General features: G+C 40.8%; 3 protein-coding genes and 2 long non-coding RNA genes across 10 annotated transcripts; 3 read left to right on the plus strand and 2 right to left on the minus strand.

Annotated features, from left to right (window-relative positions):
* Nucleotides 1–869: 869 nt before the first annotated feature.
* On the minus strand, nt 870–34207 carry LOC140717018 (gametogenetin-binding protein 1-like). The gene is made up of 6 exons (XM_073030210.1): nt 33956–34207; nt 28329–28447; nt 25366–25460; nt 19968–20094; nt 7386–7525; nt 870–1079 (listed from the first exon to the last, which is right to left on the minus strand). Exons 1-6 carry the CDS (start codon nt 34189–34191, stop codon nt 1029–1031), a joined length of 768 nt encoding a protein of 255 aa, XP_072886311.1. The 5' UTR covers nt 34192–34207; the 3' UTR covers nt 870–1028.
* Nucleotides 34208–36199: 1992 nt separating this feature from the next.
* On the plus strand, nt 36200–112258 carry LOC140717158 (diphosphoinositol polyphosphate phosphohydrolase 1). Its single transcript, XM_073030442.1, has 5 exons — nt 36200–36568; nt 76743–76853; nt 101818–101862; nt 104287–104371; nt 110089–112258. Exons 1-5 carry the CDS (start codon nt 36470–36472, stop codon nt 110286–110288), a joined length of 540 nt encoding a protein of 179 aa, XP_072886543.1. The 5' UTR covers nt 36200–36469; the 3' UTR covers nt 110289–112258.
* On the minus strand, nt 102140–134546 carry LOC140717160 (uncharacterized). The gene is made up of 4 exons (XR_012096468.1): nt 134458–134546; nt 133561–133806; nt 123311–123439; nt 102140–102262 (listed from the first exon to the last, which is right to left on the minus strand). It is a non-coding gene; the product is annotated as an uncharacterized lncRNA (long non-coding RNA).
* LOC140717157 (suppressor of cytokine signaling 2-like) lies at nt 129858–155865 on the plus strand. 6 transcript variants are annotated; one of them, XM_073030437.1, is made up of 3 exons: nt 129858–130118; nt 134474–134680; nt 145420–155865. In XM_073030437.1, the coding sequence occupies exons 2-3, from the start codon at nt 134551–134553 to the stop codon at nt 145890–145892; spliced, it is 603 nt and encodes a 200-aa protein (XP_072886538.1). In that variant the 5' UTR covers nt 129858–130118; nt 134474–134550; the 3' UTR covers nt 145893–155865. The 6 variants fall into 6 exon arrangements, with proteins under 6 accessions (XP_072886538.1, XP_072886536.1, XP_072886540.1 ...); XM_073030435.1 differs by lacking the exon at nt 129858–130118 and adding an exon at nt 133381–133540; XM_073030439.1 differs by lacking the exon at nt 129858–130118 and adding an exon at nt 133631–133748.
* Nucleotides 155866–170334: 14469 nt separating this feature from the next.
* Nucleotides 170335–193858, plus strand: LOC140717159 (uncharacterized). Its single transcript, XR_012096467.1, has 3 exons — nt 170335–170428; nt 171558–171660; nt 192246–193858. It is a non-coding gene; the product is annotated as an uncharacterized lncRNA (long non-coding RNA).
* Nucleotides 193859–288358: the final 94500 nt, after the last annotated feature.

Consider the following 288358-nt stretch of genomic DNA (forward strand, 5'->3'; position numbering starts at 1 on the left):
TCTTGGATTTTCAAGGATAAAGCTAATTAAAGACTAGAAGTTTTGAGAGTCCCTTGTTTTCTTATGGTTCACTACTGTCTATACCCTTCAGAGTCAGACCAAACCATAGATACTTCAGTCATTTACAGCCTATAGACACTCTCAAATGAGCAACATATCTGCATGTTGTGCATTATTAAAGGGTTAATTGTTAAGAATTTCTAGAATGTACGCCAAGAAGTTCCAGGCTACAAATCATAGACAATTCTAACTGAAATCATTAGCTTCAGTTTTTCCTAATTCAATTGTGGAGTGCCACAGAACTCCAACCCAAAGTATTTCTAATATGGACTTGATGAAAAATAATAGTAAGCCTTATTTGCTTGGCACATCCTATCACTGGATTCCATAAGCATCAAGACCTGTTAAGTCCACAACTGCAATTACTTCTATAGTCCACAGAAGGGCATCAGTATCATATTCAAACCATGAATGTGAATGCAAGTCCAGTTGCTTTCCAATATGCAGTAAGATATCATCAACCTCTTGAACAATCGATTTTGTCAGAAGTGGCAATTGAAATCTAGATATACTTCACAATATCCCTTTTCCACAAACCAAAGCAAACTTTGAAGGAAGTTACTTTTTATGTTTGAATGTGAGGAACATTTTATGTTATTTGAAGATTTAAAAAAAGTTTATTTTGAAGCAGAATGATAACAAGACAACACTGAGCCCAATGGGCAAAGTTAAAATAAATTGACTGAATTAAAAACCATCAGAGATGTGAACACTGAATTCCATTATGATGTGGAGAAAATGGGCGGGTTTTTGAACTGGACATCCATTTTACATCCCATCCGATTTTATTATTCATTGGTTAAGGTGAAGAGGATGTAAAATAGACATTTTACACAAACTCATTCCATTCCCAATGGGCTAATTAAAGTGAAACATGAATCACAGACTTTTTAAAATTAAAATGATATTTCTTCAGTTCACTCTCTCTTCTTTTACTCTGGGAATAATTTCTCTGATATTTCTCATTTCTACTGCCAAGATTTGCTTCCGTGTACACCTTTTTCCTCAAGAAATAGAACCTAAAGAAGAGGAAAATAACATTATAGAGTATATAATATATCTTTATATTATCTTCAATTATTTTAACTGTTAACTGAAAATTTATACTTATTGAAGGTAATTTGATAGAAATCGCAACTCAATAACTCAGTTAGTAATAATATTTGATAGATATAATTCAGAGTACCTAGATTGTTTTTATCACTGGTCATTAAATTTGCAGTTTGATACGTGTTAATTGTGTTATAAAGTGAATCTAATTGCTTATCAGTTTTTTCATCTTCAGGGATAGTTAAGATAGCTATGGTCACAAAGATCCCAGACTCAAAGTGGGTATTGTTTCCATGCCATCTAACCTTCCATGCCTCATTTTCTTCTATTCAACATTGTTAAATTACAAAGCAATTCTAACACTGCTGTCTGACTCAGTTATCAATAACTTGCTTTTATCTTGTGTCTTTATTATAGTAAAACATCCCAAGACACTTCACAATTTAATTGATTTACAGAAGCCGACATTGGGAGAGGAGCCCTAACCTTGGTCAAAGGCATAGCTTATAAGGAATACCTTGAGAGAAATTGGGAAAGATGTAAGAAGGGGATTTTAGTGCGTAGGCCAGATGAATCTGGAAGTCCCGGCACGATAGAGGCCAAACATCAATAAATTTGGGTCACTCCATTTATTATTAAGAAATGGCTGACAGTCAAAGATAATTATAGTGCTGAAGTCTTCTGCTCTGAAATTGGGTGCACTTCCAGCCATTTTGTAGCAGAAGGGATATCGTATTGGCATCAGGCTACAGAAATTGCCCGATGTGCAAACTGCCCTGCTGTGTCCTATCTAAAAAGAGTATGACAAATTCAGTCCAAATAGTTACCATCCTGTTAGTGTTAGTGTCAAAGAAATGGTACAGGTAATGGTAATGATAAATGTGCTGTCAAGTGATACGTTAACCTGCTTCCAGGACTTGGCTTAGATTACACAAAAAAAATTCGAACCATGCATCATTAAAGCACTTGCCCACAATGAACAGAAAAAAAATCACTTTAGAGCTGAAACCGATTTTCCATAGAAGCAAGGTACTGGACCAAGTATCTCAGTAAAATATCTTTGTCAAATTGAAGTCGTTGAAAATGAAAGGGAAACATTAAACTGCCTGGATATCACACCTCACCTAAAGGAAAGCAGAAGCAGTCACCCATTTATAATAATCATATGTTCTTCCCACTTTTTACTTCTTTCTGCATTGTCATCAACTCCACCTCTCACAACCTAGTTTCTATCACTCACCTGAACACTAGGGGTAAGTTTGCAGTGACCAACTAACCAACCAACCCATATGTGTGCGGAATGAGGGGGAGAACTGGAATACCCAGAGGAAACACGCCAGGTCACAGGGAGGACGTGCAAACTCCAGACGACACCCAAGGTTAAAATTGAACACACGCCTCTCACACTGTGAGGCAGCAGATCGACTAACTGCACCATCGTATATTCTGAATAATGGAAGATGATCCTGGACTTCTCTGGATTATTCTGTAAAACAATGGAACTTGCACAGGGAATGGCTTCTGTATTATTGGTGAATGTGATGACATCACTCCTCATACACTACTTTTGGAGGATTGCAAGAAACTTGGGCTATATTGTTGTAGGATTAATGAATGCTCCTGGGGCTCATTGTCATTCTGTGCCTAACTACGACATTTGTCTGGTTCCCAACATCCTAACAGCTTTTACTAAGCTGCATAGACTGTATCCCTCTTTCCCTGCCCCTGGCAACATTGATCTGCTACCCCGGGCCACAATCTTCCTCCCGATTGAAAACACCTTTCTCTCAGCCTCCCTCAGAAATATATATCTGTTTTCCAAATTCCCTAAAAAAAACTGCCCTTGATCAATTCCATGTCCCCACCCCCAATTACACAACTTCTAAACTCCCCACATCTGCAGACAGGTTGTGCTTGCTAATTAATAAAAGATATATTTGAAATAAAGAGTGAATTTCCATGTTTATTAACCTGAGAGAGTTGGGGTCAAATAAAGGATGATCACTAAGAGGATGTTCTGTCAGGCTGTTTGCAAGGGCTTTATTTTGTATTGTTTTAGTATAGTTTAGAATATAGGTTAATCAATCATTGTCAAATAGATGCTGTGATGATCAGAAGAAGGAGACACTCTGCAAACACATCCCTAAATCTACAAACACAACCCTGAATCTACAAACACATCCCTGAATCCGCAATCATATCCCTGAATCTGCAAACACATCCCTAAATCTACAAACACAACCCTGAATCTACAAACACATCCCTGAATCTGCAATCACATCCCTAAATGTGCTAACACATCCCTGACTCTGCAAACACATCCCCGAATCTACAAACACATCCCTGAATCTGAAAAAACATCCCTGAATTTGCAAACAAACTGTTTGCAGCACTGACCAGTTCCACATACACATCTAATCTCAAATCTTTAACTGGAGCTTTTGGGTTTCTGCAAATACAAGCAATTTTCGGAAGAAAACCAACAACTGGAAGATTCTAGAACTCCTAGGCAGATATTATATCACAAAGACATTTATCATTCAGCTTCGATTCAAGAGTATGTATGTGCCCTGATTATTGTGGCACATTTATACCACAAACAATACACGTGTTTCTCTTGAATACCTAATGTTTGCAAATTCAGAGATGCTAATGTCAATTATTAGATGAAGGAACATAGAAAGAGGTACTGATTCTCAGAATAAAAAGTTTCTTTAGAAAAGAGATTGAGCATGCTGCAGGATACATTCACTTGGGCTTAAAAAAATTGAGAGATCATCTTCTTAGAAAATAAAATATTTTGAGAAAGGCTGAAGCGGTAGATGTTGAAAGGATGGTTCCACTAGATGACAATCACTGGAACTATAGAGGACTGGAATGCATATAAATGTCGTGTTGATTATGGCAACATGGAGAAAAGTGGAAGCAATTATTGAGCGCATTTAAGGATGACATTGCTAGATTTTTGACACTTAATAAAATCAGAGGATTGGGCAGCTATAGAACATAATGTACGTGATCAACCATAACATAACTGTACGATGGAACAAGCTCAAGTAAACCTATGGATAACTTACACTTCTACTTTCTATCGCAACACACACAAAACGCTGGAGGGACTCAGCAAGTCAGACAACATCTGTGGAAAAGAATTAACAGCCGATGAAGTATCTTGGCCCAAAATGTCAACTGATTATTCTTTTCCATGGATGCAGCCAGACCTGCTGAATTCCACCAGCATTTTGTGTGTGTTCCAGCATCTGCAGATTGTCTCGTGTTTATGATGTCTACTTTCTATTATTTATGAGATGATCTAATGACCTTCTTTATTGCTCAATATCAACTCCTCAGACCTCTCACCTCCATCAGCGTCCTGCAGCCAGCCAAGAACTGTAAGTTTTTAAATGGCCCAACCACATAATTACCAAAGCCAAAAAGATATGCATCAGAGGCTGAGTATTCTGCATAAAGTGAATCACCTCCTGTACCTCAACCTTCCCCCCTTCTGCTCAGCCCACCAGGCGTATGATTCACCATCCTGAATTACCCCTTCCTCCACCACAACATACAGCAGCTACAGCGTGTACAATCCACAAAACTTGCCAATACTTTTTCAGTAAATACTTCCAGTAACCACAGCTAGCTGTAAGCTCAAAGTTACTAAATTCATGGTATGCCCCCAGCTGTGCCCTTGCCTCCAAACCACACAGTATCTAGTAAAAAGTGGAGAAATATTAGGAAGTATCCAAGTGATTCTTCTTTTTTAGAAGCAAAATCCTAGATATTCCTGTCTAAGAAAATAGTGGAGAGATCCTCATCATTAAGAATGTTCTAGAAAGCTGCTCTAAGCATCTAAAGAAGGATTAATTAATAAGTGTTGTTCTTATCAATGAGGTCCTCATCCCATAGGTGGACATAAGTACAGAAAATGACTGATTCTACAACAAATTTCCTTCTGCTGATCATCACAAATGGTGAATACAAACAAATCAGAATCAGAGTCAGGTTTAATATCATCAGCTTATGTCATGAAATTCATTAAGTTAGTGGCAGCAGTACAGTGCAATACATGATAATATAGAAAAAATAAGTAAACCAATTACATTAAGCATTATTATGTATATTAAGTAGTTCAATTAAAAAGTGTCCATTTAGGAATCAGATGGCAGAGGGGAAGACGCTGTTCTTGAATCCCTGAGTGGGTGCCTTCAGGCTTCTGTACCTCCCTTCTGGTGGAACAATTAGAAAAGGGCATGTCCTGGCTGATGGGGGTCCTTAATAGTGGTCACCACCTTTCTAAGGCATCGTTCCTTGAAGGTGCCTTAGATACTATGGTGGCTAGTACCGAAGATGGAGCTGACTAATTTTGCAACTTCCTGTAGCTCTGTATGGTACCCTCCCCCCCACAGTAATGCGGCCTGTCAGAATGCTCTCCGTGGTACATCTGTAGAAGGTTTTGAGGGTTTTAGGGGACAAATCGAATCTCCTTAAGCTCCTAATGAAGTCCAGCCGCTGACTTGTCTTCTTTATACGTGCATCGATATGTTGGGACCAGGTTAGATCCTCAGAGATATTGACACCCAAGAACTTGAAATTGCTCACTCTCTAAACTTCTGATCCCTCTCTGAGGATTGGCTCGTGTTCCTTCGTCTTACTCTTCCTGAAGACCTCCAGCATCTCTTTGGTCTTACTGACGTTGAGTGGAAGGTTGTTGCTGCAACACCACTCAACTAGTTGGCGTATCTCGCTCCTGTATGCCCTCTTGTCTCCATCTGAAGTTCTGAGAACAATAGTTGTATCATCAGCAAATTTATAGATGGCATTTGAGCTATACTCAGGACACAATTATGTGTATGGGGAGAGTAGAGCAGTGGGCTAAGCACACACCCCTGAGGTGCGCCAGTGTTGATCCGTCAGTGAAAAGGGGATATTATTACCAATCCGCACAGATTGTAGTCTTCCGGTTAGCAAGTCAAGGCTCCAATTGCAGAGGGAGGTACAGAGGCCCAGGTTCTGTAGCCTATCAATCAGGATTGTGGGAATGATGGTGTTAAACGGTGAGCTATAGTCAATGAACAGCATCCTGACGTAGGTGTTTGTGTTGTCCAGGTGTTCAAGAGCCGTGTGAAAAGCCATTGAAATTGCATCTGCTATAGACCTATTGTGGCGATAGGCAAACTGCAGTGGGTCCAGGTCCTTTCTGAGACAGGAGTTGATTCTAGCCATGACCAGCCTCATCACTGTAGATGTGACTGCTACCGGACAATAGTCTTGAAGGTAGCTCACACTTCTCTTCTTGGGGACTGGTATAATTGTTGCCCTTTTGAAGCAGGTGGGAACTTTCGACCATAGCAGTGAGAGGTTGAAAATGTCCTTAAATGCTCCTGCCATTTGATTGGAACATGGTTTCAAAGCCTTACCAACTGCTCCATTGGGGCCTGCCACCTTGCAAGGGTTCACCCTCCTGAAAGACAGCCTGACATCAGCCTCTGAGACAAAGATCTAGGGTCACTGGGTGCAGCAGAGATCTTCACAGCTGTAGTTATATTCTCCCTTTCAAAGCGGGCATAGAAGGTGGTGAGCTCATCTGGTAGTGAAACATTGCTGCCACTCATGCTATTGGGTTTCACTTTGTAGGAAGTAATGTCCTGCAAACCCTGCCTGAGTTGATGCATATCTGATGTTGCCTCCAACCTCGGAATTGTTTCTTCGCTCCTGAAATAGCCTTCCGCAAGTCATACCTGGTGTTCTCGTACAGACCTGGGTCGCCAGACTTAAATGCCACAGGCCTAGCCCTCAGCAGACTACGAACCTCCTGGTTCAGCCACAGCTTTTGGCTTGGGAATGTACAGCAAGTTTTTGAAGGCACACACTCACGCACACAAGTTTTAATGAAGTTGGTAACTACTGCGGCATACTCATCCACGTTCGAAAATGAATCCCTGAATACAGTACAAAACCAAATTGTTGATCTAAATCACAGTGAAACAATACAAAAAGGTTTACAAACAGCACATTGCATCATCCTTGTACATCCCCTTATGATTGTCTTCCAATTAACTTTTGTCTGTCAACTCAGATTAGTACCAGTGGATAACAATACTTTATCTCCAATATATCTTTTATTGATTAGCTTCTTGGGAAGCATCAGGGATTTATAATGAGAGATTGCAATTGGAGCTGTGATGATGCTACTGCATCACGAAATGTATCTCTATACGTTTCTTTACAAGTTGTTTGCAAGAGCTAATAATTGGGCAATCCCATTCTCATACCTGTTCATGAACGATTCCAGCAGCTTTCAATGTTGAATCTGAGCTTTGCAGCAGACTAGCCTCGTCGTTCAAACCTTTCTTCCACAACCGAACATCATGGCGAACATCAAGCATTTTCTTTATTTCCATTTCAACAAAGCCTTTTCAAAAAGTAACTCTTTAATAACTGACATATTGAAATGAATTTTGCAAATCACTTTATATCTTGTGATTTTCTTTCTTAGTCTCGAAAGACTCTATAATGTTACGAGCAAGGTCAAAACAACCATAAAAACAAGAGGAGAAAATTCATCTTAGAAGATAGCCGAGAAGTATGTGGTAAATTCTTAAAATAAACTAATAATCATTTGTTACTATTTTCAGAAAAACTGTTTGCTTAATTTGTCCTGTGATGCTGAAAAAGATTTATCTTAAAGATTTTATATTTACTTTCATGTGCACAAAGGAAGAACCATTTTGAAAGGCCAACAAAAGCATAGTTAAAACTGCCAGCTGAATTACTGCCTCTAATCTGAATATTCTTCGAGAAAGGAAAATATGTGCAGAAAGCTTGGTCCAATTCTAATTAAATTAAAAGTTCCAACAAGCCAGCAGTTACATAAGCAGCTTCAGCTTGCCTATAGAGAAAAGAAGATTTAAGTGACTGTGCATGACATTACTAAGGAGAAATCTTAGTGATGTGGAAGTGGTTACCACAGAATAGGCCAAGTTATTGGGTATATTTAAGCCACAACTGATAGGTTCCTGATTAGAAAGGTGGATAAGGGTTACAGGGAGAAGACAGGAGAAGAGAGTTCAAAAAAGGAGAAATAATATCAGACATGTTTGAATGGTGAGCAGACTTGATGGGCCAAATGTTCTAATTCTGCTTCTAGTATATTTTATGGTCTGATGGAAATATGGGCGTAGCTATTTCTTTGGTTGCCCGCTGGTGGCGTAGTGGCATCAGCGCTGGAAGGTCCCGAGTTCAAATCCAGCCGGCTCCCGGGCACGCTTTCCATCCGTGCTGGGTTGAGCGCTGAGCTAGCAACTTGACCTTGTAAAAAAGAAATTGCCTGCTACAGAAACATCAACAGCAGAAAGTTGATGACCTATGCTCTCTCGTGAGTTGAAAGGCAATTTCACTTTTTCTATTTCTTTGGTTGAGGAATTAAAATATTTCCTGTAGAAGGAAATATTTTAGTGTTCTAATCTTTTAATATTTTAATTCACTTAAGTCTTACATAAAAGCACTTCCTGTTTTCATTTCAGATTTCCAGTTGTACATTTTTTAAAATTTTCTAATCGACTGCTGCCATCTTAATGTGGTCAACATTGCTAACTTTAAAAAAAATAGTTATTTGCTCAAAGCATCCATACAGTGTTTCACCTTCTGCAAACTGATATTAGCATTGGTTTATTGTTGTCACCAGTACACAGAAAAGCTTGTCTTGCAAACTGTTCATACAGATCAAGTCATTACACAGTGCATTGAGCTAGAATAAGGTAAAACAATAACAATGCATGATAAAATGTAAAAGTTACTGGAAGAATAATGATAAAGTGCAAGATCATAACAAGGTAGATTGTGAGGCCAAGCATCAGTGGTATGTGCTTTTAGGCTTTTGCTTCTTCTGCCTGATGGGAACGTGAACATTGTGAAAAGCTGAATAACAAAAAGCTGTCCCCATCCCAAAAGTTGTCCAATCTATGGAAGATGGTATGTTGAGAATTGGAAAATTGGTCTCTTCACGAATCATACTTTATTGAAGAAGACTCAATCCATAGCATATGAACCAACTTTCAGACACACATTAATCCATGTTTTTTTTTCAGGTTCCAGTCAATCTCCCCCACCCAGCTACACTGGATGTAATCTATAGTAACAATTAACATGCCAAACAATTAACTGACCAACTAACACATCGAGTGGAAACCAGAGCACCCAGAGGAAGCCCACACAGTAAGAAAAAATGTGTGAAGTCTACACTAATGGCACTCGCCAAGGTCAGAATGGAACCTAGATCTTTGGTGCTCTGAGTCAGCAGCATGATCTGCTGCACATCTGCTGTCTCCTCCAAAGATCTTGACTGAGGCAGCAACATGGCAACAAATTTTGTTGCTTCTGCAAACGCTACCTCTAATCCCCCTTAAGCACTTCCTCTTCCTCAAATTATGAAGAGCAGTTGGCCTTCCTCGTCACTTTTTTTGCAGTTTAAATGGCAGCAGCAATGTAGATTGCAATGTCAGAGGAAGTATAAACCTGAAAACTTCCAGCATGTAGTGCTCTCCCTTATCTGCCTATGTATTACACACCCAGTGCTGTACACCTCCCTTTAGCTCCAACAGCAGTCAATTCAATCAAGCAGGAAATCGCAAAACTTGGAAATTAGAAAGCAGTTGTGATTTTAAAATGGAAGGCAAAATACTGAAAATGTGAAAGAAAAACAACAAATTCTATAAATGATCAGCAAATCAGACAGCATTTATGAAGAGAGACAAAGTTAAAGTTTTAGAACAAAGCCCCTTCATCAGGAAATTGAGAAAACATATTAGGTGGGGTGGTGGTGTAAAGGATGAGGGACTATCTCTGATAAGATGAGGCCAGGTCTGGCATGATGATATATTGTTTCCCAAACCGTCTAGGTGATAGATTACTGAGGACAGGGAGAGCAGAAGAAGTGTTAACAGCAGACCAGAGCTGTTCCAGATTAATGAAACCAAAAGGAGCATGGTAGAAATGATCTGCAGACCAGAGTCAGTAGAGAAAGGAAAGCATGTGTTAAAACACCACTGTGGATTAAACTCCTCTTCTAAATTTAGATTTAAATACAACATTTTATTTTACAAAATTACTACAAAGGTTTTTTACAAAGTTGAAAGAAATGTAAAAAATAGACTTTCAAATATATCTCTGAATCCCAGGGATTCCTTTGAGACATCTAACTTATTATGTGTTATTAATTTCACGAATTCCTGACAGCTGGGAATGAGGAAGGCCATTGGTCCATGTTAATTTATCTATCCAAAGTGATTTTAATGTTCGTAAATAACAAATTCATTGGCCAAATCTCCCTGGATCAGGCTGACACTGTAGCATATAATCACAGGTCATTTACTCAAAGAGGAAAATGAGCCTGGGCTAAAGATCAGAGGATGATAGATCTTGTGAGTTTCATGCTTGCTTCTGCCACCCATTCCCAGCCGCAACCAACTGTGTGAGCTCAAGTACACCTTCCCCAGCAAGCTGCCAGCTCACATCCAGGCTGCTGAAAACAACGTTGATGAACTAAGAGCGAGACTGACCCATCACTTGATTGAGCCACGCAGCTTGAGGCTTCTCATATGGCATCCTCGGGCAAAGCTAGAGACTTCCAAATCAGCTCCTGATTGTGCTCAGAATGCTACAGTCCTGACACATTCCTGCTTACCCAAATGGAGCTCTAACAGTGAAATGCTGCCCATATGACCTGCCACAGGTGCTCATTTTAGATATCCTAATGGCAGACTACACCCCACCTCAGACAGGCATGAATCCTGCACTCAGAGAACTGTACTCCATGATCAACAACCTGGAAAGAAAAAACCCTCTTAATCATCATTGCCAATTACTTCAATTAGGTCAACTTCAAGAGTGTGTTACCGCAACACATCTCCTGTCCCACCAGGGACCCAAATACTCTTGACCGTTGCAACATGACTAAAAAAATGCCTAACAAGCCTCTCTCCCACTTTGGTAATCAAGTGCTCCCTCTCCCTGCGTACAAGCGGAAGCTGAAATAGGAGGATGCAGTACAAAATGCCTGTCTAAGGAAATAGAAGGGCTTCTGCACGATTGTTTTGAGCTGATAGACTAGTCCATGTTCAGAGATTCAGCAGCCTGTCTAGATGAGTATGTCACCACCATCATTTTCTTTATCAACAAGTGTGTTGAGGACTGTATAATAAAGACTCAACCCGGGTCGGAAACCTCAGATGAACTGGGAGATCCATTCCATTCTCTACTTAAGTCTAGGACTGCATCATTTAAATCAGGTGACCCCAAACTGTACAAGAAATTGAGATATGACCACAATCAGAGATGCCGAGACAATACCAGTCGAAATCGTGTCCCAGACCAGCCATCAGTTGTGACAGATCTACCATACGATTATGAGTTACAACTGGGTAGCATCTCCAACAACAATGTATCCCTTCCCAATGAGCTTTCTATACATGTTTTGAAAAGAAGGGGATTGGAATTTCACCACCCAACCCAACCGATTCCAATATACCTGAACCCACAATCCCCATTACCAACTAAAGATGAGTCCTCCAGAGCAAGAACCTGCAGAACACATCTGGCCTAGGTGGCATCTTTGGCAATGTCCCTAGATCCTGCACAGTTCAGCTGGCAGGAGTATTTGTAGGCAATTTTAACCTCTCATTGCTTCAATCGGAAGTTCTCATCTGCATTAAAAGGAGCACTATCCTCCCGGTACCTAAGATAAATCAAGGTAATGTGTCTTGATTATTGACTTCAGGACGAGGAAATTGGGTGTCCATGAGCCAATCGTCATCAGGGGATCAGAAATGGAGAGGGTCAGCAGCTTTACGTTCCTTGGTATTATCACTTCAGAGGATCTGTCCTGAGCCCAGCACATGAGTGTAATCACGAAGAAAGCATGGCATGATTCCTTCCTTCGGAGTTTACGAAGATTTGGCATGATAGCTCAAATTTTGACAAACATCTATAGATATGTGGTAGAGAACATATTGCCTGGCTGCATCACACCCTGGTATTTAAACACCTGTGCCTTTGACTAGAACACCCTACAAAAAGTAGTGGATAGGGCCCAGTCCATCAGTGGTAAAGCCCTGCCCTCCACTGAGCACATCTACGCGGAGCGTTGTTGCAGGAAAGTAGCATTCACCATCAGAGACCACACCCCCACACAACCCCCACCCAGGTCATCCTCTCTTCTTGTTGCTGCCATCAGAAGGAAGGTACAGAAGCCTCAGGACTCACACCACCAGGTTCTGGAACAGTTAGCATCAGACTCCTCAACCAAAGGGGGCAGCTTCACTCAACTTCACTTGCCTCATCACTGAACTGTTCCTACCAACTATGGACTCACTTTCAAGGACTTTCATTTCATGTTTTTGATATTTATTGCTTATTATTATTATCATTAATTCTTTTTTCTTTTTGGATTTGCACCGTTCATGGTCTTTTGCACACTGGTTTGGCGAGGTATTATGGTTATTGGATTTATTGAGTATACCCACAAGAAAATGAATCTCTGATTGGAAATGGTGACATACAGTCTACAGTCCAGCAGAAAGCCATCATCTGATGAAAGCTGGGCACCTCTGAATCCTCATTCTCCTCCAGAGTACCCTCTGGGACTCCATTACATCTTCTTCAAAGTGCCACTGAAAAGGAGTAGCTGCAAATGAAATCATGCTGTCCAGTACAAGAGTTGAACTTTAAGGATCAAAGTTCAAAGTTCAGAGTAAATTTATTGCCGAAGTATACATATATGTCACTATCTACAACCATAAAATTTATTTTCTTGTGGGCATACTCAGCAAATCCATAGAATTACATAACAGAATCAATGAAAGGCTGCACCAACTTGAGTGTTCAACCAGTGTGCAAAATACAAGAAAATGCAAATACCCAAAGAAAGGAACAATAATAAATAGATAGATAGATAAATAAATAAATAAATAAATAAGCAATAAATATCAAGAACATGAGATGAAGAGTCCTTGAAAGTGAGTCCATAGGTTGTGGAAACATTTCAATGAAGGGGCAAGTGAAGTTGAGTGAAGTTATCTTCTTTGGTTCAAGAGCTGATGGTTGAGGGGTAATAACTGTTCCTAAACCTGGTGGTGTGAATCAGTACAATCTTGACCAAACAGGGATAAAATGTCACCCTAGCTGAAAGTCCCAGCCCCTCTTTTGTTATCACCAAATCCAATTATTACATTAGCTTGGCCTCTACATTGCATCTTTCAGAACTGGAGCATATCTAATTACAGAAAATCTTTTTAGTCCATGAACTCCAGCCTTCATTTGTTCCTGGTCAATCAGCATTCTACTTCCTGAAGAGAGCTAGAGTTTGCACGCCTATACTCTCGTCATCTTACGCATGCACTAGTAAAGAGCATCCTAACAAGTTGCAGCGGACAAGAAGGCTAACCTGCCCAAAACATCACTGGCACAAGCCTCCCCGGCATCAAGGATAGACAGAAAGGTGCTGTAAAAAGGCCAGCAACATCATGAAAGATCCTGCACACCCAGCTCATGGAGTGTTTTACTTACTCCCGTCAGGGTGGAGGCTACGTAGCATCCATGCCAGGGCCACCAGGCTCAAAAACAGTTAATTTCCCTGAGCAATAAGGTTGATCAACACCTCCACCCACCAACTCTACTACTATTTTATTATTTCCCACCTTATGTACAGTATAAAGTCACTTTCAGGACATGCAATCAACCTATGTATATAAGCTACTGCAGGTGTTTATATTTATAGTGTGTTTTTATTATCATTATTGTTTATTTGTGTTATATCAGATCCAGAGGAACAATTATTTTGTTCACCTTACACTTGTGTACAGGAAATAGCATTAAACAATCCTGAATCTTGAATTTTAATCTTAAGTGTTCCATCTTTGCTTTTATGATCTCCATGGCCCACTCCTCTCTCTAACTGGAAATGCACCCCCACACTCCTCCCATCCTACAATGGACAGAATACCCCCAACTCCTGCTTTATGTGCCTCAGCCACATATTTTGCCCCTCCACTGCCTTCATGCCCTCAGTTCTTGCATTCTTTTCCTAAACCTCACCCCCACTGCCTTGCTTATAGTTATTTAAACCCTATCTCTTAAAGCACAGGTTTGGCTACACATCTGCTACTTTATCTCACTGTCAATTCTTGTCCATGTCCTGTAAAGTGGTTTGGGATACATTACTATGTTAAGGTATTAAGATTAAAAAAAACAAGTGCATCATGGGACATAGTATATAATAGACAATTCATTGTGTGGGAAGTGCAGTTATTGAAGAAATTTGTCTTCACTGCCATCTCATTTTACCTTTAATACTTCTAATGATATTGATTTGAAGCAGGCTGTAATGGCAGTAAATAGTAATTATTTGCTGATTCTGCCCCACTAATGACACCCTGGGACATTTTTCGGAACTACATTTCAAAAAGTGTCGAGAGAAATAAAGATAATAATTTTAATGTTCTGGGCCATTTGATGTCAGGAAATTTCAGCAAAACAACAATGCAAAATCCATGCCAGATTGTAAGATACCTATCCAGACACAGGTAAGCCGATAACACTAAATAGAAGGCTACAGTATACGATTTGATTGAAGAGATAGAACTTTTGAGATAGATTTTCTTTTCCACAGAATCAAGATATATTGCAATTCCAAGGGAAAGTAGACTTGGTTAGCAATAAGCCAAAAGCAGATTGTCACTCTTGCAAATTGTATGGAAGTCGGACAGTCTTTCTGCCTGGTTGTTGTATTGAGCATAGAACACAGAACAGTACAGCACAGGAACAAGTCATTCAGCTCACACGGTGTGCTGAACCAGCTGAAAAGCAAATCAAAAACACCCAAACACTAATCTCTCCTACCTACACCATATCCATATCCCTCCATCTTCCTTACATCCATGTGCCTATCCAAAAGCCTCTAATGTATTTATCACAGTACCAGGCAGCTCATTCCAGGCATTCAAGACTCTGAGTAAAAAAACTTATCCCTCATATCCCCCTTGAACCTACCCCCTCTCACCTTCAATGCATGCCTTCTAGTATTAGACATTTCAGCCCTGGGAATCAGATGCTCTCTATCCATTCTATCTATGCCTCTTGTAATTTTATAAACAGATCTCCCCTTAGCCTTTGGTGCTCCAGAAAGACAACCCATGTTTATCCAGCCTCTCATGATAGCACATGCTCTCTAAACCAGGCAGCATCCTGGTGAACCTCTTCTAAAGCCTCAGCATCCTTCCTATAGTGGGGCAAACAGAACTGTATGCAATACTGCAGATGTGGCCGAACCAGAGATTTATTAAGTTGCAACCTAACCTCTTAACGTTTGAGCTCAATGCCCCGACTAATAAAAGCAAGCATTCCGTAAGCCTTCTTAACCATCTTATCGACCTGTGTAGCAACTTTCAAGGAGCTATGAACTTGGATCCCAAGATCTCTCTGCTCAGCAACACTTCTAAGGATCTGGCCCTCAACAGTGTACTATCTCCTTGCATTTGCCTTGCCAAGGTGCAACACCTCACAATTTTCTGTTTAAACTCCATCTGCCATTTCTCTGCCCCTAACAGCAAATGACCTATATCACACAGTATTCTTTGCCAATCTCTACACTCTCCACAATCTAGATACCATCCACAAATTTACTAGCCCACCCACCTACATTTTCATCCAGGTCATTTAGATACAACACAAACAGCAGAGGTCCCAGCACAGATCCCTGTGGAACATCAAGATTTAAAGACCTCCAGCTCGAATAATTCCTTTCAATCACCACCCTCTTGTCTTCAATGCACAAGCCAGTTCTGAATCCAAACATCCAATTCGCTGTGGACCTCATGTTTCTTAATCTTGTAGATTAGTCTCCTAAGAGGGACTTCTTCAAATGCCTTACTGAAATCCATGCAGACAACACCCACTGCTCTACCTTCATCAATCTCTCATGTCACCTTGTCAAAAACCTCAATTTAGTTGGTAAGGCATGACCTGCCATGTACAAAGCCATGCTGGCTCTCCCTAATTAGGGCATGGGTTTCCAAATGCCCATATAAGGCTTAAGGTAAAAGAACCCTCAGGGGAAAGTGATCACAATATGATCAAATTCACCCTGAAACTCAAGAAGGAGAAGCTAAAGCCAGATGTATCAGTATTACAGTGGACTGAAGCATATTACAGAGGCATGAGAAAGGAGTTGGCCAGAATTGACTGGAAAAGAACACTGGCAGGGTTGATGGTGGAGAAGTATTGGCTGAAATTTCTGGAAGCAATTTGAAAGGTACAGGATATATACATCCCAAAAAGGAAGAAGTATTCTAAAGACAAGACGTTACAACCATGTCTAACAAGCAAAGTCAAAGCCAAAGAGGGGGCATATATTAGAGCAAAAATTAATGGAAAGTTAAGAGGATTGGGGAGTTTTTAAAAACCAACAGAAGTCAATTTAAAAAGTTGTTAAGAAAGAGAAGTTGAAATACAGAAGTAAGCTTGCCACAATATTAAAGAGGATACCAAAAGTTTCTTCAGAAAAGTGAAGTGTAAAAGAGAGGTGAGAATGGATATCAGACCATTGGAAAATGTTGCTGGAGAGATATTAATGGAAACAATGGACAAACTAAATAAGTATCTTGCATCAGCCTTCACTGCAGAAGACACTAGCAGTATGGTAGAAGTTCCAGGTTGTCATGGGTCAGAAGTTTGTTAAGTTGCCATTACTAGGGAGAAAGTTCTTGAGAAATTTAAAGGTCTGGAGGTAGATAAATCACCAGGACCAGATGGTGTACACCCCAGTGTTCCGAAAGAGGTGGCTGAAGAGATTATGGAGCTATTATCAACGTTCTTTCAAGAATCACTAGATTCTGAAATGGTTCTGAAGACTAGAAAAGTGCAAATGTCACTCCACTCTTCAAGAAGGGAGAGAGGCAGAAGAAAGGAAATTATAGACCAGTTAGTCTGACTTCAGTGGTTGGGAAGATGTTGGAATCAATTGTTAAGGATGTGGCTTCAGGGTATTTGGAGGCACATTGTAAAATAAGCCGTAGTCAGCATAGTTTCCACAAGGGAAAATCTTGCTTGAGAAATATGTTGGAATTCTTTGAAGAAAATGCAAGTGGTATAGACAAAGGAGAATTGGTTGATGTTGTGTATTTGGATTTTCAGAAGGCCTTTGACAAAGTCCTTCACAGGAGGTTGCTTAACAATTAAGAGACCATGGTATAGTTCTATGTACTTAACCATTTTCTAAGTTCATCACCCTTACCCATAATACTCCTAGCATTAAAATATACACAATTCAAACTCTCCAACCCATCATACCTGTTATTTTGATTTTGCCTTCCAGCACTTTCCCTGACATCTACCTTCTGGTCTGATCCTTCCCTTACTGACCTTTGGCCCAGGTCCCAGTCCCTTACAAAACTAGTTTAAACTCTCCCGAGGTAACATTAGCAAACCTCCCAGCCATGATATTGGTTCCCCTCCAGTTCAGGAGCAAGCCGTCCCTCTTGTGCAGGCCACTCTTTCCCCAGAAAAGGTTCCAATGATCTAAGGACTTGAAACCCTGTCTCCTGCACCTTCTACTCAGCCACTCATTCATCCGTGCTATTACCCCATTCCTACCTGCACTAGCCTGTGGAAATAGGAGTAATCTGGAGATTACTACCTTGGAGGTCCATCTCTTCAGCCTCTTTCCTAACTCTACATACTCATTGTATAGGACCCTTTCCCCTTTTCTACTTACGTCATTGGTGCCAATATGCACTATGACCTCTGGCTGTTTCGTCTCCCACTCGAGAATATCCTGCAGCCACTCCAATACGTCATGGATCCCATCCCAAAGGGAACACACCATTCTGTGGCCACAGAATCCCCTTTAGGTCCCCCTAACTATTGAGTCCCATGTAACTACCACACTGCCTGACTTTATCCTTCCCTTTGAGCCTCAGAGCTGCCCACAGTGTCACCAGCATGGCTGCTACTGCCGAGACCCAATGGGTAAACACTCCCCCCCCCCCCCAGCAATATCCATGTTGAAAATGACCATTAATTTAACTTGTAATGTTGCCAGATAGTGAAATATAGGGAAGAATATGCATTTTTAAAATTCCATGTACACACTATGCCATATCCAGGAGCCTTTCAGAATGATTCTTTCACTTCCATTACTCCTTTCCATATATTTGTCACTTTACAATGTTAAGTGCTACCTTTATTGGTCTCAATAGGTATCATTTCTGCTTTTCTGATCCAGTGTTATTTTCAACATTACTTTTCAATAGAATTGTATACCCTGTAGCTTTATTTGCACCTCACAAATATTTATTTTAAAGGTGGACAGATTCAAAAGTAAATTCATCTTTGATCACCAGGGAAAATTGCTGCCAGTGATATAAACCTGCCCACATTTAGGCCCATTGATTCATTGTGTAGAAGGGAACATAATCAAAGGTTAATATTCCTCCATGCATTCTATAATAGCCAAGACAAATATTTCCCACGATTCATACCTCTGACAAAAGTAATCATTCTTTTGACACTTTTCTGTACTGCCTCCAATATTGAAATACTTTCTTTGTAACCTAGAACTTGGCACAGCACACAAACCACATTCCTGTTTGCATTTCCTTATGAAATTAAGAGATTATGTTGATCCATCAAGTCTATACCAGCTCACAGAGAAATCCCATTTCCCAACTATTCTTTTCCAGTAAAATAATTCATCACATCCTTTTCAACTGTGGCTATGATATTGGACCGGTAAACCAGAAAGTGTGATGTCATATCTAGTAATCCTTGGTTAATGTCTGTATTGTCATAAAATCTGAAGTAATGCTCTTTAGTTGAGTGTGTGTGCTACCCATGTCTATTCTATCATCAGGAGACTCCTAGCTGAAAAACATGGCCTAGCTGGTTTTACTAATTTCCTATGATCAAATAAAGTATCTTTCGCTTTAAGGTACTATTTAATTAATTGTACCAGCTAAAGTAGTATCTAAAAATTGAATTACTCTTTACTGGGGCTGAAGTTGAACTGTCTGCTTTCTCCAGCCAGTGACCCTTGGGTCATTCAATTCTCTCATTTCTTCTTAAGAAAGCTCTTCAGATTTAGGATGATTGAAATATGTAATGATAAATAAGTTTCTACTGTACAATACTGTATTCTACTGAAATTTCTAAACCTGTTTCCATTTACATAAGATGCAGGAAATCTGTAGAGGTTTAAAGTCTGTTTTTGTTCTCAATATATTCCACTAGAACACCCTGGAACTGAGGTAAGTAAACACATGATGACTTATAGATTGCAGAGTGTTGCTTGAGTTTCAAAGCAGGGTCTTACTAGAAAACCTCTCATAGTAAAATTATCCCTTTCATGAAGATACAAGCATGACAGCAGCTTTGTATGTTTGCCAACTTGACTCTGATTTCTAAGTTTTCCATATCCTACAATCAACTCTAATCACAGTGCCTAGCAGAGACTTCTACTTGATGAGAGTCCAAAACAGAGCCACTCCAATCTCCACTCCTGTTTGATTGTTCAAGCATGGAAATGCCTCAATATGCTGACAAAAGATCGAAGAATAAAGCAGTGTTAATGCAGCTTTTACAGGACATGCTTACAGTAGATGCTGGTACTTAATGCATATCTTTCCTAGATTTTTCTTTTGAAAAGACTACTTTAAATCCTGACCACAAGAGCTGGTAGCTCTAATTCATGGTTTGAGTAACAAGAGTTGCAAGAAGTCAGGAAGCTAATGCTTCTTGTTTGTCTGTGAGCTCTCCAAAATATTTTAATAATAATTTCTTTTCCAAATTAATTATGCTGTTCTTACCGACAGAATCAGTTGTTCTAAAGTGACTGAAAATCATTGGATTTTTCTCATTACATCTATATACTACCAGTTGAATGCATTGGCCATCTTCCTTCTGAAGTTCTTGCGTATTCCTCTTGCTGTACAGCTGGAACAATAATTATATAAGAACAGTATTAACAAACCCAGTTACTCCTTTCTCTTTGCTAAGGATCCCAACCAATAGAATGTAGAACAGTCACAAAAATGTAAAACTGAGAACAGAAAACTTATGTGCTAAGTATATCACAGAGAGAAAATCACTTGCATTTACTGTATAAACATTGCTCTATGTTCCCAAGAAGTCTTAGCACTCCCCGTACAAAAATAAGCTGTGTTTTCATGGCACCCTTCTCATTCCCAAAGTGTTGCAGAATATTTTGCAGTCTATTTAGGTAATATAGTTGTCTTGTACTAAAATGGATGTAAAGGCCAACTTGCACAAAGATAGGACCTGCAAACAATAGAGAACAAAGTGACTATGAAACCAGTTTTGCCAATATTAAGTGTGAGTTCATTTTTTCAAGATACCAGAGGACTTCATTGCTCTGCCTTAAATAACAACATGAATTTTTCATGAAGGATTTGTTGCATTTTCTTCAAACCGAAGGAACGGGTTGTGAGTTGAAATTTTTTGGACAGGGCATGTTGTAGGTGGGACATGTTCTGGCTAGCTGGGAAGAGATCCAGAAGTTCCTGGAATTAGCGAAAGGATCAATCACTCCAAAGCAAGTTTCAATTAAAGCTGACAGCATAAACTTGGCATTGAGTCTTTCCTTTCCAGAACTCAATTTTTGCATGTTGACAATGTGGCATCTTGTAATAGTCTTTATCTGGATAATTGATACCCCACTGAAATAAGGGAACAGCAATCCATCCATCTGCAGACTTCCTACCTGGAAGACCATAACCTCTGCAGATCGGAAATAACATCATCACCTCAGGGTCAATCATCACTGGTGCACCTCAGGGTTGTGTGTGCTTAGCCCACTGCTTCACCCTCTCTACACCCAAGATGGTGTGGCTAGGCACTACTCAAACACCATCTATAAATTTACTGACGACACAACTATTGATGACTAAATTTCAGGTGGTGACAAGAGGGCATACAGGAGCAAGATATATCAGCTAGTTGATGGGTGTTGCAGCAACAACCTTGCACTCAATGTCAGAAAGGTCAAAGGACTGATTGTGGACTTCAGAAAGGGTAAGACGAAGGAACACACACCAATCCTCATAGAGGGATCAGGAGTGGAGAGAGTGAGCAATTTCAAGTTCCTGGGTGTCAACATTTCTGAGGATCTGTCCTGGGCCTAACATATCAATGCAGCTACAAAGAAGGCATGGCAGTGGCTATATTTCGTTTGGAGCTTGAGGACATTTGGTATATCACTAAAAGCATTCATAAATTTCTACTGATGTGCCATGCAGAGCATTCTAACTAACTGCATCACAGTCTGGTATGGGAGGGGTGGGGGGGGGGGGGTGCTACTGAACAGGATCCAGATTCGCTGCACAGAGTTGTAAACTTCTCCGTCATGGTCACCAGCCTCCATAGTATCCAGGACATCTTCAAGGAACGATGCCTCAAAAAGGTCAGGAAGGAGGTACAGGAGCCTAAAGGCACACACTCAATGATTCAAGAACAGTTTCTTCCCCTCTGCCATCCGATTTCCGATTGGCATTAAATCCATGAACACTTACTCACTATCTATTTTTTAATTTTGCACTACTTATTTAATTTAACTGTTATATATATATGCTTACCATAACTTACAGCTTTTTCTTTATTATTTTGAATTGCATTTTACTGCTGCCACAAAGACAACAAATCTCTCAACATAAGTCGGTGATAATAAACTTGATTCTGATTCTGATTCTGATCTAGTCACATTACTGAACTCAGACTTGACCTGATCCCAGAGCCATTTAAGATATTTTGGTTTTAATTCAGATTTTCCACCTATATGGCATTTTCTTTTGCAACCACAGATAATAATCACCCTACTCCCATTCATATCTCCTCCGGATTGATGCTTTGTTTCTTACCACCCATCTTTCGCTTTCATCCCACTGGCCATTTGTTTAATTTTTTTCTTCCTTCCAACCTATCACGGTCTTTCTTTCTTCGTCTCGCTTCCCTTTTCCGCATTGATTATTTTAAATGCTGATCATCTCTAACCTTTCAGAATTCTGGGGAAAGTTGGTAGGTGAGGTTACGGGTGGGCAGAGGAGACGTAGAAAATGATAGGGCAGTTAGCTTAGTATCTATTCTGGGGAATATATTAGAAGGCATTATTAAAGGTATTTTGAAAAAAAATTAAGGAGTGATTTCACAAAATCACTTGTGAAAAAGAAATCATGCTTGACCAATTTTTTTGATTTCCTTAAATAAATACTATGCACAGGGAACTGACAAGTGAACTATACTTAGATTTCCAGAAGTTTGATTAGATGCTGAAAATAAAAACTCATGGTATAGGACAGGGGTGTCAAACTCATTTTAGGTCACGGGCCGGATTGAGCAAAATGCAGCTTCATGCGGGCCGGATCAGTCGGACGCTTGTGAACGCAGCTTTCGTTGCCTCCGTTTTTTCAGCCTGCTCTCATGTGTCTCAGTCTCTGCTATAACTACAAAGTGTTTCACTTTACAAATTCCGTTTCTTATGAAGAAGACTGCCGAGCAAGACTGCCGAATAAACACTAAAAACCCTGAAAACCTGGTACCTGAATAAACTCAGCATTAGCCATATCATACGCCATAGGCGCTTCGATTACTGGGGCCAGCTTGAATAGTAATTAGATATTATCTCGCGGGCCAAAGATAATTCCACCGCGGGCCGGATTTGGCCCGCGGGCCTTGAGTTTGACATATATGGTATAGGAGATAAGATTTTGGCATGGATAGAAGATTGGCTGGGTAAACAGAGAGAAAGCAAAAGTAGGTATTTTCTGATTGATGAAATCTATTGGGCTACAGCAATCATTTCTGGGGCTTCAACGTTTTTACAATTCACATATGTGACTTGGATGAAGACACTCAGAGTATGATTGTTAAAATTGCTGTTGAAACAGAAGAAGGTGAATGGCAAGGAGGGCTTTATGAAATTAAATAGATAGATAGATTTGGTAAAGGGAATTGTCCCATTGTCTTAGAAAATATTAAAGAGAAGCATTTTATTTTAAAGGCAAGAGCATACAAAGCTCTAATGTGTGATACTTGTGCGTCCTAGTGCCCAATTTGCAGAAACTAGAATGAGGATACAACAAGTATATAGGAAAATCAACAGCATGATTATTAGGGTTAAGGAACCAAGAAACCTTGTCCTGCTTCTAATTCCTATTTTCATACAATTGTCTATCATCAAAGTCAAGTGTCATTATTTCTTCCCACCATGGATACCTCCTGGAATTCTGTGTATTTCCAACATCTTCTGATTTGATACAACTAACAATTATCAGTGACACTTGCGTTTCAGCCTTTCAGGTTGCAGAAAGTCGCCCTAACCAGAAATCTGAAATACAGAATAAAATTCACTCTTATGGAATTTATGTGAAAACAATCAACACAACTTTACTCAAGTTTGTGCTGCTGGATGTATGTGCAAATGACTCAGCTTCACCTTATGGAAAGTGACCATACAGTCCATTTTCTCGGAACACAATCACATGGAGGTCACGTGTATAGTGTGATTAATTTTATGCACCAGTGAGCTGCTCCCATTGAGATTACACAAACAAATCAGATGAATCAATACAAAGCCAAAGTACCGAAACCCCAACTGAGTTGGTTTAATTCTAATCCTGAAAAGTTTACTGGAATGCATTTCAAATTTTCTGCTCATACTTACCTCTAGATGGCTCACTTTTCTTTTTCATACTGGATTTCTTTATCTCATAGAACTCTCCCGAATTAATTGATTCTCATCACTATACTGATTTCTGGGGGGAATCACTCAATAGAGATAATCTTTATTCCTGTGCCATTTGGTTTCTACCTGCCTTTAACTGGTCACTTTCCTCTATAGTGTACAGGGGAACTGGTGTTTTAAGTACTGGGAAATTATGTTAAAACATAGATTTTTGGCTTCTTTCCTGATATAGGTTGACTCATGCCTTTTATTAATTTAACAATACCACATTCCTTTGTTTGTCTGGCTTGCCAAAAATACATAATCTGCCATGTTGCTGCTATTCTCAAACTTCAATTACTGCTCTACATGATAGTTGTTCCATCTTCTACATTGCACTTGCTACTATTTTGTGCTTTACTTTAGACTTTAATTCTGCTGCAGCACCTACCTACCAACGAGTCAGTAGCATTTCTGCTTTTCAATCCCGACACAACTGCCATATATTTCTAAAACTTTCCAATTTTATTTCATTATTTATCCCAATATTTCTTTTAGTTATGTGAAGATGTGGGTATTATAATTTAAAGAGAGAGTAGATTAACAGAAGATTTCCTAGTGGAATTGAAAATCATGAACAGTATTGTTGAAGTAAATAAGACATAACCAATTATGCTGGCAGGAAAGATTATAACACAGATGACTGAGATTAAAGCACCAGACATCATGTAATTTTTTTTTATATCCAGTGGGTTGCTGTGATTTGGAATGAGCTACCTGAAAGTCTGGCAGAAAAAGATGTGAAAATAACTTCCAAAAGAGAGCTTGATAACTAATTGAATGGATAGCAAATCACAGGGCAAAGGGAAAGAAGGATGTGAGGAACTAATCTAAGAATTCATTTAAAGACAGCATAAGCACGCAACATGAAATTATCTCCTTCAGGGCTGCATTATTGGAAGATGCTATGGTTCCACACAGGTGTTTTGAGAAAAACAACATTAACACATGAAAATAATTATATTGTGTATTCCTTGCAAATCCCAAAATGTCGGTTTTGGAAATAACATGCAATACTATGTACTAACTAATGTTCATTCTATTCCTATGAAGTAGAAAGATGGGTATTAAGAAACTGTTTCAGGTAAATTAATAAAAATTTGTAATAATCACTGCATTTTTTCATTACCCCCAGCCTTCCGATTGCAAGTTCATGCTTTTTATTTTATTATTTCCTTCTAAGAGTGTAGCATATCCCCTGTCTTTCAGTCATCCTGATTAAACTCTCTCACATTTTGCTTTGAATCTCTCTGCCATGTATTTTTTTTGCATGTGCACTGTGTATAGTCTATTACCAAGAACATACTCTTGGACTTTTGCCAGTGACTGTTCCAATTGAAACCATCAAAAGCTTCAAAGTTATCATTGAGAAAGGAGACGTTAGGAATATTTCTCCATAGAGATCAGATGACAAAGGCATAATAATAAAAGGTGCAATCAAAGGAGGTATGAAGAAAAAGCCAACCTACTTTGGGAATAGGAGACTCTTTCATTTTTCTGTACATGCTCAACAGCTTTCCCCATGGTGACAGAGACATTCTTACACTGCTCTCTTTTGACTGAGCTATAAAACCAAAAAGAAAAGTTTATTTACATTTTCAGATATTTCTAATGAAGCAATTGTTTATGCACACCCCTGCATGAAAATTATTCAGCCTGGATGAGAAGCAATTGAACTTAACTGATCAGGCAAGGTGCATTATCCATTCAGTTCTTATGCATGCAGTCTCTCTCTCTCTCACACACAGACACACACACACACGCACACACACACACACACACACACACGCACACACACACACACACACACACACACACACACACACAAGCAGTATGCACGTGCATAGTCACATAGACGCTGAAGCAATATTATACCATTGCCTATTGTTTCCATACTGTTCCTTCATTTCACTTTTTCTGTTTCAATTCTAGATTACTGATAATCTACATATCTTCTTTGCATAGATATATTTGTTGCTCAGGCAAAATACTGCTGGCTACCATAAATGTTAATGAACTATCCATCTTTTCTGTGTACTGGCTGTTCATCGTTGACCTTTGTAGATATAGTCATCTGAATTCATCATAGTAGTAAGTTTTCAAGAGATTATATTGTTTAACTCCCAACTGTATAATGAACAATTAGGTCCTTATCCATGTCAGGAGGTGGATGAAATCTGTGATCCCCTTTATGGTTGTGAATTTAACATTCAGAAAGCATTGGCAAATTTGTCTGTCATTTTAAGATGACTCTGTTGAATGTAACTAGGTGAGAGCCTTGCACAAAATGAATCAAGTAACTGATGAAAGGAGCCAAGTCTGCACCTCCAGATTGGGGGGGGGGGGGGGGGGGTCACTGCCTCCAGTCAGTAACAAATGTTTTTTCCATTTAGAAGTTGGGGAAACAATATTGGCAAAAACATTATTCAGCAATTTCAAATAACCAGTCTTATCACAGCAGGCTAATTCTGATGAAAGGTCATAAAGCTGTAACATTAGCTATCTTTGCAGATGCTGCCTAAGCTGTTGGCTTGTTTCCAGCATTCTTTTTTAGTTCAGATCTCCAACAACTGCTGTGTTCTGCACTTCAAATTTCCAGTATTTTTTCTCTCCTTTCTCTCTATATCTCCTCCATCTTGGTCTTCCCCATCTTCATTCAGCAAGATGCATCACAATTTGAATTACAGTCACTCCCATTCTTCAATCTATTGTAGACATTCCCTTTATTTCCTCCATTCTCCTTTCCCACTAGTTTACTGTAACTCAAGACATTTGATTACATATTTTCCTAATTCTAATGAATTTCCTACCTGAAATGTTATCTCTGTTTCTCTTCCTGAGTATTAACATTTCCTGATTTTATTTGACAAAAATTGCACTGCCAAATATGTATTGCAAATTAAATACACCTACAGCGCCTTGAAAAAATATTCAACCCCAACAACTATTTTCACACTTTACTATCTAATTTTTAAAATTTAAAATATATTGAAGAGGATTTTTTGAGGTAATCTACAAAACTTTGTGCATCATATCAAATCGAAAGAAAAATTCCAAACCCTGTCAACAATTCACCGAAACTTAAAACCAAAATTGTGAGGCTGAAAAAGTATTCAAGCCCTTTGTACTTATTGTGCTAAATTTCCTCAGGTGCAATATACTGTATTACCTTACCAATTCATGCAATTTGTTGATGTGGAAAATTGGAGGACCACCTGTTTCAATTCATTCATAAGAATGCTGTAAATACCCCTTCTCTCTGTAAGGTCCAACAGAATGGTAGATTTTCAACAGACCAAACAAAAATGAAGACAAAACAGCATTCAAGACTAGTCAGGGAAATGATAATAGAGAAACAAAAATCTGGGAAGGGTACAAGACCATCTCAAGGGCACTGAACATATCTTGGAGTTCAGTACAGTCCATCATGAAAAAGTGGAAAAATATGAAGCCGTAACCACACTGCCGAGGACAGGCCGCCACTCCAAAATTAGTCAGCAGAGGAGAATGGGACTTGTAAGAGAGACTACTGTGATGCCAACACTCAAGGAGATGAAGTGTCTTGTACAAAAAGGGTATTTATGGATGAGTGGCAAGGAAGAAGCCCTGGATTTAAAAAAAATGCATATCCTTGCCTGTAAAGACTTTGGAAAGCATCACTTAGAAGATACTGTAAAGATGTGGATGAAGATCTTGCGGTTGGATGAGTCTAAAGTGAAACTTTTAGACCTCAACTAAGTGGTACGAGTGGTGTAAATCTAACACTACACATCAGCCAGGTAACACCATCCCTACTGTAAAGTATGGTGGAGGTAGCATCATGCTTTTCAGCATGGAACATGGAGTGGCTTCAAATGAAGAAATCTGATGTCCTTGAGGGGCCCAGTCAGAGTCCTAACCTTAAACCAATCAAACATCCCTGACAGGACCTTTAAAGTGCTGTCTACCGCTCCCCAACTGACCTGGTGCAGCTTGAGCAGATCAGCAAGGACGAATGAGCAAATCTTGCTCCATCATGTTGTACAAAGCTAAAAGTGACTTATCCAAAAAAAAACTACTAGCTGTAACAGCTGTGAGAGGTGATTCAACTAAGTACTAAGCAAAAGGGGATGAATACTTTTGAACTGCTGACATTTCAGTTTTTGAAATTTTAGTCCTTCAGACTTTACAATTTTCCTTGGTTTTTTTTTGGGGGGGGGGGGAGGCTGTCCTGTGAAAAAAGGAGCATGTGCTTCACAAATAAAAATTGATCAGAATCCCTGGTTGTAATACTCATTTATGTGAACAAAGGGTTGGGGACTAAATATTTTTTCAAGGCACTGTATATATGGAAGCAATGTATTTCAAGACGTTTTAAGTTGCAATTTTATGAAATAATGACAATATCAACCATCACACAGAGCAGAGGAAAGCAATGTAGACTTTTGCATACCCTTTAGAAGAGATTCGCACTCATCCTTCGCACTGTTATAATCTAGAAACGATTCATTTGAGGTCATAGACGCATTCTGTTCTTCAGTTGGCATAACTGGGTGGCTGTAGACATTTAATCTGTTAAATGTGACAGTAACAAGAAGAGGTTGTTGTAACACCAGATTGCACAGATGAACGTAAGCAGCAAAACTGGGCCAGGCAGGCCATTTAATGCTTCCACGGGGAATTTTAGCTCCTCAGAACAAAGTGTCACAGAGACAATTTTGAGTTTATTCTGAAGGAGAGACATCTAATTTTATCATAACATGGCATTTTCAACAAGTGAAAATCTGTGTTGAAATATTTATCAATTTGTAATAGTTTTATTTATTGTTAACTGGCATACAAGAGAGAATAATAGATCTATCCATAAGGAGGAAGATTCTCATTAACCATGTGTGCTTTTGGTGTGAATTGTATTGGGTTTGGGGTAGCACAGTGGTGCAGAGGTTAGTACTGCTACAGCACAGTTCCAACACCTCAGATCTGATCCTCAGTATATACGATGTGCTTTCTATGTGAGGTTTGAATGCTCTCCCTGTGACTGAATGGGTTTCCCTGAGTGTTCCAATTTCCTCCCACATCCCAAGGATGTTGGTAGGTTGCTTGGTTACTGCAAACTATCCTTAGAGGTGGGAGAAGCAAGGATGAATTGATGTGCATGTGGGAGAGACAGAGAGAGAGAAAGAGTGAAGGTTAGAAGACACTGACGGAAATGTTCTAAGATCTGGCATGGATTCATTAGGCCAAACCATTTCCTTTTACTTTGTAAGGAAATCAATATAAGATCATATAATATGAAAATTTTGGCTGTTCCAGCTAGCAATTATAGACATGAAGAGCCTGCAAGTTTCAGGACTCTGACACAAAGAAAGAAGTGTCAGTCCTGCTGCCCACAGTCCGTTGGCAACTTCCCAGTTGCAAAGTGGCACGGTAATGCAACAGTTAGCACTGCTCCCCGACTGCTTCGGAGACATAGGTTCAATCGTGATCTCGGTGGTAAACTTTGTAGGGTTTTCAAATTCACTCTGTTTCCATCTGGTTTGTCACGGATGATCTGCTTTCCTTCCTTGTGCCAAAATGAATTAATTTGCCCTTGGTGAAGGTAGGTGACATTAGAATCAGCAAAGCAGATGGGAAGAAAGAGGGGAAGAAAACAGAATTAATGCAAATGGGTTCATGGATGAAAAGGGCCAAAGCACCCATTCCTGTGTTTGTGATTCAAAGGGTCACACGTGGTTACACAGCTTGGAAACAGGCCCCATAGCCAACTCATCCATTCTGACCAAGATGTCTAACCAAGCTCGTCCATTTGCCTGGATTTGGCCCATATCCCTCTAAACCTTTTCTTTCCATGTGCCAGTCCAAATGTCGTTTCAACATTGCAATTGAACCCGCCTCTGCAGCTTCCTCTGGCAACTCATTCCATATACCCCTTTGTGTGAAGAAGTTGCCCCTCAGGTTGCTATTAAATCTCCCTCTTCTCACCGTAAATGTAAGCCCTCTCATTTTAGTATCCCCTACTCTGGGAAAAAGGTCTGAGACCAAGGCCATCTATGTTAACAACTTGTGATTCTATAAACATCTATAAGGTCACCCCTTGGGCTTCTATGCTCCAGGGAAAAGAGATGTCCCAGCCAATCCAGCTGGTCCTTACAACTCAAGCCTTCGAGTCCCTTTAACTCCATCATTACGCTTCAGGTGGGTTCCAGATGGAGGTTGAGGAGCATGATGGAGTGTGAAGTGAGACCAAATAAGGGTCCACATGATTGCTGATTAGAATGCTGCTTTCAGTTCTGTGGTGAAGAAAGGTAGTAACAAGACAAGCTTCATTTTGTTAATTATTTGTGGGGATACAGGGTCAGGAAATATATGGTCATGCACTTTGGTAGCATGAATAAAGCATAGACTATATTCTAAATAGGGAGCAAATTCAGAACTTGGAGGTGCAAAGGGACTTAGTACCCGATTCCCTAAAGGTCAACTTGAAGGTTGAGTCAGTAATAAGGAAAACAACTGCAACTCCGGCATTCATTTTGAGAGGACTAGAGTATAAAATCAAGGGTGTACTGCTGAGGTTTATAAAGCATAAATCAAACCACATTGGAGCTTTGCAAGCAGTTTTGGGCCCCTCATCTAGGGATGGATGGGCTGGCTTTAGAGAGTCTATCCAATATATGCTGGGGAGTTTTGTAAATATCGCCTATTCTGCTCCTCCCATGTGGGTCAGTTATATTGTTTGAAGCTCTGTCACCACTTAAGAACAGTCGGTCTCTGCCACGAGCATCAGCCGTTCAGATCCAGAGCAGTAAAGTTTGGGGCAACGGAGAATATTGGCGGTGAGTGTCAGTGGTGGATTTCTCTCTTCTGCATTGCAAAAGCCCCAGGTAATAACGAAGCTGTGGACGTGGTAAATTATTGGACAAAGTTATCATCCCCACAATCATCTTTAGTTTGCTGATGTTTCTTTCATGCATTTCTCATAGAAATGAAATTGTGAAAAGGCTGTTCGTATTTCTCCCAGAATGAATATACCATATGAAACCAGAAAAGGCAAAAAAATTGCTTCAAAATGATAATATATAGGATAAAGTAAGTGCAGAGGCTCAAATATACAAAATTATTGCTTCTGTGACTTACACCATAATATTTGTAGCTTGTCTAATTGACAACAATGCAATAGCACTTCATGTCGCATGGTAAACCTTCTATAATACTCACTACCACTCAGCTGAAAATTATGTTTATCTGAAAATATTTTTCTCATTCTGACTATCTTTAAAATTACAGCTACAGTTTACTCCACAGGGGATATGTGCCAGCTACATAATGAATCACAAAAAAAGCAATCAGGATGCAAAAGCATTAAATGGCCTTTTGATGCACCATTAGATGAAAAACTGGGTAATTTCTCTACAAAAGTAGTAGATCAACCAGGGGCCCTGTGACATCCAAAACCCTGGTTTTTCATTCAACCATCAGACCATATCCATGTTCAAATGATCCTGATGCATTTATCATAAACCAAATTAGATATGCAGCATTTGCAAAACAGTGGATAGCAACACAAACTATCTGCAGTACCAGAATTTCCTGTTAACTTAATGAAGCCTCTTAACTGGAAGGCAATCATCCTTATCTGATAGTGAAAATGTAATGCTTCACTTCATAGATAGATAGATAGATAGATACTTTATTCATCCCCATGGGGAAATTCAACTTTTTTCCAATGTCCCATACACTTGTTGTAGCAAAACTAATAACATACAATACTTAACTCAGTAAAAAAATATGATATGCATCTAAATCACTATCTCAAAAAGCATTAATAATAGCTTTTAAAAAGTTCTTAAGTCCTGGCGGTTGAATTGTAAAGCCTAATGGCATTGGGGAGTATTGACCTCTTCATCCTGTCTGAGGAGCATTGCATCGATAGTAACCTGTCGCTGAAACTGCTTCTCTGTCTCTGGATGGTGCTATGTAGAGGATGTTCAGAGTTTTCCATAATTGACCGTAGCCTACTCAGCGCCCTTCGCTCAGCTACCGATGTTAAACTCTCCAGTACTTTGCCCACGACAGAGCCCGCCTTCCTTACCAGCTTATTAAGACGTGAGGCATCCCTCTTCTTAATGCTTCCTCCCCAACACGCCACCACAAAGAAGAGGGCGCTCTCCACAACTGACCTATAGAACATCTTCAGCATCTCACTACAGACATTGAATGACGCCAACCTTCTAAGGAAGTACAGTCGACTCTGTGCCTTCCTGCACAAGGCATCTGTGTTGGCAGTCCAGTCTAGCTTCTCGTCTAACTGTACTCCCAGATACTTGTAGATATATATTCAACTCACATATTGTTCACAACCCACTTCAAAGCAATTGCATCCACCTTCATCCCAGCTTCTTTACCCTCCTTCCCCTCTCCCTCCATCCTTTGCTCTTCTTAATTTTCCTTTCTCCTATTTTCACTTTTGAATGACATTCTATCCTGTTTCTTTCTCCTCTCTCTCCACCGTCCTTTCTTTCTATTCCTTTCTTCTACTTTATCTTGGTCAAATTATCCTGCCCACAACCAGCCTCTTCCTTCTCAGACACTTCTGATCATAAATTATGACCGGAGATCGTGGCTCTCTTTTTTCCAAGTATTTCCTGAAGCAAAGTGTCTGAGGTATAGTGTTCAGCAATAATGCAGCAAATATCTGTCCACGACATTAATTTCTATCAACAGCACCTTCATGCCTGAAGCAGAAAATTAATGATATAAGCTATATACCAGAAATATGAGCACATGTTTTAAATTAACAGTTCTGTGTGTTACCAACGTAACCATCCTGTTCTTGTCCTATCCAATAAGTCTTTGTATGCTGTTGTTAAATAACTAGCAGGTATTTCAAGGTATAGTGTTACAAGTGCTTTATACTTTTATTTATTTTACTAGTGAGCTGGAGATAGAAATAATGTGTCCACCCATCCTATCTTAGCATTATTCGTTTGTGAGTTAAGAATTGTCATATCTTCCAAGTGTTATCTCAGAAAACATATCAGTTCAAAAATTACTCACCTGTGCTTCACTTGAACAACTACAGGGAGCACCAGCCCACTTTCCCATCTGTACCCTTTGTGGAGAGTTTTTCACTGAAGGAAATGTCTGTCCATTTATGGATGGGTCATTCATTGTTATATTTACATATGGACTCTAAAGTTAGTATGACAATAGGAAATCTAGATGATAAAACGATGGATTATCACTGATAGCTAATTGCATACCAATAGGAGCTAAAGACAGAACTGACGACAAATTCAAAACTGATTTTGGCTAATCCATCTCCCATTTTATGGAGACTAATTGCACAATATGAAAGTGGTAGATCCAGGTTTACAAGCAACCATCTAGTTTCTATAACTTCAGTTGCATTTGGCAATTGGTTTGGTTTTTTTTTTAGGGTGAGAGAAGCAGACTGCTTTCCCATGAATAGTTTGGTGTGAGTTTATGATCTCCCATTTCAACTGTTGCAGGTCTGAGTCCTGTAGCATTTTCTGACATGTCTATCCGTGGCCTCCTCCACCGTCATGATGTCAAGAATTACAATTCTCTCTCTCTCTCTCTCCCCCCCCCCCACTCCGAAGTTGGACTGCTGAATAAGCATTGAACATGTGACTGTTATCGTGGTGCATTGCCTCTGTGATGTGAAGACAAAATACACACCTTTCTGTGGTAGGAGTGGGATCTGGTTCCACAACAATCCTTACTTCCCACTCCCATCACCACCAGTACTCTTGACATTGGCAGCTGCCAGTGACAGGGGAGACAAGGTGCACAATTCTAACCTTGCTTCTCACAGCAGTTATCCTCAGCGGTACAGATTCCAGTTATATTTTTTCCTGACAGCCATTTTGCAGAAGAGGATCACTGTTTTTAGTGCTTGAGGATGATAGTTATAATGTCCTTCACAGAAGCCTTAAATGGGGACATTTTAAGCCCGACTTTAACAGTAACAAAAGTCCCAGAGACAAAATGGTAGTGCACTGAAGGGTTAGGCCTACTAAAAATTGATACTTAATCTCACTTTGTTCCATCAATACTTACCTATGTTTCCTCTCCGGACTGTTAGCATACCGTTTGGAATTCCTGTCTGTTAATTCCTTGCTAAATCGTGTCTGGATGTGTATTTCTTTTGAGGGCTTTGCTGGGGTATTTAGCCCAGATTCTTCTGTTCCCTTACTCATTCCTTCTGGAGAAGGAGACCCGCTTTCGAGCTTAGCTGGCATGCTTGGCTGCTTTGGCCTTACACCAGATCCAACATATGGCCCCTCGGGGAACATCCAGAGATCCTTCAAGTCTTTCAACCGGGCACCCTTTTCTTGGTTTACAGACCTGACACACGATGGCGAGGAATCTGACACTGGTCTCGACATTGTCATTTCATGCTAGGTCTCCAGGGTCAGGGCTCGCCACTCTCTTCCTTTCACAGTAGATCTTTTCGTTTGTTGAGGCCGTGAAAGACAATGGGAAGATTTGAAACATTTTTTTTGTTATGAATTTCAGGTGCCGGTTCGAATCGAAGCAGCATTCGTTGACAGTTGGCCGGAGAAGTCCGATAATGCTGTCAAGGTCCTTTTCTGGAACCCAGCCTCAACAGAAAAGAACGTCGCCACCTGGAGACCAGCTTTAAGCGTAAATGAGGCGGGCGGGGGGAGGGAAGGGGAACAAAGCGTTTGTCATGCCACGGTGTTTCTGAGTTGTCACTTACGCATTATATTTCTTGTGAGGGCTTTACGATAAGGCAAGGTAAGGCATTGGTGTAAAAGGCAAGACCACGGAAGTTCAAGAAAGCACCGGTGAAGCGCGCTTTTGGGAAGACAGAAAATAAAAATCTTGCACAACTCTATACTTCTGTGTTGTCAAGTTTGCTCTGTGGTAATGTCAGTAACATTAGTACTCTTAAACGAAATATCTTTTACGAAAAAATCCAAGCATATACTATATTTGGGACCTTTCAAGTCTTTTAGCAGTCTTTTAGCACACCGTCCTTGCCGGCAGTGCCAACCGCAGACTATAGATTATGAGTTTCACGTTCCTGACAGAAGTTTAAGCACAAAAAGAAATCTGTCTGATTTCTGCGGTACTCCCCGAGTGTTGCACCCGGGTCAAAATTAAAGTCGAGTTTAATGTCATATGCACGAGTATGCGCAGTTGCTCTCGTCCAGATGAGCTGAGGTTCTCTTGTTCCTCGTATAGTCAGAGACACAGTGCGCAAGATGCAGCCCAAGAGGAGAAAATCCGATTATCCTCACATCGCTCTTTGAAGGGGCTTTGGGTGCTGAATTTCCTACAATGATACAGCTTCAAAATGTACTACATCATTAGAATGAATTTAAATGAACGTTTCGTTTTTTAATTTGCCAAAACATTTCAATATGCTTTAAGGACAAGCTATGAAATGGAACATTGATATATATATATATATATATATATATTTACATACATAATGCAAAATGGAAATTAGGCAGACTGATAAAAAAAAATGAACAAAGAAGACGCCTCTCTACGTAGAGAGTGGAGAGGTGAACTAGATTATCCAAATCTCAGAGCCCAGGCCGACGAAGCCACTGCTGGCAATGTTGGAGTAATTAAAGTTGTGAATATGAAGAGGCCCAGAATTAGACGACCACTGAAATCTCAGAAGGTTGTGGGCATTGAATAATATAGACAAACTGGGAGGGGAGAAGCCTTAATAATATTTAAAACCAAATAGGTGAAAATTTCATCCCAATTTTAGATAATTCTGCACTGAAGTGAGATGTGAATTCGATTTGGTGCATGTCAGCTGAGTTTAGGCCTCTAGACTATGCAAGGAATTAGGCTTTTGGACAGATTTCATTCAAACATGCTGGATTTTATCAGAAACATATGCTCCTTAACTCAGTAATATATTTTTGATCCATGAAAATGGGTCACAATCTCCTGTAGTTTTGATTTGTTGCCAGCTTACTTTCACTATACACGGATACCAATATAGAAAAAAATGCACGACGTTTAACACAGGTGCGCAGACATGAAATCGCTCTTCTCTTTGTCTTCACACACTAGTACAGTATAGGAAAGGGGTGGCTGAGGGAGGTGGAGGAGGGGGCGGGGGCGGGAGTGGTAGGGGGAGGGGCAGAGTCTGTACGCCCCCTGCCGGCTTTGAGGTCCATTGACGGCGGCGTCCACCAAGCCTGCTGTCCAGGGCGGAGCCGGGAGGGGGCGGAGCCGACATGTGATTGATAAAAACCGAAGCACTCGTCCGCCTGCTGGCCATTGAGCGGCTGCGCTGGTCTCGAAGTCCCGCCCCGGCTCCCCGCGCCCTTTTGCCGAGCGAGTTAGGTTGAGGGCGCGACGGAGCGGCTAAGATGGCGGTGGCGGCGGTGTCAGTGGAGACGGTGTCGGGGAGAATGGTTGTGGGAATATGAAGAGACGTAGTGGATAACCGGGTGGCGGCCTCGTGTCGTTGGCACTTACACATAAGAGAAAAGACTCCTCATTTCATCGTCTTAGTTTTTCTGCGATTTTTTTTTAAAGAAGAAGACAATTGAAATAAGACAGTTACAGAAAATATAAATGATGAAATTAAAGCAAAACCAGACTCGGACTTATGATGGAGACGGTTTCAAGAAGCGAGCGGCATGTTTGTGCTTCAAAAACGAGAGGGAGGAGGAGGTAAGGGACGGTGGGGCATAGTTGCTGCGGCGAAGCTGGGGGAAGCAATGATTGCCCGGGCCTGGGCCGGCACGCCTGCTCTCCACCTCGGAGCCAGTCTTTACCATGGGGGGTGGGGGAGAGGGGGACACATTTTCGCTGGATGGGCCTGCAATGTTCTTGGAATTCTTCGCTTTCTGCTTTGTTTCATTTTCTAAAATCACCATTCGGCCACTTGGCTGGTGTGGCATCGTTTGGAGAGATGCCACATGCACTTTGCTTTGTGCTAAAATTAACAGCACAAATGTCAGCACCGGTAGCATTAATCCACGTTTAATGAATTAGGTTCAGTTTTCTGATACAGAACTTAGAGCGAGTCAGGACTCTGGACTCAGCCAATCGTATTGATTTTTAAAATCTATTTCGAGACGTTCTAGTTTCCAGACGCTGCACAATTTATGAATATTATCATCACATGCGCGTTTATAAGAAAAAAATTCTATTGTTTTCTGATCCCGTTTAAATCACATTATGCTTTTAAGAAAGCATTCGGTATGTATAAACACTAGCTTCTTATGAAAAGTCGGCCATAATTTTTGGAAATAAATATACATTTCAATGCACAGTGGAGATAAAAGTAAGATTCATCGACGTCAAAGACACTGGTTTTGTAAGCTAATCTTTACTATGTCCAATTTAATGGTAACATGAGATATTCAATCATTGGTCGTGACGGCTGCTAGTGTCTGGACGTTTTTGTATGGGTAAAACTAAAGCTGTCTGGAAAAAATCTTGGTTGTTTCAGTAATTGATTTTTTTCCCCAGTCTTCTTGCACCTTAACCTAGCATATGAAGAAGGGTAATGGTTGTTCTGGTTTATCTAAGATTGTGAATGGTGATAAAGTTTTTAGTTGTACCTCCACTCAGCAAAACTGACACTGAAGAATGTAGCTGTCTGATTTGTGATAGGCTCATGAGTGTGAGGAATAAACCTGAAATTAAAACAGTAGTGCAGGTATTCACTAGATCAAGCACCATCTGTGGAAAAAGGAAAATGATCTTTAATATTTCAATTCAATGAATCTTTATTAGAATGTGTGTTGAAGGTGGTTGATATGAAATGTAAGTCGTTTCCCTCTCCACAGATGCTGCCTGACCTGTTGAGTATCCTTAGTGCTTTCTAAGGGATGAAAATCTGAAATAAAACCATTTATTCTTTTGTTTTTCATGGTGAGTCATCCTTGCCAGACATCCTGTGATAGATGTTTATAAACTTGATCACGTTGATAAACATAAAGCAGTCTGATTTTTGGACATCCATAATTCTACAATTACACACAAGGTGGTTCTGCAGTTGGGAGGCATGGTTGGGGTGGACATCAGGAACAGGGTCACCCTGGTTCAGAGAGAAATGGAGGTATGCCTGAAAATGAGGTGTCATCCCAATGAAGCTTCACCCATAGGATGACTTTTTTGTTACATAGAACACTAGAGGTTGCTAATGGATTAGATCAAAGCTCTACAGTCTTCCCTTAACCAGTCATGAATAGTGCTGGACAATTAACAGCTAATTGGAGGAAGAAATTCTAAGAATATCCCACCCTCAACAATGGTAGGTCTGGCATGAGACTGCCAGTGAAGACTTGCTGTATTACAGGAAAGGTTGTGAGACTACACATTGCCTTGTGTGTCTCTGTGGACTTGTTCTGAAGAGCTAACTCTGTTGCTTAGCCAAGTTCTTCCAGCAGATTACAACACTAACATTTACCATACCATGCGGAAAGTTGCTTGAACAAATCCTGTTCATGAGAAGCACACAAATCTTAATATGTAAGGACTGTTTGATGTCTCTGGTCTTTACATGGAATTTGGAAGGATGTTGTTGGGCTGGGGGGTGGCGGGGGGAAGAATCTCATTGAAACCTACTGGATCTGGAAGGGCCTAGATAGGGTGATTGTAAAAAGCAAATTTCCATCAGTAGGAGATCCTAGGATTTGAGGGCATCGCCTCAGAATAGAGGGGCACCCCATTAAAACTAAAATGAGCTATCATTTTTTCAGCTAGAGGTGGTGTATCTGCAATTTATTGTCACAATAGTCTGGAGGCCAAATCATTGAGTGTGCTTAGGGCAGAAATTGGTAGATTCTTACCAGGTCACGGATTATGGGGAAGAAGGTGGAAGAATTGTGTTTTAGAAAAAGCTATGATTGAAAGGTGGAGCATATTTGATGGGCTAAATGTCCTATTTCTGCTCCTTGTACAATATGGCAACAAATTGCCAAAAATTACTCTGTTGTCAGCCAAGTGATGGAAGCTGTGCTCAAAGTAGCTAGCACAGAGAGTTAACTCACTAGTAATTTGTTTCCTAATGTCCAGTTTGGTTTTTGCTAGGTCCACTTGCCATGCATGTGGGTAAATGTGCCAAGTTCCCTCATTGAAACAAGAGTGATTGCTCATGAAAACGTATCAATGCGTAGAAACTGAAGTTTTGATGGGTATAAGGCATAAGTATTCCAGTGATTGGCAAGATAAGTTAGAACAAAGGAAGATGGTTGTAATGATTGAAGGTTAATTATCTTAGCCTCAGGATATCAGTGTAGATGCTACTTGGAGTGATTTGCTTTTCATACAATCCAAAGATGTTCACTTTTAAATTTCCTTTGCTGCTATGCAGTGTACATTTCATTCAGTGTATACCACATAGTAAGGTAGATGTCAGTTTTCTCTTGCAATTGAAGCATTCCACGCCTGCAAAAAGGAATATGTGGCCTACAACATTCAGGCACTAGGAGAGGTGAGATTGTTCCTGAAGGTGGAAGAGGTGATGCCTGGCAAGAGAGTGTAGCCTGCCTTGATATTTAATGTCAATCCTTGGCATTCTCAACAAGAAACTCTACTTGATCAGCCACATAAATGCAGTGGCTCCAAATGGAAGCTCTAGGCTTGCTCTCCTATCCTCAATGACTCATTTAGAAGCACCCCTGAAGTTTTCCTCCATCAGGATTCAAGTTTGTATAATGTAATTTCCTGTACACAGATCTAAAGGAGAACAAAATAATTGTAGCTCTGGATCTGAAAAAACACAAAAGATAAAGAACATGATAATATTGTAGAAAAACAATAAATATAAATATATTTGATGTAATACCTTTCACTTGTCCAGATGAGTGTAGCTCCAACAACACTTGAGAAGCTATACCAGAGATTCTCAACCTGGGGTCCACTGACCCCCTCTGTTAATGGTAGAGATCCATGGCATAAAAAGTTAGGAGCCCCTGCTCTATATCATCTCAGACAACAAGCACTATGTCTGGCACTAAACAATCACTTTATCACATTGTTGTTCTTTTGCAATTTGAAAAATGCACTCGTTACTTCCCTAAGCTATTGGATAACACCTTCTAAACCTAGTTTTTGCCAACAGTATTTACATCATGAAAAATTAATACGGGCTGTCCCTGGGTTACATAAGGGTCCTGTTGCTAAGAACTGTTAGCAGATTTCTCAGTTTCCTAGAGCTATCGCTATTGAATCACTCTACATAATGTAATTCCATTTCATCAAATAATCACCCTCACAGTACCCATAATTAAACTAATAGAATATCTGCTGTATCCAGTTATTAATATACACTATAAATATTATTGCTACCTTGAACCGTGCTTTAAAAATACATAGGAGGACTTGCATAAAGTTGGAATTTTTGCAAGTCAGGACGTCAGCAACAGGAAACTACGTAAAAATGTGGATTTGAAAGATTTTCACCTATAATGCAAAAAATAAAAGCTAGCTTGGAATTTGGATAATTATAAATGTTTAGCAAGTCATGCAGCATCTATGGAATGAGAAACAATTCAGTGTTTCAGGCCAAAGAGCCATTGTCAGAACTGGGAATGACTGAAAGCAAGCTTTCTCTGAAACATTAATGCAAATGTTCATTGCACTTGCTGATAAAACAATCACTGCATAACAATTTTCAAAAAGAAAGCAAGTTTGACTTCTAGGAGAGTTCCAAAATGTTGGTTCCAGGAAAATCTTTCTGATTGTCAGATTCATTCTATTGTGTATACTTAGTAACAGATGTTTTTGTATTATTTGCTATTTTACATATTATAGGGAATGAAGGGAGGGATTTCCAAGAACAGGAGTCCGAATGTTTTGAAGGCAGGTAAAGTTAAATGATAATGGGGTGATGGTGAAGACAGTATCGAATGGTATTGGAACAAGTAGAGAAGCAAAGGATGAATAATATGTAAATACTAATAGTAAGATTTTTGCCAATCACTGTTCTGGGCTGAGGTACTTTCAAGTGGCCATAGCTGATCTGAATTTGTTGAATTGAGTGTCCAGTTCAGGATGGTATAAGAATAACTGAAAGATTGTAGTGCTTGCTTTTATGTTGGCAGTCATTAAAATGTAAGGTGTTCAAGCAACAAACGTTGAAATGGGGACAAGGCAGAGAAATAAAATGATGGGTCAGAAATGAAACCTTTTTTTAATTTAACTACTTTTTCTCCAGTGTCATATTTGACCTGTTAAACCCTTAACTTGCAGGTATCATTTGGCTGGTAACATTAACTCTCTTCAAGTCAGGCAGTAACTGAATATTCCCAACAGTTTCTGTTTTTATTTTGCAGAATTTTTCATTTACTCTGAAGCTGTGATTGACTTGTAATGGAATAGTTTTTGCTTGAATTTGAGTGATTAATGTACTATTTTCAAGGTGTGCGCTGAGTGGCGGACAATCAGTGTGGCTTTTTGTATAAAGGTGAATCCAGACATTCTATCCTAATGTGGTACACAATTTTCAGCTCAGCTGGGGTTTGAGTTTCTTATTGGAGTTATTGAAGTTGTAAGCTGAAGGGAATGAAGAGTTTAAACTATTGCAATTTTGACCAAAATTTGTTGTTATAGACATGAAAACATTTTGAGTGGTCCATTTTGTTGGAACAGTCTCAATCATTGTCAATAAATTTAAGATTGAACTTTTGTACTGTACCCTAACAGTGTGGCTATTGAATGGTTTACCGTGCAGTGCAGAAAATATTTTGTCAGTGTAATCTAGAACCAAGTTATGCAGTAATCTTCAGCCAGGTTTTGTATACAAAATTTGACTTCTACGTCTACTACTGAAAATCCGGTGTTAAATAATTGAAATAAATTATTCAAGCAAGCTTTTCTGTCACCCTGTTGCATCATTAAATTTCAATGGATGAAGCACTCTGCAGCTGAGCATTCCCATCTATCTCCAGTATGACCTTATTTCCAAGACAACTCCAAAACTAATGTTCTGCAGTGCTATTTGACAATGGCAGGTGTTTAATTAGTTAATACAGTGACAATGACCTAGACCAATTCTAAGATGCAAAAATTTCAGAATGTTGATGTGTATGCTTAGTTCACAGATTGTGGTTAAAATATAAAGAAAACAAAATTCAGAATACTAGCACTCATGAAGTTTGGAATGCTGGAGGCAATCTTGAAATTTTAGGCCTGTCACAAATTCTGTCATAAAGAGCAGATAAAAGTAGTTGAGTTTGTAATTCTCCGATTTGTAAAGGTAATATTGTAATACTAAATAGCAAGTTGGAATTAATTTGAATCGATATCATTAGATGTGTTTAATGATGTAGTTAAGGTGAGACGTAAATTTTGGGGGGGGGTGGATTTTGTTCTGCTGCAATCTAAGCAGCTGCAAGATTTTTTTTCTTTTCCCAAATTTACCCATAGCTTGTCTTGAAGAAATGTTGGGGATTGTTAGGAGAATGTGGTGATCAAGTGCTAGCAAATAGAATCAGAATAGTTAAGGTACTTGATGATTAATTACAATGGAGGTTGGTGGCTGAGGGTCTCTATTCTGTGCTCTATGACTTTGAATATCGGCAGTCAGAAGAGAATTGGTAGTGATGTTAGAGGGTCATTGCTGATTTTTCTTAAAGATGAAGGCTGAAAGGCCCAAGTGGTTCAATCCTGAACAAGGGTCTTGACCCAGAACATCCACTGTTTCTTCATTTCCGTAGATGCTGTTTGACCTGCTGCATTCCTCCAGCATTTTGTGTGCGTTCCAAGTGGCTTACTCCTATTTTGTTTCACTGACAAGTATCCATTGCCTATTTTTATTGCACCTGTGAGTTTTTTTTTAAAAAGTGAGATACTGTGGCGACCCACTTCCCAGCACACTCGAACCAGCTCACAAAGCGGCACGCGCCAGCATAGAGGCCGGTCCCAAAAAGGGCGCCAAGCCTGCTTCACCAGCACGGGGAAAAGCCCACGCGTGGGACGGGACTGTGAATACGCTGTCGACGTTTCGGGCTGAGACCCTTTGTCAAAATTTCCCCCTCCCCCCACTACTTTCAAATCTCTTACTATCTTTCCTTTTGGTTAGTCCTGACGAAGGGTCTCGGCCCAAAACATCGACAGTGCTTCTCCCTATAGATGCTGCTTGGCCTGCTGTGTTCCACCAGCATTTTGTGTGTGTTGTTGTTACCACCTTGAGCTGTTCGTTTGGGGGGAGAAAGTGCTTTGTGAAGTCAGACAGGGAATTTCAGAATTTTGTGTTGCATTGTCTGCTCTATGTGAATTGGTTGTAGCTGTCAGGTATGTGTTATATTGCCATTCAGCCCATTGAATCCATGATGGCTTCCAACAGGGCAACTATATCAGACCTAAACCCCAGTTCTTGTTCTTTCTCACACATGCTTGAGACTCTCAAGCCCTACACTTTTAAATAGTTAATATCTACTTGTAGTTTGATATCATATTTTGTATGTCCATTGATTGTGCAAATTGAAATTTTGTTGATTTAAAAACTTGTTTTATTAAACATGCAGATGTAGCATTCTCCCTTTCCAGTATCAGAATCCATTTTTTTGCAGTTGTAGAGATCTGTTCTGTCTTGGACTCAGAAACACATTCAGGTATTTGCCAAATTACATTATGACACACTGAATCCAGTATAATTGCAGATTTTTGGAATAGTTATTAACTATAACAATCAAAGTAAGTTACTAGTAGCTGTTCAAAGATTGACTTGGACTGAGGCACAGTTTGAGAATAAGTGGTAGGCCATTTAGAATTAAGATCAGGGGAAATTTTCTTCATTTTACAAAGTGATAAAATTTAGAATTATGTTCTCCATACAACTACTCAAGATCAGTAATCATGTTCATTAAAAATAAATGATTGATACATTTCTGAATGTTAAAGGATAGAAGGATAGTCTTTGAAAATGGCACTGAGAATTTGTGTTTAAATGGTCATGTGGCACAGTGCTGCTTCTATTTCTTCTGTAGAAATTCTTCTGTAGACATCAAGGCAATGTCTTGATGAGATTGCCTCTATTTCTGATTTTTCAGTGCCTAGATCAATTTCATTCAATAGCTCCTCCTTCAGTTCATTATTGTTGCCTCCAAGGCAGATACTTCTTCAAAAGATGTGCGCGCGCACACACCCCTTTTACTTCAACAGCTCCTTTAGCATTCTCTCATTTAATTGACATCCGGGTACTCCCAAAAGTTGCTGTTGTATTTGAGTATATACCGTCACCATCCATTTGATAGCTCATTATGAATGATTGCATTATCGAATACCACAAATTGAATCTTTTTTTTAAAATTTTGGGGAGTTTTCCGGAATGGCAAATACAAGTTTGGGTCATTTTCAAGACTTTGCTTTAAGTCTTCATGCCATCAAGTCTATCAGGTGACATACTTGAAGTATGAGCTTGAAAAGTTCTTTGTTTTAAAAAATACAGATTGAGTGATTGTTCTAGAACACCCCATTCAGTTCACAGATATCCACTTTAACTCCAGTGTGCAGCATTTCCAACAAAGTCAGGAGTGTAATGGAATATTCTTCAATTGCCTGAGTACAGCTTCAACAAAACTCAACATGGAGCATATAGCAGTCTGTATGATAGCCACCCCATCCAAAATTATTCATTCATTTCACCACCAGTGCAGTTTAATTGGTTTTTACCATCTTCAGGATGCAATGAAGAGCCTATCTTGCATTCTGTTCATACAGATCAAATGATTGCATAATGCATTGAGATAGATCAAGGTAAAACAACACAGAATAAACTGTAAAAGCTGCAGAGAAAGGGCTGCGCAGGTAAATAAGGTGTAAGATAGTAACGCAGTAGATTGTGAAGTCATGAGTCCATCTTATTGTACAAGAAGTCCATTTGAGAATCTGATAACAGCGGGAGAAAAGCTGGCCTTGAATCTAGTGCTCTCTGGCTTTTGTATCTTCTGCCCAACAGGAGATGCAAGAAGATAGAATGTCTGGAATGGATGGGATCTTTGATTTTGTTGGTTGCCTTCTGAGGCAGCGAAACATGGACTGAGTCCCCAGAAAGATAGCTGTTTCCTGTGATGTGCTGAGCTGTGTCCCCAAGTCGCTGTAGTTTTTTATGGTCTTCTTCAAAATATCCAGACTGGTGCATTGAGAAAACTTGGTAATCAATGGGGACATACTGAATTTCTTTAACCACCTGAGGAAGTAGAGACATTGGTGAGCTTTCTTGGCCATGACATCAATGTGGTTGGACAGACTAGGCTATTGGTGATGTTCACTCTAAGGAGCTTGAAGCCTACCACTGTCTCAGTCTCAACACCGTTGACAACAACTTGTAAACCCATGACCAGCTAGAGGGACTTGGGCAGGAAAAAAAACGCATGGGAGCACCACAGTCTAGAAATTGCCCTTAAGCTACACACCATCCTGCCTTCAAATCTTATAGTTGGTCATTCACCATTGCTGGTCAAAGGGCCTGAAATTCTCTCCATAACAGTATAACCATGCCTTGGCCTCCAGAAGTTGAAGACAGCTTCCCACCCCCTTCTCAAGGGTGATCAGGGAAAGGCAATTAAATGCTGACTCAGTCTTTGAAACCCATGTCCTTTAACTGAATATAAAGTAGTTCATCTTCCCATGGTCTTCCAATCAAATATAAATGCCATTTTGTGTTGTGATAGGATTTCATTTAATTGATGTTTTGACCTTTCATTGATCTTTTTATGCCCTCTATTTTAGGGGACTGAATAAATGGTGCATATGTTATTGAACAAATACCCTCGGTGAGAACGTTTAAATCAATCTTTCAGCTTTCCCTACCAAACTAGACTTGCACTTGATGCCCTACAGAATCAGCCATTATTGCAGTGTGATGAATGTAATTTCTTCTTTTAGCAAACCATTAGTTGTCAGTCAGAATGAGTTATTAAGTGGAGGCATTTAACCTCTGATATTTAAGGCACTGGTACTGGTGGACACATGCCCCTACAACTGTTGGAATATCTTGGTATCTGTCACAGAATAAATTCAATTTGAACTCTGTGGAATGTGAGATTGAAGTCTTGTTACTTTGTTGCAAGCATAAAATGGGATTTAAGGACCTGACTTTCCCATGTTCTATTTGAATTAATTTAACCTTGGGGGGGTGGGCGGGGCTGGGGAATTTGCACTGAAGTTTAATCACAATGAGTTTAACTGAGAAGCTATTTCAGTCTTTTGCTCAAGCAGTGAGTCTGAATGAGACAAGTGTACTGGTTTTGTTAATGATTGAACTGGGTTTTCTCAAACTGTAAGATCAATGAGAAGCTTTTAATTTATTCAGTGGATGTAGATGCCTTTGGACCATTGCGCATTGGGCCATTGCAAATGCAATCAAGTATAAATCACATTGTTTTGTTCTAGAGTATTGAATAGATAATAGAAAGACCAGGTTAGGATAGCAGCTTTCTTTTCCAAAAAGCATTAGTGAACCAGATGAATTTTTGCAGCAAGCTATTCACTTTTTGACTACCATTACTGGTTCTTGCTGTCAGTTCTTGAATTTTAAATGAATAACTAACTGAATTTATATTGTTCACTTCGTCAGATGGATCTTTGGCTTATTGTGCCTGGCAAGCTATGTATGCTATCACAGCTATGTTGAAAATTGTGTAAAGTGCAGATGTTTGTCTGTTGAAGTATTAGTACTGAGGAATAATTGTCCTGTCCAGGTACAGCACTGTGGAGAAGTCTTAGGAACACTTGCTATATATATGTATCTAGGACTTTTGCACAGTACTGTATTGTCAACATGGAGTGGAGAGCAAGTTTATTAATCTGGCGGGAGCAAAGAATGTTGGAAATGGTGTGGGTGAGTGCTGCAGAGGTGTGTGGGATAGGTGGGAGTGAAGGGGTGCCAGACACACCCAGGCCTGAGACACCAGGCAAGGTCATTGGATTCCAAACAATTGATTTAGTGATCATTATAGAATGTCTCCCTAGTGCCTTCTGCTCCCTCCCCTCTCCCTTTCCTCTTTTCCCAATCATAATTTCCCTCTGCCTGCCCCATTCCCACTCTCAGTCCACAGTGGAAACTCTTATCATTACCGGTTTAACATCACTCACAATGCAATACATAAATTTATTACAGTACGATGCAAAATCTTGGACAGTCTAGCTGTATATGTGCCTAAGACTTCTGCACAGTACTGTAAATTCACTTTATATACATGTAATCTGTTTTTTTAAAAAAAACCACTATGAATAATCGTCTAGTAGCTGGTTGTTAGTTGCACTCATACTTGTATTGAAGACACATGATGGCAACTAATAAAAATTATGCTTTAGCTTGCATTTAAGAGTTTGAATAAGATACCAGACTTGCATCTTGCACAGCGTGGTCAAGACACAAATTGATCAGTCACTCACTTGTAGTAATCAAGTTTTCTGAATCCTAGGTTCAAAGTCCCTGCTTCCTAAGTATTAATGCTAGGTTTTCAAGTTGTTCGAGGGTTCAGTGAAGAGTTTCATCTTGTTTCCAAAACTCAACTCACTTCTATTCTATCTGTTCTTATCACAAACAAGAGAAGATCTGCAGGTTCTGGAAATCCAAGCCACACACAAAATGCTGGAGGAACTCAGCAGGCCAGACAGCATCTATGGAAAACAGTAGTTGATGTTTTGGGCTGAGACCCTTTATTAGGACTGAAGTAAAAAAAAAATGAGTTGTAGTTGAAGGGTGGGGAGGGAGAAACTCAAGGTGATAGGTGCAACCAGGAGGGGAACGTGTGAAGTAAAGAGCTGGAAAGTTGATTTGTGAAAGAGATACAGGGCTGGAGAAGGGGGGAACTAGTAGGAGAGGTTAGAAGACCTGGAAGAAAGAAAAAGGGGGAGGAGCACAGAGGGAGGCAATGGGCAGGGAAGGATAAGGTGAGAGAAAAGGGGATGGGGTATGGTGGAGGGGGTGGGTTGCGGGGAATTACAGGAAATTCAAGAAATTGATGTTCATGCCATCAGGTTGGAAGCTTCCCAGACGGAATATAAGGTGTTACTCCTCCAACCTGAGTGTGGCCTCACTGCCCTATCCCCTTCACCTTATTCTTGCCTGTTCATCGCCTCCCTCTGGTGCTCCTCCCCCTTTTCCTTTCTTCCATGGCCTTCTGCCCTCTTCTATTATATTCCCCGTTTGCCAGCCCTTTTATCTCTTTCACCAATCAACTTCTCAGCTCTATACTTCAACCCTCCTCCTCCTGGTTTCATCCATTACCTTGTTTCTCTCTCCCCTGCCCTCACCTTTCAACTCCGACTCCTCATCTTTTTTTCTCCAGTCCTGTTAAAGGGTCTCGACCAAAAGCATCGACTATACTCTTCCATTGATGCTGCATGACCTGCTGAGTTTCTCCAGCATTTTGTGTGTGTTGCTCTATCTATTAAGTAAGATGATACCATGTTGATAGTTCAATTTACCTACAATCCATTTAATTCACCTGCATCTTTTTGTAGTTTGATTATTAGTTGCTAAGGCATCTCCTCCATTTTCCCACTTCAATTGTGCAGCGCCTTGATTATTAGTACTGAGCCAGTCAGATTGAGAGAAGGTTCATATGAGGGCATTACCTCTGGGTCTTGTGACCAATTGGTCATCATTGTTATTATGGATAGTAACTGCCTGTTGTTCAGGTCTTGATTACCGTTGGTGATGTCTTAGAGTGAACTCATTGTTTCTTACCTCACTTCAGATTGATTAGCAGTTTGGTTACTTTGTTCAACAAATCATTAGTCTAATTAAATCAACTTTGCATTTCATCGCTGCTCCTTAGTGAAGTGCGAGGGGTGATTAATAAGTTTGCGACCTAAGGTAGGAGTCAATTTTAGAAAACCTAGCACATTTATTTTTCCTATATTTACACGCTTAGTCCGGCAGTCGTGGAGCATACAGATCCCTTCTTTGTAGAAGTCGGCGTCTTGGACCTCCAGACGTGGTCCACAGCATGGGGTGATTGATAAGTTTATGGCCTAAGGTAGAAGGAGATGAGTTATTAACTTCAGACTTCCTGCATTTTCACTCAGAGCTGAACTGCATGTGCATATAACGAGAGCTGTATAACTCATCTCCTTCTACCTTAGGCCACGAACTTATCAATCTCCCCTGCTGTGGACCACTTCTACAAAGAAGGAATCTGTATGCTCCATGACCGCTGAACTGAACTGTACGTGTAAGAGGGGACTATGTTGAAAAATAAATGTGCTATGATTTCTAAGATTGACTCCTTCTACCTTGGGCTACAAACTTATCATTCACCCCTCATATAATTCCTTTTCAAATACTGGTTTGGTTCATCATGCAGTTACATTCATTTCCCAGTTAAGTTGTCGTCAAGGGGTTCTACCTGGAATCCCTTGATCAATCATTACTTTAATTTAAACCCGAGTCTCCTTGCTTATACTTCCATGTGGTATGGTTCAAATTGAAAATATTGTTCATCAGCACTTCTCCATCTTCCCCTGATATGTCTTTCTCTACTACCGTAGATTCCGGACTACAGAGCGCACCTGATTAAAAGCCGCAGGCTCTAATTTTAGAAATAAAATCAATTTTTTAATTGTAAAGGCCGCACCGCTACTTTTAAATATACATACGTATCGGTAACACAAATTACGTTGCATATACTTTTTTACTGAACAGCACGAACAACATTCCAATATCTCCTAGCGACTGGTAAAAATATATATACTGCAGCCTACCAGGAAAAGTTATTGATCGACTTTAACTTAAAAGCAGCGTTTTCGCTCGGGTCTAATCGGGTCTGACGCGCTTGCGCAATGCGATCGGGTCTAATCGGGTCTGACGCGCTTGCGCAATGCGATCGGGTCTAATCGGGTCTGACGCGCTTGCGCAATGCGATCGGGTCTAATCGGGTCTGACGCGCTTGCGCAATGCGATCGGGTCTAATCGGGTCTGACGCGCTCGGGTCTTGCTTTTCTTCGAGTATTTTCCATGTTGATGAGGGTGAGTACAAATGACTGATTTACAATAATTTAATTGTGAAAGTGCGCTTGATTTATCGTACAATTTCATTGGACCTCTGTGAACTACTCATCAATTTTATTGGTCTACTGTTACGAGGCAAAATGTTTATGAGGCGGCATGAAAAAAAACCATGTATTAGCCGCTCTGGATTATAGGCCGCAGAGTTCAAAGCTGTTCAAAATGTGGGAAAAAAGTAGCGGGTTATAATCCGGAATCTACGGTATATGTTAAACTCACTGGACATGGGGAATAGGGATACCTAATCAGAAATACAAGACTTTCTGGAGCTGCTAGAAATTTAAAGTAACACAAAATGCTTAGAGGAACTCTACAGGTCAAGCAGCATTTATGTTGAGGAATAAAGAGCCTTTCAGGCCCAGTCCCTTCACAGAAGGAAGCAATCATAGGAATGGCAAAGATTGACTACGTATGTTTGATAGAATGAGGTCAAACCTGAACATGGAAGCATAATTAACATAATGTATTATTCAATTTCTTCTTGGTTATTGACCAGTATGCTGCTGGTGATACTTTGCATCAGATGGCTCAAAACTTAGACTGACTTTTGCTGCAATCTATAGCCTGTAATTTCCCTTTAAGTAATTTGCTTTTGAACCATCTAAGCAAACTAGCAATTTCATGATCTGACAGGCATGGCAAACTTGACTCTCAGGAATGCAGGTACAGCACCTTTAAACAGATGAACATCCAATGCCTTGGCTAGAAGATTCCAAGCCAGACCACCAGACTGATGCTAAGTAAACACTCAATGTATTGAGTGGCACGATTTGCAAAGAAGAAACAGCCCATCATGATGTCTTTCAAATCATTGCTGGGGACTTCAATCAGGCTTGCTTGAAGAAATCGCTACCCAATTATCAACATATCACCTGCAACACAGTGGTCCCAACACACTTGGCTATTGCTGTACTATGATTAGGAACGCCTACTATTCCATGCCTAGACCACATTTTGGGAAATCTTATCCTCCTACCTGTATACAGGCAGAGGATAAATAACAAGGCCCCAGAGATAAAGACAACAAAGAGGTGACAAGCAGAGGAGCTCGACCTTTCGGATTGCGTATTAATGAGTGGACTGTGGGCCAGATAAATGCCATTAAAAAAACTTTGAGATATGGGAATTATCCATTTAAATACATCTAGTTATGTTTTGCCTCAAATTAATGAATAAAGCATGCTAGAAAATCATTTGTTCTTAACCAAGGATGCCAATTAGTAATTAAAGAACTCAGTTTAGTTGCAGTTTATTTCAATCAAGGCATCTTTTGAATGGCCAGCTGGTGGCACAGTGGCATCAGTGCCAGACTCCAGAGTGAAGGCTCCTGAGTTCGAATCCAAGTCGGGCCACCCCCGAGCACGCTTTCCATCCGTGCCAGGTTGAGTGTCAAGCTAGCCACTTGGCCTTGTTTTTTTTATTTTTTAAAATGGTTGAATCAGGAACGTTGGTACCGTGACCAGGTTAATCCGAAAGGAGACCAATCCTGACACCATGCGCCAGACAAGAATGGCTGACTGTCTGGTGCGACATGCTTTTAAAAAAAAAAAAATCTCTTAAATCTATTAAAAGGACACAAAGAATCTTTAAACATAAAACATATGAACATGATATATTGAATGGTGGTAAATTAAGTATAATAAAAAAATTAATGAAAACAGTCAATAAATCAACGTGAAACTTGATCCTTTTTTTTGCTTGAAAGCTTCTCAATATTGGGTGTCAGACTTGTTGATGCCAAGACCAAGACATTATCCAGATGGGCATCAGTCAATCTTGTTCTCAAATAGTTTTTGGTGTGCTTCATTTTTGAAAATAATTGCTCACATGGATAAATGCTGCCAAACTATGATGCCATCTTTTTTGCATGGTCAACTAAGTTAGGATACTTCCCACTTGGATGAATATATTTTCTATAGAAGTCAAGCACTGACACATCTTCAGAATGAAATTTTAATCTCAAGATGTCGTTACACTGTAGCTCAATTAATTCCATTTAAAAAATTTCTGATGCAGTGTCCACTTCCACATCAAATGAAGTAACACGGGTATTTCCTTCATTTTCACTGCTTTTCTTGGCAAAAAGTGATGTTTGTTTTCTGAAACTAACCTTCATTCGCTCAACTTCATCTTTCCTTGCTTGCCAGTAAACTTGTTAAAATTTCCACTATGGCAGGTCTCATAATGTTGCCTGAATTTTGCCACCTTCTTCACAGCAACATTTTCTTGGCTAATGAGACAAACTGGTTTCCCAGCTTGCTCGATGAAGAAGTAATCTAGTGTCCCAAGTGTCTTGGAAATTTCGGTACTCTGTCTACTTTCCTGCATTTTGCATTCATTGCCATTGGAATTTTATTTCGAAATGCAAGTTATTCAACAAATATCGTAGCACATGTGAATATCTAGATACTTAGCATGGATTTTTTGTTAAAATACAGTGACGTTGTTTCTGTTTACAAATTTGAACGATCCCATCTGAAAACCTGCGAGTGTACGGATAGTATCTAATATGTATTAATAAGGTAGTCTGCCTTCCCGTCATTCGTCTATACCAGTGTTTGGTTTGGAACAAAACAGAACCTGGGGCCAGTGTAACAAGACGCCATGCATGTCCATCACTGTGGTCGCGTGAAACACTCAGAATAAGGAAAAATTGCTTGCGGGCTGGATGAGCATAGTATCCCAATATTTGCTCGTGGGCCGGTCAAAATACCTTTGCGGGCCAGATGTGGCCCGCGAGCCGTAGGTTGCCTACCCCTGCAATAGACAATAAAAGACGATGTGTCTTTGTCTTTGTGAATTACTCTTGAATGTGTGTCTGATCTTGACACTGTTGATAAGATTGCCCACTGTATAAATTAGTCCTGTCTGCACTGAGAGTATCCTCGACTTATGTGGCCTCAAAACTAGATATTCATGAGTCTATGGCTATTTGCAGGAGTAATATTTTTTTCCTTCACAATTTAGCCTCTGTCTGATAGCCTAGTTCAATGAGAGCTACAGAATCAAGCTTACCAGAAATTAACCAACGTTGGGAACAACACCTTGAGGACGATACACTAGAAGCAGCATGGAAGGCAAGAGACTTGAAAACAATTTAATTAGGTTAAAAAAAACCACAATCTTGCATCTATTTGTAAATTAATACATTGCAAAGTGTTGGGAGCTGCTCCATGAATGGGAGTAACCCATTAATTATGTTGAATCTCCCTTTGCAAAATATGAGGCTGAAGTACTGGATGGAATGGACCACACTCTGACATCTGTGATGACTTTGAACAGTCTTCAGCCTGTAGCGATGTGCTACACACAGCGCTGAAATAAAGACACGCAGTCGGTAAGTTGTTTCGAGACTAGTTTATTCAAACTTTGCGGCGCTGGCATTTAAATCCCTAGTGCCCGCCCTCTCTGGGTGGAAATGACGTCAGAGGTGCATTACCAAAGTCTCCCCCCGCGCGCTGGCTATTTGTGAGCCGGTTCGCCTGCGCAGAAAGTGGGTCGCCACATAACCCCCCGCCCCCAAAGAACCAGTGATACACAGTCTGGATCAGCCTCTATTTGGGACGTCTGCCTCTGCGCCGCGGTGCCTGAAACTCAACCGGCTGCGCCAAGTCCACATGGGCTGCTTTGAGTCGGCCCACCATGAAAACCTCCTCTCTCCCCCCAATGTCCAGAACGTACGTGGACCCGTTGTTGATCACCTTGAATGGCCCCTCGTACGGCTGCTGTAGCGGTGCCCGGTGTCTGCCCCTTCATACAAACACAAACTTACAGTTCTGCAGGTCTTTGGTTAAATGGGTCGGGGTCCGTCCATGCTGTGAAGTTGGTACGGGGGCCAGGTTGCCGAGCCTTTCGCGTAGCCTGTCCAGGACTGCTGCAGGTTCTTCCTCTTGCCCCCTTGGGGCTGGTATGAACTCTCTCGGGACGGCCAGGGGCGTGCCGTACACCAACTCGGCCGACAAGGCGTGTAGATCCTCTTTGGGCGCTGTACGAATTCCAAGCAGGACCCAGGGAAGCTCGTCCACCCAGTTAGGTCCCCTCAGGCGGGCCATGAGAGCCGACTTCAAGTGACGGTGGAAGCGTTCCTCCAGTCCGTTCGACTGTGGGTGGTAGGCAGTTGTGTGGTGCAGCTGTGTTCCCAACAGGCTGGCCACAGCCGACCACAGGCTGGAGATGAACTGGGCGCCTCTGTCGGAGGTAATGTGGGCCGTTGCCCTGAAGCATGCTACCCAGGTTGCGATCAGTGCTCGGGCGCAGGAATCGGCAGATGTGTCGGTGAGCGGGACCGCCTCTGGCCACCTCGTGAACCGGTCTACCATAGTTAGGTGGTACCGCGCTCCTTGGGACACTGGTAGGGGGCCCACGATAACCACATGAATGTGGTCGAACCTCCGCTGGGTGGGTTTGAACTGCTGCGGCGGGGCTTTAGTGTGCCGCTGCACCTTGGCTGTTTGGCACTGCGCGCACGTTCTGGCCCATTCACTGATCTGCTTGCGAAGTCCGTGCCACGTGAACTTGCTGGAGACCAGCCGGACGGTTGTCCTGATAGAGGGTGCGCCAAACCGTGTATGGAGTTGAAAACTCGCTGCCTCCAGGCTGCCGGGACGATGAGGCAAGGTTGGCCGGTAGCCACGTTGCACAGGAGGGTCCTATCACCTGGGCCTACGAGATAGTCCTGCAGCTGCAAACCCGAGACTGTGGTCCTGCAGCTGGGCATCTCGTCGTCTGCCTGCTGCGCCTCCGCCAGTGCTGCATAGTCCACCCCCAGGGACAGGGCCTGGACAGCTGGTCTGGAGAGTGCGTCTGCCACGACGTTGTCCTTTCCCGAGACAGGCTGGATGTCCGCCGTGTACTCGGAGATGTAGGACAGATGTCGCTGCTGGTGAGCCGACCAGGGATCTGACACCTTTGTGAATGCGAAGGTCAACGGTTTGTGGTCCGTGAACGCGGCGAACGGCCTGCCTTCTAAGAAGTACCTGAAATGCCTGATTGCCAGATACAGTGCCAACAGCTCCCGGTCGAAAGCACTGTACTTGAGTTTGGGTGGTCGTAGGTGCTTGCTGAAGAACACCAGGGGTTGCCAGCGCCCCTCGATGAGCTGCTCCAGCACCCCACTGACTGATGTGTCAGATGCGTCCACCGTGAGGGCGGTCGGAACGTCCGTTCTGGGGTGCACCAGCATCGCGGCATCTGCCAAGGCTTCCTTGGCTTTAACGAAAGTGGTTGCGGCCTCCTCGTCCCAAGTAATGTCCTTGCCTTTACCCGGCATCAGGGTGTACAAAGGGCGCATGATACGGGCTGCTGAGGGGAGGAAACGGTGGTAGAAGTTCACCATACCAACGAACTCCTGCAGGCCTTTGACCGTGTTGGGCCGGGCAAAGTGGCGGATCGCGTCTACCTTGGCGGGCAGAGGTGTTGCCCCGTCTTTGGTAATCCTGTGGCCCAGGAAGTCGATGGTATCGAGACCGAACTGGCATTTGGCCGGGTTGATCGTGAGGCCGAAGTCACTCAGGTGGGAGTAGAGCTGGCGGAGGTGTGACAGATGCTCCTGACGACAACTGCTGGCTATAAGGATGTCGTCCAAATAGATGAACGCAGAGTCCAGGTCGTGTCCCACCGTGTCCATTAGCCACTGGAATGTCTGTGCGGCATTCTTCAGGCTGAACGGCATTCGGAGGAACTCGAACAGGCCGAACGGGGTGATGAGTGCTGTTTTGGGGATGTCTTCAGGGTGCACCGGGATTTGATGGTATCCCTGGACGAGGTCTACTTTGGAAAAGATTCTTGCCCCATGCAGGTTTGCTGCAAAGTCCTGTATGTGCGGCACCGGGTAGCGGTCTGGAGTTGTAGCCTCGTTCAGTCTGCGGTAGTCACTGCATGGTTTCCAAACCCCGGCTGCTTTGGGCACCATGTGCAGGGGGGAGGCCCATGGGCTGTCGGACTTCCGTACGATCCCCAATTCCTCCATCCTCTTGAACTCCTCCTTCGCCAGGCGGAGCTTTTCCGGGGGGAGCCTTCGTGCGCGGGCGTGGAGGGGTGGTCCCTGGGTCGGAATGTGGTGCTGTACCCCGTGTCTGGGCATGGCTGCCGTGAACTGCGGTGCCAGAATCTATGGAAAGTCCGCCAGGATTCTGGTGAATTTGTTGTCCGACAGCATGATGGAGTCCAGGTGTGGGGCCGGCAACTTGGCTTCACCCAGGGAGAATGTCTAGAAAGTCTCGGCATGTACCAGTCTTTTCCCTTGCAAGTCGACCAGCAGGCTGTGAGCTCGCAAGAAGTCCGCCCCCAGGAGTGGTTGGGCCACCACTGCCAGTGTGAAGTCCCACATGAACTGGCTGGCGCCGAACTGCAGCTGCACTGTGCGGGTGCCATAGGTCCGTATCGTGTTGCCGTTTGCGGCCCTCAGGGTGGGTCCTGACTTCCTGTTGCGGGTGTCGTACCCCATCGGGGGCAAGACCCTGATCTCCGCTCCGGTGTCGACCAAGAAGCGGCGTCCCGACTGTTTGTCCCAGACGTACAAGAGGCTGTCCTGGTGGCCAGCCGCCATAGTCATTAGCGGCAGCTGGCCCTGGCCCTTGCAGGGCGGGCAACAACGGCGCACTTTTGTGCCCCACCCCTGGTGGTAGAAACACCACTGTTCACTGGCCTCCTCACTCCTGCCTCTGTGTTGTGTGTGCCCCCCTGCCGGGCCTGGTCTGGTCTGCTGTTGGGCGCGTGGCCTGGTAATCTGACGGATGGACGCCACGCTCTCCCTCTTGGCTTTCCACAGCACGTCTGCCCGGGCCGCCACCTTCTGGGGGTCGCTGAAATCTGCGTCAGCCAGCTGCAGATGTATGTCCTCGGGCAGTCGCTCTAGGAACGCTTGCTCGAACGTGAGGCAGGGCTTGTGTCCGTCAGCCAGGGACAACATCTCGTTCATCAATGCTGACAGCAGTCTGTCTCCCAAATCATCCAGGTGAAGCAGGTGGGCACCCCGCTCACGCCGTGAGAGGCCAAAAGTCCCAATGAGCAGCGCCTTGAATGCTTCATATTTGCCTTCTTCCAGGGGCGACTGTATGAAATCCGCATCCTGGGTGGCCATCTCCTGGTCAAGGGCGCTCACCACGTGGTGCTAACGCGTGGAATCAGAGAATATCTGCCAAATCTGGAACTGGGCTTCTGCTTGGCTAAACCACATGCGTGGTCGCAGCATCCAGAAAGTCGGCAGTTGTAGCGAAACTGCATGAACAGATGAAGAGTCGGTCATCTTTGGTCCAAATCCCGGTCGGGGTCACCAATGTAGCGATGTGCTACACACAGCGCTGAAATAACGACACGCAGTCGGTAAGTCGTTTTGAGACTAGTTTATTCAAACTTCGTGGTGCTAGCATTTAAATCCCTAGCACCCGCCTTCTCCGGGCGGAAATGACGTCAGAGGTGCATTACCAAAGTCTCCCCCCGCGCGCTAGCTATTTGTGAGCCGGTTCACCTGCGCAGAAAGTGGGTCGCCACAAGCCTATTTAAAATATTCCATATGTTGTCAAGAAACAATTGACAGTACTGGTTATTGCAAAGGCTCTGGCCCCTGGCAACATTCCAGCAACAGTGCTGAAATTTTACATCCCAGAACTGCCTGTATCTCTCACTGACATTTACCTAATTGCTCTGGAAAATTGTCTGTGTTCTGTCTACAGAAGCAGTCAGGTTAGAATTTTCACACCCTCTTTTTCCCTTCCCCATCAGTCTGTAGTTGATCATCACAATGGATTTCTAGTCGTTATCCTAAATACCTTTCTCATTTGATTGTTCTCACAACTCCTTTGCTCTTCACTGTCTGGGCTAGACACACAGTGACAATTACTTTGATATCTTTACAATGTTAAAAAGGCATTTTGGATAGGTACTTGGATCAGAAAGTCGCAGAGGAATTGCAGGCCAAATGCAAGCAAATGGAATTAATGCAGATGGGCATCACGGTTGGCATAGACGGCTTGTGGCCAATAGAGCCTATTTCAGTGATATAAAATTCAATGATTCATTTGATTATGCATGGCATCAGTGAGCCTTGGTGAAATGGAAATCATTAGGAATTGGTGAATATTGGAGTCACTGCTCAGAAAAGAAGGTGGCTGTGCAACTTTGAGGCTTATCCAGGTTATTGCTATGAGAGTTCTAGACATTGGTGTTATGTTGTAGCTGCTTCATTCATGAGCTTTCATCTTGTAATGTCAGTAGTTGGTATGTCTATTGCGATCATATTCAGAAAGACCTGTTGGTCTGGATTCAAGGTAATGTTAATGATGTTTGCATAGTAGAAAAGACATATCCTCTGCTTGTTTAATCTTTCAAAGTCCCAGTCCCGTGCACTTGTTCAAGTGTCCTACTTTTCTTTCTTTCTGAATATTTGTTTGAGAGATATATCTGGCATTCACAGAGCGGATAGTTTTAATATTTTTAAACTTGTACTGCTTCTGTGTTACAGCAGCAGAGATGTATTGCTCTCTCCTCTAGTAATAATTCTATACCTTAACAATTGTTGCATTTTTTCCTCTTTGTACTGCTCAATGATCATTCCATCTGAGACTGCACCATGATAGTTTATATTTTCTTCAGAACAACGATCGGTGTAGACATAACTTTATCATGAAAAATAAGCAACTCAAGGCAACATGGGTGGATATCTGTTTACTTGGGTTTTAGTTGGAGTGTTTAAAGAACAAAGCAATTTATTGCACTAGGCATATGGTAAAGGACTCCAGATATCAGGACCTTGCAAAGACCCAAAGAGGTTTGTAGCTAATGTATATTTTGAAGTATAATTATTTAAGTAGGGCTATTAATTGTAGTTAATAGGTGTGATTGATGCAACTGAATTTTTAAACATAGTGATTGCACATTTGCAACAAAATCATATCTTAAATAATTGGATTGTTTTCTGCATTCCAGTTTGTATGCAGGCAGCCATGTGCCATGAGTCCTGAATCCACTCAACAAATCTCTAGGTGAAACATTTATTAATTAAGGTCCATTGACGTGGTCTGGAATTCCATCTTGTTAAAATCTAATTTCTTTAACCTGCCCAACTGAAAACTGGATAGATGAGTCAAGGGAGGAGAGGGTGAAGGTGGAGACATGCAGATAATGAAAGCCTGAACTCCTCAAATTAGAGATACCAATATTAGATTTCCTTAACTGAAACACACACTTAATTGATTCACCACTCAATATAATGTTCAGTTATGGTAATTTCCTCAAGGAGTAGAACAAATAATGTCTAGTTCTCCTGTGGTGTTGCAAGTCTGGATTTTGATCCAAGCAGCCTGGTTCAGGATTCTGCAAAAAAGATCTTAATATTGCTTCTGAAGCAGAAACTGACACTCAAGACCGGGGGCAGTCAAACTCAGACCTGTTTGCTCGTGCTTAAGAAATAAAAAGAAAGACATAGGGCAGTAAGATACAGGTCAGTTAATTCAACAACTTTTCTTGGCATGATGTTAGAATATTACCAAAGGCTGATGCACAAATTAGGAACTCAGGGTATCAGGAAATAAATTGACATGGGCTGAAAGTTGGGCTGGAGGGACGTCAGCACCCCAAGTTTCAGTTCTTAGCCCTCTATTTACTATATGTAAGTGTACAGTTGGACACTGACAAGCAGGGTAGAACAGAGTGATCTGGAAATACAGATCCATAATTCCTTTAAAGCAGTGCCACAGGTGCTAAGATCATAGAGTTTTTGCACACTGACCTTCATAAATCAGAGTATTCAGTACAGGAGTTGGGATGTTATTTTGAAGTTATGAGATGTTGGTGAGTTGTAATTTGGAGTATTGTGAACAGTTCTGGTCACCTACCTATGTTGAGAGGATATTTATAAGGATGTTACTGGTACTTGAGGACTTGAGTTATAGGGAAACATTAAGTAGGTTTAGACTTCAGGAGAATGAGGGGAGATCTGGTAAGAGGTATACAAAATTACAAGGGGTATAGATCAGGTTAAGGCAGAAGGTCCCAATGGAGTACCTGGTAAGGCTCTGAAAACCTATGCCATCCAACTAGCGGGAGTAATCAAGGACATTTTCAACCTGTCACTACTATGGGCAGAAGTTCCCACTTCCTTCAAAAAGGCAGCAATTATACCAGTGCCTAAGAGGAATAATGCGGGCTGCCTTAATTACTATCGCCCAGTAGCACTCACATCAACAGTGATGAAATGCTTTGAGAGGTTGGTCATGACCAGTTTGAACTCCTGCCTCATCGAGGACCTATCGCCACAATAGGTCAACGGCAGATACAATCTCAATGGCTCTCCACATGACTTTTGACCACCTGAACAACACAGACAGCTACATCAGGATGCTGTTCATCAACTATAGCTCAGCATTTAATGCCATCGTTCCCACAATCCTGATTGAGAAGTTGCAGAACCTGGGCCTCTGTACCTCCCTCTGCGATTGGATCCTTGACTTCCTAACCAGAAGACCTCAATCTGCAGATTGGTGATAACATATCCTACTTGTTGGCAGTCAACACTGGCACACCTTGGATGTGTGCTTAGCCCACTGCTCTACTCTCTATATACACATGACTGTGTGGCTAGGCATAGCTCAAATACCATCTACAAATCTGCTGACGATACAACCGTTGTTGGTAGAATCTCAGGTGATGACAAGAGGTTCGTGCAGGAGTGAAAAATGCCAACTAGCGGAGTGGTGTCGCAGCAACAATCTGGCACTCAACATCAGTAAGACAAAAGAGCAGATTGTGGACTTCAGGAAGGTTAAGATGAAGGAACACGTTCCAATCTTCACAGAGGCATCAGAAGTGGAGAGAGTGAGCAGTTTCAAGTTCCTGGGTGTCAAGAAGATCTCTGAGGATCTAACCTGGTCCCAACATATCAATGTAGTTATACTTCATTAGGAGTTTGAAGAGATTTAGCATGTCAACAAATACACTCATGAACTTCTATAGTTGTACTGTGGAGAGCATTCTGACAGGCTGCATCACTGTCTGGTATGGAGAGGCTACTTCACAGGACCGAAAGAAGCTGCAGAACGTTGTAAATCTAGTCAGCTCCATCTTGGGTACTAGCCTACAAAGTACCCAGGACATCTTCAGGGAGCGGTGTCTCAGAAAGGTAACATCCATTATTAAGGATCTCCAGCACTCAGGGCATGCCCTTTTCTCACTGTTACCATCAGGTAGGAGGTACAGAAGCCTGAAGGTACACACTCAGCAATTCAGGAACAGCTTCTTCCCCTCTGCCATCTGGTTCCTAAATGGACATTGAATCTTTGAACATTACCACACTTTTTTTAATAGACAGTATTTCTGTTTTTGCACGTTTTTTAATCTGTTCAATATGCGTATACTGTAATTGATTTACTTATTTTTTTATCTTATTATTTTTTTCTCTCTTCTCGATTACGTATTGCACTAAACTGCTACTGCTAAGTTAACAAATTTCACATCGCATGCCAGTGATAATAAACTTAATTCTGATGCATGCAGGGTTTTTCCACTGAGGTTGGGTGGGACTAGAACTAGAGGTCACAGGTTTGGGCTGAAAGGTGAAATATTTAATGGGAACCTTCTTCACTCAGATGGTGAGAGTGTGGGACGAGCTGCAGAGGAATTGGTGGATGTGGATTTGATTGCAACATTTGAGAAGTTTGGATAAATAGATGGATGGCAGAGCTATGGAGTACTATGATCTAGGTTAGTGGTATCCCAGTTCTAGTAAGAATTGGTGTTCTATTTAGTCCCTTGCTATCAGTCAGTGAAATTGATTCTGTGACTTAACTTGATGTACCTGCTTTTGCCCCACATCCAAATCTTTGGTTAACAATCTATCAATCTCAGTGTTCAAATTAACCATGCATGAAAAATCTTTTTGCTGAAATCTTGAAAACTTCCATGACCCTTGAGCTTGTATAAGTTCTCCAGATCACTGTGTAAAGATTGAGTCTAATTGTTTATTTCGTTCATTGTCAATACATTGAAACTTTAATCATCTCTGCTCCAGTCATTTACTTAAATATCTTGAGAGAGTATTCCATTCAAATTGAGGCCAATAGGATAGTATAATGATTGTTGTATTGCAGCATTGTTTTATTTGGTGCTTTGGAAGAAGTGGACCTGCAATCTGCTTTAGTGGCAAAATTTCTCCTTAAATAAACACTTATCATCCCCTCAAAACTAATCATTAATCTCCCGTACCTAAGCATTGATACTTCCTTGTGCCTTGATTTTCTCACATGCCAACCTCAGTCACTATGGATTGACAACAACATCTCCATAATCACCATCAGCAAGGGTGCACCAGAAAGCTATGTGCTTACCACACTGCTCTCCTCGCTTTATACATATGACTGTGTGGCTAATTACAGCTCCATTGCCATATTTAAGTTTGCTGACACCGCCACTGTTGGCCGAATCAAATATGACAAATCAGCATATAGGAGGAGTTTGAAAATCTAGTTGAAGGGTGCCACAATAACAACAGCTCACTCAACAACAGCAAAGCCAAAGGGCTGATTTTTGACTGAGATAGGAGCAAAGGGTCAGTAACTTTAAATTTCTTGGTGTTATCATATCAGAGGATCTGTCCTGGAACCAGCACCTAAATGCCATCACAAAGAAGGCACGACAATACTTCTACTGTCGTCTTAGTTTGTGAAGATTCAGCATGTCACCTAAAACATTGAGAACTTCTGTAGATACACAATGGAGAGATTCACAACCTCGTTGCATTATAGCCTGATATTAAAACACCAATGCTCAAGAATGGGGAAAATTCCAAGTGGTGGATACAGCTCAGTCCATCATAGGAGAAGTCCTCCCCATCACTGAGTACATCTACAAAGAGCCCTTGTAGATGTACTTAACAAAAAAGCAGTATCCGTCATCAAGGACCTCTACTTTCCAGGCCATGCTTTCTTCTCTCTGCTGCCATCAGGAAGGAGGTACAGGGGCTTTGGGTCCCGCACCTCCAGGTTTGGGAACAGTTACCCTGCAACAATCAGGCTCCTGAACCGGTGTTGATAGATAATGTCATTCACTTTAACTTTGAATTGATCGTACAGCCAATGGATTCGCTTTCAAGGACTCAGTAATTCATGTTCTCAGCATTATTTATTTTTTTATTTGCTCTGTTTGTCTTTTGTACATTAGTTATCAGTCTTTGTAGTTTTTCATTGGTTCTATTCTATTTCTGTTCTACTGTGAATACCTGCAGGAAAATGAATCACAATCTATTATATGGTGACACTTATGTACTCTAATAATAAATTTACTCTGAACTTTGATCTTTGTACTTATGGTGCTGCTCCACCACTTTAGGGCCAGTGTAACCTTCCTAACCTGTTGCCCAGCATAACTTCTGACGTGGACATCTTGTGTAAAGATGAGCATTCTAAAGCTGTTCTCTGGAATGTAGAAGAATGACACATGACCCTCGAAACATTTGAAATTCTTGGACTCTAGAAGTAGATATTGGGCTCCTACACTAAAGAGCATTTCATTTAGGACTAAAATGGAAAAAATGTATTCCTTCCAAAAGAATGATACCTTTTGAATATTCTATATTTGAAATATGTGGACGTTCAATCTAAACTTATGTTTAACACAGATAAATAGTTTCCTGAACACTGTTAAAGTGGGCAACATGGTAGCAGAGTGGTTAGCACAACACTTTACAACACAGGAGACATAGGTTCATGTAAGGCGTGGGTTTCCTTCAGATGCTTCGGTTTCCTCCCACAGTTCAAAGACGTCCCAGTTTGTAGGTTAATTGGTCATTGTAAATTGTCCTGTGATTGGGTTAGGGTTAAATCGGGGGATTGTTGGCCAGCATGGCTTGAAGGGCTAGAAGGACACCACTGTGTTTCAACAAATAATTAAATAGCAGGATGTCAAAATAGGATAGGAAAATTAGTCTTAAAAAGTAGACGTGCAGCAGTGTAGTATGGTCAGAAGGCCCACTTCTGCTCCGAAATCTTATACTGTTGGTCTTCATTTTCTTTACTTCAATTATCCTAAAGTATACGTTTTAGTTTTCTCTACCTGTGTTGCCTAAGGACAGTTTTTGACCTGTTCTTTCCCTTGATTTTAAGAACTGTAAGAAACTTTTCAGAACTTATAAGAGACTTTGCCAAAGTGTTATAAAAATCTTGAAAATTCATATGGTAAATGGTTGAAACAAATTGGATTATGTACTTAAAAGATTAGTTCAATTACTGTAATAATGAGTTGAGGTTAAACACTTGGTGCTAAATGAACAGGATGGGAGAAGAAACCAAGTGTTGAGTCTGAAATGAACATTACCAGGAATTGGCTATTCAGCCAAAGTAGCTAAGGGATGCTTTGGGTTAGAACTTGCAGGCATTTACACTCAAGTGCCAGGATTACTCCAGTTTGGAGCTCAGATTTTCTGTCTTCCATTTTTGTGCTGAGGAATCTGCAGACAGCATGGGACTCCAGAGTCCATTCATTTAAATGGAATATAATAGCCATGGAGAAAATAGTAAGAATAAATTAAGATGTATTTGATCATTTTTATAAAGTGATGACTTATTTTCTGTTTAAGGAATACTCAGCAGCCTCTAGTGTTGGAAAACTTTGGCAGTCATCAAAGTAGTGACAAGGCTTTCTCTTTTTTCTCAGTCATCTTGTGCTTGAGGCTGATTCTGGTCCACCTATATGCCTAGCAAGGGACTGCCATTTTGCACCATTTTCCATTACGTGCTAACATTGCTGAACCCACATGAAATAGTTTTGTACATTACTGAAGTTGGAGAATTGCGTTCCACAATGTGCAAAACAACCAAAGGCAAGGAACAGCTCTCCAACTTCTGTAATTAAAACATCAACAGCTGGAGAGCTCCATTTTAGCATTGTTTTTTTCTGTTTCTGTTGTATATTTAGTTCATCCAGTAACTACAGCAGACCAGGCAGCGTCTATAGGAAGAAGTAGTGTCGATGTTCAGACCAAGACCCTTCATCAGGACTAACTGAAAGAAAAGATAGCAAGAGATTTGAAAGGGGGAGGGGGAGATCTGAAATGAAAGTGAAGACAGGAGGGGAGGGGTTGAAGCTAAGAGCTGGAAAGGTGATTGGCAAAAGGGATACAGAGCTGGAGAAGGGAAAGGATCATGGGATGGGAAGCCTAGGGAGAAAGGAAGGGGGGGAGCACCAGAGGGGAATGGAGAACAGGCAAGGAGTGATTGTGAGAGGGGGGAAAAAGGAGAGAAAAAGGGGGGGAGGGAATAAATGAATAAGGGATGTGGTGAGGAGGGGCATTAACAGAAGTTAGAGAAATCAATATTCATGCCGTCAGGTTGGAGGCTACCCAGACAGAATACAAGATGCTGTTCCTCCAACATGAGTGTGGCTTCATCCTCACAGTAGAGGAGGCCATGTATAGACATATCAGAATGGGAATGGGATTTCCTCGTGTTTGCGTCTTTCACTCTTAAGAGTTTTGACAATATGGTTGATGTTTTGTATTTTCATTGAAGTAATTTTGCTTGGAAAATGACATTGAAAGGGTTTTCACTGTTTACTTTATTACATTTATAATGTAGATGATTGGATTAATTTGCAGATGATACAAAGACTGGTGTTGCAGGTAGCGTAAAATCGCCAAAAGGGTACAGCTGAATATAGATCGTTTGCAGATGTGGACAGAGAAATGGCAGATAAATCCAGCCAGATTACCAGCAAAGTATGAGGTGTTGCAATTTAAGAATTAAATGTTAAGGACAGAACAATGTTAATGTTAAGAACCTTAACAGTATTGATATGCAGACGCATCTTGAGCCTTAGCTTCATGAAGGGGTTGTTGCTTGAAGGCGAACAACGTGCTTCCATTTATTACTGGAGGCACTGTGCTCAAGAGTTGGGAAGTATTGAAGCAGTTTTATAAAAACAGTTGTAGATTTGGTTCGACTTTATACTTGTACAAATTTAGTAGAAGAGAACAGGATTAGACAATAGCTATAATAGATATTGATTTTCTATAAACAGCTTCAATTAAATGTTGAAATGATTGTGCTGTCCATGGATCAAATCAACACCTATATGTTAAAGACCTCCAAGAAGCTTTGTGACATTAGACTGTAAGACATAGCAGAATTAGGCCATTTCATCATGGCTGATTTATTATCTTCCCAAACCCATTCTCCTTGCCTTCTCCTTTTTAACCTTTGATACTCTTACTAGTCTAGAGCGTATCAACCTCCACTTCAAAAGAAAGTCGTCCTCTTTGTTCTAAATGAACAGCCTTGTATTCTGAGGCTTTTCCTTCTGATCCTACTACCATCCTAACATGACGTGCCATCACCTCAAATGATCACTGCTCTTCTGAGCCACAGTGAGCGGTAGCAGACCATTCAATTACAATCACCACTCTATTGTCTGCTCAATTCTATAATCATCCAAGATGCACAAACATGCTCTTAATTCTTTCAGAACTTCAGCTACCTAGCCAGATATTTCTTCTGGCTCAGCATATTTTACAATATAAAACATTACAGCACAGGGACAGGCCCTTTGGTTCACAGTGTCCATGCCAACTACAATGTCAACTTAAAACTAATCTCATCTGATGGCACAGTCTGTAACTCCCCATTCGCTGTCTGTCTCAATGCCTCTTAAACATTGCTATCATATGTTTCCAACACCTCTCTGGTTGCACATTTCAGGCACCTACCATTCTGTAAAAAAACCAAAAGAACTAATTTACTTCAATCAGTAGAAATTCCTTAAAATTTAAAACAAAAAAGAATCAAAATACTTGATTACTGTTTTGCTCAAATTCAGCCTGCGTATATTTTACTACTGAACTCTGATCACACCAAACTACTGAAACATAGGCTACAAAAATCAGTATGCTCCAGCTGAATGAATGTCAACAGTGACATCATCAACCCCTCTAGCGCAGCTGCATAAATCTTAAAAGATAATTGCAGGATTTTATCTATCTACATTCAGTGCCGAAGTCAACGTACATTACCTTTTGCTATCTGCTATTTTGATGTAATTGAGTGATCACCTAATCTGTTTTTAAAAAGCAGGCAAGAGTCACAACACTAATTGTGTGTCTGGAGTCACATCCTCAAATCAGACAAAACAAGGACAAATGATCTTGAAAGGACAGTGTAATAGGATTTTGATAACGATCTGGTGGCTTCATGCCCACCACTACTAAATTTTTATTCCAGATTTCTTAAAAAGATGAAGCTAAATTCGCCCCCACCCTATCCACTATGGTGACATGTAAAGTCAAAGCTTCATTTGGATTCCTACCCTTGCAACATATCTGTTACCATAGCTGCAAACATTTTTACAACACATTCTGACATTACTTTAGTGCAGTTTTGTTTCGTTATCCGTCTGTCTTTGTATTTCCATCGAAACGTTGGTTTATCTTTCATTTTTGTGCTGAAAGGCCAAGTCCACATTAATAGTTTTTCCTGGAGTTTTTACTTGTCTGTGAAGTTGTCAATAGCTTTCACTTGTGCTTAATATATGACACAGCAATCAAGTATAATGATTGGATATAAATAACTTCAAAAACTTATTTCAATAATAGTTAAAACATGCTTTCTATCTACATATCCATGCTACATTTAAAAGTAACTCTTTAGGAAAAACAAATTGGTCGCAGAAAATTAATTGAATTGGTTGGAAACAAAAATAGAAAAATGTAGGAGCCATGAGGATCAAGTTACACAGGATTCAGAAAGCATTATGTTTCAAAAAAAAAGTTTGCTTACCAATGAGAATGCCATATTCAAGAGGCAAATCAACACTTCAGCATTTCAAACAAAAAATTATAAGGTAAGTAATGAAAGGAGATTTTGTGTTCGCTGCTGAATACAGAAGATGGATTTTTCACATGTCCTGCACAATGATCCCAGTTGGGTGGAGTTTACTTCTGTAAAGAAATTCTGAAGTTGGTTCATGTAATGCCATTTTGCAAAGACCAAAATGTAACCTGATGATTAATATATTTGAAAATTCTCAGTTCATTCTAGGCCATTTAAATGTGGGATTCTTATGGTCTTATTCAGGGCGTCAAAGTTTACGGGGAGAAGGCAAGAGAATGGGCTTGAGTGGAATTTTAAAAATCAGCCAAGATGGAATGGCAGGGCAGACCCAATGGGCTGAGTGGCCTAATTCTGCTGCTGTGTCTTCTGGCCTTAAGGTATTTGGATGTAATTTTATTAATGAGATGTTTGAGCCAGTGAAGTGGAGGATCTTACTGTAATTTGTAATTCACCTGTGGTGCTATTTCATGTCACATCTATAATATCCTATAAGCTTTACATGAACGTTTTCAATCAGTTATTGTCCCCATATTACAGAAAGGATGTAAAAGCTTTGGACCGGGTGTGGAAGTTCACCCGAATGTTGTTTGGATTGAAGACTGTTCGCTCTAAGAAGTTGGTGGGCAAACTTGGGCTGTTTTCTCTAGTGTGTCTGAGGCTGAGGAGGCAACAGGAGGCTGATGGAGGTTTATAGAATTCCAGTAGTCATAGATGGGGTAGATAGTGTCTTTTTCTCAGGGTGGAATTATCAAATACTTGAGAGCATTCTTTAAGGTGAGAGGAGAAATTTTTTAACAGTGTAAGTTTTTTTTTAACACAGTAGCTGTTTTTGGGGATAGGACAAAGTGATTATTGACTTCAGTGAGCAACCCAATGCATGTTTGAATATGCATTGAAGATTACATTTAAAATATCAGACAGACCAGGAACAGGCACTTAACTGATTATCTACATATGAATGAATCCAATCATTGCATGGATATGACAATATTTAACACTTATTGTGGTGGGAAGATGCAGGCATTTGAAATTGTCACATGTCTAGCTCAAAGAAGACATTGTAAATATGTATTTCTTTGAACTGTCCTGAATTTTCTTTGATCTTTAGCACAAAATATTATGTAGCGTTGGGCCAGGCAGACCTTTTCCATTGAAAGGGTCTCGATATGCTTGCTGTATTTTGATTCGTTGAATGAAGAGGCTGCTTCGTATCTACCTGTGATCAGAATGTTATCAGAAATCTAAAATTAGAGATGCAGTTTGTGACCTTTTTGAATTGTGTGGGTTTGGCAGAAACAGAATCAGTAAAATCTGGAGAAGACTGCAGATGCTGGAAATCTGGAATGATATTCATAATGCTGGAAGAACTAAGCAGATCAGACAGTATCTGTGGAGGGACACTAACAGTTAACGCTTCTAGCTGAGACCCTTCATCAGTCCAAAACATCTTCTGTTCAATTGGCCCAAAACATAACTTCCTTTCTCTCCATATATGCTGCCTGACCTGCATTTTGTGTGTTATGGATAAGTAAAACCTGGATATTCTGAGAGAAAATAAGGATTTTTCATTAGAACTATGAAATTGAAGATCATTCTGAGAAGGTCTTCGGAAGAGTGTTATGCTAGAAAATGTGTGCTTTATGAAAAATAATTGTTCAGGAATCAAATGTACTGACAGAAACCAAGGCACCAAGAAGTAGGCATGAATTTGCAGTTAATCAAAATGCAAGACTCTGAATCGAGAGCAACACAAAGTGGTGGAAGAACTCAGCAGGTCAGGCCGCATCTATACAGATGAATAAGATGCGGCCTTGGCTTTGGGCCAAGATCCTTCATCAGAAAAGAAGAGGAAGACACCTGAATAGAAAGGAGAGGGGAAGAAAGTTGGACTATTGGTGAAGCTGAACAGGTGGGAAAGATAAAGAGCTGGAGAAGAAGGAATCTGATAGGAGAGGAGAATGCTTTGCTTTTTGAACTTTTTTTAAAACAGGAATCACTGTGTATTTTGGACCCAAAAGACAATGAATAATGTATTTGTGCATTATTTCATTGACAACAATGTTCAATCCCAAGTTAAAGAACATTTTTTTTCTCCCTCACCTTTTTTGAAAGTTTAGAGTATGGTGTCTTATTAATCAACTGTGAGTTAATACTGGTAGCAGTGCATTTGAAATTCTTCTTCCCAAAGTGCAGATCTCGCCGTCGTTGGTCAGCCTAAAATAAATCTGCTGGACTTGCAAAATGTAGTCATTTGAAAGATGCAGTTAACATAAATCTGATATTCCCAACAGCTGGCTTTAGCAAATCCAGTAGATCTACATTTTGGCTGCCTTGGGTTGCATGAGACTGCAATTGTTAGTCTGGATTGCAAGCAAATTTTTTTTGCTTTTGGTGTACCATTCCATCCAATGCAGTACTGAAAGTGAGCCCAGACTTCTGAGTGCATTGAATCTTTGTGTGGCATAGTAAATCTAGATGCTGTTTAAGAAGTTCTAATTTGGTTAGCTAGTATTGCAAGTGCCCCCTTATGCTACAAATTAAAAGTATTGAATCTGTTTACATAGCTTTATATCAAAGAAAAAGTCATTGTATTTTCATAACTGATGGATTACTCCAACTCAGGCAATCAATTAATCACAGCTTGCATGTGCATATTAATATAAAGGCAGATGGCATAAAATTTCTTTAACATGATAATCAAGTGCATTAATGATTTTTTTTTTAAAAGACCTGGATTCTAACAAACACACACAAAATGCTGGAGGAACTCAGCAAGCCAGGTGTGGCTTGCTGAATTCCAGCATTTTGTGTGTTGCTTGGATTTCCAGCATCTGCAGACTTTTCTTTTGTTTGTGACTGGATTCTAACTGTTTTCCAACCTCTACTATTCAAGTTTGTGCTTGTGTGGTTCCCTTGGTGAGCACTGATTTCACTAGTTCCTAGTGTAGAGAGCAGCGGGGTGGCAGCAAAAGAGTAAACTTGGCCTTAAATTTGCAGTGACAGAAATTTGGACCATAAATGGTCAAGCCACTTTTGCCTCAGACAATTTAAAAAATATTTGAGTGCCATGGACAGGTACAATAGAACATTTGAAAATGAATGAAAGTATTAAAACAAATTACTAAAAATGTTAACTAAAACTTTAACATCTAAGTAAAACGTGGTTTAAACAGTGCATTTACTTTTCAATGGATGCTGGCCTCTGTGGCTCCTTTGTTGTCACAGGGCTGGTCAGTTCACTCTGAGCAGGGCACTTCTAATTGATTTGTTAAGGTCGAATTGCCATCAAATCTCCCTTCTGGCCAAAATGGAAAAATCTCAGAATGGTTAACTTGTCATTGCCCCTTCTCACCAGATACTTGCCTGGGCAGACACAGGTTCTACATAACAGGTCTTCTATATGGCATAAAGAAGGTTGGTCCCAACTGCAAGTAGAATATTTACAATAATTAGCAGCTCACTTCGGTGTATTGATGTACGAAAGGGTTTTGGGGTGCTAATGCACCCTGAAAGTGGCAACAAGGATGAATGGAGTGGTAAAGTAGGCATACAACATTCTTGCCTTCATCAGTTGAGAATCAGAATTACATTTATTAACACTGACATGCTGTAAAATTAGTTGTTTTGCAGCAGCAATACATTTCATAAAATTGCTGAAATTACATTTATGCAATTACAATAATTACAAAATTACATTTCATAAAGTTACAATAATACATAAAACATTGAGTGTGTGTCTTGTTACGAACCCTGTAACTGGGTCACTTACCAGCAAAGATAGAGAGGTCCGTTGAAGTCTGATGGTACTATTTTTAACAGTATTTATTGGTAAAAATACACAAAAATAATATCAATGCAAACATACAGATAATATACGTCGTCAATACTAAATCTAAAAGTGCGGGTATAATAATAATTAATAAGAAATAAGCTCTATCGTTGTCTAGGGGATAATGTATTGTCCGATGGAAATATAAACGACACTCAGTTCATTCAGGCTGCAGCCTTTGGTTGCAGTCAAGAGAGAGATTTTTAGAAACTTGCCAGCTTTTCCTTTTTATGATTTCGATCCTTCGAGAGTTCCGTTGGTGTGGCCTCTCCTTTAGCTAAAGCCGTTCTTCCATGGCGAGCCCGCCAATTCCCAGGCAAGGGAAAAGGACGCACGCGAGCCCCACTGGCTGTCGCTATTAAACGCTGTCACGGGATTTCTAGAGTTTCTCCTGGTGCGTCTAAAGGGGTTGTTCCCCAGACCCTCTTTTATCCTTACTCACGGGGTCTCAGATGTCAATCGGGTTGGGATGATGCAATCCCTCAACCAGCCCACTCTGGTCATCCGGAGGGCTTCAATGAATAGTACAGTACTCAATACACAATTCCGTCTCCAAGAGACAATAGCCGTTATCAATGGTTCTGTCTTGCTGAGGCCAGGACACATTCCAAACCCTTGTGGATTCTGCATGTCTCTCTCTCATTTCCTGGGTCCCAGACCCGAATTAATAGCAATCTTGCGATTCTCAAAAAGGAGGGGGCTACTTTGTACCCTTCGGCCCCTCAGAGTTGTGGCACATTCGTAACAGTCTTGAGTTTGTGTCCTGTACCATCTGTCTGATGGTGATAATGAAAAGAGGGACGATATCGATAATGATGGATGCTGCCTTATTGAGGCGTCTTTTGAAAATGATGTGGAGGCTAGTGCCCATAATGGAACTGGCTGAATTTACAAACCTTTGCAGCTTTTTGTGATCTTGTGCAATGGCTCCTCCATACCCAAATGGTGATACAACCAGTTAGAATGCTCTTCACAGTACATCTGTAGAAATTTTTGAGAGTATTTGGTGACATACAAGTACCTAAATGTAGCCACTGGTGTGTCTTTGTATTGATATGCTGGGCCCAGGACAGATCTTCAGTATACCCAGGGACTTGAAGCTGCACGCTCTTTGCACTACCGATGCCTCGAAGAGGACTGGTGTGTTCTCTCAACTTTCCCTTCCTGAAGTCCACAATAAGTTTCTTGTTCTTACTGACATTGAATGCAAGTTTGTTGCAACAATACTCAACCAGCCAATCTATTTCTTTTCTGTATGGCTCATTGACTGTAAGAATTGGAATATCATATTTCAGCTGTATAAAATTTAGGTCATACTTGCAGTATTGTATGCAATTCTGGAAGTATCAAACTTTGTAAACATTCCTCAGGATGTTATCTGGATTAGAGAGTTAGGTAATTTCAGATTGTTTTCTTTTGAGTATGAGTGGCAACTTCTCAGAAGTATATGAAAATATGTGAGGCAAAGTTAGGGTAGATAGCCAACGAGTCTTTTTCCCTGAGAGGAGATGCCAAATACTTGAGAGCATAGGTCTAAGGTGAGAAAGGGAAAGTTTAAAGGATATTTACTAGACATAGTTTTTCTATAAACAGTAGGTACCTTGAACACGCTGCCATAGAGAATGCTAGAACCAGGTAGGTTAGCAACATTTAAGAGGTTTTTTTGACACATGAACAGAGAATAGAGGGATTTGGACCATGTGTAGATTTCTAACATCTGCATCTTTTAATTTTCAGACATATGTATTTATGTTGGCTTCAATATTTAATATTTAGTGCCCCCTTATCCAGTGTGAGTCTGGACAATTATCTTTAACTTCCAGTGGGTTTGCAGCTGACTCATCTCTTTTGCATGGTACTTTTCAATTTGGGATCTTTAATCATTGCCAAGAATCTGAACTGATGGTGCCTTTTGTGCCTGAAGCCCACTAGATTTAAAAACAATACACTGGATAAAAGTGGGCAGCTGAGTGTAAATGATGGAATCTGCTTTGTATTCCTCAGTGTCATGGAGTGCAATACAATGAATGCCAACCCATTGTAGTGCACTCGCTACTGATGGGTTTATACATTATTGCAAGCAAATTGGTGTCTTATCCAAAATGCTTGGAGCCAAAAGTGTTTATACATTATTGCAAACAAATTGGTGTCTTAACCAAAATGCTTGGAGCCAAAAGTGTTTATACATTATTGCAAACAAATTGGTGTCTTAACCAAAATGCTTGGAGCCAAAAGTGTTTCAGTTTTTGGATTTTTCAGATTTTGGAATGTATAAATCAATAACTTGGGATCATCATCATTTCCAATTCTGAATTTATGTGCTACTGGTCAGCAGTACTTCTTATCTTTGTTCATAACACATGTACTTAACAATAAAAACTATTACATGCCATTAATATAATGTGTGGACAAAACCAGCACGGCAGCATTGAGAGAATACCTGAATCAGCTATTGAACAACAACAAACACTAACATGCTTTCAGTTTCCACCTATGACGCTGTGTTTTGTTTAAAAAAAAATAGCAGTTCATTCTGTTTGTATTTTACACTTTTTAGGTTTTATGTAAGGTATTAAAAACAATCAGCATTGTAGAATTGTTCTGGTGTTAGATTTTCATCAATGACAATCTTGGAAACTCATTAATGAATTTCTCTGCTGCTTCGCGGTCAGCAGACATTTTTTCTTTTTAAGAAAAAAAATTAATGCCATGCTTTCTCTTAAATTTCTGCAACCAGCGTGCTGAATATTCAGTTATTTTCAATTTTCAGTTTGTTTCATGGTCAGCATACTGTAAAGCAGTGTCTGTTCACTCCACTGATTAATCAGTTCTTTCAGTACATAGTCGAGATCTTCATTTTTCACTTTATGTGGTGTTTTTCTGTTGGAACCTTCCCAATGCTTTGTGAGATTTTCTATTTGTGATGTCATATCAACTCTCAAAAAAAAACTTTGGATTTCAGAGGTTTTTCGGTTTTGGATAAGGGGTGCTCAATCTGTACTAGCAAATGAAAGGAATAGACCTGGAATTAATTAGATACATAATAGTGCAGATCAACAAGATTTCCTGTGTACCTTTTCTTTTCCGATTAAAGCATATATTTGCACACTATCTGAATGGATGGCACTGTTCAGTCCTGCTGAAATTGGATCATCTTTGATGATGTAATCTGAAGTACCATATTCTTGATATCGAGACAATTTGAAAGATCAATATGCAATGAATTGCAAGTTTCCAACTTTTTTCATACAGTCTTGTCTGAGAATTGTGAAGTATATTTTCATTTGCAAATGGATTAGGATTGGCTATTTAAATGCAAATAAAACTCTCGAATGTAGTTCACTCAAGATCTGTAACTACACCTGACAAAAATCCAAACGTGGAATAGACCCTTTTTAAAATAATGATTCCAAGTCAGAAGTGGATGCATTAGTCATAAACTATAAGAAAGTAACTTGATGATGGCAAGATAATACATCAAAGCACTCCCACGTATGGATCGCTCTCTGTCTCTCTGTCTCTCTGTCTCTCTGTCTCTCTGTCTCTCTGCCTCTCTGCCTCTCTGCCTCTCTGCCTCTCTGCCTCTCTGCCTCTCTGCCTCTCTGCCTCTCTGCCTCTCTGCCTCTCTGCCTCTCTGCCTCTCTGCCTCTCTGCCTCTCTGCCTCTCTGAATTGCAGGATGCATTGTCCCAAAATTGCTGTTAAAATTTTGTAAGGATGATAATTGGTTGTGTTAGTAAAGCAGAAATAGTAATGGCTTGAGGGTAGAGCAATCTGCAAAAGTTATTTTGAGTTGTATCCCAGCCCCAACTTGGCAAAGGTAGCATCTGAAAGTGTGATTTACTATTAAATCCATTGATAGTACAGATGTTGTAGTGTTTAATTGTGGGCATGATTAAGCTCAGCTATTAATTGACAGTGACTTTTTTTAAAAAAAATGGAGCTCTGAAGTCTCAGTTATTGCAGTTACCAAAGAATTTAAAAGATTTTTTTAATTAATGTTCCTGTGCTTTGTGAATGCTGTGAAAAGGTTTTGGGAGATGAATCACTCAGCACAGCACCTGCCTCCTTAGAGCCATGCATGTGTGGTGCTGGTTGTTGGCAATGTTAATAATGTAACCTACAGAAATAACAAGATAGTTTAATGCATATTTGATGTCTGGTTTTCTGTTGACCATGTTCCTAGCTTGATCCTAGTGACAGCAGGGAATTCCTGAAATTGTGACAATTGATTGCTAATGAGTTAATTGCCTGAATGTATAGTGAATTGTTTTTTAAAAAAAAACAAACCTGTTGGTAAAAAGAGAAGCAGAAATAAAGTTCCAAATATCTGTTTGGTGAAGCCAATTTCACAATGCTATTAGATGGTGGGCTAGGATTATGACCCAGTAACTGAAGGAATGGTTATATATTTTCAAGGCAGGGCAGTGTGTGATTTTGAAGAGAATGTGGAGGCTGATAGAATGTAGAATCTTTACTAAAAAGCACTGAGGTAGAAACCTGTAAGAAGTGAAGTGACTTTCCCATCATTTCTGTGGTTATTTTAATGATATGCAAACAGTTTTATTGTGAGTTAAAATAGCAACTCATTAAATCTTAGTTTACCTTAATTGCAATTTTTATGAAATTATAATGTGTGGATTAGATTATTTTTGCTTTCAAACTAGAAATGTATTTTCAATAGTCATATATAAATATTATGATTGCTACATTACAAAAATATTGAAAACTGAAATCGAGCATTGAAACTTGTGAATCTACCTCTATCAGGCATAAATGGTCAAGTGGGTTCTGTTGATACTGCAGTAGCCATTGTTCGCATTTAGAATAAAATTCACCCAAAAAAATTGACTTTGCTTACAGTTAATAGTTTGCCGTATTGCTATGGATAATAACTGAATTGCATGGCATCAGTGGAAAAGAACCCTGGTGTTCAAACTATATCCAGTTATAAGAATGCTCTACATTAAATTGATTAAATTCTATATTTAATTTATGCAGGGTTCTGTAGAGGATATAAAACTTGAGCATCATTATTTATGGTTAGTTAATTCATAAATTCCTTAGGAAAAATTAATTAATGGCCTTTGATACCTTTTTTTAAAGTTCTAATTTCAGGGTCTGCTAAATGTTTTGAAAATGTGGTCATATCTAATGCATTTTAAAAGCATTTGAAGATGATGCAAGAAAACAACAGTGCCCTTTTCCTAAGTTAAATACTCTTTTATCCTAGGTTCTGTTGGTCAGCAGCAGTCGTCATCCAGACAAGTGGATTGTGCCAGGCGGTGGCATGGAACCTGATGAGGAACCAAGTGTGGCTGCTGTCCGAGAAGTCTGTGAGGAAGTATGTACGGAACACTCATTTGATCTGTGTTCTTAACTACACTTTGAACTTATTTTCAATGAATTATTCATCTGATTTATGTTGGGTGATTAATAAACTGTGCTAGCCAGTTTCTTCAGACTAACGCTGAAATTCAAATCACATGAAATTATTTTGTGTAATTTTAGACAAAATGTAAAAAGATCCCTTTCTTTATGCTCTTTTTGGCTTTGTTGCACAATACTTGATCATGATACTTTAAATCTGATTTGCAGCTATGTTTCTCAGCTATCTCTAATGTAATCTGAGCTAGAATAAGTTGAAGCTTCCTCATCCCTTCAATTATAAATGCAGTATTTCACATTATTCTAGCTGTTTTAAGCTTCATATGTTTGTATATTTATTCAGAGAGAGTGTGGAACAGGCCCTTCTGGCCCAATGAGCTGCACCATCTAGCAGCCCACCTATTTATCACAAGCCTAATCACAGAACAATTTACAATGACCTATTAACCAACTAACTGGTTTGTCTTTGGACAATGGGAGGAAGCCAGAGCACCCAAAGGAAACCCACATGGTTCACAGGGGGAACATACAAACCCTCCGTAGACAGTGCAAGAATTGAACTCCAAAGCCCCGAACCGTAATGGTGTTGTGCTAACTGCCATGACACTGTGGGTTCAATCCCAAGAATGGCATAATCATTGAAATATCCAGCTTCTAATTACCCATAATTTCTAAGTTCTCTGAATTGTTTTAGTTTTATAAAGGTTTAACTTTTATTTTTCTCATGGTTACATTTTCGTGGTGTTGTCGGCATCCTAAACAGAAGTTTAAATTGTGACGTAACTGAATATGGTGAAGTCCAGTATTGTTTCCTTGGGCTAATTTGCCAGTTCAACATTTTTATTGCTGAAATGTATCGTTTGTACTCTGGATTGCCTCCACCTAATGAGGTACTGATAAATTAACAGCAGTCATCATAACACAAACCCAGTATTAATATCGGGCAAATACTCTTTTGCACTTTTCATTCTCTGGTATTGTAAACAATAAGTCATAAGAGTTTTGATTAACCAAAAAATAGGCCTGGTGGTTTGGTCTTCTAGAAGCAAGTTTAAAACTAGCTTCACCGTAGTTTATGTAGATAACTTGCACACCAGAGTTGTTTTAGTGCAGTCCTGTTTAGACTGTTTGATTACCTTAGCTTTAATGTTTCCTCTTTGGGAACTAGTTCTTGTTAGTTAAACATAATCACAAATGTGCAACAGACTCTTTTAGGTCATCAACATAATGTTTATGTGTCACTTGCTGGTTATTGCTGTTTGGAACAGTTAACCACCCTGACTTTGGTTTAGATGTACTGGATTATTCAGAAGTCTGCATCTGGGTGTCAGCCTTTTGAGTAAAGTTGGGACCTTTTCATTACAGGGTACCAAACCATATTATTACATCATTCAGCTAATGTTTAGTTACGTGCAATATGTACGTAAGCTCATGGAATTCTTTAAGTTTAAAGACTTGAAATGATTATTTTCCATTTTCAATAATTTACATAATTTATCTTGACTTTGTACATCGTTTCTTAATGTATTAAATATGTAGCATAGAAATATTATTTCAGTAGAAAATATACCAGCATAGATTAAGCCCTTTCTAATTTAAATAATGGAATATTTACCAAATGTTCAAAGTAAATTTATTATCAGCATACATGCATTACCATATTCAACCCTGAAGTTCATTATCTTATAAGCATACTCAGTAAATCCAATAACCATAATAGAATCAGTGAAAAACTGCACTGACTAGGCACACTGTGCAAAAGACAACCAACTGTGCAAATACATAAAGAAATAATACTAATAATAAATATCGAGAACATGAGATGAAGTCTTTGAAAGTGAGTCTATAGATTGTGGAAATATTTCTGTGATGGGGCAAGTGAAAGTGCATGAAGTTATCCATTTTGGTTCAAGAGCCTGATGGTTGAGGGGTGATGACTGTTACTGAGCATGCTGCTGAGTCCCAAAGCTCCTGTACCTGAGAAGAGATCTGGGTGATTTGATAGCTGCTTCTTTCCTACGACTATGCTCTGTGTACATGTGCTCAATGGTGGGGAGTGCTTTACCTGTGATAGACTGGGCCATATCCATTACTTTTTATAAGATTTTCTGTTCGTACCAGATGTGATGCAGCCGGTCAGTATACTTTCCACCACACTTCTATAGAAGCTTGTCTAAGTTTAAGATGTCATGCTGAATATTTGCAAGCTCCTAAGGAAGTAGTGACTGCCATACTTTCTTTGTAATTGCACTTGCGTGCTGGGTCCAGGACAGGTCTTCTGAAATAACAGAGGAATTTTAAATTGCTGACCCTCTCCACCTCTGATGGTTCATGGACCTCTAATTTTCTCCTGAAGTCAGTAATCAGCTCCTTGGTCTTGCTGACAGTGAGTCAGCAAGACCAAGGTTGTTGTTATGGCATCACTCAGCCTGATTTTCAGTCTCCCTCCTATCTGCTGATTCATCGCCACCTTTGATTCAGCCTACGACAGTGCTGTCTTCAGCAAACTTGAATATGGCGTTGGAGCAGTGCCTAGCCACAAAGTCATAAGTGCAAAGGGAGTAGAGCAAGGGGCTAAGGAGTGGGGGCAGGGAGATGAGGGGATGTTCTGGCCAATCCAAACTGTCTGGGGTTTGCAAGTAAGGAAATCGATGATCCAATTGCATAAAGAGGTATTGAGGTAAAGATCTTGAAGCTTGTAGATTAATTTTGAGGGCTTGATAGTATTGAATGCTGGGCTGTAATCAATAAAGAGCATCTTTGCTGTCCAGACTTTCCAGGGTTTCCTCATAATGTGCTACCCTCTTGATGAAGGGTCGTCAACCTAAAATTTTTAGCTCTTAGTCTCCTCATTCTGCCCTACCTCTGGAGTACTTCCAGCAATCTGTATTTCATATTTCTGGCCTTTACAGTATTTTGTTTGTGTGCGTGCTGTTTCTTTAAGGCCTTGCATCTGTAAATGCAGATTTAGCTGTCAAATATTAGACTTTCTGGTAAGTCTAAAACTACCTTGACAAGATATTTCCATTTCTTGCCTCTTACACTTTTAGCTGAGATTCTCCTGAACTCAATTGTCCATAAGTATGAAAGTTGAGTAGTGCTTGAGCATTCGGTAGCATCCCTGGTGTGCAATGCATGTTTGAACACCACTGACAATAATATCTTTGGATGAACAACCTACAGGCATTGCAGGCCACTCATGAAAAAGCTGATCTTTGCAGCATGTTTTGGTATAACTTAAGGTGGACATGGAGTTTAATGATTGGAATTGAATGCATCTTGGTGCATTACTTATTTCTGGCTCTCGTTCTTTTTCTTCCACTGTATGCCTCCCCCCCCCCCCCCCCCCATTCAAAATATTCACTACTTCCATGATTCACTAACTTTCTTGTTTTCCTCCGTTCATTTAGTGATGTATCAAGTAGGAGAGAGGCATTGGGAGTGCTTTGAATATACTCTTGAGTGTGGCATTTTCACTTTAATTATTAAACAAAATTATAGTGGAGTATATACTAGCATGTACTGAAGATTGGCTAGTGGATAGAAAATGGAGGTTAGGATAAAATGAGTTGTTCTTAGGTTGCGAGGCTGCAATTAGACTAGGTTAGTAAGAATTAACACTGGGCCAACAGATGTTTGATATTTGGATAAAGGATCCAATTGCTATTCTGTGCAGGATGCAAATAGACATCAGGAAATTGCGGACAAGTAGGTGAATGGGTAAAGCTGTGCAATAGGAGGTCATCTACTCATGGAAAACATTGAAGAGCTTAGCTTTATTATTTTATTAGCGTTTGGATATGATCCCCGTTGAAAGATTTTTTTTTAAGTGCTTGATGGTAAATATAATGTTGACACTTCACCAGGCTTGAGATTTCTAGGGCTGTGATCGTGGTCTCAAAAATGAGTGAGCCAGTCAGCACAAGGATGGGAAGAAAAAATTCCTTCCCATACAACTGGAGAAACCAAAGCGGCTGAGAGGCTCACAAACTGGGTATAATCAAGAACAAGGTCAGTAGATTTTTTGGTTAGTGAAATCTTTGGGTTATTGCAGGCAAATGGTGCTGAAATAGAAGATCAGGCTTGATGGAGCTGAAAGGTTTGCAGCTACTTTTATTTCTTATGTAATTAAGTTTTCAATGATAGAATTCTCAAATATATTTATTGGATCCTTACAATTTGACAATTAATAAACCTTTCCAAGAACTACATAGTTTCTAACCTATGTTATCTTTCAATGTTGAAGGCTTCCAAAGAGCTTATTTGAGGAAGAGGATAATTGGCAAGTTTTGAAATGTGAAGACAAGGGAATATAAATATTGATTTTGATTTTCATGGCATTTAAAACAAATTATATTTGGCCACCTCTATGTGAAATACTTCCTGATAATGTTGTGGTTATGGTTGCCAGCAGTAAGAAAATCACAACACAAGATTAATAGGTTAACTATGCAGCTAGGGAACTGGTAAGAATAGAAACTGGTTTTGGCCAGTGTGGATTACGTATAGCTTGGTTGTCACTGCATGGTTCATTGCAGTGAAAGAATGTTGCTTGCAGCCTTGGATATTCTGAGTCATTAAACTTTGCTATTATTCCTTCTCTTCTCCTTCCTCCACTCCCTCCATTGTGTATTTAATATTTCAGTAATGTTTAAACTTATTGTTTGGTAAAGCAGTCTTTGTTTACATGATGCATTGCAATTTATTTGTAGAAGTATATAATGATGTGCATCAATACACCACTGTCATATACACATGCCTTGCTTAAAGTTAAAACGAAGTTGGTCTCACATTCCCTCCCTTGTTTTCCTTTCAATTAGTTTTTGTTTTGGTGTTATAAATCATGCGTGACGATCCGTAAGTTTTAAATAAACTCGAGACAACTACCTACCTGTTGGAAGTGCAGCAAGACATGTTTTTTTTAAAAAAGCACTGCAGAAAAGGTTGAGTTTTTAAAAAAAAGCGTCTTTTTCTTTGCAAGAGGAGAAAGACTGTCAAGTTTTTTTTTAAAGGCTGAAAACAGACTTGCATGGGCTCAAATTAATGCACGATAAGAAATTTTAATGAGCATAAATGGCTGGCTACATTGGTATACTGAGCAAATTGAGCAATAAATGGAATAGACTATGAGAAGCGGCTGCCAGTTTTGCTAAGTGTATTGGGTTTAATGGAATAAAGTTTGCTTAGAAGTTTAACTGCTTTAACCAAATCAGCCAAAAATGATCTTTGCTGATATTGTGAAAGTAATGGCGGAACATTTAGAACCAAAACTATAATTGCAGAACGCTTCAGGTTTCATAAGTGGAATCAAAAAGAAGGGGAATCCATTTTAGTTTACATGGCTGAATTGAACAGATGGTGCATTATCAATTCCTGATTTCTTGCAAACCTTTCTGGAAGGTAACACTTTAGCAATGTGGACTTCACTGAGTCCTTCCTACAGATTGAGATGGAAGAGTCCAAATGTTTCTCACCATAAATGCTCATACAGGGCTTTTGCTATAATAGGCTGATCTTTGGAGTAGCACCTGCACTCCTGTAGAATGCTGTAGACCAGGTGCTCAGTGTTACCAGTACGGATAACAAGGAACATCTCCAAATTCTCAAGAAAGCATTAAAAAGATTAGAAGATTATAGGCCAGAAGTGTGAATTCTTTAAACCAAGCATCACTTACTGTGGTCACACCATTAATGCACAAGGATTACACAAGTGTGCTGAGAAAATTCAAGCAGTGGTGAATGCCCCATGGCCAAAGGATGTGTCTAGTCATTTTTTAGGATTTGTCAATTACTGTAACAAGTTCCTGCCAAACCTGGCTACTGTGCCTCACCCCTTGAAGTCATGACTACAGATTAGGAAGAAATGCCAATGGGCAAGGCAGTATGAAGAGGCTTTCAAAATTAAAGAAAATAGTGATGTTTGACAATATACTCATCATCCACTTCATTCAGTGAAGCTTGTTGTGCACTGTTCAGGATGCCAACTCATCCAGAAGAAAGGTGCCCAGAGCTATCAGAACCACTTCTTGCAGTCACAGAGTCAACTCCTACAACCACCACAGAGGAGGCCCCAGAACCTGACATTATTCCACAGCCATTAAGTTTCACCTGTCAAGCAGTGATCCCTCTCGTCAGGATAGGCATCATCCCGCAAGAGCAAGAAGGCCTTCACAGTGATTAAATCATGAGGCCTGAATGGGACCATCTAAAATTTACTGTACTGTGGGTGTCTATATGGTAGTTGTATAGTATATTGTGTGTGTATATGTGTGTGTGCATATATATGATGTGAGATACATTATGTATTGAGTTGGAGTTTGTAGCTAAGCAGGAGGAGTGTTGTCTATTTAATATTTCAGTAATATTGTTTGATTAAGCATTCTTTGTTTACATCATGCATTGTGGGTTATATGTAAAAGTACATAAATGGCATATGTCATTACACCACCATATTATACATCCACAGCTCACTGAAGTAAAAGCAGTGTGCACCCATTTATTTCCCAGCTCCTATTATGCTTTCAATTGATTTTAATGTTTTAAAGTTTAAAAATATAACAACCCCATGAACAGTTACTTAACACTTTCAACAGCACAACCAATTTTGAGCTAGATATTGTTACTACATGCCCCCATGCATCCTGATATCTGAACTTATTTGCCCTGTATGCGAGTTTTGATGGCTTGAAGCACTGAGTACAGAGGCTTGAGTAGTGGCAGTAGATAACTGAAGTTTTGTTCTAAAATTTCTCAAAAAAAAAAGATAGTTCACAGGCTATGGCTCTAACCTTGAAGGATGTTCTAGGTGTAAAGCTTTTAAAATATTTCTGGATGTTCAAAATTTTACTTTTGCTGGCGATCAGCTAGAGCTCAAGAACAGCAGATATGATCTGTGCAAAGCTATCAAGGCTGCGAAACAATACAGGGACAAGACTGAACCAAAGATTCATAAGGAATAGCACACGTGACTTGTGGTGAGAGCTGCGTACCATAGCAGACTTCAAAGCCAAATGTTGTGGTGCCGCTAACATCGCGGCCTCGCTCCCAGATGAGCTCAATCGCTTTTATGCTCGGTTTGATCTGGCTAACTCTGAGCCTCCAAGGAAAGCCACCACTACAGCCTGCAACCTGGTCATCTCTGAGACCGAGGTATGCACATGTTTCCAACAAGTGGACAGTCACAAGGCAACGGGACTTGACGGCATCCCAGGGCAGGTACTCAGGATGTGTACAGAACAACTGGCAGGTGTGTTTACTGACATTTTTAATCTCTCCCTCTCCCAGTGTAGAGTACCCTCCTGCTTCAAATTATCCACCATTGTCCCTGTACCAAAAAAGACCAAGGTAACACGCCTGAATGACTGGCATCCTGTCGCGTTCACCTCAATAATAAGCAAATGCTTTGAGAGGCTGGTCAAGGATTACATCTGCAGCTTGCTACCACCCAAACTGATAATTTGCAATTTGCAAAGTGGTAAATTTGCAATTTGGTAAGTGGCAATTTGCCTACCTACAAACAATGCAATAGTCACTGCTCTACATACCGTTCTTACACATCTGGAGAAGAAGGATGCTTATGTGAGAATGCTGTTCTTGGACTACAGTTCAGCATTCAACACCATAGTTCCATCCAAGTTCAACAAGAAGCTCAGAGATCTTGGCCTTGTCCCTGCCTTGTGCAGCTGGATCCTGGACTTCCTGTCAGATCACTGGCAAGTGGTAAGAGTGGGCTTCCTCACCTTCACCCCTCTGACTGTCAATACAGGAGCCCCTCAGAGCTATATACTAAGTCCCTCCTGTATACCCATGACTGTGTCGCCACCCACAGCTCTAATCTGCTAATTAAACCCTAATCTCAAGCAATAACGAGGTGGCCTACAGGAAGAAGTCATCTCTCTGACATAGCGGCGTCAAGAAAACAACCTCTCCCTTAATGTTGCAAAAACAAAGGAGCTGGTTGTGGATTACAGGGGGAATGGAGACAGGCTAATCCCTACTTACATTAATGGATCTGGGGTTGAAAGGGTAAACAGTTTTAAGTTCCTCAGCATCTGTAATTGTGAACTTTACAAAGATAGGTGTGTAAAAAGGGCCCGAAGGATCATTGGAGACCCAAGTCACCCCAACCATTATCTAATCCAGCTGCTACCATCTGGGAAACGGTACCGCAGCATAAAAGTCAAGACCAACAGGCTCTGGGACAGCTTCTTCCACCAGGCCATCAGACTGATTAACTCACACTGGTTTATGTGTATTCTATGTTACATTGACTGTTCTATTTATTATAAATTACTATGATTACACATTTAGATGGAGACGTAATGTAAAGATTTTTACTTGTGCGTGAAGGATGTAAGAAATAAAGTCAATTTAATTCAATTTGGAGATTTTGGAAAAGAGATTTTAGATTCTTTGAAGGTTTAACCTGGTTGTGGTCCTGACGGCTCCAGTTTACGATGGAGCTGGTGACACCCAGTGACTACTTGTTGCCAGCAAATTAAAAAACGAAACTACTAAACACCTTACTAATAACTATCATTCCAAACAATGGAGAATCGCACAAAGGTGAAGCTTGGCGAGAAGAGGCGAAGGTGAGATATGGAGGCCATTGGATGCGAGGGATAGCCAAGGCAAGTGGAGGCAAGAGTGAAGGAAGTCCAGATGTCTGATTGGTTTAAGCACTGGACTGAATTGGAAAGGTTGAATATGGGCTGAATCATGGGGCGGGGTCCAGACCCCAGAGATGTCAGAGTGAGGAACCCCTCAATATGTGTGTACAATCTAAGCACCAGGCCAGACTGGAAATGCTAGCGTGTCTGTACCAGGGTTGGGCTGGTTCTGATTGCTGCTCTACAATGCTTACTCAGTTCTGTGCTGACCTGAGGCTGTGGTGCCTGGCTCGTGTCTGTGGTCCTGTGGCGTCTACTTGCTGTGCGAGGATCTGAGGCTGTGGCTTGCTCCAGCTGCAGTGATGCCTGGCTTTGTGTCTTCTGTACAAGTTCTGTTCTCAATGCTGTGTTTGTTTACTTGCATTGTTTGCACATCTTTTTCCTTTCTCTGAGTATCGGGTGTTTGGTCTTTTTTAATGGAATCCTTTGGAGTTTCTTTGTTTTGTGGCTGCCTGGAAGGAGACAAATCTCAAGGTTGTGTAATGTATACAAACTTTGATCATGTACTTTGAACTTTGTTAGTGGGGCAGTAGCAGAATGTCGAGGAGCTGTAGGACAATATAGGCAGAGGAGCAGACCCTTTGGCCCACAGACTCTCTATTGACCATTTTCACCATTGCTGCATTAATCCCATGTTTACATTTCCCACTTTCTTTGATTCTACCACTCAACTACCCAGTTGGGACAATTTTGTAGTGGTCAATTAATCTAACAATTGTCTGTTATTTAGATGTGGCTGGAGTCCAGAGCACCTGGAAGGAAACCCATGCAGTCACAGGGAGAAGGTGCAAACTTCACACTGACAGCATTCAACGCCAGTGTAGAGTTAGTTGGAAGTATTAGTTATCTTTCAAAATTCAATGGATTTTGGAATGTTACTTTAGAAATTGTGATGTCACTATTTAAGAATGGAAAGAAGAAGGCACATGGAACAATACAGCACTGGACAGCCCATGATGCTGTGTCAGTGCCAGTATCTTCCTCCTGTGTGTATGCATATCCCTCTATTATCTTCATAGTCACATGTTTATCTAAAAGCCTCTGAAACTCCATGAAACTCCCTGCTTCCTCTACCACCCCTAGTCATCTGTTCCAGGGACCTGCAACTCTGCTTAGCACCAAAATAAAAAATTGCTCCTCATCACCTTTAAACAACCCCCTCTAACCTTAAAAAGCATGTTCTGTGTTTGTCTCTTCTACCTGAGAAAGAATCTGATTCTGTACACTACCTTTGCTTCTCATTCTTTTAAAAATCTCATTCAGGACCACCTATAGACTCCGAAGCTCTAGGGCAGGGGTTCCCAACCGTTTTATGCCATGGACCAATACCATTAAGCAAGGGGTCCATAGACCCCCAGGTTGGGAACCCCTGCTCTAGGGAGAACAAGCTAAGTTTGTCCAACCCTCTTTTATAGCTCATGCCCTTTAACCCAGGCAGCATCCTAGCAAACCATTTCTGTACCCTTTCTAAAGCCTCCAAATCCTTCCTGTAATGGGGTGACTGGAGCTGCACACGATACTCCAAGTGCGAATCTATAAGGAAGGATGTAAAATAGCTTGAAAATAATACTTTATGGAAGAGAAATCATGCTTGTAGATGTTCAAATAATAACAAAGGAGCCCATGGAAGTGATGAGGTAAGGTTTTCTAAGGTTCCATAGAGAAAGTTGTTCAGATTTAGAGCAAGAACTGAGGATGTTATACTGTTGTGGATTGACAATAAATTAATGGACAAAAAGCAAAAGTAAGAATTAATGGTCCTTAAGTTGACAGGCTACGACTAGTGGGGTGACATAGTTGATCACTGCTTGAACTCCAACTGTTCGGAATTAGATTTGGAATTGTTTATTATCACTGGCCTGTTCAAAGGTCAAATTTAATGTCAGAGTAATGTATACAATACACATCCTGAGATGCTTTTTCTTTGCTAACATCCACGAAAGCAGAGAAGTGCATCAAAGAATGAACGACAGTTAAACATGAGAACCACAAAGTCCCCCCACCAGCAAAAATAAGTGCACATCGGTACCATCACCAAGCCCAAGTCTGTGCTAAGACACAGACCAAAGTTACCTCAAAAGCTTCGCATTTCATCTGAAATTCGACAAACCCCAGGTTCTCTCTCATCCTGGCAAGGGAGAGGGAGGTGTCCTCCATTTTCACAACGAGCGAGAGCCAGAACAACAACCCGCTGGTTTACGATGTTAAAAGTCAATTTTGTCGCTTTTTTCGAGAAATTTATTGTGAAATTGGATGTTTTGTGACAGCAGTACAGTGAAAGTCATAGAAATTATAGGTTACAAAACAGTGAAAAAAGTAATAAAAATAATGCATATTGATGATTTGGTTGATGGATTTCATGAATGTTTACTGCATGAAGTTGTTAATAGGAAGTTAATTTCATAGACGATCAAGGGGATATAAAAAAAACTGAGTGAGTGGGTGAGATCCTGGTAGAAGATACATAACGTAGATCATTGTGAGGTTATTCACGTGAATCCACAGCACCAAACAGTATTTTTTTAAATAGTGAGCGATTGAATAGTGTTAATTTCCAAAGAGACCTGGGTGTAGCTGCAGCAACAGATTAGGGAAAATATGGTATTCCTTATAGTAATAGGATTGGATACTGAAACAGATATTTCAGGTCTTTCAGATAGACCCAGCAATATTTTGTACAGTTTTAGTTTCCAGGTGCAAGAGCCAGAGTACTCAATATCAGGTAGGGATAGACTGTTTAAGGCTAAGGTGAAGAAAAATTTCTCCCCTGAAGAGTAGTGTATCCCTAGCTTAATTATTGATTTCATTCAAATAAGATCAAAATTTCCTATGCAAAATGAAATTGATGTAGAAATCAGTCATGGTCTTGTTAAATACTAAAGCAGGCTCAAAGCCAGATAGTTGAGCACTGCTCTCACTTACATTCTCATGGTATGTTATGACACATTAGTGCACATGATCCTTCACTAAGTTCATGGCTTCCTGGATCAATGTTGTGGACATAGCAATTCAAAACTTTAGCATATACAGATGAGCGTTAGTAGATTCAAATCTCCCCAGAGTACTTGGATTGTTTCCAATATTAATTTAATTCAGTTCTTTTCCAATATTAATTTAATTATCCTGTATTACAAATATGATCAATGATATTTTCCACATGCGATTCAAAGAATATCCTTTAGCTATCAAGTTTACAGGTATAATCTGCAAAAAAACTATGCAACGTACACAAAATGCAGAGTTCTTCCAGCATTTTGTATATGTTGCTTGGATATTCAGCATCTACAGATTTTCTTGTCTTTACAAGTGAACTACCCTGGCTATCCTGTCTTTTAATTTAGATTTTCATAAAGTCAAGAAATCCTTTCAGTTATACAAAAATAAAACTCAAGAGCTTATGCTTAAATATGAAAAGTTGATACAATTAGATAACTGTACAGTTGCAGTCACTGCAGTTCACCTATCGCCACAATAGATCAACAGCAGACACAATCTCAATGGCTCTTCACATGGCCTTAGACCACCTGGACAAGACAAACATCTATGTCAGGATGCCGTTCATTGACTGTAGCTGAGCCTTTCAAACTATCATTCACACAATTCTTCTTGAGAAGTTACAGAACATGAGCCTCTGTACCTCCCTCTGCATTTGGATCCTCGACTTCCTAACTGGAAGACCACAATCTGTGAGGATTAGTGTTAATACCTCTTCCTCGCTGACGATCAACACTGTTGCACCACGGGTGTGTGTTTGGCCCACTACTCTACTCTCTCTATACCCATGACTGTGTGGCTAGACATAGCTCTACTACCATCTATAAATTTGCTGATGATTGTTGGTAGAATCTCAGATGGAGACGAGATGGCATATAGGAACGAGATATGCCAACTAGTGGAGTGGTGTCGCAGCAACTACCTTGCATTCAACGTCAGTAAGTCGGAAGAACTGATTGTGGGCTTCAGGAAGGGTAAGACGAAGGAACACATACCAATCCTCATAGAGGGATCAGAAGTGGAGAGAGTGAGCAGTTTCAAGTTCCTAGATGTAAAGATCTCTGAGGACCTAACCTGGTCCCAACATATTGGTGCAGTTATAAAGAAGGCAAGACAGCGATTATACTTAATTAGGAGTTTGAAGAGATATACTCAAAAACTTCTATAGTTGTACCGTGGAGAGCATTCTGACAGGCTGCATCATTGTCTGGTTTGGTGGGGTGGAGGGGGGAGTGCTACTGCACAAGACCAAAAGAAGCTGCAGAAGGTTGTACATTTAGTCATCTCCATCTTGGGTACTAGCTACAAAGTATCCAGGAGGACATCTTCATGGAGCGGTGTCAGCATCCATTAAGGACATCTAGCACCCAGGGCATGCCTTTTTCTTAATGTTGCAATCAGATAGGAGGCACAGAAGCCTGAAGGCACACACTGAGCAATTCAAGAACAGCTTCTCCCCCTCTGCCATCCAATTCCTAAATGGACATTGAACCCATGAACACTACTTCACTTTTTAAATATGTATTACTTGTGTTTTTGCATGATTTTTAATCTATTCAATATACGTATACTGTAATTGATTTACTTATTTTTTCTTCCATATTATGTATTGCATGGAACTGCTGCTGCTAAGTTAACAAGTTTCACGCCCATGCCAATGATAGTAAACCTGATTTAGCAATATGGTAATTGTGTAAAATGTGCAGATGCAATCATAGAAAGATGAGAAATGATTGGACCTGCACAGAAGTTATTAGACTTTGTAAATACATATTTATGGAAATTTGATGAACTGGTTGCTGCAAGGCCAATAGAATAGACTTGATAAGGTGGGTGTCTTACCAGTAGTGGAGGCGACCACCTCTTTGAGCCTATTGGTAATACAGCTGATTGGCAGGATTATATGTCCCACATCTTTCCCTGTTTGAAGATGTATGTACCATTGGTTCACTCACTACTTCCAAATAAGCATGGACTAGGGGAAAATGGACTTGAGTTTATACACTCAATGAACTTATACACTTTATGAACTCAATTTTTAAACCAATAAAGTACCTCAAGTGTAGGGACAGTTAAAACACATCAAGTCTGGCACATAAAAGCTTCCCATTAACAGTAGAAAATCTAAAGCCAAAAAAGAGCATGGAACTTAAAATGATCATTGTCACTAAGAGAAGGCCTCTTGTTAAAGTAAAGGGATTAAAAATTGCTACGTCTTCTAGACATGATGAGCTGCACCCTGGAGTATTAAAGGAAGTGGCTATAGAAAGAAATGATGCATTCATCATCTTCCAAAATTGTGTGAGTCCCAGTATATTGGGGGACAAAAACAAATGTAACATTCCCTGCATTAAAGAGCAAAGGGGAAGAGATAAATTATAAGCTATTTACCCTGATAACTACAGGGAAAATGCTGCAATCCATTACTTGGGTATTCACAGTAGAAAAAAATATGACTGACAAACAACCAATGTACAAAAGACAAACTGCAATTACAAAAAAGAACTAATAACAACTGAGAGCACGTTGTAGAGTCCTTTAAAGTGACTCCACAGATTCACGATGGGAACTCGTGATCAGTACTGGGCGCCCAACAATTTATGATCTATATTGAAGTGACTGAGTGTATGTATTGTGGTCAGATACACTAATTGCATAAGTAGGTTATGGAAAAGGTGTAAAGGTATTCTCACAGTGGAATCTAAAACTACAGGACACGGTACTTGAGTAAGATGTTGGCCATTTAAGGTCAAGATGAAGAATAACTTCTACTAAGTTATGAACTTTTGGAATTATTTTTCTGAGGAAGCTGAACTGTTGTATATCTGAAGGCCAAAATAGGCAGATTTTCAGGTTTGAATGTTGTCAGCAACAACCAAGTAAGAGGGGCTGTGATCACATTGACTCAGATGAATGGTGGAGTAGAAGGGCCATAAAAACTATTCCTGCAAGACCATGAGACCATAAAGTACAGGAGCAGAAGTAGGCCATTCAGCCCATCGAGTCTGCTCCGCCATTCAATCATGGGCTGATCCAATTCTTCCAGTTATCCCCACTCCCGTACTTTCACCCCATACCCTTTGATGCCCTGGCTAATCAAGAACCTATCTATCTCTGCCTTAAATATACCAATGACTTGGCCTCCACAGCTGCTCGTGGCAACAAATTCCACAGATTTACCACCCTCTGACTAAAGTAATTTCTCCGCATCTCAGTTTTAAAAGGATGACGTTCAATCCTGAAGTTGTGCCCTCTTGTCCTAGAATCCCCTACCATGGGAAATAACTTTGCCATATCTAATTTGTTCATGTCTTTTAACATTCAGAATGTTTCTATGAGATCCCCCCCCCCCCCCCACATTCTGAACTGTAGGGAATACAGCCCAAGAGCTGCCAGACATTCCTCATTTGGTAACCCTTTCATTCCTGGAATCATTCTTGTGAATCTTCTCTGAACTCTCTCCAATGTCACTATATCCTTTCTAAAATAACGAGCCCAAAACTGCACACAATACTCCAAGTGTGGTCTTGCGAGTGCCTTGTAGAGCCTCTACATCACATCCCTGCTCTTATATTCTTTACCTCTAGAAATGCCAACATTGCATTTGCCTTCTTCACAACTGACTCAACCTGGAGGTTAACCTTTAGGGTATCTTGCCCAAGGGCTCCCAAGTCCCTTTGCATCTCTGCATTTTGAATTCTCCCCCCATCTAAATAATTGTCTGTTTATTTCTTCAACCAAAGTGCATGACCATACACTTTCCAACATTGTATTTCATTTGCCACTTCTTTGCCCATTTCCCTAAACTATCTAAGTTTCTTTGCAGGCTGTGTGTTTCCTCAACACTACCCGCTCCTCCCCCGATCTTTGTATCATTGGCAAATTTAGCCACAAATCCACAAGTCCAAATCATTGACATACATCATAAAAAACAGCAGTCTGAACACCGACCCCTGTGGAACTCCACTGGTAACCAGCAGCCAGCCAGAATAGGATCCCTTTATTCCCATTCTCTGTTTTCTGCCGACCAGCCAATGCTCCATCCAGGCTAGTAACTTCCCTGTAATTCCATGGGCTCTTATCTTCCTAAGCAGCCTCATGTGTGGCACCTTGTCAAAGGCCTTTTGAAAATCCAAGTACACCATGTCTGCTGCATCTCCTTTGTCTACCCTGCTTGTAGTTTCCTCAAAGAATTGCAGTAGGTTTGTCAGGTAGGATTTTTCTTCCAGGAAACCATGCTGGCTTTGGCCTATCTTGTCATGTGCCTCCAAGTATTCCGTAATCTCATCCCTAACAATTGATTCCAACAACTTCCCAACCACTGATGTCAGGCTACAGGTCTATAGTTTCCTTTCTGCTGCCTCCCACCATTCTTAAATAGCGGAGTAACATTTACAATTTTCCAGTCATCTGGTACAAAACCAGAATCTTATTGATTCTTGAAAGATCATCAATAATGCCTCTGCAGTGTCTCCAGCTACTTCCTTCAGAACCCAGGGGTGCATTCCATCCGGTCCAGGAGATTTATCTACCCTCAGACCATTAATCTTCCTGAGCACCTTCTCAGTCGTAATTTTCACTGCACAGACTTCACTTCCCTGACGCTCTTGAATGTCCGGTATACTGCATTCTGCACTGTGAATGCTAATGCAAAATGCGTATTCAGTTCCTCTGCCATCTCTGCATCTCTCATTACAATATCTCCAGTGTCATTTTGTATTGGTCCTATATATACCCTCGACTCTCTTTTACCTTTTATGTACTGAAAAAAGCTTTTACTATCTTGTTTTGTATTCATGTTATTATATAGTAAGGAGAAGATATCCTAAGATTGATAACTTTTCTCCATTGAGTATGAATTGGGTAAGCTGGTATCAAATTCTAATTTGATATGCATTTAAAGCATGTTAAGTGTTATAAATTTCAGCTGATAACATTTAATTTCCCCACTTACTAATTAAAAATGAAAGGGAGATTTGGCAAAATTAGTTGTTACTCAGAATTTCAACCCTGCCTACTCAGATACCAACTTGCATTTCAAGGGTCAAAAAAATTGGGACAACTGCCTTTTAATAATGCTGGTTTGGATTCCTTAAGGCAGAAAGTAGTACTAGAAGGGCCCCTTTTTTTCCCCAGAGACTTTAAAATAGTATCATATGATTCCCCTTCTCAATATCATCTAGCTTCTATTTGTGGACTCTGTTACTTTCATTTCAATGTGTTGAACAATTGAGAATTTATTTTTACAGTGACAAAAATTATGTTGTATAACATGATTAACTAATGTAATTTATAAAATATTTTCAAATTCTTGCATTTAGTAAAATGTCTCAATCCTGAGTATTTAGCACAAATGATGTAATGCCAAAATTGTTTAATAGTTGGATTAGTGGAGGCAAATTTTCTCTCTTGTGCTGTTTTATTAAGTTACTGTGGCTCTTCCACACATGGGAGAATCACTTCTAAGGTTCTACGTAATCGCCCCAGGGCCATATATTATTGAAAACCTGAGGGGGAAAAATAATTGTGCATTTACTTAACAAAAGACATAAAATGCAGGACAAAGAAATTGAAAGTTTTCATTGGTAAAAATAGCTTGTATGTCTTATTTATATTTTGCCAATAAAAACTCCCTATTTTAATACAGATGTTTAGCAACGACTAATTATACCTTGTTGAACTTTACCATATTTAAAAAAGGGCACTGCTTAGTTCAACCAAGAAAGGATAACAATTAGCTATAATCATTAAACATCAAGTATATTTGCCTGTTACAGCTTCTCAAGTGCTTCATTAATTTTTATAAAAATGTGTGCTTATTTACTCGTTTTGCAGATTCCGCATTTTTGTCTTTGTTGTGAGCACAGACCCTTGAATTCTGATTCCTGGATCTAAAGTGTCAACAATAGGCAACTTGCCAAATAAGTTTCATGTTATTGTCTCTGCAGAACTTTGGTTTCTTGCTCAGTTCCAACTCTGGAGTCTGCAATTTAATTTGTTCTGTTTTGCAATATTACAGTATTAGACTGGTTGACACATATAAATGGGATTTGTGTAAATATTCTGATTGAGAGGCATTATCCTATTTTTTCCAAATTCTATCTGACTTGAGGAATACGGGGGAGCTGTGTGAATTGCCTTTTCCCTGCAGTGAAACTGCTGTTTCCATGCTGACAAATGTGGTTCCACAGCTTCCGTCCGCTTAATATTACAGTACAGCATAGATCAGTTTTTCTTACTCAACTATAGAGTAGTTTTTATCAACTATCCTTTCCTACACGTGTAGATCGTTTATTTAAAAAGAAATAAAAATGAATAGCTTTTGAGTTGAAAGGGGGAAAATGGGTGTTTTTGCTCAAGCAACTAAACATTTGTGTCTTAACATGGTAAAATCCAAATCACTGAGTAAAGCTGAACCAAAACAGCTTGACAGTTTTATGAAATGTTAGGGTTTTTACATAGAGGATATGGATATAAAGGTTTGAGGGGTTTCAAGAGCTTGGGGCCTGGTGGAGCACTTAAAGTAATGATGCAATTAGAAAAAAATTGGAAGAGTGTATAGATAAGAGATTAAAGTCTGGATGCTGGCCAAAATAATTTGGTGTGAATTAGGTTAGGACAATTTGAGTATAGGCTAAGTTCAGACTTGCAGAGTATATGGATGGTTAGAGGAAAATAACATTGGAAGAGACAAAAGATCATTTATAACAGTTCCAGTAAACGAGCTACAGTTTGAAGATGGGTGATTATGTTAGTAATGAACTAAATGTGGTTGGGAGATCATTTTGGCCAAATGTGACAATGGTGGTTTGGGGTAATTTTAAAAAGTAAGGAAAGTTCATTTTCAGGATGAGTCATGTTGAATTCAAAATGGAAATGTTGCCATTGCTTAAAGAGAATTGGTACAGATGAAGAAGAGTCCCTTTGCTTGCTACAACACTGTACTCATTCTGTCTTTAAAAAATTCTGAAGTACAGTATTGAAGATTTTTTCCACTTTCTGCAGCCTTGGGGCATTAGTTTAATCCGAATTCAAAATGGAACCTTTCAGACAACAGAAAATTCCTGCCACTAATTCTGAAGATTCAAAAGGCTGCAGCTCTCATTCCTTACACAGTATAATTCATCTATCTCAAAATACACTTATAACCATTATTACCATCCCAAAAATAGCCTTGGGGATTTAAATTCCCTTATATTAAAATTATAAACAACTTGCTCTTCGTGCCTGACTGTCTGGAGTACTTTGCCTTAATTTAACTAAAATCTCAAAGCTCACGTAGAAAAGAACCAAGATGTGTTTTAAAGTGTCAGCTGCCAAACAACAAGATGCAATAAAATTCCAATAATTTGTCACTGATGCTGTACTAACCAGTTTCTAGATTATTAAATGTCTATTAATATTTCTCATACTTTTGATTGACTTTATGTGACATTACAGATTTTAATAAATTTTCCAGTTTACCAGTTAAATTTTGAAAGGTGCATGGAAATGGGCCTTTGTGAGTTGAAAGGGGGCATGGGAGTGGGGAAAGTGCACAGCAAATATAACTTAGTGAGCCAAAGGTCAAACCGTTAGGATTTCCGAATCATCAAACGTGGATCATCCGAGGTTTACTGTAATTAATCTCTTATTGCTCTTTCTTTTGCATTTCTATTACACATAGGCCTTAAGATGATAGTTCCTAAAGGCAACTCCAGCTGATGGAGCTAGAAATATTGGCTAATTCAGGTTTAGTAGATGATGTTTTTGACTACTCCTTGGGGGAGGAAGTGAGTGTCCTGGATTAATTGTAAACTCTCCTTGGGGCATGAATCTTTTCTGGTAATTAGTAGCCAGAACTGTTTCAGAATTTATTTTCCCTGATCCATATGGGGATTCCTGCTCACAGATAATGAAGCTTCAGGGGGAAAAAAGCTACAAATTGTGCCTTTGAACCAGCTGGAGATGTGCATCTGTGACTTTTGCTTTAATTCAGTAAAATCTTCCTATATGCATTCATCAGCATTGACAATTTAATCTGATAAGTTAAAAATGCTAGTGGAAGGTGGTTGTGTTTTTGAACAGAACTGTGAACTGGAACGCACTGTCTAAAAGGGCATTGTGATCATGTTTAATTGTTCCTTTCAAAAGGGAATGGAGATGTAACTGAAATTTGTAAATCAATCAAAAGAAGTAGAAGTGGAACTAAATGTCCCTTTGAGCTGGCACAAATGGTATGATCTCATAATGGTTTTCCTTTGTGCTGTTGGTCTTTACAATTTAAACTAATAGCTTTCTGAGTCAAATTTGGATGTGGATTCAAGCCGCATGATAAGCAAGTTCATGGTTGACAGGGGTTGGAGTTACTGACAGTGTGGAGGGTAGTCTTAGGCTACGGGGTGATATTGATGCATTGCTAAAATGAGCTGAGATATGACAGATGAAGTTTAATCCTGATAAATGTGAGCTGATGTGTTTTAAAATACTTGCTTGGAGAAAAACCTTGAGTGGTATGGCCCTAGGGAAGACTGAGGAACCTTGGTATGAGTCGACAGATCCTTAAAGATAGTGCAGTTAGGTCATGTGATTAAGAAAGCATTTGGGATATTGAACTTCATTAGATAGGTATTGAATTGAGTTTTGATGCCTCGTGTTCAGCATTCTCAACTAGGGTCCTAATTGTCAGCATCAGCAAGGCCTGGGGTCGATACTGAAGATCGAAGCCCCGAGGTCAATCTGCAGAATCCCGAGTCTGCTGTGGAAGGTGAAGCTCAATGTCTGTGAATCTATCAGTCTGCTGCAGGCCGAAGGCAGCCTGTCTTGGGTTGCATGGGTGTGTATGTGCATGAGTGTAAGGGAGGAACTGGCTTGTTTTGCTTATTGTGTTCCTCCTTCTGCTGAGCATTGTGGATGTGCTGTGTTGGCACCGAAATCTGTGATGACACTTGTGGGCTGCCCCCATCGTATTGTTAAGTTGTTAGCACAAATCATGCATTTTACTGTCTGTTTCAATGTACGTGTGATAAATAAGTGGATGAATGGAGGAGGAAAAGGAGAGGCAATTGAATTGACAGATTTGGAATGATTTATAGGTCTGGATTAAATGGAAAATTTCATATTGTTAAATGCTTAGGAACTAAATGTTTTTACAGCGAGCTAATAATCTTGGGATATTTTTACTGAGACTAGCTTGTTTTTAGTTTCAATTTTAAAAAATTATTTGTATTTTAATTCTGCATTTGTGGTTTGGAATAGTGTCTCTAGATCAGTGGTATAGAACTCTGACAGCTTCTCCAGTGTCTTATAAACTGCACTATCTTATTCATACCAGCTGCTCCAAATTTTCAGGGTCTTCAAACTGAAGCACTTGCACTGTCTTGTCTTTCTACTACATTCAAACTCTAATACTCAAAACTTAATGTCACCCAGTGACAAATCTTAGTCTGTGCCTAAGAGCCTTGAGGACTGACAAAATTAGTTCAAGTCTTTCACTGGGGTTTTGGAATTATGTAAAATAACAGCTGTATGTTGTAGTTTAATATTCTGGTTTTGTATGCCTCCCAGAGTCTGTAATTGGGTATTACAAAAGAATTTTTGTCTACCTCAGACATGAACATAGCACACCTATGAATTAGCACTGTCGACGTTTCGGGCTGCCCAAAACGTCGACGGCGCTTCTCCCTATAGATGCTGCCTGGCCTGCTGCATTCCACCAGCATTTTGTGTGTGTGTTGCTTGAATTTCCAGCATCTGCAGATTTCCTTGTGTACACCTATGGATTGTGCAGTGTGTGATATGGAACTTTTGCATGTGTTATTTTATTGAATAAGTTTAATATTTTCTGAAATGTTTCTAAATGATTTAATTGTCTTCTCTCCTGGGCCCTCCACCCACATCAGTAAGTGTAAATATGCTTGCAGGGACATTGAGCAGACTGCACCACTATATTTAAACAGATGTATTGGTATATATTTTTTATTTTGATAGTTGAAAGATAACATACCCAAAAGGCACCAGCCTAGCCATGATCAAAGACGTATGTACAGAAAAGTACCAGTAACATCATGAAGGATCCCACCCATCTTGCTCCTAGATTGTTTGTCTCACTCCCATCAGGCAGGAGTCTACATAGCATCCACACCAGGATCACCGGTCTCAAAAACAGTTACTTTCACCAAGCAGTAAAGCTGATCAACACCTCCACCCACTAACTCCACCAGTACAGAATTATTTCCTGTCAGTCATCTTTATATGCAGCCTAGTGTCACTTTATGGACATGTGATCAATCTATGTTTATAATCTAACTTGTGTATAAACACACACAAAATGCTGGAGGAACTCAGGCCAGGCAGCATCGATGGAAAAGAGTACAGTTGACGTTTTGGGCTGAGATCCTTTAGCAGGACTAGAAAAAGAAAATCCAGCTGCAAATTTTCTCTTGTTTGTTATATATTAGTGTTGTGTATTATTGAGATGTTATTATGATTCTTACATTAGTATGAGTTAATTACCTTCTAGTTTTTTGTTTTTGCTGCATTGGATCCGAAGTAACAATTGTTCCATTCTCGTTTACACTTGTGTACTGGAAATGGCATTAAACAATCTTGAATTGTAATGAGAAAAAAAACTGCTTTGGAGAAAACTGGAGGCCATGAGCTTGTGTGAGGATCAGTAAGTAAATCTGCTATTTTGGATCAATAAACAGAGATACAGGTTTCCCCCACTATCCGAAGGTAGAGCATTCCTGTGAACCCGTTTGTAAGCCGAAATGTTGTAAAGCGAAGAAGCAATTACCATTAATTTATATGGGAAAAATTTTTGAGCGTTCCCAGACCCAAAAAAATAACCTACCAAATCATACCAAATAACACATAAATCCTAAAATAGCATGAACATATAGTAAAAGCAGGAGTGATATGATAAATATACAGCCTATATAAAGTAGAAATATTGTATGTATGGTGTAGTTTCACTTATCAGAATCGGGAAGACAACGAGCGAATATCGATTTGGAGAAAAAAATCGGCACGTACATGCATGCGCACACAACTACCTGCACAAGGCTTCACGGTCATGGTAGTCTTTCTCGGGGTAAACACGTATAAAGCGGGCGCCTTTTTTTCGTAAAGCGAAACTCCTCTTTGGTTAGCAAGAACAGGTACTAAAGTAGGTCTTTCCTAACAGCAAGCTGTCGTAAAGCGAAAGTTCGAAAAACAGGGGCCACCTGTACGTATGATATCCAAGAATATGTTAATCTGAATTCTGCACATTGGGGAAATTTTATTTCCCAGCCAAGAGAACCAACATGCAAATAATTTGTAATATTCATGTATGTAAACAATTCCAAGCTAAAATGTTATTACTTTATAACTGGATATAAGAAATGTATATATTTATTTTTTTAATCATTTCCTATTCGTAGTAAAAGCTCAATGGCAAGGTCTAACTTTTGCATGAGTGGATAGCTCATCCTTTGAATCTTCTAGAAGACACTCTTACACTTGAAAAAACCTAATGGGACAGGAACAACTCAGTCCTTAAAACACTTTCCTGGACAACAGAAGTAGATAAAGCTGTAGCTATTTGTGGATGTTGCATTGGAACATAAAATACAGCAGAGTAGGCTATCTAGCTATTCAATCTTGTTCTGCATTCAACACTATCATTACTGATCTACTTCACTGCCAAGTTCTGAACTCTCCAGGTGTATATAAACCTTGTCTACTTGGTCTCATCTCATAAGGAAAACTCTGTATAGCAAGCCATAAACACGCGGTTCTGCAACTGTTAGAAACCAGAGTTTCAGTTCAAGATTTTTTTATGCTTCTTACTGTCCTGCTGTTAGGAATTGGTTTAAATTAGTACTTGGCTACTACAAGTGATATATCTGTCATTAGAGTGTATTGTAATAGATGTCACAGATGTTGTTTGAATGAGTCAATGAACTGAGTGACAGTTCAGTACACTAATGCTACCTTTAATTGAATGGAAGCTATTTCTGTAAATGTAGGCCAGCTAATAGAGGAACCTGATTCTTCAACATTTGATTTGCTTCTGTTTGTAAATGGCACTTTCACTTGATATATAGTCTGAATGCTGAGAGCTGAAAAGATGAACATTACTTTGTATTCGCACTTGGAAGCCATCACTTCCACTTAAAGAGCTATACCTGTTTTTGCCCAAGTAATGTATGGCACAGAACAAAAGTATCTGTGAAGTAGATGTGGCAAAACTGGGTCTTCTGGCTTGAAGAGTTTGAAAGATGGAAATGAAACTTTTTTTTTGCTGTGAGCTTGTGCCTTCAATATTACTCCTAACAATACATTTCCGATAATCAATGTTGATGATTTTCTTTATATGGAAGTAGTAGTCAAGGATATTGAAGAGTTTTGGATTCAGTATAAAATTGGTGATTACCCATCCGGCATACACTGTATGAATCAAAAATGTAAAGCATATTGAAATATTTTTAGCAACTTAAATTGTTGTGAACTCAATTTTAAGAGCCACATTTTTGACAAGGTTAGATCACAGAATTTATAATGAATACATCATGTCAGTGAAGTTTGTAGTTTCATGGAATTGTACTAAAATATTGGTTAAAAAATTTAGCCATTCTGCACAACTAGTTTTCAGAGAGTGGTATTATTGAATTTATAGAAATGGCCATCTGAAATACATTACTTATTAGAAGGCACTCTGTTGCAAAAAAAAATCAGAAGTTAGAAAAGTGGTCATTTCTAAAGTCTGCTTTTCTCCCTGCTGTTCCTTTCTGCTTATCTCTTCTACTGCTGAAATCTTTGTTAGAAGTTTCAATAAATAGTCCACATTGGGATGCAATGGACTACAAAGAGGCTTCATGTAAGAATTTAATGTAATACTCAACTTTGTATCCTTTTTATATTTTATATTTTAATTTTTCCCCCCTTTGAATTATGTTCATGTATTCCAGAGCTGTATGGCAGTTACAAATAGAAGACATTTTTTTTATTTGTACAATATTCTCTTGAATATTTAAATAAGACTAAAGCACGGGAGATGCATTTTTTTTTGACACCTTGATCATGTGGAACATCTTCTTGGTTCTCACTAACCCTAGAGTTGCTATAAATATCATTGTCTTTTATGAATAACGGTGGCAAACTCATAATATCTAGGGATAAAAACAATGTGGCAGAGGCCCTTTTTAATGCTTTCCAAAGGTATTGTAGATCAAACTCCTATTGAAGAAGTGGACATGGGTTTTAAAATGCTAAATTTATTTTATTTTTCAGGCTGGAGTCAAAGGGACATTAGGAAGATTAGTAGGAATATTTGAGGTAGGTTTCTATTTTAAAGAGCCATATTAATGTTGGCACATCAACCAGCAGATATTTGCAGAAAAATGTTTTTTTAATGCTATTTGTAGTTGTGATCTTAATGACAGTAATCAACAGGAAATCAATCAGTCGCCTTTGAAAAATCAACCATCATGAAGCAGTTTGGGTCAGATTGACTAAGAATCTCTTTACTAGAACATTAAGAACAAATTGAATAATGCAGATAATGGGCAATGTAATAAAGTATCCAGTACTTGCCTAAGTGCACAAATTCTTGAAATTCCTGACGAAGGGTCTCGGCCCGAAACGTCGACAGCACTTCTCCCTATAGATGCTGCCTGGAGTTCCACCAGCATTTTGTGTGTGTTGCTTGAAATTCTTGAAATGATGGGCAGAAGGACTGGGCCCAAATGGGCAAAAAAAAAGTTCCAAAGGCTAAGTAAGAGTTTCATCGTCAGAAACAAATTAGATTTTACAGGTCCTTCCAGTATTGAACAATCAATAGAAACATTAAGAATAATCAGTCAAGAAAACTTGCCCCAAACATTTTAGTCTCTTCTGAAGAAGTTTGGTTTGATCCATCAATCCATCCCTTGCCCATAACTTGGTGTGTTTTTTTTCCCCTGCAAGTATTTATCCAATTTTGTTTTAAGAATTTGTTAAATAAGTATCCACCTGTTTATCTAAACCCTTTGGATTTTAAACATTGATCAGATCTGTGCTTGCACATCTCTAATTGAAGATGAAAGAAGCCCAATTCCCACTGTTCACTAGTAGCACTAATTATTCAGTGCAGAAACTGTTTAAGTAACTTTTTCCTCTCATGTCTTCAGGTTGCCTCTCATGTTGTAGCCCCTGGTATTGTTAAAAAATCTTGTAGCTATATAAATGAGAGAGTTGCTTATATTTACTGTTTTGCGAACCTATCCTTCAAAGATCTGGTCTGTACTCGTGGCAATACACATGTTGACATATTGGTGTACTGTCCTTGGGGAGCAACTGGTACATCTGCTCTTAATCCATCATATGTAGTCTGCAGATCCAATGTATCTTAATTGTCAGCAGTATTTTTAACTTGGTCTGAAAATATGAAGGTAGTTTATTTACATGCTTGTGCAATACAGAAGCACATGTTAACTTAATCATTGGGCATTTATTTCTGATCAAATTCGGGAATTTATTTTGCATTATATATAAATCTATTTAATAATTACAGGAAACATGAGCTAGTCATTGTAGTAGATTATAGGTTTCCCAAAGAGGATGTGAAAGAGATGGGAATTAATGTAGATGGCTGGAACAAATAGCATGTTTCCATGCTGAACGTGTCCATGCTCAACGGTATGTAACACAAAGACAAAAGAAGCTGGAAGTGCTGCAATTTGGAGCAAAAAAAACCAGAATGCTTGAAGAACTCAGCAGGGCTATACAGCATCGGTGATGACAAGAGGTAAGTCAACATTTTGGGTCGAGTCTCTGCATCAGGACTGAGGAGAAGAAAGAATGCCATCATATCACAATGCAAGGCAGGGGTTGGACAGAAGTTACAACGTGATAGGTGGAACCAGATGTGGAGGTGTGGAGAATGATGGGCAGGTGGAACCAGGTAGGGACAGAGATTTATCTGCATCTCTTCCAACTAGGTCAATTGCATTCAGTGCTGACAATTTGAGCCTCCTCTACAATGGGGGAAAACATGTAGACTAAGTAGAGTACCTGTGCTCTGTTCAGTACAGGCATCTCGATCTTCTATTTACGTGCCATTTTAACTATCCCATTTCAAAACTGACCACTGTGTCCACGGTCTTCTCTTTTGCTATGATGAAACCTGTTACAAATTGGAAGAACATTTTGTGTGCCAATTGGGCAGCTTACAACCCAAGGGTATGAACACTAAATCATTCAGTGTCAGATAATATGCCCATGTTCTCCACCCCCATATACTCAACTGTCTTCTTATTTTCCTTTTCCTTTAGTTCACCATTCCCCACCTGGTCCATTTGTCAATCTTAACTTCACAACCTCACCCCCCCCTCCACTGAGCCAATTCCAAATATCATCTACCGGCCTCTGTCCCAGCCTTCTCTCACTTCTTTACTCTTCCTTTTGTCTTGATGCAGATTCTGGATCCATAATGTTCTGCCTCTTCAGATGCTGCTTGAGTCACTGAGTTATTGCAGTGTTGTGTTTTTGTTCCAGTATTTTATAATATAAGCATGTTGGTCTAATTTACCATTTCTTTCCAGTGTCATGAAACACACAATCTCCAAACTTGACAGCCAAGCAATTGCTTGTCTGAAGTTTCTCCTAAGTTTAACACAGCAAGCGCAGTCGTATTACAATAACTGTGCTTTATAGAGTCATGGTTCTATAGCACAGAAAACTAATGTCTGATATTTGTGAAATAAGTGTTTTATTTTTCAGAATCAAGACAGAAAACATAGAACATATGTATATGTTCTAGTAATAACCGAAGTGTTAGAAGATTGGGAGGATTCAGTAAACATTGGTAAGACAAAACTCTCAACTCTTTATACCGTCTTTATTTTAAGTAGAGATTTCATAGGCTTTGATAATCTTATGGTTCATTTATATTTTATAAATTATATCATATATAAATATATAGAATCTATATACTTGTATACATAAGAATTGATCTCGCATTATGACCTGAGAGTTCTGTGATACCTAACTTGCCTGTGGTTTTAAAATGATTTCCACAGCATTCAATTAGGATGAAAGGCTAGGGAAAAAAAGGGTTGTAAATGAGTAGTTTTGTCCTGTTTTTTTTGCATGCAGTTTGACCCATTTAGCCTCGGGTTGGTTGAATATTTTCAGAAGAAAATATCAGAGTCATAGAGAAATGCAGCATGGATACAAGCTCTTTGGCCAAAGTCCATGCCAATCACTTTCTCCACCTAGCTAGTCCCAATTTCCTGCATTCGCCCCATTATCCCTCCAGGCCCCTCACCACCATGTACTTATCCAAGTGCTGATTAAATGATACTTCTGTTCCTGATGGAACCACATCCTCTGTAGCTCATTCCATATGGTAACCACCTTCTGCACAAAAAATTGCTCCTTAGGTCCACTTGAAAACTTTCCACCCTAAATCTACACACACTAGTTTAAGACCCTTTCCTGGTGGACCACAAGGTGTTAAACTGTCCACTTTGCCTATGCTTCTCATAATTTTCACACTGAGTCATAGAGCGCTATGGTGCAGAAACAGACCATTCAACCCATCTAGTCTGTGCTGAATTGTTGTTTTGCCTTGTCCCATTAACCTGCACTTGGAACATAGCCTACCATACCCCTCCTGTTCATGTATTTATCCAAACTTCTCAACTGTTGAAATCAAACCCACATCCACCACTTCTAGCAGATTGCTCCACACTCACAGCACCATCCTTGAGTGAAGAAATTGTCCTTACATATTTCACTTTCACCTTTAACATATTACTTCTGTTTCTGGTGTCACGCAACCTCAGAGGAAAAAGTCTGATTGCATTAATCCTGTCTATACCCCTCATAATTTTGGATACCTCTATCAAATCTCGCCTTATTCTCCTACGCTCCAGGGAATAAATTCTTAACCTGTTCAACCTTTCCCTTTAACATGGGTCCTCAAGTCCTGGCACCAACCTTGTAAATCTTCTGTGTACTCTAGGCCAATGTGCCAAAAGATAAAGACTCTTATCTACCTGTAATGCTATTTTCAAGGAATTGTGTATGGACCTGTATTCCCAGATCCCTTTGTTCTGCTGCACTCTTCAGTATCCTACTGTTCACTGTGTAAGTCCTACCCTGGTTTGTCCTCGCAAAGTACAGCATCTCACACTGATCTGCATTAAATTCCAACTGCCATTTTTCAGCCCATTTTTCTAGCTGGTGCAGATCATGTTGCAAGCTTAAGATTCTACAAGGGTCTCCCCTTATCTACATTCCAGGGAATAACAATCTAGCCTGGCCAACACTCCCTGTAACTGAGGCCCTCTAGTGCTGGCAACGTTCTTGTAAATCTGTACTGCATTCTTTCTCGATTAAACATGTTCCCTGACCAAAATTGTACACTGTACTGCAATATTGTCTGGCCAATAACTTGTACAATTGCAACATAATATCCCACCGTAATTTTCCAAACTATGTGGGATCTTGAAGGCCAAATAGAAAACAACCATTGTCCTACCTTCATTTACCCTTTTGATTACCTCTGTGAAAGATCTAAACTTTCCACTGTTCCTCAACTGTCCTGCCATACCACCTGTTTTCCCAGTCAACGCCTCCGTTTCTTTTACAGTCTCTCTTGTTTAAGTATATTATACTGGTTTTAGATCAACTATGGTATCCTCCATGAGAAATTCAGTCATGCTGTGATCATTCTTTCCAAGAGGAGCCCCGACAAGATTAAGTTTACCTCTCTCATTGCACAGGACTAGATACAAGGTAGCATGTTCTCTTGAAGATTCATTAATATGCTGTGTTTATTAAAAAAAAAGCTATCACGTTTTCTATGAAGTACTCGTCAAGACTGCTTTGACCACCTTGGTTCGCCCAGTTTATGTGCATGTTGAAATCCTTCATGACAACTGAGTTCCAGTTTTACATGCATCAGATACTACTTCGATTAATGCCACTAAAATTATTGATAAGCGGCCTATGGACAATTCCCACCAGTGATGTTTTTCCCCTCAGTCCAGGTGGATTCAGCAGTCTGCTTCTGAGATCGATCATCTTGATCTCATCCTTAATTAAGAGCTCTATCTTGCATTCCTGCCTGTCCTTCCATGTTACCTGATACTCCACTTCAATACTTATTCACAATTATCTGCACCCTGCAACCATGTTTCTGTAATATAACCATTGTATGGAATTGTGCCACAAATTCACTGTCCTTGTTTCGAATACCACAGGTGTTCAAACAAGGTGCCTTACGGCATTGTGCTTTTAGAATCTAGTAGTCTGTCTTTTGCAATTGACTTTTCGATACTCGACTTTTACTTTTCTCTTTTCTAACTATTGCTGTGATTCTGCAGTGCTTTTCTGTCTTTCTGCATGGATACACATTCCCCTGCTATATTAATTTAAACCTCCCCAACAGAACAAGCAATAGACATTGATCCCAGTCCTGTCCTGGTATAGAACGTCAAGTTTATACTGGCCCCATCTTGCCCAGAACTGGTTCCAATCCATCAGGCAGGAATGTGAAACCCTCACTCCTACACCACTGCTCAAGCCGCATATCCCTCCTACATGATACTGACTGATTGCCTCATTTTCACTATGGATGCCCAGACCCTATACACTTCTGTTCCCCATCATGAAAGTCTTAAAGCTTTCTGCTTCTTCCTAAACAACAGACCTAACCAGATCCTCTCCACCACCACCCTCCATCTGGCGGAACAGGTCCTTGCACTCAACAATTTCCCTTACAGTTCCTCACATTTTCTCCAAGCCCAAGGTGTTGCTATGGGCCCCAGCTAAACCTGCCTTTCAGTGGCTACGTTGAACAGTCTATGTTCCAAGCCTACTTTGCTAACGTTCCCCAACTCTCTCTACATTACATTAACAACCGTATTGCTAATGCTTTCTGCATCCATGTTGAGTTTGTCAATTTCATCAACTTGGCCTCCAACTTCCACCCGACCATCAAATTTACTTGGTCTATCTCTGGAGACCATGTGTCTTCTGATATCTTTAATTTACCTACTGGCTCTTTCAGTTATTTTGACTATACCTCTTCTCACACTCTCACTTGTAAAAATGATTTATCAATTCTTCTGTCTCCTCCATATCAGATCTCAGAATGAGGCCAGTTGTTCTCCTTTAAAGAACAATGTTTCCCTTCCTCTAGCATCGATGCTGCTCTCACCTGCACCTAGCATCCATCCCTACTACAGCTTCCTGTTATCATAACAGGGATAGAGTTCCCTTTGTCTCTACTTACCACCCTTGGCCTTTGTATCCAGCACATCATTCTCTACAACATCTGCCATTATCAACGGGATCCTACCATTAAGCACACCTTTATCTGCCCCTCCACTCTGCTGTCCGAAGGGTTATCTGTCTATATGATTCCCTGTCCATCTGTTTCTCCCCACTGATCTCCCTCCTGGAACTTATGCCTGCAAGTGGCACAAGTTCTACACCTACCCAGTCACCACCTCCCTCACCATCATTGAGGATCCCAAAGAACCCTTCACATAAAGCAACGTTTGACCTCAGAGTCCATTATGGTCACCTGCTGCACTTGGTGTTCCTAGTGTGGCCTCCTCTGCATCAGTGATACCAGATATAGATTTGGGAACTGCTTTGTCGAGCACTTTCGCTCTGTCTGCAGCCATTTTAATTGCACTCTCCATTCCCATCCCAACATGTTGGTCCATGGCCATCTCTACTACCATGATGAAGCCACTCTCTAGTTAGAGAAGCAACACCTTCATATTCTATCTGGATAGCCTCCACCTGATGGCATGGACATTGATTTCTACAGCTTCTAGTAGTTTCTTCCCCATCTTGCTTCTCCTTTTGCATTCCCTGTTCTGCCTCCCCTCTTACCCCTTAGTTTAGCTGCCTATTATGTCCCTCTGGTGCCTTTCCTCCTTCTCTTTCTCCCATGATTCATTGTCCTCCTTCAATTTTTAACCTTTTCCACTTATCACCTCACTGCTTCTCAACCCAATCCACCACCCTACCACCTCACCTGGCTTCACTAAACACCTGCCAGCTTGTACTCCTTCACCTCTCCCTAACTTATTCTGGTTTCTTACCACTTGCTCTCCAGTCCTGATGAAGGGTCTTGGCCTTAAACATTGACTGTTCCCTTCCATAGATGCTGTCTAATTTGGTTGGGTTCCTCCTCATCTAATGTGGATTTCCAGCATCTGCAGAATCTCTTGTCTTTCCATATTCTGCTATTCCTACTCTGACTAGCATGCAGCACGGGTAGCAATCCTGAGACCTCAGTCCTACCCTACAACCATCAGGCCCCTGAACCGTCATGGTTAACTTCAGACACCACTATTCTGAACTGATTCTCTAACCTACTTACTGAGGATTTCAAGAACTCTTCACCACTCATGTTCTCAGTATTATGTTTTATTTACACAGTTTGTCTTGTACACAAATTGTTTGTCAGTCTTTATTTATGTATAGTTTTTTGGGAATTCTATTTTTTTCCTGTGGAGGCCTGCAACAAAATGAATCTGAACATGGTATACGCTACCATATACCTTGATAATAAATTTACTTTGAACTTTGCATCTCCTAAAAGCTTTGAGGGGAAAAGTTCCACTAGCTTGGAACAACTAGAAAAATCTGACCCTGACCTGCCAGCTCCTCACAAAATGGCTGCTTCACAAGAGGAGGGAGGGCCAGTATTGTATCTTCCTGAGTCGTTCCCTGTATAGATAGAATCAGGATCTTTCCTGAGTATATTTCACAAATTTCACCCAGTCCAGTTCCTTAACACTCTGGATGACCCACTCAGTGCTGGATATTCTTACAGCTATGAGCATATTTTTCTACACACCTGTTCCTCAGGTACCTGCTTATTATTGAGATGGGACTATAATGAAGATCCACCAGATGCTCCCCCTTTTTTTGTTTCTAATTTCTACCTGTATGACCTCGCAGAATGACCCTGCAAGGATGTTGTCTGTAAGCACTGCACTAGCATCCTCCCTTATCAAAAAGGCAACACCCCCTCCTTATTTCTCTATACCTCTGTCACACTTGTAGCATCTTTATCGTAGGCCAGTACTGCCCTTCTCTCAGCCACATTTCTGTTAGGGTTCTTGTGGGAAAGTTTTAGTTACTATGCTGATGTCAATTTGTTAGTGTCTGTTCTTCTTTGACCGTGTCCTCCTCTGCCAGACAGTATTGCCATTCAGTCTGAATATTTTTTTTCCTCTATTATAGTCTACGAGCTGAGCCCAGTGTCCCCAAATTCTGAAGTGCAGTAATGTTAGATGAACATCTAACTTTGGCAAGCCTTTAAGTATTTGGCTTTTTTACTTTCTCATTTAGCAAGAATTAGTATACGTCCATGACCACAAATATGTCCATGTAGAACAACTGAACTATAAAACTGTTAAACTCTTATATCCAAGTTGAACACGGTGTAGAATCCTTTCATAAATTGTAACTTAAAAAAACTTGTCTTATTCCTCTACTATCCTTGCAATAAATTTCTCAATTATGCTTAATCTATTTCCTTTTATTTAGGGCGGAAAAGGGATTGGTTTAAAATAGATGATGCCATTAAAGTTCTTCAGTGTCATAAACCTGTACAGGCCTCATACTTTGAAACCTTCAAACAAGGCTATTTGGCAAATAATGGAACTCCTGTTGTTGCAACATTATCTGAAGAGAAGGCCTCAACATATGCTGTTGCCAATCAAAGTTCAGTATCCAGTATTAGATGACTGAGAGGAGCTCCACAGTAATTGACTCAAGTACATCAAGTCCCAAAGGCATGGACTTGAAATGTGTTCAGTGAAAGAATGTTTGATCTAGTTTGATTGCTACTATACATTGTATATGTATAAATAAATTTTGCATGGAGACCTGCGCAATGTTGATAACGATACTTTATATTGTGATGTATAATATAGTGCTGAAGATGAAAGCCATAACTAGTAAGGTTTTTTGTTAGATATTGTATATTTTTGATAGAATTGTGAAATTAAGGTACTGGTGTTGCATCCAATTGTCTCCCTGGTATTGCCCTTTGAAGTTCCTAATTGTAAGGTGGCTTGGATTTCAACTTAGGGATATTTGGATGCCAAATTTAGTTCTCTGCAACTTTTTATATACAGCTTTTGTAAATTTTTGCTGGCTTATCACGTACACCACTGCTGTTTACGAAAAACGAATGGAAGCAAAGAAACGGTTGATCACAGACTTGTATTATTTTGTGGAATAACATTCAAGACACATTTCATTATAACACTTCTGTTAACTTGTACACAGACTGTTGAATAAGGCCTTTAAAACATTTTTACTTGTGTAAGACTAATTCAAGCCATGCATATTGGGTCTTGTCATCTGTGGAGCTTTGGGTTGTATTCAATTTTGCAGAATACATTTGTATCTCAACTTCTTTCTCGTGTTCTGTGCTGTTCTCCCTATCGTTCTACACTGGAGTAAAAGGATGCTCTTTTTTTTGCAGGTATATCAATGTCTTAACAGACTTGAGAATTTGATGTTAAAAGTTTTGATTGTTTTTGTTCTTGCAATTTAAAAAGGAACGTTGTATACTGCTTAAGCACTTAAGCTGATTAACATTGTTTTTAAATTCTAACTCTAAACTTGACAAATGTAGAACAAAAAATACCTTGTACAGTATATTTCCCTTTTTTAAAAAAAAGATAAGCCATCTTGTTTTTTTTAAACTGAGAAATATAGCACTGTTTCTTTTGAAATGAATGCTATATATTGGTCACTTTGAAACATGTCGACACATCTAAATGATTTATTTTAAGTTTTATGTTTTAAGTCATGAATATAGAAACCCAGAATCTCCCAAAGATTATCATCAAATATTATCCTCAAACTTGCACGGTGTGGTGGCACGAGCAAGGTACATTGCTGGAGAAAAAAAAATTGTTAATTTTGGATAGGCTGCTGTCTTTAACAAAAAAAACTTTTTGGTCAAAAGTTAGGTGCATCCTTTCATTTGACCCAGTTAAAGAGCAGTGTAAATATGCTTTCACTTTGCATACTTTCCCAATTGAGTTCTTTAAGATGTTAAACAAAGATTTGAAGGTTAGAAACTGGTTTACACAGGGTGACAAGAAAAACCTAATCCTCATTCAATGGTGAGGATTTAAACAAACTGGAGTAGCAAAAATGAGTTTTCTCAGAAACATTGCCCTCTATTCTCTAGTGTTATTTAAAAGTGACAGCTGTTGTCAACTGTTTTACTGCGCTTAAGTATGACCTGAAAATGTGAGAAATTAAGTTACAAAGTAAAATTGAGTAGTGAATTGTACTTCTGAAGAGGAAAGATGAAAATCTTGTTAATATGTAAAATAAAAAGGTGAAGAAACCAATGAAATCAGTTGATTATGACCACTTAATGTTTTCAGCTTTTACCTGCAATTAATGCACTGTACATACGTGTCAATTTTGGTGCTTTCCTGTGTAAAGCCTTAGATGGAAAGGATAAGTGCTGGCTTTTACAATAGCCCGTATTGGTAAAAAGAAATACACAGCATGTTATCCAGTCCTTCACATTTTAATGCAACCTTTATACTTCACCTGGAGAGAGTTTCACTGGAAATGTCTTGTTGTTTTACCTGACTTGAGTGTGATGCACATGTGAGGCAAGAGATTGAAGATTGTAATAAACCTGTGCCAACGAATAAAAACACACCAGTATTTCAGAAGACAATCGTTGACTGGATTTTTTTTGTCAAATTACAAAGTGCATTATTGTTTTATATTATGTGATTTACATTGGTGATGTGATATCATTGAGATTTGATGTAAATGAAGCTTCAGATGCTTATTCATAAAGCATAAAATGTTAGTCCAAATCTTGTATATTCTCTGCAAGTTCCCATACTTGACAATGTTTAATGTGTCATACCTCAAACAATTACAGTATTGTTATGTTTACCATGCTCATTTAACATGATATTAGTAGATACAGGCAGTCCCTGGGTTACGAATGAGTTCTGTTCCTAAGTCCGCCTTTAAGTCAGATTTGTACGTAAGTTGGAACAGGTACATCCAGTATTATTTAGCGTCAGTCAAACGTTTGTCTTAGTATATAGTATATATTTTGCCTTTCCATGTATATAAAACATTTAAGAAACATATGTATTTCAATAATTAAACTACTGCATTGCTTAGTAATAATTGTAGCTTTCATCAGGGCAGGGCCTTTCATATGCTCCATTATTCTCACTTTATCCTTTAATTACAATTGTTCCCATCGTTGACTGACTATAGCCTAACGCTTTTCCAATGACTGGCATTTCACCTCTTACTGATCGCTTTATTATTTTCACTTTATTTTCAATCATGATCGTTTTCTGTCAACGGAACAGAAACACTATGAATTCAGCAGCAGCAGTGGGTCCTGAACTCCCTCGGCTCCTAAAGTCCAACTGCACTGAGACAGGTTAAATGGAACAAGTGGAGCCGGTGCTGACTGGAAAGGGGGGGGGGGGTTGGTCAGGGTGAATCTTGCTAAGAAAAATTTAAGCCAAATACAAAGTTACACACTCAACACAGTGTTAACGGCAATGACTTAAAATGGCGGATGGCATTCTCCTTCCTCAATCCAATAAATGTTTAATATAATAGGCTTTATGGCAGGGTGTTCGTAAGTTGGACGTTCGTAACTCGGGGACTGCTTGTAGTTTCATCCTTTGGTAATAAATTGGGAACCAGCACCAATTTTACAAAGTCAATGACCATGAAAAAATTATTTCCTGCAATTTGTTGACTTTCCTGACAGGAGGAGGCCATTTAGCCTGTCATGCTCAAATCTATTTGATACAGTTATTCTGTTAATTCCATTATTTCTTCCTATACTTGTCCCTTCAAGTGTATAAGTTTGTTTGAACATGATTAAATCTGCTTTTATCGGGTTTTCAGTTAATGCATTTGTGATCACAGCAATCTTTTGAATTGACTTTTTCTCATTAATTATCTTTTAGGTTTAACCATTTCTCATTTTGTTCTCTGTAAAATCATTGCCAATTTTGAATGTCTACTGGAATTCCTCTGCTCAAGAGTTCAAACCCAATCAAGTTGCTCCATGTAACTGAAATCCTTGTTGATGAGCACTTTGTGGTACCGAGGTTTTCCAACTGATTCCATCCAATGTTTCACTAAGGTTACATGCTTTATTAGATTCCATGCCCTGCTGCTGGTAATAAAGTAAATAATCACATGTGCTTTTCTTAATTGTCACCTTGTCTTAACTTGCCACCTTCAAAGATGTGCTTCCACTGACTTATGTTTCCCAGTTTATATTTAAATAGCATTTTGAACATGAACTTTTAAGTGAAGCTAAGTATAAATTTGTTTGCCAACCCATCTTATGCATTCCTAATTATGTTTGTTGTATATTTTTGTAAAGAACATAAGCAGAAGAATTAGACCTAAAAGTACCACAAGTTCATTCTGTCCTTCACTAAGATCGTGACTGATTAGGTCTTTCCTCTTACCCCTTTAATTCCTTTTGGCACAAATATCTGTCAGTCTCTACCTTTAATACATTCAATGACCCTCAGCTGTCTTACCTCTAAGAAATAATTCCTTCTCATCCTGATTTTAAATGGGTAATAGCTTATTCTGAAACCAACCATATCACATAGTCCCTACAAGGGGTGATATTATTTCAAAATTCATTCAATTCTGCTTAGAATCCGATTTCCAATAACATCACCTCTCATTTGGCAACTTGATGTGCGCAATGTGATTTATACTGGGGAGAAAACAACATAAAAGAGAGTGACTGCAGACTAAGTTCATTATTTTCTCTATTCCACTTGGATATGTCTTTGGCCTTCTATGTGGCTCTTAAAGATGTCCATTATAAATGGAAGGATAACACCTCATAATCTGTGTGGGAATACTGCATACTGCAGGTCTTTAGGACCTCATCTGGAATTCAGATACTCAGTCCCTTGCTCAGCTGATATGACTGAACCTTTTTAAAGCTTGTGTTTTCAAAAGCACACTTGTTTTCACACTTTTCCAGTTCTGATCAAGAACCCTTGAGCTGAGCACTGACTTATTTCTCCCCATTGATGCTGATTGCTTCCAGTACCATTTTTAATTTTGAATTTCTAGCCTCTGGTGTTTTTGGTCTATTTTAAATTTTGTCATTTAAATCCTCTATAAACAGTGAGCCAAAAATCAAACTATTGTAGATGCTGAAAATCTGAAATATTAAAAAAAGGGAGAAATATTTGTCAGTCTAGGCAGCATTTGTGGGGAAACTACATTACAAGTCCCTAAAATCCAGCTGTTTGGCATGGAACCACTACTGTTTTCTTGCATATATAAACAAGCCTGGCTGTAAGTACTGGTGAAGGGTCTCAACCTGAAATATCAACTGTTCATTTCCCCTCATTGATGCTGCTAGTCTGCTGAGTTCCTCCAATATTTTGCACAGGTTGCTCAAGATTTCCACCATTATCAGAATCTCTTATTTCCTGCCATATGTTAACAACTTTAGAATTTTTGTATTTGCAGAAATTAGAATTTCTTGGCAACTGGTTGTCTTTATATTTTGTTCAACTATACTCAGCTGCTGAATTTTTCAGAATTCAGTAAGCTGCCAATTGACTGCTGTTTTTGCTCTTCTGTTGGGAACCTGCCCGTTGCATTTATCAGGTGAGATGTAGAAATGCTTATTCCATTACTGTAAATGGAAAAGACTAGGATACTCAGGTAAGTATTTAGTTTTGAAAGAACCAAACAGGTTTAAAACTTCATGAAGCTGTTTTGTAATGCTATTTTTTGTTTTTTTAAAATAGTGATTTTTTGCAAGTTTCTGAATTATAATTCGATACAAGTTTTGGCAGGAACACTGCTTAAATGAGGGATGTGGCATAATTTTTAAAGTTCTTTCAGTGGTTTTCTGAACTGCTAGTTTTTTCAGCACTGTGCAATAAGACATAACCCTTAATGGCCACATAACTGAAAATCAGATGGCTTTAGTGAGGAATTACACACTGAGAAATCTGAACTAGTGCAACATCAGTGAATTAGAGAGCAGGTTGCATGTTTTTTTTTTTGCTTGTAGGTGATCCCTTATGATTGATGATTGCTTCCAATCTGGTTCTTAGGTGATTGAGGACTTCAATCTGGGACCTACATATTCCAGCACAAATGGTGCCTGAAAGGACAAGCAAGTCAGTAGCTTGTGAGGTGTTGTGCTCCTGCAATTTGATGCATATAATTGGTGGTGTCAGCACCATCCCAAGTCTGCCTTCTCCACATAAGTGTGCATGGGTTAAGGATTCCCAGGGTCAGATAGGCTGCTTTTTATTCCCTCCACAGGGCATTGAAGATGTCCTTAAATTTTGCTGTCTCCACCTGACTTCTATATGTGACAGCTTGGAATAGGATGTGTACTTTTGGGTACCTGGTCAGCTTGTAAATAATGTAGCTTCCCCATTGGAGCCAACCCAAGTGTAATTAGGGCCTCAGTACTGCTCTGATAGGGATCTTGAACTGGGATATTTTTTTCCCTTATCTTTCCAGTGGTTTTGGAGGACTTTGGGGGAAAGAAATTGTGCTAGAGGTGCCTTCTCAGTTGTTCAAGTCTCAGAAACAAAAGGAATAGAGTTCATTGCTTTCTGAGCTGTTTGGTATGCTGGTAACTACCTGGTAACCTCTAGAATTTAGATGACATACTACTGCCATAAATTCACAGAGATTTCGGCTCAATGATGATTGCATAAATTGGTTGTAGATAAGGCTTTAAACTAAATAGGATAGGCATTGGAGTGGACTTCAAGAATGGATATTTAATCATTCCTGGAAATAAGAGAGCCATGTTTGTGAATGAGAAGTTGTCAAGCAAAATGTGAAAGGCTGGGTTGGGAAATGTTAAACCCAAGTATGCAGCACAGAGCAAATCAAGAGTTACTTAAAATGGGTTTAAAACAAATTAAAGATTAACTGTCTTATTTGAATGCATATAGCATTTACAATACGTTGGGTGAATTGTGCACAAATAGCAATGTTTGAATATGATCTAATAGCTATTACAGAGATGTGACTCCACGGTGACTACAACTGGATCCTCTTTATTTCAGGTTATATGATGCAAAATAACAGAAAAGAGGGAAAAGGGGACAGGTCGTGTTAATCAGCAGGTGTATGAGCAGTATTGAGTCATGATACAGAGGCTGTGGGTAATGTTGAATCAGGTTGAGTTGAAAACACGAATCATGGGAATACAAAGACATAGATGTGAGTAGTCTATACACCCGGAAAACATTATCATAGAGCATAAACAGGAAATATCTAAGCATATTTGAAGGAAAATGTAATTATCGTGCAGTATTTTGACCTACCAACTTGTAAGAGTACCATTGAGTACTTGTGGGATATCAGGGATTGCTGCTCAGAACGCTATGTTACAAACCTATACAGGAACATGTTATTTTGGTTTTGGACATTGAGTAATGAGGAAGGATTAGTAAGATCGCTTAGTGATCATAATATGATAGGACTTCAGATGCAGTTTGAGAGTAAATACTAGAGAACAGAACCACCATCTTCAAATTAAGTGACAGCAATTAAAACAGTACTGTGTGAAGATGGAGTTGTCTGCAGTGGACCAAGAAAATAAGCTAATAGACATTGTTAGATATGACAAATATTCAGGCAGTTGGTGCATAACTCAGTGGAATTGTCCCAATTAGATTCAGAGGCACTGAGGGTAGTGAGTGTCAGGAATTTTCTTGTAGACCAAATGATTAGAAAGAGATAGATAAATAGTTGAAAGATAAAAAAAAATTGGGAGTTATGAGGAACTATCTGTATATCACCATACTTAAGCAGATGACAATAAACTCCATAAGATTGGCACGGAACTTTTGAGGTCCGCATAGATTATCCAAGATCATATTAAATAGTGGACTAGATTGAACAGCCTAGTAAATTACGCCCGCTCCTATTACTATGTGATAGTTTTTTCAAAGTCATACATCTGAAAAAAAATTATAATGTCCTCAAATATATAAGCCACAGTAATACAGCCCAACTAATGATCTTAAACATGGAGCTGGGAAGCCTGCATAGGACTCCCAATGAAATAAGTCTGTTCTTGCTTCACAGGGAAGGTCTGTAAATGTGCAATATGAATTCTGATTTTTTTTCAAAACTTGCATGTACTTTATTTCATAAATATATACACACTAATATGCAATAACAACTAGCAGCCCACGCTGTTCCAACAAATGTATTGCTAGTTGTAAACAGTGTAAATTCTTAAGTGGCAAAAATAACTTTATGATTAGGCAATATTCTTATGTCCTTTTCCTGAAATTATTTGCATAATATGCACGTTGCGATACAACCTCAAACTATAAAGATGACTACAGCAACGGAAGGAGAATTAATGTAATGGTCTGTAAGATAGACCATTTTTCTACTGTCCGAGATTAGTGTGAAAGATAAAACAACCATATAGAGCAAGAAAGCCGTTAGCTTTCTACTTGGTTTTGCAACAAAACGTTATCTTTTGTGGTAAGAAATAATGGTTGCTATATATCCAAATACCAGTTAACATTAATTGCTCTTCATATGTTATGTGTATGCTAACCAAATATATCTGGTGAATCAGTAGAAATTCCAAATCATTATGCTGTAATACTTTGCAGGACTGGATCATTAAAACCCTAATGCACTTGGGGTTTGTCTTCCCTGTTCTTCTTACTGACTTACCCATATTGTGATTTAAGGTTATAAACACAAATGCCTTAAAGTGGACAATGTTACGAACATCTGAACAAAGACCTTGGTCAGACCCCACTTGGAGTACTGTGTTCAGTTCCGGTCACATCATTACAGGAAGGAAGTGGCTATCATAGAGAGAGTGCAGAGGAGATTTACAAGGATATTCCTGGATTGGAGAGTGTGCATTATGAGAATAGGTTGAGTGAACTTGGCCTCTTCTCCTTGGAGTGATGGAGGATGAGAGGTGACCTGATAGAGGTGTATAAGATGATGAAAAGCATTGATCATGTGGATAGCCAGAGGCTTTGTTCCAAGGACTGAAATGGCTAACACAAGGGAGGCATAGTTTTAAAGTGCTTGGAAGTAGGTACTGAGGGGATGTCAGGGTAAGTTTTCACACAATGGTGGGTGCACTGCTGGTGACAGTGGTGGAGGTGGATAGAGTAGGGTCTTTTCAGAGACTCTTAGACAGGTACATGGAGCTTAGAAAAACAAGCTATGCAGTAGGGTAATTCTAGGTAATTTCTAGAGTAATTTAGATGGTCGGCACAACATTGTGCACCAAAGGGCTAAGAATGCACTGCAGATTTCTATGAAATTTATGTAAATAACCTGAATTAGATATTCATCATGATGGGATGGTTCAATAAGACTTCATTCATTCACAGTTCTAATATATATTTTAAAAGGTTGTTGGTATTAGACTAGTTATATGCATGTATTTTTGTTACATAGAATGCACAAAATGATGAGGCTTCCTGCTGTGACAAGTTACTGATCTCATGTGCTTCTGAAAAGAACAAACTGACAACTATAAATTGTATCTAAAGATGAAAACAAAACTAGAGGAGGCACACTGGCCTAAATTATAAAGATAGTCTATTGATGAATCTAATTCGAACCTGCTTATTTAATAGATGTCATCTTTTATGAGTTAGGAATTACTGCCAAATATGTTTGATTATCATGTATTAACAGTACAATTTGAGGCATTAATTTGTGTACATATAACACAAGAGATCCTGCAGATACTGGAAATCCAGAGCAACACACACAAAATGCTGGAGGAAGTCAGCAAGAGGGGAATAAAGACCCAACTTTTCAGGCTGAGATGCTTCAGCAGGACTGGAAAAGAAGGGGTGGGGCAGAAGCCAGAATATGAAGGTTGGGGAGGGGAAGGAGATAGGTGATAGGGGAGACCAAGTGAGGAAGGAAGGGTAGGTAGGTCATTGGGGGGGGGGGGGGGGGGGAAGGGATTAAATAAGAAGAGGAGGCCACAAGGGAGCACTGGATACAATAGATAATGCTGACAGACTCACAGGTCACCTCACCTCACCTGGAAGGACTGAATGGTCATACTGGGTTCATCTATTGAATCTGGTTCTCCTTTACATCAATCAGACTTGACATAGATTGGGGCAACACACACAAAATGCTGGTGGAACGCAGCAGGCCAGGCAGCATCTATGAGAAGAATTGTCGGCATTTCGGGCCGAGACCCTTCGTCAGGACTAACCGAAAGGAAAGATACTAAGAGATTTGAAAGTAGTGGGGGGAAGGGGAAATGCGAAATGATAGAAGACCAGAGGGGGTGGGATGAAGCTAAGAGCTGGAAAGGTGATTGGCGAAAGTGATACAGAGCTGGAGAAGGGAAAGGATCATGGGACAGGAGGCCTAGGGAGAAAGGAAGGGGGAGGTGGGGGAGCACCAGAGGGAGATGGAGAACAGGCAGAGTGATGGGCAGAGAGAGAAAATAAAACAAACAACTAAATATGTCAGGGATGGGGTAAGAAGGGGAGGAGGGGCATTAACAGAAGTTAGAGAAGTCAATGTTCATGCCATCAGGTTCCTCCAACCTGAGTGTGGCTTCATCTTGACAGTAGAGGAGGCCATGGATTGACATATCAGAATGGGAATGGGACGTGGAATTAAAATGTGTGGCCAGTGGGAGATCCTGCTTTTTCTGGCGGACTGAGCGTAGGTGTTCAGCGAAACGGTCTCCCAGTCTGCGTTTGGTCTCACCGATATATAAAAGGCCACACCTGGAGCACCAGTCGCAGTATACCACACCAGCCGACTCACAGGTGAAGTGTCGCCTCACCTGGAAGGACTGTCTGGGGCCCTAAATGGTGGTGAGGGAGGAAGTGTAAGGGCAGGTGTAGCACTTGTTCCGCTTACAAGGATAAGTGCCAGGAGCGAGATCGGTGGGAAGGGATGGGGGTGGACGAGTGGACAAGGGAGTTGCGTAGGGAGCGATCCCTGCAGAAAGCAGAAAGATGGTGGGAGGGAAAGATGTGCTTGGTAGTGGGATCCCATTGGAGCTGGCGGAAGTTATGGAGAATTATACGTTGGACCTGGAGGCTGGTGGGGTGGTAGGTGAGGACAAGGGGAACCCTATCCCGAGTGGGGTGGCGGGCGGATGGGGTGAGGGCAGATGTGCGGAAAATGGGAGAGGTGCATTTGAGAGCAGAGTTGATAGTGGAAGAAGGAAAGCCCCTTTGTTTAAAAAAGGAAGACATCTCCTTCGTCCTGGAATGAAAAGCCTCATCCTGAGAGCAGATGCGGTGGAGACGGAGGAATTGTGAGAAGGGGATAGCATTTTTGCAAGAGACAGGATGGGAAGAGGAATAGTCCAGGTAGCTGTGAGAGTCTGTAGGCTTATAGTAGATATCAGTAGATAGGCCGTCTCCAGAGATGGAGACAGAAAGATCAAGAAAGGGGAGGGAGGTGTCAGAAATGGACCAGGTAAATTTGAGGGCAGGGTGAAAGTTGAAGGCAAAGTTAATGAAGTCAACAATTCCCATTCTGATATGTCACACATTTTAATTCCACGTCCCATTCCCATTCTGTATCCATGGCCTCCTCTACTGTCAAGATGAAGCCACACTCAGGTTGGAGGAACAACACCTTATATACCGGCTGGGTAGCCTCCAACCTGATGGCATGAACATTTACTTCTCTAACTTCCGTTAATGCCCCTCCTCCCCTTCTCAACCCATCCCTGACATATTTAGTTGTTTGTTTTTTTTCTCTCTCTCTGCCCATCACTCTGCCTGTTCTCCATCCCCCTCTGGTGTTCCCCCCCTCCCCCTTTCTTTCTCCCGCAGCCTCCCGTCCCATGATCCTTTCCCTTCTCCAGCTCTGTATCACTTTTGCCAATCACCTTTCCAGCTCTTAGCTTCATCCCACCCCCTCCGGTCTTCTCCTATCATTTCGCATTTCCCCCTCCCCCCACTACTTTCAAATCTCTTAGTACCTTTTCTTTCAGTTAATCCTGACGAAGGGTCTCGGCCCGAAACGTCGACAGTGCTTCTCCTTATAGATGCTGCCTGGCCTGCTGTGTTCCACCAGCATTTTGTGTGTGTTGTTTGAATTTCCAGCATCTGCAGGTTTCCTCGTATTTACTCATAGATTGGGGGATTGCTTCAACAAGCACCTTCTGCCACAAAAGGTGGGATTTCCTGGAGACCATCCATTTCAATTCATCTTCCCATTCCCATTCTCGTTACTGTCATAGCGAGGCCACACACAGTCTGGAGGAGAAACACCTCATATTCTGTCTGGGTATCCTCCAACCTGATGACACAAACATCTATTTCTTGGCTTCCAATAACTTCTCTGCTGCCCACCCACCCCATCTCACTTTTTCCATTTCCCATTCTGGTTCCCCTCCTACTCCTCTTCTCTTTTGTCTATCACCTTTCTCTAGTGCACCACCTCCTTCCTTTTCTTCCATGGCCCACTGTTATTCCTCCTTCAGTCCATTCCTTCTTCTGGCTATCGCCTCTCAGCTTCTTATTTCATCGCCCACACCCTCATCCACCTGCCCTGGGTTTTGCCTATCACCTGCCAGTTTATTCTCCTTCCCCATTAAGTGACAATGAATTTACCTAAATTATTCAAATTCACCCACTGTTGTATACATCCACAATTTAATCTGCTACACAATTAATTCACTGTAGAAACAAATTCTGTCACATTGAAATAACTATCAATGAAAATGTTGGGGAGTAGGTACAGAGGAGATGTCAAGGGTAAGTTTTAAACTCAGACGGTGGTGAGTGCATGGAATGGGCTGCCGGCAACGGTGGTGGAGGCGGATACGATAGGGTCTTTTAAGAAGCTTTTAGATAGGTACATGGAGCTTAGTAAAATAGAGGGCTATGGGTAAGCCTAGTAATTTCTAAGGTAGGGACATGTTTGGCACAACTTTGTGGGCCGAAGGGCCTGTATTGTGCAGTAGGTTTTCTATGTTTCTATGAAAACTTTGTCATTTATAGAAATGTGTAACCATAGAAATGAACTTGGTGGCTTATGCTAATTACTTAACAATAATCACATTCCAAGTTCCAAGATCTTGTGTCATTGAAATTGCATTATTTGCTCCAAAGTTTCACTTCATTGCAAGAGGAAGAAGAGCCTTTATTTTCCTGATAGCATTCAGTATACCTAAAAGTGCATCTGAATTTGTGATGCCCTATGCCTCTTGTACCTGACTGACAGGTGGATTCAATCTGAACAATGCTTCTGGGGTTTTGAATTTGGTATTCTCAGATCATCTACACAGGGCAAGTCTTCTCCCAGAAGTATCCAGTGCATGAAGTGAAGCTATTTTCTGTAAGAGGTAGCTATCCCTAGTGTCAAAAATGATGGGGTTGCTCATAGATTGGGGGATTGCTTCAACAAGCACCTTCTGCCACAAAAGGTGGGATTTCCTGGAGACCATCCATTTCAAATCATCTTCCCATTCCCATTAACATTCTCGTTACTGTCATAGTGAGGCCACACACAGTCTGGAGGAGCCCGATCCACTCCCTCCTCCCCCATTAAATAGCACATTAATGCTTGATCAAGCACAGCTTAAAAGTAAACTTTCAGAAGGCAAAAGATATGATCATTAGTTTAATTTACAGTCCAAAAGGAACAGCGTGTGAAAGAAACAGATGTTCATCTGACATAAAGCAGGTTGTAGATGGAAAAGGTAGATATTACTTAATTATAGCCATCTTACCTATTAATGCACAATGTTAAAGCATGGATGTCTGACGATATCAGGAGACAAATCAAACATGCCTTCACTCAAGACTTGCGCTCTGCACAATGCTTCTCCTTCTCTTCCATCATGCAGGTGCAATCACAGCTGGAAAGTGAGAATGAAAGTTGGGTTCCATAATATTGATCCATGTCCAAAGAATGAAAAAGAAGATGGAATGCTTAAGGCACCACATTATTCTTACAGTCCCTGTCAGATTTTAGGAAAAGCGCCATCCAGCCGGCTTATAGAATGCACCCACAAACAGAAATTCGATAACCACATTTGCTTGTTTGCAGGATTGCTCAGGTACAAGTGCTCGACAAAACTTTGCAGGGCTTGAACCAAAAAATATGTTAACATAATGTTGTGGAGCAAGGAGTCACTCTCACGAATATATATTCTGGTAAGACGGAGAAATATTTGTAACCTGCTGCTGTGGAAGAGAGGGAAACCTGTTCATCTCCACGGTTATGTATCTTTCTCTGTCTCTTTGTTGCACTCTTTCTGTTATTTATACTATCACCTTCCCTACATTATTTTCACATGACTTGTAGATCCCTGCAATTAGCTGAGATTTAATAGTATTATGCCTAAGACATCCTTATATTCAATTAATACTTGAATTGCCATTGTGGTGGTATCACGAGCAAGTCCAGAAGACACGTTAGCAGACTTAGACCATTCAGCTCATCGAGTCTGCTCCAGCATGCAATCATGGCTGATCTCTTTTCCCTCTCAACTACATCCTCCTGCCTTCTCCCAGTAACCTTCAGTGCCCTTATCAACCTCTGTCGGAAATATAGCCAATGACTTGGCCATCACAGCCATCCGTGACAGTGAACTGCACAGATTCACCACTGTCTGGCTAAAAGATTCCTTGCTCTAAAGGGATGTCCTTGTATTCTGAGGCAGCTCCCCCTGGTCCTAGACTCTCCCCTATTGGAAATATCCACGTCCACCCCACGTAGGCCTTTCAACGTCCAGTAGATTTCAATGAGATCTACTCCCCCACTCCTCCCCCATTCTTCTAAATTCCAGCAAATACAGGCCCTGAGCCACACATTAACACTTTCATTCTTGGGATCATCCTTTGGACCCTCCCCAGTGGTAGCACATCATTTCCCAGGTAAAAGGACCCAAAACTGCTGACAGTGTGGTCTGACCAATGCCTTATAAAGACTTAGCATTACATCTTTGCTTTTTCATTCTAGTCCTATCAAAATGAATGCTAACGTTTGCCTTTCTCGCCGGACTCAGCCTGCAAGTAAACCTGCATCCTGCACTGGGAGGCGGAAACCTCCAGTTTCTGAATTTGCCTCTCATCTAGAAAATAGTCTGCACCATTCTCCTTCCACCAAAGTTCATGGCCGCTGTATTCCATCTACCACTTCTCCTGATCTCAACCTGTCCAAGTCCTTATGCAAACTCTCCATTAACTTAAGCTCCCTGATCAAATCTGGTTCAATACAGAACACCCAATCCAGTATTGCCGTTTTCCAAGTGGGCCCAACTACAACCTGCTCTAAAAATAGAGCATTTCAAAAAGTCCTTCTCTTGGGATACAGCACCAAAATGATTTTCCCAATCCTCCTGCATGATAAAATCCCCCACGACCATCATAATGTTGCTGTTTTTATGTGCTTTTTCTATTCCCTGTTGCAACTTTTACCCCACATCCTGGCCACAGTTTGGAGGCCCATATACAGTATGTTTTCCAGCACACCTTTTCTTAGATAATAGGCCCAAAAGACCCTTTTTACACTTGCAGTTTCTTAACTCCATCCATAACAATTCTCTATCTTCTGATCTTTTGTCACTTCTTTCTAAGGATACCAACAAAGCCACGTCACCCTGTTTTCCCACCAAGCGTGTCCTTGCGATTCTTTGTGTATCCTTGGATATTAGTTCCTAGCTGTAACCTGTTTTCAATCACATCTCAGTGATGTTATACAAGAGCAATTACCTTATTTCGCGTAGTCACACATTCAAGCATAACACCTTCAGTCCTGTATTTGCCACACATTTGCTTCTCATGTTGCCTTAAGTTAAATTCCTATCCTTTCAAAACTCTTTGTCTTTATTTCTCATTCCGGTGACTTCCATACCTCTCCTGCACTCTTCTTCCCTTTAATCCATATTTTTCTAAGCCCCAACTATTTATTTTAAAGGCCCATCCACAAGCTTTAGTTGTGCGATTCGCCAGGATCCATCATGGTTCAGGTGGAGCCCCTCCCATTAGAACAGCTCCCTCCTTAGTTTCCTTACGGGGAAATCCTGCCTGACAAATCTGTTTGAATTATTTCAGGAAATAACAGGCAGGATAGACATAGGAGAGTCAGTGGATGTTGTTTACTTGGATTTTAAGAAGGTCTTGGCCAAGGTGCCACACACGAGGCTGCTTAACAAGATAAGAGCCCATGTTTTTACAGGGAAGACACTGACACAGATAGAAGATCGGCTGAATGGCAGGAGGAAAAGAGTGCGAATAAAGGGAGCTTTTCCTGGTTGGCTGCTGGTGACTAGCGGTGTTCTGCAGGGTTAAGTGTTGGGACCACTCCTTCATGTTATATGTCAATGATTAGGGTGACGGTACTGATGGCTTTGTGGCCAAGTTTGTGGATGATATGAAGATATGTGGAGGGTCAGGCAGTGTTGAGGAAGTAGGGAGTCTGAAGAAGGATTTTGACAGATTGGGAGAATGGGCAAAGAAATGGCAGATGGATATAGTATAGGGAAGTGGTTTAGTCATGCACTTTGGTAGAAAGAGTAAAGGTGCAGGCTATTTTCTAAACAAGGAGAACATTCAGAAATCAGAGGTGTAAAAGGATTTGGGCATCCTTTTGTAGGATTCCTTGCAGGTTTACTTGCAGTTTAAGTTAGTGATAAGGAAGGAAAATGCGATGTTAATATTCTATCAAGACGACTAAAATATAAAATCAAGACTTTATAAGGCATTGGTCAGACTGCACTTGGAGTATTGTGAGCAATTTTGGGCCCCTTATCTAAGAAAATATGTGCTGACGTTAGAGAGGTTCCAGAGGAGATTTGCATTAATGATTCTGTGAATGAAAGAGGTAACGTATGAGGAGCGATTGATACTCTGGGCCTCTGTTTGTTGGAGATTAGAAGAATTAGGGGAGGATCTCAATGAAACCTCTCAAATATTGAAAGGCCTGAATAGAATGGATGTGGAAAGGATATTTTCTATAGTGGGGGAGTCTAGGACCTGAGATCACAGCCTCAGAATAGAGGGATATCCATTTAGAACAGAGATAAGGAATTTCTTCAGCCAGATGGTACAGAATCGGTGTAATTAATTGCCACAGATGGCTGTGAAGGCAAATCTTTGGGTATATTTAAAGCAGAGGTTGATAGGCTCTTGATTAGGCAGGATGTCAAAGATTACAGAGAGAAGGCTGGAGAATGAGATTGAGAGGGATAATGTATCTGTCATGATGGAGTGGTGGAGCAGACTTGATGGGCCAAGTTGCCTAATTCTGCTTCTATACCTTATAGTCTTATTGTCTTCCTCCACACCTATGTCTGTGCCATGCATTTAGCCCCTTGATCTTATTAACCCTTTGCCAATTTCTCAGGTCACAATCCAAAGTTTATTTCCTTTTTGGTTCTGCATTTTAATTCAGTCCCTGTGTTCTAATTTCGGATCTCTTTCCTTGTTCTTCTGATGTCGTGGGTACCCACACAGACCACAAAACCTGGACTCTTCCCCTTCCACTCCAAATTCCTCTGCAAATCAAATCAGGTGTCCTGAACCTAGGCACAAGCCAGACAACACAGCCTCTGGGACTCTTCTCCTTGTTACGGAGAATTGTGCCTATTCCCTTGAGTATAGTATCCCTACGTACAACTGTTTCTCTTCCTTCCTCCCTCTTGAATGGCTCCCTGAATGATCGTGCCACAGTTTGGCTGCTTGTCCTCCCTGCAGCCCCCACACTCACCCACACAGCTAGCAACAATCTCAGACCACCTGGGCAAGCTCAATGTCTCAGGTGCTTCCAGAACCACCTCTTGGATCCCTCGATCTGCCTCACAAACATTCACACCCTCTTGTCCCCACCCACAGATTGAATTTGAACCAGTCAATCTAATTGCTGTGGTTGCCTCCTGAAACACAGTTATCCGGGCAACTCTCTCCCCCCTCCCTAATAAACCACAATGCTTGAAACTCATATTCCAGATCATCAACTTTGAGCCCGAGTTCCTCCAGCTACCAAATACTTGCAGCAGATGAGGGGACGAAGAGGCTGTAGAGTGGATGAGATGAAAATCATAATGTAAATGATCATATCTGATCTCACTGAATAACCTCAGTGGCCTCTTCATTAGGAACGTCCGTACACTTGGTTGTTAGTGCAAATATCTAACCAACCAATCGTGTGGCAGCAACTCCATACTTAAGAGCACGCAAATATGGTCCAGAGGCTCAGTTGTCCTTCAGACCAAACAACGGGGAAGAAATGTGTTCTAAGCGACTTTAACCGTGGAATGATGGTTAGTGCCAGATGGATTGGTTTGAGTATCTCAGAAACTGCTGATCTACTGGGGTTTCATGGACAACAGTCTCTGGAGTTTACAAAGAATAGTGTGGAAAACTATATATCTACGCACACGCACACACACACATACATACACACACAGTGCGTGGTAGTTCTGTGGATGAGAATGCCTTGTTAATGAGAGAGGTCAGAGGAGTATGGCTAAAGTAGTTCAAGCTGACGGGAAGTCAACTGTAACTCAAATTACCACATGTTACAACAGGGGTTTGCGGAGGAGCATACCTGAATGCATAAGTGGATGGGCTGCAGCAGCGGAAGTCCATAGTGGATCCACTCCTGTACCTAATAAAGAGGTCACTGAGTGTATCTGGACCACTTACACTTCTACTTCTTGTGATCTTACTCTTCTGCACGTTTCTCAAATGGATATGCGACGCATGATCATCCAATCAATCTGGAACACAGCACTGACAGTGCAAATTTGCAACCTGAAGATTTACACGGACAGTAATATTTTAAAATTTGATATTCTTATAATATAGGAAATGACATTTCTATTTGAATTAACAGGGCTCAGTAAAATATATCAGATATTAACAATTTCTACCCTATTAAACCTAACACTGGCGCAGGTGGTAGCAAGCCGTACTTGATTTTATGATCTTTGCTATCTCAGTGCTGTGTTTATAGATTTGTCTTTTTGATGTCTGTTCAGCTGGCTGTAAACTTTCACAAAGCGGGTTCTAAAGGAAACTATTTAACATTTAAGCCAATTCAGATTGGTTGATCATTGATTCATTGTCTATAGGATTTTGAATATTTCAAGGTTCATTCTGTAGGTAAAGTATGCGTGTACAACTCTGATATTTGTCTTCTCCAGAAAGCCATGAAATGCACAAGAAGTCCGCAAAGCTCGCGGACCCCAGAATCTTCAACATAAACAATATCAGAATCAGAATCAGACTTTAATCGCCAAGTACCTATGCACATACAAGGAATTTACTTCCGGCAGATGTTGTCTCTCTGCTCATAACAATAATAATGATAAATATAAATGAAAATATAGATTATACATACAGGTAGTGCAATCTTTGTTTATATATTTGTTTATATAAATATCATATCTTCGTTAGAAAACAATATCTTTGGGTGCAAAGTATTTTAGCATATTCCGTACCATCAGGAAACTATAAACTATTTAATCCTGGGAATATTTTGTGTCATACCACAGGAGGGCGCTGTAGCCCAGTGGTGAAAACGGAAAGCACTCGCGTCTGCCGCCTTCTTTTATAGGGAAAAGTAATAATTCGAAGAGTTTTCAGTTTCTACCAGAGTTCCAGTTTGACCCTGCAATTATTGTGTAAAACTCAATCAACCATTGTTTATTAACAAGGGATTTGTGTCCCTGAGAATTTTCTCGTTGGTGCTTTAGAAGAACTTTGTGTTTTAGAAGTTTGACTCGGAGCCCAGTGGCTTCTCTGCGATAACGTTCAAAGAATGTTTGAAGCCGTTGTTAGTAATAGTCTGCTTCGAAAATACAATCTCAGGCGAAAGCGATACTTCTGCTTTTAGTGTAGACAATGACTTGATATTTAGTGATGGAATCAGCTACAAAAATTTAATACTTCTATTTCTATGTAGTATAATTGTGTGCATTTATTTTCAGCATTTAATTAAATCACATCCGTCTGGATCACGAAGCACTTTTTTTAAACCCGACCAGAGAAAATAAATCACAATTGCCACAATATGTATGATTCACTAGCTTGTTATCTCGAAGTTAGTAAACAGAGGCCTCAAACAATGCAAAACTTTCCAACACTGTTTGCATTCGGTCTCATTTGCTCCTCGTCTTCTTTTGTTATGATTGGCTTCGTTTTTTCCTCTATGGTGCACTGACCCACGTGTCTGTTATCAGTTTCCTCCTAATGATGCACCCTTTGTCACTGGCTAGGAATTTCCTTTTCTGCTGTTCCGTACGATTTACATCAAGATGCAACACTGTCTATCGCAGAGATCTATCTTTTCCCAGTTTTCGTCGCGGCCCTTTTAAATACAGTTATACATTTCCTTTCGTGGATATCATCATTTTGGTCAGTGTTACGCTATCAGAATTATTTTTTTCTCTTTTTCGCCCGTTTTTTTTTCTTTTCCACGAGAGACACACTCCTGTGTTCATCAACTGCCATGTAAATTATGAATTCACGTCAGAAAAAAAAAGTCGATTTTCTTCTGCGGAATCAAAAGGTTTATCTTGTATCGGAAATGTAAGTACTGTCTACAAAACCGGCAGATACACTTTGAGATCATCATCTAGTGAATCAGACACATCTTGGGTATTCTAATAGTTAATTTACCCAAATCGGGTTGTAACCACTTTTAAAATTGTTTCGTGATCTAGATGGAGGTGATAAAATTGAATGCTGAAAATAAATAAATGCACAAAATTACGCGACGTAGAACTACAAACATTATCTGATAGCTACTTCTACCACCAAAATTCAACGTTGGTTTTTAAGTCTATGTCAAAAGCAAATGTGTCGCTTTCGCCCAAAATTGCATCTTCCCCTGAACCCTGTTTTAACTAACACCGGCCTCTTCTAGTCTACACCAACTCTTCTGGAGCACGTTCTATTTTCCAAGTCTTGCCTCCTTCCAGGATTTACGATGTGATAATGTTCGAGTTACTTTCCCTATTGTTCTGGCAAGAACCTCGCCTGCCTTATTTTGCTTCAGGATCTTCAATGGCCTGTTATTCTTATAGAGTTTAGGTAGGAAATGCAGGCGTATTTGATAAAACCATAGAGCATGCGAGTAAAATTAGGAGTTCGGTCCAACGAGTTTGCCTCGCCCTTCTCTCCGTAACCTTTGACGCCCTTATTAATGAAGAACCCGACAGCCTCTGTTTTAAATATACTCAATAACTTGGCCATCACAGCCGTCTGTAGCGATGAATTCCACAGAATCACCGCCCTCTGGTCAAAGAAAAAATTCTTCCTCATCTCTAAGCTAAATGGACGTCCCTCTATTCTGTGCCCTCCGGTCCTAGACTTTTCCATTAAAGGAAACATCCTCTCCACATCCACTCTATGTAGGTCTTTCAATATTCGATCTGTTTCAGTGAGATCTCCCCCTCATTCTTCTAAACTCCAGCGGAGTTCAGGCCCGGAGTCATCACATGGGCGGCATGAATTAACCCTTTGATTCCCGGAACAATTCTCGTGACCCTCTCCAATGTCAGCGCATCTTCCCTTGTTTACAATACTCCAGGTGCTGTACGACGAATGTCTTATAAAACCTCAGCATCACATCCTTGCTCTTATATTCCAGCCCTCGCGAAATGAAGGCTATCATTGCGTGTGTTTTCTCTACCACCGACTCAACCTGCACCAGGACTCCCAAATCTCTTTCTACATCTGATTTCTGAATTTTCTCCTCGTTTAGAAAATAGTTTGTGCCTTTATTCCTTCGTCCAAAGTGTATGATCATGCACTTTCCTGCACTACCTTCCACCTGCCACTTCTTTGCTCATTCTGCCCATCTGTCCAAGCCCTTCTTCAGACACTACCTGCCCCTCCACCTATCTTTGTATCGTCTGCAAACTCGGCCACAAAGCCATCAATTCCTTCATCCAAATCATTGACATTCAACCTGAAAAGAAGCGGCCCCAGCACCGACCCCACTAATCCCCGGCAGCCAGCCAGAATAAGCCTCCTTCATCCCGACACTTGGCCTCCTGTCAGTCAGCCGATCTTCCACCCACGGATTCTTATCTTAAGCAGCTTCATATGCGGCACCTTGTTCAAAGGCCTTCCAACAGATGCTATCAGGCAACATTTCCCCCGTAAGGAAACCACGGTGCTCCTCCGTGTACCCAGAATCTCATTCTTCCTGACGGACTGCAACATCTTCCCAGCCACTGAGGTGAAGTGCGGCCTCTGTCAGGGTCCGCCGTGGACATTGCGACCTAGCTGTCTAGATACGCAAGCCTGTGCAATACCGTATGGAAAGCAAGCTGTTGCCCATGTAGCAAGCTCCCCGTCTCCGCGCATCTGATGAACCCAAAGGACCGATACAGTTTGCCCCAGCAGCAGCACCACACAAGTTGCCAGTCAGCATTGAAGTCAATGTAGGGCTGCCTTTAGGGACTCCAGCTCCGGATTTTTTAAACAAACAAGAGAAAATCCGCAGCTGCTGGAAATCCTACTGAGTCCCCCCCCCCCCCCCCCCCCCCCCCCCCCACGTTTTGTGTATGTTGTCCGGATTTTTATATCTGGGTTTATTCCCAAAGCCTTTCCTACGAGCCGCAAGGCAGCAGAGGTTTGAGGTCAGTTTTCTTTCTCCTAGATGAGCTGCCAGCCATGTCGGAAGAGATATATCTGCCCGAAGCGACTGGTTTTAAGGCGCCAGTTACCCTCCCCTCGCCCGGTCAGTACAAACTGTTCCGCCGGGCGTGATAGCTAAACCAGCCGCGAAGGCCAGGAGCTGGACTTGATTGTCAGAGACTATTTGAGGCGGACGCCATTGGAAACCTGTTAATTGGTAGTGGATGTCTGTCCGCATTACCACCCGCGTCTATAACAACCTCTCGGAACCACTTAAGTCAGGCTAATTGGCCTGCACTTTCCTTCCTTCTATCTCCCACACTTAAAGAGAGCGACGAGCTTCACCTACGTAACGTTTTAAAAACAAAACGAGAGTCCCATAAACAACATAATAGATGATAATCGCAGATGCTTCTGGATGCCTAATTCCATTACCATTTTAAGTACGCTTGTAGTTTGAATCTCAAGAACAAGCGAGCGAAACGTTTGGGGATACAGTTCCCTCAAAACACAGCTTGTTATTTTTAAAGCAATCACACATTCGAGCATTGTAATGAGTCACTCCCCATCAGCTCTGTTTGAATTATTTTCAGGCGTCACGGTCACCATTCTAACAACTATAACCCTCGACTCGCTGAGCCGGTAACTTTTGCCCCCATCAACAGCGTGCAGCCTCAACCCCCGCCGGGCTCAGTTTCTCCCGCGGGGCGGCAGTGCACCGTGACGCAACAATAGCAGGCGGGGGCAAGCCCGCTGCTGATTGGTCGACGGCTAAATAGCAACAAGAGCAGGTGACGCGAATTCTTGGAAAGTTCCTGGAAAGCGGCGCGTGCGCTTCTGCCTGAAATATCAACCCCAAATCTTGGCAACCGTGACCTTTCGAGTCGAGAAACAAGACTTCCTGCTGGGAAAAAAATTGCAGCTTACAAATGTTTGCATTCGTAACTAGCTGCGAGAAACAAAAAAAAAGCAAGATTAATACGCAGCATCCCTCCAGTCCATCTTTTATTTTACACACATTGATCAATGTCGCTCTATCTAACAATTAGTTGTTTGCAAGCGATCTCGTATCAGGGCGGGGGATGGGGGGGGGGGGGAGAGTTAAACGGGAAGCGGGAGGCGTTGGCGCCCATAGGCGTGTCTTTGATTTAATGCATTCAGCATTGATCGTTTGTGGAGAAAAAGGAAGGGGGAGGGAGGAGGGTAATCTGAGGCTAAATTTGCCCAGTTCGAGTTCAGTTTCTTAGCGTCTTGTCGCCGTGCACAACCTTCTATATTCACATGACCACTCGCTTTAAAATTCTTCTTTTGTTTTCATTGCTGGGGATTTTAAAAAACAACGACATTTTCTCCATGACTGGAAAGTATGCTTTATAATCCTTACCTTCCTCTCGCTAATCACTGGGGGGGGAAATGTAGATTGAAATCATTCAGAAAGAGCCCGTGGGTACTGTGGATTGTGGGTGAAGTTCAGTGTGTGGCCGCGCATCACTGGCGATGGAGCTGGCCGGGGGAAACGAACGCTCTAGCTTAAAGGGTTAACTCATTCCAAGAACCAGAAACGAACAAAAGGTGGTCCATTTTCGGTTTTTTCTCTCTCTCTTTGCCGTCTGTGGTGCTTGGACTCTGCCTGGCAGGAGGGAAAAAGCTGAATTAGGCCGAATGTATCCAATTAGTGACTGGCTGTTATTAGTGGAGTTAAACGAGGGAAACAGGCTTGTTCCCAGGCTCGGCGTCGTATTTGCAAACCGCTGAACCGGGTTACAAACGACCAAACGCTCGGTTTCAACCGAAGGTGTATATATCTATATTCATGTATATATAGATGTATGTACGCGCGCATACAGTGTTTCAGAGTCGTGATACACGGAAACGAGTTCGTTTAATCCTTTCTCGCCCGCATTCGGAGAAAACATGCAAATGACTTTTTATTAATTAGACGAAACGAATATACTCGGAGTATCATTTTGACCGGGCAACTAGAGCAGCAAGTCAATATTTAATGAAATCGTTCGTGCCTTTGTGTAATTGCAAATCTTTATGCCGGGGCCATTGATTTTTACTTGAAAGCATTTAGCGATCTTGGTGGTATAAATTAACGCTGGCTGTTTTTCAACGTGATGGGAAAATGGACCCGAGTTCCACCGAAGATAAATGGACAACATCCGTATTAGTTTTGAGCAATTTCCGCGGGCAATTGAGATATTGGGGGCTTTTCCATGTTTGTGCTTTAGAACTTGAAATAATATAAAGAGTTCGCTCCAGTTTTACTATTGTGCACCTTGCTTCTTGTCCAGATCCACGGCGACAAACACACGCTCTTTCTGGCCCGTGATCGAAGTGGGATTAACGGTCATTTGAATTCATCACATCTATGATTTGTCAGGAGAAGGCAGTAACTCCGCTGCACCCCAGCGACTGGCCGCAAGACCCGCTTGACCTCCGGGAAGGACATTCTGACCTGTTCCGTATCTCCTACGCCATGAGGCACTTGGAGCTCACAGGTACCTTTATCATGAATATAGTAACGGCTGCGGTGGATATATGAACGGGGCTTTTTAAAAATGTCCGGCACTGTTGTGGCCCCTTTTGTTCTACCATTGCTTCGTTCCTTTGTTGTATTTTAATTTACATGAAATTAACAACTTCCACCAATGTAAATACTCAATTTCCTTGGACATCCAGCATTTGTTTTATAAAGTAATATATTTTATTACAGATGTATTTTTAGCATAATGTGAATGTCGCAGATCATTGAGTTCTAATGTATAATAACGTCGAATTCTTTAAAAAAAACACTAAATCCCTGTTTCGATTGGGTCCTTAAAACTTCGGAAATTTTGAAACAGTTGCAGATAGGAGGTTTAAAATATTTCCTGCTCGGGGCTCTGGAGTAAGATTCTTAAAATACACGCTTACATTATTAGGTTGCGTTACAAATCTCCCATGTGAGAACGAAACTGCTAATTAGGAAATAATTTTCTTTCATTTTCTTTTTTTCTGAAATTAATTTTAATTTTGAATTAAACAATTTTGCATTTGATTTTCAGCTGCAAACATTCAGACCCCACTTTGACCAGTCAGTGGAGTTGTGTACACCCACGTTTTGAGGGTGTGTAAAAACGGTAGACTTTTCAAAAAAAAAAATCATTGAGTTTTGGTGCATGTTTTAACTGTCCTAGCGTCATCGTCAAATTGAAGTAAATAAACAGTAAGGCTTAAACACACAATGATGTCAAACAATTTATGCTATTTACTTCAATAAATAATTACATTTTTAAAAAGTAAGTGGGGCACTGCACGTATTCTAAATGGAGACTCAAAGCTAAAATATATGGGCAATTTTACACTGGGTTAAATTGGAAGTTAAGCAGTGTGCATCTTTTTTTTTGAGGACACTTTCCTTCTGCTTAGTTTTATTTATTTTTTTGAGATAAGCCCTTCCGGCCAGCCAGCCACGCCAACCCGCAATTCCCCGATTTAATCCAAGCCTGACTAATCATGGGACAATTTGCCTTGACCAACTAACCTACCAACTGGTGCGTCTTTAGACTGTGGGATGAAACCGGGTCAAACCAATGCAGTCTCCGGGAGAACATGCCAACCCCTTACAGGCAGTGGCGGGAGTTGAACCCAGGTTGCTGATACTGTAAAGCATTGTGCCAACCACTGTACTAGTGTGCCCGCAGTCCGGTAAACCCCCGCTCAGCATAAACATTGTTAATTTCTTTAGGAAAGAAATGTTGCTACAGCCGCAACATTTTTTAAAAAAAGGAGTAATTGACAGTTCAGTATATTCTGGTTTTCCCTTCTTTGACACGGCTGCATAAGTTACTCCTTTGTTTCATGAGAACAAAACAAAATAAAAGTCCTGAAGCTTTTATCAAACGTTTAATCAAAATCAAACTGTGATCAAGTTTGGTTGAGCAATTTTGTTTTTGTAAAGCAACCAACACCAAATAAGTGACTTAATTTGTTTCCTTCAAACAATTACTTTTAAGTCCAAAAGTTCTCAAAGTCAGATTCAGGACTTGACAGCATGGATGTGAAAATAGTGGGGAAACATTCTGAATTGAAAGTGACAGGAAATATGTTTTTTTTAATAAGGGTATGAAGAAAGAAAAGTAAATTAAGTAAGATTTGAAGAGGGATAGTCATTTGAGACCCTAAGCAGAAGTATTAAATAAACTAAAGCTTACAGGAGCCCTAGCAGAAATCTCCTGGAATTCTCTGAAGGCTGGAGAAGTGCTTAGGGACTCAAAACAGAAGTTGCAGCAAAAATATCCAGGAACCTGTTCACACGAAGGCTGACTTTCCATTTTGGGTGACATTTTCATTTTCTTTTAGTGAAAAGATCATGCAAATGTGGGCAAAAGTAAAAGGAGAGATTTCTAGGAATGTACTTCCCTTTCTTGCTGAACTTTGTGAAGACAGGCAAGTGGATGTTGTGTACAAAGATTTGATTAAAGCCTGTGAGCCAAATTCTATGAAAAGTCTGCTACTTGAGATGAAGTGCAATTTAGTGAGGACATTTAAGAAATAATGCCTAATTCATGGCATACAGAACTCAAATGATGTTGATATGGAGATTACTGTTAGCTTGATGAATATTACCATGGGAGAGCTCCAAAGGAGTTATTTTTTTCTGGTGGTATCTTTACTAATTATCTTCAGTGATCTAAACTTAGAAGTCACAAGTACAAAAGGTGTGCTGGCTAATGAATTCTGGATCATTAAAATTTGTCGCACAAGAGGCCACTTGTCCTGTTTCCCAGTGATGGTAAACAGAGAGTTTTGCAATGTGTATACTGTACATAAGATTGTATGCTCTCAATCCTTGAGTAAATGTTCCAATCCCACTGACGTATGGCAGGACTTAAAAGGATCACTGAGGGAATAACTGGAATTGAGAATTGGGCAGATACTTTCCGAGAAAAATGCATAATGGCATACAGTTCAGCCAGTTTCTCAAATGTGGAAAAACGTGGAATTTCTAAGAAATTGTGGGCTCCATGAGCTTGTCTGGAAAACGAGGCCTTGGATTTTGCAATGGTTTATATCTAATAAGTGGCACTGCATGACAGAGCATGCCTTGCCCTACCCTTGTTTACAGGATAATACTCCTTGACAGAGCCAATTCCTGCTTTTGTAGTCCCGGGAATGGAGGAATCTAGTGTTGGATATCTTCAAACAATCAGACTGGAGGACTATGAAGTTTGCATCTTGAGGACTGGGGATGCGGCCCAAGCTTAATCTGTAAGATCTCCATGCCAAATCTAAGAAATGAATAGAGACAGAAGTGAAAAGAAGTTTAAAGTCATCATTGTTTTTAATAGCACCACCAACAATTCAAACTTTCAATACTCTGCAAAGGTAATGATTAATCTTAAGTGCCAAATACAGTAGATTGATTCCCACTAACTATAACTTGTCATGTCTGAGAGGATGTGATTTGACATGATTTATCCTTCTTGGTGTTTAGTTTGTAATGTTGGTGCATTCACCCTTTAGCTGTGCTATTTGTGCACTAGTATCAGTGAGCTTCATATACTGATTATTTCTGCAAGCAAATGCCCACCCCAGGGAAAATTTAGATATGATCAAATTGGGTTTTAAACTTGACATAAGATTAATTTATGGTGTGTCATTTGGTGGTAGTGATGGCATTTCTTTGAGGGAAGTTAACCTGAACCTATGGCTCCTAGTGGTTTCTGATGCATGACTGGATCTGTGTTGATTAATTGTTAAAGATTGCATGTTGTCATTAGTTAAAATCTCCAAATCAGGTTTAGTAAGCAAACTAGTTACATTGTGGTCTTTAGTATTTCTAGAAAGTCCTTCACTCCAAAATATTTAATGATTGTAGAAAGGGGAAAATCTATTTAATCTTTGTTTTTATTAACATAGGACATGAAGTTCTTAGATAGCTCAGTTAATCGAAAACTTATAAGCTACTAAAATTCCTGGTCTGTTTATATTGTACTTAATTCCGGATTTTTTTAAGTGCTTTCCCTTTTCATCAAGGCTGCTTCTAGGAAAAGCAGTCCGAAGTTCACAAAGGCTCAGTTTACAGCAAAGGAATGAAATAAATTTATTTTTACACAGTGGCAAGAAAATATTGGTAATGCTGAGCCAGAAAACTTGTTGCTTGTGCAAGCACCACTTCATGGAAGATTTCTTTTATTTATTTATTGAATAATCACATTAATCATTCAATAATATGCTGTATTAATTGGTGGGAATTGTCAGCATTGGTATCTCTGCTTTAGACTGTATGCCATTACACATGTTTATGTTTTAAAGGGAGGAGACATTATCTGGGTTGGGTTTAGATTAAGGTGTGGTTGAACGAACAAGAGTTTGATTGTGCAGGAGGTAAAGTTAAAGGTGAGCATTGTGGCATTTTTATTTTAAAAGCATGGGAAATAGAAGTTTTAAAACATTTGGAACTATGAGCTTCTGACAAAAATTAGAATAGAAATGATTTTTCTGTGTTAGCAATCAACAGATGTTCCATTGGCCTTAACAGCACAATGTCTGCTTCATTTAATGCCATGACTTCAAAACTGCACTATTGAAAACAAGATTTGTTTTTAAATGCTGTATTCTTAGTTACTTTTCCAGTGTAGAAATTATGGTTTCAACTCTACAGTACAGCTGTTATTTTCTTCCCCATTTAAAAAAACTCAGGCTTGAGGCCTAATGCCTGGCTGTCAGTCAGTCTCCCCTAACCGCCTCTAAAGTGGAAGATGGTAATAAAAAATATTGCCTTTTACAATAGGTCTGGAGTGAAGTTTTTATTTTTGTGCAACATTTTAGTGAAATCTGTAAATAATGTAGTACTCTGTGTAAATACGACGTCTGAACTCCTCAAGCGTTCCACAATTATACAATGGGTTGGCTTATCTGCTCTTTTGGGAATGAGAGGATATTTGTTCTGATATCTTTGACAAATAGATTTGTTACTCTAAGTAATAGGTTCTGGATAATTTGGCACTCGTGGCAACCACGTATATGATGTCCCTATGTAAATTAAGTTCTGGGCTGCTTGTAGCTAGTCTTTGAACGATTAACAATCACCATGCAAGAAAATTGCTGCCCCCCTGCTCTCCCCCAAAAGAATAATAATCAGATTCAGAAGTATGTTCTTGATATCAGAATTGCTGCAAAAGCCAAGTTTCATATTTTATATAAATGCAGAAATCATTGTTAATAAATTAATTCTGTGTGTTGTGCTCCAAAGTATTGAGATATGTGTGATTCATCATAGCATTGGACATTAGTATCAAAGTTAACCAATAAATTCATCAGTCAACAGTTGTTGCCATTTTTTTTTAAAAGAGGTTATGATCTATTGCTATTCAAGCTATCAATATCAAACAATCTTAAATACCAGTCAATTACCTCTATCGACTAAATCAGTAAATACACCACTTGGCTTAGATCTGTACAATTAGACCAGGAGGTTTCCAGGGATGTACTGACATCCACTGAAATAAGTGTTGATGCACTATATTTGGTTTGAATAACACTTGATTATGGAGCAGAGAATCAGCCACTGTTCTTTGTGAAATGTACTGAGGATAACCACTGATGTTAGTGTGGAATTTTGTTTGTTGCTTTTCAAGGGCAGTGAATTTTCATATTGGAGGTAGTTTTGGTGACCTCAACATTTTCCTCGTGGGTGTTGTGTGCAAATTTGACTGTGGTTTCCACCAGTGTGGCTGGAGTTGAGACAAATTAAAAAAAAAACATCTGTTAAAGCACACTACCTACTCAGGTTGGTGAAGATGGGTAAAGTATACTGCCCGGACAGCTGATTGTAAAGTGAAGAGAGGCATTGAGGACCCGATGACCAAACAATTTGGTTCAAATTGTAAACACTCTAGGTGCAATCATTATTGAACTTTAGAGGCAGGATTTTTGTTCGTATATTAAGTTCACACCAATATTGCATAGCTTGTTACAAATTCCATTGGGATTATGTATGTGTGACTTCTTTTAATGGATGATTTTATTTTACTTTGTTTGCATGAACAGCTCAAGTGCTCCATGAGGCTGCAGTAGTGTGTGACTACTGTTGCTGTCCAGATGACTGTAGATATTTCAGTGTAATGTCATTCTTGTATTCAATAATTGCATTTTTTAAACTTTGTATAACTTTACCGAGTGTGGAGTCTAAAGACATCAGCTCTTCAGTGATGATTTGAGTTTCTGAATTAAATCGTCTCTTTGTAACATGGATACAAATGCCCTGTGTTTCTAACCAGCTTTTTCAGTGGCCATTTTATTAGGTAGCTCTGTCCACCTCCTTGTTAATGCAAATATGCAGTCTGCCAATCGTGTGGCAGCATCTCGATGCAAAAAAGCATGTGGACATGGTCAAGAGGGCCTGTTGTTCTTCAGACCAAACATCAGAATGGGGAAAAAATGTGATCTGAGTGACTTTGACCATGTAATGGTTGTTGGTGCCAGATGAGGTGGTTTGAGTATGTCAGAAACTGTGGATCTCCTGGGATTTTCAGGGGCAGCAGTCTCTAGAGTTTGTAGGGCAAGGTGCAACAAGCCAAACGAAAGCATCTAGTGAGGACACTTCTGTGGGTGAAAATGCTTGTTAATGAGAGAAGTTAGAGAGAATGGCCAGACGGGTTCAAACTGACAGGAAGGTGACAGTAACTCAACCACACGTTGCAAAAGTAGTGTGCGGAAGAGCATCACTGAATACAGAATGTGTCAAACCTTGAAGTGGATGGGCTACAATAGCAGAACATAAGTGAGTTCCATTCCGGTACCTATACAGTCGTCACTGAGTGTATATGTCAAATCACAAACAAGAGAAAATCCGCAGATTGCACACACACAAAATGCTGGAGGAACTCAGGGTTTCAGCCTGAAACGTTGACTGTACTTTTTTCCATAGATGCTGCCTGGCCTGCCGAGTTCCTCCAGCATTTTGTGTGTGTTACTGAATGTATCTGGATGCATTTTCACATTGTAGTGGAATTGAGATCTTTTTTATGCAGCTTTCTCATGATGGTCTATTTCTTCATCCCCTCTTGTTCCCCCTTCATGTACATCCATATATTTCCAGAGAACCTAATGAAAATCAGTTATAAAAGGAAAACTAAAAATTTGGAGATCCTAGAAGCCTGAAATTAACAAAAAAAGAGAAAATGCTAGCAGCGTCTGTGAAAAGAGGAAGAGTTATTGATTCAGCTCAAAGACACAGCTGGAACTGGGCAAGAGGGGAAAATAGTTTTAAGTTGGAGAGAGTAGGTGCGGGAGAAGATTGGGTAGGATAATGGGAATATCTCTGTTTGGTATCTCTTCTCTTGAAGAAACAAGCCATTGCTTCAGATTGATTGTTATACACCACATTATTTTCCATCTAAGGTCTTAAATACAATTGTGCTTCTGATTCTTGGATTTTACAAGTGTATTCCTAAATCATGATTTTGTAGCAAGATTCAAGAGTCCTTCAACAGTTATGATTTAGTATGCATGCAATGCACAGAGATCTTATGCGTTCTTTTAAAAGAACACTTTTGAAATGCCAAATAGATTCTTTAAAAATACTTGTTAAATCTGAGCGTTTTCCATATTCTTTTTTGTGCATGATGCTTTTACTATTTCAGTAAATTGTTTTCACAGAAAGCTTCCAAGAAACTGCCACTGCAGGAAACTAAAAATGTGATGAAAATGGGGAAGATGATCTATTAAGCTGTCGCGATATAAGACATAGGATCATGAGGAAGCTCCAAGAGCTTTGTTCTAAAGGGTCCTGACTGATGATGGGCTTCAACCATTGCCAGTTCTGAATAATCTTGACTCCTCTATAGTTCAGGACTTTAACAGGTTCAATATTTCTAGCTCTACAGCATCCTGCGGTGGAAATTTCCAAATATATTTATATATCTGCCCGAGGGAAACTAAATACTACTTATCACCATTTTAAATGGATGACATGCTCATCTGAAAATTTCCCAGGTCTTGCTTCTCCTTTGAAGGAAAACATGTTCTTACTTTCTCTTGTATCAAACTCCTTTCAAACCATCACACTGTTCTGAACTCCAATAGGTGTAATCCCAGTCCGTTCAACCCGGAAGCCATTTGCTGCCTTCCAGGATCAGACTAATGGACTTTCTGTGCTCTGCTCCCAGTGAAAGTATACCACTTCTGAAATGAGCAGTCCAAAACAGTATGCAGATTTGAGAGATCATCCCACGAAATGAAATTGTATTTACATTTTTCTCCTCCATATCTTTTGCAATAAAGATCAACCATTTGCTTTCTAAGTTACTTGCCACACCTGCATGCTAGATTCCTGTGTTTCATATACAAGGCCACCCAGATTTCTCTGAGCACCAACATTCAGTAGTCTCCCTCTATTTAATCTCTCTGGATTTAAATAATATTCTGTTTTTCTGCCATTGATGGATAACCTTGCATCTGTCAAAAGTTTGCCTACTCGCTCCAACTAACAACTTGTGTAGCTGCATTCTTTGTATTTTCAGTAAATTTGACTTTAATACATTCACTCCTAATTGTCACCAACAGACGTAAATATTTGAAGCCCCAACTCTGATCACTATTATACAACTACTGGTTCCAGCTTGAATTATAAGTTCCACTTGTCTTTTTTTGGTTAATTAACCTGACCTCTATACACACTAATTATTGCCCTAGTGCTTAAAAACTTGTACCTTGTGCCCTGTATTTTATCACAAGGCTTCCAGAAATCAAAATGCACCATGTTTAATGGTTTCTCTTGATCCACTCATCAGTAGGTCTTTAAAAACTGATAAATATGTCAGACTTTACTTCCCTTCTTTAACACTACGTTGACACGGCTTGTTGGCATAATGATTTTCTGCGGGTCCTGCTACACTTAATAATGGATTTTGGCTTTCGGATATTAGACTAACTTGCCTGCAGTGTCCTGCTTCATCTTCAGTGTTATCTTTGCAAACTTGCTTGGTTCAGTCTGCATGAGGATGAATTGCTCACAGTTATCATAGTACGTTTCCTGCATATCTCTATTCCACTGGCATTTTGTGTGTGTTGTCTCTATTATTTCATGATTTAAACACTGTCCTATAGTGTAGCTGATATTAGGGGGCCTATAAACTGCTAGAGCAGCTCTCTTCCCTTGAACTTCTGTGTCTAGTCAAACTTGAGTTTCTGAGATTTTTTTTCACTGCTGTACTGATTTCATCCCTTATTAACAGAGCTACACTACTTGCCCCTCCGTTAAATCCGAAGCAACTTGCTTTGGTCAAGTTGCACTTGCAGTGCCTTGAGAAAGTATTCAGCCCCCACAACTACTTTCACATTTTACTGTCTCATTTTCTAATTTTAAAATATAACGAAGCAGTGTTTTATTGAACTAGTGTGTATATCTATTTTTTTTTATTTAAGCCATCAATATTTGCATCAGTGCTGCAAACATTCAGACAAAGGCTTTTAAAATTTGTCATTGCAGCCCATGTTTCCAGTGTTCACTCCATATGCAGATTCACTCTGATATTTCTGCATTCAAGTCCTATCCTGTCACACTCCCCAGCAATACAAACTAGCCCTTTTACTTCATCCTTCTAAATTGACCTGTATCCTTCCCCTCCTACATCTAAGACATCTAAAAACATCTGTGAAGAATAAAAATAAGCTTTAATAGGAGGCAGGCTCTGTTTGTGTTACAGGGCTTTACATCAGTGATTAAGGGTCTCTCCAGAGTGTCTATCCTGAGCGTTGCTCTCTGGTGAGACTTGAATCAGACTAATATAAACAATTATGTAATTGTAAGTGGAGAAAGATTCTTAATTGGAAATATTTAATTTCATTATAGCCAATTTAGTGCTCTGGCATGTTTTCTACATGTGGTTGTTCTTGGATCAGCAGTACAGACCATGCAAATCGGTTTGTAAAAATTTCCATTGCGACTCTATTTGTGCTTTGCATTTAAAATAAAAACGGCTCTGCGATGGGGAACGTAGGACATTTCAGGTGGATGTGAACAGGTCATTCAGTGAGCATTAGGTAGATAACACTTAATGTAGAGGTAATGAGAGGTGATCAGAGGATCGGATCAGTCAATCAGGTTTATTATCACTGACACATCATGAAATTTGTGGTTGCAGTACAGTGCAATACATAAAAATGCTATAAATTATAATAAGAAATATATTTTAAAAATTAAATACGTAGTGCAAGAATATTGAAGTAGCGTTCATGGGTTCATTGTCTATTCAGAAATCTGACGGTGGAGGGGGAGAGGCTGTTCATAAAACATTGTTTGTTTTCAGGTTCTTGTACCTCCTCTCTGATGGTAGTAATAAGAAGAGAGCACGACCTGGGTAGAGGGGTCTTTAACGATGGATGCTGCCTTTTTGAGGCATCAACTTTCGAAGATGTCCTCAATGCTGGGGAGGCTCGTGCCCATGATGGGCTGGCTGAGTTTACTGTGTAGTGGCCCCTCCCATACCAGACCGTAATGCATTCAGTTAGAATGCTCTCCATGGTAATGTGCTAGAGTCCTCGGTGACATATTGAATCTGTTCAAACTGCGGTGAAATATTACTGCTTGTGTACCCTCTTCATAATTGCTTTGATATGTTGGGCCCAGGATGGGTCTCCAGAGATGTTGAAATCCAGGAACTTGAAACTACTCAACCTTTCCACTGCTGATCAAAGAATGTAATAACTCTGTTGAGTAAGAGGTTTTCAGTTTAGCTGAGAAGCAACCTTGAGCACAATTTACTAACAGTCAATATATTATTGGAAAACTCTGGAAGAACCAAGTATGATTTGGTTATGGGATTGGGAACAATGTCATCATGGATAGCTGTTGTGGTTCTATGCTGCAGAACGCTAAGACATAGAGATACTATTCCCCATAATATGTGCAAGAGGGTTATGATACCTGTGGAGAAAGTAAAGAATTGTTTTAAATAGAATGAAGCCACAATTGAAGAGCAGAAGCTGCAGGAGTAGTTCAGAGCTGAATTTTCTCCACTATAACACTAGGAGTAAGTTCAGCTGAGGTAAATGGAAATGATTGGATTCCGGAGAATCCTTGCTACGGTTATTTCTGTAATCACTTCTTTTAGTGTTTGTAAAGGTCTTGATGAGGAGAAGGTGATAAATGAATTGTTGAATCCTATTTGGCTTATTTCCCAGCTTCTGATGAAATACTACAAAATGAAAGCTTTGACTTACGCTATCCCTCGGTTCTTTCTCCATCCAGGCTGGTATTGGGGAGCGCTCACATCAGTTGAAGCACGGCAGATTCTGAATCAAACCACCGAAGGCACGTTTCTAGTCCGGGACAGCTCCAACCCAGAATATCTCCTAACATTGTCTGTCAAAACAAGCTCAGGACCTGCGCATCTTCGCATCGAGTACAACGAGGGCAAGTTTGGCTTCGATTCGGTAGTTTTGGCGAAACCAAAGCTCAAGAATTTTGAAGATGTAGTTGATCTTGTCCAGCATTATGTCTCGCTGTCTAGAAGTGCTCACACTGCACACGGCCAGTCAATTGCACCAGTGACTAAAGACACAGTCATTCATCTGAAACTGACCAAACCTCTATACGTTGCAACTCCTTCACTGCAACATCTTTGTAGGATTATAATCAATAAAAGTACTAAGACAATCCAAGAACTTCCTTTGCCCACTAGATTAAAGGAATATTTATTAGAATATCCTTTCCGCTTATAAACAAGTGGTAACCATTCCAAGGATGTGAATGAGTACACAACTCAGATAAATGGTTGAAAGCCTCATACTGGGGACATATTCAACTGTTTTATGTTGAGTACTGAGGCAAATGCAAAACCCTGTGGATGATGAGTTTAAACTAACCAACACGTTTTTACTTGGAACAAATTAATCAACGCCACTTCTCCAGTTTCTTATTTACCAAAGGTTTTGGTACCCATTTATTTTTTTTCATTTAGTATTTCTGTTGACAGTTATACATTGCAGGTACTTTGAACTCCTGGGTTGCATTATATAAGAAATAGATTGATTCAGAGAGGATAAGGATAGATAAAGTGATTTAGTGCGAGAAATTACTATGGTGTGATGGTGTTGAATGGAGGGTCATTGCTAAATATTGGTGCGCCCTCATTTTTAGTTCAACTGCTTTGCTGGGAACTGCATGACGTGGGGATGTTGAGATTTTAGAATTTCTGGTGCTCCCTGTGATGAGATGGATAAACCCCAACATGGGTAAACTCTGTACATTCACCTTGATACAAGGTGCCTGTGTTTATTTTTTTGTAGTAAGACAAACTGGTCTCTTCTTGTGAAAGACAGTTAATGATCTGCTCTTGTGAAGCTGGTGGAAGTTGCTGGAAGAAATAAGCGTCCTGTTTCGCTTCCTCTTGAGAATTTGGGTAACCTGTACCAGGAGCACACCCGACACAAAAACGAGCCTTAGGAAAGGGATTTCACGGTAAGCCAATCAGCAGAAAGGAATGTCGAGGGAAGGCCACGTAATGTCATTTAATATCCAAAAAAACACAATAGTTTATCTGCTTTTAATAAGTTCAACTATTGATGGCATTCTTTAAACAATGAGCCAAAAGAATTGAAAACAAAAGGTACTTGTTTTTAAATTTGTCCAGGAAGCAAAAATAAAATGTGTTGTCCGGATAATATTGCATTGCCTCGTGCAACTGGAGTGAGGCGTGTGTTGCACGGTTTCTGTGCATGAGGAAAGCAGCTGATTAATTGACTTGCTGATGCCCAAGAATCCTTCGAACAAGGAAAGGTCGCCAAACCTGTAAAACTTGTTCTGTCTTTTGAATGTGCACCCTAGATAGTCACGGTATGCCATGTCCCACTTTAGGATCTGTAGTCCCATCTGTCACTGACTTGGTCAAAGCTTAATCTTCCATAAATACTCAACACCTACCTCAGATGGGATTTGCAATAGGAAATGTACCATCAACGCTAGGCATCACCTTGCGCAAGATCAGTGCAAGAGATGCCCTTCTGAGGGCAAAATGCTGGAAATCTGACTTGCAAGTACACAGTGTAACAAGAGGATCAAACTGAATCAGGCCCACTGCCGTTGAGGTTCCCTCATGCCTACACAGAGCTAGGCTGGAAGCAGAGGGTAAACTTCAAGCATCCATACCCACTAATCCAACTGTGAAGTGTCAGTAATGACTTCCCCCAAAGTGCCACTAGTCTTTCAGTCGGCAACGTAAACGCCATTTTAAAAAATTCGTAAGTCAATTAAAGTCTTTTAATACCTGATGCACCATCAATAACTCTCGGAGACAAGAGGCGAACGATAGACTTTTATTAGCTGCAAGAGACCACGATTAGCAGCAAGAGACCACCACACAATATCCTGGAGACTGAGGGGGGGAGCAGTGCCTCCAACCGCCTTTAAACAGGGGTCTGTGGGAGCAGCCGCAGGAGCAGTCAGCAGAGGGGCGTGTCCAGACAGGTATATGTAGTTCACCACATGAACCTCCTTTGAAACCTTTCCAATGTCAATACATCCTTTTGTTGAAAAGGAGCCCAAAACTGCTCACAATACTCCAAGTGAGGCCTCACCAATGTCTTATAAAGCCTCAATATTACATCCTTGCTTTTATATTCTAGCCTTCTCAAAATAAAGGCAAACACTGCGTTTGCCTTCCTCACCGGTGATTCAACCTGCAAATTAACCTTGAGGGAATCCTGCATGACTCCCAAGTTCATTTGCACATAGATAGTCTTTTATTAGCTGCAGGAGACCACCACACAACATCCTGGCGACTGAGGGGGGAGCAGTGCCTCCAATCGCCTTTATACTGGGGTCTGTGGGAGGAGCCGCAGGAGCAGTCAGCAGTGGGGCGTGTCCAGACAGGTATATGTAGTTCACCACACATACCTCTGTTCAAATGTATTTAAAAATTACTAACATTAAAGCAATATTATAAAATGGACTTAATGAAAACACAGTCACTGGAAAAACTAAATAAAAATTAAACTCCCTAAAGCAAAATATGTTTACTCTTCCTTTTTCACTCCCGAGCAACAAGTCTAGAGTGCCAAAGAAAATCAACTGGGTTTTGGATTTGCTCAACGATTTCTTTTTGTGCATTCTCTCAATAGAAGGTATTGTCAGATGCGGTGCTGTTTTTATTAAATCTGGAAATTCCCAGCCATTCAAGCGACTGAGTATTATTGGATCCAGTAAGAACTGTTGACGAAGCTCAACAAGCTGTTGCCCAATGTGATGCCCATCCCCTTATGATGTTATTTATCCCATTTACCTGCCAGATATATTCTACTTACAGAACAGGGATTTTGGTTTGTTTTGGTCCTACCATTACAGAGTTAAAGGCTTTTCAGGTGCAAATTCTAACCCAGTAAATTGAAAGGTAGTGAAAAAGGCAGTATGGGCAGGATTGGACAATTCCTCTGTCACTTGAGGCTGCTGATCATGTTCCTGTTTGTAACTGAAAATGAAATTAAACATATAATTTGCATAAAACTGTTGCAAATTGTAGACTGGGTAAATTTGCATTGCTACTTGAACGATTGGTTGTTTTGAGCCCTGACAAATGTTTCCTGCAACTCTTCCTGCCCCCACCCACACAATTCAATTGGTTGCAAAAGTTTTTGAGGCAGTGTTGTCAATAGTTGCTCTAAAAATAAGGGTGTGTTTTTACTGTATATTTTGGCACTGAATTGTCCAGATTTTGTTGTTTGGGCCATGTACGCTCATCCCTTAACCACCAAGTACCTGGCACTTAACCTTGGATGTGCCTGGAAAAAATTTGTTTTGAGAACTTCGTACACTATGTTGGCATGTCACTGCATGTTGCCAGCAACCTGGTCACATGGCTGAGCTAGAACAAGCCCCCACCAATCCTGGAGAAACTGTTCAGCAGACTGCAAGGCCACACACCGGTTTTGCTCTCTGTCAAGGCACTCAAGCTTTATAAATGATCCAAATTTAAAACATTGCAGAAAGTTGAATAACCTAATTAAATATCAGTTTACTTCAGCTTTATCCTTTCTTTTGCTTACGGCCATACAATCTCTGTGGAGTTGTATATTCTGTGCTAGAGCAGGATTTATGAGCAGATTCCCCATCTACAATCCTGGACAATTTCAACAAATTGGTGCCCCATTTCTGGACTCTGAAACAACAAAGTGATAGACTCCCTGGCAGGAAATGTTGACAAAACCCAGCAAAACAAAATGTGTTCATGGAGAACAATAATTGATGGGGTGGAAATGACGATTATGACAACACATTTCCTGCAATTAACTCTCAATTGTTACAAATTGGAAGATCTCCACTTAGATTTACCCCACTCTTTGGAAATTTCTAAAATTAATTTGCATCTAAAGCAGCCTCTGATCATATTAAAATGCATGATGGGAAATTTAACAAATATGCTTCATTCTTGGTTTTTAAGGATTGCTGATGTGCGATTCCAATATCTGCTTAAATATTTTACAACAAATTCAAAGAAAATGTCGCCAGATACCGAATCATTTTCACCTCCAGCCCCCTGGCTAATCGCTTTTCTAACCAAGTCCAAACTGTACAGGTGTTTTTAAAAAAAAAAAAAATTTCCATTTCCATCATTACACGCATTCAAAGTTTAGTCTGCATGGCTGGAATTGGTATTCTAATTGCTTAGTGCTGAATAGGTAACCTGTTACTTTTATCATGTGTTGAACATATTTATCATGGACCATAAAACTATATTTTCATATTTATTTCAAGTTTTCCAAGAAATGAAGAATTGTCTTTAAGAGCCAAAATTTGGAGAAAAATGTTCCACGTTTATCTTAGGATTTTGGAATTTAACATATTTAAAGATCATCACTCTCAGTCATTTTAAAAAAAAAAGGATGGCCTAATGGATCCTTTTTTTTTAATGACTGGGAGTGATGATCCTTAAATATTTTTCTTATGAATAAAGAGGAGAAAGGCATTGCCATTTTTGCAGTTGTGGGTAGAGAACAATAAAACTCTTTGTTACTTCACACAGTGATGATCAAGCTAGCTGAGCCAAAGGTTCCTTTCAGATCTGCCTTCAGCTGTGGTGTTAAAACCAGCCATTGCTGTAGAGATTAAATGTGTTTAGTACCTGCATGTGCTTTGAATTTGGGTTTTTACCTTTCCTCCAGTAAATATTTCAAAAATGGTTGCCAGGAGTTGAAAAGAAGTGCGACACAAGTTATTGGAATGGCAAATCAGCAAAAGTAATAGGTGGATTTATTTTGTAACTTCCTAGTTTTCCTCATAAAATATCTCTTTTGATAGGATAGTTATAAAGGTGCATTCTGATTTAACAAGCTGCCTTCTTTTAGTTGTACTGCGGATTCTGGTTCATTAGGACACCTCAGGATCTGTACATCTTGGCCCAATTAAGTGGCTGGCCCAATTAGCTAATATTTCATAGAAATTGTTAAAAACGTATTTTAAAAAAAAGACAAACTACTGTTTAACTGAGTAGCAAATTATGTATTTAAATGAAATACAGAGTAAATTAGAACACTACCAATAATACTACAGTACTAGGAAACTTTATTAGTTCCTAGTAGTTAACGATGGAGGAATTTATCCAGTAAACACTTTATATTGATTGACTGTAAATGAAGAAAATCAGTGCATAACCTAGTAAAGATAATGGACTGCTTCATACAATGCTATCAATGATTGCATCCTCCAAATCTTCATTTTCATTATAACATTCGAGATGTTTGTTGATACCTACAAAGGAACCTTTGTAGTTCCTAACTTGTTGTAGTCGTGAAATAATTTCATTTTCACTCCCAGCTGTTTCTGACATCTCCAAGCCTGGATGCTTGAAGCTGCTGTGAGCAGAGTAGTTCTGAATTGTCTTGCTGCTCATCTCTCACTATTAATCAATGACAGAAATCACTGCATTTTGAACACAAACACGTGTAACTTATGCTATTTAATAACTGCTCATTCAAAGAACGACATAGAATCTAACGCCGTACAAATGCACACATCTGCCACTAGTTAGAAACCATTTGCCAGCAGTCTCCTGACACAATTAAGCAACGTAGTGTCCCAAATAATGAAGGGAATCCTGGCTATTTTCTTAATTAGATTTTGCTCTTTAAGAGTTGTCCCAAATAAGTGGTTGCCCAATTAACTGGAACGCCACTGTATTTTTTTGTCATTCTGCGTATCTTAATTTTGCATTTCCACCCATAATGGATTAGATTTCTGAAAGTCAACCCCAGGAGAGCATAAAGTGGGTATGGTCTTTACCTAATGGAATTAAATTGTGTGGCTAGTTACACTAAGGACAGTGAATATTTGATATAGCAAAGGATCCCACCCAAATTAGCTATTTCTACAAGTTGGAAATTGTGCTGCAGTTTCAATCATGTAGTTTTTGGAACAATAAGTGAACCTGATATTCCCAATGAATAGAAAAATCCAAAAATTGTGATGTGAGCAGGATTGACAACATACTTGCTAAAATGTAGAAATAAACAACAAATTAAAATAATTGAACTAAATGATTTATTATATAAAATGTTCATTATTGATATTACTTTAATTGAAAGTTGAATAATTATCTTTAGTTTTATTTTGGAAAGTGACATCACTGGACACAATTAATTTTTTTCTTTCTAAACAATCCATGTGTCTTAATCTTGGAGAGTGATTTCTGCAAAAGCACCAATGTCATCAGGTCACTGAGAAATCTGCATTAAAACTAAAAGAATTTAGCTTTGATTAAATGTTCTAAAATTAAGCAGCCCTTTTCAAAACCTAGAGCATCTAAAACAAAAGTTTCTTAGTTAACTTATTTGCATTAATATCCACATAATATCAAAATGAAGGTGGAAGATCAGAGATTAATGTTCATCAGGAATTACCTGTTTAAAATAAGGAAGATGTAGAACCATAAGGAGTCAAATCATGTGGGGGCTCAGGGTATTCCCATGTCTTGTGCAATTTTTAGTTATAAAGTTACATTGTGCCTATATTCAGTTGGTGTGACCCAGTACCTGAGTAGAAAAACTCGGTGGTTATTATTTGAGCAGATGGTGTGATTGGGATGGTAGGGGTGGCATGAGGAAATAAATTGTAGTGCTTTACACAAGGAAATCCTTAATACGCATATACTGTATATTCCCCATCCTGAATATTTGTTTCAAGAAACCTTATTAAATATTCAGGTATCATACTTGTTGGCTAAAGCACAAAATACTAGTGTATTCCAATTCAGACTGTCAAAAAAGAAGTAAATGAGCTCGCATTCCTTATGCACGTGCACATGTACGTATACATCCTCACCATCCCTAACCCTTGAGTCTGACTTCCTAATTAAACCATGTTATGCAGGAAGGAGACCTGATAGAGGAACCAAGGCATTGTCCTTTGTTCTGTTAAAATGGCAGCCAGCTTTTCATTTAACTTGAAAGATAAGGACGGTTATTTGAGATTTATTCTATATAATTATGAATAAGTTGTATTGGTCCCACTGAAGAAACCGTGATGACTTTATTTTAACACCCTCCATCTGTGTCGAAATGTTATGGATATCTGAGTGGCAATCCTGCTCAATTCCCACCGACCAAGTCCAAATTCACCAAAGTATAGTCTCTGTCTCAGTACTTGGAAATAATCCATCATTCGACACTAATGATAGAGGTGCAAATTTGCGAAAACATGTATTTTCAAACTTTGGTACTGTTTGGATGTTTTAATTGTACCACATAACTGTACCCCAAAATGGGAAGTATTCAAATTAGAAAGAAGCATGTCTAGGTTTGATTGGTTATGTAGAAAAATAGTAGTTGGTTATTATTCTCCTCTACAGTAATGGAAGAATATAAAACATAGAGGAAAATAGGTGCAGGATTGGCCTTGTGGCCCATTGAGATTGCTCACTATGTATTCAATAGCATATTGACTAATCTTAGCTTGGAGATTTCCAGCCTATTTCCCAGAACCCTCGACTGCATCAGAGACCAAACAACTGTCTGACATGGTTTTAAGTACGTCCAGTGATTCAGCTTCCTCAGTTCCCGGGTAGAGAATTCCAAAGATTCATGATCCTCCAAGGGAATAAATTCCTTTTCATCTCTATCATAATTGGGCAATGCTGCATCTAATCTAGTCAAACTTCATAAGGGGAAGTTTATGAGGAATAATCTGTTTAGTAACCTGATCTTTTTTTAATTATTATTATGTACTGCATCTGTGGTTAGATGGGTGAGAAAGAGGTGGGTGGTGAGAGGTTGTGCAGTACTGTGTTTATGTGACCGTTTCATTCTAGGGTGGTAGCGGTTCAGTCTGCTAAAGGTTGTCTGTAGAAATTGTGAAGTAAGTTTCGAATATAACTTGTGAAGTATAAATATAAATTGTTTCGAATATAAATTGTGAAGTAAGTTTCGAATATAACTTGTATACTGTAGGTTTTGGAATCAGTATTTAATTTCTGTCAGAGAAATCTCCTGCGCTTCTCATGTTTTATGTTTGAATTCACCTGTCTGTGACACAGGAATTTTACTGCCTTTGATGCTGTGCATCTGTCAATTACACACTGTGTGAGCTGCAAGTCAGTGAGGACATTACACCAGAAACTGCTTTTTTTATATTCTTAAAAAGTTTTTTAAAAAAAGCAGCATATTATTTCTGTGATGAAATCAACAGAGACAAAAATAATAGCTTAGGATTGACTTGGCTGAGGTGCTTATAGTTCTTAATTGTGCATTTGTTCAAAATATTCTGGAGCATGTAATGATATAGATTAATGAGTATCATTTTTATTCCTAAATATTTGTAAAACTGAAATGTTATTAATAATCACCAAATTTAACACGAGTTAAGCTTTGCAGATAGCTTTGCTATAACTATTCACAGTGCACGTGGCTTCCATTTTACTGACTTCCAGTAATGTGAACTGTGGAATTTTTTGAATGAATTTATCCCATATAAATCTTGTAACTAATTATCTCCGGTATAGAAGGTCTTGTTCATGTGAACAGATCTGTTTTCTCAGGAGGAGTTTAAATACTCCAATGTGCTGCTCTGTCACAGTGTGATTTAAGCAGCTGATTTATCATCTGCTGGGAAATAGTCAAGTTATGAAAATGGTGCACACACAAAAGTCTGTCTTTTGTGTTAATATTTAACAACTTATTGGTGCTGAACCATTTTGGTAATTAACATGTCATTGTTTCTTGGTAATAAACTGCCAAATATGCTCAATTCCATTTTACAGCTGCAAAGCTGTCATTAAATTTATAATGGTGACTATTCAACTATTACTATTTTTTTTCTCTGACATAATGTATCCAAAATGTATTTGGAAAAAGTATTTTGAATGGTAGTTTCCAAAAATCACTAAAATTAATACGGCTTGTTTTAGGAATGGCTGCACCATTAAAGAGGCAACATGTAAGTATATGTCAAACTATTCTTCTCAGTAGGAAGAATTAAATCAGGTTATTACCATGATAAATGATTTGTTAACCAAATAAAGTAATTCAATTATTGTTTTGCAGTTTTTTTAAATAAACAATTGATTTTTAGAAAAAATGATTGCTAACCACGTTTTGAAAGGGTTCCACTTTAAATTCCTGGAGTCTGGTAATTACTACAACAATAGCAATTTTATTCTCCTCTCCAATTAGTGTTGGTGCAACCATTTCTGAGAAATGGAGGTCTGCATACATGTGCAAATAATTTTTGGATTCCTTTTACTAGCAGCATGGCTGATTATAAAGCACAAGGTAAAATATATAGGATTCTGTTTACAAGATACAGGAATATATGTAGTTCTTTATTTTATATTTTTATATTGTTTCTGAAATAATGATTATATTGATAAATTTGGAATATTTGCTCAATGACTGACAGAGTGTATCTCTGGCTTTTACTTTGCATCTGAATCTCATATACAAGAGAGGTTTGGGTAAAGTCACAAGGTAACTGAGTGGTTGGTCAACTGAGAGGAGTCAGCTGGTCTGGCCAACAAATCTGTGTTGTGATGTTGGGGAAAACCGATCTTCTGATCTCCGGCAGAAAATGTGCTAGAGGAAGAGTATCACCAGTTAATGTATTGGCTCTGTGGAAATACAAGGGAAGTGAAATGTTGGGCATATTCAAGGTCTAGGTTTTAGCTGACGCATAATTGTTTGGGATATGAAATGAGAAAAAAATAAAAGAACTAAAATAATCATATATGGCAGTCTGCACTTTATATAGTCTCCATGGATACTAGATTGTCATAAATACACTCTTTACACTGTTTAGCTGAATGTTACGATACTTTTTGAAGTTTATCTTTCCTCAGTCCAGTATTAACATTGGAATTTACCTCCAAGTAGACCCTGGACTGTTCAAACCTTGTGCTTTTAGATGAAAGAAAAACCCATAAATATACAGAATATAAAGTGATTGAGACTAGCACAGTTCTTGCGTTGCTGTTAATAGATTCTGTATGCAACTCTGTAAATATAAAAATAAGCTTTGTCAGTTGACCTGAAATTGAACTTTGATGGGCCTGTAGACATTGATATTCTGTATTATATTTAAGTGACAGTACTGTTTGTTACATTCCTGGAACTGCAGGCACTGTAAAATATATTCTCCGATGTTTACACCACGTCTTTGGAATTTGTGAAACTTGTTTTCATTCACACGCAAATAAAATACTGCTGAATCTTTTCATTCTGTGTGCAAATTATCTGAGTGATTTATAGAAATGGTTACTGAGCTAGTAATTATCCTTCTACATTCCCCCCCCAACCTTTCCCATTTCAAACCCACTAACTTATGATGGTAGCTCTTTGAAAGTAATTGTTCTTCATAAAAGGAGATGAGATAATACAATGCTTGAGTTTGATTGTGGATAAACCAGACTCATTCTTCCTCAGTCCCTACACTGCCCCTAGAGATCTCAGAAAATGAGCTGGCAGTCGGAACTAAAGTTATCTTAAAAAAAAATGTCCAGTCTTCATTATGACAATTTTAGCACCCAATAAACTGAAAGTTCTGAGGATTAATGTTCCAAATTTGAGCTCATTGATTCAGCTTTAAGGTGTGTTTCTGACAGGTTATTGTCTAGTTTCTCTTACAATCATGTTCCTAAGTATCTACCGATTCTGGCTATTGACTCTATTATTAAATAATTCCTGATTATTTACCTCTGATGTTGTGCATCAACATCGCATCAGTAAGCTCTAATATAACCCAGTTTTAAACTGTGGTCTACTTTGGAGAAGTCACTTGGGAACCTCAGTAGGACTTTGATCAAAAGCTAAAAATAGGTAAATTATTGAAAGGTTCAATTTGATATAGAAAAATGCATTATACCACACATCAGGAGGAAACAAAGCTTTATTCCAAATGGTATAGATGGCGATGTTAGTACTTATAGTCTTTAGCCATTTGACTTGTTAAAGGTCCATTAAAATTCAATTTTAAAGTACTGGTTAGATCAGTTGAGTTAAAATTACATCTCAGTCAAATACTACAAGGTATTTTTTGATCTGAACCATATTTTGAGAGCTGTATTTATCGATATTTTAATTCAAAGAAAGTGCAAGCACAAGTGAAGAATTTAATTTTGAAGAAAAATGTATATTGCATCTAAAATGCAATATTACTGAAGTAATATTAAATTAGAGAGGAGGGAAATTTGGAATGTGACATAAAGACGTTTTACTGCAAGATAAACAAGAGTATTCCCAGTGGCACTGATGAGGTGGACAATACATTTAGTATTTAAGCATGTGGATAACTTATAAAACAGCTATGAACTAAATTGCTTTGCTGGGTAAGGCTGCCTTTGAACTATTGAAATAATTACATTAATGAATATGATTTGACACCTGAAATTCAGTATGGGATCAACTTATTTGTGTGAAATTCTAAATTTGCTTAAATAAATCGCATTTATTTTGTGTGTAAGGAGGTAATTAATTTCAGGTACACTTGAGTATTAGGTACATTCTTTATCTGGTTTTCTTCTAAAATTTAACAATGCACACACTAACACCTAGTTGTTTCATACAATCTGAAATGAAATGTGAATACCCTCCTGAACAGTGCAAGGTATTTAAAGATCTACAATTTAAAAACAGAAGGTGACAGCATGTCTACTGAATAAGAATGGTAGCATATCAAGTATCCTTTCACTATAAAGCGAAACATGTCTGTAAATACAACAGTGACCATGTGTTCCTTCAGCTCCCTTAAAATCGTCAAAGCTTATCTTGCTGCTGAGATCTACCAGATGTGGGTGGTTAACTTTTGTTTCTCAGCTTTTCAGTTCTTTTACATCATTTGTTGACATCACTTATTTGTTTGATCTCATCCTAAAGGTGCCTGGGTAATTATTTGCGAAGGGCAGGTCTAAATGTCTTGGAACAAAACAGAAAAAGTATCCCTCCGATGGCATGCAACTTCAGGTTTCAGTGCAGGAGCCAGAGTTCCTAATCTGTTTTGACAGCGAAAGAAGGTACTTGGTGATGTATCCAGGCAGTCTTTCCATGGTTGCCTTTGGTGACATTCCTTGCTTCATTTTGGCCCGTTGCAGCTGAATATTTTTCCTTTGTTTTATGTTTATGCCAAACATTCATTTGATTCATTTTTAGATTTCAAGTGCACTATTTAATATAAATTCAGATTTATTCCAAAAGCTCAAATAAAGACTCGCCCACCAAATGTTCAAAACTGTTTAGTGTTGGTTCAGCTGATGGTTAATGAAAGTCACTTTTCCCATTGCTGATACGTTTGAGTGCCAGCTCATTCCAGAGCAACAACTGAAGGGTGAGGCAAATTCCATTAATCCCAATTCCACTGGGCCCTTTGTTAGCTTCAGACGGGGCAGTCGATGTTCTCACCTATCTCTCTGTGCCAGGACTTTAATAAAACTTAATATTATAGCCAAGGACATTATGTTTTACTTAATATTTTACATGAGCCCAAGGTATGCAGGAACTGCCAAAGCAAATGAGGATTTCAAAGTGCCCTTCTCCAATTATTACTACATTTAGGCGGTGAATTATTCCGTTTATTCTCCATTCCAATCTTCCTTTTGAACCAGTCCTACCTCATAATTATTTTTCTATTTTCCTGTGAATATTTAATCATAACTTGACATTAGATTTTTTTCCACCGATTGTGGTAGACAGTGCCATTTAGTGGAAAATTGGGAAAAGTACCATCGCCTGATATTGGACCCAGATTTGCTTCAAGAATGAGTTAGCCTGGTGAGTCATCGTTGGTGAAAGCTGATCTTGTCTTAAACTTCAGAGGGTTTGATTCTCTGTAATCATTATAATGTGTTCTGCATGCAGTTCTTAACAAGTATCTTATAATCAAAGAATAATGCTTTATGATTCTTTCCAAGTTTACTTTTTTAATGATATGTAATTTTTGCAAATTTCTATTTTGCACTGATTGTTCTAGTGACTGGATACTTGTGTAAAGTAGGCCAGTCATATGATCCCATTGCCCAATAAAGCTTGCCTATATATGGGAATTTCCTGCTCTGTGAACTTTCTGGCAATGATGCCATGTTGCCTAAAGAGGGCACATTGTCCTGGTGAATATTTGGAGACATAAGAGACTGAAGATGCTAAAATATGGAGCGTTAACAATCTGCTGGAGGAACTTAGTGGGTCAAGCGATATCTGTGGGAGAAAGGGATTGTTTTAAGTTGAACCCTACATCAGGACTGGGGGTTGAGCGGGAAGATAGACAATATGGAGAGAGGGAGGAGGAAGGCAGAGGCCTGTAGGTAATTAAGGGAGCAAGGAGGGGTGAAGGGTGATGGGCAGTAAGGAAGGGACAGCATTGGACTTAGAGGAGAGGCGGATAATAGATGGAGGCAGACAAAGAGAAGGCTCACAGAAGGCTCATGGGGAAGATGAATGCAGAGACAGCTAGGATGGCTTAAAGAAGGAATATGCAGGTTACCAGAGCTAGAAACTAAAAGTAGAGAAGATGATAATAGAGAGAGGCAAATGGAACCTGATTGGGGAGGCACTGATCTTACGATCAAACGTGAGAGCAGTAGGAGGATGGAACCAGGAGGCAAAATCCATCTCTCCTAGGTCCGCCAATCACTCGCTGACCTGTGTCACCACTTCCCTTTCCTCTTTGCGATGGCTATCTTCCCTCTCCACTCTCAGTCCTGAAGCAGGGTTTTGGCCTGAAATGTCAACGATTCCTTGCAACCTCGCCCACGGATGTTATTTAACCCACTGACTTCCTGTTTTTTGGTTGAATACTTCAGGAGCTCAGGCCCAATTTCCCCAGAAGCAAATGGGGGGTTTTGTGAATAATTTAGTGATTACTAAGGGATCATGGTGTGTCACGGTAGTGTGATAGCACAATTCTATTACAGTGCCAGCAACCCAGGTTCAATTCCCATCACTCTAAGGAGTTTATATATTCCCCTGGTAAACATATGGTTTTCTTCCAGATGCTCCGCTTTCATTCCACTTTCCAAAGACGTGCGGCCGAGTAGGTTAATTGGTCACGTGGGTGTCATTGGGGAATGTGGTCTCACAGGGTCAGAGGGCCTGTTACTGTGTTGTATCTCAAAACAAAATAAAAATAAATGGTGTTTCGTGGATGGACAGGATAGGCATTGCAACATCAGCTATGGATACTGAAAAGACCACGAAACTGCTCTTGCCAACTGAGCAGTTGTTACTTGTAAGTAACGTTGCATTTATAAAGCAGGAGAGCTCAGATGAAAAGAAGTCCAGGACGTATGGTGTTGGAAGCAATGAACTGATATGAGAGGAGTCTCACTTTGTCGTCGCCTACTGTCCTGCTCTTTAACATGCTCTCTCCTCAGGCTTGTATGTGATGGAAAAGTGATGGAAGCCCTCTTGTTGTCCTGGTGTCTATTTTCATACTGATCACTCATACATGGAGGGCAGGGCTCACCATCTTGGATTTGGCTGTATCTGATGGGGATAAAGTTGCTGTCTCCCAGGGGCAATATATATCCATCTTCTCAAATTATTATAGATCTGCCAAGAAGAGATCAAAGTCCGTCAGCTACATCTGCAGTCAGTGCCGCGGAATGATATCGCCACATTTTTAGAGAATCCAGGAAATAAACTTCACTTGTTCCTGGGTGAAAGATTATTACAAACCTTTCTGCTTGCAGACATGTTTCTGAACTGCAGTACTGTGCAAAACTATTAGGCACATACAGTATATATAGCTAGGGTCTAAAACTTTTGCACAGCACTGTAGTAATTTTATATATTGCACTGTACTGCTGCCACAAATACAACAAATTTCATGACGTATGTGAGTGATACTGACTCTGATATGGGTCTCTATTGTGGACTGAGAGTGGAAAGGGGGCAAGGAGAGGGAAGGAAGCAGGAAATACCAGAGTGACATTCTGTAATAATCAATAAACCAATAGTTTGGAATCAAATGACCTTGCCTGTTGTCTCAGGGTTGGGTGTGTGTGCACCCATGCCAACCTCTGTCCCTGGCATTCTTCTGACCCCTGTCCCACAGCAGTCCTATGCTGCTTCACCCTCGTCGTTCCCAAGATCCTTTGCTCCTGCCAGATTTACAAACCCGATCTCCGCTCCACGTTGACAAATACAGTACTGTGGAAACGTCTTTGGCTCCCTAGCTATATATACTGTATGTGCCTAAGACTTTTGCACAGTACTGTACCTCAGGATATTTTGCCATACAAATTCATGCATTCAGCCATTTCTATTGTATGGTGAGACTGAAGTAAAATGAACAACAGGTTGTGAGACAGAAGTGTAGAATGTGGTCAGCAATACAGAGGGTGTGTGGTACTACAGTGACTTTACATCATAAGCTTTTGTGGATATGGCAAGTCTAAACACAGGAGCCACTGGATTTCTAACGGTAATACCAAGTGTCAGGTGATGCATAATTATCTTCAGTGCTGCAAAAGTGGAGCATGAATATACGGCAATGAAGCATCCACTTCTGGACCCAGTGAAATTATCTCATCTTGCAACTGGCCCTATGCAATTGTGAGGTCCTCTGGAGGAACATCTTTGATTTTTTTTTGACCTTCCTTACTCCCCTCGCACTTCCTCTAGCTTTGCATCCAAATGAATTCGAATGAAACTAGACTGGCTCCAGTGACCGCTTCTACAGCGATGCCCCCAAGTCCCGTCCCTCCAGGAACCTATCCAAGTGCTGTTTAAGTGATACTATTGTATCTAACTCAACCACTTCCTCATCAACCTCTGTTTGCCAAAGGATTTCCCCCCAGCCCCCTTTTAAATCCAATCTCTCTCATAGTCTTTTCGGGCACTTTATCCACATCTTTCCAATAGCAGGGTGACCAGAACTATACACAGTCCTCCAAGTGTGACCTCACCAAGGACTTTCACAACGGCGACATAATATGCCAACTCCTGTACTCAGTGCCCTGACTTTTTCACCATCCAGTCTGCCCATGACACTGCTTTCAAAGAGCTATGCACTTGTTCTCCTAAGTAGTTCAGTTCCATTCCACTCCCCAATGCCCTACCATTCATAGTATAGGTCCTACTCTGGTTTGGCTTTCCAAAATGCATCACTTCCACTTGCCACTCCCCTACCCACTGGGCTAACTGATCAAGATCCACCTGAAAGTGGCAATAGTCGTCACTGCCCACAACACATCATAACTTTGGGTCATCTACAAACTTACTGATTATGTCATATGCATTTGCATCAAAGTAATTTATATAAATAATGAATAACAATGGTCCCAACACTGACCCCTGTGGCACACTGGCCCCCATTCCAAAGAATACAACCTTCAACCACTACCTTCTGCTTCCTACCTCAGAGCCAATTTTCAATCCACCTAATTCATTCTAACTTAATTCCATGCCATCTGAACATCCAGACCAGCCTACCTTGTGGGACCTTGTCGAAGGCCTTGCGAAAGTCCAAACAGCCTCATTTAATTGCTGGTCATTTCTTCAAAAGTAACTCTTTAAAAAGTTGACACGAGTGAATCTGCAGATGCTGGAAATAAATAAAAACACAAAATGCTGGCAGAACTCAGCAGGCCAGACAGCATCTACAGGAGGAAGTGGTGACGATGTTTCGGGCCGAAACCCTTCATCAGGAGCGAAGTAACATGGGATGGTCGGGGGGTGGGGGGATAAGAAGTGGGGGGAGGGATGGAGTAGAGAGCTGGGAAGTGATAGGCTGAAGGGAAATGGGCTAGGGGGAAGGTGGAGAATTATGGGAAATAAAAGAGAAAGAAAGGTAGGGCTGGGGGGAGATTATGGTGAGGGGGGAAAAAGAGAGAGAAAGAGAACCAGACTAAAATTATAGATAGGTATGGGGTAAGGGGTGGGGGGGGGTAGGGGTATCAATGGAGTTCTGTGAGTTGAATGTTCATGCCAGCAGGTAGGAGGCACAATTTTCCACACAGAAGACCAAGCTGGCTCACCCTAATCAGACTCTGTCCATCCCATTGTTGGTAGCCCCTCAGAATCCCCACCAGTAAGTTCCCTACTAGGGATATCAAGCTGACTTGTCCTCACTACAATTCTTTAAACAATGGAGCAATTAAGTATTTTCACACCCGTATACCATTATGGAGACTGAACATGGTTTTATAATGTGAAGGAAATGAGATAGATCAAAAATTTCATGGTGATGTTCAAACAGCCATTAATTACTGTTTTATTTTTATTCTCTTCCTTAACATTTGAATACGGGTTTTACTCCCTCATTTGAGCCGGGATGGTGCTGATTAATGAAGTTGTGCTTTATTACGTTGCAATCTCCAGGGGAGTGACAGAGGCTCCATGGAGAAAGAAATGTTGTCATTGTTGGGTTCTGATGTTTTAATCCAAGGTTCATTCAGAAGACAGGAAAGAGGCACAACATTTGTTGCTTCACAGTTGTTTTATTAAGTGCTGATAGAACAAAAATAAATTGAAATGACAAAAGTCTAATTGGTGAAGAGAGAGACAAAAGAAAGATGGTGCTGCCTTGTCAATTATTTTTGTACTACAGAGATAAGAAAAATTCCATCAAATTTGTAGACAAGAGTTAACCAATGAGGTAGCTCTTAATAAAATAATGCAGAACACAAAGTTTCCAGAAACATACATTGAACTGCTACATGCATATAAGAAATACTTAAAATACAAGCAGATAATTATTTGTTTAACTACAAAGAAAATAACAATTAAACAGCCAGATCCAACAATGAGCTACTGGCTTTCATTCTGTGTTTATTGTTACAATTTATAACAGTGTTGTAACTTGAAACACAAACAATGGAAATACACTGAACCTCTAAAATGTTTCAAAGTAAAGGTTGTGATATGTTTATTATTCAGAAAATTTATGGATTATATTCATTAACACAATTACAGGTTACTTCATATTAGCATAATTTCAGAATTATATTAACATTACATAAAAGAAAATTCCAGCTGTCTGTCAACAAAGGCAATGTGTGCAGGATCATATCAGGTATTGCATGGCCATGGACCCACACTGCTTAGAGGGAACAGTGGAGGAAACCAAAGCACTTGGAGGAAACCCATGTGGTTCATGGGGAGAACGTACAAATGCCTTACGGTCAGGACTGAAATTAAACTCTGAATTCTGAATCACTCCGAGCTGTAATAGCATCGTGCTAAATGCTGCACTACCATGGCACCCTTCTTGCCTGCTTTGGGTGAAGATGGACATGTTGACTGCTTGCAGTCATATAGCAGCTACCAGCGGTATTCTCCACTGACAACTGTCAGCTTTCCATCAGGCACACTGCAGCTGCTGTTTTTGTGGCAGTGGTATACTACAAAGACATCAAGTTACTATAGATTACAGAATAAAATGTGCCAAAGAGAGGGAATAATGAGGTAATGTTCATGAATCATTCAGAAAATCTGATGATGGAGGGGAAGAAGCTGTTTCTGAATCATTGAGTGTGGGTCTTTAGGCTGACTGGACTAACAAGATGAAAGATGCACAGTTGGCAAGCAGTGGGGATAGTGCATGCATTCAATTAGTTTAAACTTATACACAGTATGGTGTTGATTAATTTATATATTTGATTCTGAATGGAAATTTTTAGTTAGCTTAGTTTTTTTTTTGCATTTGTTTAAGAGGATGTTTGATGGCCAGTTAGAAAAGGAAGATAAGAATTTTGTGCAATTCTAGGTTACTAGGTTACTAGGGCCATTGTACTTGTTCTTCACCTGCAAAACACCCTGGGCATTGAGGGACTGCATGGTTCTAATCTCCTTTCCTCCTTTTCCTGCTTAATCTTCTACTTCTCCCTCTCCATACCATTATCCTGCTCAGGGAAGCTTCTTACTTATCCATTCATGTTTGATTCAAGAGAAAGGCTTAATAATGCTTCTGTTTCTTAGTTTGTGTAAAGCCTTGAAGTTAACAGAGAATCCTCCGATACTCTTTGCACCGCTCCCCGTAGACTTCTGAAATTGGCAATGCAATGGAGAGCATTAAAAGCACTGTGCTCCACTTCCACAACACCTTATTAAAGAGAGAATCTTCTTTAGCTTACATTTTTAATATCATGGGGCTACCAGGAGCCAGTTGGTGGAGAGTGGATTTGATACCAAATCATTTTTGCCTACTGATGATGTCATGATCTGTTTACTCTATATAATTCTGTTGAATATTAAATACACCTGTTTTTGCTAAGTTGATGCACATTGCACTTCACACCACTGATGTGTGTATGTGTATTCGTGTATGCACACTTCAGAAATTGTTTCGGTGTATTAAGGGGATGCACATTTTAGTAACATCCATGCATCGGGCACAACCAATTTTGTTGTCCATCAACACTTCCCCCAAATCTCAGAATTATATATTACAGCTATCACTGAATAGCCATCATAGCTTTGAAGATAGTAATCTTACACCCATGGAATCTAATTCTCACAACAAAAGCAATAGAGTCTGACTGTATCAATTCTTCTATCTCTAACTTCTCTGCCTTAGTGCTTTAGTTATACTTCCCAATATTCTGTATTATTCTCTATACATTGCAAAGTCCAGTTTATATTACACATTTTACACATTATATTACACATTCCACTTGACTTGTTTCATGATCATTAAGATTCATCTTAATTGTACCGGTAGTTACACTGAAATAATATTTCAATCCTCAACAAGTTCCACAGGAACCAATCAGCAAGCTGAGTAGGAAGCACCATTAACTGCATCATCTGCACTGATGGGATTTATGATATGGACCAAATTCATTTGAATCTTTATTAGATCCACATTTTGGGACATGCTGAAATTATGACGTACATACCTAAGGATGTGAAGAGAACAAGAGCTCAGTGCAAACCAGGCTTTAGCCAAAAAAAAGGAAGCTTCATTGCAATTGAGAATTGATGTGTAAAAAAAAAAAATTCTGCCTCAGTTCTGAAGCCAGAGCAGCCTCAAGGAATTTCCTGATTTTATTTTTGTTCTTTGATGTTTCGTTGCCGAACATATTTCCCACATAGTTGAAGACATGGCTGCCAATAATGAGGTGAAGGGTATGAAAGAAATTGAAGAATGTAAGAGCTGTTATGCTGGCTGTGAAGATCAGGTACCACAAAACCATAAAAGGATTTGGATACCAAGTCAGAATCATAGAGTACTCACCCCATTGTGAAGGCCTTTTGGCCCATTGAGTCCATGCAAGTTCTATATAAGAGCAGTGCCCCTCCATCCCTGAGAATAACCTGCATTGCCCCAGCAGAGGATTCATGCAGGTTTTGTAGATGGGCATAAATTTCTTGGTAGTAATGGATGCAGCTACAAAGTGACCAGAAGTGTTCACAACAGCCTCCACTACAGCCTCGCACACTGGTGACGTGTTGAGAAGCTTCTCCTCAAGGACTGGTGTTCCAGAGCACTTAGTCACCGACAATGGACCAAAGATTGTTGCAGAACAGCTTCAGTCATTCCTGAAAATGAATGTAATATGACACATTACATCTGCATCATACCATAGAGCCACAAATGACTTGCTGGAATGGTTTGTCAAGAGTCCAAAGAATGCACTGTGAGTAATTATCAGCAGAACACACTACACCAAAACTAAATCAGATTCTCACCAATTTTCTCCTGGCATATTACAATGCAGAACACTCAACAACCAACAACTCACCATCTATGCTGTTCCTGGGTCATCACTTGCGCTAATGCTTGGATCTCCTCAAGGAGAATCTCATAAGGAGAATGCAGTTCAAACACCTGAGCCAAACTGAGGACGCCTCAAACAAGGATGTTTCACTGTTGGACAGGCAGTCCAGGCAAGGGACTACAGATATGATCAAAAGTAGGTTCTTGGAAAGATTAAGGGTAAAACTGGACCACTTCCTCCACAGTGGAGATTTGCATCTAATTTCATCTAGAGAGGACACATCGATCAGTTGAGGGCAGCAGTGTCAATCGTTAGGGAAGAAAGGTGTCCAGAACTAACAGAACCACTTCCTGCAGTCCCTGAGTCAACTCCTAAACCACCACAGAGGAGGCCCCAGAAACCTGGATTGTTTCACAGCCACGGTCTCACCTGCCAAGCAGAGTGGCCCACCCTCCCTCCACTTGTCAGGAAATACGTCATCTCACAAGAGTAAATGTTTAGGCCTGTAAGGCACAATTTAAAATTTACTATGTTGTGGATGTCTATATAGTAGTTATATAATGTTGTATATTTTATATACAATATATAATTTTATATATATAATTCAAAGTATTCTATATTGAGTTGGAGTTATAGCTCAGGAGGGAGGAGTCTTGTGTATTTAATATTTCAGTGATTTGAGTAATATTGTTCGATTAAGCATTCTTTGTTTGCTTACACAACTCATTCCGGGTTATTTGTAAGCAGTACGTGACTGGCATTGGTCATTACGTCATCACATGTGTGCGCATCATGAAAGAAAAACTAAGTACACGTTATCCCAGGCTCCCGTTTTTTTTCTCTTAATTAATTTCTGAAGTTACAAAACATAACATATATCAAAGCACCTCCCATGATTGAATTTAAAACATTCACGTGTTTACAAATCAAACAGTTATTAAACTAATTCAAATTTTCCACCCCACTCCCTTCAATGATGTTAATTTATTTGGTATGCTTCGTTACTCACATTTCTTTGACCACCCAAAACAATCATGTTTCCATACCACACTATTGAAACTAGAAAATTTACATTTGTTCCATTTGCACTTCAAATAACCTACCCCTCCACTTCCAGCACTCTCCTGAATATACTTTGATAAAGTCTTGTGCTGTCAACATACAGGTCGTATATCCTGCGTTTAAACCAGTAAGCTTACAAATAAGGAGTTAGGCACTACCAAATATGCATAGGACTGCTACCCATGTTTAACAAACTGAAAATCAAACATTTGGCCCACAGCATAGTACAGAACCAAAATGGAGGATAGAGCATTTAATTTTGGAATATATGAATGCAATTTTCCTAAAAATATCATGAACTTCCTGCTTGGATATACTGCATGCTAATTACCATATTTATGGACCCAGAGCAGGAAAGAGGGTGAGAGAGAAGGATAATGTCACAGCAGAACTGGTGAAAAAATTGTGGCAGTTTAGATACTTCAATTGTTTGATTTGGGAACTTAGAAACAGGAGTGGGAGGAGCCTGACTTGTTTTTCAGACCTGCTTCATCATTCTATAAGGGCATGTCTGGTCCAATCTTGGCCTCAACCCCACTTTACCACTTTCTTCCCAAACCTTTTACCTTCCCGTAGTTCAATTGTCTGCTTGTTGCTGTCTGAAGGAGGTTTAGTAAATGTGCCTCCATGCCTCTCAAGAGCACAGGATCCCAAAGAGTCATTGCAATTTCTCCTCAACTGTGCCTTCAGTGGACGACCCTTTATTCTGTACATATACCCCTCTCTGACTCACCCCAATGCCCTCAACATCAAACACAGAATCTAATTTATTTCAGTAGGTTCCCCTCTCATCCTTCTGAACATCAATGAACACAGGATCACTCCCAGAACCTCTCATGATTCATGAACTCCTTCATTCCAGGAATCAATCTAGTGGACTTTCTTTGCACTGCCTCCAAGTATGATGCTTCTTAAATATGTTGAACGCTACACAGTACTCCAGGTGCGATCTCACAATGGCCTTCTGGAAAACCAAATACACTATATCTACTGGGTCCACTTTATCCAACCTTTTGTTACATCCTTAAAGAATACTGGGAAACATGAATTTCCTTTCATAAAGCTGAAATCGATTCTGCGTTTTGAAAAAATTTAGAGATACAACGTGGAATAGGCTCTTCTGATCCTTGGAACCACACAGCTCAGCAACCCCTAATAGCCTACCCTAATTACCGGACAATTTACAATGACCAATTAACCTACCAACTGATATGCTTTTGGAATGTGGGAGGAAACCAGAGCACCTGGAGGAAACCCATGTGGTCACAGGGAGAATGTGCAAACTGCTTACAGGCAGTGGCGGGAATTGAACCCTGGTTTCCTGTGCTGTGAAGCTTTGTGGTAGCCGCTATTCTACTGTGCCACCCAGTAATTAGCTTATAACTTTCTAAATGTCTTACTGTTATCCTTAATAATGGATTTCAGTCTTTCCTAAAAACAGAAGTTGGAATAAGTGGCCGTCACGTTTGTTATTTCCGTTTTGCTCACATTACGTTAAGATAATGCTGTCTTTCGGTGTTTCAACTATTGAATGATTATTACAGAAAAGCAAAACAAATTAGCATGGTACAGGATCTCTCCTCATTCACCACAAGTCCCTCTATTTGTCAAGTGCTTTCAATTAGAGCAAACTAGTGGTTGACAGATTTATTTGAGATTTGAGGAATGTTTATGTTCCAAAGGGTTGACAAACTAGAACTAAAAAGAGTAGCACATTAGTGTAGTAGTTTAGCACATTGCCTTACCGCTCCAGCCTTCACCGGCCAGGGTTCAATTCCTGCCACGGCCTGTGAAGAGTTCTTACATTCTCCCCATGACTGAGTGGGTTTACTCCAGGTGCTCCAGTTTCCTCCCATGTTTCAGGGAGATGCGGGCATGCTACGTTGGCACTGAAAGAGTGGCAAAACTTGCAGGCTGCCCAGCACAATCCTTGCTGATTTGATTTGATACTGCACATTTCAAAGTACCTTTAATGGCAAAGTACGTGTACAGCCTTGATATCCATCTCCTTACAGGCAGCCGCAAAGCGAAGAAACCCAATGGAAACCATTAAGAAAAAGAAGACCATCAAAGACTTGACGTGCAGAAAAAAAGTGAATCGTGCAAACAATAAAAGCAAACAAATAACATTTGGAGCTGAAGTTCATGAAAGTGAGCCTACAGCCATGAAGACAGTCACCACCAATCCAAGTTGTAGGCCACAGCCTCAGTTCAGCACCGAGACCAATAAACGCCACAGATTAGCGACCTGAACTCCACCTGTTCCTTGCCTCCTGACCTTTTTAATCTGGCCCGGCCACTTGATTTGGCTAAATAATGGGTTATTTCTCGCTCTGACACTTGGACCCCGCAGCTTCTATACACTTTTGGGCCCAGGACCTGCTGCTACGATTCAGCCATTACCCCACCTTTCCAATTTGGCTGAGTTTGTAAATCAGTCAGTCTTTGGCTTCTTCTTCACACTTGAGCCCGGGCCCCACTGCTTTGACTTTGCTTCATTTAGGTTTTCCTACTTCGAATTGTTTCCCTGTCTGCTCCAGCAGCCAAACATTGGCTCACGTACCGCTCTCGGGTCTGGGCCCAACTTCCTCGATTCGGTCCATGCATGCCACACTGCAACTGTTCTGCACCTTTGAGATTTCAGTTCACACTGCAAAAATGTCAGGACATACAGGTGGTTCATAATCTCGACTTCAAAAGGGAATTTACAGACTATTGATTGCAGTGATAGTTTACCAGAAAAAGTGAGATTAATAGAGTAGTTAATGGTTGTTTTTGCTGCCAGGAAGTCATTGCTGTGCTTCACCAGCGCCTTTTTAAACCTTTCATGTACATGTGACAAATAAATTTAATCTTTAAAAAGAAAAATGCATTTTAGGTAGTTAGCTAGAGCACACCAGAAGGAAAGATCTTGCAGGTTGTGTGTGGCTTGCGAACAATATATTGTGAACCATGAAAAATTATATATTTGCAGGAGATCACAAGGGGGAAGACATGTCTGTAAGTGACAAATACAATGACAAGGGGTCTAGCAGTGGATGAACTGAAAAAGGATGGAGGCAAGAGGTAATAATCGTTTTGACGGAGAGCATGTAGACTTGGCAACTTATCTTTAGGCCAACGGGGTCACCATTGTAACAAACACCCTACTTAAAACTAACTAACATATGGGTGTGATAGGAAGTTGTACACCTTTCTCATTGAGAAGAAATCCAGGCTTAATACAATTTTCATTTTGATAACAAACTGCATTTTATCAGACTACCTACTTTACTAAACAAAACCATGTTATAGCAGCACATTTTTGAATAATTTACTGTTACTATAGTATTTAGGCCAAATGCCAATTTTTCTGAAGTGTGATTTTATGAACATGGAGTCAGTCTCACAAGTCAATTCAATATTTCTAATATATCCTTCAAAATCCTTTCTTCTCCTTTGCTCGCTCTTAATAATAGCCTTGAAAAAATGTTTTCAATTTCAATCATGAAAATATCAATAACCTTTCAAGGAAAAAAATATACATTTTATTTCTCTTGACCTTTAACCTACCAATATCAATCTTTTTGGTTTTTAACTCTTAATCTCTTCCCTGCATCTTAAAGCTTGTTTTGTCTATAACATTTCTGCAATAAGATTTATTTGGCTATTCTGTTCTTTCTCCAAATGTAGCTGGGAGCTTTCCAGTATTTTCTATCTTAATGCTAGACTTCAGCTGTCTCTTATGTGACAACATACTGCTGATATAGATCTGAGATGGCATTGTACTTTTTTTGTAATTGCTTCTCATTACAAATATTGAAACGAGAGAAATGCAAGCAGAAGTAAAATATTTCCTCCTGTGCCAATTCTGTCATTGAATAAGATCATGGCTGATTTTTTTTCTGTTCTTCTTTCCTGCAGTAAGATTTCCTGCATAAACCTTGACTCCCATAATATCTGAAAATCGATTGCATTCTCTTGACTCTATTCAGCGCCTAGTCTTCAGAGCCCATTTAGGTAGAGTTTTTAGAATAATCACTGCCCTTTGTTTATCTCAGTCCCAAATAGCCAATTGCCTATTTTAAGACTGTGACCCTCATTTGTAGATATTCCAACCAGGAGAAACGTCATCCATATCGCGTCCATCAAGAATGTTGTGTCTTGCAATGAAATCATTTCTCAATCAGTATCTTTAATCTCTTTCATGGTTAAGCCTGACATTCCAGGATTCAATCTGGTGAACCTTTGCTGTGCTGCCTAATTCACAAGAACATCCCTCATCCGAAGACAGACCAAGCCTTTGGAAAATACTCCAGGTAGGATCTCACCAGAACACAATGTATTTACAGTAAGGTTGATTATTCTTGCAGTAAAGACCAACATGTAATTTGCCTTCCAAAATGATTTGCTCTATCAGTATGTTAACTCATAGCTTTATGGCGATGAAGGATCTCCATTCAGTTTTTCACATTAAAAATAGTTTGCCTTTCTATATTTATTTCTTACGAGGTAGATGCTGTCACATTTTCCACATTACATTCCATCTGTTCTGAATTTTGGCATCAGAGAGAATGACCCCTCTTTCTAGCCAACTGAGACCCTATGGTTTTAAACATATTAATTATAGCTACCCCTTCTACCCTCATGTGAAGTCAATCCATAGAAATGCATTTGGTTTCATTTTAAAAATTAACTGGCATATTTGATATAATAATGCCAAGTTGGGTACATAATCAAGCAAATTATATTGTTGTCATACTTTCGCTTATGCACATTTATGTAGATCCTGTAATCTCTTTATCCATTACATTCCTGTAGTTCCCATGTTGCAAAGCCAAAATAGCTATTAGTTTCACCGCTTGAACTGTAGATCGTATTTTCTCAGTAAAAATAAAACCAGATATCTCCAAGAAAGCTGGGCAGTTTGCAAAGGAATTATATCAGTTAATGCTTGGTGCAACAGTACAAATGAAGATAGGGTAAGGCACATGTTGGACTGCTATCTTTAGTAAGTAATTTGCAATGCTGCTCGGACAGTGGCCAGCCATACTTGCCTGCTAAGTCCCTATCATTGTTTATTCAGTAACAATGCAGTTAAAAAACTGGTACTGCAATACATATATAGAATAATTTATTTAAAGTATTTATTTGTGGAGCAGATCTGATAGGCCAAATGCCCTAATTCCTCTTTTATGTCCATGTCTTATGATCTAAGAAATCTTTGTAATCACTTCATATTGCTAGACCGGCAAAATAGGCAGCATAGCAAAACTATGATGAAGCTTTGACGCCGGCCCTGATTAAAGGGATGAAAATCTGTCCATGGAGAGATGTAAGCTCCACTTTGGACTTGACTCCTTACACCAAAATGATTTTGTGGAAACAATAAATCAACTGCCTTGTTCCAAATTGCCACAGATGTGGCTACTGAGAAAAAATGTAATCTGACTAGTGTAGAATATTAACTTCTACTAAAAATAGGTTTACAGGAAACTTTTGTCTGGACTAACTAGTATTATATCTGAACTGCAGACGTTTGCTGTTAAGAAAGAACCCACAGAAAAAACAAATATGCAGCACTTTTAGTTCAGTTGGCTGACTGAATGCAATGGAGTCTTTTGAAAGCACCGTGATGCCTCTCTGTGCTTGGTTATACTGTGAAGAGATGGATTTATCTGGCACAGTTTCAGATTGGTAAATTGTATTTCAAGGACTGACACAAAAAAATAGCTAAGAGACAATAATCAGCAAGATCGTGCAGTGGACTGTGTCCTGGACTGCCTATCCATCTGGATCTACTTTTTCAGATGGGGAGGTGTGAATGTGCTGAGCCTTCCTATTTTCCAGGCATCTGGTGAGGCAGAGCCGATTAAGAGCAAACAGCAGGTCTCACATATTGGTTCCTGGAAGAATGCATTGATAGGCTTTAACTACTCTTCTGCTGCTAGAGGCATCTTCTTAGGCGGAAACACATTGAAATATTCAAATAGATTTAAATGATTTGACATATTATTCACGTATTGAAAGTAAATTCAATTAAAGCAAGATAAAGCTCTTATCAATAATTAAACACATTGAAATGGATTAGAATAAGTCGAACGCTGACTTCTTTCACTGAGTCAGTAACCCCACTCGTTTGAAAGGGGTTGCTGGTTTGCTGTTCGTACGCTAATCTTTGCTAGCAGAGAGCTGGGGGGCCAGAGGTGAAAAGCATCTGGATTCAGTCCCCAGTGAGTTGTTGCTCCATTGCTCAACAACTCTGTGGTGGGTACAGTGTTGGTGTGGACTATGAGATGTCCGAGCATATGCAACCAATCACAGACATATGTGCTTAACCATTCATGAATAGAATTTTGAGAGTTCTTTTGGTGCTGGTGGTGAACTGGTGTTAATTCCTTTCAGGACCAGCAGTTAATCAATCTGCTTAATACAACGGGACAACTCTTTCTGCCTTGTAACTTCATTGCACATCAAATTTTCATTTTTGGAAGAGGGACATATTTCCAGATTTCCAAAGTCAGGAATATAGGCCATGAGAGTAGAAACACTAATATTATGATGTATTTCAGAACTACTATCAAGTCTGCTAAAAATCCATTTATTTTGTTTACAGGTGTCTCAATATATTTTTAAACTTCCCTACATATTCTAGTTTAAATAATCAAATCATATCACAGAAGAAATGCCCCAAAATTAGATTTCAAATTTACAGAAATGTGTAACTTGAAAAAACTCCAAATTACTTCTCTAGTTTTGAGTCACAACAGAATTTGTTACAGGCACCCCTGCACTGTACCCATTTTGTGTTACAGAATTTCACCCTTACAGAATTCCCAAGTTATTATCTAAAAATTTGTGATATGGAATAAAATTCACCCTCACGAAATTTATGTGAAAAATGTAAATGAATCAAGACAATTTTTTCGAAGTAATAAATACAAAATGCCTGAGAAGCTTAGCAGGTTAGGCAACATCTATGGAGAGGAATAAAGAGTCAACGTTTTAGGCCAAGACCCTACATCAGGACAAAAATCATTTTTTTTGCAATCTGTGTTTTTTCATGGATATGCAGTTAATCCCACGATGTATTGGAAAATTATGATGTGGCCTGTTTTATAGGAATACAGCCTTCCTCTAATGCAGGGGTCACCTGTACTTGTTTCTTTAAAGGGTTAAGGTATAAAAATGGAAATAGATTTAAATAAGTATAACAAAATTGCAAATACCCCTAAAGAAAGTACTGGAATATTCTAAAGAGTTCCATGACTGCAATGAAGACAAGCTGCCGGAGGAAAAAAAAACAAACTGCTTGAGGCAAGATTGAAAATATTCTGGTGTAGAGTCATTTCACTGTTTGTAATTTTTATAAGGTCATACTTAATCAATAACAGTAACATCAATACTCATTATTTTCTATGTAAACATAAATGCTTCCTAGAAAATGCAGCATTTTTCTTACAACTTCTATAAATGTTCTTTTAGCTTCCTTTGGCCTGACATTATGAAACTGTTTTGGATGGGAACAGATTTGACCCCAAACCAAGCACTGGAAAATATCTGTCAGCATTTGAAATAGTTACGCACAACTTGGAGAGAGGAAAGTAGGTTTTGAAAACTTCAAAGGATTTGAGATGGCGGGAAATCACATTGTCATTACAAGCTGATTCATTCCTTTGTTTTGAGTACATTGAAACCAGATATTTTGCTTACTGTGGTCCATAATTGAAATTTCCAGCCTAACTTAGTTATTAGGATAGAAATTGTTTTTTTTTTCAGATTTGTGTAGTGTGTTTTAAGGCTTATTTGCATTTTAATATTCTCTCTTATCTCAATTTTGCGATAAGTGGTCAGTTGTGAAGAGAGTTTCCTTGGAGTTTATCAAAATAGCAACTGGACTCATAAGTTTTTTTTTGCAGGAAACTTGGGTTAATTAGAAATCCTTTCCAGCATTGCATGTGGCTTTGTTATATGACAGGCAACTGTGATTCTCTTCAACCAAACTGATGAAAGAACCCTAACGTGTGGTGTCTGAACCACAAAATATACATCAGATTTAGCCGTCAAGTCATCCACACAATGTGAAGTAACATTCAAGAAGAAGTGGGAAAACGAGCTAAAAGATATAATAGGAAAATATTTTTGTTTCTTTTAAATCTTCAGCATCACCTGGCATTGATTTGGGTACAGGACCTGGACAAGGCTCAGTTGCTACCAATCTGGTGAATCTCGCAAAGTTGTCCTCAGAAACATTTGAGGATTAAGTTTTTGTGAACTTGTGAGAACTGTCCCACCTAAAGATATACACATAGAAGGCAATGCATCATACATCTCCATTACAGTGGTATGTCCTATCCCCACTGAACGTAACAATCAGAGGTGGTGGTATAGTGGCGGACAGGGAAATGAATAGCACTTGGAGCACTCAACATGGACTTCAAACATGGGCAAAGAAAGGTTCTTACTGTTACCACCTTCTGACCTTCCTCAGCTAATGAATTAGGGCTTCCCCATGCTAAACAATACTTGGAAGAAACGCTGAAAGTGGCAAGGGCACAGGATGTCAATGGGGGCTTTCATTAAGGATAGTTTGGTAACACCACAAATAAGTAAGCTGGTCAAATCCTGAAGGACATAGCTGCTAAATTGGGTGTCTGTCATGGGCCATACTGTTGAGGATCAGACAAACTGTTCATGGCTGATGCATCTAATGATTATAGCATTTGATGGTAGTGACTACCACAAGTACTCTGGAGAACAATTTCCACCGTCATACTGAGCACATCCTCCATTTTGTTGTGTGACTATGTACATCATTGTACTAACTATGGTGGAATCAGAACAGCTCAAAATTGAGCATTGAGTGGGCAGTGTGAAACCCCAACAGCAGCAGAAATGTAAACCATACAACCTGTGGGCTTATGGCCAAACATATCACATACTTCAGCATAATAACAACTTCTTCCACCATTACTATCATCCCAGCTGAATGTGGAATCAGAATTAGAATCAGGTTTAATATCACTGGCATACGTCGTGAAATTTGTTGTTCTTTTGCAGCTGCAGTATATTACAATACAAAAAATTATAAGAAGTATAAATTACAATAAGTATTTAAAAACATGAAATTAAATAAGTTGTGTAAAAGAAGAGGGTAAAATAAATACTGAAGCAGTGTTTATGGGTTCAAAGTTCATTCTGAAATCTGATGGTGGAGGGAAAAAGCTGTCCCTGAAACATTGAGTGTGTGTGTCTCCTCCTTGATGGTAGCAATGAGACGAGGGCATGTACTGGGTAATGAGGGTCCCTAGTGATGGATAATACCTTTTTGAGTTATCACCTTTTGAATATGTACTGGAAGCTGCCCATGATGGGGCTGGCTGAATTTAGTCTCTGCAGCTTTTTCCAATCCTGTGCAGTGGCCCCTCCCATACCAGACAGTGAAGCAACCAGTTAGAATGCTCTCCATGGTACATGTCTAGAAATTTGCGAGTGTCTTTGGTGACATACCAATTCTCCTCAAACTCCTAAACAGGGAGGTAGGGGATCTGAATGTGTGGCTGAGGAGCTGGTGCGGGGAGCAGGGATTTAGATTCTTAGACCACTGGCATCTGTTTTGGGGTAAGGATGAATTGTACAAAAGGGACGGGTTGCACCTTAACAGGCGGGGGACCAGCATTCTGGCAGACAGGCTTGCCACTGTTACACGGGTCTGTTTGAACTAAGTAGTGGCGGGGGAGGAGACGAACTGGAAATATAAGGATGGAGTTAAAGGGAAAGAGAGAATAAGAAAAGTTAAGAAAGACAACAGAATTAACAGGATAGAAAGCTCAGGAAGGGATCGGAGAGTATGGCTAAGTGCAATAGGAATCGATGTGAAAGGTGAGGGGAGTAATGGATTAAAAGTATTATATATGAATGCACGAAGCATAAGAAATAAAGTGGATGAGCTTGAGGCTCATTTGGAAATTAGCAAGTATGATGTTGTAGGAATTACAGAGATATGACTGCAACAGGACCGGGGCTGGGAAATGAATATTCAAGGATATACGTCCTATCAAAAGGACAGACAGGTGGGCAGAGGGGGTGGGGTGGCTCTGTTGGTGAGGAATGAAATTCAGTCCCTTGCGAGGGGTGACATAGAATCAGGAGATGTATATTCAGTATGGATAGAACTGAGAAATTGTAAGGGCAAAAAGACCACAATGGGAGTTATCTACAGGCCCCCAAACAGTAGCCTGGATATAGGGTGCAAGTTGAATCAAGAGTTAAAATTGGCATGTTGCAAAGGTAATGCTACGGTTGTTATGGGGGATTTCAACATGCAGGAAGACTGGGAAAATCAGGTGGGTACTGGACCCCACGAAAGGGAGTTTGTGGAGTGCCTCTGAGATGGATTCTTAGAACAGCTTGTACTGGAGCCTACCAGGGAGAAGGCAATTCTGGATTTAGTGTTGTGTAATGAACCGGATTTGATAACGGAACTTGAGGTAAAGGAGCCATTAGGAGGTAGTGACCATAATATGATAAGTTTTAATCTACAATTTGAGAGGGAGAAGGGAAAATCAGAAGTGTCAGTATTACAGTTGAACAATGGGGACTATGGAGCCATGAGAGAGGAGCTGGCCAAAGTTGACTGGAAAGATACCCTAGCAGGGATGATAGTGGAACAACTATGGCAGGTATTTCTGGGAATAATACAGAAGGTGCAGGATCAGTTCATTCCAAAGAGGAAGAAAGATTCTAAGGGGAGTAAGGGGTGACCGTGACTGACAAGGGAAGTCAAGTACAGTATAAAAATAAAAGAGAAGTATAACATAGCAAAGATGAATGGGAAGCCAGAGGATTGGAAAACTTTTAAAGAGCAACAGAAGATAACTAAAAAGGCAATACAGGGAGAAAAGATGAGGTACAATGGTAAGCTAGCCAAGAATATAAAGGAGGATAGTAAAAGCTTCTATAGGTATGTGAAGAGGAAAAAATTAGTCAAGACCACAGTTGGGCCCTTGAAGACAGAAATAGGTGAATTTATTATGGGGAACAAGGAAATGGCAGATGAGTTGAACAGGTACTTTGGATCTATCTTCACTAAGGAAGACACAAACAATCTCCCAGATGTAATAGTGGCCAGAGGACCTAGGGTAACGGAGGAATTGAAGGAAATTCACATAAGGCAGAAAATGGTGTTGGGTAGACTGATGGGACTGAAGGCTGATAAATCCCCAGAGTCTGATGGTCTGCATCCCAGGATACTTAAGGAGGTGGCTCTAGAAATCATGGAGGCATTGGTAATCATTTTCCAATGTTCTATAGATTCAGGATCAGTTCCTGAGGATTGGAGGGTAGCTAATGTTATCCCACTTTTTAAGAAAGCAGGGAGAGAGAAAACAGGGAATTATAGACCAATTATCCTGACATCAGTGGTGGGGAAGATGCTGGAGTCAATTATAAAAGATGAAATGGTGGCACATTTGGATAGCAGTAACAGGATCGGTCCGAGTCAGCATGGATTTATGAAGGGGAAATCATGCTTGCCTAATCTTCTGGAATTTTTTGAGGAAGTAACTATGAAAATGGACAAGGGAGAGCCAGTTGATGTAGTGTACCTGGACTTTCAGAAAGCCTTTGATAAGGTCCCACATAGGAGATTAATGGGCGAAGTTAGAGCACATGGTATTGGGGGTAGGGTACTGACAGGAAACAAAGAGTAGGGATTAACCGGTCCCTTTCAGAATGGCAGGCAGTGACTAGAGGGGTACTGCAAGGCTTGGTGCTGGGACCACAGCTATTTACAATATACATTAATGATATAGATGAAGGGATTAAAAGTAACATTAGCACAAAGCTGGGTGGCAGTGTGAAATGTGAGGAGGATGTTATGAGAATGCAGGGTGACTTTGACAGGTTGGGTGAGTGGGCAGATGCAGTTTAATGTGGATAAATGTGAGGTTATCCACTTTGGTGGCAAGAACAAGAAGGTAGATTACTATCTGAATGGTATCAAGTTAGGAAAAGTGGAAGTACAACGAGATCTAGGTGTCCTGACGAAGGGTCTCGGCCTGAAATGTTGACAGTGCTTCTCCTTATAGATGCTGCCTGGCCTGCTGTGTTCCACCAGCATTTTGTGTGTGTTCTTTGAATTTTCAGCATCTGCAGATTTCCTCGTGTTTGCTCTAGGTGTCCTTGTTCATCAGTCACTGAAAGTAAGCATGCAGGTACAGCAGGCAGTGAAGAAAGCTGATGGCATGTTGGCCTTCATAACAAGGGGAGTTGAGTATAGGAGCAAAGAGGTCCTTCTGCAGCTGTACAGGGCCCTGGTGAGACCACACCTGGAGTATTGTGTGCAGTTTTGGTCTCCAAATCTGAGGAAGGACATTCTTGCTATTGAGGGAGTGCAGCGTAGGTTCACAAAGTTAATTCCCGGGATGGCAGGACAGTTGTATGTTGAAAGATTGGAGTGACTGGGCTTGTATACACTGGAATTTAGAAGGATGAGAGGGGATCTGATTGAAACATATAAGATTATTAAGTGATTGAACATGCTAGAGGCAGGAAGCATGTTCCCGATGTTGGGGGAGTCCAGAAACAGAGGCCACAGTTCAAGAATAAGGGGTAGGCCATTTAGAATGGAGTTGGGGAAAAACTTTTTCATTCAGAGAGTTGTGGATCTGTGGAATGCTCTGCCTCAGAAGGCAGTGGAGGCCAATTCTCTGGATGCTTTCAAGAAAGAGTTAGATAGAGCTCTAGAAGATAGCGGGGTTAAGGAATATGGGGAGAAGGCAGGAATGGGGTACTGATTGTGGATGATCAGCCATGATCACAGTGAATGGTGGTGCTGGCTCGAAGGGCCGAATGGCCTACTCCTGCACCTGTTGTCTAATGGAGTTCAGCCACTGTCGTTCCTTCTTTGTAATTACATCAATATATTGGGCACACGAGAGATCCTCAGAGATGTTGATGACAAGGAACTTGGAACTGCTCACCCTTTGCACTACTGACCCTTCAAGGAGGACTGGTGTGTGTTCCATAGACTACCCCTTTGTGAAGTCCACAATCAATTCCTTGGTCTCACAGACGTTCTTGCTGTGACATCACTCAACCATCTTGCTCCTGTATGCCTTCTCGTCACCATCTGAAATTCTGCCAGCAAAAGTTGCATGGTGTTTTAGCTGTGCCTAGCCACAGTCATTGGTGTAGAGAGAGTTGAGCAGTGGGCTAAGCATGCATCCTTGAGGTATGCCAGTGTTGATCGTCAGTGATGAGATGTTATTTCTGATCCACACAGACTGTGGTCTTCCGGTGAGGAAGTTAAGGATCCAGTTTGAAAGGTTGGTACAGAGGACCAGGTTTTGGAGTTTGTTGATTAGAACTGAGGGTATGATAGTGTTGAACTCTGAGCTGTAGTCAATAACCAATAGCCTGACGTAGGAATTACCATTGTCTAAGTAATCCAAGGCCGAGAGGAGAACCAGTGAGATTGCATCCACATAGACCTATTGTTGTGATAGGCAACTTCCAGTGGGTCTAGGTCCTTGCTTAGGCAGGAGTTAATTCTAGCCATGACCAACCTCTCAAAGCACTTCATCACAGTAGATACGAATCCCACTGTGTGATAGTCATTGAAATATCTCACCCTGCTCTTCTCGTGGAGTGCAGAAGAACATGCTGGGAGCAGCACCAGTCTTAAAATGACGTGCCAATTTGGACAAGCCATAAACCGTGTCCTCATGCAGGAAAAAAACACATAGCAAAAACAAAATGGAAGGTCACGGACTCAAAACTTTGCTTCTCTCTCTACAGATGCTGCCTGGGACAGTTGAGTTGTTTTTTTCAGTATTTTCTGTTTATGTCTACCACTGACAAAGCCAAGTAACCTCACAGACAACAAATCCAATGGAACCTTTGCAGTCCTACTTAGATCTAGTTCTGAATGGTGATGGGCAACCAACAGGAAGAGGATGGTCCAAGAACATCCTCGGTCTCAGTGATGGTAGGGTGCAGCCTTAGACGCCTATCACCAAGACCAAGGAGGAGATGGTGGTGGACTTTAGGAGATCTAGGCCTCATATGGAGCCAGTGATCATTAATGGAGAATGTGTGGAGCAGGTTAAGACCTACAAGTATCTGGGAGTACAGTTAGACGAGAAGCTAGACTGGACTGCCAACACAGATGCCTTGTGCAGGAAGGCACAGAGTCGACTGTACTTCCTAAGAAGGTTGGCGTCATTCAATGTCTGTAGTGAGATGCTGAAGATGTTCTATAGGTCAGTTGTGGAGAGCGCCCTCTTCTTTGTGGTGGCGTGTTGGGGAGGAAGCATTAAGAAGAGGGACGCCTCATGTCTTAATAAGCTGGTAAGGAAGGCGGGCTCTGTCGTGGGCAAAGTACTGGAGAGTTTAACATTGGTAGCTGAGCGAAGGGCGCTGAGTAGGCTACGGTCAATTATGGATAACTCTGAACATCCTCTACATAGCACCATCCAGAGACAGAGAAGCAGTTTCAGCGACAGGTTACTATCGATACAATGCTCCTCAGACAGGATGAAGAGGTCAATACTCCCCAATGCCATTAGGCTTTACAATTCTACCGCCAGGACTTAAGAACTTTTTAAAAGCTATTATTAATGCTTTTTGAGATAGTGATTTAGATGCATATCATATTTTTTACTGAGTTAAGTATTGTATGTAATTAGTTTTGCTACAACAAGTGTATGGGACATTGGAAAAAAGTTGAATTTCCCCATGGGGATGAATAAAGTATCTATCTATCTATCTATCTATCTATCTATCAACATAAAATGGTGGGCACGAGATGTAGGTCAAGCTGAAGTATCATAACCCTGCTTAGGTCCATAAAATCGTTAAACTGTTTAATACAGGCACTGAATGGGAAACTCCACTGGAATAATCTAATGGGAATGTTTGCCACTTTCAGCCAAATTGATACACCCCACATGATTTTAAGAAAAGGTTGAAAGCTCCGGATACAGCGTGAGACCAGACAATACACCAATTATACTGACAATCTATGCTCTAAATTTAGCTGTGTCTTCAGCCAAGCTGTTCTAGTGCAATCACAACATTTCCGTCTATTCAACAATCTGGAAGTTGACTAAACATGTTCTGTTCACAAGAATCTGAAAAGATCCAATCTGGCTAATTCCTTTCCAATCAAACCACTGTCAGTCTCCAGCAAGATGATAGAAGTTGTCATTGGCAGTGCTATCAAAGCAGTAATTATTTGCAGAATACTCTTCACACAACTCATTTTGAGTTTTGTCAAGATCACTCAGCTTCAGACTTCATCACAGCATTTGTCCAAACAGCTAAATTCCAGAGGTATGGGGAAAGTGAGCTCCTGATATCAAGGCAACATGTGACCATGGGTGGAATCCAGGAGTCTTGGGAAAGATAAAGTATGAAAGGCACTACAATCTAATGCTGAAACCAAACCTTGTACTTTGCTCGATACCGTAGAATGAGAATCTCTTGTCATGACATCCGTAACCTTTTCGCCATTTACTAGACAATGATGGATGTCATAGGATACCCTCCACCTGCATCTCCATTAATGCTTACACCTTGTAGCGCAAAGCAACACAGTAGATTGGTATGCCATTCTCCACCCTATGCATTTGTTTTCTTTATCGGTGGTGCACCATTATCCACATGTTCTGCTGCAAATTATGCTCTGCTCTGCCTCGGAAATTTCATTCACTTTTCCAAGGTTTGAATCCTGGAGCCTAGAGTGCCATGGGAGCACCTTCACCAGGAGAGTTCTAGAAGTTCTAGATGGTGGCTCACCACAACCATTGGGGAAATTAGATATGGATGGGCAATAAATACTGACTTCCACAGAAGTGCCCAGAATTTCAAAAATATAGTAAATAAAGGTAATAATTTTCAGCAAAATACTCTGGAGGAAAGGAACTACTATTATATGAACACACCCAAATCCTTCCATGAGACGTCTTCCACAGAAGATCATTGGGTCTATACTGCTCCTAGTAGAAACATTTCACCAGTCCCATTCCCCTTCTCCTTATTTCTCTGTAGTCCTCTAATTTATTCTCTTCCACACATACCCATCAATTCTCCCTTGATTCCTTTTCCTATCAAACTGCTCAAAGGGATAATCTATGTGAGTCAGGTGATGTACCTGCATGTCGTTGGGTAGAAACCTGAGGGCACAATAGAAACCAATTCAGTTCTGGTGGGAATGTGCAAACTTTGCGTAGACAGCACCTGAAACCAAAGTCAAACAGAAGCATTAATTCCTGAACCAGTATACTGACTTCTACTAACACTTTAATATGTGAAATTAGACAAATTGAAATTAAAGATCTTTATTACCTTATATTTCCGTTTAAAAGGCATCTAACCAATTTTGTGCTTTGCTTCATTCCAGTCAATTTGTTAACTTCCAGCTTCAATTTTCCAGAGGGCAATATTTTAAAATGGTGAATGTCATCACTCAATTATCCCATTGCTTTTCAATGAGTGACTGTTATTAAACAGTTCCTGTTCAGCTCTAAGGTGGGGTTGTGATAATTCCTAAATATTGTGTCACCTCTTTATTTCAAGATGGTGACCTTTTCACTTTGACGAGACAACAACTGATGCCTTTCTATAGTATTTGATCTGTTAGAGACTGCTGATTTTTTCACTCAAGTAAAATAAATTTGGAGCCATTCTATTCCAAACAACATTGCTGGCTGCTTTGAGCTTTAGCCGAAGGCTTTATGTTGCCAAGCCAGCCACTAGCTTAGTATAAAAAGCGCAGTGGTAAAAAACGGATTACACTGTACCATTTTCTTTCTGTGCATATTGTTACATACTCTTTATGCATGATATTCTGAAAATAATGTAAACATCAGATATTATTCAAACTCAAACAGAGACCCTAATGGAGGTCAAAATCCAGCCTTTGTCGTTTTTAACAATTCATTCACATCAAGGATCTTTTCCAACTTTGCAATGTGGAGCCAAGCAGGTGCATGTTTTAACTTCAAACTAAACTATGCACATTCAAAGTCACTCATCATTGCCATGCATCTATAACTACAGGAAGATCTTTCAATGCAGTGATTGAAGTTAATAGTTTCATCCGTGCCCTCCACGTGAGGCAGGTTTTTTGAGCCGTCAGTCATAATATTTGAGATCCCACTGGCAATTACAATCGGTTCATTTCAGGCCTGCTCATCTCGCTACAACTCACCTTCCGACCAGCTTGGCTTCAATGGTTATTTATCTTTAAACAGAGGCTATTTATGGTGTCTTATGCTTTCAAGCTGGATCAGGTACAAATTTCAGATTCATTTGTGTGAATCGGCCAATCAACATTGTATTTCAAGGATCCTGAGGCTCTCTTTCCCAGATCCCAAGCAGAAATAGGGGAGTAGACAAGAAATAATAAATAGAATCCTGAAATCTCACACTGCAGCCAGTCAAACTGCCACACCTGTGCCAAAGAGACTGTACAATCTGGTCCCACATCACAGGTTTTTTTTTATCCATTAGCCTGTTATCTGGTCTTCTTCAAGTACACATCTAATTGACTTTTAATGTTCCTTTGGAATCTGTCCTCACCATCTGTTCAGGAAGCATGTTTCATTTCCCCACATATTTACCACATGTCCTTACACCATTTTGGGCCATCAATTCTGTGCTGTCTCACACACAATCCCACTATCGCTCTAGTTTGCATTTAATTTATTCTCCCCCTATTGTACCATTCATGGACGCAATTTCATAGTGGTCAATCAACCTATCAATGAAAGAGCAGCCTGTATGTTTATATCATATGTCTTACTTGTTTGATATGTTACGTATTCGGGCAACAATAATATAGATGAGTTAGGCAAGGGGTTTTATAACAAATAACACGTTTATTAACACAGATAACAAACCCCCTTCAAAAGTAAACAAACCCAAACAATGACCCGAAACCAGCTGCTGGCAGCTGAATCAAACAGTTCTTAATAGCGTTGCAGTCTCAAACAGTCTTTAAAGCAGTATTGAAACGAACTCAGTTCGTTAAAGCGATATGCCGAAAGAAAACAGTATTTTAAAACGATATGCCGACAGTTCAAAAGCTCACGGTACTTTTAAAAGGAGAGACTTTTTAAAGCGATGTAAATTCTCTTCCACGTCGATGTCCTTCGATTCCCAGCGTCGAACTCCCACGTCGAATTTTATTAAATATAACAACTTAAAGTGACTGACCTCTCTTCCACACTATTCTCAAACCCTTTCTGGTCATCCCAGGGGTCAACAGCGAGAATAGTCAACGAAATCCTTCCGAATGAGGATCACACAAGGTCGAAGTCAATCCATCGAAAATCGATTTTTCTTGATCTCCAAACTTCACTCTCCATTAGCAAAGAAACCGTTGGCTCTGACCTTTTAAACTTTTGGCATTAACAAAACTTCATTTTTAACTAAACTGCGGCATCACATTAAATCACACAGTGATATGAAGTCATCTTGGCAAATCCAGCCACGAACTGCCCCACCTGACAGGGTGGGTCTTCCTTTTATACCCTGTAGAAAAAACCTGTCACATGACCTCTACTGGCGGGAAAATGACATCACTCCACCATTACCTCATGTCCAGTATAACTTCAACCCCAGTCACGTGACAAGGGTACCACTGTCACGTGTCACGGGTACGTAACAGATAATTATTCTAAACTTGTGTTATTGACCCATTTGGTAGGAGAAATAGCTTCAACCAAATTGCTTGATGAACACTTCACAAACTTTAAATTACTCTAGTTAATTATCTCTTCAGGTAGCCTTCCGGTCTCTAAGGTAAACAATGCTGCCTTCTACAATCTTTCCAGAGAACTGCAGTATCTCTAGGGTCTTGGCATTTCTCCTGAAGTTGGGTGTCCAAAATTGTGCATCTTGCTCCACTGGCAACTGACCAGTGACCTGTAAAGATTTAGCATAACTTTAAGAACTAATGAGAATATATGAATATACTGTAAATTGTTATTCACCACAAATAAGAAGAGATTAATTAGAATATCATCATAAAATAACATAGTAATGTACTGAAATTCTCTATCCTCTTAATTCAAGCATCCAGGATCACCAGACTCAAAAACAATTACTTCCCCTAATCCATCAGACTGATCACATCTCCACCCATAAACCTACTCCACCATCCCCCCGCTATATACAATTATGCAAATAAAAGTAAAATCCAAAGTTTTCACGGTTCATTCATTATCAAAGCATGTATTCATATACAATACTGAGATTTGTTTTTTTCCAGATAGCCGCAAAACAAAAAAAAAGTTTACCAGCTTCCAGCAGCATTCCTGTTATTAAGTACATGTCATCTCCTCAAAAAGGACATATCTATCATATTGGATTTTACACAGCTTACACTGGGGTTGGTAAAGCCAAGTTTTAAGGCTCCCACTACTCCAACAATAACTATGAGCATTCAATCCAATTAGCACAATCCACCTGGTAAGCTTGGTTGTATGAAGTCAAATGGAAAAGATCCTGGTACCCTACGATCCTGGGTCCACTGCAATGTGTGTAATGAATAAGACTCAATTGTCTCTCATCAGTGTTCTGGAATACCATAAACCTGCCTGTTTCAGGAACTACACTGTACAAGCTACCACAGAAATTGATAGAATCATGCTCTCAATTTTTCCAATTTCTCATAACTCCAGGATACATTTCTTGCACAATTATGCGGACTAGGACTCTGTTTTCCTGCCATTTTACCTTTAAGTATGAAACAGTCTTATAAGTTGTGCCGATTTGTGTAGACAAATTCCAGTGGTGGTTGCAGGAATTGTGGACACAAGGATGATATTTTGGTTACGCAATATTCAAAGGATCATCAGACTATAAGAAACAGGAGTAGAACTGGCCCTTCAGCCATCGAGAGAGCTCTGCCATTCCACCATGGCTGATTTACTATCCTTCTCAACCCCATTCTTCTGTCTTCTCCCCCTAACCTTTGACACCATTATTAATCAAGAATCTTTCAACCTCCACTTTAATAGACTCAATGGCTTGGCTTCCACAGTCATCCATGACAATGCATTTCACAGATTCACCATTCTCTGATAAAGAAATTTCTCCTCTGTCAGGCCTGCTCCTGCCGACAACTCCGGACATGCACGTGCAGGCACCTCCCACTCTCCACCCAGTTGACCGGATTCATCTGCCGCTTGTTCCAGACTCATCACCCATTTCCCATCCACAGTCCTTGTTCGCTCACCGAACCAGTCAGCTTCAACCAGTTCCTCCCAGCTTTCGCCCTCTGTGCCTAAAGTTTACCTTGTTGCCTGTAGTGTTTAGTTTCTGTTCTCCCTTGCTTTGTGGCTGCACATGGCTTATTATTTTGCAGTCAATTTTTAAAGTTATCACTCACTGCTGGATTGCCTCTGCTACTCCAATTTTGCTTCAAGCTTCCTCAACGTTTCCTGACAGGATGAGTGAACCTTTGATTGACCCTGCACAGGATGCTCACCTAAAGGAAGTTATCCGTCGACATGAGCACACAATCCACAAGCAGCAGGAAACCATTAACCATCTGCTCACCACCACCTTCCAACTCTCCGCCTCAGTACAGCAACTCCACACCAGTCCACCTCCTTCTTCTAAGCCCCAGATTCTTGTGCCCCAATTCTTCGATGGATCTCCAACCAGATCCTGCAACTTCCTGTCCCACCGTGTCTTGCACTCTCAGCTCTAGCCTTCTCTGTATTCTATGGGCTGAGCAAAGATCACCTTACATGCCTCTCTCTTGACTGGGTGAGCTCTGACCCAGGCCGGCACTAACTAGGACAATGAAACCACCATTTGTATCAAATATGAGAACTTCACCACTGAGATGCACCAGCTGTTCGACCATCCGGGAAGCGGAATGCAGGCAGTGGATCTGATACTTTGTCTGCACCAAGGCTCACGCTCTTTGCTGGATTACACCATGATTTCAGCGGAGTGTGGCTGGAATGCAGAAATGTTGCTAGCCCATTACCACCATGGCCTCTCAGGGTGCTTGAGTGATGAGCTGTCTACCCAGGAGATGTCCACTGTCCTTGAAAGCCTCATGACTCTGGCTCTCCACACTGACCAGAAACGACCTTCCAAATCGTCATGCAGAGCACCAGTTCTGCTCCCAGAATCATTTCAAGCTTCAGATCACCCATCACCAATGCATCCAGAACCCATGTTGTTACGGAGAGCTCCCGTACCTCCCCCCCAACCCCCACCAAGAGCGCGAACATCTCACGCGCCTGCTGCGGTACAGCCGAACACCAATGCGTAAAATGCTCACCGCGCCTCCAGGTAGAGACGAGGGTGCTCCTATCCGGGAAGATCTCTCCAGCCCCTCATTGTAGGATCATAGGCCAACTTGCTCCCCCTGTCCTCCTCCACTCTGTGTCGGCACAGTACGAACAAGGGGCTCTGATGGGTTCTGGTCTGGACTCTGTGTGTGTGCAGCTTGGATAGCCATTGGTGCTTTCCAGAGGGTCCACTACTTACCCCCCCCCCCCCCCCCCCCGGCCATCCAGGCACACGATGGATTCTGTATTTTCTGCACTGCCAATTCTGGTGGCCTGCCATGATCACAGATGTATTTCAGGTCATCGCTGCTTGCCCCTAATGCCCCCAGTCCAATTCTTCCAGGCCTCTGGGCTCTTGTGCCATTCACTGGGCCCTTGACACCCAAGATCCCACAATGCCTTGGGTTTCATCATGGATTTGCCACCTTCTGATGGGCCACACAGATCATGACCGCGATGGACCGATTCTCCAAAGGGGGCTCACTTCATTGACCTCTCCAAACTTCCATCAGCCGCTGAGACAGCAGACTTGGTTCGCGCAATATGTAGTTCACCTCCACGGCTTCCCTCAGGACATTGTGTCAGACCAGAGCCCACAAATAATCTCCCACTTTTGGCAAGCTTTCTGCTCACTCCTCCGCACCTCAGTGACTTTGTCCTCTGGCTATCATCTGCAGACCAATGGTCAAACAGAAAGAGCCAATCAGCAAGTGGAGAAGTTTCTGCGATGCTTTGTTGCCGACAACCCTTCTACACGGAAGACATACTTGCTCTGGGTCAAGCTGGCCCACAATCTACACACCTCCTCTGCCACAAGCATGTCACCCTTTGAAGTGCTTCCTGGCTACCAACCCCCATTGTTTCTCATGGAGGAGTCCACAATGGAGGTTCCGCCTGCCGAGAGCCTGGTTTGCCATTGCCAAAATGCTTGGAGGAGGGCACGGAGGGCCAACTTAGCTGCCAACCATGTCCCCTGCAACCAAGCCACCTGTCATCAGTGCCCAGCCGGCTTGGGAAACTTGTCTGGCTATATCCATGCGAGACGTACCCCCTGCACACCAACTCCCGCAAACCCTCGCCTCAGTTCATTGGTTCGTTCAAGATCACCTGTTATGTTAATCCAGTCACTTTCCATCTCCAGATGTCACTGTTAGGATCACACCTACCTTCCACATGTCCTGCCTCAGGTCCGTTTTCTATGGACCACGCAATCTACCTCCAGAACCTAGGAGGATGAAAGATGATCCAGTGTGCACGGTCTGCTGGTTGCTTGGTTCATGTTGTCACGCACAGGGTGTGCAGTTCTTGGTCAACTGGGAAGGCTGTGACTCAGAGGAGAGGTCTTGGGTGCCGCCCAGTTACATCTTCGATCCATCGCTTACTGTTGAGTTCCACCAGGTCCATCTGGATTATCCTGGGTCATTGGGGACTGGCTGTAGAGGGGCGTCTGTCAAGCCTGCTTCTGCTGACACCTGCCAGCCTGCACAAGCAGACACTTCCTAGTCTTCACCCAGCCAACAGGATTCATTTCCCTCTTGCTTCAGGTTTATCACCTGCAGCTCAGTTAACCCCAGTTCTCATCCACAGTCCTTGTTCTCTCGTTGAACCAACTGGCCTCAAGCAGTTGCTCCTAGTTTTTACTCTCCATGCCTGGAGTTTGGCTTGTTGCCAGTTTTTGTTCTCTCTGGTTTTGTTGCCCCACATAGCTTGTTATTTTGAGGTCTATTTTTCTCAGCTGAACTGTCTACATTGCTTCGCTTTTGTGTCAAACCTCCTCAACAATTCCTGACATCCTCATGACTGTAAGGAGTTTAATCAGCATGGGAATAGGTATACAGAATCAACAATGTGACTCTTACCTAATATCATCTTCAAATACATTGTATTTAAGGTATGAAAATCCTAAGGAATCCTACAGGGAAGGTAACAGACAATATCTGATATGAAGGCAAGAAATGGCAGTGGATTAAAGCATTAATGGGCATCTTAAAAGAAGAAGCAGTACCTGGGGATGGAGGTGCAGGCAGGCAAAGGAATTTGGAGAAACATTGCAAGATATTAAGACCTGGGAAGCTAAAGAAATGTAAGAGAGGAGGACCAATTAAAATTAGAGATCTCCAGAGACCAAAACTGAAGGGGAGTTGTAGATACAGAGGAGATTACTTATATTCTCACTGAAGAGACATAAATAAGGATGAAAATGTTAAAACTGAATTGCTACTTAGCTATGGGTTGGTGTAGGTTCACAAGTGTGGGTGTTGTGTGACCAGAACCATGGAAGTTAGGACACTAGCAAGAGTTTTGGCTGAGCTTTTGTTCATGGAATGAGGAATATGAGAGGCTAGCCAAAAGTCTATCAGAAGCAAGTCAGAGATGGGGGCATAAGGCATAATACTGTCATTGCAAATCCAAAAAGAAAACTGCAGGTGATGGAAATCTAAAATAAACTCAGAAAATGATGGGAACACTCAGCAGATCAGGGAATATAAATGATATATAGAAGCAATTAACGTTTCAGGGTTGGGACACCTCATCAGATCCCAGAGAAAGATAATGTTACTCTAGGGAAAATAAATACACTTGGTTGATCGAGTGGGTCATATAACTGTAAAATATCCTGAAGTCAGATATGATTAGGTTGTGAAACATCTATTTCATCTTCAGATAACTCCTAGAAAAAAGTACAGCTCCTCAGGTTATCATTGTTAGCCTTATTTATAGGCTCTATGTACAAATGGGAGCTTGGAGACTGGCAGGATGGATTTTCTGGCTGCTGTAGGGCTGCAGGCACCTTCTGCTGTCTGGGAACTCCACCTTGCAAACTGTTCAGGTGACAAAGAATTTATTGGAATGGAATCCTGCCACAAACTGGGGGCGACATGTATTCAAAGGTCAGGGAATGGTTTCTTTCACAGGGATCTCAGACCCAACAGCTTTGGAATGGTCAGTATTTTGTTGGAGAAAGCTTTACTTCATCAGGGTGATAGGTTGAGATGAACTTTATCAGAGGAAAGTACGATTAGATGCTGATGCATTTTGAGATGATGTTGATGAGGTTGAGTAATGACAAGGATCAATCTTTGGGTGCCACCAGAGTAATGGTGTATGAATGGAAAGAGTAGCCATTATTGATAATTCTCTGGCTACTGAATAAGTATGGAACTTGGTAGCTGCAAACTCTTCTTTCTCAAAAGCAGTCAAGTCTTGTTAAAGGTTACAACAAGCCAAGAATTATAGTAACAATATTTTATCTCAGATAAGAACCATTTTGGAATTATAACAGAGCAGAAATATAACTGAAGAGCTTCAGAAGTTGAATTTTGAGGCAAATGTTTACTGATTTGATGGGGTGTTACAACTCAATAAAGGGAAAGGAGAATTTGGAAACAGAATTGCAGTTTGTCAGACAGACAGGTTTAGTTTGTTGCATATAAATATGGGTTGGTTGGTTGATTTATTTATCTATTTATCTTTAATTAAGCCATGCCAACCATTGTAAATATTTGTTTGCTCTGACTGGAGTACCACTGCAATGTCATTGTCTTGAGCAATGACAATAAAGTTCTAATCTGTTCTATTATCAGATGTACATCAAAATATACAGTGAAATGAATCAATGGCGTGAACAACCATCACACCCAAGGATGCGCTGGATTGTTCCCACAAGTCTTGCTGGTGCCCAAAGTGTTTACAGAACATTACAAGCAGCAAGAAGAAAACAAGACAACAACAACAACAAAACAAGCACCGTTCTCCTCCCTCCCACCCATGCACTTACACACACACAGACAAGTTTTAATTAAGATAAATGAAGATTTAATGGAGGGCGGTCATACTCAAGAAAAAAAAACCTTTAACCATAGCATCTAGTAAGAAATTATGTTGGTGGTTGCCAGGAATAGAATCATAGGAATAGGAACTGAAATTTAAGAGCTGAGAATGTGCAGAATGAGATGTAAATAGGCAATTATAAGACGCAAGTTCATGGCCAGAGAAGAAAGGAATCTTAAGAGATATTTTGCAGCTGGCTACTGGGAGGAAGGAAAGGGTTGGACATAGATGATTTGACTAAAAAGTCCATGAGCATACAGCTGGAGCTGGTGGGCAAAACACAAAGAGAAGAAATTTGCTTTCAATTGAGAGAAGTAATTATCTTAGCATTTTAATATGAATGCTGAGTCATGAGCATTCTTGACAGAGGAACACAGGGACAAATGGTACTTCATGCCTTCCAGCCAGATCTGATGACACCTAACCCATTTGTTTGCCCTATCAGGTCAAGTCTGGATCCCTGCACTGAAGGACTGAAGAGGAGATGTATGCTTACTGGTTTAGTGGCATTAGTGAATGATGCCTTTTAATGGTGGCATTGAAATGTCGTTGAACAGACGGTAACTGTAAAAACACTGAAGCAATTAAAGGCTAAAGTTCATTTTGTGAGTAAATTAACTGGCTTTGGCAGGGGTGAAAGAAAGTAGAAAATTTTGCTCATCCCTGGGTCAGGAGATTATGCATTGAGTGATCTAAGATGGTCCCAACAGTGATTGATTCAATTGGTTGAAGGGCCACTTGATTCAAAAGGCTGCTGTGCACTGAAGAAGGAGGATGTATGGAAAGAAAGTGAGAGAGTACTGTACAACCACTTCACTTTTCTACTGATGTTCCTATTTGTAAGTAAATTCTTGTTCACCATTTTTAATTTGAGGCAAATTACAGATCAAAATGACACTGAGCTTACAACCCGGACATGAACGTTTTAGAAATGCTGCTGTATTGGAATAGTTCCACATCATATTCAGGGTATTTCATCTTCAGATCAACATGTAATTGCATTTGTTACATTACTGGCAAGAAAGGCTATTTTATTAAAATGGAAAGATACCTCTGTCCCTACATTAATTGAATGGTTTTCTCAAGTAATGTTATGTCTCAGTTTGGAAAAAACTAGAAGTAGAACTTTTGATCCCTGATTCGATTTTGAGAGAAGATGGGGCTCTTTTGCCAAATATTATCATTTAAGTTGTATTATTTTATATGGTTTCCTTCCAATGTTATTCTATATAAATATGAATTGGCGGTTGATGACTCTTTTTCTCTATATATATATAGATGATGGTAAGACATATTGCTCCGGGGGTTGATTCCTAATGGGTTTTTTTCCCCCTTTTTTGTAGTCAGTGGGATTTTTTCCTCTTATTTAGATGGGGTTCTTTTTTTTCCTTCTTTTCCTTATATATATATATTTCCTTTTTTATATATTACTATCAGTTTTTCTTTTCTTCAGCTTTATTAATTGTACACATATTAACTTGTTGAAGTTTTGTATCATTTTAAAGCTGTAGAAGATTATGTACCAATAAAAAGATTCTAAAAATGAAAAGAAATGCTCCTGCAGTCATTGAGTCATGTAGCACAGAAATGGAGCTTTCGGATCACCACTTCTGACCTGACCTCGTTGCCCAGCGACACAAATCCCAGTCGCCAGCTGCATCCGTCAATGCCTTGCTCATGTAAATGTCTGTGGTCCTTAGACCCAATGATATATCGGATGTCGCTCCCTCATATGGCAGCAAATTCCAGATATCAATCACTCTGTATGAGGTCCCCTTTAAAACTCCTTCCTCTCACCTTAAGTCAGTGGGTCTTTTAACGCAGGCAGGTGGAATATGCAAGATACTCAGCATAGACAATGGTGGGCCACCAGGCCTGTTTCTCTGCTATACAACTTTATGACTCAATGGTATCCAATGTTTTCTGTTCTGTGCCATGACCTTTGAAGACAAGCATTCCAGTTGGCTTCTTCACCACCCTATTCCACTTATGGACAACGATGAACTTGAACCCTCTGTTCTTCAGTATTGCTAGCTTCATTTATTGTAAATATACTATCTGTATTTGATCCTTCAAAATGCAATACTAAGATTAAATTCTACCTGCCAGTGCTTCACCCAACTTTCCATACGATCTATATTCTGCTGCAGACAGAGAGAATCTTCCTTGATCTCCACAACATCATCAATTTTCACGTCATCTCTAAACATTCCTGCTACCTTCACATTCAAATCATCAACATACTGTACATCACAAACAGAAGTTTCAGCTCCAGTCCCTCAGGTGCACCACCGGCCACAGACTTAAAAATAAAAGGAAAGCAATTTACTCCACCACCTGCTGCCTCCTGCTACCAAGCCAGTTGTAGAAGCAACTGGCAAGTTTGCCTTGTATCTCATCTGCCGACCACATGGATCTTATTACTAAAGTCCATATTGTCAATGTCTACTGTCATGTCTTCATCAATCATTTTAATTACCTCCTCGGAAGAACTCATTCAAACTAGTGAGACGCAAGGGCATGCTGACACTACCCGATCAGCTGTACCTTTCCAAGTCAATATAAATTCTATCCCTTTAATTTTCCTCTAATATTTCCTTGCCACTAATTTGTTGTTCCCTAGTTAATCCCCACTGCGCTACTTTAAAAGTGGAACATTAGATATCACTCAGTCTTTTGGTACCTCACCTATGGTTAACAAATTGTATAACTCTCCCTCTGAGCCCCAGCTACCCACTCCTCCTCATTTCATAACATCCAGAAACAGATATGCTCTGGTCCAAAGGATGTATTCACTCTTGCATCATACACTGGGGTGCTCTCTTCAGTTACCTGATCAGGTAACCATTGCCTTCAGCCAGGAGCAGATGTCATCAGGTGATCCCCAACCTTCATGGAGTGTTTTGACCCTTAACCACTACACTCTCCAGTTGGTGGGTCAGCAGTGGTGGCCAAGTCTCTGCCCATCTGCCCCTGACTTCCAGCTCAACTGCTCCATATCCAGCAAAAGGCTCTTTCTGCTTCCTCCCCTGTCGTGTGAACTGCTTGTGTTTTTCATCAAGCCCCAGAGCAGACCACAACCTCTATGCTTCTGCTTAGCCAGAGAGCAGGAAATCTGTGGATTACTTTGCCAACCGACTGCAGTGGCAGTCGTCCCAGCATATTTTAAGGTGGAAGTTGATCTTTTCCTGATCACTCAGGGCATCAAAGGATATGGTGAGAATGCAGGTGTATGGGGTTGAGCAGGATCTGGGATCAGCCATGATGGAATGATGGAGCAGACTTGATGGGCTGAATGGCCTAATTCTGCTCTATGTCTTATGTTCTTATGGTCTTGCAGCCGATCTCCATGGGGCATAGCCACGTCTGCCATCCTGGACTAATCTTCAGGGCCTTCCTCTCATGAGCCTCCTTGCATCTTTCCTCCCATGGTACTGTGTGCTCCACCAGAATGGTTTTCTCGTCTTTGGTGGACCACAGTACGATGTCTGGTCAAAATGTGTGGTTTACACCACCTCCGGGAACTGCAGCTTCCTCCTCACATCAACCCTCATCTCCCATAATTGCAACTGAGTGGATTTAGGCCTCTTTGATGTCACTAGCGCGGCCCTCTCCTTGATGAAGATGTCTTCCCTGTTTGCCTCTCTGCCAGATGGTCTCTTTTTACACCTCTCCTGCTCCAGTGTATCAGCAAGAAACATCAGGACCTTGTCGCAGCACCAGCTACACTGCCCTTGTGTTAAAGCTGTTTTACATCCTAACAGCATGTGTGCCAGTGAACCCCGCTGACCACAAAGTTTGCAGTTAGGGTCCTCTCCCAGCCCCCATGTGTGCAGCTGTGAGGGTGTAGCAGAGTGTCATACATGGAGCGTAGGAGGAAAAAATGCGGAATGGCTCCAGTCTCCAAAACTCTGCCCAAGTTATCTTGCGCTTGGGAAGACCCCATTTTGTCTAGGCTCCTTGTGACGCCCAACTCCACTGCCTTCGACAACACCTTTCATTCTTGCAGTTCCATCCCTCTGCCTGGACCATGTAATGCTTTCCTTTGGTGTTGCTCTCCCCCATCGTGCAGAGCCAAGGTCTTGCCGTCCGAGGCATGGGTGCCGATAATGTCTCTCATTTGTGGAGACCTCTCTGCCTGGTCTATGACCGAGTTGGCCGTGACATCTAACAGCTCCCCCTTAATACTGATAAGCTCCAAACTGTCAATGCACTCCTTTCTGAATGTATTATCTTCCATGGCCTTGTTCTTGGTAAATAAGACCACAAGACCATAAGATATAGGAGCAGATGTAGGCCATTTGGCCCATCGAGTCTGCTCCGCCATTCAATCATGGGCTGATCCAATTCTTCCAGTCATCCCCACTTCCCTGCTTTCAACCTATACCCCTTGATACCCTGGCTATTCAAGAACCTATCTATCTCTTCCTTAAATACACCAATGACTTAGCATCTACAGCCACTCCTGGCAACAAATTCCACAGATTTACCACTGTCTGACTAAAGTAATTTCTCTGCATCTCAGTTCTAAAAGGACGTCCTTCAATCCTGAAGTTTTGCCCTCTTGTCCTAGAATCCCCTACCATGGGAAATAACTTTGCCATATCTAATCTGTTCATACCTTTTAACATTCAGAATGTTTCAATGAGATCACCCCCCCCCCCCCCATCATTCTCCTGAACTCCAGGGAATACAGCCCAAGAGCTGCCAGACATTCCTCATTTGGTAACCCTTTTATTCCTGGAATCATTCTCGTGAATCTTCTCTGAACCCTCTCTAATGTCAGTATATCCTTTCTAAAATAAGGAGCCCAAAACTGCACACAATACTCCAAGTGTGGTCTCATGAGTGCCTTATAGAGACTCAGCATTACATCTCTGTTCTTATACTCTATACTTCTAGAAATGAATGCCAACATTGCATTTGCCTTCTTCACAACCGACTCAACCTAGAGGTTAACCTTTAGGGTATCTTACACAAGGATTCCCGAGTCCCTTTGCATCTCTGCATTTTGAATTCTCTCCCCATTTGAATAATAGTCTGCCCATTTATTTCTTCTGCCAAAGTGCATGGCCATACATTTTCCAACATTGTATTTCATTTGCCACTTCTTTGCCCATTCCCCTAAACTATCTTTGTCTCTCTGCAGGCTCTCTGTTTCCTCAACACTACCCGCTCCTCCACATATCTTTGTATCATTGGTAAATTTAGCCACAAATCCATTAATACCGTAGTCCAAGTCATTGACATACATTGTAAAAAGCAGCAGTCACAACACCGACCCCTGTGGAACTCCACTGGTAAACGGCAGCCAGCCAGAATAAGATCCTTTTATTCCCACTCTCTGTTTTCTGCCGACCAGCCAATGCTCCACCCACGCCAGTAACTTCCCTGCAATTCCATGGGCTGTTACCTTGTTAAGCAGCCTCATGTGTGGCACCTAGTAAAAGGCTTTCTGAAAATCCAAGTACACCACGTCTACTGCATTTGCAATTTTCCAGTCATCCAGTACAATGCCAGGGTCTATCGGTTCTTGAAAGATCATCGTTAAAGCCTCCACAATCTCTCCAGCTATTTCCTTCAGAACCCAAGGGTGTATTCCATCAGGTCCAAGAGATTTATCCACCCTCAGAACATTAAGCTTCCTGAGCACCTTCTCAGTCGTAATTTTCACTGCACAAACTTCACTTTCCTGACACTTTTAAATGGCCGGTATACAGCAGACATCTTCCACTGTGAAGACTGATGCAAATAATGCATTCAGTTCCTCTGTCATCTCTACATCTCTCATTACAATATCTCCAGCATCATTTTGTATTGGTCCTATATCTACCCTTGACTCTCTTTTACCCTTTATATACTTAAAAAAGCGTTTAGTATCTTCTTTGATATTAGTCACCAGCTTCCTCTCATAATTCATCTTTTCCTTTCGAATGACCTTATTACTTTCCTTCTTCAAGTTTTTAAGAGCTCCCCAATCCTCTATCTTTCCACTAGCTCTGGCTTTCTTGTATGCCCTCTCTTTTGCCTTTTCTTTGGCTCTAACTTCATTTGTCAGCCATGGTAGTGTCGTTCTTCCCTTTGAGAATTTCTTCTGATTTTGAATAGGAAGTATTCCTTAAGGACCTTGCTCACTTTTCTTGTTTCCAAACATAGATCACCCCTTTGGTCCTAAGAAGACCCACTCTTTCCCAGGTTACGCTCTTGTTCCTGATATAATTTTGATGCTTTTTCCTCTCTCTTTTCATTTGTATTTTCTACTTGTAGAATACACAGTCACACATCACCTTCAAGTTTTTCATTCAAATCCCCATGGAACTTCAGACAGGAAATTGCTATGTGCGGCTCCCTTTCAAGGTTCAAAGTTCAAAGTAGATTTAATATCAAAATACATACTGTATATGCCACACTCACTTTTGACAAATGCATTTTATCCCTTCCACCCAGAGCTCTAATCTTTTTGAATGCTGTCCCTTCCATCCTGGTAAAATGACATCCCAAATAAACTCCACTTTTCAATATGGTTCTATCAAATTCTTCTGTCCTTTCTGCTTCTCCTTCAAGGCATCCTTTAGCTACTTTTATTTTTATTTTTATTTTGATAATGTCTCTGTGAGGCTCCTTGGGATAGATTTCTAATTAAATGCAGGCTGTTCTATTACACAACCTTGCCCTACATCCATTTATCAGAATCACACAGACTGTATGAATACTGAATTCTCCTGTTTCAGGCAACCTGTTTCTCATCTATTTCTTTCTCTCTCCTTCTGGCCTACCCAGCTCCTCTTACACATTCAAACCCACCTCCTAGCACTCCCCCCCTCCCCATTATCCATTTTCTTTCCCTTCCTCCCACCTACTCCATCTAATTATTGCCCACATATTCCTCCCACTGAGCCCCCTCTCTGGCTGTTTCCAAATGCCCTTACCACCTCTCTTATTTGGTTCCATGCTCCGCTCTCTTTTTCAATCAGAATCTCTCTGTGCTCTCACTTAACACTCATCCACCCCCACCCCTAGCCTCTATTACAGGGATTCCCAGTCTTTCTTACGCCATGGATTCCTATCATTAACTGGGGATGAGGTCCATGGGAACCCCTGCTCTATTGCTATTTCCAGCCTTCATTCATCTATCGTCTCAGATCCTCTAGATCCACTCATCATATGCCAGCTCTGGTTCCATCCGCACCCCTCACCTCTTTATACAAGCTATTTCCCCCCCCCCCCACTACATTTCAGTCTAGCTGAAGTGTCCCGACCTGATACATCAAGCGTCCATTTTCCTCTATAGATGCTGCCTGACCTGTTGAGTTTCTTCAGCAACTTGGTTTTTACTACAGACTCATATTTTAACTTACCTGTCAACACAAGATAAAATTAACAAGTTCAAGCACGAATTTGATTAGAGAAAAGCTTATCCCATAAAATCATACATGCATGAAAACGTATTCTTAAAGTTAACCAATGTAAATAAAGGAACCATCAATACAAAAGCAGGAAGTGAAGACGTTATGCATCAAGTTACTGTTGCCAAATGAGCAGAATGTGCAATGTTTTGGCATATGTGTCCTCAATCATCTGATTATCTATCTCACTCAGGATTTCTTAAGTATTCTTTTGAACTGGAGTAACTGTGAGGTAAATTTGGCAGTGTTAGTGCAGTAGCTGCATAAAGATTTCCAGACTAACAGATTAGAACAATGATCTATAATGCTGAAAACTACATTCATATTGACAAATATTAAATCTGATACACTTATTATGAATATAATTTAAAACGTAAAATTTTAAAAAGATGGCACACATTGAGAAAGCCAAGCTGGGAGAGTACAGCAGGTGAGAGATGTGGGGAGTAGAGGGAGTTGGGGGAAAAGAGGGATAAGGAATAGGAATGGAAATAAAAAAGTTCCAAAAAACATTGAATGAAAATGAAGACTTTCCATGGAGGTTCCCAGAAAGGCTATTTGTTATGTAATTACTCTACAAGTACTGGGAGCTAGCCAGGAATTTGATACACATCCTCGATTACATAAATGTTTTCTATGAAACAGTAAGGATGTATGCTTTCTCTGGTGTCAAACACTAGGCTGTGGTTCGTTTTTCTTATGGGGGGATATGAGGAAAGAAAAGTATTGAAAGGTTCTTTGTGCCATGTGGTATTCAGAGTTCCACAACGCATGTATCAGGGTGAGAGTGAGGAGCACCTTATATCCACTTCATGCAGTTGACATGTTGATTAAAATTAATATTTGGTAGTGCAGCAATTCCAGCCCCCATTCAAATGAAAGTAATCACTCTTTTTCGTTTTAAGTCTGTTCCCTGACCTTGTCAGCTCAGCATAAAAAAAGGTACGTGCGACCTAGTGGTGTTGACATTTAATATTCCAGGACTGGTTCCCGAACTGTTAAACATAGCTCTCTGCTGGCTTGAGCTTATTTACTTGGGTCCCATAAACTCACAAAGATCTATTTCAAAGCCTACATTCAACATAAGCATCATACATACACAGACTGAAGACCTTATCAATCTGAAGTTTAAATAACCACCAATGCAGTTTCAGAAGAACTGGAGTTTCTTTTTTAACTAGAACATTTGATGCTGAATACAAATATTTAATTTTCAGCCGAATAAATCAGTAGTGTGTGTGCTGTGAAGCTCTCCTAGTGTTCCTTTAGAACTATAGCAGGGCATGGGAAGGAAAATATTTGACCATTGTCAATTCAGGGGAAGATTTTACTCTCCCTGAACAAGAGTATTCCAATGTTAACCTAACACGTATACAAATGGCAATGGGTGCTATGATTGCTTTAAAAAAATCTTGATTTTAGTTGGCAGTGAGATTAAAGGGCAGTAATATTTAATGTGGTGACCGATTCATAAGGGTTAGAAGTTGCTGCCTGACAAAAATACTCAGTGGCCACTTTATTAGATACAGGAGTGAAACATGGTGCGTAATTCTGCTGCTGTAGCCCATCCACTTCCAAAGGGTTTGACGTATTGTCCATTCAGAGATGTTGCTCTGCACAGCACTCTTGTGATGCAAGGTTGTTTGAATTACTGTTGCCTTCCTTCAGCTCGAAGCCGCCTGGCCATTCTCTGACCTCTCTCATTAGCAAGGCATTTTCACCCACAGAGCTGCCACACACTGGAGTTTTCTTGTTTTTTTGCACCATTCTCTGTAAACTCTATAGAGTATGTGAAAATTCCAGGAGATCAGCAGTTTTTGAGATTTTCAAACCACCCCATCTGGCACTAACAATCATTCCATTGTCAAGGTCACTTAGATCACATTTCTTCCCCTGTTCTGATGATTGGTCTGAACAACAACTGAACCTCTTGACCATGTCTGCGTGCTTTTATGCATTGAGTTGCTGCACGTGATTGGCTAATTAGATATTTGCATTAACAAGCAGCTGTACAGATGTACCTAATAAAGTGGCCACTAAGGCTACGTCCACACTAGACCAGATAATTTTGAAAATGCTGATTTTGCGTAAAAACGATAGGCGTCCACACCAAGCGTTTTTGAAAATACCTCCGTCCACATTAAAACAGGTACTTGGGCAAATCTCCTGCATGTGCAGGACACATCTACAGAAAACAAGCGACATGTTTGGTGTCAAATCTCGCTGTGAAAGTGCGCATTTGTGCAGTTACAGACTAGAAAAACTTAAAAGGAAATTGCCAAACGACAGGCAGCTGTTGGCTCTTGCGCAGGAGGACTTAAAACTAAAAAAACCCAAATACTGGAGTGTATGGAGGCAACCGACAGGGAGTTCACAGACAGTATGACCGGGCTGATGACAAACATTGAAACACTGACTAACTCTGTTGCATTAATAAAGCACCTTGTTAAATGTATTAATGTTACACATGTCTGCATTAATATTATCTTGTATTTCCATACAATGTTACATTAGGCTGTTACACATCTACTGTCAGGGAAGAACTTGCATAAATAGATAAACCACCTTCATACAAGCAAGGACAGAAAACAGGGCAAAGTGAGCATACTTATTTATTCAGTGAGTTATGGGTCAAAGTATTTGGTGAGTACATTTCTAACTCTTCTGGCTTCAGTCTCGTTGCCGTCTGTTCTGAAATTGTTTGGTTGTGTGGAGGGTTGTGTTCAAGAAAACAACGAAATGCCGCGCTGCCGCCACCATCTGTTCCGGCATGTCATGACAACGTTTTTAGAGATCTCCGGTTACTCCATCCACACTGCTCTGCTCAATCGACGTTTTTAAATTTACACTCTCTGGAGGGCATTTTAGAAAGGCTCCGTTTTGGGGGGAGGAAAGCACCGTTTCAGTGTGGACTGAGGGTCAAAACGAAGAGAAAACGCTTCGGTTACGGATTTATCCAGTGTAGTGTGGACGTAGCCTAAGTGTAAAGACCAAGAACTTGCATCAAATTTCCACACAAACAAATGTTAACCAATAGCTGCCGGGCTTCTGACTTACACCTCAATTGGAATGTCTATTCCAATAAATAATGCAGAAAAACATGAGTAAATTAGGCAAGAATGTGACTGGCACAACAAGCAACATAAAGAATGGTGTTTATTTTGCTTTGGCAAACATAATGTAATATTGTAAGTGCTACACCCTGTAATTTTGGCTGTGGGAATGAAGCAACCTTTCAGAATTCCTTGAAATCTCTAAGCATTATTTACTCTCTCTACTTCAATGACAGGATGAATTTTTTTTCATGAACTCCATGTAGTTATCTGACAAGTGAATGCTTTGAGACCTCTGTATTGGTCTCCAATCACCTGATGATGATATGCAATGGCTGGTGATGCAAATATTCTCCAAGTAATCAGACGTTACAGGAACTAGACATTGGCTGGTGAAGAGCCATATGACATAAGGAGGGCATAATTTATGGGTGGTTAGAAATGACTCATTTGGTCGGATAGACAATGTCATCTTTGTAAGGAAATCAGTTGCGTAAACCAGAGCAAACATAGACTAGCCCAAAAATAACTAAACAGTATTAGTCTGGTATGACCGATTGCAATACATCTTGGGGTGATTGAGTAGCATCGAATAAAGACTTGGATCTCCACAACCAATATTATTGAGGACAGGTGAAGTTGCAACATTGGATAAGGAGGTTATTGTCACATCTTCTGCTTTACTGCTCCAAACCATTTTGATGGCTATGACCTTCAGAAATTAGGCATTTCAATCAGAATTAGAATCACGTTTAATATCACCGGCATATGTTGTGAAATTTGTTATGTATATTAAATAGTTAAATTAAAATAAGTAGTGCAAAAACAGGAATAAGAAAAAGTAGTAAGGTAATGGTCATGGGTTCAATATCCATTTAGAAATTAGATGGCGGAGGGGAAGAAGCTGGTCCTGAATCACTAATTGTGTGCCTTCAGGCTTCTGTACCTCCTTCCTGACAGTAACAATGAGAAGAGGGCACGTCCCAGGTGATGGGGGTCCTCAGTAATGGACACCACCTTTCTGAGGCACCAAACCTTGAAGATGACTTGTATACGATAGAGGCTAGGACCCATGATGGAGCTGACTCATTTTGCAATTTCCTGTAGCTTCCTTCAATCCAGTGCAGTAGCAACCCCAATACCAGGTTGTCGTGCAGGCAGTCAGAATCAGTTCAGTTCAGTTCAGTTTCAGTTTATTGTCATTTAGAAACCACAAATGCAATGCAGTTAAAAAATGAGACAAAATTCTCCAGAATGATATCACAAAAGCACACAACAAAACACACTACACCAGAAGATCCACATAATGTTTAGCAATCCCCAAATCCAGAGTCCGGAGAGGCTGCTGCATATTATTATCGCACTACCATCTTAGCGCGTTTCCTGGAAAGGAGCTCCAAAGCCACCAGATAAAACAAGACTACCCAGACACACCAAGTCAGGAGACCAACTCTACCACCCAACAAACCAAACACTAAAGCTACAAGACCTACACAAAACCATATAGTTACATATAATTATAGTTAATATATAGTTACAACAGTGCAGACAATACCATAATTGATAAAAAAAACAGACCATGGGCACAGTAAAAATAGTCCAAAGATGTTAAAAGACTATAAGTTCGAAAGAAACCACCACACAGTTTCCACAAGTCCTCAGGGTCCCGATAGACTCATCAACCCACGCAGGCGGCAGAAGGGAGTACCCCCACTATGGACTTCCATGATGCCGGACCTAAGCCTCGCAGACGCAGCACACAGTGAAAGCGCCCCAACCGCAGCGGACTCCGAGTCCGTCGAACCTCCGAGCCTCCGACCATCCCCTCCGGCACAGCCTCTCTGAGCGCCATCCTCTGCCGAGCGCAATACGGAGCCCCTGTCAACGGCCACCGGCAATGCGCCCCCGAGGACTGGGGGCCTGTTCTTCTCAGCAGAGACCCGGACCTCACAACAGCAGCAGCAACGAAGAAGGCCTTCCTGGAGATTTCCAGATGTTCCTCCGTGCTCCCACGCCCGTTTTTCATCAGATTAGGATTGTGCATGGCACCCCGTTTAGCAAATAACAGACATCAGCTCCAGAATTGCTGCTGCAAACTGTATTGCACCGCCATCTTGGTCACCACAGTACATCTGGAGAACTTTTTGAGTGTTTTAGGTGACAAACCAAATTTCCTCAAACTCCTAATGGAATATAGCCTTCTTTATAGCTGCATTGATATATTGGGACCAGGTTAGATCCTCAGGGATATTGGCACCCAGGAGCCTGAAATAGTTCACTCTCTCCATTTTTCACCCTTCTATGAGGAATGGTTCTCTCATTTTACCCTTTCTGAAGCCCACAATCAGCTCTTTGATCTTACTGACATTGAGTGCAAAGTAATTGCTGCGACATCTCTCAATTAGCTGGTATATCTCACTCCAGTACGCCCTCTCATTTTCATTGAGCTATTAGTAATGGACATTAAGACTCAGAGCATTCTTTTAACTTGCTTGGTTGTTCCTGCAAATGGTTTTTAACATGTAAAATATTAATTCTTTGACTGAGTGACCATTTTGGTTGGAAAATAACAGGAAGTTTCATGGCACGCGTTCGATGGGTGTGGAGTCCTAATATCACTCTCACCTGATTGTAAATATACTTAATGGTCCTGGAAGTGGAACATTAATAAAAAATCAGATACTGTACTGACATAAAAACAGAAAATGCTGAAGATAGTCCATGGCTCTCTGCAACTCAGCTGAGTATCTTTTCTCTAAAGAGTATCTCCCAGCATTTCCTGCTTTTATACTGATTATTGAACGGAATCAAACAAGGATGTATGGAAGCAACACACTCAAAATGCTGGAGGAACTCTGCAGGCCAGGCAGCGTCTCTGGAAAAAAAGTACAGTTGACGTTTTGGGCCAAGACCTATTGGGCAGGACTGGACAAGTAGACTTAAGGGGGAGGGGGTAGGGGAGAGAGAAGCACAAGGTGATAGGTGAAACCTGAAGGGGGAGGAATGAAATAAAGTGCTGGGAGGTTGATTGGTGAAAGAGATACAGTTTGACAGAAGAGGACAGAAGGCCATGAAAGAAAAAAGATGGGAGAGGATCACCCGAGGCAGGTGATGAGTGGGCAAGGAGAGGTGAGAGAAGGAAAGGGATGGGGAAAGGTGAAGGGGGGGGGGGCATTACCGGAAATTCGAGAAGTCGGACTTCATGCCATTGGGTTGGATGCTACCCAGATGGAATATAAGGTGTTGTTCCTGCAACCTCAGTGTAGCCTCAGCATTGGTTTACAATTGACATATGCATTGAGGTACAGTGAAATGCTTGCATGCTATAATACAGGCAAATTCATTACACAGTGCATTGAGGTAGTCATGGCAAAACAATAACAGAATGCAGATTAACTACTACAGAGAGAGTGCCGTGCAAGTAGACGATAATGTGCAAGGGCATGATGAATTAGATTACAAGTTCAAGAGCCCATCCTATCAGACAAAGGAGCCATTCAGTAGTCTTGCAACCATGGGATAGAAGCTGTAGGTCTTAACCTTAAGAGCTTCTTTAAAAAATTTCCAACACAGAAGAAAAAAACAACTTGTGTTGCATTCCCAGGGATTTTTAGTAATAAAATGCTGGTTAATTTCTTCTTATTTTGATTTTCAACTTATGTATGTACTAAATAGTGACATGAATAATGTGAAAGATTACAGTGTCAAGGCTAAGGCAGGATTATAACAGGGACTGTAGAGATGATCGGCTGTGTGAGATGATTTGGGCTAACGGGAGAGACCTAGATTAGCAGAAGCTGTGCTTTACACTTTTGCTATAAGAATCCGATTAACTCTTGCCTGTACAATGTTTCTCTAAAATGCCTGCATTAACTTCCACACAGTAAGTGATAAAGAAGTTAAATGAAAATATTGAAATGCTAGAATCTACTTTTCCACCCCAGACAAATCATCAACATCATCATCATTATGTGCCATATTGTATGACATGGACAATCATGGTTGTTCTTCTGGGCAGTGCCTTTACAAGACAGTGACCCCAGCCATTATCAATACTCTTTAGAGATTGTCAGCCTGGACGTCAGTGATTGCATAATCAGGACTTGTGATATGCACCATTTGCTCAATGACCACTTGCTCCTATGACTTCAGGTGACCCTGATTGGAGGGCTAAGCAGGTGCTACACCTTGCCCAGGGGTGACCTGCAGGCTAGCGAAGGGAAGGAGCGCCTTACACCTCCTTTAGTAGAGATGTATCTCCATCCCGGCACCCAAAACAAGACAAATATCTTACTTAACTCACCCACTGCACGCCTAAGCCACTTATATTTGCATTGTATTTGTTAGTTCTTCCAAAGGGCTGACCTAGCAAAATATAAAATGCTTAGGTCATCAGTTCATCAGGTGCACCGGTTTACTGCAAATGTCAAAAATGCAAACAGCTTCTAATCTACACTTTCATTGCTAAGTAGTGATTTTTAAATTGAATATAATTTTCAGTGACTGCCTGTTTTGTTTATGTCACTGTATGACAGATAGATGAATCTGAGCACATGCACAGTGCAGTTAGAGTCGCTTCGGTACCATATGTACTACCCATTATTAAAACAAGTTATGTGCCATTGCCCTTATAACAAATTGATTTTTACTAGAAATAATTCCTTGAATCAGCTGCAATTCTGTCAGTGTTTTATAGCTTATCTACATCATAACTCAGTAGATAACTGCCGCTTTAACCTGAAAATAAAGATTTGTCTCAATGAGGAATTCTAAAATGCCATCATAATTTAAGGACAACAAGATGATTGTTAGTTCTACTCAATATCTAAGTGCACTATCCCTGACCTAATATTGCTTGAAACTGATAATTGGTGCCAAAAATGGGGAAGTTTCATACCTTAGATTACTAGAACTATTTTGAAAGGTCTTAGTTTCTGGGAAAAGACAATATCTAACCTTCTGCATATTACATCAATGATCTTGATTTCAACACGCCTGTCTCCTCCTCCAACCTGATCCCTTCCAAACACACTGCCTTCCATTCTCCCAGCACCAATCCCAACCTTACCATCAAATCCAGAGACAAAGTGGGTGCTGTTGTAGTGTGGTGCACTGACCTCTACCTTGCTGAGGTCAGGTGACAACTCTCAGACACGTCCTCATACCTACCCCCCCCCCCCACCCCCTGAGGAGGACCCCACTCTACACCTTCAGAAAACTCTCTCTGACACCATCACTCACCTCATCCACTCTGGAGAACTCCCAGCTACTGCCATCAAACTTATATTTCCCTTAGCCCACACTGCTTGCTTCTACCTCCTATCCAAGATCCACAAACCCGACTGTCTGGGTTGACCTTTTCTCTCTGCCTGCTCCTGCCTATCGAACTCATGTCCTCATATCTCAATTCCGTTCTATCCCCCTTGGTTCAGCCCCTTCCCACCTACATTTGCAACACTTCACATGCCCTCGATCTTCTCAATAACTTTCAACTTTCTGGCCCTGACTGCCTCATATTCACCACTGATGTTCAAACCCTATACACTTATATCCCTCATCAGGAAGGCCTCAAAGACCTCTGCTTTTTTTCTTGACAGAAAAACCAACCAATCCTCTGTCTGACAGAACTGGTGAGGACCAAAGGAAAAATTGTTCAACAAATCTTCCTTTGGCTCCTCCCACTTTCTCTAAACATGAGGGATAGCCATGGGCACTCCAAAGGCCCCAAGCTCTTCATTGGCTATGTAAATCAGTCCATGCTCAAAGCCTTCCCCAGTTATACTCCCCAACACTTCCTCCGCTACATTAATTCTGCTTCATTCACTCACGCTGAGTTCGCCAGTTTTATCAATTTTGTCTGCAACCTCCGCCCTGCCCTTAAATTCACTTGGGCCTTCTCTGACAGCTCCTGTCTCTTTCTTGATCTTGATTCATCTTTGGAGACAAACTGTCAATTGACATCTTTTATAAACCTACTGATTACCACAGTTATCTCAACTGTACCTCTTCCCACCCTGTCTCCTGTAAAATGCTACTCCCCTTTCTCAGCTTTTCCACCTCCACTGCATCTGTTCTCAGGATATATCTTTCCATTCCAGGGCATCCCTCCCTCTACCCACATCTCCTCCACTTCCCATACATCTGTGGTCACCCTATCTTCCCACCATCATAATAGTGATAGAGTCTCTCCTGTCCTTTCCTACTACCCTATCATACCCCGCATCCAACACATTATCCTCTGCAATTTCTGCCATCTCCACTGGGACCCTACCGCCAAGCATACCTTTAGCTCCCCATCCCCCTCCAACCACTTTCCACAGGGATCAGTCTCTCCATGTCCTTGTCCATTTGTTCCTCGCCGCTAATCCCCCTTCAGGCACTTATCCCAGCAAGAGGCCCAAGTGCTACAACTGCCCACTCACCTCCTCCCTCACCTCAGTTCAGGGCCCCAAACAGTCCTTCCAGGTGAGGCAACGTTTCACTTGCGAATCTGCTGGGGTTGTCTATTGTGTCCAGTGCTCCCGATGTGGCCTCCTCTATGTTGGTGAGACCGTTGTGAATTGGGGGACTGCTTCATCGAGCACTTCCGCTTCACCTGCCACAAACAGAACCTCTCAGTGGCCAAATATGTTAATTCCAATATGTTGATCCATGGCCTCCTCTTCTGCCAAGATGAGGCCACCCTCAAGGTGGGGAGCAACACCCTATATTCTGTCTGGGTACCCTTCAACCTGATGATATGAATATCAATTTCTCCTTTTGGTGAACAAAATTTCTCCCCGTCCCCCTTTCTCTATTCCCATTTCTGACCTTTTATTGCTTCTTTCCTGGTTATCACTTTCTCCTCCTTCCCTTTCTTCTATTGTCCACTTTCCTCTCTTATCAGATTCTTTCCTCTCCAACCCTTGATATTTCCCACCCATGGCTTTACCTATCACCTTCCAGCCAGCCTCTTCCTCCCCCCACCACCACCCTTTTAATTCAGGTATCTCTCCCCTTTCCTCTCAGTCCTGAAGTACTGACACATTGTCAGTTTCCTCTTTTCCATAAATGCTGCCTGACCTTCTGAGTTCCTCCAGCATCTTGTGTGTGTTGCTTTGGATTTCCAGCATCTGCACATTTTCTTGTGTTTTTGTTCTGCATACATCATTGTGCTTGCTAAATTTCAAGATCTTGCACTGCAGGTTTTCTGTGTAGAAAGGTGGATGGATATGAAATTATCACCTCTAGCTATGATATCTCTATCACTGACACTTTTACAGAATGCAATGGCCCAGCTGTACTTCACTGGAGCTACAATAAAAAGGAGTGAATTAGTTTACATTTATGTAGGGTACTTCACAGCCTCAGGATGTCCCTACTTGAAATGACATTTAACAGCAGTGAAATATAAAGAAATATATTTTTACTCAGATTATTTCATAACATAGGAGGCCACTCAGCCCATTCAGTTCATGATAGTTCTCAGAGCATTCCTATCAGTCTCATCTCCCCCCACTTATTTCCTTGTAACCTGTTTTCCCCACCTTCCCCTTCATTTTCCTGCCACCCATACACCATTGCAGCAAGGTATAGTAGTCAACTAACTCATGTGTGTACTTGGGAAGAGAGTAGATTACATTGAAAACTTGAAAACTTCACACAGGTAGCATCTGAGGTCAGGATCAAAGCCAGATCACTGGAGCTGTGTGACAGCAGGACATCAGGACAGTGAAGGTGCATGCATTAGAACACCCTTTATTGACTATAGCTCTGCATTCAATGCTATCATTCCCTCAAAGCTAATCAATATTCTCCAAGATCTTGGCCTCAACATCTCCTTGAGCGACAGTATCCTCGATTTCCTCACTTACAGTCCCCAGTCTATTTGAATTGGCAACATCTCCTCAACAATTTCCATCAGCACAGGTGCACCACAAGGCTGTGTGCTTACCCCCCTGTTCTACTCCCTTTATACTCACAACATCGAAGCTAAGTATGGCTCCAATACTGTATTTAAGTTTGCTGGCAATACCACTGTCATTGACCAAATCAAAGATGCTGATGAATCAGCATATAGGAGGCAGACTGAAAATCTGGCTGAGCGGTGCCACAACACCCTCTGACTCAATGTCAGCTAAGCCAATGTAGCTTGGCTACTGGAAGAGGAAATTAGAGGTTCATAAGCCAGTCTTCATCAGGGGATCAGAGGTGCAGAGGGTCAGTAACTTTAAATTCCTCAGCATTATCGTTTCAATGGATCTGAACTGGGACCAGCACGTAAATGCCATTACAAAGAAGGTATGGCAACACCTCTGCTTTCTTAGAAATTTGCAAAGATTCAGCACGTCATCTAAAACCTCCATGAACTTCTATAGAAAGCCTACAAAAGGTAGTCGATACGGCCCAGTCCATTACAGATAAAGCCCTCCCCGCTATTAAGCACATCTACAAGGAGTGCTATTGCAGGAAGGCAGCATCTATCACCGAGGACCCCTACCATCCGAGCCATGCTCTCTTCCAACATTTGCCATTAGGAAGGAGGTAAAGGAATCTACTGCACCAGGTTCAGGAATAGTTACCACCTTTCAACCATCAGGCTTCTGAACCCGAGTAGATAACTTCACCCACCTCAACTCTGAACTGTTTTCACAACCTATTTTCAAGTCCTGCTTTCAAGGACTCTACAACTCATGGTCTCAATGTTATTTATTATTTATCTATTTATCTATTATTATTATTATTATTATTATTATTTTGTTTTTCTTTTTGTATTTTGACAATTTGTTGTCTTTTGCACTTTGGCTGTTTGTCCATCTTTATGTGTAGTTTTTCATTGATTCTATTGTGTCTCTTTGTGAATGCCCACAAGAAAATGTATCTCAGGGCAGTATATGGTGACTATAATACATAAATTTGAAAATAAATTCATTTAAATTTTGAACTGATGTGTCAGATGCTAGCTAATGTGCAGATAACATGGGCCTACAAAGAGCAAAGTGTTAAATCCCATATAATTCGTTCTAGTAAAGATGGTTGAGGTTAATAATTCCCAATGTCAATGGGGGAATTTCTTTGCTCCTTAATGTAAAGTGGTTTGAAATGTACATGGATCTGAGAGCAGATAGGGTCTCTATTTAAAGTACATTAGATTGGCCAATAGTAGCACTTCCTTAATATGCTAAAAAATATGAACATTGATTATGTGATCAGGCATCTTGAGTGGACTTGGTAAGGCCATGTGGTCTCCTAGACTGACTGGCCCATTGAAGTTGTTGGAGAAGAATTTTTCAGAATCACATTTCCTTCATTGGCTTTTCTTAAGAGATTAAACGGCTGTGTGAGTGTGTGGGAAGTGCAGATTGGTGATATGTGGAACAAATTTGTTTGGCTGTGAGGAACAGCTGACTTTACTTGCCCTTCAATTTTGCATATTCATAACCGCCAGCCTTCTGACTCATTGGAGAAACTATCTCTGAGCCAAGTCTGAACGTCGTTTGTGTTTAGTTTGTCAGATTAACTTGCATCAGAAAAGCATCACAGCCTTCCACATTAATATTCTGCTTACGTCCACTTCATGTTTTTCTATCTATAAGTCCTCTTAAATAGTATAATACAGTAGCTTAGGAAGTCTGCAGAATATCCCTGTATTACAGCTGAAAAAGTTCCATTAGTTTAATAGGAGTATGTGTGACACAACAGCTGGAAACGCTTCAAGGAAATTCTTCCTCGATACAAAGAGATGCACAAACAGCTTAATAGCAAAGAGGAATCTATATAGAAATTCATTCTGATAAGCTGGTCATTCAGTGTGGAATTGAGCCCTAAGGCATAGGAAGAGCCCAGGTTTATAAGTATAATTCATCTTAATAGACTGTGGATCCTACAGAAACAAATAGACTATGAGGAGTAATTGATAAATTTGTAGCCTAAGCTAGAAGGAGTCAATTTTAGAAAACCTAGCACATTTATTTTTCAACATAGTCCCCTCCTACATGTACACACTTAGTCCAGCGGTCGTGGAGCATACAGATCCTTTCTTTGTAGAAGTGGTCCACAGCAGGGGTGATTGATAAGTTCATGGCATAAAGTAGAAGGAGATGAGTTATTAACTTCAAACTTTCTGCATTATCACTCAAAGAGCTGAACTGCACGTGCATGTAATGAGAGCATCTTGGACCTCCAGGTGTCCACAGCAGGGGTGATTGATAAGTCTGTGGCCTAAGGTAGAAGGAGATGAGTTATACAGCTCTCGTTACCATCAGGCTCCTGAACCAGTGTGGATAACTTCATTCGCCCCATCACTGAAATGTTCCCACAACTTATGGACTCACTTTCAAGGACTCTTCATCTCACGTGCTCAATATTTATTGCTGATTTATCATTATTTTTCCTTTTGTGTTTACACAGGTGGTTGTCCAGCACATTGGTAGTCTGTCTGTCCTGTTGGCTGTGGTTTTTCATTGATTCTGTAATGCTTCTTGAATTTCCTGTGTATGCCCACAAGAAAACAAATCTCAGGGTTGTATATGTACTTTGATAATAAATTTACTTTGACTTTGAACAGTGAACCTCTCCAACCTCAAGAATGAAGAAAAGGCAATTAGGTCATGAAGAAATCCTTTTTGGCATCTGTATTTAATATAATGAGCAGGTGTCCTTTCGAGGACAGGACTCCTCACTTTAGAGTCCGTTCACATTAATATCTGATACAGCAATGTACTCTGAAACCCAATAGTGATCTCATTTAGTTATATACAGTAATCATAGAGACCCAGCACAGAATTAAGCTGTTCTGCTAACTGATTCAGCATACAGCCATCAGGTTGCAGTAACCTCCAGTAAGACGGCAGTGTGCTTGGTTGCAGTAGCCTATCTGCGACCAGACAAAGGTGTAAATGTTTGTCTTTGTGTCTTTTTTTTATGATCGCAAGACAGTGATGGATATTTTGAATGTCAAGTAGTGCAGGTCAGTCCCACTGACGAATTGCTCTCTGGTGGTGGAACTGGACTTGTTGCGTGCCACGTTACCGCCACTTACAGCCTCCCAAGAAGGAAGGCGTCAGAGTCGGTGCACGGTCCAACAACCAGAGCAGATGATTGTCTTTTCTTGTGATCGCAAGAGCTGGTGGGACATTGGTTCTGCAAGTGCTGTTCACTGGTTCATCAGTAAGAGTGATGGCAGGGGAGGGAGCTGTGTTGCCTTGGTTGTTGTGTGGTCCAGTCCCTCGTCCCAGGGGGTCAGCTGTTGCAGCTTCTCAGGGGCGGAGAGAGCTGGAGTCCATGCTGGTTTGAGGGCTGACCCCTCCAGTGTTTGCTTGGTGGAAGAAAAGCTGGAATATATCGTCTGCTGCTGCACCTGGTGCTTGTTCTTACAGAAATGTGGCTCTATGGACAATATGCCATGCACCATCAATCTACAGACCATGACACTCAGAGACCTGGGCTATATTTTTTTTCTGACTGTCTGCTTTTCTGCTATCATAACTATGTGTGCTGTGAGTGACTGTTGGCACTGTGTCCTACACCTTGGAACACTGTTTTGTTTGGCTGTGTTTATGTGTATGATTGTATAACAATTCACCTTGAACTTGAACTTCAACGTGGATTACATTAAAATGTTGTTTTGATTCCCGCTTTGGCATTAACTGTCTCTAGGTTTTACTAATCACTCGTACATGGAGCAATTCATGATGGCCATTCATGTATTTATTTATTTATTTGGCTCTTCGAGCCTCACTGCTCAGCAATTTGCCAATCAAGGGACAATTTACAATGGCCAATTAACCTGCCAACTAGTATGTCTTTGGACTGTGGGAGGGGTCTGGAGGACCTAAAGAAAACCCACGCGGTCGTGCGGAGAACATACAAATTCCTAACAGGCACTGGTGTGATTTGAACCCTGGTCGCCTGTCCTGTAAAGCATTGTCCTTACTACTACTCGACCGTCCCAGTAGCCTAAACAGCCTAGGTGAAATTGGGGTGTTGGAGGAACCTAGACAAGTTACAGCATGGCTTTGAACAGACTGCACTTAAGGTAAGGATTGAAACTGGATCCCTGGCACCAAGAGGCAGCAGGCCTACAAGTTATAGCATTATTCCACCCTATTAACAATACTCAGCCAATCAGGCAGCATCTGTGGAGAAAACAGCTGATGTTTCTTTCCTTCATTAATTATCTCTCATAGGAACATTGATGGAATAGTTAATCATCCTTAGATGATGAGAAAGACGAGAAAGGGTAGATTACATTTATCACAGATAATGAAATGATCTAAAAGACATTTCAGCACCTAATGAAAGCAATTTGGAGGAATTCTAACTAGGGCCTGGGATGTGGTGGCACTACTTATGAAGTGATAGTTGGAAATGGGACAGTTAAGGACTTTTTTAGAAATATTTAATGGCAGCAGCTTTGTCACCAGTCCTTGAGAAAAGAAAACCATTAAGAATATCAGATTACAAGAAGCCAGGGGGAGAGAGTGGGTGGTCGGTAGCTAATGGAAATAGAATTAAGGAGGTAGAAGGCGGGGCTTATCAACGAGGCGAGATTGAAGAGGCCATAATGGAGAGAGGGACAGAACTGGAGAAGGATGAGAACTTTGAGCCTGACACAGGAAAAATGAGCAAATATTTGAATGGGCTAGCCACAGGGCATGTAGTAAGCCGTTGATGGTCTCTGTCTTTGGGAGACAGAAGTCAATCAGGGCCTCCCATTTGGGTTTCAGTGGGAACGTGGGACAGGCTAGGGCAGACTTTAGGAATATAGGTTGCTGCAAATAAAAAAATGTATCTTCCTAGAACTTCAGCAAACAAGAGCCTCCTGGATGCAGCCAGATGAAAGGCAACATTTGAAGAAAACATGTCACCACTCTCTTAAGGACTTTAAGGGACAGAGAATAAATGTCTGCCATGTTAGTAAAACCCACACTCTGCCTCCATACTATTATTCCAAAAAAATTCATCAGCCAACTCCATTCCCTGGGAGTTAATGCGTCCCTCTGCAACTGGATCCTTGACTTTCTGACCAAATGACCACCATCAGTAAGGTTATTTGAAATACTGATGCTCCACAAGGTAACGTCCTCAGTCCCCTACTCTACTCCCCGTACAGTATACTAACGGCTGCATAGCCAAATTCTGCTCTAACTCCATCTGCAAGTTTGTAGATGATACTAATGTAGTGGGCCACATCCCAAATAGCAGTTAGACAGAGTAAAGGATGGAATTAAAGAGCTTAGTGACATTTTTGTTGACACTTCCCTTAATGTCAACAAAACAAAAAAAACTGGTTATTGATTTCAGAAAGGGAGCTCCTGATTATAATAATGATGTTGAGTTTGAAGGGTTGAGGGCTTCAAGCTCCTTGATGCGAACAACAGCCATATCTGTCCTGGTCCAACTATGTTGATACCATAGCTAAGGAAGCTCACCAAATCCTCTACTTCCTCAGGAGGCTAAAGAAATTCAATATGTCCCCATTGATGCTTAGCAATTTTTAACAATACACCATCGAAAGCATTCTGTCTGGATGCATAGCATGTTGGTATGGCAATTGCTTTGAAGGTGTCCACAACAAACTACAGAGAGGTGTGGACACAGCTCAGCACATCACAGAAACTTGCCTTCCCTCAATGGGCTCTGTCTATATTTCTCGCTGTTTCAGTAAAAGAGCCAGCGTAATCAAAGACCCCGCACACCAATGGACATTCTTCTCCGCACTTCCATCGGGTAAAAGATCCAAATGCTTGAAAGCATGCATCACCATTCTCAATGACAGCTTCTATCCCATTGTTATCAGCCTCCTGAAAGAAACTCTTGAATTATGAGATAGATTCTTGGCTTCACAATCTACCTCATTATGTTCTTGCTCTTTATCATTTACCTCCACTGAACTCTTTTGATAGCTTTTACACTTTATTCTGCATTGTTATTGTTTAACCATATTCTAGATCAATGCACTGTGTCATGACAATTTTTTCACCATACTTTGGTACATGTGACAATAATAAATCAAAAAACCATTACCAATCACTTTTATTGAATTTTGTAGAAAGCAAAGAATGAAGTGTAAAGATAGCATCTTTTTACCACCAATTGGTTTGGTAAATCAATGAGATTTGTTTGGATTCAACTGGAGTCAGACATACGAAATGATAGGAATACAGAAATAGTTGCCAAAAATAAAACATCAAGGAGAATACCAGTGATAAAATATTATGCTTGAACATTAAGCATGAAGATCTTTTCTTTCTGTTTGGAATGTACCATGGCTGTACCATTGTCACTTTCCCAAATATTTGCCAATGCTGTTACAATAAACCCCCCACGGCGCTACTTCTTCTCGGCTCCGTCAGCTCTGAAAAATGTTTTCCAATGAGTTTTAAGTGATTGTTGTTCCAGGGCTTATGAAAAGTGGAGCCAATCAGCCTAAGGCCCATTTTCTTCCATACAGCTCTATTGTATGCAGAACATCAGGCAATGGACTCGGTGAGGTCCCCCTAGGATTTGTATTCATAGCTTCCTTCTGCAAGAAGGATCTCTACTAGAATCTTCATTAGGATTGCCAGACAGGAGCAGGTCCCCCTCCATTGCATAGGCTTAAGGCTAATATTCCTGTCACTGAAGATTCCTCATAATTGAAATGGGGCAGCTCAGTAGAGTAATAGTTAGCATAACACTATTACAGTGTTGGCGATCTAGATTCAATTCCGCTACTGGTTGAATGAACTCCCTGTGACCACGTGGGTGTACTCTGGGTGAACCAGTTTCCTCCCACATTCCCACGATGTATGGATTCGTAGTTTAATTGGTCGCATGGGTGTAATTGGACAGTGTGGAACTTGTTGGGCGAGGAGGGCCTGTTACCGTGCTGTATCTCTAAATAAATAATAAAGCAAAATACACTGGGCTCCAATCGTGGCCTGTTTGTTCAAAATGAGTTGGTCCTGTTTCTTACTCAGCAGCAATGTTTTAAAGTTAATGAAAATACAATCAGTAGCCACTTTATTAATTCCCTCCTGTACCTCATGTATGTTCATGGTCTTCTGATACTGTAGCCCATCCAGTTCAAGATTCAATGTGTTGTGCATTCAGAGATGTTCTTCTGTACACCACTGTTGTAACGCATTGTCATTTGAGTTACTGTTGCCTTCCTGACAGCTTGAACCAGTCTGGCCATTCTCCAATGACCTCTCTCAATAACAAGGCACTTTTGCCCCTAGAACTGCCACCCACTGGCTGTTTTCTCATTTCCCGCTTCATTCTCTGAAAAACTCCAGAGACTGGTCTACGTGAAAATCCCAGGAGATCAGCTGGGATACCACCCCCTCCGGCACCAACGATCATTCCGCGGTCAAAATCACATTGTTTCCCCATTTTGATATTTGCTCTGAACAACAACTGAACCTCTTGACCATGTCTGCATGCTTTTATGCACTGAGTTGCTGCCACATGATTGGCTGATTAGATAGTTGCATTAACCAGGATTACCTAATAATGTGGCCACTGAGCGTAGATTTGTTTCAGTCACTGGAAGCGGTGCCCGCAGACCTTGTCAGCAATAGAGGCAAAGGTGGCCGCATTCCCAAGTCTCTTTTACTAATGCAGAGTTAAAGCAGGGAGAGAAAGCACATGAGATCTGCAGTATCAGGAAGGCTTTTGGATTATTGATTTATGAAATGGTCCTCTTGAAAATGGCTGAAAATTCTTGGAACCACTACTTTGCTGACTTGCCCTTTCACTTTCGTTCTCTCTTGTGCCCCTATAATCTGTATCATCTTTATAACATTAAGCACGTGAACATTGTCTGATATAAAACACCTAATATTTGACTGGTTTCTCTGGAACCATCGCTGTGCTTTGCAGACAGCCTGAAAACAACAGTTGTTTTCCTCTCTAAATTTCATATGCTGAACCAGCAATTGTAAAATGTTCATAGACTATTAAGAAAGGGAAATTCCATCATTAAAATAAAGAAACACCTTGTATCTACAAGCAATGCAATTACCCACATTTAAAACTTCTCCAAATGGCATTGGTTCTAATGCTAAAGAACATTATCAAAGGCAGCAGTCATTCATGAGTGGGCTTTGAAGTGATTTTTATTTATGTTTGTACTGTTTTATCACAATTTTTAATGATTCATGCATTTTTATATGATTTTTCTCCACCTCAATAGAAGCCTGGATTTTAATTACTTCACTGAATATGGCGAGGGAGCCTAATTGGCACGAGAATAAGAAGTCAGAAATTTTCAGCACATTAGCAAGAATTCAGTCAGAGCAAGAAATGGACCTTTGAGCCAGCCTGGATTCAGTTCCTGCAGCTAGCACTTTCCAAGAAGTCATATCCCTGGAAGGAGCAATTACTGAATGCCCTCTTCTGTTGTTCACCGACTGACCTTCAAACCCTCTCTGGAAAAAAGTCTGTTATACAAAAAAAGCAAGCTTTCTAGCTGAGAAAAACTAGTTCCATCTAAGGCAGCTAATATAAGAACAATAATTTGTCTAATAAGATGACTAATTATTTCTCTGGATAAACGATGCATGAGCATACACTGCAAAGAGACTTAGATCTCTTTGACTCAATTAACTTGTATCTGGCATTTAATTGGTATCCTCTGAACCACTTCTGTGAATTTCAGTTCTGGGATACTGTTGTATTGTATATTATATGAAGCCAGGAAGCAAGCTACAATTCTTTAAAAGCATTGCCTCATCTTTTGCCTTCAAAGTTTTTGCATTATTTATTAGAGAACTGGCTACCATGAATCCAATTTAGTTTCAACCTATTTTTGCATAACTTTTTTTGCATTTCGAACACTTATAAGGTTTGAAGCATTTATGATATCCAAAAACATTTTGATTGATACAGAGTAAATATTAATGAGTGTTTTAAGAGATAAACATGACATCTCCAAAAGTTGTTATGAATGTTCAATTGTGATTTGTTATGCTTTCTCAGGCCCTCCTTAATACAAATTACGTAGCAGCTTGTAAAAACCTACTTGTCTCTCCTATTTCTGCGTGTAAGAGTGTCCCATCTTCTTAGCACCATGAAATCTCCTCAAATCGTGGATTAAAAGTTATCCAGGCAGTGCATTTGATTTCCTGTAAGATGGCGGCATGTACAGTTGCAGTGGCTTCTATGAGGTCATCAAAAGGCGTCACTGACCTATTTAGATGTGTTTCTAGTGAACGCAAGATGCTGCTGTACATTAAGACTCAAAGTACTGCAGGTCTGCTCCATCAGTGAGTTGCTTGCTTCTAGCAAAATGAAGGAGCTGCACAACATGCTTGCTGCCTGAGACGATGGAGGCTTACAGTCTAATAGCCAGTGGCTGTCATGGTTGCTTTCCTTGTCATCGTAAGGCCCTTTTGGACATTGCTAATCTGGTATGCCGGACGTGTGATTTGCTGATTTATTGGCTGAGAGCAGGGGCAAGTGGTGGGGGAGTTGCGTGGCCTTGGTCATGGAGAGGTCTAGGCCTCAGGCCACAGTGCTGCCTGCTTGCAGCCCTCGGGAGAGAGGCGTCAAAGCTGGTGCGCTCCACCGGGGATGTCCAGGACGAAGTCGGTGCTGCCCTTCCAGTGTTCCACTCGGCAGTGGACGACTGTAGATTGTGGCAGCACTCGATGGACTCAGGGCCTCGGGCCGCAGGGTCGCCTGTTTTACAGCCACTGTGGGGGGTGGGGGGAGGCTTCTGAGCCGGTGCACTCTACCAGGGGCGGTGCGGCTTGTTGTCTCGTATCTGTGAAAACTGGACCTCGATCCACAGTGTTGCCCGGGGGCTGGTGCACTCCACCGGGGGCGGTGTGGCACGGCCTGCAGCCTGGAGTCGGTGGTGCCCCCCAACCCCTCCAGTTCAGCGGGAGACAGGCTCTATTGTGATCAACTGTGGATTGATGGCGCAACGTTCGGTCTCTTTTACTGTGTGATTGTGATACCATTTGTTCTTGCTGTCTTGTGTGTGCTTTGTATTGTGTATGACTGTCAGTACTGTGTTTTGCACCTTGACTCCAGAGTAACTCTGTTTCATGTGGCTGTATTCATGAGTATTAAAGTATAGTTGAATGACAATTAAACTTGAATTGAATTGAATAAGTGATACCAGGAACAAATTGAAGCTGAGAGAGTGTAACAAGGGAAAAGAAAAAGAACATGGATGCTGGAAATCAGAATAAAAGTAGAAAATAACTTTAAATGCCCACAGCAAGCGACATAGAAATTGAAAAAAAAACTGTTTATGTCCAAAACAACCAGTGAAGGCAGCACTTTTACATAAAACATACAACATAGGACAGTACAACACAAAAACAAACCCCTTGACCCATAATACACAAAATGCTGGAGGAACTCAGCAGGTCAGCCCTGAAGAAGGATCTCGATCTGAAACGTCGATTGTCTACTTGTTTCCATAGATGCTGCCTGACCTGCAGAGTTCCTCCAGCATTTTGTGTGTGTTGCTTTGGATTTCCAGCATCTGCAGATTTCCTTGTGTCTTTGACCCACGATGTTCTCCTCTCCACAGAGTCCCCTATCACTGTCATGCAATCTGACTACCCCTTTTCCCCCTGAGCCTCAGTGCCAGAGACCTGACTGTTACTAGTTCCTTACACCCCCTTCATCAGTATCCAAAGTGGCATACCTGTTAGTGAGAGGAATGGCCAGAGGGATCCCTGCACCAACTGCCTGCTCCCCCCACTTCTCCTGTTGTCACCCATCTATCTGAAGGCTGTACCCTGGGTGTGACCACCTCAGAAAACGTCTCATCTATAAAGCCCTCAACTCCCCAGAGGATCCTGACTGCCTCCAGATCCAGCTCCAGCTCCTTGACCTGGAGGAACTGTGTCTGGGTGCGCGTCCTACAGGTGTAGTGTTCAGGGAGACCACGATGTTGCCTGACACCCTCACCTTGCAGGAGGATCATTCCATTGTCAGTCCAAACTATTGTTCTATTCAGTAATGGCCTATTGACAGCACTGCTGTGACAACATTTATTGACCATTCTTCCTGTCCTTGACCCTTGAGAAGATAATGGTGAGCTGCATCACAAACCATTTAATATGTATTGTTGTTCTAAATTGGTCATCTCAGCCCATTTAATCCATGCCAGTTTCCAGGATGGCATTCTCGTCTCCAGATTTTTTAGAGTGTAGAACACACAGCACAGTACGGGCCCTTGGCCCACGATGCTGTGCTGAACTATATAAACTGACTCCATAAACAATCTAAACTTTCCTCCCACACAGATCACTTTTCTCACATCCCTGTGCCTATTTAAATGTCTCATAAGTGTCCATATGTCGAGAGTTGTATGGACAAGAAAGGTACTGGCAACCATAGATATCAGATCCAGCGTAACACAACCTATTGTCAGGAAAGTATATCTCTTTTCCACAAGAGACAGACTTGCTTTCTACAAAAAAAAAACAAGCTACCATTAACTTATGGTATCCAAAGTACAATTTTTAAAGCTGAACAACTACTATTGCCTCCTATCTACCTATCCATCTGCACCTGCCAATTACCTCCCTCTGCTGCCCCCTCCCATCCATCCCTCTCTCTCATGGTTCACACTCCTGCTCTCCTATCAGATTCCTTCTTCTTCAGCTCTTTATTTTCTCCACCTATCACCTTCCAGATTCTCACTTCACCTCTTCCCCCATCCACCTATCACCTTCCAGCTTGTACTCCCTGCACTCCCCCCACCCCACTTTCTTATTCTGGCTTCTTCCTTCTTTCCTTCCAGTCCTGAGGAAGGGTCTCAGCCTGAAGTATCGGCTTTGTATTCCTCTCCATCGATGATACGGGACCTGCTGAGTTCCTCCAGCATTTTGTGTGTACTACTCTGGATTTCCAGCATTTGCAGAATCACTTGTGTTAACAGCTACTATTATGCATCTAGTGTAAAGGCCTAGATTTAATTCTTCAGCATAAGCATAGAGCAAGTAAGGACTTACTTGATAAGGACACCAGGCACTTTCTATTAGAGAGTGCGTACAACAAACTGTCAAATTTGCCCACAAATATTTAAATGCTGTCCATAGATTATTTTTAAACTATTTTGATTTAGTGAACTAAAGTAACTTAGCTGTCTAGTCTGCAGTGTTTGTGAGTTACATCTTTCATTCATAAAGTATCCTCCCAGAAGACCTTGATGTAAGGTTTGGAGGCTTGCATGCCTCAATAACCCAGAGAACCATGATAGCTGGAATCAGGGGCTTTATGTTTTGGCTTCTGGTATGGTCACCCATGCCAAACAGTTCAATGTGTAGAGGCCAGACTAAGAGTGGTCCACTGGACCTCCAGGTTCTGGGATTTAGTTCAGGGCTAACAACCGTGACTGGTCGAAAAAGGTTGTTATGGAACCAGCAATAAGAAATCCTTCTATATCTGTGTGTGATGTTATGGAAGTGTCCAGAGATGGCGAAACTTCATTGCTGCCCTAAACATTGGAGGTGGAATGGGCAGAAGGTAAGTCATAAAGTATCTTTGTAAGTGTTTTTTAAGAATTTACTCATACATGCAATCTACCACCTACTATCTCCACAAAAAGCTAAGAGACCACTTTATCTTTAAGTATTATGATCAATTTATATATTTTAAGTAGGCAGGACAATTAACCAATAATATTCATTGCAGTGCATACTGTAGTGCAAGTGGGTGCATGGTTCGTACGAGGATCATCTTCAAAGGAGTTTTATTACTGTCATAAATGAAGTCATTAATCAGTAAAACTTTCCCACTCAGTTAAAACTAAAGTGATAGTATGCCACATTGCTGTACTGCTGATTGTGAGCACTCATATCAAGTTCACTTTCTGCTGGCTTAATAACCTAGGGTATTAAAAGAAGGCAGATGACTGTGGTAGAAGATCAACTCTTTTGAAATCACAAAAGAGAATGTCCCATATTATCATTACTGAATTCACTTTTCAATGAATACATTTATTAAGTAGAAGGAACATACTAATTAGTTTTATAAAATCAATCTACACCATTACAGTAGGGAAATTAGAAGCTTGAGTGACAGGAATTCACTCCATCTCGACTCCCTGGTATTGCCTCCATATAAAGCCTTAATTGGTGCATGCTGGCTGTCCTTGATAAAGGTGTACGTTACTAAATGACCTTTAATTGTATTTATAATTGTGGATTCTAAGGACTTGTCCACATAAGAATGTAGTAAACAAAACGTTTAATATTCTCCACCGTCATAATTTATGTCATTATTATGTTTGACTGGGTGGAGTCCTGTCTGGTTCTTTGCTGTCATTTTTGATTGTTGGGTGCAAATCAACAGGAGTAGATGTCATATTTTTGGTTCGGCTATATTTGTTTCAGGAGAAGTGGATCTGATCATCATGAACTTGGCCTACTGCCTAAACACACTGCACACGGTGTTCTCCCACCTACTCTAATGTGTTCCAAATAAAAGCTGCAGCAAATTTGACCTTATGTACCCCAGAGTTGCCTTGCAAAACAGAGTCGGCTGTGAGCGTTCTCTCAGCCTCAGGCAGTGTAGCTGAGGCACGCCCCTCAGAATACCCCAAATGGCCTCTTGATGGGTCATTGCTGTCCATGGCCTTTGAGCTGTTTTGAAAAATCACTGATTGTCAGAGCCATTTAAAATCTGCTCAGATGGTATCACTGCACTGTACAAATGTCTGAGGCACATCCCTATATATAGCCAGCGTGCCTAAGACTTTTGCATATTACTGCAGTAATTTTATGTATTACATTATACTCATGCCATGAAAAAAAACAAATTCCATGTGAGTGATGACAAACCTGATTCTGATATGGGTCTCTATCGTGGACAGAGAGAGGGTAATCATGGTTGGGAAAAGGAGAAAAGAGAGGGGATGGAGTGGGAAGCCACAGAGACACACTGCAATTATCAATAAACCAGTTGTTTGGAATCAGATGGCCTTGCCTGCTGCATCAGGGCTGGGTGTGCCTGCACCCCTGCCCCTGGCACTCCTTCTCTGCCACCTGTCCCATGGCGCTCCACCCTCATCATTCATCCTTTGCTCCTGCCAGATTCACAAACTTGCTCTCTGCCCCATGTTGATAAATACATTACTGTGCAAAAGTCTTTGCTACCTGAGTATATGCCTAAGACTTTTGCATGGTACAGTACATAAATAAATATAGAATGCAGTTTGCACAAAATAAATTAGAGCGAATGAGCAACTTACCCAAACCTGCCTTTTCACTCAGGGTCAGTGCCTCCATTTAAATGAATATTCTGTCCATCCTGTGAGCATAACCGAAGTTGGGAAGCACATCAGCAGATATGTTGAGAGAGTTCAGCTCCTTAATGGTTTGCAATTATTGATTTTAATACTCATGAAAAGATTTATAGGTGTCAGTATTTTGCAACTATGCAAACAGGATAATAGTAAACAAGATGGCTTATGCTGAAGTTCATTCAGCATAAATGGCTTCCTTCCTTCCTGTGGTACCTCACATATCAATATAGTTCACTCAAAACAATGGAGTTCAAAGACTATTGAAAGCTAGCATTTTGTTTTCAGCTCCCTGATTTCATCTTAGGTTGTTCACATTATATCTGGGAGAGTAACATAGAGGCCATCCTGGAGGGCTGAGGAGATTGCAGTAATGGTGGTTCTCCTGTAGTCATACTCTTGATCCTGGGCCTTGCTAATAGCTGGGTCTTTGCCAGAACTTCCCTAGGCCACACCACAGGGAACATCAGCAACACTGTGACATGAGGCCTGGAGAAACACAGCTTGTTATTGGCAAAATAAGCAATTTTCAAGACAGTAGGAAGCTTAGTCCTTGCCATCACCAACATGTCATGTCTTGCTCGAAGCTTCAAATGTTTAATAGCTCTCTAAGTGATTCATACAGAAAGGAATTATGTTAGAGGCAGCAACCACCCACTCTTTTTCCTGCCATAAGCTACAAGGCAAATTTGAGATTAGCTCAGCTCAGTTCAGAACACATTTCATGAAAAGAGAAAGAGATCTATTATTTCCTTCCTTTCAAGAATTAGCTTGAACTGCATTTAAAAAATGTTATTATTAGTTCCCACACCACTCAAACGTACAGCCAGGTATGAAATGCAACATGTGATATATCGATGAAAGACGTAGCTCATGTCACCAACAACAAATAATGCAGGTGTAAGTGTGGTGAACTACATATACCTGTCTGGACATGCCTCCCTGCTGACTGCTCCTGTGGCTCCTCCCACAGACCCCGGTATAAAGGCGATTGGAGACACAGCCCCGGCCTCAGTCTCCAGGATGTAGTGTGGTGGTCACTTGCTGCTTGTTCTTTCTTCTAGCCAATAAAAGCCGATATCTTGCCTCACGTCTCTGAGAGTTATTGATGGTGCATCAGTAAGGTCACACCATAGGTTTTTTTTATTCATCAAACTTGGCAATCATTCACCAGAAAACAAGGCCCGGTAACCAATAATTTATATAGAAATCCAATAATTCTCCTACAAAATGGTGTCATAGTTTTATTATATTAGGAAGTGGTCATTGAATCATTATATTCAATGTACAATGAGGTCCTTAGAGAATATTAATTAATCCATTTATATTCAAACACTTTTTCAATGAGCTCACTGTCATAAGATCAGGAGCTAGGCTGAGCAGTATTGTTGGCACAGTATTCATTTCCACAAATAACTCTGGAGACAAAGACAGTGACTTTGCCATCCTACAAAAAAACATTTACATTAGATGGGCTGACACTTGATAATCTGCACTGTATAAAGTACCATGCAGTTAATCAGCAATCTGATCAAGAGCAAGCTCAGCCAATCATGATTGTTTTTGGGGCCCAACCATTAATGTCTTGGTCATGCTGTTGGTAAAGGTTGAACTGAACAAGCCATTTGATTAGTTTGGCTACAAGAATGGGCCCCTGGGACCAGGTATTGAGAGAAAAGTTGACCACCTTCTATCATCGCAGCTTTTATTCACCATTAACAATTTCTAAGTCAGTATTGTTGTGGATCACTCATTTTTTTTTAGTGTGTCGCACCAGTCAGCCATTCTTGTCTGGCGCGTGGTCAGATTAGCCAGGTCACGATATGAACTTTCCTGACTGGACCCTTGTTTTTTTCACGAGGCTGAGTGGCTAGCTCGATGCTTAACCCGGCACGGATGGAAAGCGTGCCCAGGGTGGGGGCGGGGTGTGACTTGGATTCGAACCCGGGAGCCTTCACTCCGGAGTCTGGCGCTGATACCATTGCGCCACCAGCCAGCCAACTCACCACTCAATTGATGGAATATATGTGGAATATTACTCGTGTCTTTAATTGAATCCAGGATACCAATCAGGCAGCGAAGTTCACAGGGGCAGCTATATGTAAAAAATATTACTCACCAACATCGGTTTAAAGCATCTGCCAAATTCTACAACGAATCAGTAGTTCTATTATTTCTTTATTTGTTTAGTTAGTTATTTAGAGATATCAGGCTTGGGTGAGGTAAAGTTTCTCTTTTGTCTCATTTATTCATTCTTTCTCTGTTAGGGCTTAGTAATGGAGTGAGAATGGCTCCAGGGACAGTGTTTTGTTCCGTGTGTGAGATGTGGGAATTCAGGGAGAATTCCAGCCTCCCAGAAAAACACATTTGCACCAGGTGCACAGAACTACTGCTCCTGAGAGATCGTATTAAGAAACTGGAGCTGCAGCTCGAAGACCTTCGGCTCATACGGGAGAAGGAGGAGGCGATAGATCAGAGCTACAGGGAGGTACTCACCGCGAGGCTGCAGGAGACAAAAGGAAGGGAAATGCACAGCCAGTGCAGAGTGGCTATTCCCCTCAATAATAATTATACCACTTTAGATATTACTGGTGGGAGCCACATCGACGGAGTCTCTGGAACTGAGTCTGAAGATGTGGCTCAGAAGAACAGAGGTGCAGAGGGCTGCAGTGGTGGTAAGAGGTTCCACAGTCAGAGGAACAGAGACATGCGATAGAGACACGCAGATGGTATGTTGCCTCCCCGGTGTCGGGGTCAGGGATGTCTCAGATCGGGTCCATGGCATTCTCAAGGGAGAGGGTGAATAGCCAGAAGTCTTGGTACATATTGACACTGATGACATAGGTAGACAAGGACGCTGGAGGTCCTGTTTCTCAGGTTTCTACCTAGCTCCCTAAAATCTCTCTTCAGGACCTCCTCACCTTGTCTATCTATGTCATCAGTGCCAATATGTACCAAGACTACTGGCTGAAAGAAGATGCTGAAGAGATTGTGGAGGCATTGGTAATGTGGCCTCATTTGGTCGTGGTCAACCATGGGTACTGCGCCTCTGGTAGTCACTGAGAGTGGCTTCTCCAGGGCGCAAGCCAGGGCAGAGTTGATATGGAGATCCGTCTGTTGCCCATGCAGTGGGACCCCACCTCTCCATGCTTATGACAGGTCCAAAGGAACGATGAAAGTCGATACAGTTTGGTGCCAGCAGCATCGCAGGAGTTGCCGTGCCGGTGCTGGGTACAGCAGTCAGCCGCCTTCGGGACTCCGACTCCGGATTTTTCCTTGGGGTTTACTCCCAAAGCCTTTCCCGTGAGCAGGTATAGCCGCAAGGCAGCGGAGGTTTGAAATCGGAGATTCCCTCTCCTAGATGAGCTACCATCTGTGGTTAATGAGCCCCATCTGCCCAGAGCAACTGGTTTTAAGGCGCCAGTGGTCCGCCTTTGTCCCTTCTGTCAGTGAGAACAGCTCCGCCGGGAATAAGAACTATGCCACACGTGAAGGCCAGGAGTTGGACTTGGTTGTCAGAGGCTGTTTGAGACGCACGCCATGAAGAGCATTTGTTTAGCAGTGAGAGCTCGTCCCCACTACCACCCTTCGGCTATGACTACACTTGGAGCCATTAGTAATGATCTTTCAAGAGTCACTAGATTCTGGAGTGGTTAGAAATTTGCAAATGTCACAACACACTTCAAGAAGGGAGAGAGGCAGAAGAAAGGAAATTATAGGGCAGTTAGTCTGACCTCAGAACTTGGGAAGATGCTGGAGTTAATTGATAAGAATGAGGACTCAGGGTACTTGGAGGCACATGATAAAATAAGGCCATAGTCAGCACGGTTTTGTTAAGGGAAAATCTAACCTAACAAATCTGTAGGGACTCTTTGAAGAAATAACAAGCAGGATAGACAAAGGAGAATCGGTGTATTTTGTGTACGTGGGTTTTCAGAAGACTTTTGACAAGGTGCAACAGATGTGGCTGCTCAACAAGTTAACAGCCCTTCGTTTTACAGGAAAGACACCAGCATGGATAAAGCAGTGGCTGATTGGCAGAAGGCAAAGGGTGGGGAAAAAAGAGAACCTTTTCCGGTTGCTGTCGGTGACTAGTAGTGTTCCACAGGAATATGTGTTGGTACCACTTCTGTTTACGTTACAGTATCTGGCAATGACTTCGATCACAGATTTGATGCCTTTGTTGTAAAGTTTGCAGACAATATGAAGATAGGTGGAGGGACAGGTAGTTTTGAGGAAGTAGAGAGGCTACAAAATGACTTAGACAGATTTGGAGAATAGGCAAAGAAATAAAAGTGTCAGAAAGTGTATGGTCATGTACTTTGATAGAAGAAATACAGGGATAGACTATTCTCTAAATGGAGAGAAAATACAAAAAAACTGAGGCAAAGGGATTTGGGAGTCCTTGTGCAGGATTCCCTGAAGGCTAATTTGCAAGTTGAATCAGTGGTGAGGAGGGCAAATGCGATGTTAGCATTCATTTGAAGAGGACTGGAATATAAAAGCAAGGATGTAATGTTGAGACTAAATGAAGCACTGTAAGGTCTCTCTTGGAGCATTATGAAGATTGTGTTTCCTTATCTGAGAAAGGATATGCTGACACTGGAGAGGGTTCGAAGGCGGTTCATGAAAATAATTCCTGGATTAAATGGTTTGTCTTATGAAGAAAATTTGATGGTTCTAGGCCTGTGTTCACTGGAATTCGGATGAGTGAGGGATGACCTCATTGAAACCTATTGAATGTTGAAAGGCCTCAATTGAGGGGATGAGGAGAGGATGTTTCATATGTTGGGAGAGTCTAGGACCAGAGGACCTCAAAATAGAGGAGCATCCTTTTAGAATGGAGATAAGGAGGAATTTCTTTAGTTAGAGAGTGGTGAATCTGTGGATTTCGTTACCACAGGCAGCTGTGGAGGCCAAGCTTTTAACGTAAGTTTAAGGCAGAGGTGGATAGACTCCCGATTGGTCAGGGCATGAAGAGATACGGGGAGAAGGCAGGAGATTGGGACTGAGAGGGAAAATGGATCAGTCATGATGAAATAGCAGAGCAGACTCGATGGGCCAAATGGCCCAATTCTTCTCCTATATCTTATGGTCTTATATGGCATGGAACGGGCCCTTCTGCCCAATGAGTCACACTTATCAACTGGTACATCTTTAGACCGTGGGAGGAAAATGGAGCACCTGAAGGAAACCCACACAGGCACAGGAACAATGACTGCTCACAGACAGTGCTGGAATTGAACTCTGAATGCCCTGAGCTGTAATAGTGTCATGCTAACCACGACACTACCATGCCACCTAATTTAAGGAGACAAATCAACATTATAGTAAAAACTTAATGAAGGATAAATGCACTCTGGGATATTGCTTACGTCCAGGAATAAACTCTAAAATGCCTACATCCTTTATGAGACAGTGCCACTACTAGCTGGACCATTGGACCCTATAATATCTTGTTTTGGAAATTGTTACATTTGTTACATCTAGATCATGTTATTTCTGTGAACTATCGATGATATGTTTGTGCAGTTAGTCCGTGTGAATCTAAATTAATGCATGTTAGAAATCAAATAGTTCCCCTTTTAGGTTTTCCTTCACAGGATATGGATACCATTTGTAATGCCAGCACTTACTGTTCTTCCCAAAGTCACATGTCATCCTGAAGTCAGATCTAGGAGGGCAAATTGCTGCCCTGAAGTGCATTATTGAAACAGATGAACTTTCGCAATAATTTATCATTTCGTGACTATTGTTACTGAGACCAACTTTTTTTAATCAAGCTTATTTCATGTAATTATCTGCATTTAAATTCTGTAGTTGTTATTATAGACAATAGACAATAGACAGTAGGTGCAGGAGTAGGCCATTCGGCCCTTCTAGCCAGCACCGCCATTCACTGTGATCATGGCTGATCATACACAATCAGTACCCCGTTCCTGCCCTCTCCCCATATCCCTTGACCCCGCTATCTATAAGAGCTCTATCTAACTCTCTCTTGAATGCATCCGGAGACTTGGCCTCCACTGCCTTCTGGGGCAGAGGATTCCACATATCCACCACTCTCTGGGTGAAAAAGTTTTTCTGCATCTCTGTTCTAAATGGCCTACCCCTTATTCTTAAACTGTGGCCTCTAGTTCTGGACTCACCCATCATGCTTCCTGCCTCCAGTGTGTCCAATCCCTTAATAATCTTATATGTTTCAATCAGATCCCCTCTCATCCTTCTAAATTCCAGTGTATACAAGCCCAGTTGCTCCAATCTTTCAACATATGACAGTCCCGCCATTCCGGGAATTAACCTTGTGAACCTACGCTGCACTCCCTCAATAGCAAGAATGTCCTTCCTCAAATTTGGAGACCAAAACTGCACACAATACTCCAGGTGTGGTCTCACCAGGGCCCTGTACAGCTGCAGAAGGACCTCTTTACTCCTATACTCAATTCCTCTTGTTATAAAGGCCAGCATGTTGCTTTATGATCAGCAGTATGGAACTTTAACTGCTAGCCCAGTAACTTCGATGTTATGCAATGTAAACAAGCCTTTTTACTGTCATTATTGTTCCATAGTTTTGAATGACATGAATTTTGTCACAACCACAAAATACCTAACAAATTGAGCAGAAGACAACAATAAAATATTGGGTAAATCAATATCTAAAACAGTACTTGCTGGAAATCTGTAACAAGAACAGGTTGAAAACACTCAAGATGAAGAGAGATCTTACATTTGAAATGTTAACTCTTTTTCCATTTCCACAGATTCAAAGCAAGATTTGGAACAGCTGCGATTTTTTGTTTAATTTATTTTAACTGATAACCACAGTCTCTTCCACATTTATAAGTTGCATTACACCCTGCAAGTATTTCAATCTATCAATTAGTTATGTGTTACATACATCTTTCCTGTCTGAAATCCAGCTGCAATCTCTTTTCATGTTTTAGTACAACAGCATTAACATTTTTCATATTATAAAGCTTTTGAATTAATATTTTAGACATTTGTTTTTCGTTTCCAATCCTGCGCATTCAATTAGCTTTGCCAAATTTCCACCTTTTCACTGTCTATTCCAATTCTGCTTCATTTGTGAGCTTTTAATATATTTCACCTGAAGGAGATCTCAATTCAGCATTTCACCAATAACTCATTGCATGTCCCCGGTTCAGCAGGATACTATATTTTTATTTTGTTGGTCCAAAACCACCCTTTATCATCAGAGCAGTTCATTCTTTGTTTATATCAATGTTACAGAATTATTTAAAGAATAGTGAATTATCATTTATGAAAGCATGATCGAGCCGTGCAGTTGAAACTAGTGACACTTCCATGGAATAAAAGAAAACTTCATACAAATTGACGGATGCCAGCATTCAAGAAATCCTTAGATGAGGATAAATTGATATTTTAAAAGTATATCACTGACAATGCCCCATAAGAAGAACCAGTGTACACAGAAACAAAAAGAGAACATAATGGAGCATTACACACAAAATGCTGGAGGAATTCAGCAGGCCAGGCAGTATCTATGGAAAAGAATAGAAGGTCGACATTTTGGGCCAAGACCCTTCATCAGGTCTTTATCCCAATCCCTACTATACCCACCTGATCCTCACATCTCTTTGTTTCCATAATGTTCAAAAATACATCAATCTCAACCTTGAAAATTTATAGCGGCACAACCTTAGATTTCTGTGAGAGTAAATTCCCAAATATACAAAACTCCTTGGAGAAAAATTCTCCTTAGTACAGTGATAAATGGATACCTTTCTATGCTGAAATCCCACTTCCAGCCTGTCTTGTTTGAAGAAATAGTCTTTTGCCAGTCTTTCTCAGAATCTTACATAATAAGATTGTTCGGTCAAATTTACTCACCAGAGAGTCCATCATACCAGAACCCAAACTAGTGAACTGAACTGAACTGCATCAAATCCAAAGCAAATATATCCTCCCTAAGGTATAAGAACAGAACTGCACACAGATGTGTGTGAACTCTCCTCTTATTCCATGGAAGTGTCTTCAGTTTCAGCTCAATCTTGGTTTCATAAACAATAATTCACTATTCTTTAAATGATTTCTCACTTATAGTTTCTCACTTTATCAATTTCTCCATCCAATATAAATATTTTTACATTTTCTCACTTTCAAATCCATCTGTGAATTTCTTACTAAATCATTCAGAATGCCAATTATTGCTAGGAAAATACTACACACAGAAATTATACTTGTACATGAAACACTGCTGCAGGAAAGCAGCGTCCATCTTCAAAGATCCCCACCTCCCAGGTCATGCTCTCTTCTCACTGCTGTCATCAGAAAGAAGGTACAAGAGTCTAAGGACTTCCACCATCAGGTTTTGGAGCGGCTTCTACACTCAACCATCAGGTTCTTGAACAATGAGAGATATCTTCACTTAACTTCACTTGCCTCATCATTGAAATGTTCCCACAACCAATGGACTCACTTTCAAGGACTCTTCATCTTACGCTCTTGATATTTATTTAAATTTGTATGTGTACAGTTTGTTCTCTTCTGCACTCTATTTGAGCACCCTTATTGCATGGTCTTTCATTGATTTTGCAGAGTTACTATTCTATAGTTTTGTTGAATACGCCCATAAGAAAATGAATCTCAGGGTTTTATATGGTGACTTATATGTACTTTGATAATAAAATTTGCTTTTACTTTGAACTATGAACTATACAAATGTTTTTTTTTTAAGATAACCTAAGAGTTGAGTCCAGTGACTCACATCAATCACATGGAACTCATGTAAATGGTTCAGGTCAAGAATCTTTGGTGGTTTCTGATGAGATCAAAGTGAAGCGACTTTCAGCAGGATCTCTATAATAGCAGGCTGTGACCAGGTGAAGTTCCACCAAGCTGGATCAGCAACGGTCACTCTCAGAGACCCTTAATTCCCACTGCAAAATTGTTTATATACATCAGCTTAGAGTGAGACATGGACTGCTGAAGCTAAGAGTGAACCATTTTGTTATCATTGTCAATACATTCCTAAAAATGAATTAGCATCAATTGGATTAAAGAACTGTCAAATTCCAGGTGACCGCTAATTTATTTCCATATCAGAGATGGAGGAGAACTGCAAGGGAAGCCATTACAATGAATGAAATACAAATAGATTAGAGAAAAATGTACAGCTCTTAAGTCAATAATGATATTACGTTACCTCTAATTAAGTTATTGGGGTGTGTGGGGTGTCCAGGGAGGGTAACACCTCTGGAGGAAGGGCTTGTCGTGTCCATTCTGGAGTAGCTCACTCACCTTTGGTCCTCACCGGACACTTAGCTCTCATGCGGCAGAGGCCGTACCCTGTTACGCCGCTTTGGGAGGTGAGGGTAGCCGGTGATCTTATACCCTGATGAGATAAAGACATGCCTGTCCTAGCATGCAAAGTCAGCTCCGGTGGACTAAGCAAATGAGAAATACCATGAGGTCCAAATATCAGGAAAGCAGTACTGCAATGCTCCATGGAGAGTGAAGGGCAAGGCACAAGAGTCATCTACTGCAGTTAAGGAAGAGCCCCGTTACGACATCCGTTTGTACCACTGGAGCCCGTCTTCTGAATTCGACAGAGTGGAACTGCCCCAGTGCAATGGCTTTTCCACTTTAAAAATTCTCCTGCACAGGTCTCCTGTCATGATGGACAACCACCAATTAATTTAGTAAAAATTTAAGCATCCCTCTTGTTTCAAATAGGCACATATTGTGGAACTTTCAGAAGTAATCTAAACCCAGTGGAATCCAAACTAAATGACTTAAGAAGTCAGGTTTTGAGGGAAACTTCCACATCCTGCTCATGAATTACAAGGGCAGACTTCATTCCAAAGATTATTATCTACTGTTTTCACAAGGCTTAAGACAGAACAGCATGAGAATGTTATGAAACTATCAAGATTTCATTTTGTTTTCTAAGAACATGTCAAATAATAATTCTTTACATTTTCAGATCTCTCCTCTTTTTATCAGAATTGATCACCTATTAATGCCTCAAAGAAAGCTTTAATTATTATTCAGCAAGCTCATAATTATAACTAGTTAGTTCTATTGTGAATGAGAGTACAGAATGTATGGTACATTCAATCATCAAGCATTAATCCATTCAAAGTGCCTTAGCCAAGGGCACTGTGAGGTCAAAGTCCATTTTTGAATTTAGGAGAAGAACTATTGAAAGCATGAAAGGATTCATTAAAGTAGCTTTACTGTAAATTCAAATAGATTGAGGTTTCTCTTGTTTCATTCTTTTTATACAGCTGTCATCTGGTATAAATAAATGCAATAAAACTAGCTTCAGTTATAAACAGTGACTTGCTGCAAATAAATACCAAATAATTAAATTTTAAGTTCCTTCTCATTATGAGGGGTTCTTTCTGCCATTCATTCCTTCTGATTTATTCAGATTAATAATTCATTTCTACAAATTCCATTCTTTATCAAGGAAAGCCAAGAAGCAATCAGATATTCTAACTGATGAAACTTGAAGATGTCTTATTTTGGAGTAACTTGTTGACTGTAGCAGTGCTGCTTCCTTGTTTCTGATGGAAAAGGAAAATGTTCTCCAATTTTCACCATCCTTTCTCTTTTCCATCTTGTATCTTCGATACCTTGGAGCTTAGTAGAATAAGAGGCAACCTTATTCAAATATAAAAAGTCCTAAGGAACTTGCCAAGTTAGATGTTGAGATTCATTCACTGGTGGGACAATCGTAAACAAGAGGACATAATCACAAGTTAAGGAGCAAATCATTTAAATCTGAGGTGTGTATTTTTTTTCTTGCAGAGGCTAGTGAATCACTGGAAATCTTGTACAGGGCAGGTGGTGGAAGCTGAATCTTTAGAATTATTTACAGTGGGGTCGATAAATATTTGGTAGATTGAGGATTCAGTGAATATGGAGAAATGGCACAGGGAAGTGTTGAGTCCAGCATAGTTCAGCCATAAACACTGTAAATGGAGGGGAAGACTTGTAGGTTCACGTGGCCCACTCATATTTACTTGTGTTCTTGTGACACTTCATTCTTTTCACCCAACACTTGATGCCCAGGAGCACCAATCAACATATTTTCCTGCCAGCCTAGACACTTCAGCTGGGGAGACTTTGGGTTAAATACGAGGGGTGATTGATAAGTTCATGGCCTAAGGTAGAAGGAGTCAATTTTAGAAAACCTAGCTCATTTATTTTTCCTACATTTACACGCTTAGTCCAGCGGTCGTGGAGCATACGGATCCCTTCTTTGTAGAAGTTGGCGTTTTGGACCTCCAGAAGTGGTCCACGGCATTGGGTGATTGATAAGTTCATGGCCTAAGGTAGAACAAGAGCTGTATAACTCATCTCCTTCTACCTTAGGCCACAAACATCAATCACCCCTGCTGTGGACCACCCGGAAGTCCAAGATGCTCCAAGTCCAAGTGTAGTTCAACTCTTTAAGTGATAATGCAGAAAGTTTGAAGTTAATAACTCATCTCCTTCTATCTTAGGCCACAAACTTATCAATCACCCCATGCTGCGGACCACTTCTACAAAGAAGGGATCCGTATGCTCCATGACTGCTGGACTAAGTGTGTAAATGTAGGAGGGGACTATGTTGAAAAATAAATGTGCTAAGTTTTCTAAAATTGACTCCTTCTACCTTAGGCCACGAACTTATCATCAGCCCTCGTAATTGTCAAGGGAACGTGCTAAGCCAAAAACAATAGGTTTGATGTTTCAATAACTGCCTTCACCTTTGGTAGAACAGGCTTAAGTTTTCAGTGATGCCCATGTGATCCATTTAGGGCATTCCCTTTCAGTCTGAACTTCATTTTCATGCATTTTGTACAACTGCTTCTCTCTACATGTGTTCATTTAGGGATTTTTTTATCATTGTCAATCTTTACACAAGAAAATCGTTTGACACGATCGTATATCAGTGAATCCTGACAGCTTGATCCAGCAGCTGCACTGCTGACCTCATAAAGCAGCCTCAGCTGCTGAAATAAGAAAAGCACGGGAGAATAGGAAAATAAATGCCTCAGGCCAGCCCCACCATTCAATACTAAGCTTCCCCTGGCTTCATGTCCTCTTCTGTACAAGTTCACCATAATTCCCTAGAAGTTCAATATTACTGTATTTATCTACCTTCTCTTTAGGTACCCCAAATATCTAGTCTCTCAGGGGGAGAAAATTTCAGAGAAAGATAGAAAATTTTAGAGATATTTCCCAGAAGATATGGTCAAATTCCCATTTAACGTACTTCACACTAAGCTCTGCTCTGGCTTGGCAGTTGATGGTGTTATCTCTCTTGGGTGCTTCAGTCCATGTAAACATAGATAGATTCTCAGATTGATTGGCTTATCCATGATCATCACTCTCGATACACTAGGGGAGTAGATAATTGCTTTTTTGGTGCCCTGATTTCTGCTTCAGTGAGACACTCAAGCTCACCTTATCACCTGGTTAACAAATCTTGCAGCAGTTCTCGGAGGATGCAGAACTGTCTGCTCACGCTCATCTAACTCTAGCTTCCCTCTCCCTTTAATAACAGATTTAATCAGCAGCTGCTTCTTGCTGAGTGTTGACGCTGCACCTGCTCAGTATTTCTCACTTTTTCTGTGCCAGGATATACTATATATTCATCATGCACAATGTTGGGTGCAGTGCAGTGGAAATAATTCCAATGTCAAGTTCAATATTGCTCTTACACTCTTATTGGACCTTGCCAATGAACTCACTATCCACATGACCATTCCTTGTTGCTTTTATGAATCCACATCCTGTTATTTCACTTCATTCACTCATGGCTTGTTCAATATTTAATTACTGGTTAGAATCATTGAGTCATCGTGGGCACTAACCGCTCTGGCAAAGAGGACATCCTGAAAAGGCAATGTTTCAAAATGGCAGCATCTATCACTAAGGACACCCATCGCCCAGGGCATGCTCTCTTCTCATTGCGGCCATCAGGGAGGAGGTGCAGGAGCCTGAAGACACACGCTCAGCATTTTAAGCCTGATTCTTATTCGTATGGTATAGATACAGGCCATTCAGCCCAACCAGTTCATACTGAACAAATACTTGCAGCAAGATATTCCAACACACACTGAATTCTACTTTCTGATTCTGCCAGTTTATCAAATTTCTTTGCAGTTTTGGAATAATTTATATGTTCCATATTTTAGCATTGTCTACATAGTTAGACACTAAATCTTGCAGCCCTGATTCATGATTTTTATTGTAGCTTATGAGGGCAGCATGGTGGCATAATGGTTAGCACAGTACATATGACCCAAGTTCAATTCCCATCACTGCCTGTGAGGAGTCTGTATATTCGCCCGTGACTGTGTGGGTTTCCTGCCACAGTCCAAAGACCTGTCAGTTGGTAGGTTAATTGGTCATTGTAAATTGTCCCGTGATTAGGTTAGGATTAAATCCAGAGATTGCTGGGTGGCCTGTCTTGAAGGGCTGGAAGGGACTATTCCACACTGAGTTTCAACAAATAAATAAATAAATAAATAGTTTGATCCTAGAATAAAACAAAGTGTCTCCAATCTGAAATGGTAACTGCTTCCCTTTCCAAAGATGCTTTCTGACCTTTTGAATATTTCCAGGGATTTTGATTTTAATTCCAGAATAAAACCTCCTCCGACACTACTCCCTATTTCTATCAGCTCCAGCTTTCCTTTATTTCCTCCCTTCTCATTGTTCTTTGCATGGCTTAGTCCTTGTATTTCAGTCCCATTGAAGGGTCTCAGCCCAAAATGTCAACTGCTAATTCCCCTCCATAGATGCTGCCTGACCAGCCGTGCCTCTCCAGCATTTTGTGTGTGTTGCTCTGGATTTCCAACATCTGCAGCTTTTTGGCTCTACCTCAGAATATACTTAGAACATACTTAGTACAGCACAGGAACAGGCAATTTAGTCAACCAGCTAAAATGCAGATCAAAACACCCAAACATTTATCTCTCCTACCTACACAACATCCATATCCCTCCAGTTTCCTTACATCCATGTCCCTATCCAAATGTCTCTTAAAAGCCTCTAATGTATTTGCCTCTACCACCATACCAGGCAGCACATTTCAAGCATCCACCACTCTCTGAGTAAAAAACTTACCCTTCACATCTCCCTTGAACCTACCCCTTCTCACCTTCAATGCAAGCCCTTTGGTATTATGACATTTCAATTCTGGGTAACAAATACCCCCGTCCACTCTATCTATGCCTATCATAATCTTGTAAACCTTCATCAGATCTCCCCTCAGATTCCAATACTCCTGAGAAAGCAACCCAATTTTATCCAGCCTCTCATGATAGTACATACCCTTGAAACCAGGCAGCATCCTGGCAAACCTCCTCTGCACCTTCTTTAAAGCCTCAACATTCTTTCTGTATGCAATACTCCAGATGTGACCTAACTAGAGTTTTATAAAGTTGCAACTTGACCTCCTGACTTTTGAACTTAATGCCTTGACTAATAATATCAAGCATTTCATAAGCCTTCTTAACCACCTTATCGACCTGTGTAGCCACTTTCAAGGAGCTATGAATTTGGATCCCACGATCTCTCTGTTCAGCAACACTGTTAAGGAACTTGCTCTTAACAGTGTACATTCTCCTTGCATTTGTCCTACCGAGGTGCAATATTTCATATTTATCTGGGTTAAACTCCATCTGACATTTCTCAGCCCAAATCTGCAACTGATCTATATCGTGCTGTATTCTACACTAACTACAACTCCTTCAATCTTGGTATCATCCATAAACTTATTAAACCATCCATCTACATTTTCATCCAGATCAGAGGTCCCAGCGCAAATCCCTTTGGAACACCACTAATTACAGACTTCCAACTTGAATAAGTCCTTCAACCACTACCCTACCAATTTGCCATGGATCCCATGCATCTTAATCTTCTGGATTATCCTTCCATCAGGGACTTGTCAATTGCCTTAATAAAGATCCACGTAGACAACATCCACTGCCCTACCCTCATTAATCTCTCTCATTACCTTGTCAAAAATCTCGATCAAGTTGATAAGGCATGACCTGCCATGCACAAAGTCATGCTGTCCCTCCCTAATTAGGCCATGGGCTTCCAAATGTTCATATATCTAATCACTAAGTTTTTTCTCCAGCAATTCCCGATAATTGACGTGAGACTCACCCTATAGTTCCCTGGATCTTCCCTTGTTCCCTTCTTAAATAGAGGAACTACATTAGCCTATGGCCAGTTCTCCAGGACCTTGTCTGAGGCTAGAGAGGACACAAAGATACTGGTCAATGGCCCAGCAATCTCGCCTCTTGTCTCCTTCAATAAGCTGGGGTAAATCCCATCAGGTCCTGGGGACTTATCAACCTTAATACTCCATTAGGAAGCACAACATCTCCTCTTCATTGATCTCTAAATGCCCTAATGTATTTATACACTCAGCACTGATCCTCCGTGTCCTTTTCATCGGTAAATACTGAAGCAAAGTACTCATTCAGTATCACTCGTATTCTCCACATCCAAGCAAATGTTCCCCCTGTTATCCTTGTGTGGTCCCGCCCGCTCCCCAGCTATCCCCTCACTCTTGATGTTTGTATAGAATGCCTTGGGATTCACTTGCCAAGAACTTTTAATGGAACCTCCTGGTTTTTCTAATTCCCTTCTTTAGTTCATTTCTGGCTTCTTTATACTCCTCATATGCTTCGGTTGATCTTAGCTTCCGAAGCTTTATGTACTTTTCCCTTTACTTATTGATTAAATTCATCACCCCTCTGGACATCCAAGGTTCTCTTACCTTTCCATCCCTGTCCTTCCTTCTAACAGGAACATACCTTTTCTGCACTTGGTGCAATTGATCCTTAAACACCCTCCACATGTCTGATGTGGACTTGTCAGAGAAAAGGTGTTCCCAGTTAACACTTAGTTCCAGCCTAATGCCCTCATAATTTGCCGTACTCTAATCTAAATTCTCTCCCACAAGGGTCCTGCCTATCCTTACCTATAGCTATCCTGAAAGGTAAGAGGTTGAGGTCACTGTTCCCTAACTGCTCACCCACTGAAAGCTCAGTCACCTGGCCAGGCTCATTACCCAACACCGGTTCTGGTACTGGCCCTGCTCTTGTTGAATTGTCCACATATTGATTTAAGACTCGTTCCTGGATACACTTAATGAATTCTGCTCCATCTAAACCCCTTACACTAAGAAGGTCCCAGTTTGTGTCAGGGAAGTTGAAATCCCCCATAACAACCAGCCTATTATTTTAACACATTTCCTTAATCTGATTACATTTCTCTTCCTCCATGCCCCAGTGGCTGCTGAGAGGATACAGTGTGATTGTATCCTTCTTATTTCTGAGTTGTCTAACCCCTACATTATGCCTATGAATTTGTCCCTGATTAGTAGTGCAACTTTTCCCCCGACACCCCCACTTTTACCTCCTCCTCTATCTTTTCTAAGTCTTTGAAACAGAGTCCATTAATCACCATTCCTGACCCTCTCTGAACCAAGATTCAGTAATGTAGCCATTGTAGTTCTATGTACTGATCCATGCTCTAAGTTAATCACCCTTCCCCACAATACTCCTAGCACTAAAATATACACACTTCAAATTATCTGACCCATCATCCCTGTAATTTCGATTTTGTCTTTCAATACTTTCCCTTACATCTACCTCCTGGTGCAACCCTTCCCTTGATGACCTAGGGCTCCGTTTCCCTGCCCCCAGCAAAACTAGTTCAAACTCTTCCAAGTAGCATCAGCAAACGTCCTGGCCAGGATATTGGTTCCCATCCAGTTCAGGTGCAACCCATCCCTCTTGCACAGGTCACTCCATTCCCAGAAATGAATTCCAATGATCCAAGAACTTGAAACCCTGTCCCATGCACCATCTCCTCAGCCACTCAGTCATCCATGCTATCATCCCATTCCTACCTGCACTAACCAGTGTCCCAGGGAGTAATCCAGAGATTACTATCTTGCAGGTCCTTCTCTTCAGCCTCTTTCCTAACCCTATATACTCACTATGTGGAACCACTTCCCCGTTTCTGCCTATGGCATTGGTGCTAATATGCACCACAACTTCTGGCCGTTCCCCCTCCCCCCTTGAGCTGCTCCAATAGATTATGGACCCAAGCACCTGAGAGGCAACACACCACTTTCGTGTCTCTTTTGCAGTCACAGAATCTCCTTTTTACCCCCCTAACTATTGAGTCCCCTATAACTACCCCAATGCCCAACTTTACCCTTCTCTGTCAATCCTCAGAGCGAACCACAGTGCCACCAGCCTGGCTGCTGCTATGATGTGATAGGTCATCATCCCCACCCCCCAGCAGTATCCAAAGAAGGGAATAGACACAGAGGGACCCTCTACTGACTTCTTAATCCCCTTGCATCTCCTATGGTCACCCATCTGCTGTCCGAAGCCTGTACTCTGGATGTGGCCACCTCTTCAAAAGTCTCATCTGTAATATCTTCTCCCGAATTATCTTACGTGTATCCAACTCCAGCTCCAACTCTTTGACCCGGTCAGTTGGGCACTGAAGTTGGGTGCACTTCCCGGAGAAGTAGTCATCAGGGAAACAGTCAGGTATTCTGAATTCCCACATCTAACAGGAGGAACATTCCATTCAGACTACTCTGCACTAAGAAAGAAACAGTGTTTCCTCTTGTTAACTGTACTTTCGCCTGTTGTTGCCAAAGTCTGTTAAGCCAGAGCTTTCACACTCATTCACTGGCACACTCCAACAATGGCCACTCCACTTGAGCCAACCCTCCTTTTATTTGCAGCTGAGTTTAGGTCCCTGACACTGACACTTTCTGTGCTAGCGCAGTCCAGAAAGACTGGCTTTGTCTCCCAACTTCTGTAGGGCTCTGACACCAGGACTCACACTCCCCACCACCTGAGCTCTGGGCTTTGTTCTGTGGCACAGCAGTCTGTCCTGTCACTTTGCAACACAAAGGATTGTGGTTCAACTGCAATGCCCATGTAGTGACTGCACTTTCTCTTTGTAATCGTGCGGACTTCCACAACGTTCTCAGGTTTCTTTCCTCGTTAAGTGGCCATTGTAAAGTTCCCAATAGAGTAGGTTAATGGCAAAAAGAACCCAGTAGGAGGTAATGGGAATGTGTGGGTGAGAATAACTTCAGACATATAAGGGAATAAGAAAGGGAGTTGGACTGATGGGATGAATGCAGCCAATTTTTAAGTAACACACACAAAATGCTGGAGGAACTCAGCAGGTCAGGCAGCATCAATGGAAAAAAAGTACAGTCAACACTTTGGGGTGAAGGTCTTTGGCAGGACGATCTTTAAGTGTCAGGGTGAAGCTGCTGGGCCAAATGGCCTCTCACTGAATAATTATAAGATAAGAACAGGCAAAAGATTATCATTAGCTGTTGATTTATATGAAACTATGTATTGCAAATTTTCTATGCACTTTGTTTTGCTTTGTTTAAATTATACTTGTGCAGAACTATTTCCAAACTTTTCTCCTGACAGGCTTGCCTCTGCATTTAATGTAAATGTAAATCAAGAGACATTGATGCAAAAAATTAAATCCAACAAATTCCCAGATTAGGAAGGATGTTGGTTGATAACCGTGAAAGCTGACCCAACATTTCCTGATTTGTTCCAGATTCAGCTGGAAAAATGTTCTGGAATAAATTCTATTCCGGTTTTGGACCACTGAAGAATCACCCACTTTTCTTGGTGATTGATTATGCAAACAGCACATGTAGAGTGGGTTTATCCCATCAGCCCAGACCTCCATTTTAGGACTGAAGAAGGGTCTCAGCCCAAAACGTCGATTGTTTTTTGATTTCCACAGATGCTGCTTGACCTGCTGAGTTCCTCCAGCATTTTGTTTGTGTTGCAAAACAAGTATTAGTTGGAAGTTTTCTTACAGCTCTTTGTGATTTTACAAATGCCAGCTACTGTGTTTAGAAAATAGGTTAGCAAACATAGGACCCCTGACCCAGGAGACAAATATCCATCACACTCTACACAGCGTAATCACATGCTTTCTATATTGTGATAACCAGAAGTCTACACAGCACTCTATCTCTTCCCGAACCAATGTTTACATAATTTGTTCTCCCAAGTCTCTCAGTACTTACAATGACCAAACCATTCAGCCTGTTATTCCAAAATCTGAAATAAAAGAGAATTCTGGTAATATCCAGCAGGTTAGACAGCATCTATAGAACTGTGATTAACGTTACAGATTCCTGTCATCATTCTTTTAGTCAGCATCTGGTTAATTGTGGTCATTTAGAAATGTAATTCACACATATTTCCATTCATTTAGGGTGTTTATTTATTCAAAATGCTTGCTGCCATTAACTTAAGTTCACACAGAGAATCATTATCTCTATATAAAGAGAAAGTTCGTGTGGGTTGATTTCCAGGAAGACATTAGTGGGACTGTGAAGTGCTGGATGAGAAACAGAAAAAAAAAGTGAAGGTGTTGGAAGAGAAACAAATAGGAAAGTGACAAAACAGATCAAATCAAGTTAAGTGTAGATAGTTAATCACGTACGAAGAATATGACAGCTATAAAGAGGAAGAGTTTTTTTTTAGCATTGCCAACTCCAAATGTGTGGATCTTCCTCCACCAACTGTAGTCAATAACATAAACAATGTTCTGTTTCCTGGAACCTAAGGCTTCTTGGAATCACTAAAAGTTTGGCTTTGGATTCTAGTGTTGGAACGTTTGGGCCTGTTATTCTCCATGGAGCTTTATAAAAGTAGAATTGAGTTCTTAAAAAGATATAAGTACAGAGTAATATGTAAATAAGTTCTCCTGAAACTGAATTCGGTTCTAATTATAACATCCACTGAATCATACTGGGAGAATGTCACTGGGGTGTGGCTTGAAACTACACTTATCACCAACCTTCTTGCTATTTTTTTCAGTGATTATTTATATGCATGCAGGCAGCACACAATAAAAACAAGAGAGTATAATGTTTCTTGTCAGTATTTATTCTAAGGACAATGAAAAGAAACTATTTCTGTTTTCTACTGAAATCTGTACATTGAGAGTTCTGTAGCTGAATGAACTTTATCATGAAAACCCACCTACTGAGAAGCTCAATTTGCGTCACAAGGGACTTTAATGCCACTTAACTGATAACTAAGGGCGTATCCAATTCTAGAAAGCAGGGACTTTAATAAATTAACCAGTGCAGTTAATATAATTCAGTCATAATAGCATTTCTAGATTTCCAATGACTCATTTATCAACTTGATAACAAAACATTATTTTGCTTTCATTAAGCTCTATCCAAGAATCAGATAAAAAGGGAATAAACTGAGTTTTGTTTTAAAGACTGCGTTTGATATCATTTCATTTTGCAAATTATGTTCATGCCAATTTCCTGGTTGGTTATGATATTCTTTGATACTCAAACATGAAAACTGACATTTCCTAAGGATGATTGAAATGAGCTAAACTACCAGGCTGTGTAGCATGATGCTGCAGGTTTCTTGTAAGTACTGAAGCTGAACTTAGCCAGTGTTGCTGATCAGGTTTAAAATGCTGAGAAGTGACTTGGATCCACTCCATTTTGCGTATCAGAGCAACTGGTCCACAGCAGATACCATTTCATTGGCTCTTTACTCAACCCTGGAATACCTGGACAGCAAAGAAGCACACACCAGGATGCTATTTATCAACTGCAACTTGGCATTCAATACCATCTTACTTCTTACGCTCAGCTGTGTTTAAGGCAGCAGTGAATGTCTCCTATCTCCATCAGTGTTCAGGGCTTCCTTCATCGTGTCAGTAGCTTCTTCACGGGTTTTACTATTGTCTCTCATACAAGTCCTGGGCAGAGACTCAGGAAGACCTTCACACCCAGATGTAGAAGGATCCTTCATTGTTTTTCCACAGCAATTTTGTTTTACCAGTCAGGTTTGCTAGCCCTGAGCCGAACTTCTGAACCTGGAGGACCAGTGCACCTCTTTCAGTCTTGCCGCCACCTTTTGACCTGTTTGGCATGGATGACCCTATCAAGGTACCGTCCCAACCATTCAACAGACAACACCATTGCCATCACCCTCCACCTGGCCCTAACCCACCTGGACAAAAAAGACACCTACGTTCAAATGCTGTTCATGGACTTCAGTTCAGCATTCAACACCATCATCCTTCAGAAACTGATTGGAAAGCTGAGCCTACTGGGCCTGAACACCTCCCTCTGCAACTGGATCCTAGACTTCCTGACTGGGAGACCTCAGTCAATCCGGATCGGGAGCAGCATCTCCAACACCATCACACTGAGCACGGGGGCCCCCCGGGCTTGCGTGCTCAGTCCACTGTTGTTCACTCTGCTGACCCACGACTGTGCTGCAACACAGAGCTCAAAACACGTCATCGTTCACCGATGACATGACTGTGGTGGGTCTCATCAGCAAGAACGACGAGTCAGAAAACAGAGAGGAGGTGCAGCAGCTAATGGACTGGTGCAGAGCCAACAGCCTGTCTCTGAATGTGAACAAAAGAGATGGTTGTTGAATTCAGGAGGTCACGGAGCGACCACTCTCCGCTGAACATCGATGGCTCCTTGGTAGAGATCGTTAAGAGCACCAAATTTCTTCGTGTTCACCTGGCGGAGAATCTCACCTGGTCCTTCAACACCAGCTCTGTAGCAAAGAAAGCCCAGCAGCATCTCTACTTTCTGCAAAGGCTGAGGAAAGTCCATTTCGCAACCCCATCCTCATCACATTCTACATTCTGAGAGCATCCTGAGCAGCTGCACCACTGCCTGGTTCAGAAATTGCATCATCTCGGATCGCAAGACTCCACAGCGGATAGTGAGGTCAGCTGAGAAGATCATCGGGGTCTCTCTTTCCGCCATTACAGACATTTACACTACACGCTGCATCCACAAAACAAGCAGCATTATGGAGGACCCCACGCACCCCTCACACAAACTCTTCTCCCTCCTGCCTTCTGGGAAAAGGCACCGAAGCATTCGGGCTCTCACTACCAGACTATGTAACAGTTTCTTCCCCCAAGCCATCAGACTCCTCAATACCCAGAGCCTGGACTGACACCAACTTACTGCCTCTACTGTGCCTATTGTCTTGTTTATTATTTATTGTAATGCCTGCACTGTTTTATGCACTTTATGCAGTCCTGGGTAGGTCTGTAGTCTAGTGTAGTTTTTCTTCTTGTGTTGTTTTTACATAGTTCAGTGTAGTTTTTGTACTGTTTCGTGTAGCACCATGGTCCTGAAAAACATTGTCTCGTTTTTACTGTGTACTGTACCAGCAGTTATGGTTGAAATGACAATAAAAATTGACTTGACTTGACTTGAAGAGGCAAAACATAAATCCCTGACTCCAGCCAGCATAGCCCTCTGGGTCACCAAAGCATACAAGCCTCCAAACTCATCATCAAGGTCCTCTTGGAAGTTCAATAGCATCATCCTCTCAAAACTAATCAATAAGCTCCAAGACATTGGCCTCAATACCTCCTTATGCAATTGGATCCTCGATTGCCTCACTTGCAGACCCCAGTCACTTCAGACCGGCAACAACATCTCCTCCACGATCACCAATGCAGACAAGTATACCGCAACCCTATGTGTTTCACTCCCTCCTCTACTCGCTTTACACTTATGACCATGTGGCTGAATACAACTCCAATGCCATATTCAAGTTTGCTGATGATACCACGGTTGTAGGCTAAACCAAAGGAGACGATGAATCAGCATACAGGAGGGAGTTTGAAACTCTGGCTGGGTAGTGCCGTTACAACATTTTACTCAATTTCAGCAAGACCAAGGAGCCGATTATTGACTTCAGAGGAAGAAAACCAGAGGCCCATGAGTTAGTCTTCAACAGAGGATCAGTGCTGGAGAAGATCAGCAACTTTAAATTCCTCATAGTTATTATTTTGGAGGAACTGTCCAATTACGAAGAAAGCACGACAGCTCCTCTGCCTCCTTAGGAGTTTACGAAGACTCAGCATGATATTTCAAATTTTGACAAGCTTTTATATATGTGCAGTTGAGAGTATACTGACTGGCTGCCTCACAGTCTAGTATGGAAACACCAATGCCCTTGAATGGAAAATCCTATGAAAAGTAGTGGATGCAGCCCAGTCCATCATGGGTAAAGCACTCCCCATCATCGAGCACATCTACGCAAAGTGCTGTTGTGGGAAAGCAGCATCCATCAACAGGTCCCCCCTACCACCAGCCAGGACATTCTCTTTCTGCTGATACCATCAGGAAGGTGGTACGGGAGCCTCACAACTCACACTACCACGTTCAGGAACAATTATTATCCCTCGACCATCAGGCTCTTGAACGAAAGGGTTCAACTTTACTCAAATTCACCTGCCCTATTATTCTCACAACCTATGGACTCACTTTCAAGGACTCTTCATCTCATGTTATTAACATTTATTGTTTATTTATTATTATTTCTTTCTTTTTGTTTTTGCACAGTTTGTTGTCTTTTGCACACCGGTTGAATGTTTAAGTTGGGGGCAGTCTTTCATGGATTCTGTTATGGTTATTATTCTATGGATTTATTGAGTATGCCCACAAGACTATGAATCAAAGGGTTCTATGTGGTGACTTAAACATATGTACTTTGATAGCTAACTTACTTTGAACTTTTGATAATGGTGTTTGGGTGATCCCAGTAGAACATACATTCTAATTGTGAAATCCGTGGGCACACGATAGTTCATTTAAAAAGGATAATGTCATTTTGTTTTCGGATTTTATGTAAAAACTAATTTATTTAATCAATTTTATCCAGCCGAATTCACTTGTAGTTCCATTTCTAGACATTCTGTGATTCATTTACAGATCTAAAGATAGCAACATGTAATTGGTTTCGGTTGATAAAACTCTGTTTTAATATAGGAAATAATTAAAGTAATGAAAAAATATGAAGGGAAGAATAACAAGCTGACTTTTGGATTTTCAGCCAACCCATTACTCCCCAGGTCCAGCTCCCAATATCCATATTTTCCTCTGACCTGATTCACAGAGACCTGTGAGGCCATTTCTTTGTTACGTCAACTGAACTAACCAGAGCAGGAGCCAAGAGAGCCAACTCTCTAGTATTTCCTCAGTGATCTACTGATGACATCCAATAGCCACGACTTACAGAGTCGACTGCTACAACCACCCCACCCATTCCAATCCCATCCTAGTTACTGACCACACCACTCAGCTGCAGTCCTTCCTAACAACTGACCACTCTATCCACTCCCAAATCTGCTGTTATTACTGACTACCCTCCCCACTTCAGCACCTTCTAATTACTGACCACCCCACCCACCAGCAGCCCTTCCTAATTACCGACCACTCCAGCCATGCCCGTCTTCCTAATTACTAACCACCCACCACCCAGCTCCTTCAAATTACCCACCTCCTTTAATTACACACCACCCCAGCTTTCCCTGGCTGCATATAACTCCTGAACAGCATCCTCTAATTTCCAACAATCAACCAACCCTCTTTCCTCTACTAATTATTTATTATTCCACCCAAGCTCAACTTCTATTGACCACTAACAACCTAGCTGGCAAACTCCGTTCCCCAAACTACTGGCCTGCAGAATATCCCCATCCATAACCAGCTGACGTGCAAATGCTCCCTTGCTGAACCCTAGCCCTCATTATTGACCTCTGACCTCCTGGCCTAGTCCATCTCTCAACTTCCAGCTGCTAACCACCTTCCCAATCCCAATCCATCAGCGCAGTTCCTAACTCCCGAGCTGCTCTGCCTCCCCTCACAAGGGAAAAACTAAATGGAGACATGGGAGCTGCTGTAGATGCTGTAAATCCAGAACAGCAGACTCAAAGTCCTGGAGAAACTCTGCAACTCAGGCAGCATCCATGGAGGGGAATAAACAAGCAATGTTTTGGGCTGAGATCCTTCATCAGGACTGGAAAGGAAAGGGAATAATGAAACTGCTCCTGGATAACTTTCTGACAGGTCTGATATCTGGCCGGAGGGATAGGATTGTAATCAGATAACTTCCATTTAATCAGAACTTATGTCTCATTTTTAAACAGATTCAACAGATTTAGATGCATATTTCTACCATCTTCGATTAAAAAATGCCCAGGTGCATCAAGGGCAACGAACAAAGTTCTTTCCTCTTCTTAGATAAACCTCTCCTTTCCAGGATAATATTTTTTCACATATTTCATTCTCTATTTATCTGCTGAGAAAACAGTATGGGTTGCGTCCGTGGCATATGGGTGCCACGGCAGCACAGCAGTCAGCGCGATGCTAATGCAGTCTGGGGCTTCGGAGTTCAGAGTTCACTTCTGATGCTGTCCCAAATAAATTTGTACGTCCTTCCCATGAGCACATGGGTTCCCTCCCACAGCCCAAAACATACCGGTTCGTAGTTCATTGTAAATTGTCTTGCGATTAGGGTAGGCTTAAATAGGTAGGTTGCTGGATGGCGTGGTTTGTTGAGCCGGAAGGGCCTGTCTCACACTGCCTCTCTGAATTAAAATAAAATAGAACATCTGCCTGCCATATGGAGCCAATGGTAGATGATGAGGGAATGTTGTCCCATGGGTGATAACTACCCTAGACTTTCACAACTGCTGAAGCTCCGGAGATGAGCCAGAACGATCATCTTGGATTTTCATGCTCATGGGTCTGATGTAATTCTGCTTCAAGTTCACCATGAGTGAACTCTTTCAATATGGTGTTGTGTTGCAAGCTGCTTATAAAACTTCTAAAGATACCTCTCACTGCAATCTTCAGCCTGTAATTTCCCTTTATGCTATCTACTTTTGAACCATTTTGACAAACTAACGATTCCATGATATTCTGAAAGACTCGGAGGACTTAACTCTCAAACATGCACGTACTGTGGGGCCCCTTTGGGCGGACGAAGGTACATCACCATGGCCGGAAGAGAAGGAGGAGGGGACGATTCCAAGCCAGGCTGAAACAAAGGATTGAAACTCTCTCTAGCCAGCATCTTGTTAGCAAATGTACAGTCACTGGAGAATAAGATTGAGGACTTCAAGGAAAGATTGTTTTATTGAAGAGAAATAAGGAATTGCTGAATTCTCTGCTTCATGGAGACATGACTCACTCCAGACAATGCTAGGTATGTCAGCAAGACTCAAAGATTTCTCAATGCACCAGATGGACCGGACTGCTGATTCAGACAGAGCAAAAGCTGGGAGTCTATGTTTCATAATAAACTCTTTGTGGTGCTCAGACACAACAGTCATGGTCTGGTTGTACTCTTGTTCCCCTGGCCTGGATCATCCAATGATTAAGTGTTCTACTTATAAAGAGAGTTCTTCACCATGATCCTAATCACAATTTGATAACCACCAAAAGCTGAGGTTAATCAGACACTTGAGATATTGAATGCTGCTATTACCAAACAAGAAACAGCCCGTTCCGATGCATTTCAGATCATTGTCAGGGACCTCAAATGGGCTGGCTTGAAGAAATCTCTGCCCAATTATCATCAACATATAACCTGCAGCACCAGGGGTACCAATACACTCAGCTCTTGCCATACTACAACTAGGAATGCTTATCATTCCATGCCCAGACCACATTTCAGGAAATCTGGTCACTTAGCTGTCCTTCTCCTACTTGCGTACAGGCAGAGGCTAAAGTGCAAAGCCCCAGAGATAAGGGCACTGAAGAGGTGGTCACGGGAAGCAGAGAAGTAGTTATGGGATCACTTCGAGTCAGTGGACTAGGCCGTGTTCAAGGACTCATCAGAGAATCTGAATGAATACAGCATGGTTGTCACGGTGTAGATTGGTGCATCCCCACAAAATTACTGAGAGCCCTGGAGGAGATGTGCTGAGGGCCTGATCAGTGGCATTCAGGTCAGGTGACCAGATAAAATAAAAGAGGTCCAGGTACGATCCCATGTGCAAAGTGGCAATTCTGGACAAACTTGAATCACTGAAGGATGCTTGACATCTGTGGCAGGGCTTGAATGCTGTTACCCCTTACAAAGTGAAACCAAGCAACATAGGTGACAACAAGGCTTCGCTCCTAGATGAGGTCAATGCCTTGTGTGCTCACCTTGATTGTCAAAGCATGAAGGAACCTTCACGAACTCCCACAGCCCCTGAGGACCCAGCGATTTCAATCTTTGTGGCCGGTGTGTGAATATCCTTCAGGAGGGTGAACCCATGGAAAGTATCTGGCCCAAATGGGGCACCTAGCTAAGAATTATAGACCTGTGCTGATCAACGTTGAAGTGTTCACCGATATCTTTAACCTCTCGCTTCGGCAGTCTGAGGTACCCACTTGCTTCAGGCAGGCTTCAATTATACCGGTGCCTCAGAAGAATGAGGTAACCTGCCTCAGTGCTTATTACCCAGAAGCACTTACATTCACAGTGATAAAGTGCTTCGAGAGGTTGGTAACGCAATATATTAACTCCTGCCTGAGAAGCGACTTGGATTCACTCCAACATGCCTGTCAGAGCAACAGGTCCACAGCAGATGCCATCTCATTGGCTCTTCACTCAGCCCTGGAACATCTGGCCAGCAAAGATGCATTCATCAGGATGCTTTTTATCGACTACAGCTCAGCATTCAATATGATCATCCCCTCAAAGCTAAGTAATAAGCTCCAAGACCTTGGGTCAATACCTCCTTGTGCAATTGGATCCTCGGTTTCCTCACTTGCAAACCCCAGTCCATCTAGATTGGCAACAACATCTCCTCCACAATCTCCATCAGCACAGTTACATCACAAGGCTGTGTGCTTAGCCCGCTGTTCTACTCACTTTGTACTTATACCTGAGAGGCTAACCACAGCTCCAATGCCATATTCCAGCTCGCTGACAACACCGCTGTCATTGACTGACTCCAATGCGGTGATGAATCAGCATATTGGAGGGAGATTGAAAACCTAGCTGAGTGGGGCCACAACAACCTCTCACTCAATGTCAGAAAGATTGATTATTAACTTTAGGAGGAGGAATTCAGAGGTCTGTGATCCAGTCCTCATCGGGGGATCAGAGGTGGAGAGGGTCAGCAACTTTAAATTCCTCAGTGTTATCATTTCAGAGGATCTGTTCTGGGCCCAGCACTTAACTGCCATTACGAAGGAAGCATGGCAGTGCTTCTAATTCCTTAGAAGTTTGCTCAGTCTCGGTATGACATCTAGAACCTTGACAAACTTCTGTAGATGTGTAGTGGAGAGTATATTGCCCTGTTGCATCATGGTCTGGCATAGAAACGGCAATGCCCTCAAATGGAAAATCCTGCAAAAAGTAGTGGATGTGGCACAGACATCATGGGTAATGCTCTCACCATATTCACCATGAACACATCTACACGGAGTGCTCATGCAGGAAAGCAGCATCCATCATTAAGAACCCCCAACAGGCCATGCTCTCTTCTCACTTCTGCCATCAGGAAGAATATATTGGAGCCTCAGGATTCACCCCACCAGGTTGAGGAACAGTTATTACCCTCAACCATCAGGTTCTGAACCATAGGGAATAACTTCACTCAACCTCACATGCCCCAACACTGAATTGTTCCCACAACCTATGGATGCATTCTCATAGACTCTTCATCTCATGTTCTCGATATTTACTGCTTATTTATTCAGTATTTTTTTTCTTTTGTATTTGCAGTTTGTTGTCTTTTGCACATTGGCTCTTTGTTTGTCCTCTTGGGTGCAGTCTTTTATTAATTCTGTTGTGTTTCTTGGATTTAATGTATAGGCCTGCAAGAAAATGAATGTCAGGGTTGTAGATGGTGACATATATGTACTTTGATAATAAGTTTACTTTGAACTTCAAGTGGCCGATCAAGTCAAGCAGTAGTTTGGTTTTGTTCATTGGAAATGGCTGTTTCCTTGCATTAATGCACTGCTTCTCCCTGTCAGTCCAGGATCAGTTCCAGCCTTTGATGCAGGCTGACACTTTCCATTACTAATGAAGTTACGAATTAAGTTACACATTCCACAGCCTGACTCTTGCGCCTTCTAATGAATGGGAAGTAATTCATAAACAGGACAAAGTGTTTAAATGAAGGTATAGCCCTGAGGAAGATCCTAGAGTACACGTTCTGCAAAGATCAGCCACAGCCACTTTTATAGACAATAGACAATAGACAATAGGTGCAGAAGAAGACCATTCGGCCCTTTGAGCCTGCACCGCCATTTTGAGATCATGGCTGATCAATTCCTATCAATACCCGGTTCCTGCCTTGTCCCCATATCCCTTGATTCCCCTATCCATAAGATACCTATCTAGCTCCTTCTTGAAAGCATCCAGAGAATTGGCCTCCACTATCTTCCGAAGCAGTACATTCCAGACCCCCACAACTCTCTGGGAGAAGAAGTTTTTCCTTAACTCTGTCCTAAATGACCTACCCCTTATTCTCAAACCATGCCCTCTGGTACTGGACTCTCCCAGCATCTGGAACATATTTCCTGCCTCTATCTTGTCCAATCCCTTAATAATCTTATATGTTTCAATCAGATCCCCTCTCAATCTCCTTAATTCCAGCGTGTACAAGCCCAGTCTCTCTAACCTCTCTGCGTAAGACAGTCCAGACATCCCAGGAATTAACCTCGTGAATCTACGCTGCACTTCCTCTACAGCCAGGATGTCCTTCCTTAATCCTGGAGACCAAAACTGTACACAATACTCCAGGTGTGGTCTCACCAGGGCTCTGTACAAATGCAAGAGGATTTCCTTGCTCTTGTACTCAATTCCCTTTGTAATAAAGGCCAACATTCCATTAGCCTTCTTCACTGCCTGTTGCACTTGCTCATTCACCTTCAGTGACTGATGAACAAGGACTCCGAGATCTCTTTGTATTACTCCCTTACCCAACTCTATATCGTTCAGATAATAATCTGCCTTCCTGTTCTTACTCCCAAAGTGGATAACCTCACACTTATTCACATTAAACGCCATCTGCCCACTCACCCAGCCTATCCAAGTCACCCTGAATTCTCCTAACATCCTCATCACATGTCACACTGCCACCCAGCTTAGTATCATCAGCAAATTTGCTGATGTTATTTTCTATGCCTTCATCCAAATCGTTAACGTAAATGGTAAACTTTTGCTGGGCTTCGTGGTGGGTGTGTGGAATGCTCTGCCCATGATGGTGGTAGAGGTGGATACAATAGGGTCTTTTAAGAGATAGGTACACGGAGCTTAGAAAAATAGAGATAGGGAAATTCTAGGCAGTTTCTAGAGTAGGTTACATTGTTGGCACAACATTGTGGGCTGAAGGGCCTGTAATGTGCTGTAGAATTCTATGTTCTACGTTCTATGTTCAGCTTCCTGGGAAAATTTCCTAGAGCTCAGATTCCCTTAGGGTGTTTTGACTCTGAGATGAGATCTGCTGTGATGTCAAAAGCAGCTATTTTTGTTTCTGTTGTGGTTTTCAAATCATGTTATTGCCAAACACATCATGATTTTTAATATTTCAGTCAGTCAACAAGTGGAGCTGCCTAATGATTTGCGTTTACACTGAGCGGCCATATTATTAGGTACCTTCTGTATCTCATGAAGTGGCCTCTGCTGCTGTAGCCCATCCACTTCAAGGTTCAGTGTGTTGTGCGTCCAAAGACACTCTTCTGCACACCACTGTTATAGCACATAGTTATTTGAGTTACTGTTGCCTTCCTGTCAGCTTGAACCAGTCTGGCCATTCTCCTCTTACCTCTCTTGTTAACAAGGAGATTTTACCCACAGAACTGCAGCTCACTGGATGTTTTTGTTTGTTTTTGCACTGTTCTCTGTTAACTCTCGAGACTGTGTGTGCGTGAGTGAGTGTGTGAGTGAGTGTGGGTGTGTGTGTGAGTGAGCGAGTGTGTGTGTGAGTGAGTGTGTGAGTGAGTGAGTGAGTGATTGTGTGTGTGAGTGAGTGTGTGTGTGAGTGAGTGTGTGTGTGTGTGTGTGAATGCGTGTGTGTGAGTGAGTGAAAATCCCAGCAGTTTTTGAGATTCTCAAGCCACCCCTCTGGCACCAACAATCATGCCAGGGTCAAAGTCACTTAGGTTACATTTCTTCCCCATTCTGCATTCAGTCTGAAGAGCAACCTGAAGCTCCTGACCATACCTGCATGTTTTTATGCATTGACTTGCTGCCATATGATTGGCTGATTAAACGTTTTAATTAACGAGCAGGTGTACAGGTGTACCTACCTAAGTGGCCACCGGGTGTGTCTAGCATGAATGCGCTTGCCATATATCAGTTTAAACCTCAACTGATTATGTTACATTCTAGCAAGGGTGCCCTCATTATCTGAGAATTTCTGAGCAGAACATAGCACTTTATACTCAACTGTAATCATCTGACCTTATTACAGAATGAAAGCCTTGATGAACATACACAGAAACTGGCCCTTCAACCCATTAAGTCTGCGATGATCATGATACCAATCTAATCTAATGCCATCTGCCTGCGTTTGATTAACATGCCTCTATTCCCTGGCTTCTCATGTGCTTGCCCAAACGTTGCTGTTTTCGCTGCTTCTCTACCTTGCCTGACAGTCCACTAAAGGAGCACAGCACTTCAGAAGATTGTCTTGCACATCTCCTTTAAAGTTTGCCCCACTCACCTCTAGTATTTCATGAACACTGGAGATGCTGAAAATCTTGACCAACATACACAAACTGCTGGAGGAACTCAGCCAATCAGGCAGCATCTATGGAGGAGAATAAACAGTCCACATATCGAGGCCAAGACCCTTCATCAGGACTGGAAAGGAAGGGAGTAGAAGTTAGAATAAGAAATCATGTGGAGAAGAACAACTAGCTAGCAGATATATTGCTACACTCTACGTACACTACACTTGGTAAAAGATAGGTCCAACTTACTAATGCACTATGGATCCCACATGACTTAATTTCAGGACCAGCTGACTCTGAGCAACCTTATAAAATGGTTTAAAGTCCATGTAGTCAATGTTCACTGCCTTACCCTGATCAATGATCTTCGTCATCTTCTCAAAAAACTCAATCACATTTCTGAAACTGGATCTCCCTTGCACAAATCCATGTTGTCTCTAATAAGTGCACGCTTTTCCTCATGCAAATAAACCCTCTCCAATAGTTTCACTACCACTGGCATATGATCTCCTGGATTCTCCCTGTTGTCCTTCGTAAATAGGAAAATGACAACGGTTATTTTCCAGTGTTTTGGTATCTTGCCTGTGGCCAAAAGTTCTTAGCGAAGGGCCCAGAAATCTCCTCTCTTACCTCCCCCAGTATCCCAGGATAGATCCCTTCAGATTCTGGGATGTATCCACTTCACTGTTCTAAAAGCCACAAAATACTCCCTCCTACTTCTTATCAAGATATCCCTGAATACTGATCTTCCCAGTCTCACTATCAACCATGTCCTTCTCCTGGCTGAATATCAATGTGAAGTACTCACTTAGCAGCTCATCCACTTCCTCTGACTTCACACACGAATTCCCCCCTTTGCCTTTGAGTGGATGAAAGAAAAATGGAGGGTTATGGGGTAGAGTGGGTTTAGTACTTTTTTTTAAGGATTATATGGGTTGGCACAACATGGAGGGCTGAAGGGCCTGTACTGTGCTGTAGTGTTCTATGGATCTAAATTTTCACTAACTATCCTTGCTCCTACATATGTCTAGGTATTCTCCTTAGTTCTTCCTGCCAAGGACATTTCGTGGCCCCTTTTAGCCCTTCTAATTCCCCACTTAAGTTCTTTACTATTTCCTTCATACTTTTCAAGGGACTTGGCTTATTTCAGATTCCTAAACCTTATGTATGCTTCCTATTCTTTTTAAATAAACTTACAATATCTTTCATCTTCCAAAACTTGCTATCTTTATTTTATTTCCACACATGAACATGTTGGTCCAAGTATCTAGCTGGCCTTTTCTGTTAAAACCCAAACAACCATTCCCAATCTTCTTTCCCCAGTTCCCATCTAATTCTGGAATTATCATTCCCCCAATATAGCACTTTCACCCAAGGACCAGTCTTATCCTTGTCTATAACTATCATAAAACTTACAGAACTATGATTACTGTTACCAAAATACTCCTCCACTGAAACTCAGACCACTTGGCCAATATAAGCCTGTACGTATTACTCTGTCCCTAGTTTTTTTATATACACAATGTTTCATGACATGATCCTAGATATACCTCACAAAATCTGCCCCATCCAAGCCCCTGGCATTAGGGGAGTCCCAGTCAATATTGGGGAAGATGAAAATCAACCACTACAACAAATCTATTGTTTTTTATGTCTTTCCATGATCTGTATGTATGATATTTGTTCTGCCAACTCCCACTGATTATTGGGAGGCCTTGTGTATAATGCCGTCAGAACAATTGCACCTGTCTTATTCCTAGGCTCTACCCAACATACCCTCTCTGGATGAATCTCCAAGATGTCCTCTCTAGGTGCAGCTGTGATATTCTCCCTATTCAGTAATGCAAATCTACCACTTCATGAAGCAGCTGATGAGTTTTGAGTCTAGGACATTGTCTTGAGAAACTCCTGCAGCATAGTCTTAGGATTTAGCTTATTATGGCCTTGACAACCATAACCTCTTTCCTTGGTGTTTTGGGAATGATTCTGACAAGTGGAGAGTCATTTTGCTTCAGGAACTCAGCATTTTTGTGCATGTTTGGACCAGATTATTCTGAGATTTAAAATCAAGTGGTTTGGGCTGTATCCAAATGGAGGAAGTAACCATTATTTGCTGAGGTAGCAACGCTGCCACCACCTTTCACAGTTGTACTGATGAGTGCAGCTAAACAGGATTGGACGGATCCTATTTTTTATGGGCAAGTAAGACCTGAGCAATTCTAAACTTTACTATGTAGATGACGTTGTTGTCAAAATGCTGGACTAGCCCTGTGCTTCGCTTGCTGCATAAATCTTCAGCATTACTGCTGGAGCATTATCAGAGGCCAGAACCTTGGCTGAACAGCTTGCACATTTGTTTCCTGACATTCCATGGAGTGAATCAAATCTGAATCAGTATCGGGTTTAATATCACTGGCATATGTTGTGAAAATTAATATTTTGTGGCAGCCGTACATTGCAACACATAATAACAAAATCAATAACTTACAATAAGATGTATATGTGTATATATAAGCAAATTAAGTAAGTAGTGGAAAAAAGAGGAAGAATACAGAGGTAGTGTTCGTAGATTCATTGTCCATTCAGAAATGTGATAGAAGAGGGGAAGAAGCTGTTCCTGAAACGTTGAGTGTGTCTCTTTAGGCTCTCTTTGGTTGCAATGAGAAGAGAGCATGTCCTGGGTGATGGGGGTCCTTAATGAGGAAGCTGTCTTTTTGAGGCTGTCTTCTGGATGCTGAGGAGGCTAGTGCCCGTGATGAAGCTGGCTGAGTTCACAACCTTCTGCAGCTTTTTTCGATCCTGCACAGTAGCCTTTCCATATCAGAAGGTGACGGAACCAGTTAGCATGCTGTCTATGGTACATCTGTAGAAATTTATGTGTCTTTGGTGACATACAGATTTTCCTCAAACTCTTAATGAAGTATAGCCACTGTCATGCCTTCTTTGTAAATGCATTAATATGTTGGGCCCGAGATAGATCCTCAGAGATGTTTACACCCAGCAACTTGAAACTGCTCAGCGTTTCCACTTCTGAACGCTTGACAAGGACTGGTGTGTGTTCCCTCACCCTCCCCTTCCAGAAGTCCACAGTCAATGCATTGGTCCTGTGTGCAACATTGTTGCTACAACACCATTCAGCCAGCTGATCCATCTCATTCCCATACACCTCCTCATCACCATCTTAAATTCTGCCAACAATAGCTGTGTGGTGGCAAATTGATAAATGGTGCTTGGCAGGAGACAGGCTTCTGAGGGGGGGGGGAGGTTGTGATGGTGGGGAGACCTCAGGAACTCACAGTCATTTGGACCATTACGATCTTTGTTTTACTTACTGGAGTGATATTGGAGATCATGAATTCACGGCGGTCTCTTTTCAATACTTGTTTGGCTTAGCCAACCTGACCACAAAGTTTTCAATTATTACTGCTACATTAATCAATGTACAACTGACAGAACTGCATTAGCAGCCACAATGAGTCATAGCTGAGTCCTCCAGATTATGGTGGGGGAACTGAAAGGGGCGGGGGAAGCAGGGCAACAGTCCTATTCATGGGCATCTAGGTGAAGCTCAAAGCTGTCCAGGAAGATAATTCTTGGCCTCTGGTTTCTGCAGAATACAGTAGGTCTTCCTCACACAGTCCTCCTGCCCAAAGTAAATAAAATTATTAAAGACCAGAAAGAAAGGAAACATTATTTAGCCCCAAGAGCCTGCCCCACTATCAAATAATATCATGGCTAAGCTTCTACTTCATACTATTTTCATACACTAAACCCATATCACCATGAATAATAACAGACAAGGAGAGTTTGTTAGATTTACAGCAGTGTTTCTCCCCCCTTTGTGAACGCGGTATAATTGTCTGTACGCATCTGCTTGTCAGAGTAACAGTAGATGAACCTTGACCTTTTCTCAGCTGGAAGAAGCACCACCCATCACACTAAAACCTGTTTGACATGACATGACCATCACATGGATCAGGCTAGTCTGTGCTAGCTTTGTTGGCAGCTGTCACAATAGTTTTATCCTAAAATGTGATCTCACCCCTCTTGTCATGTGCGTGGACGGCAGCCAGAGGACAATAACAGCTTCCCACACACCTCCCTCCATAATAATCTGACACTCACTACACACTGAGTTGTGGGAGAATTCAACAAGAACATTCTTCCCCCGCAGTGTATATGTGAAAAAAAACCCTGACATTTTCCTGAAGGCACACGCTCAATAATTTGGGAATAGCTTCTTTACCTCTGCCATCGGATTTCTGAATGGACATTGAACCCATGAATACTTCTCACTACTTTTTTTCTCTCTTTTTGCACTACTTAATTAATTTATCTTTTAAAGTATATATATTATATATACTTACTGTAATTTACAATTTTTATTATGTATTGCAATATACTGCAGCTACATAATGACAAATTTCGTAACATAAGCTGATGATATTAAACCTGATTCTGACTGTGAAATTTCAAAAGCAAAGGAAAGGATAAGCACATAGTGAGCTTACAAAAAGCAGTGGACACAGACCAGTCCGTCACACCACTGAGCACAACTACAAGCAGCACTACGACAGGAAAGCAGTACCCATTATCAAGGACTGCCCCCACTATCCAGGCTATGCTCTCTTCTCACTGCTACTATTGGGCAGGAGGTATCGGAGATTTATGTCCCACACCACCAGGTTCAGGAACAGTTATTACCCTTCAACCATCAACTTCGAGGACTCTTCAACTCATATTCTCAATATTACTTTTATTTTGCATTGGCACAGTTTGTCATCTTTTTCACATTGGTTGGCTATCAGGTTTTGTCTGTGTGAGGTTTTACATTGATTCTATTGTATGGATTTCTTTGTTCTATAGTGAATGCTTGCAAGAAAATTAATCTCAGCGTAGTATTTGATAATAACTTTATTTGCACTTTGAACATTGCCAGAGGACTTCAGGGTGGCCTTTACAGCCAATATATACTCACAGTATGCTCACTGTTTTAATGCAGGAAAGTCCAGCAGCAAATTTACACAGAATCTTCCATCGACACTAATGAGAAGCTTAAAAGGTAATATCTCTTTTTAATAATAGATATCAGATTAGATTCCCTTCGTCTCTTTCAAATAGTGTCAGGGGAACTTTAAAGTCCATTGAAGAATCCCTGTTTAACATATTAGCTTCATCAACAATGTAGCTTGTGATGTTCAACTGCAATATGTGCTGAATTCTCTGGAGTGAGGATTGAACCCTCAACCATCCAAATGAAATTAGGATGCGAAACCAATGGGCCAAGATCGACAACCGGAATATCACTACTATTAAGATCTGTAAATAAGGTTCTCGCAGCAGGTGCAAAATGACTGGGTATATGCAAATGTATGAAGTATGTATATGACACGTAGATATGCACAAAGCATTCCAAGTAAATAATTAAGTGTTCTGAGAACGTTCCATGTCTCTTCAATGTTCTGAATTTTATCTGCTCTATTAAAACATGTACTTATGGTTATGCACATGTGTTACAAATTGATAACAAGAAATATACTTTGTGTGAAATAGGAAAAGTAAACACACTGTGTGACAAGTGAGAAGATGTATCTGCAAGCTGACCTTGATGCTCGAGGTATTAAAACATTGTCAAGCATTCCAGGGCTGAATTCTGAGTGAGTACCAATGAGTGGGTGCCATTAACAAAGAATACAAAAAGCTACACACATTTTCAGGTGAAGAAATGAGATTTCTGGTGAAATGGAAAATTTAGTTTATCACAATCGTTAGGACCCCGAATTACCAATTGCTGAGGATGATTATACTTATTGACCAATATTGATGGGCAAAAATTGGCTCATGAAACTGAAACTTCACTAGAAAATGTGTTCAGCATGGATGCTTCAAAATCGCTCTCTCGGGAAAATATACAACGGTGATTTAGAAGAATTTGATAATAATAAACATAATGATTATTACTTCTACAACCAATATCTTAAGATGTGAAATAGTCACTAAAAACTTTTAAAATTACAATGGACAGAAGACTGCAAAACATGATCATTGCCTTAATGATTGTAATGGCATATTAATAGGCATTAGCATCAAATGAGATTATGTTTGAATATTAAAAGTGTCCAGTAAACTACAAAAATATAATGTAGGTCTCAATTTTAGCAAGAGCTGAAGAACTGAAGAGCTGATGAAAGAATATTGACCTGAAATGTCAAATCCGTTCTCCCTTTTCAGACATACTGCATGATCCACAGAGCATCACTTGGATTTTGTTTTTGTTATCATAGTTAATCTTGGAATGAAGTGATGCAAATACTTTTTTTTCAGTTAAAGATAAAGATGCAATTGTGAAGATTGGGAAACCAGAAATGTTGCCCAATCCTAAGCACGATGACATGCCATTTTTGTGTCTGATCTTGTCTGGTGTTGCAACAGGGTGGGAATCAACACATCAGGCAGTGAAGGAAGATGGAAGAAGCAAGCAGGGCAAAGAAAAGCAAAAGGCATTAGCGTATAAGGAGAGCACGGGAAATATATTAGTTCAATATGATACACGTGTTGAATCTTGTATTAAGTTACAGATTGGAGGCACAATCACATTTGTAATAGATAGCATATTGTGTGCCAGCAAAAGCAGTATATTTCAATACATAGTAATAAAAACTATAAATTACAATAAGTTGTACAAATTTTAAAAAATTATTAAATATGTAGCGTAGAGAGGAAAAAATACTGATCTAGTGTTCTTGGGTTCATTATCCATTCAGAAACCTAATTGCAAAAGGGAAAGAGCTATTCCTGAAATGTTGAGCATGTGTATTCAGGCTCCTGAACCTTCTCCTTGATTGTAGCAAGGAGAAGAGGGCATGTTCTGGATGATGGAGCTCCTTAATGATGAATGACACCTTTCTGAGGCTTTGCCTTTTGAATGTGTCCTGAAAGCTGGGGAGGCTAGTGACCATGATGCAGCTGGCTGAGTTTACAACTTTCTGCAATTTTTTCCAATCCTGTGCAGTGGCTCCTTCATACCAGACGGTGATGCAACTAGTTAGAATGCTCTCCACAGTACATCTGCAGAAATATGCGAATTTCCTTGGTGACATACCAATTCTCCTCAAACTGCTCATGAAGTATAGCCACTGTCCTGCCTTCTTTGTAATTGCATCAATATGTTGGGTCCAGGATAGATCCTCAGAGATGTAGACACCCAGGAACTTGAAACTACTTAGCCTTTCCACTTCTGATCCCTTGATGACTGATGTGTGTTCCCTCAAATTTCCCCTTCCTGAAATTCACAGTTACTTCCTTAGTCTTAAAGACATTGAGTGCAAAGTTGGTTTTCGCTGTGATTCTACTCTGCCAGCTGATCTATTTTGCACCTGTGTGCCTGCACTTGTGTGGCCTTTAAACACTATACCACACAAAAGCAAACAGTTTTTAAATAATATCACTTGTATGTTTTTCTTCACAAAAAGCAGTGATTTTTGACCCCTTCATAAACTCTTCTTTTCTTCTTGACTAGATTTACAACAGCCTTTGTACATCACGGTTCCTGTACCCTACCATCCTTTCCCTGTCTCATTGGAATGTACCTATGCAGAACTCCACGCAGATATCCCCTGAACATTTGCCACAATTCTTCCGTACATCTCCCTGAGAACATCTGTTCCCAATTTATGCTTCCAAGTTCCTGCCTGATAGCCTCATATTTCCTTACTCCAATTAAACGCTTTCCTAACTTGTCTGTTCCTATCCCTCTCCAATGCTATGGTGAAGGAGATAGAACTGTGATCACTATCTCCAAAATGCTCTCCCACTGAGAGATCTGACACCTGGCCAGGTTCATTTCCCAATACCAGGTCAAGTACAATCTCTCCTCTCATAGGCTTATCTACATATTGTGTCAAGAAACCTTTTTGAACACACCTAACAAACTCCACCCCATCTAAACCCCTCATTCTAGGGACTTGTCAATTGATATTTGGGAAATTAAAATCTCCCACCATGACAACCCTGTTATTATTACACTTTTCCAGAATCTGTCTCCCTATCTGCTCCTCGAAGTCCCTGTTACTATTGGGTGGTCTATAAAAACACCCAATAGAGTTATTGACCCCTTCCTGTTCCTAATTTCCACCCACAGAGACTCCGTAGACAATCCCTCCATGTCTTCCTCCTTTTCTGCAGCCGTGACACTATCTCTGATCAACAGTGCCACACTCCCGTCTCTTTTGCCTCCCTCCCTGTCCTTTCTGAAACTTCTAAAACCTGGCACTCGAAATAACCATTCCTGCCCCTGAGCCATTCCGGTCTGTAATGGCCACAACATCACAGCTCCAAGTACTGATCCACACTCTAAGCTCATCTTCTTTGTTCATAATACTCCTCGCATTAAAATAGACACATCTCAAACTATCAGTCTGAGCGCGTTCCTTCTCTATCACCTGCCTATCCTCCCTGTTGCACTATCTCCAAGCTTTCTCTAGTCATGAAACACATGCTTATTTCAGCATTTCACTTCATGCTAAATTGTGCAGCAGTTGTTACAGAGAAACACTGAAGAAAATATTACAGTGAAGTGCTCATATTTAACAATGTAATGCTGATTGGAAAACTTTTCGATAAACATACAGTACTGTGTAAAACTCTTAGGCGCATATATATATAGAGCTAGGGTGCCTAAGACTTTGCACAGTATTGTATTTGTTAACATGAGGCAAAAAGAGAGCTTGTAAATCTGGTGGGAGCAAAAGATGTTGGGAAACGTGAGAGTGGAGTGCTGTGGGATGGATTTAGGACAAATGGCAGACAAGCAGTGCCAGGGGCAAGGGTGCCATGGATACAGACACACCCAGTCCTGGGACATCACAAAAGGTACTTTGATTTCAAATAAGTGGTTTATTGATCGTTACAGAATGTCTCTCTGGTGCTTCCTACTTCCACTTCTCTCCCTTCACATTTTCCCAAACATGATTCTTCTCTCCCTGCCCCCTTCGCACTCGCGGCCCACAATAGAGACCCATATCAGAATCAGTTTTATCATCACTCACATATGTCATGAAATATGTTTTTTTGTGGCAGCAGTACAGTACAGTACAGTACATAAAGTTACTACAGTACTGTAACAGTCTCAGACATGCTAGCTGTATACATGAGCATAAATTTTTTGCACAGTACTGTATTCCAAAAATGGATTGGCTTCTCATTGTTACTAAATGCAAAGAAGACTCAGAACATAATTCAACTATGTTCAGCTGAATCCTGAGAGGAGAATGGAAGAGTTGCAGTTGAGACAGAAATGGAGTCTTAACTCAATTTGTTGGGAATGAGGATTGAAACACTTTGTGTTGGCCTACTCAGCAACATTCAGAAATGGGATGCCAGAGTGACCGCTGAATAAAGTACTACCTTGTGAAAATAGTAGAAAAAGAAACAGAAGTTTATACCTAAATCATCTAATTGCAGGAAGGTGTCGGTCACAACAAAGTGTTATGTGAGCCCCAGAAGTTGATTCAGATGTTGATCTACTGGAGACTGTGGAAAAAGAGGATATATTTCTGTAACATTGGGCCAAGATGCGAAACATTCCTTGTCAAGGGCTTGACTGTCAATAGGAACCATCACCTTGAGATGATAAAAGTGATTCAGAAAACTAGTGAATTGTATAAGTCTGCAAATAAGATGAGTCTTCTCAAAGGAGGGTAATCAATTTAATTGCATGATTTGTATACACGAAGAGCACACATATGCACAGCATAAGTAAATAGTTGAATAAATAGGATGCATATGTTCTTCATGCCAATATTACTTGAATTTCCCGCAGTCAAAACAAACAATGTTGCCACATCTAGTACATTGCAGTGCTCATGTTGAGTGAGTTATACCATAGTAGTAAGCCGTCTTCTAGAGAATGTGGCTACCCAGGTAGGACTACAATTGTAGTGGCAAAAAAATGGAATGGATCAAGGAGGGTGAGTGAGAACTGGAGGAGGGAGAGACAGCAAAACTACCGACAGCTAGAAATGTCGGGGGTCAGTTGATTTCAACTCTTTCTCGACAAGCGCATTTGATTCACACCAAAAAGTCTAACAAGTTGCTCTTACTCACTCCACAACACTACCCATTCTGCATAAAGTAAGTCCAGCTTGTCGACCCATGTCAGTATCCCTGATGTTCTGATGATGCAGACAGAACAATGGGAAGGAAAAGATACAGGTCATCAACCTCCCACATGTGAAAATGACCAATTTGAGATGTATGTGTTACTTATTACAGATGACATTAAAACATTTTGACAGCTAATTACTCACTATACTCCAATGTGAATAATAACTCCATTAAATGTCAGCAAATCCAGTGAGTATAGTCAAACCAAATCATTCACATTGCCTGAAAAGGTAAAATAAAACTGCTGGAAAAATGAAGAAAAAACAGAGAATGCTTGGAAATACTCAGTAGGCCAGGAGAAAAACTAAATTGACACATGAAGTCAACGTTCTTTCATCAGCTCTCATCTGATGAAAAGGTTATTGTTCAGAAACAATGAACCCTCCTCTCGCTCTACAGATCATACTCCCCCAGAGATTCTGTGGCCTGACTCATCTCTGGGCCGAATAATTTGCTTCTTATTGGACTGAAAAGAATTCAACCAAGTGAGAGCAGTCACATATGCTCTCATTAAACAAACAAAAAGCTTTGATGGTAGGAAATGAGTTCAACTGTTTCAATGGCTGCAGTCAGACCAAACAGGTCCGGAGCAACAGTTTACCGGTTGGCAGAGTTTCAGTATTGTTATCGGCATGAGAACCTGATTTAAGTTGTTCAGACATAGTGTTGCGGGAAAATAGAGCATGGATTTGTGACTAAAACTCATTAATCCAAAACTGGAGTTGAAGCCTGGCTGAAGCATTTAGTATGAAACAGCATTGTGATGTCAGCAAGCACATTTGAAAGAATGCTCATCTACATTCAAGTAGACCTACGTTCAAGTAGTCTCTTGCGCAACCCTAGTTCATTAAGTACTCCACTAGAAATGCAATACTTCTGAAGTTGGTGCTTTAATGTTAGACATAGGGTGACAACATTGTACACTGCAGAATCCCACATAAAGTTATGCAGCTTAATGCCACTCTACTTCTTTAACTAAATCATGAGATTAGAATTATAAATTGGCAGTGCATAAAATATTTGTTGCAACTGGCTCAACTGAGCTGAACATGCCAAAAACAATAAAGCTGAGAACTTCAGAGTCTCTTTTGAGAACAATTTCTGTTTAAAGGCACCAACTGTTCAACTCAAATCAGAATCCTCATTAGAATGTCTGAACAACTACACAATGAAATTCGCTCAACCCTTGAACATTAGTACAGCAAAGATACGAACATCAGGATGCTCTTCATTGACTACATTTCGCCAATCAATGCTATCATCCCCTCAAAACTAATCGATCAGCTCCAAGACGTAGGCCTCTGTACTTCCTTGTGCGACTGGATCCTCGATTTCCTCACTTGTAGACACCAGTCATTTTGATTGGCAACAATATCTCTTCCACAGCCTCCATCAGCACAGATGCACTGCAAGGCTGTGTGCTTAGTCCCTGCTCTACCTGCTTTACACCTATGACTGCAAGGCTAAGCACAGCTCCAATGCCATACTTAAGTTTGTTGATGACACGACAGTCATTTGCAGATGAATCAAAGGGTTAGGTCCATGAGCCAGTCCACATCAGGGGACCAGAGGCAGAAAGGGTCAGCAAAGTTAAATTCCTCAGCATTATCATTTCAGAGGATCTATCCTCAGCCAAGCATTTAAGTGCCATTATAAAGAAAGCATAGTAGTGCCTCTACTTCCTTACAAGTTTGCAAAGACGCAGTATGACCTCTAAAACTCTGATAAACTTCTGTGGATGCACAGTGGAGTGTATACTGACTGATCACGTCACAACCTGGCATGGAAACATCAATGCCCTTGAAAGGAAAAGCCTACAGCCCAGTCCATCACGGGTGAAACCCACGCTACCACTGAGCACATCTACAAGGAGGGTTGTTGCAGGAAAGCAGCAGAAATCATCAAGGAACCCCACCATCTAGGCCACACTCTCTTGTCACTGCTGCCATTAGGAAGGAGGTACAGGAGCCTCAGGACTCACACCATCAGGTTCAGGAACAGTATTACCCCTCAACCACAGGCTTTTGAACCAGAGGGGATAACTTCATTCAACTTTACTCACCTGAACCCTACTGCTTCCACAAACTATAGACTCACTTTCAAGGACTCTTCATCTCATGTTCTCAATATTTATTGGTTATTTATTTATTATTCTTTCTTTTGTATTCACAGTTTGTTTTCTTTTGTACAGTGGTTGTCCATCTTATTGTGTGCAGATTTTCATTGATTCTATTGCATTTCTTTGTATTTGCTGTGAATACCCACAAGAAAATGATATTTTGGGTAGTATATAGTATGTCTGTCTGTCTGTCTGTGGCATATATGTACTTTGATAATAAATTTACTTTGAGATGCAAGTGACAAAACAAATAAAATTGTCAATATTACAGCTATCCCCCTCCTCCCATGCCCTATATTTTCCACTGGGAGTTTTCCCAATAATTCCCAAAATAGAAAATGCCAGAAGCACTCAGGGGGGCAGGCAGCAACAGAGGAGAAAGAGAGAGAAACAGAGTCAATGTCATAGATCAATAATCCTTCATCAGGGCTTTCCACAGATGCTCTCCAATACTCCTGACCTTCTTTTTTTCATTTCCTATCTGCTGTTCATTATCTGGATTTTTGCACCAATTATCTGGATGTCACATATTAAAAAAGTGAAATGGAACATGGTGCTGCGGAGCAAAATGCTGCATTATAAACTGTGTAGGTATTCTTGACAATTTTGTTTTTTACAATAAAGCCGCTTACTCATGCTTCCTCATCTCTGGTACTTTTCACAGATCAGAATTCATGGACAGCTAACTGCTGAAGACATCTGATTTTCGAGTCTCACACACACAAAGTGCTGGAGGAACTCACTGGGTCAAGTAGCATCTTTGGAGGGAAATGGACAGCCGACTCCTCATCGAGGTGGAAATAAAGAGAGGAGATAGCCAGTATAGGAAGGAAGGAAGGAGTGCAGCAAGAGCTAGCAAGTGATAGGTGTGTGTGTGTGGGGGGGGAGTGTCAATAGGCAGGTGAGGTGGCTTGGGGAGAGTGATTTTGGTATCATGGGTTTATGCAGCTCAGAGAAAGGTCCTTTAGCCTATTCTTCCGGTCCAACTGAAGTGCCTTTCTGACCTACTCCCATTTGTCTGCATTTGGCCCATATCCCACTAAATCTCTCCTATCCATGAACCTGTCCTAATGTCTTTTAAATATTGCAATTATACCCACCTCTACCATGTCCTTTATCGGCTTGTTCATTGCACGGAAAAATGTGCCCCTCAGGTCACTTTTCATCTTGCCCCTCAACTTAAACCTAGCTTTATACCCGCTAAACGTGGGAAAAGATTGTCACCATTAATCTTAATTATGTCCATCATGCTATTATAAACCTCTTCAAGGTCAAGTTGATCAGTGACTTCAGCAGTTTCTCAAGATAAATAAAGAATTTAAAATGATTCTTGCATAGATGAGTGATGATGAACCTGATTTTGATATGGGTTTCTATTGTTGACTGAGATTAGGAGGGCGACAGGGAGAGGGGAATCATGTTTGGGAAAAGGGGAACGCAGAGGGCAGGAGTATATTTAAGAAACAGTTAGATAGGTTTTTACATAGTAAAGGAATTAAGGGTTATGGGGAAAAGGCAGGTAGACGGAGCTGAGTTTACGGGCAGATCAGCCATGATCTTATTGAATGGCGGGGCAGGCTCGATGGGCCGGATGGCCTACTCCTGCTCCTATTTCTTATGTTCTTACGGAAGAACCAGAGAGACATTCTGTAATGATCAATAAACTAAACGTTTGGAATCAAATGACCTTGCCTGGTGTACCAGGGTGGGGTGTGTCACACCTGCACCAAACCCCGCCCTGGTACACCTTCTCTGTTACCGCCCCCCCACCCCCCCCGCGGTGCTCCATCCTCACTGTTCCCATGATCCTTTGCTTCTGCCGGGTTTACAAACTTGCTCTCCACTCCACAATGACAAATACAGTACTGTGCAAAAGTCTTAGGCACCGTTGCTATATATACTGTATGTGTGCCTAAGATTTTTGTACAGTTCTGTACATCTACACCTAATAGGAATTTGCTGTAGTGTGTTGGCGCAACATGCAACAAAATACAAAAACATTCAACAATTATAATAAAGAGTTAGATATAAAAATATCTGGCTATGGAATAAAATGTACATAAATACATAAATGCAAATATCTACTTACAATGTAAATGGCATTTAAATAATGGTTTAAAGTGTTTGCATGCAGTACTGTGACAAAGGTAATAAACAGAGGAGGCTGGGGTGGCCAACTAGAATGGTTGATCAGATTAACTGCCTGGGGTAGAAACATCTGATGATTTATTTTTGTATTAATAGCCCTGTAATGCTTTCCAGTAGGGAGCATTTGGAAAAGGGTGGGTAGTGTCCACAATATTTTTTTTCTGTTTGCTTCTGTGTCCTGGGAAAATACAAGCCTTACAGTGGTGGTAGACTGCAGGCAATGTCCTTTCCAGCAACCTGACAGTTTCTTGTAATTTTCACTGTAACTCTCTCATTAAAGTGATTAGCAAAGTAAGGGAAATTGTGGATTACATTTTATCAGCTGTATTAATTCTGAATTCTGGTGGTAAAGATTCATGTTGGTCTTGAGTTATTCTGTTATTTTTGTTGAGTTATTTTTGAGTCCAAATACTCAACAATCCCTAATTCTCTGAAGCAAGGGTGTTAGGCAACTCCAACCATTCCTTTTATAGATAATGATAGACAGTTGTCTTTGTCCATCATGTTCTGGTTTTAGTTTCCAGAATGTATTTGACTTTTAGAGTTATTTATTTTATGCCATGATATTTTAATTATACTTTTGCACAAATCATAGATCTCCTTTGCAATACTACCTTTGGATCAACGTATTGCATCTGTAGGAAAGATCAAAGGGTGCTGTGTAAATTAATGTTTTAATGAGATATATTTGGAAGTTAGCCAGGACATTTTATGTTTTAGTCTGAAGAATTGTTTCTACTGCATATTTACTATTCTGCATAAAACATCTGTGTCAAAATTAACAGCCAATAATATTGCATCTCGCACACAGAAAACACATGAAGGCACAGCAGTAAAATTAAGTTTTCAAGTAGTGGGTTCTAGTAGAAACTTGAAGCAGAAAATGAGTCAGTAAAGGTCCTTAACTATGAGCAAGATGTTCAAATAATGGGCTAGAGATTAAGTCAGTCTTTTTATTGCCTGTTTTTCTGAATGGTTTCTGCTTCCAGCCTGTGCTGCTTCTCTTCAGTTGCTGTTAATAGGTAGCTGATATTATCCGTGGCTAACTATATGGAAAGCTAGCCAGATAATACATTGTGCCATTGGTTAGTCATCATTGCAACATTCCAATATGCCAAAGAAGGGAAATTGCACATTAATTCCAGGCTGTCATATTGATCTTGAGAGCTGCTTGCTGTGGTCTTGAAGTTTCATATTGCTCATGTGGAGTCAAAATCAGAGAATCTGAAATTCTATTCGCAGCTGTTAAAAGAGCAAGTGAGCCTGACCATGGAAACGTTGGGGAGAGAGGGGCCGAGACTTTCTGACACTACCCTGGGGACTGTTGTGGAAGACGTGGAAAGCAAGTAAGAAAAATGCAATGAGTCCACAGGGGATCCAGGAATTTTTTAAACGTGCTTTGAGGTCACCCAACTAAGGAGGCCAAAGGAAGAAATGTAACTGCGTGGGCTGAATCTATCAGTGCAATAATTCTACTGATTTTATACAGGATATGAATGCATCTTTAAAGATGGCTTATCTACTGCACACTGATACCATGCTCTGCTTAAGCCACCCTAATTCCCCTGTATTCACTCACCAGTAATCAATTCATTCGGGTACACCCCCAATGTTCACACACTCCTCCCCACTCCTCAGGGCCACAGGGTCTTACCACAACAGCACATGCCTTCTTGGCTGCATCCTGGGGATATTGAAAAAGGTCCGGTCGGTAAGTTCTGGGAGTGGAAAACACCGCCATAAAGAAGCATAGTTTGAGTGCAGCTGTAGATCAGGGACTCTGACAGAACCCCATCCACCTTGGAAAGGGAAAGAGAAACATTAAAGGGAAGAAGTTAAGCTGTTTCACAGTTGAGTTTGAAGAAGCCACTCTCTGGAGACATCTTAGCTCCACCATAAAAGCTACATCATCCAAATGGTTTGTAGGCTGTCCTTAGCTCTAAGGTTCCACTCCAATTCCTTATGTTTTGGAAGGATTGATGTGGCATCTACAAACTCCATCACAGGTGGGACAGGAGTCCTCAGTATACACATCGCCAAAGATCTCATCTGGACTGTACACACTGGCCGCGTGAAGAGAGAAAAGCACAACAGTGTCATTTCCACCCAGGTGACCGAAGAAGTTCAGCATGAGCCCGAAATCCTTCATACCTTATACAGGGGCACCACTGAGAGCATTTTGACTGACTGGATCAACACCTGGCATGGGAACTGCATCAACCTTGATCACTGGGCACTGCCGAGAGTGGTACGGACAGCCCAGTGCATCTGCGAATGCGAACTTCCCTCCATTGAGGACATTTACAGTAGCAGGTGTCGAAAGAAGGTCTGGAAGATCACCGGGGACACCGGTCACCCCAACCATAAACTGTTACAGCTGCTTCCATCTGACAAACGGTACCACAGCATTAAAGATAGGACCAACTGATTACTGGACAGCTTCTTTCTACAAGCTATTAGACTTATAAACTCACATGTCTGTACATTGCGACGGAGTCACAACGCAAAGTTTGTTACTCCCTCATGCTGTGGGATGGATGTAAGATTTAAAGAAATTCATTCATTCAGTTTTTCGATGGGATGAAAGGATAGGGAATTTGGGAGATAGCTCTGAAAATCTAAAGCAAAATACACAAAATGCTGAAGCAATTCAGCAAGTCAGGCAACATCTATGAAAGGGAATAAACAGTCTGCTTTTCAGGCCAAGACCCTTCATCTGAACTGGAAATGAAGGGCAAAGCCAGAATGAAAATGGGGCAGGGGATGTTACAGCTAGCAGGTGATAGGTGAAACCAATTGGGTGGATGAAGTAAAGATCTGGGAGGTGATAGGTGGAAGAGGTAAAGTGCTGAAGAAGATGGAATTTGATAGGAGAGGAGAGTGGACCATGGGAGAAATGGAAGAAGGGGCACCAGAGGGACATGATAGGGAGGTGAGGAGAAGAGAAAGGGGTAAGAGGGAAACCAGCATGGGAAATGGAAAAAGAGACAAGGGAGAAGCAGGAGAAATTACTGGAGTTAGAGAAATCAATGTTCATGCCATCTACCAAGACAGAATATAGGTGAACAACACACACAAAGTGCTGGTGGAACACAGCAGGCCTGGCAGCATCTATAGGGAGAAGCGCTGTCGACGTTTCGGGCCGAGACCCTTCATCAGGACTAACTGAAAGGAGAGATAGTAAGAGATTTGAAAGTAGGAGAGGAAGGGGAAAGTGTGAAATGATAGGAGAAGACCGGAGGGGGTGGGATGAAGCTAAGAGCCGGAAAGGTGATTGGCAAAAGGGATACAGAGCTGAAGAAGGGAAAGGATCATGGGACGGGAGGCCTCGGGAGAAAGAAAGGGGGGGGGGAGCACCAGAGGGAGATGGAGAACAGGCAGAGTGATGGGCAGAGAGAGAGAAAAAAACAAACAACTAAATATGTCAGGGATGGGGTAAGAAGGGGAGGAAGGGCATTAACGGAAGTTAGAGAAGTCAGTGTTCATGCTGTCAGGTTGGAGGCTACCCAGCCGGTATATAAGGTGTTGTTCCTACAACCTGAGTCTGGCTTCATCTTGACAGTAGAGGAGGCCATGGATAGACATAACAGAATGGGAATGGGATGTGGAATTAAAATGTGTGGCCACTGGGAGATCCCGCTTTCTCTGGTGGACAGAGCGTAGGTGTTCAGCAAAACGGTCTCCCAGTCTGCGTCGGGTCTCACAGATATATAAAAGGCCACACCGGGAGCACCGGATGCAGTATACCACACCAGCCGACTCACAGATGAAGTGTCGCCTCACCTGGAAGGACTGTCTGGGGCCCTGAATGGTGGTGAGGGAGGAAGTGTAAGGGCAGGTGTAGCACTTGTTCCGTTTACAAGGATAAGTGCCAGGAATGAGATCGGTGGGAAGGGATGGGGGGGGGGGGTGGGGGACGAGTGGACAAGGGAGTCGTGTAGTGAGCAATCCCTGCGGAAAGCAGAAAGCTGGGGGGAGGGAAAGATGTGCTTGGCAGTGTTCCACCAGCATTTTGTGTGTGTGTGTGTTGTTTGAATTTCCAGCATCTGCAGATTTCCTCGTGTTTGCTCTGAGAATACAGGTGATGCTCCTTTAACTGGAGAATGGTAGTTGGGAAGATAAGTAGGGAGATCCTACATCCCAATTCCTATTCATGTGGGGTTTCTTTGTGGTTCCAGCAAATGGCCAAGATTCTCAGTGCAGTCCTGAATGCTCCTTCTCTACTTTGAGTGGTTAGGGCCAGGGATTCCTTTTGTTTTTGGAAATGTCCCATTCTTTCCAAGAAGGCTTTCCATCTGGCAATCTCTTCCTGTGAGAGAGCTTGGAACAGTGTGCCTGTTGACACACTGGATTGGGAATGTGGTCTGACATGCAAATGATATGGCCCGCCCATTGGAGCTGACAGGGTGTATTTAGGGACACAGTGTGAAGGATGTTAGATAGGGAGAATATGCTGAAGCAACAAACATCCCTAGAGAACTCAACAGGTAAGACAGCATCTGTGGAGGGAAGTAGATAGTTAATGTTAATGTTGTTTTGCATACAGGATCTAATGCCACTAGGAGTGGATTTAGAGGCAGTTTTGGTGGGATATCTCCAGCACTTTGAGGTGCCTATTAAGGTTACTTCATGTCTTACAAACACAGAGGAAGGCAGAGATTAGGCCCGACGGACGGCGTGTTCTGTGCCAGATCTGAGGTCCAGTTCCTCACTTTTTTTCAGATGGCCAAAGGCTGTGCAGAGGCACTGGGAATAATGGCAACTTTCATCTGATTTAATCAGAAGATGCCCCCAAAACGTAGTTAAGGGTCACGTAGTTTCTAAGGTCACTATTCACTTCTATTGTCAGGAGGTGCTGTTGTACAGTGTGGACTGATTGTAAGTGACCTTTGTTTGGAAGTGATCCTTTTTTCTTCTGTGCATTAGTGATCGATCAGAAAATGATGAACATGGAACATAGAACATACAACATACAACAATTAAAGAAGTTTGGCATGGGCCACCAAATTCTAAGAATTTTCTATAGGGGCAGAATTGAGAGAATCCTGACTGGCTGCATCAGTGCCTGAAATGGGAACTGTACTTCCCGTACAAAGAGTGGTGCGGACAGCCCAGCGCATCCACAGATGTGAGCTTCCCACTATTCAGGACATTTACAAAGACAGGTGTGAAAAAAGGATCATTGGAGACCCGAGTCACCCCAACCACAAACTGCTACCATCCGGGAAAAGGTATCCCAGCATAAAAGCCAGGACCAATAGGCTCCAGGACAGATTCTTCCACCAGGCCATCAGACTGATTATTTCATGTGCGACTCCATTTCTATCTTATATTCTATCTTATATCTTATATTTCTATCTTATATATATCCTGTTGTACATAATATTTATTATAAATTACCATAGTTGCACATTGCACATTTAGACAGAGACATAACATAAAGATTTTTACTCTTCATGTATATGAGGGATGTAAGTAATTAAGTCAATTTAATTCAATTCAATACAGGCTACTTAGCCCATTGTATTGTGCTGACCTTTTTAACCTGTTCCAAATTCAGTCCAACATTTCTCTCCGATGTAATCCTCCATTTTTGCACATGCCTATCTAAGAGTCTCTTAAATGTCCCCTTATACTTCCCTCCAATCGCCTTAAAATTATGCCCTCTCATATTAGCCCTTTCTGCCCTGGGAAAAAGGCAATGGCTGTCCACTCTATCTGTGTCTCTTCCCACCTTATAAACCTCTATCAGCTATCTGATAGAGTTAGTAATGGCTAGCAGCTTGATATGCAGGTACAGAAGAACAGTTTGTGTTCTGCAGCTCCTGACTGCTGCTGGGGTAGTCTTCCTTCTGGAACAAAAATGACCTAGGATGAACAGTTTCCTATTTATTCCTTAGATTTGCTCTATTTCAGGAGGAAGCTTGTTGGAGGTAGATGCATCATCATGGTAGAAAGGCTGAGGAGAGCATTGGGGCGATGAAGCAGCTTTGCTTGACACCCGAGCGCATCGAGAACGGGTTTGTAATCTTGCGGCTTCCGTGGCATCCTGTTGCAGATGTTGAATGGAGAATTCATTCTGAGGGCAGCCAAATTTGAGAGTGAAGTTCCAAAGGCCTTTTTGAATGTCAGAATCAAGATAGTAAGGCCAAAAAGAGAGCATTTATGTGGTTGGCACGGTTTCCCGCATTTCCTTTGGAGTAGGTGCATAATGATTCTCACGCCCTTTATGTCTCTCAAAGGATAGAATCCACACAGTAATTTGGGGAGCATTTCTTCAGCCAATGGGAAAACGCAGTTGAGGAGGACATTGGGATGACTCTCCCTGTGGCAGGGGTAATACCTCTGTATTTACTGCAATTGGATTTTTTTCCTTTCTCGAACTTGGTCAGGATAATGGCATCCCATTATATCCTCCTCTTTCAAGAGAGTTTGTGATTGAATATGTAACTGACACAATTCCTTCCCTCTCGCAAGAGAAAGTGGTGAACAAACAGGGACAGAAAGATGGTAAACAAGAGGTTCAGATGACTGCAAATTCTGAACTTCTTCTTAATCATTACGTTCATTCTATTCTGATGCCTCAAATCCTCACAAAGCTGAGGACAAAAGTTGCACCTTTTTGATAATGAGGTTGTGAACACTGCAGCAGATCACCATGTACCTTAACATGCGCTCCGTTCCAGGCACTGTGGAGCTGCTGAAGTGTTATCTCAGATTTCTGATAATCTGATCTAGCTGTTATAGCAGAAAGGTTTCACTGTTTCTTTGCTTTGCCTCCTTGTATGAGTTGAGCACCAGGATGTCCATCTCATCTACAATTTGCCCTTGACACCCAAAACCTCTGGTTTCTTATAACGGCTTACTGCAACTGGCACAAGGCATTTCTGCAGAATGAGTCATTGTAACTGTAACCGGTCAGCATCCTACAAGATTCATTGCCCGTTCTGACGTGTCGAATCGGAAAATTGGATATGGGCAGTAACCCTGAAGTTAATAGACACGGATGGAACCAAGCGCCCTCTGGCAAAGGAGAATTAAATGAAGTCAGCTGTCTTTAAATACAGTGTCATCAAATTCAGTCTATGGCGGTGGAGAGCAAACTGCAGGGTGTGAGGGGAAGGATGAGAGGGGATCTGATTGAAACATATAAGATTATTGAGGGATTGGACACGCTGGAGGCAAGAAGCATGTTCCCACTGATGGGTGAGTCCAGAACTAGAGGCCACAGTTTAAGAATAAGGGGTACGCCATTTAGAACAGAGATGCGGAAAAACTTTTTCACCCAGAGAGTGGTGGATATGTGGAATGCTCTGCCCCAGAAGGCAGTGGAGGCCAAGTCTCTGGATGCTTTCAAGAGAGAGTTAGATAGAGCTCTTATAGATAGCAGGGTCAAGGGATATGGGGAGAGGGCAGGAACGGGGTACTGATTGTGTATGATCAGCCATGATCACAGTGAATGGTGGTGCTGGCTAGAAGGGCTAAATGGCCTACTCCTGCACCTACTGTCTATTGTTTATTGTCTATTGTGAGCAATTATCTCCAATTCAGGCATGGAAGGAGTTACATGTGTAATAATTCATCAGTCTTCACCATATCAATCAATAACTAAGCAGTTTTTATCTTCTTTTAATAATTGTTCACAGGGCAAGGATGCTGTAGGCAATGGTGGCATTATTTTTCATATCTGACTGTCTCTGAATTGAGTGGCTCCAAATATGATAAAGAAGGCAGGTTTCTGACCTTGTCATGCATTAGTGAACCAGATGTGCTTTTTTCCTGCAATCACTACGTGAAATAGCATTTACATGGTTGCTGTACTGAGACCAGCTTTATTTCATTTCTAGAACCAAATTGAAATTCCCTTATGGCCGTGATGGCACATTCCAACTCATAGCTTTGGATCAATAGATAAAAGTGCTGGAGGTGTGCCCAGTAGCTTAATCAGTGTACACCAGTCCCAGCCTTGCTGTTTCCGTGTCGGAAGACAAATTCCATTAATCCTTTTATAATGAAGTGCGGGGATCTCACAGGTTGATCCTTGCTGAGGTTCGGTCGAAAAATTGAATCTTGGTCATCCTATCGTGTCTTGCTGCATTCTCTAGTCTGCCTCCCCAATCCTGCCCTCTCACACTGCTCTTTCCCCTCCTGTCCAGAAACTTGTCCTTTGCCGACTCTGCCCCTTCTCTTTCTGAACTTTAGCCCCAATGGTTATCAGTGATCTCACTGAGAGAAATAATGCCTTGAAATCATGAAGAAGTCCTTCAGCTTTTGCCAAAAACAACTACAAGAAATGTCAAACACTACAGCAATGGCAAAATAAGTCAAACAGCGTCGAGATGCAAAAAGGAGCCAGAGGAGACAGGTAGGGTTTAAGAAAATAATGGATGCTATTTGCAAACATGGCAGTTCAAGTAAGAAATTTATATCACTGTATTTGTAAGAAATTCTAATTGCTTTTACTCCTACCAGTAACCAACTTGCAAGCTTTTAAATTGCTTCTGCAGAATTTCCTCCCTGCTGCTCTTCCAATTTCAGCCATGTGATGTTGCCTTGAGATTTGTGACCCAAAAGTATTAGAAAGGGATCATATGATAATGCGGGATGGTTAACCTCAGGGTCTGCATTCTCCCCATGCACTCAGTGATCACGCTATTAGGTACAGCTGTACATCTGCTCGTTAATGGAAATATCTAATTAGCCAATCGTGTGGCAGCAGCTCAATGCATAGAAGTATGCAGACATGGTCAAGAGGGGCAGTTCGTGTTCAGACCGAACACAAGAATGTGGAAGAAATGTGACTGAAGTGAAATCATTGTTGGTGCCAGATGGGATGCATTAGGTCTTCCAGAAATTGCTGATCTCCGAAGATTTTCACACATGACAGAGTTCACCGAGAATGGAGCAAAAAAAAATTAAATAACGTCCAGTGAGTGGCATTTTTGTGAGTGAAAATGCCTCTTTACTGGGAGAGGTCAGAGGAGAATGGCTGGACTGGTTCAAGCTGAGAGGACGGTGACAGTAACTCAAATAACAACACATTACAGCAGTGATGTGCAAAAGAGCATCTCTGAATATACTACATGGTGAATCTTGAAGGGGATTAGCTGATTAGACTGCACCAGTTTCCATTCTTCTACACTTCTGTGCCTAATAATGTGGCCACTGAGTGTATATTCAGAAAGGTTCCACTGTGCGTGGACTAAATATTCACATTAATACGGCATCCTGTAGGATTTGTCACACAAGTGCATAGTTAAGTCCTTTTTGTAGTTCAAAGTCACCCGATTAAATAGGTCTTAGCAATCTGAAATTTCTGCCTGCAATAATTAAAACTGCCTAATTAGCTGAACAGATAAGTGTCTGTGCATCGAGTTTAGCGTGATGAAGCCTTTCTTTTCCGTGTTGTTCCAGTAGTTTGTATACTTCATAGAAGATGACCTGCTGTAAGTTTCCAGGAATAAATATTGCCTGGATTATTCGTTTCCTGGAACAGCTCACTCACACAGCTGGCAACTTTATGGCTTGTCGCGGTGAGTTATTGGCTTGGCTGCTTTGCTGGGTACATTAAATATCATGGAACTATCAGCTCCGCTGAGTAACATTACAAACTACGAAGGGGATAAAGTGGGTTCAGGGGAAAGTCATATCCTGTCAATGCTAACTTCAGTATCAGTGGAGCGTGCACAAGTAGAATTCCATGAGTAAAACACTAAGTAAGCCAAGCAGTGTTTTGTAATGCTCAGACGCTCAGAAACCCCAGGCTCAAAACACAGCTGGAATGTTATTAAAAACAGAATACAGGTATAATGTTTTTCAAAGTTCAAAGCCTCAGTTACTCTTGTAGTTACTGAACCAGGTTTACCACGCACTCTTTATGAATGGTGGATAACTTACCCCATGTATATTTTATCTAATTCTTTCCAGTATCACATACACAGGGCTCCATGATTCGCTGGATCTAATTAATAAAGAGACAATTTCCATTTCTATTTTAAGTCACATGGGATCCACAATGAGTTGATAAACTGGATATAAGATTCGCTTGGTCATAGAAAACAGTGGGTAATGGTAGCCAGGTATTTTTCTAACTGGAGTTCAAAGAACATAGAGCACAGGAACAAACACTTAGCCCATGATAATCATGCCAACTATGATAATCTAATTTATTTCTGCTCTCACATAATCTATATACCTCCTTAGCTTGACTACTATGTGCTTGCCAAATGTCTCTTAAATGCTGATATTTTATCTGCTTCCTCCATTTTCCTTACAGTACCAATGCATTCTGGGCATCTACCATTCTCTGTGTTAAAAAAAAACTGGCCTTCAAAATCTTTTGAACTTAGAGATACAGCACAGTAACAGTAATGAGTGGGCACTGCTCAATTACGTCCATGTAACCAATTAACCTATCAACATATTTGTCTTTGGACTGTGGGAAGAAACCAGAGCACCCACAGGAAACCCACACAGCCACACAGAGAACATACAAACTCCTTACAGATAGCAGCAGGACTGCTTGTTACATGTTTTAACACTCAATAATAATAACCAGTTATGTTGTGTATTTAATGTTTCATGAATATTTGCATAATATTTAAAATATATTGTTTGCATTGTTTGTTGTTTACCTAATTTACATTGCAGGTTATATGTAAAAGTACTGAAGTAGAATATGTCATTACGCCGCCACATCATACATATGCACCTTGCTTAAAGTAAAAATGCAGTTAGACTCACATTCCTTGTTCTCCTTTCAATTAGCTTTCATGTTTTGGAGTTATAAAATATAACAGTGGCAATGATGAAGTATTAAACAAAGCTGAGACAACTATTAAACAAAGCAGCAAGTTATTCAAGTTAAAAAACGCGCAGCAGGAAATGGGCGAGTATTAATAAAGTGCAGCATGTTTATTGTTCTTCAGAGCAGCACATTTTCTTTGTTAAGGAAAGACAATCGAGTTAAAAAAAGGCAGAAAACAGAACATTTCACAATTCATAACAGTGAGTACCAGGTGATAGTAATCATAAAAAAAAACCGAAATGGCTGGCTACATCAGAAAGATTGATTTGTTTGATCACACAGCAGATAACTGGACATTGTATATGGAGTGAATTGAGCAGTATTTTAAAACAATAGCTGTTGAGAAGTGGGTGCCAATTTTGCTGAGTGCATTGGATTTAAAGGCAAAAAGTTTGCTTATAAGTTTAACTGCTCCAATCAAACCAACTGAAATGAGCTTTGCTGATATCTTGAGAGTAAGGCAGGAACATTTAGAACCAAACCTACTGTTGGTTGCGCTGTTGATTGCTCTATCAATGGAAACAGCAGAGAGAAGTACAATTGAGTTGCAGTCAGGAATGAAAGTGAGCATGAACGAAATTGCAACAACTAAATCATTTATATACAGCATAAAAAGAAGTGGTCCCAAAATCGACCCCTGTGGAACACCACTAGTCACTGGTAGCCAACCATACAAGGATCCATATATTCCCACTCACTGCCTTCTTCTAATCAACCAATGCTCTTACCATGTTAGTAACTTTCCTGTAATACCATGGGCTCTTATCTTGGTGGTCAGTTTTGGGACCACTTCTTTTTATGCTGTATATAAATGATTTAGATGATGAAATAGATGGCTTTGTTGAAATAGATGGCTTTATTGCCAAGTTTGCAGATGATACAAAGATTGGTGGAGGGGCAGGTAGTGTTGAGGAAACAGGTAGTCCAAATATACAACATCCACTACATCCCCTTTATCAATCCTACTTGTAATCTCCTCAAAGAATTCCAACATGTTTGTCAGACAGGATTTCCCCTTAAGGAAACCATGCTGACTTTGTCCTATCTTGTCCTATGTCATGAAGTACTCCATCACCTCATCCTTAACAATTGACTCTAACATCTTTCCAACCACTGAGGTCAGGCTAACTGGTCTATAATTTCCTTTCTGCTGCTTTCCTCCTTTCTTAGAGTGACATTTGCAATTTTCTAGTCCTCTGGCACCATGCCAAAGTTCAATGATTCTTTTTTTGAAAGATCATTTCTAATGCTACCATAATCTCTAACACTATCTCTTTCAGAACCCCAGCATGTAGTTCACCTGGTCCGGGTGACTTATGTAGGTCTTTCAGCTTTTTGAACACCTTCTCTCTTGTAATAGTAACTGCACCCACTTCTCTTCCTTCACACACTACAACATCAGGCACACTGCTAGTGCCTTCCACAGTGAAGACTGCTACAAAATACTCATTTAGTTCATCAGCCATCTCCTTGTCCCCCGTTATTATTTCTCCTACCTCATTTCCTAGCAGTCCTATATCTACTCTCATCTCTCTTTTTTTTACATACTTGAAAAAGCTTTTACTATCCACTTTAATATTATTTGCTAGCTTGCTTTCATATTACGTTTTTTCACTTCTAATGGTTCTTTTAGTTGCCCTCTGTAGGTTTTTAAAAACTTCCCAGTCCCCTATCTTCCCACTAATTTTTGCTTTGTTGTATGCCCTCTCTTTTGTTTTTACGTTAGCTTTGACTTCCCTTGTCAGCCACGGTTGTACTATTTTGCCATTTGAGTATTTCTTCACTTTTGAAATACACATGTCCTTCACCTTCCTCATTCTCCCCAGAAGTACACGCCATTGCTGCTCTGCTGACATCCCTGCCAGCAGCTCCTTCCAATTTTCTTTGGCCAACTCCTCTCTCATGCCACCGTAATTTCCCTTAATACTGAAATACAGCTACGTCAGACTTTACTTTCTCCCTATCAAATGATCTCAGTCATATTGTGATCACTGGTTCCTAAGGGTTCTTTTACCTTAAGCTCCCAAATCATCTCCAGTTCATTACATAACACCTAATCTAGTATTGCTGATCTCCTAGTAGGCTCAACACCAAACTGCTCCAAAAAGCTATCTCTTAGGCATTCAACAAACTCACTCTCTTGAGATCCATTACCAATCTAATTTTCCCAATTGACCTACATGTTAAAATCCTCCCAAGACCATCATAATATTGCTCCTTTGACACACCTTTTTTATTTCTTGTTGTAATCTGTGGCCCACCTTCTAGCCCCTGTCAGGAGCCCTGTATAAAACTGCCATCAGGGTCCTTTTACCCTTGCAGTTTCTTAACTTAACCCACAAGGATTCATCATCTTCCAATCCTATGTCACATCTTTCTACTGATTTGACGCCATTCTCTACCAGTAGAGCCATGCCTTCCCCTCTGCCTACCTTCCTATCCCTCCGATACAAGGTGTAACCGTGGACATTCAGCTCCAACTTACAACCATCCTTCAGCCACGATTCAGTGTTGGCCACAACATCACACCTGGCAATCTGTAATCGTGCAACAAGCTCACCCACCTTATTTCTTTATACTCCACACATTGAGATACAACACCTTGTATTTGCCACCCTTTTTGATTTTGCAGCACTAATGTACCGATACTCAGCCCGTTGGCTGCGACAATGTCCCATCACCTGCCTGCCCTTCATGACAGTCTGACTGCCTGCTACCTTTACCTTTAAAGCTGAGCCCTGAAAGTGCATCAAAGTAGGACACGTACAAAGAGCACTCGGGCAGACGAAACAGATCGACTGGACAGGGAAGAGAAGAAGCTAAAAAGTCAAGTCGCAGTTTCACAAAGGGCACCAATCTGCACGCTTTTGGTGAAATTCCGACAATGATGAGAGTGACTCCTGACTTGGTAGCATTGAGATTTATAACGTGAAAACTAACAGTAGACAAGCAATATGGCTAACACTAGAAGTAAATGGCAAATTAATTAAAATGGAATTGGACACTGGCTCGGCTGTTTCAGTCATTCCACAAAATGAGTTTGAATGACATTTCAAAGGCACTGAGCTGAAGCCTGCAGATGTCCAATGAAAAGCCTGTTCTGGGGAAATATAACTCCCATGGGAATGGCATTCATAACAGGGAAATACAACAACCAGAAGCCACATTGGGCTTCTGTGTGGTAAAATCAGGAGGGCCAGCATTGAGGGGTAGTGTTTGGCTGAGACAACTACAACTTCATTGGAGATCCATCTACCATTTGCATGCCACATTCCCTGTAATAGAGTCAAGTGAAATCAAATTTACAAAGCTATTGAATGATGCCACAACGTTGTCCAAGGGTAGCATTCAAAAACTCAAGAGTAAAATTGTGTTAAATGAAAATGCCACATGATACCATCCATGATAAAGTAGCCAGTGCCACAGTTGTGGTCCTTTTTAAGGACTTGTCAATTACTGTAACAGTTTCCTGCCAAACCTGTCCACAGTGCTCAATGCCTTGAACTCATTCCTACGGATCAGGAAGAAATGGCAATGGACAAAACAGTACGAGGTGGCTTTCCAAAGGGTAAAGGAAATGGTGACATCAGACACTGCATTCACACATTATTATCCACATTGTCACTGTCTGATATTGGGGCAGAGGGTGCTACTGCACAGGACCAAAAGAAGCTGCAAAGGATCTTAAATTTAGCCGGCTCCATCTTGGGTACTAGACTACGAAGTACTCAGCACATCTTCAAGCAGCAGGGTCTCAGAAAGGCAGTGTCCATTATTACGGACCCCCAGCACCAGTGCATGCCCTTTTCTCACTGTTACCATCAGATACGGAAGCCTGAAGGCACACTCTCAGTGATTCAGGGACAGCTTCTTCCCCACCACCATCCAATTGCTAAGTGGGCAATTGATCCCGTGAACACTACTTCACTTTTTAAATATATATTATTTCTGTTTTTGCACATTTCTAAATCTATTTATTATACGTATACAAAAATCTATTTATTTATTTATTTATTTTTCTTCTTGAACTGCTGCTGCTAAGTTAACAAATTTCACGACACATGCTGGTGATAATAAACTTGATTCTGATTCTGAAACCTGTCTGTGATACCTTGCCTTACAGGATGGTTGCAGTCATGTGTTATGAGTGATGTAACTGAACACCCCATAGCCTTTGCATCATGTTCTCTTGCCGCTGCAGAGAAAAAATATGCAGAGATTGACAGAGAGGCCCTTAATTTAATTTGGGGTACAGAAAATTTAACCAGTACCTGTATGGTGGAGAGTTTACCCTCATTGCTGATTATCAACCACTGGAGGTCATTTTCAATCCACAGAAGGGTGTTTCACTAACAGCAGCAGCACCAATGCAGAGGTGGACTGTTTCATAAGGACACAATTACAAGGTCGAATTCAAAAGGATGATTAATCATGGAAATACTAATGGATTGTTCTGTTTACACTTGGAAAAGGAAATACCAGAAATTTTTTTTTACAAAAGATGACACTTCTCTCAACATATTCTCCCTAATATAAATTAAAGTTCCCCTATTACGTGGTCACCCAGAATGGTTGGAATGAGCAGCAGAAATTCCAGTCCCTTCATTTTTACCAACACCGAGATGAACTTGCCCTTGACGGAGTTTGCCTTATATGGGGTTTGAGAGTTGTTGTACCGTCCAAGCAGAGAGCTAGAGTGTTGGAGGAGCTACATGTCAGTCACCTAGGCATGGTCAAAATGAATGGCTTGGCTCAAAAACTTTTCTGCTGGCCTGGGGTAGTTCAGGATGCCATCATGTCCAGTTGATGCCAAGAGCTGCTCCTCTCCGTTCCTGGGGATGACCTGCATTGCTCTGGCAGAGGTTTCATGTGGATTTTGCTGGACCATTCATGGGCACAAGTTTCTTGGTAGTAATAGATGCAGCTACTAAGGTGCCAGAAGTGTTCACGACAGCCTCCACCACGGCCTCGCACACTGCTGACGTGTTCAGACGCCTTTACTCATGCACTGACGTTCCAAAACATTTAGTCAGTGACAATGGACCACAGCTTGTTGTGGAACAGTTTCAGTCATTCCTGAAAATGAATGGAATAAGACAGATTACATCTGCATTGTACCACCCAGCTACAAATGGCTTGGTGGAAAGTTTTGTCCAGAGTCACACTGCGAGGAATCTCAGCAGAACACACTACACTGACGCTGAATCAGGTTCTCAGCAATTTCCTCCTCGCATATCACAATGCAGCATGCTGCACTCACTAGCCATGCTGTTCCTGGGTCATTCTTTATGTTCCCGCTTGGATCTCCTCAAAGCCAATCTCAGAAGGAGAATGCAGAGCAAACAGCCGAGCCAAATTGAGGACTCCTCAATCGAGGAGGTTTGATGTTTCACTCCTGGACAAACCGTCCTGGATTGTAGATGACAGAGGTGATCAAAAGTGGGTACTCAGAAGGATTGAGAACAGAACTGGCCCAGTCTCCTACACAGTGGAGATGGAGTCTGATATCATTTGGAGACAACCCATCAATTAATTTAGAAAAGAAGAATCAATTATTAAAGAAGAAGTGTGTTCAGAGCTGTCAGGACAACTTCCTGCAGTCCCAGAGTCCACTCCTACAACCACCCCAGAACCTCAGAACGTTTCACAGGCCCCAAAACCTGAGATTGTTTCACGCCCACAAGTCTCACCTGCCAAGCAGAGTGATTCCACTTGTCAGGAAAGATGTTATCCCACAAGAGTAAGAAACCCTCCACAACAATTAAATCTTCAGGCCTGAATGTGACAATTTAAAATTTAGTATGCTGTGGATGTCTTTATAGTAGTTATATTATATAGTACAGTCAAATAAGAGTCCTGATGAAGGGTCACAGTCCGAAATGTTGACTGTACTCTTTTCCATAGATGTGGCCCGGCCTGCTGAGTTCCTCCAGCATGTTGTGTGTGTTGCTCATATAGTTGCTTTCATTAAGCATTCTGTGTTGTTAACATGATGCACTGTGGGTATTGTGAAAAACTACATAAATTGCATATGTCATTACACTGCCCTGGTATATGTACATGCCATGCTTAAAGTAAAAATGTAGTTTGACTCGTATTTCTGGCTCTCTTGATTTTCTTTCGTAAGCGAATCTGTATTTACTGATAAGTTCCTTTATTGGCTCAGTTTACAAGTACTTGAATGCACAGAACAGAATACCAGTGTGAACACCTGCTAGGTTTCTCTGACCCTCCATGAACAGTCAAAGAAGAGAAGAGGAGTCTATGCTGGCCAGGTGTTCCTCTTGATCTCGATGTAATTTCCACATTTCCAGTGTGGGGGGTCATCCGCTTCCATGATGGTTGGTCTCTAGAGAGTTTTTGCTACA

This window comes from Hemitrygon akajei, chromosome 27 (genome assembly GCF_048418815.1).
Source record: "Hemitrygon akajei chromosome 27, sHemAka1.3, whole genome shotgun sequence".
Lineage (NCBI taxonomy): Eukaryota > Metazoa > Chordata > Chondrichthyes > Myliobatiformes > Dasyatidae > Hemitrygon > Hemitrygon akajei.

Bases quoted from the DNA above. Each gene is read 5' to 3' on its own strand.
- LOC140717018 (XM_073030210.1), bottom strand. From the start codon at position 34,191: ATGTTCCCCGAGGGGCCATATGTTGGATCTGGTGTAAGGCCAAAGCAG. The intron at 28,448-33,955 runs GTAAGTATTGAT...CACATTTAACAG, and splicing joins AGTCCGGAGAGGAAACATAG to ATTAAATGTCTACAGCCACC. The intron at 7,526-19,967 runs GTAAGAACAGCA...CTTTTTGAAAAG, and splicing joins TAGAACAACTGATTCTGTCG to GCTTTGTTGAAATGGAAATA.
- LOC140717158 (XM_073030442.1), top strand. From the start codon at position 36,470: ATGATGAAATTAAAGCAAAACCAGACTCGGACTTATGATGGAGACGGT. The intron at 76,854-101,817 runs GTATGTACGGAA...TTTATTTTTCAG, and splicing joins TCCGAGAAGTCTGTGAGGAA to GCTGGAGTCAAAGGGACATT. The intron at 101,863-104,286 runs GTAGGTTTCTAT...TTTATTTTTCAG, and splicing joins GATTAGTAGGAATATTTGAG to AATCAAGACAGAAAACATAG.
- LOC140717157 (XM_073030437.1), top strand. From the start codon at position 134,551: ATGATTTGTCAGGAGAAGGCAGTAACTCCGCTGCACCCCAGCGACTGG. The intron at 134,681-145,419 runs GTACCTTTATCA...TTCTCCATCCAG, and splicing joins GAGGCACTTGGAGCTCACAG to GCTGGTATTGGGGAGCGCTC.